The sequence below is a fragment of the Mustela nigripes genome, chromosome 2 (assembly GCF_022355385.1).
Source record: "Mustela nigripes isolate SB6536 chromosome 2, MUSNIG.SB6536, whole genome shotgun sequence".
In the NCBI taxonomy this organism is placed as follows: Eukaryota; Metazoa; Chordata; class Mammalia; order Carnivora; family Mustelidae; genus Mustela; species Mustela nigripes.
The window spans coordinates 15849273-16051243 of record NC_081558.1 but is presented as its reverse complement, the minus strand read 5'-3'; the positions used below and the strand labels follow the sequence as shown (position 1 = coordinate 16051243).

At 49.8% G+C, this 201971-nt stretch overlaps 4 protein-coding genes, 1 long non-coding RNA gene and 1 other non-coding gene across 7 annotated transcripts in view; 3 read left to right on the top strand and 3 right to left on the bottom strand.

Annotated features, from left to right (window-relative positions):
* Positions 1-4120, top strand: part of LZTFL1 (leucine zipper transcription factor like 1) — a 14056-nt gene extending 9936 nt beyond the window's left edge. Inside the window, exons 8-10 of the mRNA XM_059389555.1 lie at positions 1533-1709; positions 2447-2550; positions 3656-4120. Coding sequence (XP_059245538.1) covers positions 1533-1709; positions 2447-2550; positions 3656-3674 — 300 coding nt within the window. The 3' untranslated portion in view covers positions 3675-4120. The remainder of the gene's footprint in view (positions 1-1532; positions 1710-2446; positions 2551-3655) is intronic.
* Positions 1-24828, bottom strand: part of LOC132011245 (uncharacterized) — a 25928-nt gene extending 1100 nt beyond the window's left edge. The window contains exons 1-2 of the long non-coding RNA XR_009402347.1: positions 24614-24828; positions 3230-3522 (exon numbers count right to left, since the gene is read on the bottom strand). This is a non-coding gene — a long non-coding RNA (uncharacterized LOC132011245). The remainder of the gene's footprint in view (positions 1-3229; positions 3523-24613) is intronic.
* On the top strand, positions 24391-58081 carry SLC6A20 (solute carrier family 6 member 20). The gene is made up of 11 exons (XM_059389554.1): positions 24391-24635; positions 38687-38827; positions 40640-40731; positions 42065-42292; positions 44995-45105; positions 45859-46100; positions 47205-47367; positions 50272-50476; positions 52095-52254; positions 53843-54008; positions 55612-58081. The coding sequence occupies exons 1-11, from the start codon at positions 24515-24517 to the stop codon at positions 55759-55761; spliced, it is 1779 nt and encodes a 592-aa protein (XP_059245537.1). The 5' UTR covers positions 24391-24514; the 3' UTR covers positions 55762-58081.
* A 3965-nt stretch (positions 58082-62046) lies between these two features.
* On the bottom strand, positions 62047-122659 carry SACM1L (SAC1 like phosphatidylinositide phosphatase). Of its 2 annotated transcripts, XM_059389552.1 has the most exons (20): positions 122513-122659; positions 103985-104082; positions 100923-100997; positions 99548-99675; positions 97133-97282; positions 94432-94491; positions 93532-93565; positions 88934-89035; positions 86515-86600; positions 85622-85708; positions 85066-85134; positions 78461-78540; positions 74678-74776; positions 72128-72266; positions 70081-70150; positions 69886-69958; positions 69099-69192; positions 68891-68983; positions 67909-67966; positions 62047-63918 (listed from the first exon to the last, which is right to left on the bottom strand). In XM_059389552.1, the coding sequence occupies exons 1-20, from the start codon at positions 122542-122544 to the stop codon at positions 63782-63784; spliced, it is 1764 nt and encodes a 587-aa protein (XP_059245535.1). In that variant the 5' UTR covers positions 122545-122659; the 3' UTR covers positions 62047-63781. The 2 variants fall into 2 exon arrangements, with proteins under 2 accessions (XP_059245535.1, XP_059245536.1); XM_059389553.1 differs by lacking the exons at positions 99548-99675; positions 122513-122659 and having other exon boundaries at positions 103985-104059.
* Positions 122660-122953: 294 nt separating this feature from the next.
* On the top strand, positions 122954-123026 carry TRNAR-ACG (transfer RNA arginine (anticodon ACG)). Its single transcript has one exon. It is a non-coding gene; the product is annotated as a tRNA-Arg (tRNA).
* A 6399-nt stretch (positions 123027-129425) lies between these two features.
* Positions 129426-193419, bottom strand: LIMD1 (LIM domain containing 1). Its single transcript, XM_059389551.1, has 8 exons — positions 191560-193419; positions 164494-164595; positions 141506-141573; positions 140553-140615; positions 136022-136152; positions 134975-135026; positions 134361-134429; positions 129426-132899 (listed from the first exon to the last, which is right to left on the bottom strand). The coding sequence occupies exons 1-8, from the start codon at positions 192950-192952 to the stop codon at positions 132762-132764; spliced, it is 2016 nt and encodes a 671-aa protein (XP_059245534.1). The 5' UTR covers positions 192953-193419; the 3' UTR covers positions 129426-132761.
* Positions 193420-201971: the final 8552 nt, after the last annotated feature.

Below are 201971 nucleotides of genomic sequence, written 5' to 3'. Positions count from 1 at the left end.
GCAGGCTCCCTGCGGAGCAGAGAGCCTGCTTCCTCCTCTCTCTCTCTGCCTGCCTCTCTGCCTACTTGTGATCTCTCTCTGTCAAATAAATAAATAAAATCTTTAAAAAAAAAATCATTTTTTTTTTATTTGTCAGAGAGCCAGTGAGCTCAAATTGGGGGAGGAGCAGCAGGAGAGGGAGAAGCAGACTCCTCACTGAGCTGGGAGCCTGAGTGGGGCCCGATCCCAGGACTCTGAGATCATGACCTGAGCCGAAGGCAGAGGCTTAACCGATGGAGCCAGCCAGGCATCCCTCTTGTTACACTTTTTTATGGAAAAATTCGAACACACAGAACAGTAGGGGGACCAGGACAATACACGCCCTGTACCTGTCACTCGGCTTTACTGATGACCAGGGCTTGGCCTGTCTGATTCCTCATTTACCTCCTCTTCTCCCTCCCACCATGTTTTTTTGAAGCAGATCTCAGACATTACATCATTTCGTCTGTAGAGATTTTAAAATAGGAATATTAAAAAAATAATAATAAAATAGGAAGATAATTCTTAGATGACTAAAAAAAAAAGGAAAATAAATATGGTTTTCAATGCTATTTAAAGGACCATAGATTTATAGAACACAGAGCTACATACTTCAGAATGGCTTTCTAATTTCTCAAAAGTAAAACTGTTTCAAACATTTTTAGATAATGAATTTGTTTTTAAAGCCATTTTGGACTTTGTTCCAATTTTACATTTCAGACTTTAGCAAAAGCAAAATGTGTACATGCTTTCACTAGCTGTGATGAAGTAAAATCTTTTTAAAAGACCAGATTTCAAAAATGAGTGAGGAATTTTGTTGGTAATACTGCTTCTCCTTCACATTTAGCAATTAGAGACCATTTTCCTGTTTAGTAATGCAACTTTTTTCTATTACAAATTTATCCAGTCATAGACAAGATCCAGCTGACAGAGTGTACAAACATGCCTATCACATTAATACAAAAAAAAAAACCCTTAAGATCTTATAAATTTAGCAAGTCATATAATCAGTAAGCATTGATTAGGCTCTCATATTTTAATGTAAATAGTGACTAAGATATAGATTAAATTTTTGATATAAACTCTGTAAGTCTATTATTTTTCCATCTGTATCATTCAAAATTCTTCACCAGGATTTTTTTTTTTTAACCTGACTTTTCAAAACCGAAACATGTTTGCCTTCCCTACCCGGGGACACACGACCTTGTTAGACTTAGGATCGCACCTCTCTCCTGTACCTCTTTGGAATTCCAGCAATTTGTAAATGATATTTTACATGTCTGGAGTTGAGTGACCACTGAGTGTCCGCCAGGTACACGGGGGCTGAGGGTGAGCTGGGCCCACCGGTGACCCTCTAGGAGCAGGAGCTTACCCAGGATGGTGGGGGGCCAGGGAGTCTGGGGGCCGACACGCACACACACAGCATTCCTATCACAACACCAAATCACTGTTGTGCAACAGTCACCATCTGGGATGTCAACATGAAATTATGTCAGTGCGTATATCTTTCATAGGATTTTATAAAAGCCCAAGATCTGAATGACTTGGAGAACACAGTAGCTGCTTTGAAGAGTGAGTTTCAGAAGACACTTAACGACAAGACAGAAAACCAGAAGTCCCTGGAGGAGAATCTGGCGACCGCCAAGCACGACCTACTCAGGGTTCAGGAGCAGCTGAGCATGGCTGAAAAGGTCAGGTTTGTCTGCATGCGTCTACCTCGCTGAGGAACAGGGGTCACTGAGGGACCCACGCTGGAGGCCAGCCATAGATTTTCCTTACCTTTTCTTACGGTATTGGCCAATACATGTTCGAGAATTATCATTTCCGGGCATTGAGATCCTTCTGTGTTTGGCACTAAGATATCTATGATAATAGAAAATTGCCACTCCTTCTTTGGAATGGTCAGAGACTCGGCCACGGATAGCGTATGTGAGCAGCGCCGCACCTCCGTGTTGCCCGGCCCCCTACAGCCCAGCACAGGGATGGCTGACTTCTCTTGAAAGGATTCTACCCCTTGTTTTTAATTTCTATGAAATATGTAGAGAACCGTGTTCTTCAGTTTAGGGATGAGACTTTAAGCACATGGGAGCTAAAATGTAACTGAACGAAAAATCCTCCTCCTAGAATACTGATGCCATGTTGGGATTCTCGGGAAAGAACCTGCGTATTTCACCTGAGAATTAGTTTACCGTTTCAAACAGATTTCTCACTGTCCTTAGTCACATGCTAACAATGTTGCTGTTTTCTTGGGAGGAATGTATTTTTAAAATTTGCAGTCTTAATTTTATGTAAGTATATTCTAAAAAGAAATTCGAAAATAATATAAAAGTATTAGTAAAATCAGAGCTAAAGTATACATGTTTATGAGATGTATTATTTCTCTCCGTCTCCATTTCATAGTAATGGACCGATGTTTTTCACTGTGCAGGAATTAGAAAAGAAATTCCAACAAACAACAGCTTACCGAAACATGAAAGAGATTCTCACCAAGAAGAATGACCAAATCAAAGACCTGCGGCGAAGACTGGCCAAGTAAGCCTTGCAGATCCCGTGCGGCTCTTGGTTTTGTCTCACTGCCAGATCGCTGTGTGTTTGTCACTAAGTCTCACTAAGTTTGTGTCCAGAGAGGCCAGGCCGGGGGTGCTTGGTGTCCCCTAGTCTAGAAGCCTGCATTTGAGGAGCACAGAGGAGGTCTGGCCAGGCTGTCCGCACTGCCCTTGAGGGCTTCGGTGGAGGTTCTGAGGGACTTTAGACACACATGCACATGCACACACATGGCCACACTGGGCTACCCTTGGCAATGTATTCCTTTAAGCAGGACAACAGAAAGGAAACCCAGCAAGCTTCCAGGGCATCCTTGGGCATTTCTCCTCAGGAATGTCCTCAGGAGCCTAGGGCCTGGTCGTCCTGTGCCCACCCTCAGCAACAGTTCAGGTGCTTGAGAACGTGGTTCCTGCAAGTGGGTGCACTTACCAGCCTGGCTTAGAGCCCCACGAGCCACAGAGCACTGGGTCCCTAACCATGCACTGTCTTGGGATGGGAGGGACGTGTGCCATTACCAGAGCTCAGCGCCCAGAGCGGGGACCCTGCGGCCGCGCCCCTGCCACACAGTCACAGCTCAAGCCCAGTCCTCCCGGCCCACGTGTGCTCCACTCCTCGGGCTCATGTCTGTCCTCCGCGGTTTGCTCCGGAAACTCTGTGGCCCTCTTACCTTAATCAGGGCTCCAGGGGGAACAGAGCGAGGACGTAAACCCCAGATCCACTTCGTCTGTAGAGGAGGAGGGTCTGTTAACCTTGTCCTCGCGTCGCCCCATCAGCACTTTGTGACCGTCCGACGACTCAGATCATTACGAAGTCTCTGCTGTCCTCAGCTGTCTTGGGTCTAAATGCCAGCTCCAGAGACTCGGAGTCTGAAGGTGGCCTTGCACTTCTCTGGTCCTTCGTCCCCACTGGGGGAGCCCCACACGGTGCTGTGGCGGTCTCTGACTTCCCCCTGTAGTGATTCTAAGTGAAAAATGCACTGTGACTGGGGTGGTCGCTGGAGAGCTGGCGGGTCAACTCACGGGGGAGCAGTGACAGCCACAAAGAGTATCGTGTCGTTGTTTATGGTCTTAACGGAATTTTCATCTCTTTGCAGGTACGAACCGGAAGATTAAAACCCAAAGAAGATTTCTCCTGGAAGCCGCCAGCACATGGAAGCACAAGCCGGTTCACCCCTCAGTCATGTATTTTGAAGCAGTTTGTTATATTCCCTCTCTTTATTTTTCTAATATATAGACTTGGCTTCTGATATTTAGAACGAGACTTCTGTTCCAGTTCCCTACTTGAGAAGACGGGAACCTACTGACCGACTCTGGCCGGTCCCCCCAGAGCCCTCTGAGCGCTCCTGAGTCTTCGTTCCGATGCAGTGAGAATTCTTTATTAGTCAAGAAGAGATGGTTAGGGTAGGAAGAAGAGTCTTAGCTGTTTGCATTAGTATGAAAAGCACCCGTTTCAGTAAATGTTAGAGCAGCGTTGTCTATTCTTGTACGTTCCCCAGAGCAAAAATACAAACAGTTATTAAAGAGAGTTACTACAAATAAACCTGATTTTTCAAAATCAAGTTCATTTTCTCTATTTCATTTTAAAATACGAATGCACTGAAAATATGCCTACTAACTTTTGTAGGCAGCATTTTTATCAATTATAAGGAAAATTAATAGCAAACAGGATCTGATTAACTTCAGTCTCTCTAGCTAAACTCTGTAATTATCAGAGGATGTGCAGACATTTTTTTTTAAAGATTTTATTTATTTATTTGACAGAGATCACAAGCAGGCAGAGAGGCAGGCAAAGAGAGAGGGGGAGGCAGGCTCCCTGCTGAGCAAAGAGCCCCATGCGGGGCTTGATCTCAGGACCCTTGGATCATGACCTGAGCCAAAGGCAGAGGCTTTAACGCACTGGGCCACCCAGGCGTCCCCCCACCCCCATGCAGACATTTTTTCAACCCCACCTAGTCACGAATCTGGATCGCTGAAGTCAGGTGCATCCATACTTCTACAGTTGAGAAAGTCTCTAGACTCAGAATAAATATAATCTTTATACCTCAGTCGTCTAGAATATTCTCTTAAATTATGACTTATGTTCCAGTTAGCAGACCTAAGATTCAACTTCTGATTGTTGTTCATTTATTTGTATGCATCTAGAGTAACTGCATTTTCAAGGGGTTCTTATTCTGTTTCCATGGGTTCTGCTTTTATTCTGGAGTAATTTTGGATAAAGCATTAAAATCATTAAATCATTAAAAATGAGGCCTCAGGGCGCCTGGGTGGCTCAGTGGGTTAAGCCGCTGCCTTCGGCTCAGGTCGTGATCTCAGGGTCCCGGGATCGAGTCCCACATCAGGCTCTCTGCTCAGCAGGGAGCCTGCTTCCTCCTCTCTCTCTCTCTCTGCCTACTTGTGATCTCCCTCTGTAAAATAAATAAATAAAATCTTTAAAAAAAAAAAAAAAATGAGGCCTCAATCTCCGCAGTCATATAGTGCAGCGATTTGCCATAAAGGTAAATAAAATAAGGTGCACAAAGCAGTAATGCATCAGAAGGAAAGGACTGACTTCTGTCACGTTTAGAAAGTAACTGTTTGCATTTCCAGAAGCAGAGCGTCACGCCTGAAAGAAGTGCAGTCCGCTGAGAGGTCATCCCACTTGCACAAATGAAGATTTTATTCACCAAGAAGGGTTCACCGATCAGACAATAAGGCTCATTATTTTTATTCAAGCTTGTAATACTAGCCTTGAATTTGCTGTTTTTCTTAGAGGCTTTGTGTTAAAACACCGAAGGAACAAATGATAAAGGGTAAGACCAACGACCTCCCCTGAAAAGGACACAGAAGGCAGTCTTAAAAAGAAGAACGAATCAGAGAAGGGAGGGAAAAATCCAACAGGCCAGCATCTAGTGCATAATCTCTCCCCACCAGCCTCTCACCGTTCAGGTCACTTGTGAATCTCTCTTCCTTCTAGAGTTTTTACCCGCCTAGTTCTTTAGCCCCAAGTTGATACTCTCTCCAAAGATCTATCCCATTCCTTAAGGACCAGGATATTCTATATAATTCAGAAACAGAACATGCTAGAAGAGCCATCAGAGACCATTTGATCATTACCTCCCTGCATCTTCTCAATGTGATGCCCACGGGGGTGGAAGAGGTGTTGAGAAACCTATATTGCTAGGAAAAATTTCAGCTTGTTTTTTGGTAGCAACTTTGAAATATTCTGTACAGTGTGTTCCTGTTCAATCATAAATTCCAAAGTAATTCTGAAACCTTAAAACCTAACTGTGCCCCACGGGAAGATATATAGGACATTCTTTGATATAAATCAACACGATGATTCTGTTGCATCTAACTACCTTGTGCTCAGCTTTTGCCCAGCATCAGGCTGGGTATTCTTTTGGAATGAAAAGATAAGTCTTTGTTTGCACAAAACGAAGTTTTAAATATTTATTTTTTGCACACTTACCTAGTTTTAAGATTTATCGTACTTGACTAAGCTAGCAAGCCTCTCCAGTCTATGTATTTTGGGCTTCTAAGAGCATTGGCTGAAGGAGTGATTAACCCTCCGGGGCGCTAAGCTGTCTAGACGGTACATTCCTGGTTGTCGTGATGCAACTTTGGTCGAACTTAAAAATTCAAGGCTCCTGCTATGCTCTGACTCAGACCTTTTGTCAACAAAAATAAGTATAAAGGGTTTTTGTTACTAATATTTTCTGTTCAACATCTAAGCATTCATTTTTTTCCCCATTATGTGGTTCGTTCTGAGTCTCTGTTAACTGTCTCGTGATCACCCACTTGCATCTTATAACACTGTTGGGGAGATATTGCTCTATATTGAATGGAATGTAATTCTGTTTCATAAAACATTTGCTATCACTTCCATTCTGATGAATGGGACAGTCTGTAGAGATGCGTACACTTTGACATGCTAGGTGCTCTTAGATAGAGTGGATTGCACACATTGGGCGTGAACGATTTCCATGGCTTATGTGTAAATGCTTATTATATACTGAAGCTTTGCCATCAGAAGTTCAAGACCTGATTCCTCTCATGTAAGCAAATCTTTTAAAAATAAAGACAGAAGGGGCACCTGGGTGGCTCAGTGGGTTAAAGCCTCTGCCTTCCACTCAGGTCATGATCTCAGAGTCCTGGGATCAAGCCCCGCATCGGGCTCTCTGCTCAGCAGGGAGCCTGCTTCCCCCTCTCTCTCTGCCTGCCTCTCTGACTACTTGTGATCTCTGTCTGCCAAATAAATAAATAAAATCTTTAAAAATAAATAAATAAATAAAGACAATAGTAGTATTTAGGCAAGACAGAATAGTAGTATTTAGGCAATACTGTTTTTCAAAAGATTTTATTTATTTATTTGAGAGAAAGTGAGAGAGCATGAGTGAAGGGGGGAGGGTCAGAGGGCAAGGAAGAAGCAGACTCCCCGCTGAGCCAAGAGCCCAATGCAGGACTCAACCCTAGGACCACGAGATCATGACCTGAGCCAAAGGCAGACGGGGTGGGAGGGGACCCCAGGAAGCACAGTGAGGGCAGGGGGGCAGAAAGCAGAAAAGGGAGGAAGCCGAGAAAGGGCGTGTTCACGTGCGGGCGACCGCTGTGGGCCACCAAGCTCCATCCCGCTCAGGAGCGAGGAGGCTGGGGCGCCCTCCACCAAGCTCCTTTATCAGGGTGAGCGTTGCTCATGAGACATGAACTCCCAGCCCTTCTCGTGCCTGGGTCGAGCAAGCTCCAATGTTTGAGAAGAGACACGGAACCTTCCGCTGGCTACCTCCTGGCAATGACAAGCAGGATGTGTTGGGCACTGCCAGCACCGGGTCCCACCATGAACTGGGAAGACAGAGGCTGCACGTGGTGGACGTTCCGTACATGCTGTTAGTCCTTCCCAAAGGCTGAACTCAGACGAGGAATCACAACCCTGCTCAGCCTTTCAAGCCCGGCGTGTGCTCGTGTGGCCAGACCACAGCCAGGGCTCTGAGGAAAAGCGTATCCCTCGACTGAGCGAGCCCTCAGCCCACGGCGCCCCTCGGTGACTCAAGTGTGAGGGCCCGTGACAGAAGCTCCGCACCAGTGTCGGTGAAACCGCACCCCTGCGTCCTGCACAAGTGCTGCTTAAGCCATGAAGACCTTGGGTAGATTGTTCAAAATTAGGTATTACCTCTAAGTTAGTTTTCTGATAATGAAAATTTCCCCATACCAATGACCAAAATTGTTTGAAAACCCGGACACTAGAAAAACCTTTCATATGCAACATAATTCCCATCCTTTTAAGTGGTGAGTCACAATTATAATTTTCTTTTCCTGACAAGTGTCAATGACTGTCTAGCAGCCGCGGGCTGCTAAGGTATGGAGTGCTGTTTGCCCCAGTAATAAGTGGTTTGCAAGCACTGTAGTTTGTTTAAAAATATATATATATATATTAGAGAGAGAGAGAAAGATAGTGTGTGAGCAGGGGGAGAGACAGAGGGAGAGAAACTTGAAGCTGACTACCTGGCAAATGTGGAGCCCCACGCAGGGCTTGATCCCATGACCCACAAGCTCACGACCTGAGCCAAAACAGAAAGCTGAACACTCAAGAAACTGAGCCACCCAGGGGGGCCCAAGCACCATGTTTTTTGAACGACTGCATCTTTTCTTAGGGTTTCCCCACGTCCACGGGTGTTCTTTCATCAGGCTGGTAGCTCACACTCTGATTGTGACCCATGCCTAGTCTCTGCTTCTAAGTGGTACGGGCTTGGAAAAGCTTATTAGAATTATTCCTATCCCCAGAGTGAGGGCTTAAGGGACTCCTCTTCTATGGGTGATGTGCATAGACTTGGCATCTTGGCAGCTCCAATACCTTTTCAGGTGCTTTATAAGACAATGTTCACCGTCCAGGTTATCTGCATTGTTACATAGTTGCAGTTTGCAGGTAAATAATTCTGGGTAAGTGGGATACTGTATCGTTTCTTTATTTCTCTTGCCTTATTGCACTGGCCAGGACCTCTAGTACAGTGTTAAATGGAAGGTGATAGAGGACAGCTTTGCCTCATTCCCAGTCTCTAGGGGAACCCTTTAAATACTTCACAAATAAGAATAATGTTTGCAAGGGGCACCTGATGGCTCAGTCAGTTACGTGTCCACCTCTTGATTTCGGCTCAGGTCATGCTCTCAGTGTTGGGAGATCGAGCCCCACATCAGGCCCCGTGCTGGGCGTGGAGCCTGCCTAAGATTCTCTCCCTCTCTCTCTGCTCCTCTGCAACCAAAAAAAAAAAAAAGAAGAAGAAGAAGAAGAAGAAGAAGAAGAAGAAGAAGAACATTTACAATATTCTGTATTAGATTAAGGATGTTCTTGTCTATTCCCAGTTAGCTGAGATCATTTATAAAGGTTATAAATGGGTATTGAATTTTGCCAGATGTTGAGATGATACTCTTTTTCTCATCTTTTTCTGTTAAGGTTGCAAAGTGCAACACTTAATTTTCTGATATTCAACTATTCTCAGTCAGATGCCGATCCTTTGCTGACTGCCCAGCTAAAGTGAACTGCCTTGGCCAAGTTTACCTGCCCCTCCAGGTGACAGCATCTGACAAGGGTCAATGTAGAGGTACAAGGGTCAGGCCCTCTTGCCCCCTTCACAATACCCCACAGGGTTCAGAGCCTTTCCATGGGGCCTGCCCAGCCCTGCTCTTCCCCTTCCCACGGACCACCCCCCAACCCCACCCATCTGGGGTCCTGCACACCAATCTCTATATCATATGCTTCCCAAGGGACCCCCCCCCCCTGCAGCAGTCATGATACACTATCCTTTTATACCTTGCTGGTTCCTATTAGTTGACATACTCCTTGGGAGTCTTGCATCAATATTCACATCAGACTTTGCTCTGGAATTTCCTTTCCTTATAAAACAGCTGTTATTTGAAAGCCACCAACAAGACCTCTGAAATTGATCACTGGTTCACATGAACTAGACCTTTGAATCCTTGAACCAGTGCCCGTCCCGCTTGGTAACTAACATCCATGATCTGTTGTCAGAGTCAAGCCTGCCTGAAAAAGATAGATAAGATAAGATAAATAGATAAGGAGAAGCCTGAGGGAGCCAGGTGGGGGTAACAGGCAACCCCCGGTGTCCTCCAGGACAGCTGCCCTATTAACTCAGTCAAGGGCTCCTTACTCCCGGCGGAGGCTGCTGGTGTGTTCCGGAGGCCTGAGCGGCAGGTGCGAAGCTGGAGCACTGGGGTCGGAGACAGGGACTCTGCCGACAGCGCCGCCTCTCAGGTGTGCGCCCTTTGTCAGGCTCCCGACAGTCAGCGCTGCCTGTTCTCTGTCCCTTTGGTGTTACATTTTTTGCTTCCTTCTACATTCTTGCCACATAGAGTCTTGGACTCCAAAATCACATCTTCACACCTGCTTCAGGGTCCACAGTGGGGATTTGCTCTAGATAATTATGACATTATTCTAGACAAACCACCTGAAGATACCACCTTTTTTGAGATATCATTTACATACAGTCACCTGCACCCATATCAGGGGTCCCGTTTGATGAGTTCGGAGAGACGCGATGCTTGAGTGTTCACTAAGAGATTGGGCCATATTCACCACCCCCCAAAAAATAGCTGGTGTTCAGTGACCCTCCCGTGCCCTGGGCTCAGAGCCATGTTCATCTGCTTTCTCTTGGGAACGCTCAGCTCATTTCACACAGCCCGCTTTCTTTTATGTCTGGCTCCTTCCGCTCAGCAAAATGTACTTGACCTTCATCCACATTGCCATGGGCAGCGTCCATTCCTGTTGGCCCCTCCAGGGCGCCACGTGTCAACCATTTGTTTAATCGGCTGAGTCTTAGAATACTTCAGCAGGGACTTCGCACACTAAAATCAATAAATCCGTTCCTTTCCAGGCTTGAGTGCATACTAGGTGCCCAGCCCTGGTGCTTGAAACACATCATGCACAAAATAGTCATTTGTGCCCTCAGGGAGCCAAGAGTGAGAGAACACAGAAAATAATAATAATAAATCCATGATATGGCATATGCATGATTTTCCTAGAGTTGCTGGAGAAAATTACCTCAGCCTCGGTGGCTTAGAACAACAGAGATGAATTCTTGCCCACAGCCGGAGGTCAGGCATCCAAACTGAAGGCGTTGGTAGCCCTGGTTCCTTCTGGAAGCCCGGAGAGAAAATCCACTCCCTGTAGCTTCCGTTGCTTCCAATGGCAGCCAGCAGTCCTTTGCTGGTGGACTCATCACCCCGCCTCTGCACCCCCATCTTCGCATCCCCTGGGCCCCTGGGTGTCTTCTCCCCTTCTCTTCTCTTCTGTGGACACTTGCCATTGGAGTTTGTGCCCTCCCTAACCAGGATGCTCTCATCTCCAGACCTTTCATTATACCTGCAAAGTCCCTTTTCCAAATGAGGTCACACCCATAGGTTCTGGGCGGACATTTCTGGGGTCTACCCTTCAAACCACGCAGAGTTTTTTTGGAGGAAGAAGTTGCTGGAGTAACGTCACGAGAGTCGAACAGAATGAGGAGGAACAGGAGTGCCGGGGGTGCTGAGTGCAAGGTCGGTTGCAAGGTCCTTGTTCCCGGGCTGAGGGAACAGCAGACAAAGGCCTCTGCCGAGAGGGGCCAGGCATGTGGTAGGGCAGCAAGGAGCCCCGGGGCTGGATCCTGCCGGCCATGAGGCTGACTGGGAAGAATCTAGATGCTACTCAGAAGGAGCCGTTGCAGAGGTGAGCCTCAGAGTGATAAAACCCAGCCACTTTCTGGCTGTGTTGAGCTCAGATCTCCTTGGACAACACTGGGAGCAGGGGCAGCTCGGGAGTCACCCGAGGGAGTCCCGGGCTTGGATCCAGGGAGGAGCCGTGCAGGTGGGAAGAGCGGCGCTTGAGTCTGGGTGTTTTGAATCCAGGGAAAACTTAGCAGCAAAGCACACAGATCCTAGGTGTACACTCACAGCACTCCCACAGGGCAAGCACTTTGTGTAGCCCCCGGATGAAGACTCGCCAGCGATCTGCCCCTGGAGGCCTTCAGTGCTGCTCAGGCGGCAGCCCCACCTATGCCCAGGGGCAAATCACTCCTCCGCCTTCCAGACCCCGAGGCTCCTCGTGGCTGCTCTTGAACTTGACACCCATGGACTCACACCGCATAGCCTGTGTGCGGCTTCCTTCCACACCGTGCATGCGATTCACGTCCAGCCGCAGTCCGTCCTCCTCGTCCTGCCTCCCGTTGGCTCACCTGCGTACTCCACGGTTTCCTGATGGTCTCACCGCTGCAGGACAGTTGCGGTTGTTCCGGGGCTGGGTTCCAACACGCTGCTGGGGGACTTCGGTGGAGACCGGTGCACGCAGGAGGGCCACTGCCAGATGGCGCCACGCACCAGCGTTCGGCGTGAGACGTTTCCACGTTGCCGGCTGCCACGCCTGCCTGACACTAGGAGAGTCTGACCCCGGATCTGCGTTGAGGATGAAACCAAGAGGACATCGGGGCGGACTGGAAGTAGGGTCCGAGAGACGGGAGTCCAGAATGACTCTAGAGGGTCGGCCTGAGCGACTAACTGCTCAGTGACACTTGGGTGAGCAGAGATGAGGAGCAGGTCAGGAAGTCTGTCTGTGCCTCGCAGACATCCCAGGGAGGATGCTCAAGAGACGGTAGACACCCCCGTCTAGACGTCTGGGCTGGAGAGACAGCAGTGTAGATGAGGCAGCTGTAAACCATGAGAGAGGAAATCACACCAAGAGGTGAGTATGGGTGAGAAGCAGGGGTGCTGTAATGTATAGTGAGAGCAGGGAGAAGAGGAAGACTCAGCAGAGGAGACAGGGAGGGGGCTGCAGAGAGCCAGAGCCCAGGCTAGAGGAAGAAGCAAACAGCAGAGGGGGGTGGGGGGGGGGGGGTAGGGAAGGAAGGGACACTGAGGACTGACCTTCAAACTAAGCCATGTGGGGTCACTGGTGACCTTGACCAGACGGTTTCCTTAGACTGGGGGCTGGGAGTGCTAGATCTAGTGCAGGTGACTGTAAGTAACAGGAGGAGAGAGACTTGGCGTATAGACGCCTCTTGATGAGTTTTGCTAGAAAAGAGCAAATACAAAACCAAAACCAAAAAGCAATAGGGCAGAAGCCTGAGTGGAAAGGGATATCAAGTGAAGGGACCATTTCCCTTCAGATAGGAGAAGCCCAGCACGTTCTGTCTTCCTCCCCACTAGAACATGCGCAAGCCCGAGATGGTTTTGTTGACTCTGAAGGCATTTTCGTGAAAGTGGAAAAGGCAGGAGAGAGAATGGGCAGAAGTGGGCTGTTCCCCAGGAGCCACGAGAAGGGCAGGAAAGGAAAGATGTGTGTTAAAGCCGCACGGAGGATCCTGCTGTTGCAGCCAGGTCTACAAACCCCGAACCCCGTGTGCCCTGCAGGCGTGAACAGGCCTACAAACCCCGCTGGTGGGGCCGGCTACAGCATGGGATTTGACTTGAGGGGGCCTGGGGAGGAGCCCGCAGGAGTCTGCATTTCTCCCGGGCTCCCCGGCAGTGCCCACGCTCCGCCCCAGACCCCATTTCCAGGATCGACAGGGGAGAAAGAAATCCCAAACAATGTGACCTGGGGAGCTCTTGCAGAATGAAGCACGTGTGTTTCCTGGCAGAGCGAGGCTCACGGGGCTCCTCCCGTTAGGCTGTGCGAGCACAAGCCCAGAACAGCGCCGCAGGGCACAGTGGGAGTCCTCAGGGGGTCCCTGATGGGGACAGCAAGGGCCCTATGGACACTCTGACCCTTGAAAATATTTTCACAGAGCCCAATCTGTTCTCCCTCAGTGGATCAGGCCTCCTGGCTGGTCCTGATTGTTTGTTCCCTGCACAAGTATGTGGGGCGCAGAAGCATACCGGGCCAACACCAACAGAAAGGACGGAGGGGTTCTCTGCGGCCCGCTGGGCCCCGTGTTTGCAGAGCACGCAAACAGATCAGCTGAGTGGCCCCGGGGGGGCAGCCACACTGTTTTCCCAATAAACCCACTGCTGCCGTGTCTGTTCGCTGGGGCCTGTGAAACGCCTGTTTGTTCCCCTCAGGCCTTTCTGAAGGATGCCCCCTCGGCGGTGGCCATGCCCACGAACCCAGCAGCATATGCGGCAACTTCGAGAAAATCGTTTCAGGTGACTCGGCTGAAGGAGGTCGTCCTTGGGAAGGGGTCACATGGACAGGAGGACCCCCCCCCCCACCCTCGATGTTGCCTTTGTGGTTTCCTCTTTTTTTTTTTTTTTTTTAGATTTTATTTATTCGTTTGACAGAGAGAGAAAGAGAGAGAGACCATAAGTAGGCAGAGAGGCAGGCAGAGAGACAGGGGGAAGCAGGCTCCCCGCAGAGCAGGGACCCCCCAATGTGGGGGGCTCCATCCCAAGACCCTGAGATCATGACCTGAGCCGAAGGCAGAGGCCCAGCCCACTGAGCTACCCAGGTGCCCCTTTTGGAGGCCCCAGAGTTCGCACCAGGACAGACTCTATAATAGAGTCTACAAATTCAAACATTCGCTCTAGCGTTTCCCGAAGTCGTCTTCCACTTAGGCCTCCTGTGCTGGCAAGCCTTAGACTTCATTTTCTTTTCGCCTGTGTCCGTGACTTTGTCACGTCCCTCAGCGGCGGGAGGACCAGAAACAGTCGCAGCCTGCAGCCACCCGCTCCCCACCCCGCCTCGACCCGGCCCCTCTCTGTGTGGCTGCCCTGCCTTGGGTCCCGGCTGGCCACTCTCCACCATCCCGGGGCTCGCCGCCGCCGCGCTGGGGTGGGCCGCATAGTCCGAAGGGTTCTGCAGGGTTCGGGGAGGAAGGCCAGCAGTCTCTCCCACACTGCAAACGTCAGATGCCAACTCAGAAAGCTTATATGCTCACTCTTCTCCCCCAAAACCCATCCATCAGGATATAGTCTAGTGTCTAAAGTGCATGTGTAGCACTACCTGTCACAGGTGCCGTGGGAAGACCAAACTGACACATTTTCTGCAAGTTATGAAAAAAAAAAAAGGTGTTCAATAAGCCCCGGAGAAACCATCTGACAAATCCGGAATGAAGGCCATTCTACAACGGCCTGTAATTCACCCGGTCTCTCCAGAAAGTTCATGCCACAAAAATAAAAAGGTGGGAAAACCATCCGAAAAGCAGCTCTGGGGACACCTGGGTGGCTCAGTTGGTTATGCATCTGCCTTTGGCTCACGTCATGATCTCAGGGTCCTAGGATCGAGTCCCGCATCGGGCTCTCTGCTCAGCAGGGAGCCTGCTTCCCCCTCTGCTCCCCCTGCTTGTGCTCTCTCTCTCTCTCTCTTTGTCTAACAAACATATAAATAAAATCTTTAAAAATAAAAAATTTAGTTAAAAAATAAAAGCAGCTCCATTTGCAACAGCCAAATGCAAGGTACAAGTCCTGATTCACTCCTGGATAGCCATAAAGGGCCCTGGGGACAACCCCCTGAAATGTTCACTTTGCATATTTTGATGAAGCCGAGAAAGTTACGTCCTTAGAACGTTTTAACTCCTATCAGGCTTCCAAGTTACATGCCTTATTTAAGTTCTACCTTTTAATTTTTTCAAAATTCCATGAAGTAAATGCTCCTCGGTGGTGAGATCTTGGTCACACATTATGGGTTCACCGTGCCATTCTGGCACATCCTCTAATGTATCCTGATATCTGTTCTTTTTAAAAAATCCTACCTGGGAGTCACTGGGCTGCGGGAACCTGTAGTGGGAAATGCTGAACTCTTAGCACTTTATTGCTCTGTCTCCATTTTTCCCTCTTCTCCTTCTAGGATTCTAAAGAAACATAGGCCACTTTACTGCTCTACGTACCTTAATCTTTGTCTCTCTGTGCAGTATTCCAGAAAATTCCTTCTGACAGTTCCTTGAGTTCGATGACTTATCTAATCCACTTTTTTAAAAAAGATTTTATTTATTTATTGGACAGACAGAGATCACAAGTAGGCAGAGAGGCAGGCAGAGAGGCAAAAGCAGGATCCCTGCTGAGCAGATAGCCAGATGCGGGACTCGATCCCAGAACCCTAGGATCATGACCTGAGCCAAAGGCAGAGGCTTCGACCCACTGAGCCACCACTTTTAAACCCATCCACTGAGTTTCTGATTTCCATTACTGCGTTTTTTCATTTCTAGAAATTCCACTCGGTTCTTATTATAATGTATCACTTATACATACACATACATATACATATAAAATGTATCATTTTCCAGTCTCGGCTCTTTCTGTTTCCTGCTCTGCCAGCCACAGACATACGGGCGCGTAGAAGTCTCTCTCGTGATGGCAGCCAGCTCTGGCTCTCCTAGCGGTCCTATCAATTTTTGCTTCCAGTTTCTTAAAGCTGTTTTATTCATTGTATTCCACTTTGAAAATGTCCCATCTTTCTGGTGACAGACGTCCATTCTGTCACTAATAACACTTTTTGGGTTTCAAGTCTGTTCGTCTGAAGTAATACACCTCTCCGTGGCTTTCTTGGGGATACTATTTTCCTGGCCTTTCCTTTTCATCGATTCACCCTAAGTTTTTCTGTGAGCTTATGTTTAGTATGTTTCTTCTAAATGAAATTTTTATCCCAGTCTTTGTCCTAGTCCATTTAAGTCATGGATATTTACCATAACTCCTGCCACACTGGGATGCCTTTCCCATCTTACTTTTTGCTTCCTCTTTGTTCTGAATTCTTACGCATGCTTCCTCCTCCTTTGTTTGCTTTCATCAGACCGTGCAAGAATATAAAGCCACTAGAACTGCAGGCTGGTGTAGAGTAGTGACGCAATGACCCGGATGCAACCACGGTTAGGGATCGTCTACCAAAGCTGAAAATACGCACACATGCATCCGCTTCAGCACACGCGCCCATAGAAACGCGTGCGCACATGCACCCGGACACATGCACCCGAAGGCTCTGGCAGCTTTCTTCACGGCATCCAAGCCCAAAGATGATCCAAAAATCCCCCGAGAGTAAAGTGGGTAACCGATTCGTGGTTATAATCATAGAGAAAATACAACAGAGCATAAAAAGAAAAAAAAAGAAAAACATCAACTACAGCTACACGTACCAATTGGAGGAAACTTAAAAAGCAATAATCAGGTGATACAAATGAAACCAAACCCCGAAGGATAGTCACTGTATTTTCCATACTATAGAGTTCAAACACAGATAAGATGAAAATGTAGTGATCAGGGATTCACGCCTTAGGAAGGAGGGGAGTAAATCATAGGGAAAAGCAAGAAAGGCGCGGTCAGCAGAGGGTTCCCTCTGCACGGAGAGTGGGGGCTCTGACGCACAGGATGGCGGAAGTGCCCCTCGGGGCTGGCAATCCCGTTCTGGACCTGGGCGAGATGATCATTTGTGGGCGGCAGATCTGATGTGCGTTTGTCTGCCTGGCTGTTCTATTTCACCATGAACAGGGAAAACAGGAATAGGGCCCATACGTATCTCTTTTTCTACTCATTACCATCTTTTGCCAAACTCCCACACTCCCTGACAAGGTCGATGTCTTTCCATCCAGGTGTCTCGTCTTCGAAGTCGCTGTATACTCGGTGTCGGCCTGGGGATTCAAGGTCCCGGGGGAGCCTCATTCTTACCTAGGTCACCCCCTGATCAGAGATAAAGGAGTGAATGGTGGATGCGGGACAGAGAATGTGGGGCACACACACACACACACACACACACACACACACAGAAAAGCTATTTGCCATGTCAGGGAGAGGAGCAGAGCGGCCGGTGGGACAAACACCAACCCCAGAGGCAGAAGGAGGCAGTGGGAGCCCACGCTCAGGAAGGCAGCCTAGGAGGGAGAGGGGCAGGAAGGGTCCCGCGCTGGAGGGAGAGCCGTCAGCCGGACAAGGGCTGCTCAGGACCTGGGTTAAGTCATCAGTGGGCCGAGGGGGATGGAAAGAGAGGCTTGATAGGCGCCCAGAGAAGGTCCGGGACCCCGGCCCAGGGCCATGAGACAGGACAAAGATCCCGGAGCAACAGCAGCATCAAGGCCCTGCTGAGGATTCACGGCCCGTGGCTGCTGCAGACCCAATCACAGCTCTGTGAGATCTTTCCAGAAGCACTCACCAGCAGTCTGGTGAACCCCGAGAGGCTCGTGTCTGGGTGGCTCAAGGCTGAGAGACAGTAAAAGGACTGGGAGTTAGCAGGGCGATACATGGAATTGGGTGGCCGTCAAGTCCAGGCCAGAGACCGTGGTCCCTGGAAACAGAAAGGCAGTGGGAAGGGTGGGGGTTGGGGTTTCCACTCTTGCAGATGGAGTGGCTTCACGAGACAGAGCCACCGAGGGCACACCCAGCCTCCCAACGGGAAGATGAGGGGTTGCATTCAGCAAAAGAAAGTCCCATCTTTTCTGGAGACAGGACAGCATTCAGACATGGCTGCGTCCCACTTCCTTGCTCACAGTCCGGGCCCGGCAGGCGGGAAGCTCTCTGTGGCAGCAATTAGCAGAGAAACCCCCCCTTCAGTCCCCCAGACCCCCGTCAGGAGTGTCCGGCGGGGCGTCCTGCAGTGATGGGGACTCTCCTTGTCCGGCTGCCCAGCATGGCAGCCCCCAGCCACACGCACTACCCGACTCTTGGAGCATGCCTAGTATTTATTTCCCGTTAGCTCATTTAACGTTAAGTAGGGGACACCAGGGTGGCTCAGTCGGTTAAGCATCTGCCTTCCAGCTCAGGTCATGACCCGAGGGTCCTGGGATCGAGTCCTGCATCAGGCTCCTTGCTCGGCAGGGAGCCTGCTTCTCCCTCCCCCTGCCAGTGCGTTCTCTCTCTCTCTCTCTCTCTCTTTGACAAATAAGATCTTACAAAAATAAAATAAGGTTAAACAATGGCAATGTGGCCAGTGGCTGCTCCGTTGGACAGTCCAGCTTCAGCTCCCCTCCCTGAAAACAGAGGCCTGGGCTTGGCAGTGTGGCCCCAGTACATTTGGGGACCTTAATGCTTTTGTCCCAAGTTCTCCACGGAAACCCTGTATCTAGAAATGTGCTGGTGGATCTGCTCCACTCGGGTCCACTACTCAGGCTCCCACTACTGCCTACCAAGCGCCGGGCACGCCGTGGAATTCTGGGGCTCCATGGGCGCCGCCTGTGGGCAAGGGATGGGGTGACCTCACTGCACACGCAGCACCGGAGAGGACGTAAGGTGGCTCACAGTGGACAGACATTCTGGAATCTTTACCAGCTTATCTTTATCAGCATTAGACAAACAGTATCTTTGCTGATATGGTAATGATCGAAAGCTTCCTTTGAAAATGCATTTACGGGGGCGCCTGGGTGGCTCAGTGAGTTAAAGCCTCTGCCTTCAGCTCAGGTCATGATCCCAGGGTCCTGGGATCGAGCCCCGCATCGAGCTCTCTGCTCTGCAGGGAGCCTGCTTCCTCCCCTCTCTCTCTCTGCTTGCTTCTCTGCCTACTTGTGATTTCTCTCTCTCTGTCAAATAAATAAAATCTTAAAAAAAAAAAGAAAGAAAGAAAATGCATTTATGTGAAACAGTGAATTTCTTTTTTTTTTTTAATTTTTATTTATCTATTGACAGGCAGAGATCACCAATAGGCGGAAAGGCAGGCAGAGAGAGAGAGGGAGGAGGAAGCAGGCTCCCCACTGAGCAGAGAGCCCGACGCAGGGCTTGGTCCCAGGACCCCCGGGACCATGACCCGAGCCGAAGGCAGAGGCTTTAACCCACTGAGCCACCCAGGAAAACGATCCATAGAGAATAGTCTCCGTGATTCACAAATGGGGCATAATACGGGCTCAAAACCCTGGCAGATGGGGCCACAGCGTGGGGAGCTGATCCACGCTGATCAGCTGGATCAGAAGGGTCTGATCTGGAGGTCCGGGCATTTGGACCAGGGCCGGCGGCGTGCCCTGGCAACTTGTCAGAAAAGCACCCTAGGAGGCCCCACCCATCCTGGACCTCCCGAAGCCGGACCTGCCTTTGAATGAGCCCCGAGGGCATCTGTGGGCACACGGATGCTTGAGGGCCACGCTCGAATAGGCTGGTGACACTGAGAGTTGGGGGACGGGGGTGTAGGGGGCCGCCCAGGAGCTCCACTTGCAGCCAGAAGAGGCTCAGGTCTCCTGGGAGCTCCTGCCTGCTCAGCACACACACACACGTGCACACTCAGCCCTGATATCGGGGGGCCCCCAGCCTGGCTCCCGGGAGGACCCTCCCCTTCACCCCCTGACAGCACCCGCCCCCCGCCGCCCGCCGCCACCCCAGCAGCTCCTTGGGGCTTCTGCTCTCCCATCTGCCCTCCCGCAGAAAGAGCAAGCAGGTCCCTCGGACAGCAGGGTGGGGGCGCTGTCCTGGCCCCGGGTGTGCCTCCTGTGCCCCAGCCGGGCAGCCTGCCGGCACGTGGTGGGTGAGCCACAAAAACTCGAATGTCTGAAGAAAACTTCGGAAATGTGGGCACCTCGGTTATCGATGCTAGAGAGCAATAATGATGAAATGGCCCCGAAGTGCTCATCTATCCTCTGGACTTTACGGACACTCAAGGTCAGGAATAGGACTAGGGAGTAAACGATGAATAAGACATGACACCGGGGCGCCTGGGTGGCTCAGTGGGTTAAGCGTCTGCCTTCAGCTCAGGTCATGATCCCGGGGTCCTGGGGTCGCGAATCCCCATTGGGCTCCTTGCTCAGCGGGGAGTCTGCTTCTCCATCTCCCAGTGCCGCTCCCCCTGCTTATGTTCTCTCAAGCGTGTGCTCTCTGTGAAATAAATAAATCTTTTTTAAAAAGACGTGACACTAGCCATGGAGCAGAGGGGACACCTATCCTGCTGTCTTCGGGACAAGGCTGCATGACCAGTGGATAGGACAGCGTCAGAAACCAGATCTGCAGCCCCAGGCTTGGGGGGGGGGGGCGGTGCAGGGAAGAGGGAACAATGCAGCCTGGCCAGAGGCAGGCGTGGTGCTGGGCTTCCAACAAAGGATAGTGTTTCATCTGGGTCAAGAAGAATGGAGAGGACTCTCTCCCAGGTCAAGAAGGCAGAAGGTGTTCCTGGCTGAGGGAACAGCCCCGGGAGTATTAAAATGCACAGCACTGTCGGAAGGTAAAAGCCTAGGTGAGCAAGGGTCAAATTCCTCCTGGCCCAATTAAAAAATAAATTCCTCCAGGCTGTCCGGACCCGGCTCCGGAGTTTGGACTTTATCTCATGGGGAACTAGGGATTGATGCGGTGGGCGGGGTGGGGGGGGGTGTTAAGTAACAGCATTATCAAGCAGGCGAGTCCATTAATTATTGACAGCTGCGTGGCTGGAGTTGGTGGGAAAGACCCGGAACCCCTGCACAGGGCCATGGCCACACCCATGCAGTTGAATCAGGACCGTCCCTCCTTCCCCAAATCAGATAACTGGGGCAGGCTGACCCTCTGACCTGATTGACAGGGGGCCTGATAAGACCGGACAGGTGAGTGGGAGGGAAAGGTTCTGTCCTGGCAGTGGGAGGCCCCAGGGAGCACTCAGGGTGAGGCCTCCCTTGGGCATCACCCATGCTGAGACCCGGCCCTGCTCCCCTGGCCCCCACCACACAGAAGTTGCTCCACTAGCCCCGGGGCCCTACGGAGTGCTGGCACCTGCTCCCACAGGCTCGGGAGGGCCGCCTCTTCCAGAATCTTGCGAGCTGATTGTTAAAGGCAGCCACGATGGGGCGCCTGGGTGGCTCAGTGGGTTAAGCCTCTGCCTTCGGCTCAGGTCATGATCTCAGGGTCCTGGGATCCAGTCCCGCATTGGGCTCTCTGCTCAGCAGGAAGCCTGCTTCCCTCTCTCTCTCTCTCTCTGCCTGCCTCTCTGTCTACTTGTGATCCCTGTCTGTCAAATAAACAACTAAAATCTTTAAAATAAAAAAAAAAAAAAGGGGCAGCCATGATTAAAACTTCAGTTACATAAACCAACAGGGAAATGGCATAAAACAGAGGTGACAAATGCCTTCAAACCCCACCACTTCCTAATGATTCACTAATTCACTAATTCGCTATTGATTCACTGCACCTCCGTCCTGCTCTCCGGGCTGTGTCTACTGCGTGTGTCTCATGGAGATCCAGACAGCGGTGGCTCCTGCGCATCTCTGCCCAACCCCAGGTTTAGCGGCAACGTCTTGGAAGCTTGGACTTGGCCACAGGGGGAGTATTTACACCGGCGAAATCGGCGAGCGCTACAACCCTGAGTTCTGCAGAGAGAGCTGGTCCCTTCAGCATTTGCCACTGCTCACCTCCACCCCATGCTTTGCTGGTTCCCCAGAGAAGCGCAGCTGCCCCTCCCAGGCCTGTTCGCCCAGCTGCACTTCTGGTCTGGTCAGATGAGAGGGAGCTGTCGGTGGACGTCAGAAGACACCCTCACCAAGAACCCTGAGCCATCTGCCCCTGAGGATTTACTTTGTCCTACTATGGGGTGTCTCTGTGCGCTCCGCCCAGAACCCCCTCCCACCCTGATCAGGCTCCTGCGGGGTCTGGCAGTGTGACCCTTGGGACCCACAGGCCTGACCCCTGGGGCTGGGGAATGGAAGGAGGGGCCTTGCCTTTGTCACACCAACCCCCTGCAAACAGGTGGCCAGCAACCGTGCAGGACATCTGTCCAGAGTGCCCAGCTCCTGAATGCCACCGTGGGGCCGGCCGTCCTCTAGGGAAAACTCACCCTCGAGAGTTGTTTGTTAAGAGTTTGTTAAAATCAAGAACATCCATTCATCCGAAGACACCACTGAGAGAATAAAAAGACAAATCACAGACAGAGGGAAGGCATTTGTCCTACCTAAAACTGACACGGGGCTCATATCCAGAAGGAGTAAGGAACGATCTAGGTCAGGAGGAAAAGACAAGTCAATTATGAGCTGGCAAAAGAACACACACTTCATGGCAGAGGATATCCAGACGACCCAGTTCACCTAGGGAAAGGTATGCAGCCTCCCTCATGTGTGGGAAATTGGAAATTTCAATAAGTCACAGCGAACCATCGCGACACACCCACCAAACCGGAAAGCGCTTTTAAAACAGAATGACAGATATTGCTGAGGATACAGAACAACCGAAACTCTAGTGGGAGTGCAAACTGGTCCTACCTCTCCGGGCAACAGTTTGGCAATATCTGCTCACGCTAAACCTCTAGTTACCGTCCAGCCCAGGAGTTCCCAGCAATGAGCGGACTCGTCTCCCAGTGGCACTAGGATGCTCATCACCGCCTTATTCACGATAGCCCCAAACTGGAGATGGTACCAGGTCCTTAAGGCAGCGCCCAGAGTCGGTTCGTGGCATGGAGAACTACGCAGCAGGGAGAACAGCCTAGAGAGGTGCTCCCTGAGCAGAACGACTTGTGCAAGGAAGCCGGGCATGAAAGCGCACACGCTGCCCAAGTTCATGTGCCTAGAGGTCCAAGCCGCGGAAACTAACACATCGCCATAAACCCAGAATGGTCAGTCCCTCTGGGGAGAGAGCAAGTTGTAGGAAGAATACTCACTAGAATCCCAACATTTAAAAAGCAGCAAGGGTCTTCCTTGCTGTATCGTAGACCTCCGCTGCTCTGGCTGTTGGAGGTCGGAAGTTCAAGGACAGGCTGCCCATCAGAGGAGCCTCCACCTTCCTCGGGAGCCACCGGCTGGCCAGGCAGGGACTCAGGGGGAAACCAGAGTAGTGAACTCATTTTGGCTTCAAGGAAGATTTCCACTAGCAATTCCACTTCTCATCTCTTTATATGTAGGTATCAAGCCTTTTCTTACCTGACACCATACCAGGCACTGTTCAAAGTCTATCATTATTATTAACTAATTTAGCATGCTACCTTTTCCATTTATCCAAACCTCTGGGGACGTCTACCAGTGCCCCCTTTATCAAACATTTACTATGTGGCAGATAGGAAGCTATCACTTCATTCTCACATGAGCCCTTGGGAGGCGGATATGTTGTTTCCATTATGGATTAGGCAACAGAGGCTCAGAGAGGTTCAGTGACTTGTCCAAGGTCACACAGCTCAGTGGTAGAGCTGAGCTCTAAAGCCAGCTCTAGCACTTCTCCAAGCACCAGGCTGAGACAGGTGTAGTGACCACTTTGAACCAAACAACCTTTCCAGACAGGTATTTTAGGCTTCAACTGCGGCATAATAAATCAGAATCTCTAGCCCTTAGACCCACCTGAGCAGTGGAGTATATCCCACAGAGGTTGTTCAAAAGGAATCATGACCCCCATCCGGCACTACAGAGCCAGACTCCATGCTCTGCACACAGTAGGCAGTAGGGCCCATCTGTAGATGGAAGGAAACCTGCCTGCCTGGCTTCCTCTTCCTCCAAGAAGTCTGGAGGCGCTACCGAGTCCCTCCCTCCCTTCCAGTCTCTGGACAAACAGCATTTTTCCTCCTCTGGGAAGTCCTCCCGGACCACCCCAGCCTACCCCCGCGGTACTGCTCACCCTTTTGCTTTGCCTTAGTTGCCTTCCTCGTGTCTCAGTCTTTTATATGGACCAAAATGAACCATATGAAATTGTCTTCTCTGTAGGTAAACAGTGGTTGAAAATGGGACCTTTTATCCCGGCCAGTTTAAGCATTTCCCTCCCCGGATGTCAATTCCCACAAGGGTTGGGATGTCTGCGTGTGGCTCACAGCCCGTCCCCAGATGAAGCCCCGCACCTAGGAGGCACCCAGGAAACGATGGGTAGATGTTTGGGAGAACCTGACGGCTCCGGAACAGCCGCGCAACAACACGCGGGCCCCGAGGTGGAGCCGGAGGGCCCCGGACACCACCCCTGGCCCCGCCGTCCCAGGCGCAATCCCGGGCGCCTTCCCGGCGGCGGCGGCGGCCCGGCGGGGCGGGGTGGGGCTCGCCGTCATCCATTTACCAGCCTCGCCCCTCCAGCCGGCGCACGTTAATGAGATTAGCAATTAAAAAGCGAGTGAGCAGCCGCGGCTGAGGCGCGCGGGGCCACCCCCAGGCCAAGCGGGCGGGTCGTCCAGGCTGCGGCGCTCCGAAGCAGCCCCACGCGGCGCCCGAGGGGGAGCCGGCGCCCAGTTCGCGGCCATGGAGAAGTCGCGTCCGCTGTGGGCCAACCCGCTGCAGTTCGTCTTCGCCTGCATCTCGTACGCCGTGGGCCTGGGCAACGTGTGGCGCTTCCCCTACCTGTGCCAGATGTACGGCGGAGGTGAGTGCGGTCCGTGCGGGAGCCCCGACTCCAGGCCGGTAAACTGAGGCTCGCCGCGAGCGAGGGGCACGGGGAGTGCAGAGCCGGCCGTCCCGGACCCAGCACATCCCTATCCGCCGCCGAGCTGTTCTCCAAAACCGCCCTCCCGCGGCCTCTGCAACGCCCCAGCCCCAGCCCCAGCCCCAGCCCAGCGGCCGCCGAGCCTCCTCCGCACCCGGGCTCAGTGGGCCTCAGGAGGCTCCAGACTGTCCACCCCCACCCCCCGGGGCAAGAGGCTGACTTCTAGGGAGTAAAGCTGACATTTAAGTGTAAAAAGTGAGCAGGGAGTTGTCTTCTTCAACAGAAACTCCTGCTACAGTTTTCAGATATGAAACATATTCCCAGCAGTTTGGTTTGAAGCCAGTTAAAAGGGTCTTGAGCAATTCTTTACGGTTTTTTTTTTTTTTAATTATTATTAAAACACTAGTTTGGGTTTGGAGCCAGAGATGGCAGGAAAGGCAAATCATTCTGTTTCTAATTTTTTCTTTTAGTTTTTTGGTTTTGTTTTCTTTTTTGTTATTGTTTTTGGTTTTTTGGTTTGGTTTTACAAATGTTTCCTCTTCTCCTGTGAAGCATCAGGGCACATTTACTAGATAGACCCACCCATGCCCATCATAGTCCCTTAACATTGTGGGGAGCTTGGGAACACCTTAGTGACAGGCTAGGGAGTCTCTCTGCAGGCCAGCCTATCATTTTGTAAGGCAGTGTGGCGAGAGGGCTTGGAAGTCTCAGCATTAAACAAGAGTTTTCTTCCTTGGTTCCATTTCTAGAATTCTACCGAGAGGAAGTTATCAGAGGTCTGACCAAGGGTGGCGATGGAAGCTCAGTCTCAGTCTTTTAATAAGAGTAAAATGTTAGAAACTTCCCAAGCCCTCAAGGAAAGGGATTTAGTCCAATAAGTTATGGAACGTCGGTGTGCGGCCACTGGGATGGAGTTTCCAGAAACTTTCATAGGCGTTTTCTCCTATCGTCTATTCAGTGGAGGGAGGGGAAGTTAGATTCAAAACTGTACAGAAGGGGTGGTCTTAGCTATGTTTAGAAATAGGTCAGGAAAAGAGAATGAGAACAAAAAATACACCAAAATGTTAACAGTAGTTAGCTCAGGGTGGTTTTTCTTTGCCTTGGACTGTGTCTGTGTGTGTGAGATGATTCCTATAATCAGGAATGTATTTTCACCATAAAGGACAATAAAAGATGTTAGACCAAAGTATTAACAAGATTTAACCCATTGAAGAAGGACCAAGACCTAAAGTACTGCTCCCCTGAGCCTCCCCTCACCTGTTCAAAAAAAAGAAAAGCTGGCAAAAGGTTAACTCTCTTGATTCCTTTTTTCATTCGAAGGACATAAACACATCATAATTATGGGAAGGGTATGCTTTGCCATGTGGTATCATGGCTTCATAGCTGACTTTTCAAAGAATTGCTCGTCAGGATGAGATTTCTGGGTCCTTCTGTGCTCAGCACACCTACTGCCCACAATACCTTTGTCTTGGCTGTGTGGTTTCCACCCCTCGGGCCAGGTGAGCCCCATGGTCACGTGACTGTTAATTCCTTGTTTCTAACACCACCCCCTGAATAGCCCGCAGGTGACTTGGGTTGGGTGGAGTAATTCTGAAATTGTATATGTGTAGGGAGTTGCTAGGGGAACCGCAGGACCTTCAGGACCCGGAAGAGGAAAGAAGAAATCCTGTATCTGGTATAGGGTATACTCGGGCTGGCTGGGCTGGGTGGGTGGAGAGAGATGGAGGATGGCCAATGGATGGGTAGACACCAAGGAGAGAGGCAGGATTGGTGGCTCGCTGGGTCCGGGATGGGCAGAAATAGGCTGGGCAGGTGGCACGTTCTCAAGGTGTAAGTATCTACAGAGTCAAGACCCAGCGTCTTATCCTGGCCCAGTCAGGGCTTCATCACCTGACACCTGCTCCTCTTTCCACCCCATTTCTGCCTGCTCATCTGCCAGCCCCACCGAATGTTCTAGACTATTCTGGACATTTCTATGTCAGCGAATGCCTACTCTCTGCCTGCACACTTTGCACGAACTGTTTGCACCAAAAAGTATTGCTTGGACTGCTGAGCGGGATCTGTTAGAAACGCGTGGGGTACATGAGGTGGGGGTGCGGGTGGTTTTCCCTGAGCCTTTCCCTGTCCAGGGGTGTTGCCTATTAATAAGTGATTTATGTGGCCCAAAAGCCGGGCCATTTGCAGACCCATTCTTCACCTAAAGCTAAAGGGTAAACCAACCACATCATGAAAGTCTCCGGAGGAGGGTTTTTCTCAACAGCACCATGACCCGCCGCCTACAGCCAACAAAGGGCTTATTTATAAACTACAGGGCCAAGTTGTGCCAAAATACTTCCCAGAATAAAGAGGATTAGGGATCCGTGCTCCTTTCCACGGGGCTGGCTCTGCGCGGAAAGTGGGGTGGGGGCTCTGTCCTTCCTGCTGTCCAAGCCAGGTTCCAGCACAAGGAATGTTAATTCTGAAGATTACATTTCGGGTACCAGCCGCCTCTGCGCAGCATGCCGGCGCTAGAAGAAAAATAGCCCAGAACCTCTTCTAGAACGAGTCAGCGGCCCTCGGTGACCGTGTCAGCGTCCAAGGCACTGTTGTTCTGGAAGAAATCTGGGATGTGAATGCATGGGTTCTCCCATGGAGAAAAGAAATGCACCAGCAACTGCTTTTTACACAAACGTGCTAGAGTCGTGGAAGAGACGCCGACAGATGGGGAACAGTTGTGTGGCCAATGGCAACGTGGTTGATTTTTCTCCTAAGTTTTGTCTCTGTTATATGGGATCTGTGAAGAGGAGGAAGTCGGAGGACTCCTGCCTGCATGGGTTTGATGACTCTCAGATGGGCTGTCCCACTTCCCACTCAAAGCCCCCTTTGCTCCTCTCTGGTGCTTAGAGCATAGCCTTCCCATGATCCTGATAAATGACAGGTCTCTGGCCACTGCCCTCAGAGATTCTGACTCAGGCACCTGCCATGAGGCGGTGGGGGCAGGATCTGCCCTTCTAGCAAGGTCCTAAGTGGTGCTGATGCTGCTGGTCCTTGGAGCACACCTTAGAGGTCAGGGGTGTTCTCATGCTGCCCCCAGGCCAGCAGCTGCTGGGAGTGAGGTAGCAGGATGCTGGGAAAACATGGAGCAGCCGGCTTTTGATAGGAGAAGTAAGACCTAACTTGGAGCATCTGATGATTACTGCTGTGTAAATATTCCCACCATGGCTGACTTCACACACTCATGTCCTGGGACACGTCCCACCATGAGGTCCCGGGATGCAGGGCTGGCCGCAGTGTGCGCAGGGGGCTCCCGTGAGCTGGTCTCAGCTGGCCCTGCATGCCCCTGCAGCCACAGCCCTCCCAGCCAGCGCCTGCCCCCCGGGGCAGAGCCACAGCAGCTCAGCACGCAGATGGACAGGTGGGTGGCACCTGCTGTGGCTCGCCATTCAGTGTGTGCGCGTGCGTGTGTGATCGATGAATGCTCGTTCGTGTTTCTGCAGTTCTCAGTGGGATGGAAACCTGAGGTTCAGGGGCTGTAGTGCATCGAGCCCATAAAATTTCCAAAGTCCACTCCAGATAGTAGGTGAGAGCATGTGCTTTGTGCGTCCCTCGAGAAGCCCTGACTGCTGCTGCTGCTGCTGCTGCTGCTGCTGCTACTACTGGGGCTTCTAGACAAGGTGCTGGGAACCGGCTGGTCTGGGCTCTTGGCCACAGGCCTTCAATGTCTTCCTCCCAGCACCCCTGCAGTCGTTCCTGTCTGTCCTACTCAGAGATGGGAGACAAGTCCAGGGAAGAAAAGGGGGCTTGTGGAGGTGGAGCTGGGGCTTAGGCCATTTCCCTCAGGAAACTGAACCGTCCCCGGACCCCCTGGGGTTGGGGTTTCCTGTTCTGATAAAGGCAAGACCAGAAGTGACTCCTGCAGAGGCCTGGGCCTCCCCCACCCCCACCCCCACCCCACCTCCTGCCCCTCCCCAGGACAGGACTAACCCTGCCTGGCTCAGGGCCCTTCCCCACATGGCCTGTAACATTCAACCACAGCTTCCCCTGCACACCAGAGGGGGGCTGGCCAAGCACCTGCTGTCTGCTGTGTCCACGCAAGAAAAGCCCTTGACACTTGCAGGCCAGCTCGCTCTCTCCACTCCTGCCCTTCCCCCAAATGTCAGTGCCTACCCCCTCCCAGAGGGGATACCCCCACTCCTCGCCTTTTCCAGGACACCCCCTACTCCTTAATTTAAAAGTGTCTGTAAAGCTGTGTCTTAACCATGCAGGGCACCGTGGACTCGGACGTGGCTCACCCCGGTCCCCGCACCACCCCGATGGGGAAGAAAGGCCCCCAACCAGATCACAGCATCCACCTGCCAGCGGGGAAGCCTCTAGAAGCCCCCCAAGAGCTGAACCACATGCTGATATCTGGGTCCCACCCCCAAATCCTGAGTTGGTCTCACTCCTGTCCTTACCAGGAGGCATATTAAAGCTCCCCAGGGGGTCCTGCTGTGCCATAGGGATGAGAACCACCATCTGAGATCCTTCCCCAAACAGACACGATCCTAGAACATTAAACAGTCAACAAGGCAAACCTCTTAGGAGTTTAATTTCAGTTCTTCAACAAGCATGGATTGAGAATCTACTGCTGCCGGGGACAAAGATGGTCATCACCCTGGAGGATGCGACAGCATGGGAAGGTGTCTTCCACAGGGAGGGGCGTCCAGGGGGCTCTTCAGGAGGCCTGACCAAGTGCCTCAGCAGGAAGGACTAACTGCCCGGGAGATTTAGGGACAGGATCATTCTGGGCAGAAGAAACCATGTGTGAAAACAACACAGAAGGGTGTACATCTGAGGGAAACGGCTGGAAACTCCACGTGGCCGGGACGTCTGCGGTGGGGACCCGGCAGGAGGGCACACAAGGAACGGTCCAACAGGAATGCAGACAGAAGGGCCTCGACGAGCAGGTTGGCAAGATGGAACCGGCATAGCGAAGCCAGGGTTCCAGGCGGGGAAGGGGCACCTTCCGACCTTACAGAGCCTACGGACGGACCGGATGGACTGATGGATGCCAGGACCGGGTTCACCAGGGAGACCGGTACAGGGATACTGCTGGCGGAGGGGCTGGGCAGGGGGTCGGACGAGCAACTGCAAGTTCTAGAACAAGGTGGGAGACAGGATAAGCGGGACTTCCGTTTTTACTTGTGTTTCTGTTCTTTGTTCCCAAAAGTTGATTGGAGTCCACTCGACATAGACTTTTCTGGGAAAGCGGAGATGGGAGGGAGTGACTGAGGAGAGGGAGGCCATACATGGGGTTGGGTGTGCAGAGAACAGGACCGCGCTCCTCAGAGGGTGGTCCCTGGACAGCAGCTTCTGCATCACCTAGGAAATTGGGTTCTGTACTCCTTAAACACATAGGGGTGTGTGCACACACACACATCCCATAAAGGAAAAGATCAGGGTAAAAAGTCCCTGTGTGGTTTTGGAGAAACAAAGGCATGGAAGTGGAAAGATGGCGTGAGTTTGAAAGCCTGAGCTAACTTGCCCCTGAAAGTGGCTGCCTCTGGCTGTTTGGTGTCTTTGTGGGTCTCAAAGGACAGAGCCAAGATTTGCGAAGATAAATTTCATACAGAGAGGAGTTTCTCTTGTAGGGAGCTTCTTGGGTGTAGCAAACAGATACGGTACTGGCTGTGATCATTAGAAAAATAAGTAGCGGGGTACCTGGGTGCCTCTGCCTTCAGCTCAGGTCATGATCTCAGGGTCCTGGGATTGAGCCCCACATCAGGCTCTCTGCTCAGCAGGGAGCCTGCTTCCTCCCCACTGCCCTGTCTGCCTCTCTGCCTACTCGTGATCTCTATCAAAGAAATAAATAAAACCTTAGGAGAAGAAAAAGAAGTAGCGACATGTTCTAGAAGACATATTCTTTTTTTTTTTTAAGATTTTATTTATTTATTTATTTATTTATTTGTCAGAGAGAGAGAGAGGAGCGAGAGTGAGCACAAGCAGACAGAGTGGTAGGCAGAGGCAGAGGGGGAAGCAGGCTTCCGGCCGAGCAAGGAGCCCAATGCGGGACTCGATCCCAGGACGCTGGGATCATGACCTGAGCCAAAGGCAGCCGCTTAACCAGCTGAGCCACCCAGGCGTCCCTAGAAGACGTATTCTTGTGTGTGTGTGTACGCACACACACTTGTACACACACATTGGGTCATAAATGTAAGAATACATGTTCATGGTAGAAAATTTGGAAAATAGAGAAATACATAAAGAAATGAAATACCAAATCACCCCAATTCCAGTAGCCAAAAAGTCATGACTGTTCGATCTGGAGGCATATTTTATTTTATTTTATTTTTTTTATTTTTAAAGATTTTATTTATTTATTTGAGAGACCGAGATCACAAGTAGGCAGAGAGGCAGGCAGAGAGAGAGGAGGAAGCAGGCTCCCCACTGAGCAGAGAGCCCAATGCGGGGCTCGATCCCAGGACTCTGGGATCACGACCTGAGCTGAAGGCAGAGGCTTTAACCCACTGAGCCACCCAGGCGCCCCTGGAGGCATATTTTATATGTAATTCCATATCTTAATGATTTTACTTTCCCTGTGACAATCAGGGATTGTTTCCAAAATCATTTAATTCTTGACTCTCTTTGAAGCTGTGAACTCACATGGCCCTTCGAGATTCCGTTTACAGACGTAGCACTAACTAATTTGCCCATTCTCCGGGGTGGTATGGGACTTGAGCTCACAAACCTTGCAGGCTAGATGTCTGGGTAGTAAGTACATTCTCAAGAGTTTTGCCTCGGACTAGTAGGGCTCCCGGCATGGAGGGTAGAGACCCAGCCCTGCGTCCCCCGCTGATGACTAACGTCTCCGGCCAGCTGTTGACCCTCCGGAGGGGGCACCAGAGCTCCTTCTGGGAAGTCAGTCCTTTTTACAGACATGAGCCCACTTATCCTTGTGAATGAGCTGCTGGGGCTGCCTGACGGGCTTGCTGAGAAGGTGAAACCCTCGGGGGTGGGCTTCCCGGGTGAGAGGGTCCAGGCTTTCCCCTGCTGCCAAAGGCTGCTGTGTCCCTGGGTCCTCTCCTCCCCGCCTTTCTCATGATCTGGCAGGCAGTCAGGTCCGGGCCGGTCACCTGCAGACGGGGCTGAACGACCCGAGTGTTCTGCGGGGCGAATCCTGCAGGCAGGGACACTGAGCTGCACGGTTCCCAGGAGCCCACCACTGTGGCTCTCTGCTCCGTGGGACCTGGTAACTCATAAAACTTTTTCTTTGCTTACAAAAGTTTTTTTTTTTTTTTTTTTTTTTTTTTTTTTTTTAATGTTTACTGGGAACGAGAGAGTCCTTTCTGTGAACACAGCTAGGGAAACATCTGGTGGAATTTGTTGTTGCAGCTGCTCTGTCCACAGCCATCTCTCCTGCTTGGATCTTTCTAGAGACCCAGGAGATGCACTTGCTGCCCTGCCTTACTCTCTTTCGTTTCCGCTGTATCCTCTTCCTCGGGCTACGGGGTCATTTTTCACTTTTTACTTAAAACCTGCATTGGCTTTCAATTCATTTGCCCTATTTTTTTCATCTTCATAAAATCTTTTTTCTCCTTAAATTGTCCTTTCTTCCTCGTGGCCCTGACGCTCTTCCTTAAGTGCTGTGTTCTCTCGGCTCTTAGAGACTGGCTTCTAGAAGCTGGCTACAGATTTCTTCTGTGCGTCCTGGCAAATTGCTTTCAGAGGAAAGCATTTATTTGCTTGAGAAACCTTTAGAGGAGCCCTTGTGTCTTGATCTGCGGTGTATTATCCGGGGGTCAAACCCTGCCTTGGAACGCTCACCCTTCCTGAGGCAGAGGGGAAGGCCAGTATAGACTTGCCCCAGGTCCAGATTACCTAATTGCAGCCACAAAATAAAGCGAGAGTTCAAAGGAACCGTCTATGAAATTTTACGGGTTTAACAACGTGATGGTTTTAGCAACCATGACAAACTTTCCCAGATCTCTCCTGTCATCTCTCTCTGCTAAGAGCTTCACAAATTGCCCACCCACGTTGAACCACCCACAAAACCACTTACCATCCAGCAGCCATTCAGCAAACTCACTGAACGTGCATTTACTCTGTATCGGGCCCCGTAGTGGGAACTGGAGATTCCATGGTGGGCCAGGCAGACCCCGTCTCCGCACTTAAGAGCTGTTTTGAGAAGTGGGAGTGAGTAGAGCAGTCACTGTGAGGGGGGCACCCCCACTTAGCTTTGGGTGATGTGGAAAGGCTCCTGGAGGAAGCTATGTGCATAGAAGATCCAGAGCGAGCCTGAGGGACTCTGTCCTGCATCCACCAGATACCCACTGTGCGGGGCTCTCTGCTCTGTTCCGAGCAGACCGGCGAGTGAGGGCATCCCTGCTGTGGGGAGCTAGGCAGCAGGCGGACGCTGGAATTACAGCATCATGTCACAGGAGTTACTGCTCAGAAAGTCCAGTGGGGTGAGAAGTTGGAGGGTCTCTCTGGTGCGGGGGCCATGATCGCTCAGGCAGACCGGGAAGGCCCCTCTGAGTGGGGGCAGGTTGGGTAGAGAAATGAGAGAAGGGAGAAGAAAGCATTGCAGGCAGAGGGCTGGACCCGTGGGAAGGGCCACGGGGCTGCAGGGGCTTGAGGGAGGCCTCCAGCCTGGAGAGGAGAGCAGAGCCCTGGGTCTCAGAGCCTCAGAGGCCGTGGGAAGGAGTGTGGGTGTTATTCTAGGTGTGAGAAGAAGCCAAGTAGGCTTTAACCAGATTATGTGTGGGAAGGGCAGAGAGGGGACACAGTTGGACGATCAGCTGTCAGGAGGGAACTGTGGAGTGGACGGACACCAGGAAGACCAGCCCCGGGACACGAGGATGCTCGCTGGGGAGGTGGCTGTAAGAGCTCTCCAGGCTTGGAGCTGTCTTTGTATCTCAGCGTAGAATTGTCCTCTGTGACTAACCATTCATTCCCCACACCCAGGGCTGTGCAGATGCACATAGGCCCGTGCCACCTGACCTATCTCGGCACCCCAGAGCCCTCTGAAGCTTAAGGACGTAGAAGGAATGATGGAATTCGAGGGTCGCCCATCGGCAGCCAGCGCGACGACGGGTGTCTCCCACAAGAATCCTTAGGGGCTGCTCAGTCTGGCGGGCAGGGATCTGATGGGAAGCAGGAGGGTGACCTCAGCTCAAAATACTTCCCCAGCAAATTCACATCATCATTTCCAAGGGGGCAAACCCGTAACTTTCCGCAGAGAAACCTGGCAGAGCCTACCTTGACCAAGTGAGCCAAGTGAACCCACCCGAGAGCGGGGCAAGGCGGCATCATGTGCCCCTGGACAAAGACCCAGGTGGCTTCGGTGTTCCTGCCAAAACCCAAAGCAGGGGACATTCCACAGAAGAACTGGTTAGGATTCTCTGGCAGGTCAAGGTCGTGAAAGACCAGGAGAGCTCGAGAGGCTGTCCCAGTGTGAAGCTGAGTGAGGGGATCCAGCCCGAGACACCACGCGTGATGGTGAGGCCGGGGGAAGGATGGGGGTGGGGGAATTGGTCAAATCGCAGGAAGGTCTGCGGGTTGATATTTTGTTTGTTTGTTTGTTTGATAAAGAGAGATCACAAGCAGGCAGAGAGGCAGGCAGAAAGAACGGGAAGCAGGCTCCCCACCAAGCAGAGAGCCCGATGCGGGGCTCGATCCCAGGACCCCGAGACCATAACCCGAGCCATGAAGGCAGAGGCTCAACCCACTGAAGCACCCAGGTGACCCAGGTCTGTGGGTTAAATCCTTAAGCTGCTGCCGTGTCACTCTCCTGGTTCTCCTTGCCCTGGGATTATGCAAGAGAATGTCCTCCCTTTTAGGAGCTGTGTGATGAAGGATTGAAAGGTAAAAAGGGGGAGGGGGGCAAAAAACGAAGTGGTACGTAGAGCAGTGAATTCTTTCTCGCAGTTCTGTGGGTGCCTGGGGATTTCTCCAGGCTTCATCAGGCCTGGCTCTTGTGGGGATGTCCGCCTGCAAGTCCTCCCACGTGGGCACTCGGCATGGAGTTCAGTGGGCCATCGGTTCTCCTCCTGTGGCTTCTCTTCCCCAGGTCTGCTCATACTAAGGCAGGATTAGAGGAGAGAAGTCCGTGGAAGAGGGGTGGTCAGTGGACTCATTTTCAAACTGATCACAAAACTAATTTTTCTTTTCTTGAGATAAACAGGAAAGTACACTTTTTTTTTTTTTTTTTTTGGTGTCCATTCTAAGAATTTTGATAAACGTTTGGTTGCGTTACCACCACCGCAGTAATGCCCCTTAGAGTCAGCCCTTCCTTTCCCAACCCCCAGCAACCACAGATCTGTTTTCAGTCCCTATGGGGTTGCTGTTTTCCAGAATGTCCTATAAGGAGAATCATACAGTGCGGAGCCTTTCAAATCTGGCATCTTTATCTTAGCATAACACTTCTGAGAGTCTGTGGTGCTCTAGCGTGGATTAGTAGTTTGTTCCTTTTTGCTGGCTGAGTAGTATTTCATTGTATGGATGTACCACAACTTACTTGTCCACTCACCCAATGGAGAACCACTAAGTTGTTTGTAATTTGTGAGGATTCTGAACAGAGCTGCTATAAACATTCATGCAGAGGTTTTGATGCGAATGTTGTTGCTTCTCTAGAGGAAACATGTAGGGGTATGACGGCCGGGGCACACAGGAAGAATGTGCTTAACTTTATGAGAAACTGGCAAACCCCTTTCCAGAGGGGCTGCACCACCTTCCAGGCCAGCAGCAATGCCCGGGAGTGCCCCCAGGTCCTCGCCAGCACTCAATATAGTCAGCCTGGTTTATTTTAGCCATCCTGATAGGTGTGCAGTGGCATCTCACCGTGATCCGTATGCTTATTTTCACAATGAACACCGACATGGAGCATCTTTTCATGAGCTCATTTGCCATTCGTATATTTTCTTTGCTGAAACGTCTGTTCAGATCTTTTGCACTTTTTTTGAATGGGTACTTCGTTTGCTCATTGTTCAGTTTGGAGAGTCCTTTACAAATTCTAGATGCTCTCTTTTTCAGATTTGTGTTTTGCACATGTTTCTCCCAGTCTTGAGCTTGCCTTTTTCATTTTGCTACCTGTGTCTCTCACAGCACAATTTGAAGATGAAATCTGACTTATCATGGCCATCCTTCATAGATAGTGCTCTTGAGGCGGTAGGTGAGAAATCTTTGCCTAGCCTGCGGTCAGAAAGTTTTTCTCCTGGGCCATCTTCTAGAAGTTTTCTAGTTTTGAGTTGTGCTTATGGGTCTGTGATCCCTTTTGAGGTATGGGGGGGGTTCTAAAATGTGAGATACGGGTTGAGGTTCATCTTTTTCTGCATCGGTGTTCAGTTCTAACACCACTTGAAAATCTTTTTAAAAAGATTTCATTTATTTATTTATTTGATGGGGGGTGGGCACAACCTGGGGGGGATGGTGTGGCGGCAGACGGGGAGAGGAAGAAGCAGACTCCCTGCCAAGCAGGGAGCCCAGTGCAGGGTTCGATCCCGGCGCCCTGGGATCATCGTCTGAGCTGAAGGCAGAGGCTTTAACCCACTGAGCCACCCAGGCACCCTCTAAAAACCATTTGTTGAGAAAACAGCTGCAGAGTGAACTCCTGGGGATCATGTGTTTGGGTAGTTGGAGGAGGGGAGGAGAGATAGAAATGTCCGATGGGCAGACCTCGAGTGCCCCTGTGACCCCACCTGGGCACCAGGTCTTGGATTTCCAGCCTCCCCATGGGCCGTGGGCCATCAGGCAGGCCCTGTCAGAGAGAAAATCTGCCATGGACCTTGCCAAGCCTCGTGTGGTTACTGTTTAACACCTTGGGTGCAAATGAGCTTTTCTTATGCCAGCGGAGGGTTTGAATGCTGTTCCAAGCAGGTGATGTCCATGCAACCTTTGTTGTTAGGTTTGTGGTGGGTGGGGGACCCCCCCCCAACAACCTCCGCCTCTTGAACTCCCTGCTCCAAGAAGAACCTGGGGAGATGCCAAAACATGTTGCTACAGGGCAGGATGCGAGCAGGGCCTGGCAGAGTCGTCAGCGCAGAGTCCAGAAGTGAGAGGGGAGCACGTGTCGTGGGCCCCAGTGTAAGTGGGGAGGACGGAGCCAGCAAGGTGAGGCCTGGTGGTGGTGGCATAGTCGGTGCCTTTCTCTCTGTGGTGGGCGATGGCCCTGCTTGCTCTCTGCTTGGTCTTGGTGCCAGCGATCCTCTTTCTGGGATTTCTGCCCCGAGGAAAGAACCGAACACGTGGGCCAGGCTGTGTCCCACTGCTTTGTTTAGGATGACAGAGGATGAAATGAGTCTGGGCATGTTTTCCTAGTGGAACGTCAGGCAGCTACCAGGGGGGTGATGCACATGGACATGCTGCGGTCGGGAGAGGGATCGTGAGATCCCACTGGGGGAGAAGAGGGACCTCAGGGTGTTGTGTGTACAGTGAAGGCATTGTTGCAAGCATTAGATGTTCACATAAGCATTTATATTTCATTCTTTGACCTGAACCCTTTTGCAACCGGTTCCTTCTGTAACCAGCCCTTAATCCCCACAGCTGTAGTGTCAGGGTTTTATGTTAATCAGGAGTCCTGCTCTCTTCTCCTCCTGGACCTTTTGTCAGGTCAATTGCCAAGGAGCTGGGTGCCCCGGAGGTGGAAGAGATGAGCAGGGCTTCAGAGAAGGAGGGAAGGAGGGGTGGGGCTCCCGGGAGAAGCAGCAGGGCAAGGCCCTGCGAGCAGGGGTGGAGGGAGCCCCCAGCAGGGGTCAGCAGTGGGCAGGGCTTCCAGAGCTCCGGCCACACCGCTGGCTCCCCGCTGTCCTCACAGGCATTCGTCCACTCACGGCTGCTCAGGGACCCGTGGGTTTTAAGTTTGTGTTGGTGATCGTACTCTTCATTAAAATAAAATGTTAGACCGAAGGCCCCTGCATAAAACAGATACACTACAATAGAGGTACTCTGTCAAAGAAGATGGTGGCTTGGGCTCTGTGTGTTGGGGACCCCTGGTCTCCCCACACATAACACACCAGGGCCCCTGCCTATGTCCTTGGTTGGTACAACAGAAGATGGACTAGGGTCTCTGGCAGAGGAGCTGGGGCAGCTGAGGCGTTGAGAAAGGCACTCCAGGGGCTTGGGACAGGGGCAGTTTTACTACCGGGGATGGAAGTATGTCAACGTTTTTTTTTGTTTGTTTGTTTTATAAAAGATTTTATTTATTTATTTGATAGGCAGAGATCACAAGGAAGCAGAGAGGCAGGCAGAGAGAGAGAGAGAGAGGGAAGCAGGCTCCCTGCTGAGCAGAGAACCCGATGTGGGACTCGATCCCAGGACCCAGAGATCATGACCTGAGCCGAAGGCAGCGGCTTAACCCACTGAGCCACCCAGGCGCCCCAGTCAATGTTTTAACGAACAAGTCCGCGTGTCATCCAGGGACACAGGGTTGAACAGATGGAGGGATAAGTAGAAGGATGGAAAGTGGGAAGCATGGACGGACGGATGGATGATGGATGGTTGGATGGGTGACGTGGATGGGATGAGTGGTTGTTGAGTGGTTGGAGGGTTGTTGAGTGGTGGGAGGGGTGGGTGGATTGATGGACCAATGGAAGAACACGGATGGGTGAATGACAGATGGGGGCCAGGAATGAAAGAACAGCGTGTTGGGGCACCTGGGTGGCTCAGTGGGTTAAAGCCTCTGCCTTCAGCTCAGGTCATGATCTCAGGGTCCTGGGATTGAGTCCCGCATCAGGCTCTCTGCTCAGCGGGGAGCCTGCTTTCCTTCCTCTCTCTCTGCCTGCCTCTCTGCCTACTTGGGATCTCTGCCAAGTAAATACATTTTAAAAATCTTAAAAAAAAAAAAAAAAAAAAGAACAGGGGGTTGTGGGACAAGAGAGGGAAGGCGGAGAGTTGGAGGATGGATGCAGAGGTAGAAGGATGAATGCACATGTGGAAAGACTGAAGGGCGGCTGGAGGGACATGGGAGTGGAGGTCCTGCAGGCTGCAGAGTGAAACCCGTCAGTGATGGCCTGGTCTTGGCCCCTGGACGCCCGCAGGCAGCTTCCTGGTGCCCTACCTCGTCATGCTCATTGTGGAGGGCATGCCTCTGCTGTACCTGGAACTGGCCGTGGGGCAGCGCATGCGGCAGGGAAGCATCGGCGCCTGGAAGACCATCAGCCCCTACCTTGGTGGTGTCGGTAAGTGGGTCCTCTCCCATCTGGAGACCCTCTCCCCCTGGAGACCCCCTGCTGTATCCCAGACACCGGAGGGTGCGGGTGGGAGCCCACGGGCAGAGCAGCTGGAGCAAGGAGCCCGCACAGGTTCTAAGAGCAAGCCCTTGAGGGTGGACACACGGCCCGGTTTGGGGGGCTGTAGAATGCCAGTAGAGAGGGCAGGATTTCTTACTCGTGTGCCACTGAGAAAGGAGGGGATGCGTACCCACTGGGGGGTGGATGCCACATTGCTTCTCTTCTCCGGGCCTCCGTTTGCTCTCCTGTAAAAGGAAGCTAGCTGCCCCATCAAGGAGCTGTAACACAGGGTCCAGCCAGCTTCCCTTCTGGGAACTCATCTAGGTACCTGTGCCTGCACATACCTGGCACAGAACAATGTCTCCCACTCTGTGAGCACCAGCTCCATACCAGGTGCCTGCCGGTACCATAGACGCTCACGGGCCCACATGCTCTGGGTCACAGCACTGAGAGCCTACGGGTTGCGTTGGTCCCTCCGTGCATGGAGGCAGAGCCTGCATGCCCACCTCCCCTGAGCGACTGCCAGCGGGCGTCCGGGCACCTCTCAGAGATCGTTAACCTGCCCTGTGCAACCCTCACGCGTGTGTGGCTCACGTTTCAGGGATGCCTGGGCGCTGCGGGAGGGACTTTGGCCCACATGGGCCACGGTGTCTTGGGCTCCACCCTCCCGCCCCCAGGCAGGAAGGCAGGCAGGGGCACAGGGTGGTGTTTTGGGAGCAAGAGGGACATACATGGGACATACATGGGATGTAGCCTTTGTGCAAAAGCGATGCGCCCGTGCCCTCCCAGACCATCTCCAAACCCCAGCAGCCACCTCAGCCTGAAGGGCTGTTAATTTTTAACAAGGAGGTGTGTGGTTTTACAATCGGCCCCTGTCATCAATTGCAGAGGGCTCTCCAAGGTGGCATGTGATGCCTCAGAGGAAAGCTACCAGATGCTTGTGCCAAGCCCAGGTGCGGGCGAATGTTTAACCACTGGCCCTCGAGGAGGGCGGGGATAGGGAGGATCTGGCTGTAGCGTTCACCAGTACCCCTGGTGTAAATATTTGCACTGGTGCCGCGGGGGGCTGCAGACCTTTCACGTTTCAGATGAGCGTCTCTGTGCCAGCGCCTGTTCCACAGGGCAGGGGTGCCTCTGGGGGGCTGGTGTGGGTGGGTGTCGTGCACCCCTGCCCTGGGCCCTGCAGGCTGGCCAGGTCAGCGCCGACCAGACCCCTCCCCTCCCCTCCCCTCCCCTCCCCTCCTCACACCCCGTCCCACACCCCTCCTCCCTGCTGCCATGAAGCCGGGATGGGCACAAGGGACCCCACTTGAGGGGAGCCCCAGGGGACATCTGTGACCTCCAGCATCGGGGTGGCACTGGGCAGGGTGAGCAGGCCACTCACACTCAGTGCTGAGCCCATGCCTGCCACGTCACAGCTGAGCGCACTCGGGCCATCTCCCTGCCTCATTTTCTCCTCTGGGAAGTGCGGGTAATAACGCCCAACCCCCGACCCGTGACCACATTGTTGCCAAGACCTAAAGCCCAGCAGGTGCTCGACGTCGCACCTGGCACGGAAGTGTGGCAGACTGGCATTGGACTCACGTCCTCAAGGTGGTGGGGACGGACTGGCTCTTGGAGAGGGGCCCGCGGGCGCCCGGCCACAGCTGGCCCTCCCGCAAAGCGGCCGGAGGAGGCTTTGCTGTCCTGGTGCAGTCACTGAGATGCACCCCGGGCTGGCGGACACGGGCCAGGCCTCAGCACCCCTCTGCCTCCTCCCAGGCCTGGCCAGCGTGGTGGTGTCCTTCTTCCTGTCCATGTACTACAACATCATCAACGCCTGGGCCTTCTGGTACCTCTTCCACTCCTTCCAGGTGAGTCAGCCCACGTGGGAGCAGGAGCCACCCCCAGGGGGCAGCCTCCGGGGCTGGGGTCGGGGGCAGGCCGAGCACCCCACGCCAAGCGGTGGTGTGCACAGGCGCGTGTGTGTCTCCGCGTTCCCTCTGAAAGATAGGACCCCTCCACCCTCCACAAAATACTGGGCAGCACCCCTGGAAATCTATGGAGAGAGCCCCTGGGGAGGGATTCGGCCCACCCAGCAAGACCAGGGATGCCTTGGTCTTGGGCCCTTCCTCCGCCTCCGGCTCACCCCTCCCTGCTCTGGTCACTCATCCTTCCAGCTTTCCGACTCCAGACTGAGCCCCCACTTTGCCCTGCAGACCCGAGTTCTTGTAGAAGGACCCTTGGCCCCCCTGTAACACAATAGGGACTGCTCCCAAAAATAAACATTTTAAACCCATACTTCTGAAGATAGCCGCAGTGGGTGCTCATGGTAGTGAGTGGGAGGGGGCTGAAAATCACGGAGAAGAGAGAACCCCGACTCCTCGCGAGGTGCTCCTTGTGTCCAAGCCAAGAGGGGTCTTTGCTTCTGTCGCCCATGCTCAGTGCCTTTTGTCAGTGCCTGCCCGTCACTCTTGGGGAACCCCCCCACCAGCCTCTGCCCCCTCTTGCCCTCCAGCAGCCACCTTCGGTCTCTGACAGAAGGTCACTGGGCAGATGCTACACCCTATGCCCCTGACCCAGGCCTGCATAGGTCAGACACTGTCCCCAAGTTCCAAAAGCAAGGCAGGGCTGGCCATGCACTGTGGACTAACCCCAGCTTGTGGGGCCGCTCTCTGGAGCACAGCGGCACAGCCTTGAATCTTCGGAACCCCAAGTAATGCTTGGGTGAATGACCTCAATGAGCAGGACTTGGTATCTACACTCAGAAGATAGTACGTCCACACCCCACTCTGGCCTCCCCGGTCACCCCGCTGGAAAATCCCAGTGTACATCCTTGACACGAAGGACTCCCTGCTCTGAGCTTAGTTGTAGCCACTCATCTCCCTGACTCCACAGCCCTGCCCGTCCTCCACCTTCTGGGTAGAAACAGCAGCTCCTTGTACTCTCCCCACGGGTGACAGTTCTGATCCTCTGTGCAGACCTGTCATGTATAGTTGGGCAGGTCACGCACTGAACAAGAGCTCTCCAGCTAGAGTTGCTGTGTACATCGCCGGTGTCGCAGATCTGTATTGAGTTTGCGATCCCTGTCTGTGCCCCTGACCGGCCCCTCCCGTTCCCTGCCCAGAATGGCCGCTACCAGGGCCATTTCCATTCTTCCCACTCAGCCCTCACCTGTCTGTATAAAGGCTTCTTTTGATCCCAAAGGATCCCCTGCCATGGTCCGTGTGCCCGCTGAACGACAACCACACGGGCTACGACGAGGAGTGCGAGAAGGCGTCCTCCACGCAGTACTTCTGGTACAGGAAAACTCTCAACATCTCCCCGTCCATCCAGGACAGCGGGCGCGTGCAGTGGGAGCCGGCGCTCTGCCTCGTCCTGGCCTGGCTGGTGGTGTACCTGTGCGTCCTGAGGGGCACCCAGTCCACTGGCAAGGTGGGGACAGCAGAGCCCCTGCCTGGGGCTGGGCACTGCCAACGGCTGCCTTCTGCCCTCCGGGGGTGGGGGGGGGGGGGCGGGGGGACACTGGGATGGGGGGGGGGACACTGGGCCAGCGGGGAGGGTACAGACACAAATCACCTCCCAGACCACCAGGCACATGGCCAGTGGTGCTCTGAGTTGCCATCTCGAAAGGAGGACTTTCCCACTGCCTAAAAAGATGAGTGTTTCTGTGCCAGCCAGCCCCACGTCCATACCACCCAAGGGGCGCCAAGCAACTAGACAGTGAGTTTTCCCTTCCCTGGAGATGTCCCCATGATGCCCTTGCCGCTGACCCTTCAATTTAGCAGCAAGGTTGGTGTCGCCTGGAGCGCTTGTAGAGCTCTGATGTTTCACTCCTCCCTGTACCCCCTGCCCGGAAGTCCTGGCGAGGAACCTCAGCATGGGTTGATGAAAGCTCCCCCAGGTGATTCTAATCTGCAGCTGAGTCTCAGAACCTTGGTTCTAAGCTGCTGTCAGTGACCTTGCAGGGCTGTCCCGCCAGATGGATGAGCCTTCCCCTCGTTGGTGCCTCCCCAGGTTCATTGTCCTGCAGGGGCTTGGATGCTCTTTGATCTGCCCCATGGAGAAAGTGTTCCTACAGTCTCTCCAGCACCTGGCATCTTTCTGGAGCTGCAGCAGATGCCCTACCCTCCCCCTCCTGGAGCGTGCCCCGTCCTCATACTCGGGCACTCGTCCTACCTGATCCCTTGTGGGTTGGACCTTGTCTCCATCTTGGGGAGCCCTTCATAGTAGGGTTCATCATCCCATTCACATGAGGCATCGAGGGGCAGAGGGACCTGCCCAAGGGCACCAACCAGTGAGGGCAGAGCCTGGGCAGACCCATCTTTGCCCCTGAAACTCCCCAACCTCTTGGTTCGGTGAACTACCTTCTGTTTGTTCTTCCCGGCCATTCATGACATAATTCACCCCAGTTTTCCCTTCAGAAGGTCCTAAGAGGCCACCAGTCCTCATCCTCTTGACCACCTGGGTCGCCGCCTAAAGCCCCACCATGTTTCTCTCGAGGCCACAAGACCAGAACTGCTCATGATATTTTAGGTGCCCTGTGATGACCCCAGGGCCATGCCCATCCCACGGCCAGGCTGAGGGACTAATGAGTCCTCTCTGGAAGAATTTAGACCCTGCAGCTACTCACGTACTCAAGCTGTCCCATCTTGAAGCTTGGCTCATAGTTATACTCATTAAAAAAAGTGTTCTTTGCAATTTGTCTTTGCCAGATCATCATCAACGTGACAAAGATCTGAGGGCAGCATCTGTAAACTTGGGAGATTTAATGAGGCCATCTCTTTTCGAGATCATTTATAAATGTGCGAAATGAGGTCATGTCCTGCCGTGAACTACTGCTATTTCCTCTGCTCAAGCCACGCCCCCTCTCCATGCCAAAGTACCCCTGCAGCTTTATTTATGGGGGAGTAATTCGGTTAAAAACCCTGTACTATTTCCTGGCCTCTTCTCTTGGAATCTCCTCCCCCCCCCAACCCCCAACTTCAAGAGTTGTCCTGGATGGGTCAGAAATTATCTCTCCCCATGGTGTGGGCTGGGTCACCTGTCCAGCTTCCCTGATGGGATAGAAGTGAGCCCAGAGTGCTGCTGGGAAACTTACTGACCTGAGGGGAAGGGGGTGAAGTTCCAAGGGCCAGTATCCAGTATCAGTATCCAGTAAGTGTCCACCAGTTACGGACATTGGTTACCCCTTTCCAGTTGTCCTCAATGGTCTTCAGCTCACGGCCCCCCTGTCCTTGACCACATCTGTCTCCGTCTTGCTCCTGGATTATTTTCCTATCAAGTCAGTGGGCTTGATGGCTCTTCTCAAATTACAACGGCCTCTGAGAGGAATCAGTGATAAGAGATAGGCCCCCACCTCTGCCTGCTATACCAGGGGGGTGCGGATGCGAACCGCTCATCTGGTGGCCTCAGAAGATTCTGGGCAAGATGGTGCCACACACCTCAGCAGGAAATGGGGGCTGAGGGCGAGCCCATCGGGGCCTCCAACCAGATGAACCTAATCTTCAAGCAAACTGCTTTTGCCGAAAGAATTTTGCAAAATACCTCTGTGCTTTCCGTCAAGAGACTAGGGTGCCTACATGGGTTGATTCAGAGAAAAAGTGCCGGGTCTGGATGGACAGGCGTGCGCCTGCAGGTCCCGGTATGAAGGTCGTGTAAGAGTTCGCCTCAGCAGGCCTGGGGGTACGACACTGCTGCCGGAACCACCATGGAAACCAAGAATAAAATATCACTGAGCTCGCGATGCCTGTCAGGGAAGGATTTGGTTGAAGAAAAATGCCACTCATGTGCAGAAACAAAGTCAGATGATCGAATTTCTGTCATCTTTCTGATAGGGACATTGTCCCCACACCAACATCATTACGTTTCCACGAACCCTCATGGCCAAGTTTTTCTTGGGTCTCAGTTCTGCAGAGAGATGCCATGCCTGCAAGCCCCTGAGGGTTTTGTTTATTTCCCCTTTTCCCCAGCCCAAACTGAGAACCATTCCAGTTGTCAATAGCCTAAATGCCCGAGACAGAGTGGCATGCTCTGTGGGGACCACGCAGGGGTCTGTCCCAGGGACAAAGGAGCCCCGGTGATCGCGGGTCACAGGGAGGCTGACGTTGCCCTCTGCCGCCCTCTGGTGTCCGCAGGTGGTATACTTCACCGCGTTGCTGCCTTACTGCGTGCTCATCATCTACCTGGTCCGGGGCCTCACGCTCCACGGAGCCACTAACGGCCTAGCCTACATGTTCACGCCCAAGGTACGGATTGGAGGGAGGGGGTACCCCCCATCCTGCAGGGTGGGTGGACAGGCGGGGGAGACTCAGGACGGTGGGAGCAGTGTGGGTTACCTATGAGCGCTGGGTCCCCTTCTCCGCCAGGCGGGGGTCCTATTCATGCTGGGGGTACTGAGTCTTTTGTCCACCCATCCACCTCAACGTCTCTGCACCCCAACCGACTATGGCCCTGGCCTCATGTCTGGCCTTGCACCCGTCCTCCTGGCAGCCTGTGGACCGTATGATGTGTCGTCCAACTGTCTCCCGCACCCCTTTTCCTGCAGGGGTGAATCCACTGCAGGGTATTCTGTGATCCCTCCCCAGCCCACCCGCTCCCCTGCGCCCCGCAGCCCACGCTCCTCTGTCGGCAGGGTGTGGGGAGATGGGGGGTACTATTTCCTTTGGGACAAAACAAGTTCTTTACTTAGCAAATCTGGCCCCTGGAAACAAAAGGACTGGCAGCGCCCCCACCCCAAAATGCACCCCCATTCCAGATGGCTCCCAGTGTCTTATGTTAACCTCACGCTGGATTTTTCAATTGCGCACGTCCACTGGGAAGGGCGCCACGGGGGACTGGACGGGAGCGATGTGTGCATGTCAGGCGCTGGGGAGTTGATGGGCCCCGGCCGGGGGGGGGGGGGCACAGGTGCAGTGGGTCCCCTGCTGCCGGGCCTTCTGCCCCCTACCGGCAGGTCAACAGGAGTGGTTCAGTGGCCCCCTCCCCTGCTGGCTTTGCAGCTGGAGCAGCTGGCCAACCCCAAGGCCTGGATCAACGCGGCCACCCAGATCTTCTTCTCCCTGGGCCTGGGCTTCGGCAGCCTGATCGCCTTCGCCAGCTACAACGAGCCGTCCAACAACTGCCAGAAGCACGCCATCATCGTGTCCCTCATCAACAGCTCCACTTCCATCTTTGCCAGCATCGTGACCTTCTCCATCTACGGCTTCAAGGCCACCTTCAACTACGAGAGCTGCTTGAACAAGTAAGCCCACCCCGGGGCCGCGTCGGGTGGGGGGGGGGTGCACATCCCCGCAAGCTCCCAGGGCCATTGGGAAGACGTGGGCGCCAGGAAGACAAGGGGTGAGGGGCAGAGGGCACTGGCTTTGCAGCCCTCCCTCCAAGCCCCAGCCTGGGCACCCCTGCCTGAGGGGTTGAGGGCAGTTCAACGGACAAGCCTTCCTTTCTTCTGCCTCATCTCCCCGACCTTGGAAGTAGCGGCTCTGTGGGTGAGCCCTGAAGAGGACAGAGTCTGCTCTCTGTCTCCCCCTACCCAAAACACGACCACCCGCATCCAGATCCCGTGTGGGAGTCACCGGCCACAGCCGGCTACTTACAGATTTAAATGGGGATGGATTTATATAATTAACTCAATTTTTAATTAAATTAATTAGTTGATTAAATGTTAATTAATCAAAGTAGTTGTGATTTTTTTTTAAGATTTTATTTATTTTTTTGACAGAGAGAGATATCACAAGTAGGCAGAGAGGCAGGCAGAGAGAGAGAGAGGAGGAAGCAGGCTTATCCACGGAGCAGAGAGTCCGATGCGGGGCTCGATCCCAGGACCCTGGGATCATGACCTGAGCTGAAGGCAGAGGCTTTAACCCACTGAGCCACCCAGGTGCCCCAGTAGTTGTGATTTTAAGTTAAGTCAGTTAAATTTCTGTTTAAATTGATTTCCACTTACATATAAATGAATTCAGGTCGGTTTCATTGTTACACTCGCCACATCCAAGGACTCAGCTGCCACCGCCCCCACCCCCACCCTGTGGTTAGTGGGGGCCCCAGAATATTCCTATCATCCCAAACATTCTGGAGGACCATGCCGGCCCAGAGGTGAAGGTGGCTTAGCTGGGCCATCTCTGGGCTCATCTCTGGTCCTACCTGAGGCTCCATCAAAGCCATTCAAAATCACACCCCGCTCCTCCACCCCTGCTAAACTTGAAAAAGCCACAGATCTACAGATTCCCTTTGTTGGAGAGACCTGCCCCATCAGAGGGGAAGGACCCCCAGCAGCCCAGCTTCAAGAGGGTCCTGTGACCGTGGCCTTTCTAATCAGCCAAGGTCCGTGTGGTCCTCTGCTCTGCAGGGTGATTCTGCTGCTGACCAATTCCTTTGACCTGGAGGACGGCTTTCTGACCACCAGCAACCTGGAGCAGGTGAAGGGCTACCTGGCGTCCACCTTCCCCGGCAAATACAGCGAGGTGCTCCCGCAGATGAGAAACTGCAGTCTGCAGGCAGAGCTGGCCACGGTAAGGCACGGGCAAGGTCTTGGCCAACTTCTCTCCCCCGAGAGCTGGGACAAGTGCGAGCTGGGGGCTGGGGGAGGGGGTGTTCTGTAGTCAGCCACAGGGTTGGGCCTGTGCGTCATTTGCCAGATGGAGTGACCCCTTCTTTGCAAATGCCCGTGAGTTGGGGGGGACCTGCCAGTTCATACCCAGCAGGAGGCATTTGACATTAACTTTAGTTCTCCTGAATCCCTCCCACGGATGCTGCACTGGAGGATCCCGGGGCCTGGAGCTGTTTCCGTCACCGTCATGCTGCGATCACAGGCCTTCTGGTCTAAGCCGTGGTTAGAGATGTCTGGCTGCTTGGCCAACCATAGCTAAACAGCTTAAGGCAACTGGGGTATAACTTACCCGCCCCCACCAGACCCCTTCTCCTGTGGCTCAGGAGCTGGCTGAGCCCACCCCAGGGAGTCTGGCACCCTGTCAACGTGGGCCACCTTCCCGGGGAACGTTGGCTCTGGCTCGGGCAGTCGGTTTGCATCGCTGTTACTGATCGGCTCATTTCATGCACAAGTCAACACTGTCCTTCCTGGCTCTCTGCTCACCCCGGCCTGTGGCCTGACACCCCCTTCCCCCCCCCCCCCCCCCCCCCCCCCCCCCCCCGCTCCCCAGCCCCCAGCCTTCGAGGCTTTGATCCGTTCTCCTTGGGCCTCAGCTCCTGTTCCATGTTCTCACTTCAAAGTTCCTTTTTGTTTGGGGGCCCCTGGAAGCTTTCCTCCCTGACTTCTGGGCTTGGCTCAGTGTCCGAGAACGAGGGGGTGACAGATGGATTCAGACTGTCTTTTCCTATTGCGTTCGTTGCTGGGTTTTCCCTCCCCCGCGCTGCCTTATTCTCTGCTGTTTGGAACTGATCTAGCGAATTTCTCCTCTCGAATTTATCCTCTGCCTTTTTAACTCAACCAGGTTTGAAATTCAACAGGGTCTTGACTTCCCGCCCACCCGGAACAGGGACTGTAGTTTTAAATACCTCCTATGTCCGCCTCTGTCCTTTTCCTCAGCCCCTGTGTTGGGGGCTGTGCTGTTCTACACGACAATGTGTGTGTCTCTCCTCACCTTTGTGCCTTTTTACCTGTTCACCATTTCCTCTGGCACCCCAGACATCTTCCAGAATCATTATCTCCCTTAAAACGCATTCCTTTAGAGCAGCTTGCTTTTTTCCCCTCTTTAGTTTTAATTCCTATGTCATTCCCGAGCTGTATTCATTTCCGGTGTATAGCACCTGCTGCTTGGTAAATTTTCTCGGATGTCGTCTGTATGCTAATACCGATACTCAGTCCCCTCTTTTTAAGGACTGTCTCCCCTGTGTGGAAGGTCCCAGGTTTATAGTTATTTTCTCTGGACACTTGGGAGTGGTTTGCCATGTGATTTCGGTTGCCTTGAAATGTCCTGTCTTCCTTCAAAGCTCTCGGCTGCCTCATGGGTTTGCTCTGATTTCTCTGGCCCGTCCCTTGGACTCTGGCCTCGGTAACCGAAGCGTGGATGTATTTTGTATTCATCCGACGTGGGTTGGATGAACACACCAGGATGCCCCCAGCCCCAGGATGGGTTGGGTGAGGTTGGGGCTTCCTGGACCCACAGATCCACGTGTCTTGACCAGTTCTGGAGACTTCACACCCCTTACTATTTCATCATTGCCTGTACTTCTCTGTCTCTGCTTTGGAATTCCTTCCGGACCTCCACATCCCACCACGGCATGTCCACGTGCTTCTCTTTTATGTTTTCCCCAGCTTCTTATCTTTTTTTTTTTTTTTTTTTTTGATATTGTGGATCCGTTCCTGGAATATGCCTCCTGGTTCCCTAATTTTCTCTTCAGCTACAAGTGGTATTTAGCTGTGGATGGAGCCTGTCGATTCAGTCATTTGTTAAACACGATTTTTTTTTTTTCTCAAATTTGCTCCCCACGGTGAGTTTCCTGTGATACGCTTATTTTTGGCAGTTTTATCTTCTGCTGCTTTGAAAAGGTCCTACATAGCTGGTCTAGGGGCGGCCTTGGGCAGGAGAGGGAGGGCAGTCGGTTTCCGGACTGACACCATGGAGAATTTGTTGACTCATGATAATGATAAAAAAGCAAGCCAACTTTAGCAGGTTTTGTTACCGTTTGTAAATTCTCTACAAGGGACCACCCCCTGTTGTCTGCATGCAGAGCTGGTGAATCCCACTATGCTTATTGGTAAGCCAGGAGTCTGCCAAGCCAACCAGTGTCGACCATTCTGGGGGAGTTATTCCTAACTCTTTCCTCCGTGGCTTGTTGTCTTTGGGTTTATACATTTGTTTGCAAGCTCGCTGCTTGATCCTCTCTGGTGGTCCTGCGGATCTAGATTGCAGGAGCTTGCCCCCAGAGTGGGTTTGCTTCTGCTGCTGGTACCCAGGGGGTACCCTCCCCCACGCCCCCAACCCCAAGACCTCTTCAGACCTCTTGGAGGGTTCGTCTATAAGCGGGAGCTCCAGGCTCTGGTTCCACAGGTCACCATCCCCGCAGGGCTCCAGCTGCAGAGCAACCCTGCCCTCCCCGGCCCCGTGGCTTCACCCGCCCACCTTGCCTCCCAGCCACTGGGGCCTCAGAACGCCTCAGTGGCCATCCTGTTGGTAGCACAAATTATCTGAACTTTGTCTGATTGTATTTCCTCCCAAATGGACGTGAGTTGGGGCGGGAGATGGGAGCTCAGTGTTCCGAAGTGACAAAAGGGGCTCCTGACGGCTCACGTGTCTACCCAGCCCCACTCAGCCTGAGGGGCCAGTGTGCAGATGGCAAACCCCAGCTCTGCCCGTGGCTTCTCCTGGCCACCTGGGAGGTTGCTTCGCATCGGGTGCGCTTAAGGAGTCCCAAGCCCCTTGGGTGGGTAACTGCCACCTTCTCGCCATGGGCAGGCGGTCCAGGGCACCGGCTTGTCTTTCATCGTCTACACCGAGGCCATTAAGAACATGGAGGTGTCCCAGCTGTGGTCAGTGCTCTATTTCTTCATGCTGCTGATGCTGGGCATTGGGAGCATGCTGGGGAACACGGCGGCCATCCTCACGCCTCTGACCGACAGCAAGGTCGTCTCCAGCCACCTGCCCAAGGAGGCTATCTCCGGTGAGTGGACCCATCCGTGGGGGATGTGGGGCTCAGGGAGGGCCAGGCATGGGGCACAAGCCTTTGTGGTCTCTCGTCCTCTGGGCCGTGTGGGATTCGGAATGCGTGACTCGCCTGTGCCTCTGGTGGCGGTGGCCACCCCAGCCTTGGGGAAGGCCAGACTTAACCAGCATCGTGCTCCAAACTCTTCAGGCCAGGAGACAATCTGCTCTGGTCTTTGTTTCAATCGAAGCATAATGCTAAGAGCATGTACATTTCCTAAACACAATCTCAGTGATTTTTACAAGTAACCACCACCTAAGTCAAGATACAGAGCGTTGCCAGCAACCCCGAGAACCCCTCCCCACCCCTTCCCCGTCCGTACGCTCCCAGCCCCAGAAGCCACCTCTTTGTGACTGCTACCGCTTCAGGATCATTTTTCCCGCTCTTGAACTTCATGTACATGGAATCACGCTGTCTGTGCTGTATGTCTCCTGTCTTCACCAAACTCGGTGTGGTTCTCCCCATTGTTGCAAGGGACCATCGATCTGTCCCTTTCCCGCCTGCGTGATAGATGATTGCCTAGACTCCATCACCCATCTCCTCCACCATCATAGCTGGTGATGTCTGGGGAACCCAGTGGCCCCCACTCCTGCCCACGATGACACCATCCCACCACACCTAGGACGTCCCTTCTCCCAGCCTCATCCCACCGAGCTCACATGCCATCTCCTTAAAGTCCTGGCCAGCCAGATGCAGCCGCCCACCCCTTGTCAGAACCTTCTAGCACTGAGCATCACTCTTCCCACGTGGTCTCTGTGGCTGCATGCTATGTGCCGTTAGCTCCCGGCCAGCACATAGCCCCTTCCTCGAGGTGTGTCCCCTCAAGATGGCATGGGGGCTAGGTGAAGGGTGGGACATGGTGTGGCACGGAGAGGGCAGGTGGGAGCTTGAGGGTCAGATACTTCGTGGGGTCCCTGGGGAAGTCTGCCCCTGGAGGCTGGTTCAAGAACCTGGGTTCTGGAAGCAGAAGGGCCTCTGTCTGAAACCTGACTTCCCCTCTTAGATGCTATGGGATGTTGGGAAAGTACTCCTTATCTTTGAGCCTTGGTTTCCCCAGCTGTGAAAGGGAGCTCCCCAGGATATTATGCACGAGACATGCCAGGGGCATGTATAGTGGGAGCTGGGGAGACATTCCTGTCTTCCTCTCCCCTCCCTACTCCCTCTTCTGGCCAGACATGAATCCTCTCTAGTGCCCTGATTCACCTCCGTGAGCTCAGAAGCGGAGTTGTAGGGGTAAATGGCATCACCAGACCCACAGACTGGGTGGGACCCACCCCCACCCCCACCCCCACCCCCACCCCCACAGCATGGGGAGACAGCAGCACCCACAACTTTCTCTTTTCCGCTGAGCTTGACGCCCCCTGCAGGACAGCTGCCTGAATTAACATGAGTGACTTGTGCAGACACACACTCCTTGGGACACCTTTGTTGTCCCCTGAACACACACACCTGTGGCATACAGAGGCGGAGAGGCCAGTCCATGGCTAAGTCCCCCTGGGGTCCGTGGCTCCACATAGGAAACTGGATGAATGTGTAGGCGTCTCAGGCAAATGAGTGTGTGGTCTTATGGCCCCAGGTCTGGTGTGCCTCGTCAACTGTGTCATCGGCCTGGTGTTCACCATGGAGTCTGGCAACTACTGGTTCGACATATTCAATGACTACGCGGCCACGCTGTCCCTGCTGCTCATCGTGCTGGTGGAGACCATTGCTGTGTGTTACGTGTATGGGCTAAGGAGGTAAGGAGGCCCCACCCCCGACACCTGCGGGGGGAAGGGCCCATGAAGGCCACGCCCCCACGAAGGCCTTGCCCCACAAGGAAAGCAAGTCCCTTTCCACAGTAAGTCCCTTACTTTTCTCCTGCAACTTGGCGCTGTTTTTCCCTTGGCCCAGCTCAGTCTCTGCCTCACTCCCACCTTCAACCAGTATCTCGTCTTTCTGCTTTCTGTATTGCAATGGGAGTGGGGAGGACCAGCCATGACCCTAGAAACCAGACCCCTTGAGCCATGTTTCCCTCTGTGTCCCTGGAAGCTCTGGGGTCCCCTGTCACACCAAGGGACTTACATGATCAAGTAATTTCGGGACGTCACAAACAAGAGAGAGTCAACATTTCTTTCCTATAGGACTACTTGGAGCCTTAAAGACCACTGTGAGTCTCAAAGGGGGTATAATGTGTAGCATGTCCAAAACGTTTTTGGTCAAGAAAGACTTTGATATCTGTCCCTCCATCTGCTGTCTGTTGAGGACATTCGGGTTAGAGTGACTCACTCTCCTTGTTTTCCCAGGACCAGGGGGTTTCCTGGGACGTTCAGTGTGAACACTGGGGACGTCCTGGGTCAACCGGAACATGTGGGTCACCTAGATGTGGTAGTGTAGAGGGAGAAACAGATTGGTCCCCTGAGAGGGTAGGTGTTTCCCAGGAAGAGAGAAGGTTGCGGAAAGAGGACCAAAAGGCAGGGCCCAGGGGAGATGCTGGAGAAGGGACACACGTCCATGCAAAGGGGTGGTACTAAGTGGTCAGGGTCGGAGGGAGGGAGAAACCAAAGGTGCCTCGCAGCGCAGAGTTTGTAAGCAGCAGGACCCAGGAATGGCCGGGAGAGGGGAGTCCCTCTGTTCGCCCAGGGGACAGCGCCATCTAGCGACCACTGAGCCACAGTGCCACGTCACCCTTCGTTCCACAGCCAGCTAGCTCTTCCCACATCTCTCTCTATCCAGGCAAGTTGGGGGTGGAGGGCGGATGAGCAGGGGATGTGAAGGGACAAAAGAGCGTGTCATCTTGAAAAATCTCAGGCATTCACATTCACATTCACACAAAGCACAGGAGCCTTTGTGGCCTGAAACCCAGGGTCCAGCCAGGTCAGCAGCAGCATGGGAACAGGTGGCGGTCTACAGACTTCTGTGGGAACTCAGCACAAGCCACAGGCCCAAGCATGGCAGGTGGCTGTGGCTACCGCCGGTGACAGTCCAACCTCACCCCACCCCCCCACCACACACCCGGCCCTCTCCATGCCTGCTTCTCCCGCCATGGGGAGTAGCCCTTAGGGTCTACACCAGCAGCCTTCATCCAAAGGTGGCACCAGGAAGGCATCTACTGATGTCCCTGTAACCATGAGGTGGTTGCTTTGCTGCCCTGCTCTGTGGTGGCCTCAGCCCTTCTCCCCTCCCCACACCGCACACCCTCTCCCCAGGTGTCAGAGAGGGACCCCAAAGAGGTGATCATCGGTGGTGCTCAGAACGGAATCTTTCTAAGCAAACGGATATGAAAGCTGGAGCCCTCTTGCACCTACAGCATGGATAATCCTGACTTTCTCTGCATTTTCCAAACAGATTTGAAAGTGACCTTGAGGCCATGACTGGTCGTGGCCTGAACTGGTACTGGAAGGCCATGTGGGCCGGCGTGAGCCCCCTGCTCATCGTCAGCCTCTTTGTCTTCTACCTGAGTGACTACATCCTCACGGGGACCCTGCAGTACCAAGCGTGGGACGCCTTCCAGGTACCCTCCGGCTCCGGCCCCCTGGGCTCCCTCCCTAGCACCGGCTTTATGTTCGCTGAAACCGACCCATTTCCCTGGGGTGGGCAGGTCAGTTATCATGACACAGAAACACCACCCAGGTAATGAAAAACACTCAGCTCAGGACAGCAGAAGTGGGCTTTGCTTTTACGCTGTGTACTCCAGTGAAGAGAGTAGGATTCCCTTCCAGGTCTTCCCAGGGGGCCTCTGGAGGCCCATAGAAGGTCTGCCAGGTGCTGGTTCCCACCCCTGACCTCTGTCCACTGAGGCCTCCTCAGGGAAGGCAGAGTGAGCCTGGAGGGCCCGGTCCCTGACCCATGGAAAGCATGGCCCCTGGAAGGGTCATTGCAGGAGCCCGAGGGGACCTGCGTCAGCACTTGGGTGCTGGATCCTGGCAGGGTCTGGATCCGGGTGGGGCTGGGACAGACAGGGCAGGCTCGCTTGGGGCTCCATGCAGCTGCTGTGCCCCCTGGCTGTTCGGGGACCCTCAGCCTCGGGGCCAGGCCGGCTGTCCTGATACAGAAGCGCTTTCATAGAGAATGTGACCGATGGTGGCCAAAGGCGCCCCCAGCCCTAGTTCCACGGCTGCGCTTCTCCAGCCGTGGCTGGGGGATGTGGGTGTGTCTCCCCAATCCACAGCAGCCTGATAAAATGCAAGGACAGTGAAGCACTTGAAAAGTGACATGAGGAGAATATCTGTAGCGTACAAGCTCCCATCACTTCTGATACCCAACAGAAGATGAAGCGGTCACATTGCTACAACAGCTTCTCAGTGTGCCCCCCCCACGCCCCGCCCCAGTTTCTGCACGGGTCAGGATGGAACAAAAAAAGGGAATAGACAAGCAACAGAAAGTTCGCGGGCTGGTTTCCCACACCACACCCTAAGCAGCGTTTGGGGTCACAAACCACGCTTGGGCGACAGCAAACATCCGCTTCCCCTGGACGTAGCTGTTCCGTGGCTCCCGCATGGAAAGGCAGCCTTTACAGGCTTTTTGGCCTCATTTCTCATCAGCTTTAATGTGCCTTCAGGGAAGCGTCCAGCAACTGAATCCAGAGGTCCCTCAAGGTTTCTCCTGACCAGAGCTGTGCCATTCAAGGTGGCAGCCAACAGCCACATGGGGCTGTGCCCATCTGAGTTCACTGCAACTGCATACAATTTAAAATTCAGTTCTTCACCCTCACTGGCCACATTTCCAGGGCTCAGTAGCCCCGTGTCTGGTGGCTGCCATGTTGGACAACCCCGATACGGAACACGTGTGTCATCACCGAATGTTCTGTTGGGCAGCGCCGGGCTCAGGTTAGCCCCCTGCACGTAGGTGCCCCTGTCGGTGCCCCGAAGGGAAGGCCCTTGATTATTCCTGTCGGTGATCCTTCAGAGGCAGGGCCAAAATAGTGGCTGTATGCACACTAGCTGAAGTTCACGAAGAGAGAGAAGGCAAGGGAGGCAGGTCTATCCAGCCTACTTGCTGGTGAGCTGCAGAGCCAGGTGGCCCCGGACACCCCCCCCCCCCACCAGCACACGGCCTCGCCAGGCCAACCTCTGCCTGCATTGGTTTCCTCCTGCTGACCCTGTTACCCCTTGCAGGGTCAGCTCGTGACCAAGGACTACCCCCCATACGCCTTGGCCGTCATCGGGCTGCTGGTGGCCTCCTCCATCATGTGCATCCCCCTGGTGGCCCTGGGGACTTTCATCACACGCTGTCTCAAGAGGGGAGACACGCCCCCCACGGCCTGAGGACTGGGCTTCCCAGAGACCATGCTCAGCTGCTCCCTGTCCGGCAGCTACGGCTTATAGACGGTATCTCCTTGGCTGCTTGGGACAATATTTGCTCCAGAAACACTCAGCCTGTTGTCTTCCTGAGTTCGTCAAGAAGGACCGTGGAGGAAGAAGGTTCCCTTGGGAGGACCCACACCCCACCAGCGGAGCAGCCCCTGCTCCTCTCTGCGCCCCTCCTTGTGACCAGAGATGCAGGCTTTTCAAGGCCAGTCTGCAAGACAACTGCTTTCTTGACTCTAGGGAAGCCTAGAATTAGGCCACCCTGTGAGCTGAAATTTGACTATAATTTTCATGGAATAAAACTTAAGCGACTTTTTATTTCTTCTGAAGAAATCCAAAAATAGGAGAAGGCAGTTGTTTTTTAGATCAGCTGGAAGAGAGGTTTTCTCCAAGTGCCTGAGATGACAGCCGAATGTCACTGGTACAAAACCAGGTCTCTCTTTTGAGTCCCCGTGAATACGTAACTGCTGGGTCCTTCACTAACACAACTGACTGGCCAGGTGGAAGGAGGCTTTTGCTGGGGTCCAAAAGGGGCTCACTTCTGTGCAGATCTGAGGTCTCTCATGGTGGGTCCAGGCCTGGTCCTCCCAATTACGGTGCACAACCCCAAACCACCCGAGAAGTCCATGCAGATGGCCCCTACCACCGGGTGTTGGAAAAGGTGCCAGAACCACTTGTGGGTGAGCGTCCAGCCAACTTGGTGTTCTATTTGGACATGGCGGCCAACTCATTAGAGCAAAGACCATGAACATCGCTTATAGTCCATCTTAAATTATTTGTACATAGGTTTTCTAGAGTGTATAAAACAGAGCCTCTTGGAACTGAAGACACCATTATTTATGATACAGCATCAGTCCACAGTGCCAATGTCCCCTGTCTTTGACCTCAGTAAGTAGGTCAAGGTTATCCCTAAGCGGAGAGGGCCGCTTCCTGCCCTAACATTCTGTGCTTCCCCGACATATAGGATTCAGGGAAGTTTCTTTGGGTAGATTTGTACAAACATCTTCACAGACACTTAATTGGGGCATTAGCTGGAGGGTTTTTGTTGGTGGTTTTTTGTTTGTTTTTTAACTTCATTTTCATGGCTCTAAGTGTCCTATGTAACAAAAATAGGCATTAGGAAGGTCTTTTGCCTTCTTTGATAGCCATCCTATCAATATTTCACAACTTCACCTCATTATTAAAAAAAAAAGTCACTTGCCTCTAGAATGCACCAGCATTTCCTAACCACAAATACTCAGTCCTCTGATTTTTTCATCAGAGGGTTTAGGGCCAACAAACCTTACTACCAGGGCTTGAAGAGTGGGTACACTCCATGTCAAATACACAGCACAGTCTGTTCTGAATCCCTACAGAGAGGAACCGCCTCCCTCCAAGCTCACAGGCACAGTCATGGTCTTGCAACATGGGCCACCCAGGCGTCAGTGGGGTGTGTCAGCCCTAAATGCCAAGTAGCCTCAGGACCATGGGGGCTGACGCCGTCCTCATTCCTGTATTGAGTTACTGTATGTCCCTGCTGCTACCCCTGGCCACCCATCCGAACCACCTGGGAGCGAGGCTTGCCGTCTCCCCATGCGTACCCAGGCCCAGCCCGAGGACCAGGGCCCCACAATGGGTCATGCATTTAGGAATACTTATATCAAAAAGAACCTTCAGACATTTAAAAGCATTTTTGAGTCCTTCGATTGTCATGGAAAAGCCACTTATTCAGAATAATTTTTGTACCCCAAGCTGGACAGATGAAATTCTGCTGTTCTAGAATAATGTGCTCGAGCTAAAGGCCTCGGGTTTTGGTTCAGTTTTATTCTGGTTCCTGTAAACTTCATGAAGGGCAGAACAGTTCTCAAGCATCCTCTTGAAGCCGTAGTTAAGTCCTATCTCGAAAAAATCCTTGGTTGACCATTTTCAGGGTATTGCATGGAAGTGGTCATCTGGCATTCATCCACCTGCCTCCCAGAGAGCTGGAGGGGAAAAGCGATGTTCCGTCTCTGTCCACATGATAGTCACCTAGATGCCATGGCCAGATCGTGGGCTCCAGGGGGCTTTCTATTAATGTTAGAGACATAATGGCCCTTGGCTTAGCTCTAAGAAATCAGGGACGGAACTATCTGGTTTTTAGCCATTGTCCCCATAAATAAAACCCTAGACAAGTGTATCTGTAAGGTTTTGGTTATGTACTGGCTACAGTTTTAAGAGCTCTCCACACAAGATTTTCCTGCATTATGTAAAGAGACAAGTTGATTTGGGAAACATGACAAATAAAGGAGAACCCAGCCAGTGTCTTGTTTCTGTCACCTTCTCCGTGTTTTCCCCCACATGGCCAGGGAAACCATACTGCTGCGGTGTACAAAGACCCTAATGGGACGGTCAGATTCCCTAAGAAAAGCCAGAAAAATGTCTAATGTGCTCATGTAAAACAGGTGTGACCTCAGAATCTTTTCAACCCTTCTGACGGGCATCCTGGGCAGCCTGTCTGTCTCAGGGTCTGGCTGAGACCATAAGAAACCACGGTAGGCATGAGTGTGCCCTTAACAACTGTGCTGGGGGCAGAGGGTGCGTATGCAAACTGCTGTGTTCGACTTTTGTCTGCGTTACATAAAAGATTAATCTGTGGCTGTTCCACTTGATTGACAGAAAAGCTGGGGCAGAGAATTAACTCCTCGATCGGTTTTTACTTGACATTAGTCCAGGGAAGAAAAATAAGTAACAGATTCAAACATCCACTTGTAAGGCTAAAACATCATTGACAAACAGGAAATTCTCAACCAGAATGCCTTGACCAGTCCCTGACATGGGAACCACTTCTCTTCCTGACTGTGGCTCACCTGCACAGTATCAGTGTTTATTAAGAGCACCAACTGGTGGGTTACACACCAGTCCCGGGCGTAGGTGCTGGGGACGGTGCTGAACACAACAGACATCGTCCCTGGCCTTCCTGGCACTTAACGTTCTGGGAGGGAAGAGAGTGTGTCATGGGCAACAAATAAGTACAGACTGTGATAATTTCTAAGAAGGCAAGAAATGGGTCAAGTGATGGTATGAGAGGAAAAGTACTTCAATCAGGTGGTTGAGGAGGAGCTTTGAGGATGGAATGTCTGTCTAGATAGAGTCAATGGCATGTGCAAAGGCCCGGAGGTGAGAAAGAACAGAAAGGAGGCCAATGGTTGGAATGGGGAGAGTGCTTGGAGATGGGCTTGGAGGAGTAGGCAGGGTCGAGTCGGTCAGGCCTTGTGGGCCAGGCAAGGGGCTTAAGATTTTTTTTTTTTTTTTAATCCAACAGACAAGAGATCACAAGTAGGCAGAGAGGCAGGTAGAGAGAGGAGGAAACAGGCTCCCTGCTCTGCAGAGAGCCCGATGCGGGGCTCGATCCCAGGACCCTGAGATCATGACCTGAGCCAAAGGCAGCGGCTTAACCCCTGAGCCACCCAGGCGCCACAGAGCTTAAGATTTTTCTTCAAAGAGCAACAGAACCCCACTGAGGATTTAACATGGGCACCTTGCCCTGTGTGATCTGTGGGAGAAGATTTATACAGCACATAAAACCAACAAACAACTCTAGAATATAAAGAAGTTCACAACAAATCAAGGACAATCTAACAGAAACCGGCAAAAGACATCAACAAGGCACAAAACAGGAACACCAATGACCAAAGAATGACGAGAAGATGCTCAGGGGTCATCAGTGATTGGAGAAATGCCAGCATGAGATCAGTAACTCATCCGTACCTGCTAGATGAAAAAATCCAGGAAGTCTGGCATACTGAGCGCTGATAGTCACATGGAACCACTCGGCACAGAAATGGCACAAGCCCATCTAGAAAATGGTTTCTTGTTGTTATTGTGTTTCTGGCTTCTCGTTCTCCTACCGGGGAGACAGCAGGGAGAGAGACATTCCCACAGGAGCCAGGAGGCATGGGGAAGGTGCACAGCCGGACCGAGTGCAGGAGTTACCGACCAGAAACCACCGAAATGTCACATCAGCATCAGATTGGACCGGGTAAAAAGGAACATGTGATCTATTAAATCCGAATGGACATAAATTCATTCACTATAAACAAGCTGGCAGGAGGAGACGACAGATGGGACCACCGAGCGGAGGAGTCCTAGAAACATCACGCTGAGTGCGCACACGATAGTAAGGACATAAAGATGGACTCGACTAGTAAGGCGAGGAAATGCAGCAAGAGCAAGCAAGGCCAGTGGAAAGCTCTCTGGGAGGACACCAGGGTGGCCCTAGGAAGGGCATGGGCCTCCCCAGGGGCAGGGTCCCCTTGACCCCATTCTGTTACGGGCCCCAACAGCACAGGAGGGAAGACGTGAAACTTTAGACTGAACGGAGGGAGGTACTGGACTTGTCCAGCGAGACGCCTTCGTCCCCAGCACTCCTCCCACAAAGGGAAGGGAGCCCAGAGCTATAGGTAGCACTGGGGAGGTACTTGGACACCGTGGTGTCTGTCTCCTCTTGCTCCTCCCTCCCCTTCTCTCCTGCCCCCGGCCCCCTCCCAGGTGAACGCAAGCTGCTGGTGACGGAGGGCCCCAGGCTCGGAGCCACACAGCCCATGCCCAGTGCAGCAGAGATGAGCGATGCTTGCCAGGCCCAGCCCAGACTGCAGGGTTTGGGGAGCAAAACAAATGGTATCGCTGTTCTGTTCCGCTCCGGGGCCTAATGTGCCACCTAGCGTCTGGTTACCAGAACTCGTCAGTCCTGGTCTAAGCTGCACCACCTGACAGGAGGCCACGGAACTCTCTGGGGCACCAGCCCAGCGTCTCGCTCCTCCCTGGCTGCAGGGGCAGGCCTCCTAACACGGCCCCAGGGACGCCCACCTCGTAGCACTCATGCCCCAACCCTCCAGGGACTGGTTTCGAACCCCCGGAGAACAGCAGCCCTGACGGGACGACATTTCTGAGATTCGGTTTTGAGAAAGACTGGCACTTAGGTCTTGCTGGCTTCTATAAGCCAAGCGGCTGTGCTGGGGAGCCCAAGGGCAACGGACAGGGCATTCCAAAAGCTTATCGTAACATGTCCTTATTGGGCTACTTTCTTCTGACATCGGGACTCTTGGACGATAAAACTCCAAGACCTTGGTTTGTTTAAGCTGCTCCCCCCATGACACCCCCAGCGCACCTCCAATTCCAGTCCGAACTGACCCCACAAGTACAGCCCAGACCGTTAGAACCAAGGAATCTGCGTCACGTGACTCTGGGGACCAGCGCCCTCCTACTCCCAGTCCCAGAATCCTCAACAGGACAAAATTGGTCATTCTGGAGCGCAGTCACCGCGGGTCGCACACGGACTCACGTCTCACTTGTACTAGATGTAACCAGGTGATGAGAGAGAGCATCACTGACCTTTCTCTTCGCCCCAGGAAGCAAGGAGCTAGAGATGAGCTGGCACAGACACCAATTAGTGTACCAGAGGAAGGACAGACGGTCACAGGGATGGGTGCGTGGGAGAGAATTCCCGAAAAACCCTTCGCAGGAAGCCACTGGGGCGGCTCACGCTTCAGCAGCCTGGGCAGGAGAGGCAGCTGCTGGAGCCCAGACAGCCCGAGGTGGCTTGGCTTAGCTCACAGCGGGGACGGAGGCCCCACAGCCCATCTCCAAGGCCTTTCGTCTCACTCCCCACGTGGGCAGGGGGCCTCCGAGGTGCATTCCCACCTGTCGCGGACACATTCCCGGGGCCTGAGAGATCAGTTTCTAATAGGCAAGACTGTCGCTCTGCGCTGGTGAGATCTGTTATCATTTTGAGAAACAAATTAACTTGGTTGGGGGAGTGTTCAGGGGATATCTTTTTATGGAAAAATACTTTACTAAATAATTTGCTGGTTTTATCTTTAACTAAAAATTAATTATACACACGGACACGACTTCTCAAGTGATAACTGGAAAGCAGGTGTGAGAAGGTATGGATTTTCTTGCTTCTTTACACTGTCTACCTTTCTAAAAAGCCCCTGCATGCACTGCTTTGTGTGAGTTCTAAAATTCTAAAATACAGGGGCACCTGGGCGGCTCAGTCCATTAAGCATCTGCCTTGGGTTCAGGTCATGATCTCAGGGTCCTGGGGTCAAGCCCCGCATCGGGCTCCCTGCTCAGCGGGGAGCCTGCTTCTCCCTCTCCCTCTGCTGCTGCCCCTGCATGTGTTCTCACACTCTCTCTCTCTCTCTCAAATAAATCTTTTTTAAAAAGTTGTAAAATAAAAAAAGAACCTCCCTTTTAAGACAAAGTATAGGAGTGATACCAACAGTGGTTAGAAAAGAGTATGACATTTATTTTCACTTAAGGATGTACAGTACATGAATTTAGAAATAAAATCACGGCAGGGCTCTGGATACGGACACTTTTAGGCGCTGACACACCGGTCTGGTCCCCCCCGCTGCGGGGCAGCCACACGAGCCACACGAGCAGGGCGGCTCTCAGTGGGTCTTTGCTGTGGTTGTGGAAGTCAGTTCTTCATGGGAGATGCCCAGGGGCCCCTGACTTACTATATTACAGTAGACATGAACCGAGTTTCAAACATTTCATCTTTGGAACAAATTATGCTTATTTACATGTTAAGAATAGGTAGCTCTGATCACTTACCCTCCTGAGAGTCTTCATGAATCATGAATGATTTTAAGCTACAGAGGGCTTCCAGCTATTACCTCCTTTAGAGTTTCTAGAAGCAACGACTCTTATTAATGTTTATAAAAGATAATGTTGGGAAATAAAAAGTCATGTTGAAATAAAGGCGCTTTGAGAGATACTGAAGGACCACAGAAGGTCTTACTTCCTATTGAAAAAAAATGTACATATTTTCAAGCACAACACAAATATCGTAGCAGGATTTAATCGAACGGTTTTAAAACAGTGGCAAGAATACTACCCTACACACTTTTCTAATATTTAAACCTCATAATTACAGTTTGAATATACAGTCCAACTTATAATCAGAACTACACGCAGCTTCTAAAGCGTATTTTTCAGGCTTGTTTTGCACATAAATTAACATTGAAGTTGGTCCTTGATTCGGAGAACTCCAACTATGTGGAAGCACAAAATTTCAGACACACTTATCGACACGAACCTTTCCAGAGTGAGAAGGGCTGATGGTGCAAAGCGTGGAAAGCGGCTGCTGCTGCCTCCAAGTGCAACGCCACATCCCGCCAAGAGTCTCCCCGAGGCTCACCCGGCTTAATGAACGGGCCCGAGGGGAGCAACACAGCCGGGAGGGAGGAGCTGGCCCGCGGAGGGGCTTCTCCATGTTGGGGTAAATCCTTAAAACAGAGGTGGCTTTGGACCTTTAGCATAAGACACAGACTTTACATTCTTTGATTTCATTTACACCTTTTAAAAAAGATAAAGTCTATCGGAACTTCTCTTCTTTACACTCAAGTTCAAGCTGGACTCACAGAGCGGCCCAACCAAAACTCCACTGGAACGCCAGGCCCGGCTCCCCTCCGCCCGACCGGGGAGGTCACGGGCTTCCCTGGCTAACTACCTGTCGTCTGCGAGAGACTCATGCTGTGTGAACAGAGGTGCGTTAGCTCATTTTTCACCTTTTAAGTTCAAAGATGTGTGGGGAAGTCTGCTTGCGATCAGGAACTGCCTTTACAGTGACAATAAGGAAACTGAGCTAGAAAAATAATTTTACCATTTTAAATACGGAAAGAAGCTAGATCTCTTAAATATATTACTTATTCTGCAAGAGTTGATTAAATCGACAAGGAACAGATTCCTTCCGCTCCAGGAGCTGGATTCAGGTTACCTTTTAATTACAGAAGAGCTTCCAATTATAACTAGAGCCGTCCCAGTAGTGAAGAGATGGTCAAGGCAGGAACTTTGGGCCGATTGTAGGTCCTCCCTTCAAACGGAGCACAGGCCAGGCTTCTGGAGAAAAGCTTTCGAAAGACCTTGAGCCCATGTGGAAAGCGGGTCAGTAAAGACTCCAGTTCTGCATAATGGAATCTTCCAAGCCAAGCCGCTTTCCACAGACACAAATTCAGTCCATCTTTTCTTTCTGGACCAATCTGGGAGCATCGACAAAATCCTTGCCGTTATAAAGAATAATGAAAAATGTTCCAATGCTTGCAACTCCCCAGAAGAGCACATAGGCCAGTGTTTCTGTCCAAGTGTCACCTGTTGATATAAAAAAACAAAGAAATGGGGCACCTGGGTGGCTCAGTCATCTGAGAGTCTGCCTTTAGCTCAGGCCATGATCCCAGGGTCCTGGGATGGAGGCCCACTTTAGGCTCCCTGCTCGGTGGGGAGCCTGATTCTCCCTCTCCTACTCCCCCTGCCTGTGTACTCTCTAACACTCCCTCTCTCTCAAATAAATAAATAATCTTTTAAAATAAAAAATGGGAAAAAAAATTGTTAAAAAACAAAGGGTTGGTAAATAAAAATTATTTTATAGAGGGGCATCCAGGTGGCTCAAATGGTCGAGCATCTGCCTTTGGCTGAGGTCGTGATCTCGGGCTCCCTGTTCAGCAGGGAGTCTGCTTCTCCCTCTCCCTCTGCCCCTCCCCCGATTCGAGCGTGCCAGCATGCACGCGCTTTCTCTGTCTCTAACGAATAAATGGGATCCCAGATCCAGCTTTCAGCTGCTTAGCAACATTAAAGTCTAGTGTTTAAATATTACAATTTAAAGTTTAATCTTGACAACATCAAAGCTGATCAGCACATCTACAGGAAAAATACAACCACCTCTCAATTAAGGTTTGAACGACTGGATCTTGAACTCTGGCCGGCATCAGAATCCTTTCCAGAGCTTGGTAAGACATCAGCTGCTGGGCAAGCCCAGAGATTCTGACTTGGCAGGTTGGGATCGGGGGACCCAAGAATCTGAATTTCTTTTTTTTTTTTTTTTTTAAAGATTTTATTTATTTATTTGACAGAGAGAAATCACAAGTAGATGGAGAGGCAGGCAGAGAGAAAGAGAGAGGGAAGCAGGCTCTCCGCTGAGCAGGGAGCCCAATGCGGGACTCGATCCCAGGACTCTGAGATCATGACCTGAGCCGAAGGCAGCGGCTTAACCCACTGAGCCACCCAGGCGCCCAAGAATCTGAATTTCTAACAAGTTCTCAGATCATGTCAAGGCCATGGCCCAGACACAACAGCATGAGAGCCACCTGACTAAACTGTGTGGTATCACAGAAAAGATCATTTACTTTAAGATCAGGTACCTTCCTATTACAAGAAGCCATCAGTAATACATTCACCACAATCAAAATGCCTACACAAAAACTAACCTCACAAAACACACGCTTCAGAAAAACTCTGTATGAAAGCGTATAAAATAAAATTCAGTAACAGATTTTTAATGACCTATTGCACACAACACTCCTGATAGGCATTTTTGCAACATCTAGAGTTCAGGAAGGTTAGCAGCCGCGGGAAAAGATCTACTTTGCCCTACTCCTTGCCGAGTCAAACCGAGTGCTGCTTTTCTCCTGCAACAGGATCAGCTGGGGCCACAGCTGGGGAGCCCCACGGAGCAGGAGATGGTGGGGGCGCACGCCAGGGAAAAACACGCTCCCGGCTCCTTCCTCATCAGCTGTCAGTTCACGCTACCCTCCTCCCCCATTTTCTAAAAACCCGAAGTACAGACTACTCAGACAATATCCTATCTAAACATCACAGGGCTCACCATTTCATGGCAATGAACTGACACAAGATGATGCATCAATCTCTTTGTATTTAAAAACACATACGGGGCGCCTGGGTGGCTCAGTTGGTTGAGTGACTAACTTCGGCTCAGGTCATGATCCCGGAGTCCCAGGATCGAGTCCCTCATCGGGCTCCCTGCTAAGTGGGGAGTCTGCTTCTCCCTCTGACCCTCTCCCTCCTCAAGCTCACTCTCACTCTCTCTCACCTCAAATAAATAAATAAAATCTTTAAAAAAATGTGAGCACTAATGTTCACACCTTTGAGTTTTAAAATTCTTCTCGGACAAAAAAGAAAGGCAGTTCCTCACAAGCCCAACCGGGGACCATCCCCAAAGAAACTATCCCCCTCTGTTCAGGCTGAGCTCTCTGTCTTTTGACTTGCCTGCCTCTCCAGAGGCTCCAAAGGGAAGTCAAGAAAATACAGAACAGATCGAAGTAATGAAACAAATTCAACAGGACACAGGCTCTCAGAAAACGGCATCCGCTAGGCAGTGTTTTAAAGAAGTCAGGGAGTGGAGGGAGCAATGAGCGCGGGCGTCAGAGGAATCGTGGCGGCAGGTGCCGGCTCGCCCTGTTCTCTTCCTTCCCGCCCCGGAACCGGCCCCAGGACCCGAGTTAGGCCACGCAGCTCTGCCTGTGCTCTAGGACCCCTCAGTCCATTTTGTACCCAGAGCTAAGAATAGTTTTTACATTTTTAAAGAGTTGTAAAAACAAACAATGGCAACAGAGATGAAATGCAGTTTGGGAAATCTAGACTAGTTATAATTATCTCGCCCTTTACAGAAAATGTTTGCCAACTGCTGCCCTAGAGTAACAACAGGATGGCTCCCTCCCCATGTGGTGACCGTCTACATTGCTGAATCCCCAGGGGATTACAGGGTTGCAGAGACCAACAGGAAGCCAGGAAGCCACTGAGCCTCCCCTCCAGAATGCGCATGGGGGGGTAGGGTTAAGGGTCCCTAGCTCAGCAAACTTGTGCCGAGGGCTTTACTATATCCTGGACACTGGAGACAAAACAATGAGAAAGACACAGTGTCTGCCCTCAAAGAGTTGCTCATCCAGTGGGAAAGACGAACGAGTATGCAAATCATGACACACAAGGAGAAGTACACACGGGGGGTGCTGGGGACACCGGAGAGGGACACCACCTCCAAAGAAGAGATCCCCAAGTGCTTATGCGGTCAGAGGACAAAGTGCTGTAAGAAAGGGACTCGATGCTACGGAGATGAAAAGGGGGTAAGGTCCCTGTGAGAGAAAAAAGGGTCATGGTGAGAGGGGCGCACGGGAATGGGGCCCTGCCAATGAGTGGGGCTCAGACAAGACAGCCCCTAGTGCACAATACAGCCAGCTCAGACTCCTAGCCCATAGCCCTGGGAAGTACTTAACGCAGACACATTTATCCTAAATGCTTATTAGCTTAGTAACACAGGAAAATACTGAGAGAAAAACAGAAACAGTGAAGAAGACCTTGTTAACACAAGTTCTTATCAATCTACTAAAAAAAAAAATTTTTTTTTTTGAGACAGGGAGAGACAGAATCTTAACCAGGTTCTGTGCTCAGCATGGAGCCAGGTGTGGGGCTCGATCTCAAGACCCTGAGATCATAAGCTGAGCTGAAATCAAGAGCCAGACGCTTAACTGACTGCACCACCCAGGTGCCCCTCAACCTACTAAAATTTGATGGTAAGTAGTGTGTTCCTCTACTAACAACATTTATTTGTCCAATAACAGGTGGCTGGTTAAATAAACTATATATCCATAAATGGATTTTAATGCAGCCATTACAAGTAAAGAACATGGGGAAATGCTTTTTATTGCTCAGTGAAAACATTACAAAAAATGTGTATCTCACTTGTGAAAAAAAATGACACACTTACAAAGATTAAAACGTCAAAATGTTAAGAACAGTTAGCTTATCTCTAGAAGTCAGGATAATGAATAATATTTTCTTCTGTCTTGCTAACTGTATTTTCTACAATTCTTACGTATCACTTGAGAGGTAAGAAATGAAAAGTTTAAATGTTAGGTATAAAAACAAAAAACAACTGAGGGTTGCCGGGGGAGGGAGGTAGGGAGAGGGTGGCGGGGTTATGGACATTGGGGAAAGTATGTGCTATAGTGAGTGCTGTGAAGTGTGTAAACCTGGCAATTCACAGACCTGTACCCCTGGGGCTAATAGTATATTATATGTTAATAAAAAAATTTTAAAATTATTTTTAAAAAAGAGTATTAAAAAAACATACAAAGAAAAACAAGAAACAAAACAACGATTATCAGTATTTGTGAGCCTATATTCTTCTTCCCGTCACATCTAAGGACTAATCACATCTGCTCGCTTTGCTCACGAAATTTAACAGAGAAACAGCAAGTGCCAAGTGAACTCGGCATCTCAAGACACCATACAAGGAAAAGCCACATTCTCCGCACTCCGCGCGAGGCTGTGAAGGAAGAGCAGACTTACCGGCCATCAGCAAACAGATAATGCACATGGAGAAGGCAACAACCATGATAATAGGCAACTGAAAAGAAAAATGAAGAGACACGCCGTCACTTAAGAACGCTGCTCGAAGGCTGTGACGTCAGCTGCGCTTGAGAAAGAATAAAACCCTTCTGCAACCTGATACACACAGTATCTTTTCCCAACAAAACATCGTTATTTGGGGGGGGTTCAATCACAGCTGCCTGAGTCTTCAGACTGATTAGGACACATCTGAAGAAGCCTGGCTCTGGTCTAAACCCGGGAGGGCTATGTGAGCGGCTGGGACACCAGCCAGCTCCATTTGGGGACACTCTGTCCGCTGGATGGGACCTGAGAGGGGCTCCTGCAAAGTCTGGTGAGCAGAAGAGTCAAAAAGGAGAGAAGTGTCAAAAACACACTCTTGCCTTCCATGTTACTGGACCCCAGCAACCTGTGATCATGACAGGGAGTGGGGTCTTCTGGAAACGAGAAACCTTCCATGCTCCCCAGGCTCCCTTTTGCTCACGTGCTCTCGCATAGCAAGACAATGAAGTGTAGCAGAAAACAAACGCCCCGCAGTTGTTTCACTCTTTTCCCTCATCTTCTCCTCAGGGAAACGAAGTTTTCACAGTCCTTTTAGAACAATTATAAAGTTTTCAATCAAGGGGAATCGGCACCATCTACACCTTCAGACATGCTTTTAAAAACTTGAAAAACGGTGGCATCTACTTGGTGCAGTTGGTTAAGCATCTGACTCCTGATTTCAGCTCAGGTCATTTTCTCAGGTCCTGGGATCGAGCCCCGAGTCGGGCTCCATGATCAGTGGGGGATCTGTTTGAGAGTCTCTGTCTCTCTCTCACTCTCCCTCTGCCCCTCCCCACAGCTGCTAGCACACACTCTCTCTCAAATCAATCAATCAATCAATCTTAAAACAACAACAACAACAACAAAAAAAAAAAAACCTTGAAAAACAAAGGTTTCTTACAGCCAGGAATTTCAAATCCCGTGGAACACTTAAAGGACTATGAGATTCTAATTCATCCACTGAGTAGTTCCCAAGAAATAAGTCTATGGAATCCTAGAACAGAGGAAGAAAATCAGTAACCTCCAGTGTGATGTAATTCCATTACTCAAGAAAAATACAAAGATAGGACCACCCGAGGCACAAACATGGGCACCAAACATGAACCCACCTGCCTAAAGCCGTCCGAGAAGTTGTTCTTGTAATACCGTATCAGGGAGTTCCAGCCGTCCATCAGAAGTCCCAGCTGGGTTCTCTTCCCGGTTCTGGTTAAAAGACGTGAATTCTGAGTTACAGATCTATAGATTAAATTCTCCCACGGTTTTGTGGCCAGTAAGTATGGGGTATGGAGATCAGTGAGTTACAAAGGAGACACCTCACAAAGGAAACCTCTGGCGGGTCCAAGAAATATACATTCTTCTTCTAAAATGTTACCTATTATTAGGCACAGTGAGAGAAACACTCGGGGGCCAGCCAGAAAGGTAAGAAATGCGAAGAGAAACACCCAGCCCAGGTCAGGTGGTCAGAACACAGCAGAGACTAGGAATCCTAGTTTGCTCCCAGGGAATCCCTATGGCAGAGAAAGACCCACACCTGTAACAAATCCCCAGTGCCTTGCCCTCTCTCTGACCAGTCCAGTCCTGGGAAGCCGCAGGCACATCACCTAGCGGCTTCGCCGAGGTTCGGAGCCTCAGCCCCACCAGGGACCACACTGACTGGGTGCACGGCGAGCTCTGGGAGGGTCTGCGGGGCATTGGGTGCCTCCCACATGGCATAACCACCCACGGAGGCTTAGAACCCTCCAGCACCTGGGCCTCCCCTCCCAGCAAGCCTGACTTGACCGCTGTGACCTATGGCCCCAGGGACTGGGGCTCTGCTGCAGTCCAAAGGCTGCCGGGGCGTCCTGATGGGACTCGAGGCCTGTGGACCTGCAGCGCTACTAGAAAAGCACAGCTTGCCTGGTGAAGTCTGTCTTCAAGGCACCGGTGCCCGCGTACTGCTTGGCACAAGCATTTGCGTTGTCAGCCCAGGCTGTGAAAACACGGAAAAGTCAACGGGCAGTGATTTACGTGACAACCGGTGTTCCTAAATCCAAACTATTAATTTAATTCACCATTTGAGCGACTTTGCCTCTATCAAGGAAATTTACCTACCATTTTTGTAAATCTTCTCAAATTCATTTTGTTCCTCAAGCTTCTGTCCCACATGCAGAACTCCTAGTCTCTGGAATAAGAAGCACACCATACGCAAGTGTGACCGACTGCAGCGCACGTGATTCAGGACCGGAGCAGACAGTCCCACACGGTACCACATGGTACCACATGGTCCCTGGCTGCAGGCAGGAGACGCAGTCCTTGCCTATGACGCAGTGGGGGGCTGGGGGAGCAGCAGCTCACCACGGCCTCCCCTCTGAGGACTCCTCCCCCTGCGCCCACCTTGTGCCCCAGCCCCGCAGGAATAGAGGGGCCAAAGGGAGAGCAGCAATAAGACCCCAGCTGTCACCTCCTCCTTCCCGGCCGCCCCCTAACCTCTCACTGCCTCCACCTTCTAGCGTCCCTACCACTCCTGGCCCCAGGCTTCCCTCAGCCCCAGCCCCACCCCTCCTGGGGCCTCGTGTCACATGCCCACACGCATCTCCCCACAAACTGCACACACACAGCACCCCTTGCACATGACCTCAGAGGACTCCTGGACATGCTGAATCCCCCTGCGGACTCCCCGAAGGGCACAGATTAGGAGCCCCAGCCTGGGTCCTCGTCTCGGACCTCAACCACCTCAGAGTCCCCATCGTCCCTCTGAACCTCAGCTGACAGCTCACTATCTCTACCTCAGAGCCGCGCTCCCACCCCAGACAGCGCAGGAAGCCCCGTGGTGACCCTCAGCTGGCAGGGGGAGGGCACGGCTGGAGGCCCCCCACCAGCTGGCACCGTCGCCCCAAGACTCTCAGAAGGTTGCTCAGATGTTACAACACCACATTCAGCCCGTGGAAGAGTTAAGTATAGATTACAGAACCTGGTTCAACAGGCTTTTGTTTACTGGGCTTGGAAACCGTTCTGGGTGTTTTTGCTACTATCATTTCTATTAAAAAATATACCCTGACGTCCGTCCCACAGCACCAGGAGGACAGGTACAACACGAACTAGAGCGCGCTCCGGCAGGGAAAGCGCTCGTTTGGCCCACGTTGCTTAGGATTCAAGGGCACTTCATTTTAAAGGAGGGGTTCTACCTCCATAATGCCTTCCTGGTGTCACAAAATCATCCTAAACAAAGTTGAACTGTCATAAACAAAGGTTACCATTCAGGCAAGAAACCACCTGGCGTGCATTTTGTGTGCCCCTCGTAAGAAAGGCCAATGTGACCTGGAAATCCGGGCTTTACGTTTTTAATTCCAAGGATAAACACAAGAAAATATTTATAGCTCCTCTTCTCAACAGCCCAGTCTTCGTGGCAAAGCAAAATTGTGCTGGCAACTTCTTACCTGAAGGTCAGTACTGCTAGCCAGTGATAAAACAGATGCACAAGAAAACCACCCTGAGGAGCTACTCTGTGCTAACAGGAAAGAAAGTTTTAAATAAAAACAGCTCAGAGGGCCCGAGTTCAATGAAACAGACTCACTTATCGTGCTCGCTGGTGTCAGGGGAACTGCTACGACCCTCTTGGAAAGCGTATTCTCTTTAACGCAGTAAATTCCACTTCTAGCCATTAACCCAAAGGGAAGAATTCACGTTAATACTAACATGTGCAGATTTGGTCTCTACAGTACAATTTACAAGCCAAAAACATAGCAACTTAGTAAGTGCAACTCTTAAAACAACTATGGCTCCTCAAAATCCTGCAGGAAAAGACAGAATTAACAACTCTGGAAATGGGCGTCTGGCTGGCTCAGTCAGTGGAGCATGCAGCTCTTGATCTCAGGGTCGTGAGTTCAAGCCCCTCAAAGGGTGGAGAGATTACTTAAACATAAAATCTTGGGGGGAAAAAAAAAAGCCCCCAAACTGTGTACACATACGCTGACCACAGGTATAGAGATGTGCACACCTATGGGCAGGAAGACAAAAACACAAAAGCTGGGTCAGCGCGGGCAGCACTGTGAATGTTTTCTGTCCTTTGCTTCTGTAATGGTTCTTGTTAAGGTTGTTAAGGACGCAGCTTCTTCCATTTGGGGCTCTGCTGCGGACGGAGAAGAGACAGAGCGCGCACCTGGAGCTGGGCCTGCAGTGAGCGGCGCGCCAGAAGGCTCTGGATCACATTGGTTCTGTCCAGACAGTCCATGCAGTTGCTGCGGAACACGCCCTCCTGGCTCGTCACCACCATGCCGGCCGCGTCCACTAGAAAATAACTACAACATATTTGTATAAACACCCTCATACCACAGTCAGTCTGACGCACTGACGACCACCTCTCGCGTCACGGCTCCCGTCGGAACATCAGGGAAACCGGCGCATTCAAGGGTTGGACGGGAAGCGCGTGGCCCAGGGGTGCGGGATGACGGGAGAGCCAAAAAGAAGCTGGAAGAGCTGAGGCCAGAAGCAGGACCCCCTCTGCCACAGCTGTTCATCATGGCCTTGTATATCAAGATTTCTCGAAACATGACCCTACACAGTCCGTATCAGAATTCCCTGACCTGTTTGCCAGAAATAAACACACTTGGCCTTGAGATAAATTCAAGTCAGAGTCTCCAAAGCAAGGAAGGGCTGGAAATTGTCATTAAGAACACTTTTAAAATCTTTCTAAAAATGGGTAATATATGCAAATTCTACGAAATTGAAAAGATTCAACGGGGAATTTGAAAAATCAGGTTTCCTTTCTCCCCTTCACCACCCAGGTGTCTGCACTGGAGCCAACCATGGTCACCGATTCCTGTGTCTTGTTAATTTTTAACATTTCCCCAGATAATTCTACGAACTAAAAAACTGGACAAAGTGCCCTCTGGCAGGGAAGAGCCGAGGCCCCGAGCCTTAGCTCCTCAGGCAACTTAGCAGCTGGGTAACTTCAAATCATCACCCTCATCTCTCCCAATGGAAGTTTTCATCCACAAACCCGAGACGGTGCTGCCCCAAGGTCGGAATAAGGTCATGCACCGTGCGCAAGTGCTCAGCAGAGTGCACGGGACAGAACACACCATGAACACCAGGTAACAGTAGTTTTACTGCAATTACCCCCCAAAATCAGAATGGGCAGGGAAACACAAGAGATTTACCAGGGGCCAAAATCATAAAAACCATAAATCATAAAAATCATAAAAATCAAAAGTAAGGGCCCCCAAGAAAATGCCAAGGCTAAAAATCTAGATGAGGGTCACACAGAGTTGGTGAGGTTCGTCTGGAGCTGGTGTGTGTAGTACATTTGTGGCCATGAGTGCAGGGGGGCACTGGCACCCCATGAGGACCTCAAAAATGCATACTAGGTATTTTATAAATATTACTTCTTCAACTGTACACTGAGCCTATAAGGTAGTAATATTATCTCCACTTTACAAATGGAGAAACCAAGGTTTGAAGGTAATTAACTCGCCCCTGGGTTACACAGCTAATAAGAAGCACACAGATTTTGCGGGTTCATGGGTGGCTCAGTCAGTTAAGCATCCGACCATTGATCTGGGCTCAGGTCGTGATCTCAGGGTCATGAGACAGAGCCCCAAGTCAGGCTCCATGCTCAGCGGGGAGTCTGCTTGTCCCTCTCCCTCTGTTCCCGCTCACGTGTGCTAATACATATAAATCTTTTTTTTTTAAAGCAGCAAATTTCAAAATGAGATGTGTAAAACCCTGAAGCCCAGATTCTTTCCACTTCCCCAAAAACCCCTGGGAAAAAATGTCTAGAGAGGTCATGTGCAGGTCATTGGTAAAGCTCCACTGTCCCCACGGAACACAGCGGGTGGGGAGGGAGAGAGATCCTGGGGTCGATCCTCCTTCTCACACTCTTGCACGGCAGCAATTAAGGAGCAAACCAAAGGAGCCCCCTCCTCTGACAGTGTCCCAAGTCCAGCTGGTGTCACTCTAGCCCAGTAACAAAGTATGTCAGTCCCCCTTCACTAGCTGTTCCGGATAAAACCTTGTAGGAAAAGAGAGCAGATTTAACTAACTGCAGTCTACTACTTAATATGTACAAAATATTATTTCTAAAAACAGAAATGCCGAGGGAAAAAGCTCTACTATGTTACTGTGCAACTAACATGAAAAAGTACCCGTGGGTTGCCAGGGATTGAACTACACACAGGCAGAACAACATGATTTTTTCTGGCTTTAGAGTAAGTGAAGACACGTGCTGAGGTGACCACAAACCCGGGAGCCAATGTGGTAAATAACACGGTAAACACGCATGGAAAGTACCATAAAGTTATTCAGACCCTTTGAACCATTAATCCTACTCTCAAGAATCTATTTTAGGAAATATTTTTCACAGAAGTAAGAAAATGTATGCCCAGAGTGATTCACTGCGGCTCAATCTTTTGTGGTAGGAAGAGGAAAGAAAACAAGCCAGATGCTTAGTATGAAAAAGAACACTTATCTGAACCTGTATTATGAAACAGAAAAGCCATTAAACACCATCCTTACAGAGACAAAATCAGAGATCTGCGACAGACTGCTCAGTGAAAACAACTGAACATAAAAATACTAGTACCTGAACTTCAATTATGTAAAGCTTTGTAAGTAAGTGGCAGCTGATTCAAAAAACGTGAAAATACCTGGCTTTGGGTTGCTTTTAAGAATTTAAAAAAAAAATCCTCCACAGGGGAATGATATAGCTTACCTTAGTTCATCTTGAATTTCTGCTACCTGATCCACGAGAATACTTAGTCGATCCCATCTCATATTTTTACATTCTTTATGGAAGTCAAAGGCAACGTATCTACCAAAAGAAAAATACGCAGAAACTGACCAAAGATTAGTCACTTTCCTTCTACTACTACGTTCACAAGCTGATTTGCCTCTGTTTGAGCATACGGATTTTCTTCTTCACTGTGTGTGGGGTTTACACACACACGCACACACACACACACACACACACTCATCTATCTTCACGTGTTCTTCTACATGCCCTGAGACAGGAGTAGAGAAGGCGGCCAGCACAAAGCAGAAGTGAACTCCGGTACAGCAACTGGGTATATAATATAAAGGAGCCGTAGCCAAATGAATAACCAGGGTATATTCCCTACCCTCAGGGACCCTAAGGTCCCTTTTTATTATTTTTCAAATCCGTAAAAATTTTCAAAAGGGTCAAACTTCAATTAGTGCGAGGAGGACTTGACAACTGTCGGATATGTACTGGGGTTTGTCGGAAGCGCCAAGGAAGCACGGCCCCCACTCTGGTCACCTACTGTCCATCACCTTCTTTAACAAATCAAAACATCCGCTGTCTTTAGCACTATGTGTACATCTCACATAAATGTGGCAGAGGGACTCTTCCTGCCCATCGGCAATGGTTGAATTAATTGCTTTTAGTTATCTGGTATTTAACACGTCCAATTCTGAAGGTCAGAACACATCTGACAGTGAAGGTGTCCTACTGTGAGCTGGAAAATGTTGCCAACTGAGAGCGAGGGGAAAAGAAAATCATGAACCCATTCCTGAAAGTCAAGGGAGTCGTCAGGAACCAGGGCAGGTCATAACTAGGAGGACTGGAAGGACAGCGAGCTCTGGCCTACACAGTGAAAGTCAGAGGAGGCATCTGCCCTCGTGTCACTCCCCACATCACTCCCTCCGCTCCAACAGACCGAAGGAGCATCAGGAGGGTGTGGGCTTCCAAGCAGGTCTAGTAGCTCCTGCCACCTTAATGGTTATCTCACTGATGAGGTGAGAACGGTCTCCTTAAAAATCAGTAAAAAAGCAGAGGTTAACAAGCCCCGAGGCTAGACCTGGTGAAGCTGGAGTGGGACAAGCTCTTCCAGAAGCCGCTCCCACAAGAGTGACAGAGGGACAGTCACTTCAGGGTACTCCCACAGAAGTGACAGCCCTAGACTGGCTTGAAGGATATAAGCAGCTAGCTAGCACCTAAATGTGTTGGGATTCTTAGCGTACATCCTTCTAAAATCACACTGTATCTCCTAAGAATGAACTGTAGAATTACATTTTGGCAACGCAGGACTATAAATGTAATATTTTGCTTCTGACCCCAACAGTCAAGCAGTTCTGCTTCTTTTCCAAGTTCTAGGAAGAAATGCTCAGAGACACGTCAGCTTACACAGCTCATTTTCTCATTCAGTTCCCAAAAGGAAAACTTCCCATTGCTAACGAGGCTTACCATTCCTCAGAAGCGCAACCACATGACCTTTCTCCTTCTGGTCATTCACTTAATTTACTCAAAGCAACAACCACTGAACCACTAAAAAGTGAATCAATCCAATAGACCAATATCTGAAACATGACAATAAGTATACCATTTAATTTCCCTTTAACCAACAGACTGATCTTTCCCCCTGCCTTCTAGAATATGGACTTACTAAATTAAAAACAATTTACTAAAATAAAAAATATACTTCTTTAATATGCTCCTCTATCTAGTGGTCTTTCGAGCTCACAGAAGGAAAATGACAACAGCTCTGGGTCTTCACTCTCTAGGTGAGGGCTGTGTGTGGCCTCCAAGCTCCTGGAAAAACCAAGGGCATTAACTCTAGACCCTGACTGACACTGCACATTCTCAAAGTCAGCGGCTGTTACAAACCCAAGACGACTCTGAGACAAGTGTGTCTCGGCAAGCCCCTGGGGCAGACAGAGGACCTTCACCGAAAAGGGGGTACACAGCACCCAGCAGACAAACTACTCTCAGAGTATGCATGCTGGACCCCGGAGATTCTCATTTTTCAGGTCTAAGGTATATTCTGAGTTCCTCTAAGTCCTCCAGAGAATGTTTAAGAAAGTTCCACTGTGAGAAAGCAGAAGTATGCATGGCGTGGGGATCTGACGAATTTGCTAGAACTTTTGAGTTGGAGGAAAGACACTTAAATTCTTCCCCAAAGGTTCATTATATCATTCTATTTTTGTGGATGCTTAAAATTTCTCATAAGTTAAAAAAATTTCTCCCTAAATAACCCCAAACTATTTCTCTGGAAAGTTTCTCCCCAGTGCCTGTGACCACTTCCTACCACAGCACCTCACCTCCTGCCCAGTTTCCTACTGCAACAAACTCCAAACGGGCTGACTCAGGACCTCACACCTTTCCACAGGGCAGCTGTGGGATGTTCTAGGATTCCCCTCTTTTGACAAGGCCACGCAGAGTCTGCAAGTGCAGTCTGGTGACGTACAGAGGCAAATCTGCCGCTCCCGACAAGGTCTCCATGCCAGGGTAAACTTCTCCAGCTCATGTGGGGGTCAGGACCACAGAGATCACACCAAATGATCACGAGGAACCCGAATTCATGACCCAGTGGCCACGCGACACAGAGCCTCACAGAGGGGATTTTGATCAGGGACCAAACTTTCACAAAATTCAAAATTAAAATCTGACCCTTAAGAAGTTATTGGGCAATATAACTGTGTCAGAGAAAAACTTCAAGCCAACAGAATCATGCTTTGATCTAGTATTGCTGGGGGAGGGGGGAAGCTGAGCTATAATTCAGGACTCCACTCTACCAGAAGGTGGAGTGTTCCAACGGAACTTTTCAGGACCTAAAGTAACATAAACAAAGAGTGCCCCCTGCTGTCCAAATGTCTGCCTCATGCCACAGGCCACTCTGCTCTTACAAAGACCTCCCCCTCCATCAGCTTGATAATGACCTTCTCAAAAAAGTGAAAAATCAGGGGCACCTGGGTGGCTCAGTGGGTTAAGCTTCTGCTTTTGGCTGGGGTCATGATCTCAGGGTCCTGGGATCATGCCCCACATCAGGCTACCTGCTCAGTGGGGAGTCTGCTTGCCCCTCTCTCGCTGCCTGCCTCTCTGCCTACTTGTGATCTCTCTGTGTGTCAATAAATAAAATCTTAGGCTTTCTTTCAGTTAGCGACAACAGGAGGCAACGTGGGTCTTTTGTAAAAGCGAAGCAGTGTGACACAGACTTTTGGAAAGTGGGGGGACACCGAATGTCTAGTGAGATCTATGTACAGTAGTTTCCCCTTATCCAGTTTCACCTCCCACAGTGTTAGCTCCCAGTCAACTATGGTCTGAAAGCAGTCGGTCTCCCGACATGCGGTCAGGCTGCCAGTGGCCTGACGCTCCATCACAGTGCCCACATCACTGGGCTTTCTTCATCACGTGGGCACTGAGCCCCTTACATCATCACATCGCTTACAACTACAGTGCGGCAAGGTAATTTGAGAGAGACCACATTCACACAGCTCTTCCTACAATATATTGTTTTAATTATTCTACTATTATTGTTATTCTATTATCCATTTATCTGCTACTGGGCCAACATTATATATTAAGCTTTATTATAGGTATGTGAGTCTAAGGAAAATCACGGTTAAACGTAGGCTTCAGGACCATGTGTGGTTTCCGGCATCCACTGGGAGTGTGGGAACGGATGCCCATGGGTGAGGAGGGACCCCAGATATGTAAGTGCACATCTAATCTGAAAAGACCTGATTTGTAGGGAGGTACCTGATCATTCCACTGCCCAAGGAAGACACCATTGTTGCAAACGCCTGTTCAAGTGGTTTTTCTGAGCCCTTCTGATTCACCTGTAAAAAATGGAAAACACCACAGCTTTAAGTTCCTTTAAAAGGAGATAAGCAACATCAGCAAAATGGTGGACCAGGAAGCTCCAAGCTCTTGTTTTCACACAGAAACACTGAAAACAACAGAAGCTATCTGAGCCGCCTTTGTAGGAGCTCTGGAAAACAATCAAAGGTTTAAAGCAATGAAGCAAATGGCCAACCAAAAAAAAAAAAAAAAAGCTATCTTCAAAACTGTCGGACAGTTCTGTGACATTTTTACTTGCCTTTACCCCACCCAGTCCCTGGGGCAGTAACAGTCTCAGTCCTAAGCCACAACCAGGTTCTCGGTTCACCTCCTCAAACTGGAGAGAGGGCCCCAGACCTTATCTGCAAGTTACCGCCTATGTTTTTGTTCTGACCTGAAGGATGGGTTTACCTGTCTTCTGCATCGCACAACTCTGAACATGAGCAGGGCACGACGTGGACATGGCTCATACACGCCACAAGAGAACTACAAACCAACAGCCAGCGAGAGCAAGGGATCTCGGGAAACACAGAACAAACCATCTACAGGCTATAGAAGCCAGGGTGATACTCTGCAAAATGAGGACATTCAGAAGCAGCCACGTATAAGGAGGATTCTAGAATGCCACATGTACACCCAGGCAAGAGGCACGTCTGGCAGTTCCTGAGAAGACCTGGAGCCCTCCCCTCAGGCTGAGTGGTATGATTGGGCTAGCCTATCCATCCAGAGAAGAACCGCTCCAGCACAGAACAATCTGCAGAGGCTCAAAGATGGGGCTGTTCTCTCTTTTTTGGTTTTTGCCTTTGTCAGTTTTGGTTCCTGGCATTCAAAGAAATCTCTGTCAAAACATTAGCTGAACATGAGCTCAAAGAACAGAGGCTTCAGTGAGCATAAACAAGGGAGCCTTTACAAAACTGGTTGGGAAACATCTGAAAACAAATGGATTACTACAGCCTTCAACAATCGAAACAAAAACACCACAAAATCCAGGGAAAGGAGAATGTGACTTCCAGAGCTACCGTATCATAACCACCCAGTGCCTGATTTTCAACAACAAAAATACCAAGGCATAACAAAAGACAGGAAAACAAGGCTTATTCAGTTGAGAAGCATGAACTGACAGAAACCATCCTTGCAGAAGACTTATCAGAAAAAGGGTTTTAAAAAAAACGAGTGTCTTAAATATGCTCAGAGCTAAAGGAAAACACAGGGTACAAAAGGAAACCAGGAAAACGGTAAATGAACAAAATAGGATTACCAGCAAACAAACAAAAATCACTCAAAAGAACTAAAAAGTAAGTCTGGAACTGAAAAGTACCAAACAGAAATTAAACATTCACTAGCAGAGTTTTAGGAGCACATTTGTGCAGGAAGAAAATCAAATCAGCCCACTTCTAGATGAGAGAAGTGAACTAGCCAAGTCTGAGGAACAGAAAGAAAAATGCATAAGGAAAAGTGAGCAGAGCCCTGGAGATGTCTCGGATAATACCAGGATACAAACATCCATTCTGGGAGTCCCAGAAGGCAAAGAGAGAGAGAAAAGCCTAGAGGTCTTTTTTTAAAGGGAAAAAAAAAAAAAAATGCCCCCAAACTTCCTGAATTTGATGAAAGACATAAATCTTCAAATCCAATAAGCTCACCCAGTTCCAAGTATGATAAAATAAACCCATACCAAACACATTCTATTCAAATTACTGAAAGACAGGATTTTAAAAGCAACAAGAAGGAAAAAAACACATTATATACAAAGTATTCTCAATAGGACTACAGGCCCATTTCTCTTCAGAAAACTTGGAGGCTAGAAGGCAGGGACTGATCTACTTAAAGCACTGAAAGAAAAGAACCCTAAACCAAAAATTCTGTATCTGGCAAAACTGTCCTTTAAAAATGAGAGAGAATGGCGTCCCTGGGTGGCTCAGTCAGTTCAGCGTCCGCCTTTGGTCCCAGGGTCCTGGGATCGAGCACCACATCGGGCTCCCTGTTTGGCAGGAAACCTGCTTCTCCCTTTTCCACTCCCCCTGCTTGTGTTCCCTCTCTCACCGTGACTCTCTCTGTCAAATAAATAAATAAAATCTTTAAAATAAATAAATAAGTAAAATAAAATAATAATAATGAGAGAAATTAAGACGTTCTTAAGCTGAGAGAGCTCATTATCACTGGGCCCGGGCTACAAGGAAAGCTAACAGGGATCCTTCAGGTTGGAATGAAAGAATATAAACAGGCTGAAGCCATGTGAAGGTATTCAGATTTCTTGTGAAGGTAATATAAAAGGCAGCATTACTATAATCTTGATCCATACCTCCATTTTTTTATATTTTACAGGACTCAGAAGTCAAATGCATTTAAGAAATTATAAATCTACATTACTGGGAACAAAATGTATAAAGATGTAATTGTGACATTAATAACATAAAAAGGGACAAAGCTTTACAGGAATCAAGTTTTTGTATGCAAACTGAAGTTGATTAATACCAATTCAAATTAAATATTACAACTTTATTGATTTATTTTTTTATTAAGATTTTATGTATTTATTTGACAGAGAGGAACACAGCAATAGAGGGAAAACAAGCAGGGAGAGTGGGAGAGGGAGAAGCAGGCTCCCCACCTGCTGAGCAGGAAGCCCAATGCAGGGTTTGATCCCAGGACCCTGGGATCATGACCTGAGCCGAAGGCAGTCGTTTAGCAACTGAGCCACCCAGGCACCCCAAATATTACAACTTTAATTAAAACATTATATGTAACCTTCATGGTAACCAAAAAGAAAATATCCACAGAATACAAACAAAAGAAAATGAGAAGGTAATCAAAATATATAACTACAAAAAAATTCAATATAAGACAGTAATAGAGGAAGACAAGGGGGAAAAAAAAAACTATAAAACGTACAGAAAACAAAGAACAAAATGGCAGAACTAAATCTCTACAAAGAAGTAATTACTTCAAGTATAAATGGATTAACTCTCTATAATCAACAGGCACAGACTGACAGAATGAATTAAAAAACATGATCCAACCATATGCTGTATAAAACAATCACTTTAAATCTAAAAACACAAGTAGAGGCGCCTGGGTGGTTCAGTGGGTTAAAGCCTCTGCCTTTGGCTCAGGTCATGATCTCAAGGTCCTGGGATCAAGCCCCACTTTGGGCTCTCTGCTCAGCGCGGAGCCTGCTTCCTCTCTCTCTTCGCCTGCCTCTGCCTACTTGTGAACTCTCTGTCAAATAAATAAAATCTTAAATAAATAAATAAATAAATAAAGGGGCACCTGGGTGGCTCAGGGGGTTAAGCTTCTGCCTTCAGCTCGGGTCATGATGCCAGGGTCCTGGGATCGAGCCCCGAGTCAGGCTCTCTGCTCAGCAGGGAGCCGGCTTCCCCTCCCCTGCGCCTGCCTCTCTGCCTACTTTTGATCTCTGTCTCTCTGTCAAATAAATAAATAAAATATTTTAAAAATAATAATAATAAGGGACGCCTGGGTGGCTCAGTTGGTTGGACGTCTGCCTTCGGCTCGGGTCATGATCCTGGAGTCCCGGGATCGAGTCCCACATCGGACTCCCAGCTCCATGGGGAGTCTGCTTCTCTCTCTGACCCTCTCCTCATTCATGCTCTCTCTCACTGTCTCTCTCTCAAGTAAATAAATAAAATCTTTAAAAAAAAAAAAAAATAATAATAATAATAATAAATAAATAAATAAAAATAAAAATAAAAACATAGTAATCTGGAAGTAAAAGGATGGAAAAATATTGCATGCAAATAATTAGTAATCAAAACAGGGCAGCAGCAGCTCTAGCAACATGAGACAAAACAGACTTCAAGTCAAAAACTGTTATAAGGACAAAGAATAACATTATATAGTGATAGAAGAGTCCACTCACCACAAAGGTAAAACAATGAAGATACACACACACCAAACATCAGAGCCCAAGAACAAAGGAAGCAACACTGAAAGAACTGAAGGGGGAGAGAAACATTCTACAATAGCTGGAGATGTCAACAGCTCCCTTTCAGTAATGGACAGCACCGCCAGACAGATCAGTAGGAAAACACAACCTAAATACCACGAACAAATCAGACATAAACAAAACACTCCAAGCAACAACAGCAGAATACACATTCTTCTCAAGTGTGCGTGGAACAGTATCTAAGACAGAGTAGCTGTTAGGCCACAAGACCAGTCTTCATAATATTCCATATTCAAATTCAGTAACTGTCATACAAAGTATCTCTTCTACTCACAGTGGAATGAAGCTAACCCTCCGTAACAAGGAAAAACCAGAGATTTCATAAATATGAGGAAATTAAACAGCACATTCTTTTTTTCCTGAAGATTTTATTTATTTATTTATTTGCGAGAATGTCCCAGCGTACAAGTGGGGGTGGGAGGGGCCGAGGGAGAGGCAGCAGCAGACTCCCCGCTGAGCAGGGAGCCTGACATGGGGCTCCACCCCTAGGACCCTGGGATCATGACCTGAGTGGAAGGCAGACACTTAACTGACAGAGCCACCCAGGCGTCCCTAAACAGCACACTCTTAAACAATCATTGTGTTAAGGAAGAAATCACAAGAGAAATTAGAAAATAAACAGAGACAAATGAAAACAAAATACGATATACCAAAACTTATGCAATAAAGCCAAAGCAGCACTAAGGGAAATTTGCAGCTATAAACACATACATTGAAAAATAATGCTCAGTCAGCTGATGGCCAACTAGTGATTCTGGCTTAGGGCATGATCTCACGGGTTGTAAAACAGGAGGCCCACCTCGGGCTCTGTACTCACAGCACAGTCTGCTTGGGATTCTCTCTCCCGCCTCTCCCTTTGCCCCACGCCTGCTCGCACACCTTCACATTCTCTCTCTCCCCGTCTCAAGTAAATAAATAACTAAAATGTTTTTTAAAAAAAGACCTTAAATCAAGGACCTCATTTTACACTTCCTCAAGAATGAAAAAGAACAGCAAATGAAACTCCCAGCTAGCAAAGGGAAGGAAACAAGAGATTAGAGATAAACAAAGGATAGTAAAATAGAGAAAAAATTAATGAAACCAAAACCTGGTTCTTTGAAAGATCAAAACTGACACACTATTTGCTATAATGACCAAGAAAAAAGAGAAGACTCAATTTACTAAAATCAGAAATGATAGGGGCACCTGGGTGGCTTAGTGGGTTAAGCATCTGCCTTCAGCTCAGGTCATGATCCCAGAGTCCTGGGATCAAGCCCTGAATAGGGCTCTCTGCTCAGCAGGAAGCCTGCTTCCCCGTCTCTCTCTGCCTGCCTCTCTGCCTACTTGTGATCTCTGTCTGTCAAGTAAATAAATCTTAAAAAAAAAAAAAAAAAAAAATCAGGAATGACAGATGGGATATTACTACTGATTTTGAAGAAATAATAAGGATTGTAACAGAATTCAATGAACATTTGTAGATCAATGAACCAGGCCAGCTAGATGAAATGGACACATTTCTAGAAACAATCTACCAAAATATTAATCACAAAAATACAGAAAATCTGAATAGACCTATAACTAGCAGTTATCAAAAAAACACAAAAAAATGGGAGAAAACATTTGCAAAGCACATCTAATAAGGGATTAGTTGCAGAATATATAAAGAACTACCATAACTCAACAAAAACAACCACCCCCTGATTTAAAATGAGCAAAATACTTGAGTAGACCTATCTCCAAAGAAGACATACAGCTATCCAATATATACATGAAAAGAAGCTCAACATCACTAGTCATGCAAATCAAAACCGCAATGACACACCACTCCAGGACCATAAAAACAGCTACAATCAAAAAACAAAACAAAACAAACCCTGAAAATAACAAGTGTTGGCAAGGATGTGGAGAAAGCGGAACCCTGGCACACTGCAGTGGGAATGTAAAAGTAGCCACCGTGAAGAATAGTGGTGGTTCCTTAAAAAGTTCAACCTAGAATCACCATATGATCCAGCAATCAACTTCTAGGTATAGCCCTACAAGAAATGAAAGCAGGGATTCAAATGGATACCTACACACTGATGTTCAGAGCAGCACTATTCACAGTAACTACAATGTAGAAACAACCTCATGTCTCTCGACAGATAAATGGATAAACCAAGTATGGAACATACAAAGGAATGTTATCCGGTCCTCAAAAGGAATGAGATTTTGATACATGCTGTACCGTGGACAGACCTTAAGAACATTAAGCTCGATGAAATAAGCAAGACCCAAAGGAATCAGTATTCTATGATCCTCTTGCATGGGGAACTTAGAATAGTAAAATTTATATAGGTAGAAAGTAGATGGTTACCAGGGGCTGAGGGCTGAAGGATAACAGGAAGTTATTGTTTAGCGGACACTGGGTTTCTGTTTGGTGTGATGCAAAGTCCTGGAAATGGTCAATGGTGTGAGGAGCACAACACTTTCGAGTACATTAATGCCACTGAACTGCACACTTCACAACAGTTAAAATGGTACATGTTGTATTTTTTCAAATGTGAAGTTTTTTTTGTTCCCCCCAAGAAACAAGTAAGAAACCTACCAGATTGATTATTACTTGTTTTCCATAAATAATTACTTGTGAATCAAAATGCCTTTGGAAACCATCCATCTAGAAAGAGAAAAAAGAATTACATGCTTTACCAAATGACACTATATTTATAAAACTTTTTAAAGTATCTCCTTCAATGTGCTGTTTGTATATTTGAAAGAATGACACTAGGATTGGGACCAGGTCTTCAAGGCGTTCTAAATAGCATGTCGTACGCAGCCATTATAAGCCGCTAGATTCTGAGCGAAAATACCATATTTTAATTCCGAGCACGGCCTCAAACAGAACACACCGAGGACTACAGAATGCCATGAAGCTGCAAATCTTACAGGACCTCTAAAGTCTGAATCCGCCATGCTGTCCCATCATCCACGAGTTTTCCGAATTCCCAATGTGCCATCTCTGCAGCGTCTGGGCCAGAGGTTCAGCAGGTGCCGGAACCAGAGAGAATGGCTGCAGAGATGCTGGGTTCTGACTCGTGAGGATTCGGATTCATGACACGAAACTCCTATTTTTAGCCAAGGAGAAAAGCATAGAAGATACTCACGTGATTTGCTACTTTGTTGATTAGCGGCCGTGGTTTGTACTTGAGGTTTGGTCTTTGAGACCAGAAAACAGGTATTGATCCACGAGTCTAAAAGAAAAAGAGAAATATGAAAAGAAACACATACACAAACTTGTTTTTCTCAGCTTATCTCCTGTCTGGGGTGTGTGTGCATCACTGACCGCAAAGGGAAAAGCATGACTACAATCTACCAACTATGAGAGCAGTCTGTGGGTACCCACTCCTACAGCTCCTCTTCCGTGGGAATACATTCAGAAAGGACTTTTCCTCCTGGCTTTATATACACGTTTACTACCTGGGGAGGGCACAGTTCTGTGTTTCCCCTAAGCTCCAAAATAAATGAATTTATCTACAAGCAATTATTAAGTTGTGTCTGTCACGTAGTCGGACATGATGGTAAAACTAGAAAATGCTTTATTGGTCCTCGAATGAGAATGTTCATGAACTTACAAATACGCTGAGCCACTACTGTTCTAGAGAACAAATGACCCACAGCACCGTAAGGCGGCAACAGGGGACAGACTGCCCCCAAAGATGCTGGGTGTGTAACGCCCTCGCCAGCTACCTTCTGTGCCATCATCACTGCCTTGAAGAAGTGGAGGGGGTGAAGCGGGGAAGTAGCTCCACCTCCATAACCCTTCGACCTCCTTTCCTCCCCTCTCCGTAGGGATTTAATTAATTCACGGGCAGGAAATGTAGGCAGGTGAGCGCCAGGTGAAGGGAGTAGCTTTGTTCTGAGGGAACGTTCCCCACATATCCGACAACAGTATTACTTTAAGAAGCAGGGGAGCCGAGGGAAATTTCAACACCAGAGCAGAAAGTCCGATGGAAGCAGAGGAGGGCTGGCGGGCCGCCTCACGGCCACGGCCACTTGCCTGTACAAATGAGGCCCTGCTCCCGTTGTAGTGCACAATTTGTTCTGTTTCTACAAAGTTAGCGGCGTGGCCTTCAGAATCAATTCCTAAATTGAAAAAAAAAAGTCAAAGTTAACTCAATTTCTTATGTAAGAAACCCATCAGAAACTCAGAAAATCCATTTAAACTTGGAAAGAATTAAGTCAGTTCATATTAGGAGGAAAATACTTGTAAAAATCAATTTCAGACAAATGCATGGTACACCATCCGAAAGCTACCAGAAGCTCACTCATTGCAACAGGCTTAAGGCAGTGTATTAAGGACCTATTCATAAATAGATGAAGTTGGTTGCTGTTTGATATATCAATTGTTTAGACATATAAAATTCCTCTGAAACAGTGTTTCTCAAACTTGAAAAATATTTTCAAGAAAAGTCAAATTCTCAAGGACCCCTGACAGGATGCCCACAGATCCCAGTTTGAAAAACACTATCTTGAAAGTTAAAACCATTAAACACAATATTAAATGCAAATATGGGTCACTATGTTAACAGTATTTTGTTGTGATAAGGAAAAGGGTCCAGCAGATACTTATAATGATTTTAATTATCAAAATAAAAGCACAAAAATTCTATGATCCTAGAATTCTTGTAACTCCATGCTTTTCATTTTGAAAAGCACTGCTCTCAAGTGTTCAGTCTTAACGTCAGTTAGTCCTTTCAATCGCGTGAAGCAGTCCTCTACAATGTTCACATAATCCACATGCATACGAGAAGCTTGTAGAGGCAACTCTCAAGCTGGTCCCTGACTCAAATTACCAAGTAAAGAAATCAACAGATTTTTTTAACCAACTCAAATATTTCTCAACACCCTTTTCTATCTAGTTCTCAAACACAACATTTTAAGGTGAGGGAGATGGTTTTGTTAATAGTGACGGGGACAAAATTACTGAGTCAAATCGGAAATGAAAAGCTTCCTCAAAACCTTCTAAGATTACTTGTCAGAAGCATCTTCTACTTGGGTTCTTTCCGTAATTCTCATTAAGGAGTATTTTCAGAAATTAGAGTGAGACTGGTGTGGGGGGTCGGGGCGCAAGGAGGGAAGGAGGGAAGGACAGGAGGGGGGCCAGGGGCCAGGTGGGGTGGGAGACCTTTATGAAGTAATTTCCAAGATACATGAAATTAAAAAATAATAATAATAAAAAATAACAGAAAAAACCAAGGTGCAAGAAAATGTGCTCAGTATAGAACCAATGTCTACAAAAGGGGGAGGAGAACACACAACTGTAACAGCATAAAATAATGATCTGGGGGCGCCTGGGTGGCGCAGTGGGTTAAGCCTCTGCCTTCTGCTCAGGTCTTGATCTCAGGGTCATGGGATTGAGCCCAGCATTGGATTCTTTGCTCAGCAGGGAGCCTGCTTTCCACACCCCCCTCCGCCCTGCCCTAGGCCTGCCTCTCTGCCTACTTGTGATGTCTCTGTCAAATAAATAAAATCTTAAAAAAAAAATAATAATGATCTGAAAGGATAAGAAGCTAACATCTGAGTAAGATGCAGCAGATGGCCTCAAAGCCAAGAAGTATTTGTATTGCATATCTGTTTACATTTCTTGATACCTGAACTACGTGAATGCATTACCTATTCAAAAATTTAACGAAGACTATATCTTCAACCAAGAAAATCTAGTTATGAAGGAGTCGCTAATTCCAATTCTGGTTCTGTAATTTTGGGCCAGGTCACTTACTAAATGCCTTTCTTTTGCTTTATTACCTATAATAAGGGAATAACCTTTAAAACTTCGTGGCCCGAAATGTCTACCGCTGATCTAATGGCCCACAGGATTTTATTCCGATACACCCTGGCTTACAAAAAAAGAAAAACAAAAGACAGAAAGAAAAGAAAATGGGACGAGTTAGGAAAAACTTCTTTTCATAAAGCCAGTAATTTTTAATGCAGATTTTAAAAAGCCTGGTTTAAGTCAATTAGCGTGCTGCTAGTACAAATCCTAGGGAATAAATGCTCGAAACGTCAATCTTTACAGTTGAAGGCATAAAGTCAAATGTCTAGCTTTATGCATACAAAGAAACCAAGAGTAATAAAAGAAAATACTTTCTGGTGTGAGTTTAGGCTGCTGAAACTACACTGAGTTCAACTAGCTTTCAGACATCCAGCGAACCACATGAGTAATTCCTCTTAAAGCAATAAGAAGCAACCTATGGGTCTCATTAACATTTGCCATACTAACTACAGTAGCTGCAGTCAAGCACAGAAAACCTACCTAATTATTATAATGAAGCAGGAGATAATACTTAGTGAGGCTATCAAATGATAATGGGAACAAATGAAATACAAAAGGTTATAGTCATGTCACCGTATGACAAAACATTAATTAGTTACAGATAAAACCCAGTACTGAATCACACTCACAATATCAATCTCACCTCTTACGTAATAGCGCACACCGGCTCTGAAACAACTCCTCCTTGAGATGAGAATCCAGTCAAAGTATTTTCCATTAATAGAACACGAGTGCATAGTAATAACTTAGCTAGGTTAAGAAAAATATTAACATTTATAGAAATCATAGGTATTGTTTCCAGAGGACATCTGAACCTATTTACCCTGGAAAGAACAACATTGTCTTTAAGAGAAAAATGAACCAAGAATGTACAATCTTTTTGGGTTCTTCAGGAATGTTCACAAGCCTTTACTACTGTAATATTCAACTGTGAAGTCTGGTCAAGTCAGTAGTCCTATAATGATATATAGACAGTATGTTCAAGGGGTTGATTATATTGTTTGTATTTTGAAAATATGATTTCTTTTCCCTGCTATCCTCAACCACTTTCTAAAAGTAAATTATCTACAACACCAAAAGACCCTGCTTAGAATGAAAAACATAAAGTAGTTCTGCCTTCAAATAAGAAATGGAAAAGGGCAGGGTGCTAGGCTACTGCAATTAAAGAAACCACAGAAATATATGTATAACTACAAATACAAATCAGTGATAACAGTTGGTATACATATGAAGATTTACAGATCCAACTGTGATTTAAGGATTATCCAGAAACAAATTCTGACTCTACCTTTTCCTTGAAACAGGAAAAGCGAAACCGAGTAAGAAAAAAACAGTATCTCCCCCCAAAGCTTTTCTTAATCTAAAACTACCTCCCTAGCAACTGGTAAAGGGTACCCGCTGTCCACCTGCTTGCTACCACTCAGCAACGCACAAGGCAAACCCTCAGGGCCCCGCCTCTCTAGCTCTGTGCCAGAATGAAGGGCTGCAGAAAGCCTCTGGAGATGACAGGTCTCTTAAAACTATGTTATTAGGAAGTATAATAGAAAATAATACACAATGTATCTAAATATTTGCAAAAAGAGCCATATCTAGGGAACTACTGCTTCCCATTGTGGGGAGAGAGATGGCTTCATTAGGAAGGCAATGCCTCTTACTAAACTATATACTCAGAATTGGTTAAAATGACGTGTTTCCATTAAATATTGTCTGATCATAACAAACATCACGGAACCCGCTCAGGCATCCACCCCACACACCCCCGGCAGCTCTGAAACACCGAGCGTGGGTACCTCTCCGTATCCAGTCCACGGGCAGACCGCTAGCCACTCGGTTCACCACTCCCTCGCTGGTCCTTCTAGTTCTGCCGCTGAGCAATCTGCTGGCTAGACTGGACAGTTTACTTTTTTTTACCTAAAAGGGATCATACTGTGTATGTTTTTGGCTTGCCCTTGCTCAGCAACACGTGCCTAGGGCTCCCTTACTGCTGGGGCTGGATTCTATTCCACTGGGTGAAGACGGGCTACGCTAGTCTGGCCAGCCGACTGTCCAGGTTGTCTCCAGTTTCTGCTAGCAGAAAAGTGCTGCAAACAAACATTCTGGGGAAGGGGCTCTAAGGAGCTAGGACTCTAGGTCATGGAGCAGATTCATCATCTGATTTTATTAGGAAATGCCAAACTCTTCTAAGAATTACTCTGACTTTTCATCTTTACCCCTTGATGATGTAAGGGGAAAGACACTTTTCTTTCACGGTCTCGAAGGCCTTACCTTTCCTGCTTTCTCATTTGTTTGGGTTTGCCCTCATCTTATCTTTTACATGTAACACTTTTTCTTTTTTTTTTTTTTTTTTTTAAAGATTTTATTTATTTATTTGACAGAGAGAAATCACAAGTAGGCAGAGAGGCAGGCAGAGAGAGAGAGGGAAGCAGGCTCCCTGCTGAGCAGAGTGCCCGATGCGGGACTCGATCCCAGGACCCTGAGATCATGACCTGAGCCGAAGGCAGCGGCTTAACCCACTGAGCCACCCAGGCGCCCTGTAACACTTTTTCTTAACACAACTGGAATCATCCATTATAGAGCATAACAGCACAGTAAATTAAGTATCTATGACCCACCCCCTTCAACTTCAGAACAGTACCAAAATGCTGATCTGTTAACTTCTACATCCTGTCCAAGTGCCTTCTTGCCCAGAAGCAGCAACTATTCTCAAGAGACCATACTCCTGCCTTTTTAATTTCACCACAGGCAACCATGACTTAAAAACACGTGGCTTGCTTAGACTTGAGTTTATAAAAACAGCACCATGTTCCTGACCAACTTCAGCCCTTGTCTATTTCCACCAGTAAGTTCCTAAGATTCATGCTTGGCGAGCACGAGCCAGTAGGCCACTCCTCCCCGGTGCCGTGTGCCATGTGCAAGCACCACACCACGAGAGCCCTCACTCTCCTCGGAGGGAACTCGTGGTGCTGGTTCCATCCAACAGTGGTGCTATGAACACTCTTGCAAACACCCATCATATGGACATATTGGGTATGCAAGGGGAAGTTCTGGTAAATTCACAAGAGAATGCCAAATCGTTCTTCAAAGTGATGGTCCTGACGGACACCAGCAATGTGAATTTCCAATGAGTCACCCTTCTCCTTGACCTGGGACCATCAGACTTAACGATGACTCATCCTGAACTCCCAATTCACTTTTCTTTAAAACCCACAGCACTAGAGAAGAATCTAAGGCTGTATTTATTCATTCATTTACCCACTACCGATTTTGGGTCAGGGCACAAAGATGAGTAAGGTATGAGCCTGCCCTTAGAGAACTAAGGATAGCACAGAAGGTGAGTGACTGCTTTATGAATCATTTCCTTAGATTACAAGAGAAATACATACACGCTTTAAAGAATCCAGAAAGCATGGAAGGAACAAGAAGAAAATAAAAACCACAGAGCAGCCCAGCACCATGACAGAACAGAAACACCTCCGGTCTGGATCAGTGAGCTCCGCCCAGGGCCACACACTCCCACTTGGATGCCCCTGCCATACCTTCTCAGCCTCCAACACTCCTCCCTCCTCCCACTCACCCAGCTGACACAGTTTCCTGGTCCTCTGCGGAAATAAAAGCCATCCCCCTGTTCTCCCGCCACAGCTCTCTACCAACTGGCGTCCACATCCACCTGTCCGCTTCCCTTCCCGGTGCTGGAGGACCTGTGCACCTGTCACACACCACGAGGACATCACTCCAGCACGTGACTGTGCTCTCCCCTTCTGCGAAACCTTCTCATCTGTCATATCCGCCATTTGGGGAGGCAAGTCAGGGGAGCACGTACATAATCTCCCTCTCGAATGTTCACACTGAACCAGCCAGCACCCGATCAGCTGATTATCCCGAGCCTGCAGTCTCCGTTTGCTTCGCTCACCTGGGTGGCTCCCCTCTTCCTCGCTGCCCTTCGCTGGGTCACCCTCATTTCTCCTGTCCTTCCAGCTCACTCGCGCCAGCACTCCCCAACCTCCACCACCCCCGTCCTCACTGAGGTCTGCAGTGTGTGGCTTCAGCAATTCTTTACCATCTAGAACTCCCTCAGGCCATCTTCTTTCTCCAGGCCTTTGCTTTTCTCTAGATGCTTTCCTTCCTCTGATGAACTCATCAGCCTCATGGCTTTAACGCCATCTGTGCCCAGACGACTCTCAAATTTATGTCTGCACCGTGACCTTCCCTTGTAAACTCCCGCCCCATTACTCCACCTTCTTCTGTGACATCTCGACTTGGAAGCTAGAGCATCTCAAGGTCAGCGTGTCCCGATGGAACTCTGGGTACTCTGGTCTCACCCCCACCTCCAGACGCTTCCACACATCGATGGCTGGCTGGCCGGCTTCCTTACACGTACTCTGGCCAGAAACCTTAGATTCGTACTAAACCCTCTTCTTCCATAGCCCATGTACAATTTTTCAGAAAATTCTGTAAGCTCTACCTTCAAGACAGATCTAGAGCCTGATCATTTCCACCACCATCCCTGCTACCATCCTGGCCCCAGGCCTGCACTACAGCAACTGCCTCTAGCTAGCCTGGTACCCTCCCACGCTCGCCTCTGGCCCGCTCTCCACACCGCTGTCACAGTGAGCCTGTCCTATCATGCCGATGTCCACTCGGATCACCATTACAGCTCACACAGAGCCTGCAGGACCCTGGATGCCCCAGACCTGGCTCCTTCCCTGAGCTGGATCCCTCCTGTCCATCCATAGTCGTCGCCTAGGTATGGCCCTGCCTCGAGGTTGCTGTTCCTGCCCAGCTGTCTGTATGTACTTCAAACACTGAAACTGTGTGACCCAGAAACTTATTAAAGCATTAGATTAAAGGTAAATAAAGGGGCACCTGAGTGGCTCAGTGGGTTAAGCCTCTGTGTTCAGCTCGGGTCATGGGACCTTCGGCTGGGATCAAGCTCCGCATCAGGCTTTCTGCTCAGCAGGGAGCCTGCTTCTCCCCATCTCTCTCTGCCTGTCTCTCTGCCTAGTTGTGATCTCTCTCTCTGTCAAATAAATAACATCTTGAAAAAAAAAAGTTCATTTAAAAAATGGAAGGGGGTATCATTTATAACCAATATTCTAAAATTTTAAGGTAATGGGTTTGATTTTGTTATCAAGAGCAATTTCTGTTCATTCTAAAACACTCTCCTCATCCGAATGGGATTGTTCCTAAATCGGCCTCGTACTAATACAGAAGTGAGGACAGGTAGACAACTGGAGAGGATACAGCCGTGCAACACTGGAAGCGCGAACCGATGGACCTGAAATGAAGAGAGACAGGACGCTGAGGAGAACACGTGCTCTTCGAATGAAAAGAATCACTGCATGAAACATACTTACACTATGTAACAATATGCCGGTGTTATGGAGATAATATACAAATAAGGTATGAAACTCATGGGTAACTTCTTTAAAAACGTCTCTCACATACTCTTGTCTTTCCAATTAAAACACGATTTGAGCATGTGATACAATCATTTAGACTGAAGTGTGCAGGTTCTGGAACACTAATCAAACTGCATGAAGCCGCCAGACCTCTACCTCCCTCCCTGTCAGTCTTTGCCTATAGCACCTTCACTGCTCTGGGGAAAAGAGATACCCGTGCTAAGGTTTACAACTCAAACTACTTTTCCAAAAGAAGCAAAATAAAAGAAAAGAAATAAAGACACTAGGCAAATCTATGAACCTAGGTGTGGTGTGTTATACTTCCTGGCTGGGCCTCCCGTTCCCCCTCATCTGTACCAACGAAGGACAGAGGAAGATGGCATCCGTGCATGTCTCTCTCGGGTGACTGAAGACAAATGCAGAGTTCCGCATTTGCCCAGGGACCTCGTGGGGCCCCTCATTTCTCCACTACTGACCCACCAGGACCCCTTCTCTCTTACTCACAGAAAGCAATGTTCTTTTATGTAAGAATTTCTTCTTTTTAAGGCTTCTATGGGAGATCAGCTTAAAATCATTGGGCTTCTTCAAACCAGAACAATGCGAGGAGGCAGACCTATCAAAGCTCCTAAGTTATAAACTGAGTTATAACCAAAATCCCTGGTGATTAGGCAGCCATTTTACATGTGTAGCCAATTAGAACTTGGACTGAAACAGATAAGCAGGTTTTATTAGGGTCCATTACCTCTGGCTGGGCAGAAAGTTCTCTTAGAAGATGACCATTCCACACAAACCGCTGATCTGCCTGAGAAGGAAGATATAAAATTAATCAAGTAGCATCTGCCAACCTGAGTTTCTACAAAACGAAAACTTCACAATCAGAGTCTCTACCTGGCGGCTACAGGCAGGTCTTCCCCTCAAACCCACCCCTCCTCGGGGTGTCCTGTCCCACTGGCTCAGGCAGAAACCTAGGAGTCCTCTGGGGTCGGTCTTTCTCTTATCTGTAGTCAACTGCCAAGTCCTACATCTCTTTCCAAATCCGCCCCCTCTCCTACATCCCTGCTCCCATAGGCCTGGCTAGCACTTGATCTGCCCTAACTACTGTGGGCAGCTGCCCCTCCTCCCCCACTCCTGTCTCGGCCTCGCCCCTCCCACCCACCCCTCCACATGCTGCCGGCAGAAGCTCTCCAACACGACCCGTCTCCTGTCTGCTGGGGAGTCTTTTTTTTTTTTTTTTTTTAATTTTTACTCATTTTATTTCACAGACAAAGATCACAAGTAGGCAGAGAGGCAGGCAGAGAGAGAGGAGGAAGCAGGCTCCCTGCTGAGCAGAGAGCCCCGATGCGGGGCTCAATCCCAGGACCCTGGGATCATGACCTGAGCTGAAGGCAGAGGCTTTAACCCACTGAGCCACCCAGGCGCCCCCTGCTGGTGAGTCTTCACGGGCTCGCTGTCACCTACAGAACAGCCCTCTAACAGGGCCTAACCCTCGCTGGCGTCTGGCAGCGCCTCCAGGAACCACCTGCTGGTATCCCTGGCCGCTCTTTCACACTATAAATACAGGAGAAGTTCTCTCAACAACACGGGAGGTTGACCAACTCTCTGTTCTCTTTACAAAACACACCTATAGACTGCCACTCTGCCACCCCCCCCCCCCAAGTCCCAGGAGAGGCCACAACCGGGCTCGCGGCCCACTTCGCCGCTCAGGTGTGCGCTCGCCATCGCAGGCCGCCAGCTGCACTTGGTAGCCATCACGACATAACCAAGCTCAGGGTCGTACACATCAGTGAGACAGGACTTAAAAACAAACGACTTTTTTTTGGAGAGCTGAATGATAACAGAACTTAAAGCAATTAAAGGCAAGCTGCTGAATCAATACAGCTGTTGGAGCCGCAGGAGGAGGGACAGCTCTGGAAGGTCCGAGAAACGGTCAGAATCTACAGGATTCTGCCAACAGACCGCTCTGTGGGTGTCCAAACCTCTACCGGTTCAAACTGGAGAAGTGAAAGGGATGTACTTTCCACAGAGATCAAGGAAGCCAAAACAAAGAAAAGCTTACAATTAGTCCTTAACCAAAAAATCGACCAGTTGGTGTCGAATTTTATGTTTTTAGTCGGACAAAATGTCTAAGATATGTATGGTTCATCTGTCACCTTCCTACATGAACTCTGACTCTTGAGAAGCTGACAAATTCCCTTCCCAGCGTGCAGGACGCCTGTCTCAGTTTTGCATCGCACTGCCACCGCCTCCCCCTGGAACCCTCCCTCTCCCACTGCCCCCTAACCACGATGGCCCATTCAGAACAGCCTTCGGTCTCCATTCACAATCACCCTCCTTTGTAAAGTCATCCCCAGCTCCCCCCAGACCGAGTGAGACCCAAGTTTCCCTTGGGATCCCACTCCATTTTGGCATAGGCCTCATCGCAGCGATGGTCCCTTATTCTGTGACTGCCCAGACTTCTGCTTCCCCAGGAGGCCACAGGCTCCCACAAGGGACCACCCTTTCTGTTCCGTGTCCCCACTGGCTAGTGTAGCGACTGGTACACAGCAGGCATCTGAGAGACGTCTCGTAAACAAATGGAGAACACAGCATAGCAACTGCTTTTAAAAGCAACCGTCTCTGCAGTTAAAAGACAAATTGCTTGATTGCTTAGCTTACATCTAAATTTACGTCCAAGCCTACATATAATTTTCCTAGATTAGAGTACAAAATCTTAAAAGAGCCAGTCAACAAAAATATTGATTTGGGGTGGACCATATGAAATTATCATTTTTACTGGTCGAAAATGGTCAGTGACTGGCAATTTCATAGGGGCCAGCCTAACAAGTAACAGACAGCAACCTTTACAATTCGGTCTGACCCCTAAACACATCTAAAGTCTGTTACTAAAATATCCAGGCAGCAATCATCCAGGTTCCTGAACAGCAGGGACTTTAGGATAATACCATTTGAGGACCTAGTTTTAAAGATACGCTCATATTTAAAAAGAAGGCGGGCAGGGCAAAATAACAACCAAAAAACCCACCTTAAATCACTATTTTTCAAGTTCTTATATTAGTAAATTCTTACTTTTCTAGTTATAAAAACCACTGCAGAAAGAATATCACCTAGAGGCATGTTAATTTTATAAGGACAAATATGTTGTTAACACTAGTAACTCAGGAAACTACCGGCATGTCTGTTGAGCCTCTACTTCTCAATTCTTGTACCACTGGTTCTCAGTCCTGTCTGGGCCACACAGACCGATTCTGGGATCCTGAATTTGCAATTGTGATGGGTACTGAAAACACAGTGTGTTTTCAACCCCACACGTGAGTCTGACATAGCCAGGATTGCGAAAAAGCGGTAAATATTTTTATGGATGACATAGAGCTATATCCCTTAAAAAAAAAAAAAGAAAAAAAGAAAAGAAAAGCAAAATAAGGAAAAATAAAGATGAAGCTTACCCTTTCCAAAAGACTCATTTCTTGGAATTCCGGACTAGTGTTAGACAGCCGCTGCAAAGTATGGGTCAAATCGTACGTCGTTGAGAAGTAAAACCCATCCACATTCAGGACGTGGTTTATCATGGCTAGGAAAGTTTTATTATCTTGTAACTGTTAACAAAGGGGAAGAAAACATCAGTGTGTCTCAGACTCGAAACGGACTCTGTCCTCATCTGTGAGCCCACCGGCCCTGTTAAATGCCACTGGCACAGGTGAGACAGGAGAACGCTCACCATCTCCCCAGAACCTAGGCCAGCTCCTGCCCACCGAGGAGGTTCAGTGGACAGCATGTGGGTATTATTATATTAACTGATGGGCTGCATCCCCTGCCCTTTAGGGGCAAAACTTAACTTTAACTTCTAATGGGCAGAAGTTACTTTAACAGAACATCACAGCCTTAGGTGATGACCTTCCACATGTCTGACCCTTTAGAGACTCTCTTTCATCCTCACAACAAACCCTGCAGTTTAGTGTAATTACTCTCATCTGACAAGTGAAAAATATAAAGTCATGAGAGGCCCAATAACACAGCGAGTAAATAACAAGGGAGTAATATGATCCCCATTCCTAAGAAATTTTACTGGGCTAGATGGGAATTAAATTCTTTTTTTTTTAAATGCAAAGATTAGGGGCGCCTGGGTGGCTCAGTCATTAAGCCTCCGCCTTTGGCTCAGGTCATGATCTTAGGATCCTGGGATCAAGCCCCACATCAGGCTCCCTGCTCAGCGGGAAGCCTGCTTCTTCCTCTCCCACTCCCCCGCTTGTGTTCCCTCTCGCTGTCCAATAAATAAATAAAATGAAATAAAATGCAAGGATTAAAGAAAAAAGTCCAGTAAAATAATACTTAGTTTTATTTTCTGATAATCACTTTAGCTGAATACTGGGACATTTATTTTTATCCTTACTTTAAGAAATAATTGATAATGTCTGGTAATGTTTAATGATTAACATGTTAATTTACCTGTTACAAATCTATATATTACAAAATTTTTAATTCAGGCTCAGATAATATATAATGTCTGATATATATACATATATTTTTTTAGTATATATACATATATATATATATATTTTTTTTTTTTTTTTTTTTAAAGAACAAAAGGTACCAGCAAAGCACATGCAGTGGGCAATGTTAAAATAAGTTGCACAGCTGACAAGCAAGTACAGCAATCAAGAAAAAACGGTTCAGATAAATATTACTGAGCTATTAAATAAATACAACCATTTTTATTGCCTTAAACACCATGTGTTATAGGGGTGAACATATTGATCTGTGGAGTATCTTTTCTATACCCTGTCATACACCTTTCTTTTCTTTTTTCTTTTAAAGATGTATTTATTTATTTAAGAGAGAAAGAGAGAGAAGAAGAGAGAGAGAAAGAAAGAGGGCTCTCTGCTGAGCACGGAGCCCAGTGCTGGGCCCAATCCCAGGACCCTGAGATCATAACCTGAGCCAAAACCAAGAGTTCGGCTGCTCACAGAGGTACCCAGGTGCCCCTAATTGTCTTCTCTTACCCTGACACCTCATCCTTGGCACTCTCCAGGTCATGGAATAGCCCGAAGAGTCCCCTTCCTGGGAAGTCTATCGCAGGCATCACTTCCTCTGGGACATCTTCAAGTCTCTCATCACAACCACGTCATTACGAATGTTGAGAAGTTCACCTTCACTAAGACCCCGGGCTGCAGACCGAGAGCCTCGTGAAGGGCAAGCACAGGCATTCCCAGGGTCAGCCACGGCTTCTCTACCCAACCCAGGTTCAACCCCAACTTCCCTCCTAGAGCTGCTGCTTTTTTGTTCCTTTGCATTCCAGCTTGCTGCGCCAGTGCTTGATGTCACGTACCATGGTAACTGAAATTTAAACCGCTTTGTTGGGGGACTGCATTCCTTAACACCTGAAGTAAGGTAACTAACTGAAAGACGCACATACACGATTCGTGCTAAAGGGGTGCCGCTGGGACATCCACACACACGCTGCTGTCCCCATGCAGCAAACGCAAAGAAAATTCTTTCTCTGGACAAGGTGGGAATGAGAGGGGGTCAGCAGAACTTCAAAGGCATCTCACATTTTCTTTCTGTGCGAAAAGGATATGAGGTTAATTCTGGTTGCTGGCTATAGGCGCTTTTTCTGTTTGTCCTTTTCTCTACATATGAAATTTCAAAACTCAAGAATCTGAGTCAGTTTTTAAAAACAAACAAACCAACAACAGTAAGATACAGAAAGGACTTTTAGAAAGTATGTGTGTAGAGGAACCCTGCTTGTTGGACTGTTGAAATCCTTGGGCTTAAAAGAAATCCATCCGGTGTTCCTTGTCCCACTGCCCCCAGCGTCTTGACGACGTCAGCTTTTGCAACGAGCAAGTGATTTCGGTTCTTACCTGAATATCAGTTAAGTGCAACATCGTCTTCTTATAAGAAAGGATGTCAAAATCTGTTGCTTTCCAGATGACATGATTGAAAAATTCCCCTATTTTTGTCTTTTTGGTAATAACGATTAGATAGTTACCTGCAAAAAACACACACAACATGACTAGAAAGGAGGCGACTCGAAGGCCAATAGTGGCACTCTACACAGTTAAGAGGCCAACAGTCAGACCGCACAGGGCCGCACAGATGAAAGGCCTATGACTTTTTTTTTTTTTTTTTTTAAAGGAAATCTTAGGATTTGTGAATAGAAAGAACAGGGCATTATTTAGAAGAGATCCTACTGAAAACTCAAATCTTTTCTCAAAAAAATAAAAGTAAAAGCAGTGATCTTACCAGATGGGAGAGTAAAGTCAGAAAACGCTTCTTTCCCTCTCTGGCATATAGGCCTCTGCTAATGCGTTTCCTAGCGTGTAGCTTAAAGCATCATGTGTCATGAGATCTGACCACTCCCGGAGAGGGGTTAATGTCCTGTCTACACCACCCCTATGGCCTCTGTGTCATTATAAATGGCAGAGAAATGTGCTGGGGTGATATCACTATCTGGTCCTTGCAGGATCACGAAGATGAACAGTCCAGAATTAATAAGGCATCACAGCACCAGGAATAATACCCTAAAAATGATCCTGACCACTGCTTCCTCCCACAAATAAAATAGGGTAAGCCTTTACCACTAACTTAATTCTTAAGCTCCATTCAAGGCTCTTCGCACAAGTGTCCTTCCAGGAAGTCTTCCTGTGAACACCTCTCTCCTGGAACTTGTCACATCATACTACAATGATTTACTACCTAAAAACATCTCTCACTAGACTGTAAACTGCAGGGGAAAAAAAAAAAGGGCCTGGCATCTTCTATAACTTAGCATCTAGCACACTGCCTGGTAGTACAGGAATTTTTTTTTAAGTTCAATGAAATGAAATTTAGGTAAACAAAATCTCCTTCTTAATAACTCAGAACCAGGTAGCATTCTCTAACCCACACTAGGTCATATCCAACCTCCATATGGGGCTAACTGTAGAGGATACTCTGGTTCATCAGTGCATTAAAATGTTTACTTACTTAAACACTCTTAGAATTTATGAAAAATGTCTAGTTGACTAGGGATTTCAACTTCAGTTGAAATAAAATCAAAAACGAAACTTTTTTCAACAGAACCTTCAGGCTGATCGATTTTACCACTTGTCATCTGGAGTATGTCACTTTTAGAAATTAATGACAAATATCTAGCCTACAGATTTACTGCCTTGAGCACGATAGGAAGTATGCCTTCATCTTATACTGTGTCAATTTAATTAACTTCTTTGCCCATCTTGGCTTATTTTTTCTTACCTGCCACCAGACGGATTGTACCCAGTATACCGAATATTGGTCTTGTAACAGCTGAAGGAGGAACATCTTTCTTGACTTTAAATGAGAAAAAAAAAAGGAAAAGAAAAAAATCACATAGAAGCAGCTCACCGATATAAAAAGAGATGTAGTTTGACTTCTGTAGTTACATGAAAATTAGTATGCATGATTTATTCTAAGAAAGCAATAGTCCTTCATGAGTCGTAGACCTCCATTTTGGCAAAATATAAAATAAAGATGTCCATGTGATGTATAAAAGCCACTGCCTATCTAGAATAAGGTGTCCAAAGTAACATGCTTCTGAATCCTCAGCAAGTAAATCATGAGGTATTTCTATAGTCATTTCTTTTAAAAAGATTTTATTTATCTATCTGACAGACAGAGATCACAAGTAGGCAGAGAGGCAGGCAGAGAGAGAGGAAGGGAAGCAGGCTCCCCACTGAGCAGAGAGCCCGATGTAGGGCTCGATCCCAGGACCCTGGGATCACAGCCTGAGCCAAAGGCCGAGGGTTTAACCCACTGAGCCACCCAGGCGCCCCTCTATGATCATTTTTTAACCAAATTTATTCAACCTCTTGCCAGAAACTAAGTCCATGTTCATTTAAGGGAACTAGAAAGTTAATGAGGAAGAAGGCATGAATTTAACACCAACATGCAACTAATGGAACGCAAATAGAGACTTGCCCATCCACCTCTACAAATACGGGAAACGGAAGCAAGACCAAAGGGACAGAGGAGGAAGGAAATGCAGGTGTGCAGGGAGCCACCACCATTAACCGTGACTTTACCAATAATGCCCTTCATAACAAAAAAGTATCTTTGATTATACAGTTCATTTCATAATCGTTAAACTTTAAGTCAACGTGTTTCACAAAACACATTTATAGAACTCTAGGGAATAATGTCCCAGAGCGGGGAAGGTAAGGGTCCCCATCAAATGCGCTGATTTTGCTGTAGACACGCACGTCACCTCTCTTCCCTCTCTCAGGGTCATATAAGGCCTGGGTCTCTGAGGAGGCCTACAGGGGAACAAAGCTGCTCCCTGGTTTCATTCACGGTTCCCCGATTCATGTGGCTATACAATTTTTCTTTCACAGTTTCATTACTATCCTTGAACTCATTCCACAGTTTCATTACTATCCTAGAACTCATTCTGAAACACTGCTGTCAATCCAAGTCCTATTTCTTAAAGGCAGTCCTGTTACTCAGCATAAAGTAATTCCGAATAAGGTCTGAAGTTCACTTCTGTTCCTCTCGGTGATTCAATTTACTTAGCAACGCTATGCTACAATTAACAAACATGATGAATATGGGAATGCCAGTGTGGTGAAAAGCTTAGAGAAAATCCTGAATATACCAAGATCATCTGATAAACCTGAATGTACTATTTATGGATGCAGTTCTAAGTTACATTAACTGGAGTATAATAACAATAAAACTGATAATTCCTAAGAATACATGTTAGTTCATAGAAGGGAAAAAAAAAAGAATCCCTCTTTCCGGAGCAATGATCTGCATTCCCAACGGCTAAAAAAAAAAAGAAAAAGAAAAAAGTTGCAGAGCAACTTGAGTACTGTGCATGAGTCAGCCCCTCATCACCACTGGCTTTGGGTCAATGTATTTCTTCAAGTGTTTACTGATGACTACTTGGTGTCCTTTTTACATCCAAATTATTGGTGACCTTTAGCACTGTCCCGTCTAATGGATCTGCAATTTCTACCTACAAATAAATGTCACTGAAAGGTCAAAAATAATTGAAAGCACATCCGTGCTAAAGCTTTTATAGGACACCAGGTTGTAGCAACACAGTCTAAAGAAGCAGCGTTACTACACTTTAGAAGGGCCCTAACATTGGTAAAAACCAATCAGCTCTCTTGAGAAAGCAGCCACCAACCAACAGACATGGGAAATGCCAAATTATCAAACTAAACCAGACCACTAATTCCATCTGGTCAAAGGAAAACTATATATAGTACTTAACAGAATAACCAGATAACTAAGAAAATAGAAATTTAGAGCCATCCCCTTCTTATACATTACTATTCTATTCAAAGTATTTTCATATTTTACTTTATCTATTCAAAGGATATTTATACTGACTGAATTCCTACTCTGTGGTTACTCAAAAACTGTACTTAAAAAAAAGACAGAGGGGCGCCTGGGTGGCTCAGTCGGTTAAGTATCTGTCTTAGGTTCAGGTCATGATCCTGGGGTCCTGGGATTGAGCCCCACATTGGGCTCCCTGCTTGGTGGAGAGCCTGCTTCCTCCTCTCCCTCTGTTGCTTCCCCTGCTTGTGGTTGCTCTCTCTCTCTGTCAAATGAATAAATAAAATCTTAAAAAAAAGAAAAAGAAAACTCTTTCTAGAGGTGAATATTTAAACACATGAAATATGAAATTCTAAATGTTGTAGCACGTGGTACACTAATTTATCACCAAAACTGTTTCACTTTTAATCAGTATATCGTTTATTTGGGGGGAAAAATTGCTTTTCACACACTAGAGAAGCAAAACCGAAATATAACTGGAAAGACAGACAAGATATAGACAGATAAAGCTTAGGAACATTACTTGCCTACAATACAAGTTTTAGTCAATGATACATACATATACACATTTTTTTCATTTATTAAATTATACTCAGTCATGAATATTTTCAAAACCTAAAGCAGCTGTTAAAATTCCGCACACTTATTGCTCAAACAACTTTCTCGCCCTCCAATACCTTAAGTCTCACAGCTAGAAAGGAACTGACCTCAACAAACCGATCCTGTTAAAGTACAGATAAGGGAAGTAAAAAAGAAATAATTATGTTTTTAAATCCTTACGGACAGTAAAACTTTCGAGATCATTCCTCCTTTTTAGAACAAGGGAGGAAGCATAAAACAAAAGGCATAAAAATCAAATGAGGCAGCAGGAATTCAAATTTATAAGATAAGGCTCAGAGCCACACATGGAGACACCCCCGATCCGTTTACTTGAATTATTACAGAGTCTCTCTGGGCTGCTCCTGCCCCCGCCCCATCCCCCCACTGCTGAGAGCTACCTGACAGGGTAACTTCCGTGGACACACGGTCAATGACAAGTACGTCGTCTGCTCCATCATCACAGGCTTCCACATAAAATTTTTCAGGTGTGACGTGCCTAAGAAGAAATTAAAAACCATAAATAACCACAGCAGATGAAATTCAGGCTTCTTTAAAAAACAAAACAAAACAAAAAAACCTAATTATCGTAACAGTTTCTGCATTGCTTAAATCTGACATCAAACTGATTTCCCAGCTACTGAATAAATGTTTTTGCTGTCCTGACACATTCCCAGCAACTGTTTTCACTGGTGCACTAAGCTCACAAGGTTTGCTGTAAAACCAGTTTGACTTACACAAGAAAATCATATGAAATTCTAACTTACTACATTCAACACAGTGCAGAAGGTAGCACAGTAGTCAGGAACCCAGTCTGTAGAACTAGGCTACCTGTGCTGTGTGAACTCAGGCAAGTTACTCATCCTCTCTGTTCTTCAGTTCCCTTATTCATAAAACAGGGATAATATCAGATAATCGAACAACATGGTTGTGAGGATGAAATGAGCTCAGAACATCTGACACATAGTAAGGAAGATGTATTAGCTAAAAATACTAAGAAATACAAATAAAATATTTCCAGGAAATTGTTTAAAGTAAACTATTTTAAAGGTGCCTAGGGGCGCCTGGGTGGCTCAGTGGGTTAAAGCCTCTGCCTTCAGCTCAGGTCATGATCCCAGGGTCCTGGAATGGAGCCCAGCATCAGGCTCTCTGCTCAGCAGGGGTCCTGGGATAGAGCCCCGCACAGCCTGCCTCCCTTCCTCTCTCTCTGCCTGCCTCTCTGCCTACTTGTGATCACTGTCAAATAAATAAATAAATAAAATCTTAAAGTAAATAAATAAATAAATAAAGGTGCCTGGGTGGCTCAGTGGGTTAAGCCTCTGCCCTTGGCTCAGGTCACAATCCCGGGGGCCTGGGATCGAGCCCAGTATCAGTCTCTCTACTCCGCGGGGAGCCTACATCTGCCTCTCTCTCTGCCGGCCACTCCCCCTACCCGTTGTTCTATCAAATAAATAAATAAAATCATTAAAATTTTTAAAATAAACTACTTTAACATTTGGGCATTTTGTTTTTGTTGTTAGAATGCCATTAAAAAAAAAAAAAGAATGAGGGCAGAAGAAAACTCATTCTGCAAAATAAGAAATAAAGGAGGGGTAAAAATCAGGATTGGGACAGACTATTTGGAGCGGATGCAACCCTGTAACCAGAGTCCAACAAAAACCACACTTTTTGGTTCCTTGGAGAACACATGGATAACTCAGAACAGCAGGGAGCTCAAGGTCCAAGGTCCAGGGCTGCTTGCGGCAACAGTAACCCCCTACACAAACAAGACGGTGAAAACAATGCAGCCCAGCTGGGGCTCTTGCGCCCCTCCAGGAGCTGACCAGGTCTGAGGAAGGAAGCAGTTTTCTTTCTGTGGGGTCTTCTGTTTTGTTTTGTTTGTATTTTCCAGTCACTAATATTTACTGTCTTAAGCCTCCTTTGAAAGAACTTCTGTCCGTGCAGCAACCAATCTGAGGGCTTTTTCCTTTCCTTTTAAATTCTACTTCCGCTATTCCACTGGCCCTGCCTGTGAAAAATCTTACACAGATCCCCACAACCATCACCGACACCGTTTCCGACACACAGATGGCATTTCCGCTACCTGGGATTACAGGAACAAGTCCCACAGCGGAACAGACGGTACTGCACATTCCTGACGACAAGCTCTCAACTCTTAAGGATCCAAATGCAACTTACATCCTCTTATAGTTCATCTATAACTAACTCTTTAATATGGGGCTAGTTTCCTCAAGGGGCTGGGGGGTGGGTTGCTAAGAGAATGAAAATCCATCAGTTTTAATACAAGTCAAGCAAAATACAACAAAGACAAATTTGCTTTAAATATGGGAGTCTTGGAGTGCCTGGGTGGCTCAGTGCGTTAAGCCTCTGCCTTCAGCTCAGGTCATGATCTCAGGGTCCTGGGATCAAGCCCCACATTGGGCTCTCTGCTCAGTGGGGAGCCTGCTCCCTCCTCTCTGCCTGCCTCTCTGCCTGCTTGTAATCTCTGTCAAATAAATAAAATCTTTAAAAATATATATATATATGGGAGTCTTCAACTCAAACCAAATACAAGAGTTCATTCCTTTCTATAACACCCAATAGTATTCCAGCGGATCTGTTTATCCATTCACTTGCTGCTGGACATTTGAGCTGCTTCTGGTTTGGGGTATTATGAATGAAGGTTCTGCGAACATTCCTGTACAGGTCTGAGGCAGATGTACCCCTTCATTTCTCCTAGGTGACTCCCTGGAGATGGAAAGGCTGGATCTCACGAGAGTTATGGGTTAACTTCCACAGAGGGGAAAAGGTCAGGGCTGCTGAAACTTTCCAGAGGTGTTCACCATCTTGGTACTGGTGATGGTTTTGTGGGTGTAAAAATACGTCAACATGTGTAATACTACTGTACACTTGAAATAATTGGAGTTTACTGTCTGCCCAAATATACTTCCAATAGAGTTTTGGTTTTTTTTTTTGAGGTCCTGAAACCAATGAAAACGAATAAAGCAAACTTCCAGACAATCAGCTCATAAGGTAGTTATCTCTAGTCTTCAATCATGAAAACCAAACCAATATGCCAGTCCTTGTCTGCAGATGTCATGTACCAGGGTGAATCGCTCGCTAAGAATGAGTCAATAAATGTGCTGAAAGCTAACCATGTGTGAAGCATTACACAAGCATTAGGGCCTGGGAGGCAGGGGAGAGAGAAAAAATTACAAACAGGAAAAAAATTTCAATAAAAAAAGAGACCTCAAAACCAAGACTTCTTTATAATCTATAAAAGCTTTCAAAGAAAGTGCTGTCTCCCAAGCAGAAGCCATTGTGACAAGCCCCCTGCTGAGGGCCACCCCTATCTTAGAGAGGCAGGCAGCACAGATGCCCGATGGCATTCTTTGAGGCTGAAACAGGCTTAGGACCTGAAAGAGTGCCCGTGGCTGGAGCTACATGGGAACATCCTGTCCCACCTCTGATGTCTGAAGAAACTCCAGGAGATCTTTTCACAAGATTCAAATGAATAACAAGGAATCTATCCTCTGTTCTCTTACTTCTAAAATAATGATTACAGCATTGCTAAAGAGCGGTCCATTACCAATGCTGCTTCAGTGTTAAGTCGACCCCCAAAGACGTGTTCTAGGCCCAGCAGTGAGCGCCAAAGCAACCACCCATGATCGTGGTCAGTCAACAAACACATGGGGGCCTTGTTTAGATGGGAAGTCGAAAATGATGGTTAGGGTTGCCCAGAAAGAATTTTTGAGATGTCTTTGGTGCAAAAAGGTGGTTTTATTAAAGCATGGGGACAGGACCCATGGGCAGAAAGAGCTGCACTGGGGTCAAGAGGAGGGGGAGGGGCTTAGGGATAGTGAGACTTACAGAACTCTCTAAAGAATTCTGGAAGCATGGTTTCCAGGATCCTGAGGGGGCTAGCTCTTGTTGGGAAAGGTTGTCTATTACTGTTTAGTAAACCCTCAGTCATGAGACCCTTCCGATGTATATTGGTGGGTCATATGATTGGAGGATGGATCTTGGGGGCGGGGAGGGGGGGTAAGAGATAAAGGGCCACATTTAAGCAAGAGGCTTGGAACCTGACCAAGGCAAAGGGCTTACAGTGACCATCAAGCTGAATGCAAAGACGCAATGCCAATAGGTTTATGAAACGACCCAGTCCGAAATAGCCATAAGGGCCTTACTAACCACTGAGTTACTCACAACCAGGCACAGTTGATATCCCCACACTCCCGCACTCCATCCTCACCCCTGCCTTGCAGCAAAAAGCCTCTCCTCCACTACCCTGTCCGCCACTTCCCTGTGGTGTACTCGATAAACTTCTCTCTCTTTTGTTCTGTCTTGGGTGAATTCTTTCACTGCCCCCCACTGCCAGGCCCCACCTGATGTGGACACCCCACAGTCGCAGCCCTTCATTAAGCCCGGGGACGAGACTGCTCATCCTAACTGCCTCACAGACAGCGGGAACTAAATGAGCACTTATGAAGCACTTTTGCAAAGAATAAAAGGTCTGCCTCATAGGTGTAATAACTCTATCATTAACAAAAACATCCTTTAACAGACAAGAAGGGAGAAAAGTTGCAAATTTTCACGACAGGACCAGAAAAGTTATTTACGTCACACTTTAAAGAAATAATACTGCTGAAGGTTCTGATATCTTTGCTACATGGGCTACCTCTGAACAATCTGGTTTTGAAAGGAAGATACTGGAATCATACTTTATCTTCTAAATATATATCCCCAAAGTTCAAGACCATATGAAACAGAGCTCTGATTTATCAAAAAACAAATATTCCAGAATAATAATGTAAACAAAAATTATGAATGAATGTCTTTCTTGATTTATTTGTAAATATGACTCTATAACAAGAAAAAAGCTTTTAGTATAAAAGACAATGTTAGCTCAAAGAAGCCAGCATGAAATGCTGGTTATCCCTAGCTACTTCTTCCAGTAATCATTTTTACATTGCATAGTTAAGAGTTTAAGCAATTGGGGCACCTGGGTGGTTCAGTCCGCTAAGTGTCTTCATGATCCCAGGGTTCTGGGATCGAGCCCCTCAGCAGGGAGTCTGCTTCTCCCTCTCTCTGCTCATGCGCTCGCTCCCTCTCTCTCTCTGTCTCTCTCAAATAAATATTTTTTAAAAATTGAGTTTGAACAATTAAACCGGATACAGAATGTGCTGGAATTTAAACTGTATCATAGAAGTGTCTGTGGTAGACTGCGTCCTAAAGATGTCCCCCGCCAAGATTCCCATCTCCTGATTACTCATTCACTCTAGGTACTGCCCTGCGGATGGAATACGGTTACTAATCAACTGGCCTTAAAACAGGATTATCTTGGGTAGTCAGGGCCTAGTGGAATCACAGGCATCACAGGAGCCCATAAAAGCAGAAGAAGAAAGAAGAGCCAGTCAGAGAGGTGCAGCAGAAGGGGAACAAGAAAGTTCGGGCAGGAGACAGATTTGATCAACTGCTGACGGCTGCGGCCACATATAAAGACAGCAGAGAAGCTTCTAGAAACTAAGAGTGGTCCCATGCTGACAGCCAGCAAGGGAACAGGGACCTCAGTCCCACAACAGTCCCTAAGTGTTACTTTAACTATGCTCTGCATCCTTGCATCCTGCTTAGGGGCCTACGCTCCTCTCCGTTCACAGCTGTGTTTGGGGACACAGGGTTGGCACGATTCTCCCCAGGAAGGGTGTGTCACTTCTTGAATAACCAATGTTCCTTTTCGTACAAGATGATTAATGGACATACAATCTCAGAAATCAGATTTCTCCACGTTTTAATACAATGCACGAAACACGGAGCTTGCAGCTCAACAGCCAACAGAAAAAGGCATTGTGTAGGGGCGCCTGCGTGGCTCAGTGGGTTAAAGCCTCTGCCTTTGGCTCAGGTCATGATCCCAGGGTCCTGGGATTGAGCCCCACATTGGGCTCTCTTCAGGGAGCCTGCTTCCCCCTCTCTCTTTGCCTGTTTCTCTGCCTACTTGTGATCTCTGTCAAATAAATAAATAAAATCTTTAAAAGAAGAAAAAGGCATAGTGTTTTCCCTCAGTGGCTCACCCTCTTATACTCTGACTACCTTTAGAGCTCTCTCTCTCTCTCTTTTTTTTTTTTTTTGAAGATTTTATTCATGTATTTGAGAGAGAACACATAAGCAGGGAGAGGGACAGAGGCAGAGGGGGAAGCAAACTCCCCACTGAGCAGGGAGCCCCACATAGGGCTTGATCCCAGGACCCTGGGACCTGAAACGAACGCAGATGCCCAACCAAGTGAGCCACCCAGGCGCCCCTGACTACCTTTATCTACATAAATGCATTTAAGCACCTCACCTGCAAAACTTCTATAATGAAAATAAATTATTTGAATAAAATCAACTTAAAAACCTGTTTCCGGGATGCCTGGGTGGCTCAGTTGGTTAAGCAGCTGCCTTGGGCTCAGGTCATGATCCCAGCGTCCTGGGATCGAGTCCCACATCGGGCTCCTTGCTTGGCAGGGAGCCTGCTTCTCCCTCTGCCTCTGCCTGCCATTCTGTCTGCCTGTGCTCACTCTCTCCCCCTCTCTCTCTCTGATAAATAAATAAAATCTTTAAAAAAAAAAAAAAACCTGTTTCCATATACAAGTTGTGGTGTTAACCTAACAGATAACCTTTCAGTTACTAATCAAGTATACATTGTAAAATTCAGTGTTTACAGAAGTAGAAGAGTCTATTAAAATTTATGTATGTATGTATATATACAAAGTTATATAAAATGTGCATGTACCTATATTTTGAAAATATATATGAAAAGGAATGCCTGGCTGGCTCAGTTGTAGATCATGCAACTCTTGATCAGGGTTGTGGGTGTGAGCCCCATACTGGGTATAGAAATTACTTTAAAAAAATAAAAGGTTAGGGGCACATGGGTGCCTCAAGTCATTTAAGCTTCTCACTCTTGATTTCAGCTCAGGTCATTATCTCAAGGTCACGAGATCCAGCCCCACATCAGGCTAGGCGCTGGGCATGGAGCCTGCTTAAGATTCTCCCTCCCTCCCTCTCTACCCCACCTACTCTCTCTCTTTCTCTCTAAAAATAAAATAAAATAATAAACAGAAGTTTTAAATTATATATGAAATTAAAAGTATCTCTATTATAAGCAATTAAAGTTTTTCCCCACTTGGTATTTAAACTTAAAACTGATGTGAAAAGTTCTGGGAATACTGATTAAATACACACATCCTGGAATAAGACTTTTCAAGCATATACTAAAAAAGTAGAGAGCTGTTGAACTAAGCCTTTACTAACTGTCACATTCCTGATCATCACAAAGTTAGTGACTTCACTATGTCCTTAGAGTTCTAAAAATTAGAGTTAGAAACTGAAATTTCTTTTAGAAGAAGATGACACTGCTATCACACTTCTAGTCTGGACAGACACATTTGAAATGACAGATCAACTAATTAAAATTTTAACTGAAGTAGAAAGAAATGCATTTCCAAGAGTAAATTCCATCCATTAAAAAAAGCTCGGATATCCTTTCAGAACATGGAATCTGGGGGGTACCAACAGGAGGGTGCAGCGCATGGGGCAGACACTAGTCATTCAAATGCAGGTCTGGAAGAGGGAAAGTGCTTGGAAATAGGCTAACTCACTAAGTCATCACAGAGACTCATCGCCGGTGGGGTGAGAGCCAACAAAGAAAGCCAATTCCCACAGCAGAATGCTGAAAAGCCTCAAGGACTGGAAGGAAAATGTAATAAGGACTGGGGTAGATAGGGGCGAGGTGGCTCAGAGTCTGTGTAAGTCACTCAGATCCCTACCCAAACCTACAGAAGCACCTGCCCACATACCCGCCCCCCCCCCCGCCCCGACCCTGGGATTTAATGCTCAGAACAGTTCAACAGAAGATGTTCTAAGGCCTCCAAACATGAGGCACAGCTGAGGGCCAAGGAAAGAGCCAAGTCAAGTCAAGAGACAAAGAAGGTCTACTTAGAGACTGGAAAACTCATCCAACCCTCTTTCTCTGCGAGATTCCCAGAATGCTGGCAGCCTAGCTCACACCATCCCTCTCCCGGAGCCCTCACAGGAGCTCTGAATACCATCTCTGAACAAACTCGTTGTCCTGAAAGCAAAGACCAGCAACTGCTGACCTTGAGCTGTACCCTCTTTCACTCTAAGAAAGAGCTGAGTTCCTGTGCGATCACTCTAAAAGCAAAGGCCACCAGTTTGTTAAGTCCTGACCCACAAGCAGACCCTCCGATCAATTTTTAGTGCCTCCTTCTTCAACAAGAAATGACAACCAAGGATCACCAGATATTAGGAAAGCTTCCATCACATAAGAAAGAGTCTAAAACAAACAATAATAATTCTGGATTTAAACAAAACTATGCCGAGAACAGACGACAACCCCAAAACACATTTATAACTGATGTGGCCTCAGACAGAAGACCTTGCATTCATGAAATAAGAACAAGAAAAGCACATTCAGAAAGCAAGAACGTATTCTTGGACTGAGAGCAGAAGTAATAATTTGACTACTGGACAGAAAGACTGGAAGATAAAACTGAAGAACTCTCCTTGAGAACAGAATAAAAAGGTAAGAGCTGTAAAACAGGAAAGCATAGGAAGAAAGGGGAGAAGGAACAGGGGAAGGGGGAAGGAGGGAGGGAAGGAGCGGGAAAGAGAGCGGAGCCTGATCCAGGATATTCAACATCAATTCAGCAGGAATTCCAAAAGAGCACATAAGGAAAAAGGGAAAGAAAATATTTCAAAGAAACAGAGAAAACAAAAACAAAAATAGTGAAACACACACACACACACACAGAGGCACATTAAGCATTAAAATTCAAAACACCACACAAAGACAATCCTAACGTTTCCAGAAAAAGAAAAATAAAAAAGAAAGAAAGAAGCATTGAAATATTCAACAGTCACAGTACTGGATTATTCAGCAACAACACACACTGCACGATTCATCAGCAGGTCCTCAAAATTCTACAGGATAATAATTTCTAACTGAGAATTCTATTAATCACACTATCCAAGTGTGAGGATAGAATGAAAACACCTTCAGATGTACAACATCTCAAGTACCTTAGAAAGAAGGAAACGCTTGTTTCACTAAAATGGAATGAAGAGGTAGACTAAGAATCCGAAACAGGACAGAAGTGAAAAAAATTCTCCTGACGAAGGGACTGTCCGGGACCACAGCTATGCAATGAGCCTAAAGAAAAGCCAGTGCGGATTAAAGCAGGGCGTACAGTGCTCCCAGAAGTAAATCTCAGAGAAGAAAATGAATTCACAGTTACCCAACGTGTTTCAGAGGAATTTTACTGCTGTCCCAGAGACTGAAGATTCATTAGCAACAGGTACATTTTCTTTAAAAAGTCATGCAAAGGAGCACCTGGATGGCTCAGTGGGTTAAGCATCTGCCTTCGGCTCAGGTCATGATCTCGGGGTCCTGGTGTCGAGCCCCGCATCGGGCTCTCTGCTTGGCGGGGAATCTGCTTCCCCTCTCTCTCTGCCTGCCTCTCTGCCTACTTGTGATCTCTCTCTGCCTGTGTCAAATAAATAAATAAAACCTTTAAAAATAAATAAATTAATTAAAAGTCATGCAAAGAAAAAGGAAAAAGGCACTTTTCAATTCCCGGAAAAGCAAACATTTTTACTGACTTCATTTGAACCCTATCTACATGAGCATAGCAAGATACACTAAGTATCTTACTATAAATATACTGAGAGAAGAAGGGAGGAAAAGAGGGAGAGGTATAAAAGCCGAAATCTCATTCTCAGAAGTAGGAAGTCATCAGATAACTAAAACTGAAAAAATTCAGGAAGCAGCAGTACAAGCGCACTGTTCAGAAACGTGGAGTAGAGGGGCATCTGGCTGTCTCCATCACCGGAACATATGACTCTTGATATCGGGTTAAAGTTCAAGTCCCATGCTGGGTACAGAGATCACTTAAAAAATATCATCTCTAAAACAATAGGAAGGAAGGAAGAAAGGAAGTTAGGAAGGAAAAATACTAGAAGAGGGATGCCTGGGTGGCCCAGTGGGTTAAGCCTCTGCCTTCGGCTCAGGCCATGATCCCAGGGTCCTGGGATGGAGCCCCTCACCGAGCTCCATATGGGGCTCTCTGCTTAGCAGGGAGCCTGCCTCCTCTTTCTCTCTCTGCCTGCCTCTCTGCCTACTTGTGATCTCTCTCTGTCATAAATATATAAAATATTTTTAAAAAATAAAATAAAATACTAGAAGGAACTGTTTAAAATGCTGAAAGTCCATGTCCGTGGGACGGTGGGAATTAGGAGTGCAGAACAGTGTTCTCTTCTATTATAAGCTCTGTATACTGATGACTTTTAAAACACCCACAGGTATTATATTAAAATAAAAAAAGTTTAAAAAATATGTTAAGGGGTGCCTGGATGCTTTAGTCGGTTAAGCATCTGCCTTCGGCTCAGGTCATGATCCTGGGGTCCCGGGATCAGCCTGGTGCCCCTCCCACTCGGTGGGTAGTCTGCTTCTCCCTCTCCCTTCCCCCTACCCCCTGCTCTCTCACCAACTCTAATAAATAAAATCTTTTATAAGTACATAAATAATGTGTTAAAATAACAGAAACAAAAATAAGAGCAACTGTGGATCAAGATAGAGAGATCGGGCCCAACAAAGGCTCTCGGACAGTTGTTGGATCCTGCCGCTCAGAGAGATGCTGCTGGAATCCTGGTTGCTGGTGCTCCACCAGCCTGTTCTGCTAATGCTGTTGAAAACAGCTCAAGAACTGGAGCAGTGAAGATATGAACAGTGACCGCCACCTGATCAACATCTCTGAGTGGTCATGGTAAGTGGTGACTCAGACTCCCACCAAAGATCGCAGCACGTGTCCTCTCAACTCCGAGGCGGCTACACACCCTCTCGCTGTCCTCTTCTTCCCACCACTCTTTAACGGCCCTTAATACCGCAAGTATATGCACTTCACCCAGTAAATTGTATTCTGGAAGTTTTATGCTCCCCAGGTTTCATTTCAAAAGCTAGTGAAATCAGAGGAGCTTGGATGGCTCAGTCGTTAAGGGTCTGCCTTCCGCTCAGGTCATGATCCCAGAGACCTGGGATCAAGCCCCCAATCGGGCTCCTTGCTCAGTGGGGAGTCTGCTTCTCCCTCTCCCTCCGCCTGCTTGTGTTCCCTCTCTCACTGTCTTTCTCTTTGTCAAATAAATAAAATCTTTTGGGGAAAAAAAAAAAAAACAAGCTAGAGAAATTAGCTTCAGCTCTCTAGCACTTACCATCAGAAACACTGGAGTAAGCCATCCAGTGGAGTAACTTTTGCTAGTGCACATGGTCTTATTGTTATTTTTGTTTGGGAAGCCTCACCAAATAGGCTACCAGGTAGATAAGGGCTCTGCTTGTCCATGCTCCTTAGTGTTCTCACCCAAGAAAACAGCAGAAGTTCAAGTACTATTCTTAGAGAATACTACATAATCAGTCAGCAAATACCTACCTTAAGTTGGGTTTTTTTCTATGGATCTTAACTAATGTTTTCTTTGGCTCAGTGACAAAGGATAAAGGATTAAAGCTGTTTTCCTTCCTCCTAGCTAAGGAAAGATCTCGGCCGGTCACATGTTAATGGATTGGAGGGTATGGTGTACCTAAGGAGAGGGCAAAGAAGCAAAGCAGTGCTTCTCCGATTAGACAGCCTACAAAGTGTCACTGGTGCCAATTCCCACCTGGAACTTTTCAAAATTAACCAGCCAACAAGCTATACTGAATTCTCAACATAGTAAATACATGGAAACCAAGATAGAAGCCTCCCTGATAACCAAGAATCTGGGAGGAAATCCGTCCTCTACTGACAAAAGAATGGCCCTCAATTGCTGTCAAGTCTCTGATTCTATTAAACCCGCTCACATTACTTTTTTTATAAAATAGATTTTAGAAGCTAAGACACAGAGAGTCCATCCAAGATTATTTGGTCATTAACTATGCTGCTGATGTCAAGCTCGGAAGTTGACAGAAATACCGTACAGTAAAAAGAGCTCTGGTCCTATATAAACCAGCAAGGCTGTCCAAATCCAACAGGCATGAAACCATGAACCCTAACCGAACAAGACTACTGCCTCATTTCTCTCAAACCTGCGTTCTGCTCTCTGTTCAGAGGACACATATTCTGGAAGATACACTGAAACAGCAGAATAGTTAAATAACAACTATTTCCTACTCTGACTGCTTTCATCTGGTTGACTATTTCGCTTTTATAGATTGCTGATCAAGTAGGAGATAAAAAAGAAAATTCCGAGGACTAGGACTTTAACTCAACGCAGGTTAATTCCATTATACTTAATAGAAATGCATTTAATATTATGGCTACCTGGGATTCACTAGCTCCAAAGAGTGCCTTTTAAAAATTATCCTTGTCAAATTTTAAGAAAAGCAACATATTTAATTATAATCACATTATAAACACAAAATATATTTTTTCAGACTTGGCAGTATGATTTTCTAGTGGCTGAAAACATCCCTGTAACATTTACATCTCCAGGCAACAAAACTCGCCTCTTCAAAAATCGCGTCCCATCCTGGGAGCAAAATTAACCCACTTCAAAAATATTACTATTTGCTGACCTCACACCCAGCACAAGGGCTGTTATGAAAAACAAACAGAGAATAACCAGTGTTGCTGAGGATGTAGAGAAACTGGAAAACGGGGCGCTGTGGGCGGGAATATAAACTGTAGTGAAGTGTAGCACTGCAAGAAAACAGCATGGGGGGTCCTCAATGAAACTAAAAATAGGATTAGCTCATGATCCAGCAATTCCACCCCTGGGTATATGGTCAAGAGGACTGAAAGCGAGGTCTCAAAGAGGTATTTACGCACCCACGCTCACAGTGGTATCAATCACAACAGCCAGAAAGATGGAAGCAACCGAAGCGCCCATTGACAGATGAACACGGGAGACAAAATGCAGTACATACGTAAAATGAGAATTCATACAAAAACATACAAAAAAGAAAATTCCGACCCCTACTATTACATGGATGAACTGAGTACATTATGCCAAGTGGAAATAAGCCAGTCACAAAGGGGCATAGAAGTGATTCCACTTCTATGATGTATTTAGAGAAACATGTATCCTCGAAAAATCTTACATAAGAATTAAATCAAAGTCTTAATAATCAAACCTATCCTATCTCTGGTTCAAACCCTACAGAAATAACATTTTACTAGCCCTGACTAGCAAAAAGTAAAAACTCAAGACAGTAAAGAAGGGTCCTGTGAGCCCACTACACCTCCACCCAGAAGGCGCTCCCACCACCCCTCATCCAGCCACCCTCCGGGTTCCTGGGGTTCCAGCCTTGCGGAGCCACTGCCGGGGTACCTTTGGTATAGCCCGGGTTCATCCCAGACAACCCAGGAGCGCAACCCAATCTCAAACAGCTGCTATTTCCAGGAAGCTAATGCACTTTAAGATTTTATTTATTTATTTATTTGACAGAGAGAGAGATCACAAGTAGGCAGAGAGAGAGGGGAGGAAGCAGGCTCCCCGCCAAGCAGAGAGCCGGATGCGGGACTGGATTCCTGGACCCTGAGATCTCAGGATCAACCTGAGCCGAAGGCAGAGGCTCAACCCACTGAGCCACCCAGTGCCCAAGATAATGCACTTTAATTCCATCTTCTTCCTCAAAACCCTGAGGTCCCGCCTACTTCCTATTCTCTGTACCTCCTAAAACCCATTATCTCCAAAACCTAGACTCTTCCAGAATAGTTCCAAGTCTAAGGACCACCTAATCCGAAGCTCTAATCCACAGCAAAATCCTCCAGGGCCCCCAAGCCTTCCAGAGAACACTCTTCTACTCTTCTGCCCCAGTATGCTTTGGTTCTCACTTGGCTCTAGAGTGTGTAAGAACCACTGGGACAACTCAATTTAAACATGAAGATTCCAAGCCGCCCCCTCCCCCGAGAGATTTTTCACTCACTAGGCCTCCTGTGAGGAGGCTGTGAGGCTCTCGGAGACACACAAGCACCACTAGTAATCTGACACAGCAGCCCAGCACGAAACCAGGCTCCAGCCCCAGCCCCCAAGCCAACGAGTACCTTGGACATCGACTGTGCGTTATCTGTGCCCGTATTTATAACCTTCCCTTCCCTCCATCCTTCCTTGCAAAGAGATGAGTGAATATGCTTTCTGTTGCTTGTACTGGACTGTGTGACTCAGTTTCCATCTGGTCAGGGATGCATCATGGCCGTCCTGCTGACCTCACAGCTCTGGCCATCTCTTACAAAGAAAGGTGACTTCCTAACAGGGAACAATGCTTCAGAGGCAAGCTGCAGCCTAATTCACTTTCTAAAGGACTTCCTGTCTTAACACCTATTTCAGCTGACTTTTTAAAGGCAAGGGTCCTTTAAATGTTTCCAGTAATGGATTTCTGGTGTAACTGTGTCATAATTTCAAATTTATCACTGTCTGACATTCTCTATGCTTCATCCAAGTAACCTAAAAAGAAAAAAGGAGTCAGAAAATAGATTATTTAGAACTGTCTGGATTTTTTTTTTAAGATTTTATTTATTTATTTGACAGAGATCACAAGTAGGCAGAAAGAGGGGAAAGCAGGATCCCCGCCGAGCAGAGAGCCCGATGTGGGGCTCAATCACAGGACCCTGAGATCATGACCTGAGCAGAAGGCAGAGGCTTAACCCACTGAGCCACCCAGGCACTCCAAACTGCCTGGATGTTTCAGAAGAATTTTAAATTCTGATCATAACAATATTCTGTTTTCTGTATTAAAAATCCATATGGACGTGTTGACTATTTTCAAACATAAGTGACCCGCTTCTATACCAGGCACATCCAAGGACCCAGGTGAAAGCAATCTGATAAGAAAAAAAGCAGTCTGAATAATGCAGTGTAATGGAAAGCTCTCCGGACTCTGGCCCTGCTGTGTTCCAAGGCCAGTTCCGCCATGGCTGGGCTGTGTGACCTGCCTGTGGGGCCAAGGGCAATTATTTCTGTCTTCAACAATGATGGAGGATATACGTCAACGCATGACTTCACAGAGGCACTAGAAGACAATCATCTACAAAGAACAACTTAAGCAGCTGCTACTTCAAAAGAATACATTCCAAAGTACCCCGGAGTGTGTCATTTTGAGATGCTGGTGGTATCTCTACACTGGAAAGTACATTTACTTAGGTGATTCACCGAGGATCTCTCTGCACAAGGTCTTATGTGAGGTACTGAGGAGCAGAGAAGAAATCAATGTTGGGGAGAAACAAAGCATAAGCACTACACTGTAACGATTTTTCATCATTTCTCGGGGGCAAAGTGAGTAGTTTAAACAGAGCTATGGTGGAGCGCCTGGGTGATTCAGTCGGTTGAGCGTCCAACTCTCAATCTCAGCTCAGGTCTTGATCTCAAAGTAGTGAGTTCAAGTGCTACATGGGGCTCCACACGGAGCCCACTTAAAAAGGGGGGTGCCCAGGTTGTGAAGTCAAGGAAGTGTCTGACTCCTGGTTTCGGCTCAGGGTCAGGAGGCTGATCTCAGGGTCGGGAGGCTGAGCCCCACATCGGGCCCCACATTCAGCACACACTCCGCTAGTTTCTCTTTCCCTCTGTTCTCTGCTCCTCCACCCTCCCCTGCAAGCCCATGCATGGACGTGCACTCTCTTTCTCTCTGGTTCGCAAGTTAATTAACGAACTAATTAACGTTTTTTAAAAAGGCAAACAGTGCTATGAATTGATCATTCTACTTCCAGTCTTCTACATTGCACATCAATCCTAAGAGACAGAAATGTGCAAGCCAGATGGACGTGTGGTGTCCAGTCCCTGTGACCGTAAACTCTTCTGGGAGCTCAGTGAAGGGAGAGATGTGGGGAAAAGGCTTCTCAGAGAAAGTGAGTCTCTGTCAATTGCACTGGGTATCTCCTCCACACTCTCCTTCAATCGCCGTAATAATCCTGTGAAGTAGGACCGTTCTCATTTCACAGATGAAAAACAGACTCAGAGATAAGTAACATGGCTGTGACACAAAGCAAATAACAAAGTCAGGATCTGAATCAAAGTCTCCTCTGACCAAAAATGCCTGCATCTCTCAGCTCTACCACGGGTCCACGATGGTGATTAGCGGCATTTTGGCAGAAGGATCAAAATAAAATAAGCACAAGCTTAAGGCTAAAAGAGCGTGGCCAAGTCGGTGGAAAGGGGAAAGAATGCACTGAGCAGTTAGAGGAAATATGGTTAAGGGTTAGCTTAGGAAGAGGTTGGAATCCAGATGACAAAGAAATGTGCGCTCAATCCTATTGGCAAGATGGAACTGGAGACCGTAAGCAGGAGAGCAGCTGATAACATCAGGGCCGTAATGAGCAAGGTGAACTTCATAGCGGGACAGAGATGGACTGCAAAAGGGTGACATAATGCAGAACAAATTATCATTTAACATCCCGGGCATTTCAATATTGTGACACACTCAGTAGCAGCAGCAGTTTTGTAATAAATGGTCAAACTGCCTCTTGGATGGATGGCTCTCTCTTAAAACATCTCTAGGCATGTTTTTAAAATGGCTATTACTGGGGTGCCTGGTGGCTCAGTCCGTAGGCATCTGTGTTCAGCTCAGGTCATGAGTCCAGGGTGCTGGGATCAAGCCCCACGTGGGGCTCCCTGCTCAGTGGGAGGCCTGCTTCTCCCTCTCCTACTCCCCATGCTTGTGCTCCCTCTCTTGTTGCCTCCCTCTGTAAAATAAATAAATACAATCTTTTTAAAATAAATGGCTATTATTAGGGCGCCTGGGTGACTCAGTCAGTTAAATGTCTGCCTTCAGCTCAGGTAATAATCCCACGGTCCTGGAATCGAGCAGCCTCAGCGGGGAGCCTGCTTATCCCTAACACTCTGCCTACTTGTGTGTGCTCTATCTCTGTCAAGTAAATTAAAACCATTAAAAATAAATAAATAAATAAAAATAGTTATTATGTCCTACTAATTTTTACATAGGTCAGAAACTACTGCCATGTCCAAATGCACCTAAAAAATAAAGAATACCCCTTAGGTCAGAGGCCACATATAAGAACCTTGGACAGCATGCCTCAGAGCAGTAAGGCCCAAAAAGAGAGATTCCAACTCACAAACTTCTTGGTAAGAAAATCAAAATTACAGAAAAGCCGGCTCTTCACATATAGACTGGCATGCAAAACTTCTCCTGGGGGAATAAAGTTAAGGACTGACAAACTAGAGACCGGCTTTCACATAACTCCAGATTTACTTTCTCAACTCAGATTCATAGTCTCCACTTCTACAAAATTCAATACAAAAGCATCAACCGCCCCACTTAAGGGCCCTTCTCTTGTGTGGATATAGAACTTTTTCTTTTTTTTTAAGGTTTAGACTGATGAATTTAGTGACTCCCTAGCAGCGTGTAAGCAATCATGAGAATTCTCAAGTTCTCCACCTTTGCCACATTCAAGGAAAATTCAACTGCATTCCATAACCCAATACGGAGCAGCATTGAGCCAAGGCTCCATATTGCTTAAATACATTTGAGACTCCGTGTAGGATCGCACCAAGCCCTTCAGTGACTATCAGATAGTCAACGATAACCTAATTAGCCAGCAGAGCACACGTGACACCAGCCCAGCCAGTACCCTAGTCAAAGGTGATCACCTTGCAGAGGGAAACTGGGGGAGAAGAAGGAAATCGGGAAAAGGAAAATGTGAACGGAAGTGTGCAACTGAGGCTTTAAAAGAGAATTACAGTACACAAAAGAGGCAAAGGAGGGGCTGAAAAAAAAAAATAATGTTTTCTGCAAAACATCGCATGTCAAGTAGATGACCTCACTCCCCAGTTTGCACCCAAACTTTAAATTGACCCTTCCAGAAAGTTAAGTGAGTTTGAGGTTCCAGAGAGCACAGGAAGTGCCCAAACCACATTCTGATGTCCTCATATCCCTACAAAGGAAATACGATCCCTCTGCCTAAGTCCCAAGGTATTTTAGCTCACTTAGGGATAGGTAAGCTTCCCCAAAACTACATTTGCTTCTGAGGCCAAGTACATTCTCTGACCAGGGCAACTTGGCTTTTCAGTCTAGAGATAAAGTATTAAACCCAAAATAGTATAAAGTTATTCAGAGGCAAGAAAACCAAGGGGCTGATAGTAATGCTCAAATGAATGCATGTTTTTATTCAGGACAAATGGAAAGAACCTACAATTACTCAATTTCCAACTCTAACAACCAGAGCCCATTTCTCAAAGTCTCAAGAACTTAGCTTTACCGGGAAGTCCATCTGCAGTGCCAAAATTCTCGAGAATGGCCTCTGGCCATCAACAGGAACTTAACGCGCTTTGGGCTTAAGTTGTATAACATTTAAAACCGAGCAAATCCTTCAGGAGCTCAAGAGTATTGACGCTTCTTTTTATCTGCACCTTCAAAGCTGGTCAGACAGGCTTTGGTGCCCAGATAAGGTACGTCGATTTGTGTGTGGACTCTAACGTGCTGTCATGGGTCCATTACACAAGAGGGCGGCGGGGGGCGGGGGGACCCACAATAACAAACTTCTCTTTCCTCTGCTAAGCAATAAAGATAAATTCAGCCGCCACCTTTCTAACAAACAAAGTGGGTGGGGAGGAACGCGCCCGGAGCTTGCCGCATCGCAACGCCGACCCCGGCTCGCTGGAGGCCGGGTCTGCAGCTTCGCTCTCCCGCCGGGGGCGCTGAGGCCGAGCAGGGCGGAGAAAGGCCGGCAACGCTGTCATTCCAGGGCTCCCCGGCCTGTAGCGACTCCCGCCGGGCCTGCGGACGGCCGCGACCTACAAGCTCCCGGACGGGCCGCGCCGGGAGAGGAGGGCAGGGACCGCCAGGGGCTCCCACACCCGGCCCGCAGCCCCGGGACTCGGGAGCCCTGCCGGAGGCCGGGGTCCCGCACCTGCCGCCCCGCCCCGCCGCCCCGCAGGCCCCCTTCGCTCATCGGACTCCGGCTCGCGGGACTCACAGCTTCAGCCGCTCGTAGGTCGTCGCCGCCATCGTGCACCACTAGCTCCTTCTTCCTCTTTCCGCCCGCCCCGCCCCGCGCCGCCACCTCCGCCACCACGGTACGGTTCGCCCAGCTCCGCGGCCGCAGCGCCCGGGTCGCCCCACCCCTCTCCCCGCCCCGCCCGGCCCCCAGCGGACGGGAGGCGACCGTGGACAAACTTAGTAGGCGCGCTAGAGAGCGCTAAAGCAGCTGTCCAGAGTGCGGATTGGAGCGCGCCGAAAAGCGCCGTGACGTACACGCTGTGGATTGGCGGAGAGCGTTTGCTTGAGATAGGCGGAGCCGTGGGAACTGTGGGCTGGAGCGGCGGTGCCGGGGAGCCGAAAGGCGGCGCTGCTGTGGGAAACCTGCCGAAGCTGCATTACGGCTGATCTACATCACTGCGAACCGTGTCTTAGCACAGGGCCAGTGGCGCAATGGATAACGCGTCTGACTACGGATCAGAAGATTCTAGGTTCGACTCCTGGCTGGCTCGGGTTGTACTTTTTTTTTTTCCCCTTCTGGCTTAACGGTACAGGGTTCCCGTGGAAGGGGCTCCAGCTAGAGTGTGAGGGTTAGACAGCTGAGTGTTACCGCCACTTTGCCCGAAATGTCATCTTTTCGGTTGCGTCTGGCACCGGGAGTTGTGTGAGGTGGTTTGTAAAGGATGATGAGCTCCCTCTTGAGGATGCAGGAGTCCCAGTAAATGGGGTACATATAGGAAGACAAGCCCGAAAAGGCGGCCGTTTGGAGTCGGGGGCGCGCTGGAGCCGGAGGCTGGCCACCCGGGGACACCGCAGCGCTCTGCGGACCGCGGTGCTGGCTTTCTTCCCTGGGCCAGAGAGCCCCGTAGTGACGGGAAAAGCGGCGCAGCCCGTTTCCCCGGACGGCGTGGGCGCCCCCGCTGCGGAGACCAAACGCCGCACTGCGTGCAGGCCCCGCCACCCTGGCCTCGGAGGGCTCCCCGTGCAAAGGCCACCTGACCCCCAGATTTCCCCGGGTGCCCTCAAACACGCGTGTTTTTTACGGTGAAATCACCCCCAGGTTATCTGGCGTGTTAGATTACGTCCGGCTCGAAGACCTCGAAGTCAGGAAACCTCTGCGGGGGGGAAAGCGGACTCGAACCCGCGGACTGGCCAAGACATCTTTCCAATGTGACATTCTTTTTCCTCCTTTTCATGGAAAATTTGTGAAATACAGAAAACTATTTGGAATAAAAATAATGTAAAAAAAATAATAATGTGAGTTCCCATCCCGAGATCACAGCTATGAATATTTTTTTTTTTTTTTCCGGGTCGCCTGGGTGGCTCAGTTGGTTGAGCAAGTGCCTCAGGCTGGGGTCATGATCCCAGAATTCTGGGATGGAAACTTACATCCATCTGGGCTCCCTGCTCAGCGGGGTGTCTGCTTCTCCTTCTGCTTCTCCTTCTCCCCTGCTTGTGCTCTCCTGCCCTCTCCCTGTAAAATAAAGAAATACTTATTAAAAATATATATTTTTTCCTTTTAGATATTTTTGCTTCCAGGCTTTTAAATATGGCTATACCTGCCCACGAATTTTTCCAGATTTGGGGTTGTATTAGAAATGCCTTTGTGGTCCCGTTTTGTCCCCTTTGATTTCTGTCTGAGATTTCAGGTCATCAAATAGATTTTGAAGCTACCCCATCCAAGAACTAGATGATTTTAAGCATTATCCTCTTGTTGGGAATTTGGGGTGTTGTCAGCTTAACACTTTTTAAAGATAATGCTGTGTTGGATTATTTCTGATGTGGCTTATAAATTTCTAGATCTGGAAGGATCAGGTTGACATTTCTGAGACTTGGAACATATTTTCAAATTGCCCTCCAAAAAAATAAAACGGACATATTTCCATTAACAGCATCTGTTTTCTTGCTTGCTAACCAAAACTGAGTGTTATAGATTGCATTATGATTTCTTTGCAATTTTCATAATAGAAAATGGAACTTCTTTTTACATACATTACTTAACGTATCTATTCTCTTAATGTATGTGTATTATTGTTCTTCTTGGATTTGTTAGGTTTTGTTTTGTTTTTGTTTTGTTTTGTTTTGTTTACAGAGAGAGAGATCACAAGTAGATAGAGAGGCAGGCAGAGAGAGAGGGAGAAGCAGGCTCCCTGCTGAGCAGAGAGCCTGATGCGGGGCTCGATCCCAGGACACTGAGATCATGACCCGAGCCGAAGGCAGCGGCTTAATCCACTGAGCCACCCAGGCGCCCCTCCTTATAATATTTTTGACCCTAACAATTTTCACTACTATATATTCCACTTTACCAGTATTTTACTTTATGGTATCTTCTATGGCATAGATGGTCTTTTTAAAAAAAAAATTGTGTGTTTGTATTGTTTTTTCCATTTAATCCATTTGTAATTATTTTTTGTCCTCCCAATGGAAAAATGAATTAAGTCTTAAAGCCTATCATTCTCATTGAGCAATTACGAGCTCTAAACTCTTTGCTTGGACTAATTCAATCAATCCTACAACAATCCTATTACCCAAGTTCAGTTATCCCCATTTTCACATGTGCCAGAGCTAAATTTGCTTAAGGTTATTGAGCAATTAGGTGGTGGAGCCTGAGTTAGAACTTGAGTCTGGGCTCTTGATCCCAAAGACATCCTGGCCTTGAGCTTACTGTGCACCAGTGAGCGACCAAAGTGAGTGGACTCAGGGTCATTCCATATCTGGGCATGAATGACAATCACGTACGTGCCTCAGCTTTCAATCAGATCTCATCTCTCTAAGTCCTGATGATGGTTCAGCTCACCAGCTGTGGGCTCTTGGACATATCCTCTTCTTTAATAAGATGGGAATATAAATTGCAGCCTATCTCTTAAGGCTTTAAGACTGCTTTTAAGACTGGTGGCTGAGCAGCCACCACCCTACAGAGAGCGCCTCACAGACTCTAATCATGTCACCATATAGAAGTTCTGTTCACCGCAGAACAAAGAGACACAAAGGTTGAACTTTCTTTGCCAGGTGTGTAATACAAGCCAAGGCCTTCAGGAGCACTCAGTGAGAATGGAAAATGGAAACTAATCCAGGCAGAAACAGACATTCTTCCGGGGCTTTTCAGTGCCTAGCAAGCCCAAATCCGATCTAAGAAGAACAATGTTCAGGATAAGAAATCAGGCAAGGGTAACTAATATGAGTGGACACCTTTAGCCAAGTTTTTCCTATCATGAAATTATGTTACCTGTGTAAATACAAATATAATTTTTTATAAAATCTGCCAAGGGGCTTCCCATAGAAGTAATCCTAGCTGCGGATGAGGTTTTTGGCACCATATAAATGATCTCTGTTGCCCGATTTTATGTCCATGCTTCTGTAGGGGAGTGTGGCTCCCAAATGTAGCTCTTACATACTTTTTTTTTTTAGATTTTATTTATTTATTTGGCAAAGAGAGAGACATCACAAGCAGGGGGAGCAGCAGGCAGAGAAAGAGAGGGAAGCAGGCTCCCTGCTGAGCAGAGAGTCTGACTCGGTCTTGATCCCAGAATCCTAAAATCATGATCTGAGCCGGAAGGCTGAGGCTTAACCCACTGAGTCACCCTCTTGCATACTTTTGATCTGTTATGTCTGTTGGGGGGCTCCGCCTTACTGCCAAGTCTCCAAATTGGGTGCATTTCCTCACTTGCTCTCTATCGCCTGCTGTGGGCCAGGTCCCATGGGCAACTCAGGGCCCACAGCCACCTGCCCTTGAGGGCTTGGGTCAGTTGGAGGGACGTGTGTATAACCCCAGTGATGCGAGTGCCTTAGGTAACCAGGGCTTCTCCTAAAAGTGTTAACATCTGCAGCTGTCACATACTTGGAACCTTCTCCTGGACCAGACCACTGGCTTATTTCCCTCCTCTCCCCTTCCCCGACACCCCACTGCAGAGTATGGCCTATTATGATTTGTTTTTACACCCAGAATTCAAGGTTCAAGTCACTTTTATAGATGAAGCATTTCTGTTGTCAATCCAGGGAAAATGTGAACCCCACTTCTAGCAATGCTTGAAGAAAATGCACTTAATAATCCCAGGACAGGGGCGCCTGGGTGGCTCAGTGGGTTAAGCCGCTGCCTTCGGCTCAGGTCATGATCTCAGGGTCCTGGGATCGAGTCCTGCATCGGGCTCTCTACTCAGCAGGGAGCCTGCTTCCTCCTCTCTCTCTCTCTCTGCCTGCCTCTCTGCCTACTTGTGATCTCTCTCTGTCAAATATATAAATAAAATCTTTAAAAAAAAAAATAATCCCAGGACATTCTTTCATTCCACCTTAAAAGTTTGTTGGACTCTGTAGAAAGCCTGAGTAGTACTCCCCCACCAAGAAGTCTACAGCCTAATCCCCAGAACCCGTGATTAGCTTATCCCACAAAGTAAAAGAGATTTCGCAGATGTGATTAAAGGGGCCCTGAGATGAGCCAGAGATTATCCTAGACCACGTGGGCTTGCCCAGTGTCATTGCATGGGTCCTCACGAGAAAGAAGCAGGAGGGGGAGAGAGAGAGAAGGTGTGACAACAGACTTCAGTGACAACACCGTAAGCCAAGGAGTGTGGGTGGCCTCTAGAAGCTGAAAAACAGCAAGGGACAGATTCGCCCCTAGAGCCTGCAGAAAGAACTTTGGTTCTACTGACACCTTGATTCAAGCTTTAGAAAACCCATTTCTCCAGAATCATGGGCCGTGTGCAATTTTAAGCCACTAAATTTGGTTATTTGTCCCAGAAGCAATGAAAAACCAAGGGGCGCCTGGGTGGCTCAGTCGGTTAAGCATCTGCCTTCGGCTCAGGTCATGATCCCAGGGTCCTGCGATGGAGCCCTGCATCAGGATCTCTGCTCCGTGGGGAGTCTGCTTCTCCCTTTCCCTGCCCCCGGCTCGTGTTCTCTCTCTCGAATAAATAAATAAAATAAAATAAAAAGAAACCAATGCAGACGCCAGCAGAGAACAGCGACAGGTGACAGGCTCCTCCCCACCTACCCGCCCATGAGTGTTTCAGGCTGAATGACTCTAACAAGACAGCCTGGGATAGGTTTACCGGGTCCTCGATGCTCAGAGAGTAACTTTATTCTTCTGTGGCTCAGTTGCCTTGTCCATAAGCTAAAGGATTATAAAGAATATGGTCCTTAGAATAGCACCTAGTACATGTTGACCCCACAATGAATGTCAGCTACACCTGTTGTTACCGCTTTAATCACAGAACTTAAGACCAAATCAGATTTCCTCACTGTTTCAGACCCAAATGGCCCATTTGGGGTCATGGCTGGTTGGTGGCTGTTCCTGACTGTGCCATCTCCACCCAGGACCAGGTTCAGGGATGTCATGTGGATTGCCTGAAATTGGCCATGAGGGGAATATTCACATTACAGAAACCAGCAAGCACCACAAAGCAGAGCCTCGCCCCCACCGCCCACCCCAAAACCGGGCCACCAGCACACCCTGGCCCAGGCCACCTTTCTCCCAGACTATGTAGTTTCATCCCGTACGGAATCAGGGTCACAGGAAAACTGATTTATGAAATCAGTACATGTGCTCTTTTACCATATAAAGAGGTTTTATTTTCCAGTAAGACACCCACCTCCACCCTGTCAGTATCCTTGTGCTCAACTTTCCTGCATCCCTGGCAGCCACGAGAACTAACCTGAAGCCCGCAGCAGCCCATGGACTGAGCGATGGAAGGTGAGGGAGTGCCTGGACCCCTCTGCCACCCCAGGGGCTCCAAGCACACACTCAGCCCCTCCCTCTGCAAGCCCTCATCTCTGGGACTCTGATCAGAAACACATTAGAAAAAAACTACATACACGAAAGGAGAAAGAACAACTACCCCTGCCGTACAACCTCCTGTCTCGATGTTAAGAACCCAGGGGCAGGAACTGCCGATTCTTGGAAGATGATTCTCCAAGGGTCACTCACGTTCCTGCACATCCCATGAGCTGGACCGCCTTACTTCCAGACGGTCTAGCATGCTGGCATGGTGAACGGTCTCGGGCTGCAGACAAAGAGCCTCTCTCTGGAGCAACACTCAGGCAGGCTTACCCGTCATTGTAAGACAGAGGTTCCCGGGTACCTGGGTGGCTCAGTTGGTTAAGCCACTGCCTCTGGCTCAGGTCGTGATCCCAGACTCCCGGGATGTAGTCTAGCACCAGGCTCCCAGCTCTGCGGGGAGTCTGCTTCTCCCTCTGACCTTCTTCCCTCTCATCTCTCTTTCACTATTTCTCTCTCTCAAATAAATAAAATCTTAAAAAAAAAAAAAAAAAAAAAAAAAGATGGAGGTTCCCTAAGTTGGGGTGACCTCTTGTGGCTGCATTGGCAGGTACCACCTGGCCCTCTTCCTGGAGCCTTGGACAGAAGACAGGTCAGGGAGTCAGTGTAAATGCTGATTAAAACCACAAATGCTATAAAATCTTTAAAAAAAAAAAAAAAGGAGGGGGGCGCCTATGTGGCTCAGTTGGTTAAGGGACTGCCTTCAACTCAGGTCATGATCCTGGAGTCCCGGGATCGAGTCCCATATCAGGCTCCCTGCTGAGCAGGGAGTCTGCTTCTCCTGCTGACCTCTCTCCTCATGCTCTCTCTCATTAAGAAATAAAATCTTTTTAAAAAGCCAAAAACCCACAAATGCTGATAAAATGCTGATGAAATGCTCCTGCTGGTGCTGTATTCACCTGACCTTTGTCTCTGACCTAGGAGTCCACCATCCACAAAACCACGGCATGCTAACTTATTAGCTGGCAGGGAGGGTAAAATCTGGGACCTTTCATAGTTTTGACACCCACGTGTTCCCTTAAGGATCCAGAGCTCTAAAAGAAGACCAAATCCAGTTAGCAAAAAATGCTGTCTGCTTACTTACACACACACACACACACACACACACACACACACACACACGAAAACCCAAGAAGCATCATCGTGTTGGAAAGCACTTTAATCGTCTACAAATTGATGCAGTTTATTGGCATGATATTTTGAATAATTTTATAATAACAGTACAATTCTGAGTAATTTTGTAGTAACAATATTTGGAAGAATTTTACAGGAACAGTATGATTTTGAATAATTTGTATAGGAAAAGAAGAGATACAGAGGAAAACAAATTTCCCTGCATGGTGAGCTTTTCACACACTATACGGAAATTTCCCACATCTATCCAGTTCCGACTCAGAACGATAGCTAATATATTTTATTTATTGTATTCTATTCCTTTTAAGACTGACTTCAAATAACCGGAAACGAGAACTGACTCCTGGCATGTAGGAGACTGCAAAGAACTTGGGTTTCCTGGCAGACAGAGTTGGAACAAGAGCATCCCACAACAAGGCTGGTGTGGGGTCAAGTCCTGCACACGTGGTTGGTGGTCTCACCCTTGGACTTGGCTGAAAGAGGCTCTCACTTGAGCACCGATCACGGAGAAGTGGGAAGTCCTGTTGCCATGTCTGGGCGATGACCCAGACAGGATGTAATGCCCTTCCACGGTGGGAGGTGAACGTGTCACTCTTCCCCCAGCGGCAGTGGGAGAACATCAGAGAGAGAGAAGGGCAGGCCAAGCCGGGGGTGGGGAGGGTGGGGAACTGTGGGCCAATTGAGGTGGGAAGAGAAGGCGGGAGGCTGGCCTTGGGGTCTGCCATCAGACCTTAATTCTCCTTGTTTATCTAAAGTCCAAGAGCCATCTAGGGAACTCAGGAAGGGCTATCCGCTTTACCTTTTAAAATAAACAAATTCATCCTGTTCTACGGGGTTCTTGTGTATCCTTCCTAGGAGCCTATAAATACAACCCCATTACAATTCTGTTAGGCTAACAGCTTCCAGAATGTCTAAGATACCACGCAGGTGAACCTCTTCTCTTCGTGGCTTTAGCCCCACAGCCCGAGAAACAGAACAGGCAGGAGATTAGTATAGCTCACCACTCTAATTTCTCAGGCTTCTGGAAATTCTCTTATTGTTTTTTCCTCAAATAGTAGAAAACACCATGGGTGCTGATCTCTGAATCACTTCCACCAAGGCCACTTAAAAGGTATCATTTAAAAAATTAATCACAGATATTTTTTAAAACTATTTAGTTATCCAATTTGCAAACAAATCACAGCTGCTCTCAGGCAATTTTCTGCACTTTTGCTGGATTTGCAAGTGAAGCCAAGGTGTGACAGCAAGGCAAGAAACGTTCCTAGGTTGGCAGAGCCAAGTGATGACGGCCCCCCAGTCTGGCCAGAGCCGAGCTGGCAACTCTGGGAAGAGAAGGGTTCATTCCCCCAGGTCCATGCATCCACGGGCTTCTGGAGGCTTGGCCTGTGCCATGGAATCAATGAAAGCCTACGGCCTGGGCTGAAGTGACATCGGGCCATCTAACGGACTGAATTTAAGAATAGCAGGAGACAACGCATGGGGCCGATTCTGTGCGTCTTGAGCACAGCTGCTACCAAACGAATGAAAATGCAGCCTCAAGCTGGGATCCCGGCGCTCTGACAAGCCTGTGAGTCCCATGTGCCTTGGGCTCCACCGCCCGCCCTCCGCGGCCCCCGCGGCCCTGGGGGTGAGGTGAGGTGACGAAGGGCAGACGCTGGAGGGTGGTCCCAGGCCGCTGCAGCGCTGAGTCGGCCCCTGCGCTCCAGCAGGCCCTCCCCAAGGGCTGAGAGGGCAAATGCCAGCCAGCCTTTTTTATTTTTTTACACCACCTTTTCACCGAAATACTGGGGATAGGGACGTCTGGGCTCGGGAGTGTGTGACACGCAGGGCCAATTGTGCTTCCTGAGTGCACAGGTGGCCTGGAACTCTTGCGTGGCCCTCCCACTCCCCAGGGCACCAGCCCAATGAACTGCATCCGGGCAGTAACCCCCCCAGTCGAGCTGACCCACTGCCAGCCAACCTTTAGTTGAGATGCCCGTGCCCTAAAGCGGCCGGCGTCTGGCCCACGTGGACGCAGAGACTCGGCAAGCCCCCGTGGAGGCGCGTGGGGTCAGTGCCACGGCCGAGTGCCTCCTTAGCTGCGGTTTGGTGAAGCTCTTATCTGTGAGGTATTCTGTGTGTGGGGAAGACTGAGAGTGGGGTGGGGCGGAGAGACGATGACAAACAAGGAGAAACACCAGACAAGAGCAGGGTACCTTATATGGGTCTCGTCCCACGTCACGCCTGTGCCAAGAACTGGGTGAGGGAGAGATGCGTGAGGTGAACACACTCATCTATCCTGAGGCACCCCCTTCCCGGGCTGCTCAGAGAGCTCACCCACACACTAACTCTCCCCGTGGGGAAGTGGAGGGGGGGCGCTAGCTCTCAGCGGGGTGGGGGGCAGGACGGCCCAAACCCCATGTCCCCACGTTGGGGGGATCCTGAGACCTGCCTTTGTGGAGGCGACTCCGGAGTCACAGACTCTCAAGAGCTCCAGAAAGAAACAGGGCCAGCAGCTGGGCAAAGGAGGCCTGGTGCCCGCACCAAGTCCTTGTCCCAAAGCACACTTGGCTAGAACAGGGCAAATCTCCATCGGGCTCCCAGCTGCCTTTAAGGGACTGAAGATCTGCAGGGCCGCACCAAACGCGGTCAGTGTACCAGGAGGAAACCCTGCCTGGCTCGTTCATTTCAAACCTCAGCTCTGGTTTAGCCACCAAATCCTCCCCAAGATACAGGGCATGCGTGAGAGCTTCCCTCTTGCCGTAATGCAATGAAGTGTGCAGCCAGCCGACAGGAGAACTGAGTCTCTGGGGTGGAAGGAAGTCTTAAATAATGCTGTGTGCGTGTGTGTGTGTGTGTGTGTGTGTGTATGCACATGTGCGCGCACATAGGTCTGGGCACAGCCTTAAATCATGTTGTGTACGTGTCCGTGGTGGGGTAGTGTCCGGGTGTGGGTGTTTTCCCTACGGACAGGAAAAGGCTGAACGTATTGGCCACTGAGGTCTCTCTTGAGAGGATATTGTGAAACACGCTCAGGGCGACCCTTTTCTTCCGAGAGGGGCTGGAGGGTGGGTGCCTCTGTGGCACGGATGCGATCCTGTCACATGCCACACGCGGCTGGAGTGTCTTCCTGAGTAATGTGACGAGGGCGTGGCGGTGGCGAAAGGCACTTAGAAAATACACACGCCAGACAGGCAGGGCTCTGCTCCCTGGTTCGAGGAAAGGCACCGGCGGCAGCATCTATGCAGAAACTTACTTGCCTAAGCCCTCTCCCCCCCACCCCACCCCGGGGGGCCGCTGGAAGTCACAGGCAGATGTGGTGCTCTGCTGCGCTTCTCCACGGCAGGTCCGCGAGAGGCTCCAGCTAGAAGCGAGGCTGGTGAAGAGCTGCAGACGCGGGGCTCTGCTCCAGCCTCTTGACATGGCAGGAGTGACAGAACAGGTGGTCCTCCAGCGGGTAGCAGCGGTGACCGTCTTCGTCATTGAGCTCCAGACCGCAGTCCTGGGGGGAGGCAAAAAGGTCCAGCGGTGGCAGAACAGCACAGAAGGGTGGCAAGACTGACCCGAAGGCCAACAGCCCTGGGACCAGCAGAGCGGGCTGTGTGGGCAGCACAGGCCGGCGCGGAACCCAGTCGGCTGAGTGAAAGCGTGACACGCCCTCAACGTGCACTTGAACTGGGGCTGGTTGGAACGGAAGTGGGATGTTGGTGGATACATACTCTGTCCTTCCGAGACTTACAGCAAAAGAATGAATGTAAGACCGCTCGTGGGAAGTCCCTCATACTGGTTCCGTATTGAAATAACACTGGAGGGGTGCCTGGGTGGCTCAGTCAGTTAAGCAGCTGCCTCCGGCTCAGGACATGATCTCAGGGTCCTGGGATGGAGCCCCATGTCGGGCTCCCTGCTCAACGGAGAGACTGCTTCTCCCTCTCCCTCTGCCCCTCTCCCCTGCTCACACTCTGTCTCTCTCTCAAATAAGTAAAATGAGATAAAAATCTTAAAAGAGAGAGAAAGAAAGGAAGGAAGGAAGGAAGAAGAAAGAAAGAGAAAAAAAGAAAGGGAAAGAACACTGGATATATGGGTTGGATAAAATACTGTAAGAATGAATCCTATTTCTTTATACTTTTTTATTAATGTGACTACTAGAAAACAAAAGGACACCTGTGACTTGAACCCATGGCTCTTGGGTTTCTATGGGACAGCGCTGCCCCAAAGGCAGAGAAAGAGCTGTTGTGGGCAAACGGCCCCATCCCCTTTTTCTCCAGAGCCTAGGGTACCCCCTAACCCTTCACAGCTGGCAGTGAGCTCAAGCCTCCCACCCTCGCCCCAACCCCTCTCCCATTCACCCCACCCACAGCGTCACAAAAATAAATCTAGTCTCCTTCCGTGGGAGAATCCACTTAATTCTGGCTGAAACCCCATGGGCACTTAAAGTGTGTGCACCCTTCACAAGGGCTGGGGAGGGGCGACCCCAGGCCTGCCTGACAGCCAATGAGGCACCCAGGACTCCTTCAGCCTGGGCACGACACCAGGTAAAGAGGGGGCACATGGGCCCCTCCACCTTCACCCCACCCATGCCTGTTTCCAAGGAGGCATGGATTTCTTCATGATTTCCGGGCTCAAAAGAGGGCTCTTGGCAGATAGAACAGCCTACAGGCTGGAGGGGAGGGATTTGTTCCCCAGATCACACAGCTGCCTGACAACGTGGCATGGGAAACCCGTGCTCCCCACGAGCCTCCCACGCCCCAGCCTCAGGGAGGCAGTTAACCAGTGTGGAGGAAACAGTGACCATCTTTATGCCCCAGACATCTGCGTGTCCTCCAACCTCCCCTACAAGGCAGGCTTCACCCCTTGACCTAGAGGGCAGCCCTTGACCACGCCTTGCTGACCATCTCAGGCCCCAGTCACCCCAGGGATGCGATCCTCTCGTACTTTTGGGTGTCTGGGCAAGGGAGGGGCCTACCTCGCAGTGGTAGCACTCCACATGGTAGTCTCTGTCCATGGACACAACGCGGATGGTCTCATCTGAGCCCTGGACGGAATGAAAGGAAGAACAAGAGGCCAGTTGGGGGACCCATTGGGCTCCTCATGCCACGGATGCAGGGGGTTTCTGAGGTAGCAAGTGGATGACCTCAGAAAAGCTTAAATCCACCGTGAAGTCCCACAGCGGTTGGAAGGAGGACACCTTTAACTGATGAGAAGGGAAGTAAGATGGACAGCAGTCCTACCTTCTAGAATGTCAGAGTCAACACTGATAAAAAACCTCTTCCGTGGAGAGTGATTTTTTTTTTTTTAAAATGAATGAAAGGCAAACTTTCTGCTCATCTTCTCATCTGGAAGCCACTAGCATGTCAGGGAGTATGACCCGATTATAGGGCTGAATAGGGCGCATGAAGGGCTCTGGGCTAGGGAAGCCCGCCAAGAAGAGAGGGGCTTCTTGTGAGGACACTCTTAATGTGAGATTTTAGGACGATATTTTTCAAAGGCACAAGGACAGGACACAGATCTTGTAGAAGACCTCGGGGAGGTATTCATGCCATGGAAGACGCCAAGAACAGGTCTGAAAAAGCATCTTACCTCCGGTGGAAGGATGGGAAGCCCGCACGCTGCACACTTGGGGGCCAGCACTCTGCCGGGAGAAGCAAAGAGGCGGTAAAAGGAGTATGGTGCTGTTCCTGGGAGGCAAGCCCTGGAGCCCACACTGAGCCTTCCTCACAGCTGGCCTGCCTGTCCCCGGGGTACCGGGGTGGCTTAGTCGGCGAACATCTGCCTGAGGCTCAGGTCATGATCCTGGGGTCCTGGGTTCAAGTCCTGCATCCGGCTCTCTGCTCAGCGGGGAGTCGGCGTCTCCCTCTGCCCCTCCCCCTGCTTATGCACATGCTCTCTCTCTCTCTCTCTCTCTAATAAATAAAATCTTTATTTTAAAAAAACCAGTCTGGGGACACCTGAGTGGCTCAGTTGGTAAAGCAGCTGCCTTCAGCTCAGGTCATGATCCCAGCGTCCTGGGATCGAGTCCCACATCGGGCTCTTTGCTCAGCAGGGAGCCTGCTTCTCCCTCTGCCTCTGCCTGCCATTCTGTCTGCCTGTGCTCTCTCTCTTCCCCTCTCTCTCTCTGATAAATAAATAAAATTAAAAAAAAAATAAATAAAAAAATAAAAAAACCAGTCTGGCTCATTCTCTGGGAGGTGTTTCAGTAGCACTTTGAGATTATCGCCCAGCGGTAACAAGCCTGGCTGGTCCCCTCTCACTCTACTGGGGATGGAGACTAACCTGTTCGCTCCCCTCGTTCACCCAGCACAGGCCCAGGCAGATGGAGGTTCGCGGCCGCCAGCCCTGTCTCTGCCTTAGGAACTTAGGTCAAGCCAGAGCCACCAGGCTTGGCAGAGGCCTCCTGAGGCCTAGCCGGGAATCTGATGCTAGGGATCCAGAGTCTGATTTTTCAGGAAACATGATTCTGTTACCAGTTCCTGCCTGCACGGGCGTCCCCTGACCTCCCGAGGGCCCCGCTACACCCTTTGCCGGACTGTGGACTCAGGGTTCAAGCAGAGCCTGCGGGTGAACTCCAGCGGGTGTCCCCCCTTCACTCAGCGAGACCAACGCCGCCCGCGCCCCGCCCCTCCTTACTTGTGGTAATCTCGGACACAGTAGATCTTGTTCTCGGAGTCCACGGTGAAGGGCACCCCGTCCAAACACTCGTTACAGATGACGCAGCGGAAGCAGCCGGGGTGGTAGGACTTCCCGAGGGCCTGCAGGATCTGGGGGCAGAAAAGAAGAGGCCGGGGCTCAGGGGCGGTTACGGGGACGGGTTGGACGGCGTAAAGGAGGGGAACAGGCCAGGCCGAGGGACCCCCTTGGACCGAGGTCAAGAGAGGGCGTGGTGGGAACGGCAAATCTAGGTAAATGCGTCAACAGGAGGGAGCCAAACGGGATCCTTCCCCTGGACATCAGCCTCCCGTAGAGAATCTGGAAGGCTCTCCAGCAGATCCTCGCAGGAAAATGGTGAGAAGCAGGCAGGGCGGCGCCAGGCTCCGTCCCAGCTTTAGGAAGCGTCTGGTCCACGGAAGGATTAAAGTTAATTCCACATGGAAATGGCGGAGCTCAGAAAACCTCTTAAGTTCTGCCTCCCAGATGCCTCCTCCTAAGCAGCTTTCTCTCCGCAGCAGCTCAGTTTGATAATCCGGACACTGTGATTCAAACGCTGATTATTTCAAATCCAAGCATTAGCAAAGCTTCTTTGTTACTGTTATCGGTTTTGTTTTTAAGATTTATTTATGTGAGAGAAAGCGACCCCATGCTCACGCACAGCAGGAGGGGCAGAGCGAGAACATCCCCAGGCGGCCTCCCCCCTGCCAAGCACGGAACCCTATGTGGGGCTCGATCCCAGGACCTCAATATCACGACCTGAGCAGAAATCAGGGGTCAGACACTTGACCAGCTGAGTCACTCAGGTACCCTGTTGCTGTTGTTTTTACACACAAAGTGGAGAAGTCCCACAAACCTTCTTCATCTTAGTGTCAGGTTGCGATGCCTGGAGAGGTAAGAAGCTGTCCTGGAACCAGGACAGAACCCAAGACATGCAGGGTAGGGGAGAGAAGATACTCGAGAAACATCTTTGGTGACATCAGCGAGTGACCAACTACCTCCCTGCAGAACGGAACTGCCTACCTCCAACCTGCTTGCTAGGTGACGTCACACTGGTTTCCTATTAAATCAGTGCCTCTCAAAGTGTGGTCCCCAGACCTGCAGGATCAGCATCACCTGGGAGCTTGTTTAAAAATGTGCATTCTTGGGCCCCATCCCTGATCTCCAGAATCGGAAGTGCTAGGGTCAAGGCCAGTGGTTGGTGTCTTCAAAAAAATGATTCCAGGGCATGCTAAAATTGCAGAACCACCAGTCTGAGTTTGTGCCAGTACATGGGACACCTGCAGGAAAGGTGCAGGCCTGCCAGCGCCCAAGGCCTGCTTCCCCTCAAGGCCTGCTTCCCCCCAAGGCCAATGCCACACGTCACATGCAGCAGCCACGGAGGCAAGCTGGCGGCTTCATGTGCTCTCCCAGCTTCCTCTGAGGACTCAGCTCTCCAGCTTCCTCGCTCCCTCGGGTGCGTCACTAACCTGTGAGGCCCCTCTTGCTCTGCAGTCAGCTGCCAAAATGGGCAAACAACATGCTGGGCTTCCAAAGTCCACATGGCAATGTGGACCTCGGAACGCATTTTGCTCCCCAGCAAACGCCATGTTGGCAGAAGAGACCCTGAAATGAACTTCACCCACAGTGTGCCTACGGCATGGCAGGACACTGAGGCCATTTTGCCACATGCTGACTCCCTGCGATAATTCTTTTTAATGTGGGGAAAATGCCCGGTTTCAACCTGTGCGCTCAGAACATTCCCCTGTACTAACCGGGGAGGTGGGGGCGACACAGCTAATTTGTATGAAGAACTGGACCACTGCCTGCTTTTCTTGGAGAACCAAGAATGGTGCCTGTGGGAGATCTTTTCCTGCAGTATAAAAAAGTCTTGGCAGCAGTTAAGGGTTCTTAAGGGTGTCACTACCAGACAGACGCTTGCTCAAAGTTTTCCAGTCCTAGGGGAGACCCGCAAGGATCCAGGTTCAACTCGGCATTATCCTCGTGGGCTAGAGATGGTCTCCAAAGCTTCATTCCTTCCCTTTCCGCCATGAGAGGCTGGTCCTCACTTCAAGAATTGGAGGACAGTCACCCCCTCACCGCTCTGCTGGGTACTGAGAGCGGCCTTGTGATCTTCTGTGATCTACAGAATGGGGACGAAATGATGTGGGGAGATTCTCGAGTCAAAGACTTAAGGAGTCTGGCAGCCTCCCTCCCTCTTTTGCTGTAGGAAGTTCAAGGTAGACGACTGAATGGGATCCCTGGTCACAGGGAGAAAGGCCTGGGAGGGAGAGGCCATCGTGGGCACTCAACTGGGACACCAGCCGAAAACCGCTGCATAGGAGACCCCAGACAATGTCACGCGGAACAGAAGAATCATCCCACTGACTTGTGACCGACAGAGTTCCACGAATCACCATAAAGAAGTCACAGCTGTTTTAAACGACTATGTCTTGGGCGGTGATGTACCATGAAGCAGGAGGTAACTGAACTACCATGAGGCCCCAAGTAGGCTTAGGATACCTGGAAATAAAAAGAGCGTATAATCGTGTTTGGACATTTGGACACTTTGGACTCGTATGCAGTGGGTTTGTCAGAAGGACTCTTAAATTGAGGACCAGTTCTGCCAAAGAACTGGATGCCTGTGGAGTCTGCCTGGCATCTGCGGAAGGTACGGGTGAGGGGGTGTGGCTCCTGCCTGCCTTGCCTGGGGGGGTGTGAGGAGGCCTTGGTTGCCAGTGAGGACTCTGCCCACCCGGGGCTAAGCTCCACCAGGGTGTATCCAGGAGTGGACAACAGCAGGTTCTCCTCATGAACAGGGCAGGCTCCAATTCACTGCTGTTTCACACACATTAGCAAGAAACCAGCGGAAATGAGTGTTGATGTCCAGCAACGATACTCATAGCAGCTTTATTCCTAGATAGCCTCAAACTGGCAACCGCCCAAATCCCCAGCAGCAGAACAGCAGATACAGAAACTGCTCTCGCTGTCCAGCAGAAGTCTACCCAGCAATGAAAATAAACCAACTACGGACGCAAGCCACAACATGGATGAACTTCAAGAACGCTTGCTAGGGGTGCCTGGGTGCCTCAGTTGGTTAAGCATCTGACTCTCAACTTTGGCTCAAGTCATGATCTCAGGGTCGTGAGTTTGAGCCCCACACGGGGTTCCACATTGGGCATGGAGCCTGCTTAAGATTCTCTCTCCCTCTCCGGCTGCCCCTGCCCGCCCCCTCAAAAAAACTACAAAGGGGCTCCTGGGTGGCTCAGTCAGTTAAGTGTCTGCCTGTGGCTCAGTTCATGATCTCAGGGTCCTCAGATCGAGCCCCACGTTAGGCTCCCTGCTTCTCCCTCTCCCTCTGTCGCTCCCCCTGCTTGTTTGCTCTCTCTCTTTCTCTGCCAAATAAATACACAAAATATTTAAACAACAACATTTTCTAAGTGAGAAAAGACAGACTCAAAGGACTCTATGCTATATCATTCCATTTATATGCAGTTCCAGGACCAGCAAAACCAACAGGGGCAATAGAGCTCAGAATAGAGAGTACCTTTGGAGGAGGGGTTCCGGACGGGGAGGAAGACAAGAAGGAAGTTTCTGGGGTGTGGCATATGGGAAATATCCACACTTTGACCTGGGTGGGGTTACATATGTGCGTATGCAAAACTTCATTCACTTGTACACTTAAGATGTACATCCTTTACTCTAGGAGTTGTTTCTCAAAAAAAAGGTGAAAGAAAAAAAATAGCAATGATTAACAATTCCCTTCTTCAGAATGGAATTAATGGGTCAGCTTAGAGAGGGATTTTATTTCTTTCCAACTAAAAGAATATTATATAATAATTTTCCTTGACCAGTTTATTGAAGAAACTCTTGAGGCCTGATCGCCAATGGTGAACAGTTTGATCCCTGAGACAGACTAAGTATTCAGCATTTGTTAACCTTACAACCTTACCCTATAAGGAGGCCAGGAAAGAAACACTGTCCCCACTGAAGAGATAAAGATACTGAGGCCCAAGACAAGCTCAAAGGGCTAGTGGCGGAGTGAGGAACAGGATGTATAAAACTTGCTCCTTGTTCGGGTGTCTCAGAACTAACGACAGGCCGGCATCTTAGGAACGGATCATCTTAAGAACGGATGGAGTCAGGCAGAACACGGGGCACCGACAACTCTGTTTATCTGACTTTTCGTACCGAACTCCAAAGGTGATGATGTTTGGGATTTGGCATCTCACCTGGGACACCACGGGGACACAGAAAATCAGAGGGAGGCCGGTGTGACCCAACACCCCCAGAGAAACGAGCATCATCAGAAACACAACACTGTGTGAACTACATGATTAAAGATGCTAACTCCAGTAAAAGCCAACAATATGGCTTCTTGTAGAGCAAGCAGCAGCCTTACGCAGGTCTTCTCTTAATAAAACCAGATGCAACCACAAATCAAGTTAGGAAACACAGTTTTCCACAGTTTCTATTTCTGTGACTGCCTTCCGCTCCCGCCATGCCGTCATCTCGTTCCGATGACCCTACTCACCATGTCCATGATTAGATGCCCACAAAGAAAACACCTGTCGGCAGACTGCTGGAACCCAGAGTACTACAGAGGAAAAAGAAAAGAAAGTTAAAGCCAGGCAGGACAGCTGACCCAGCCATGTGCCCAGTCACAAGGATGACAAGGAACTTAACAGAAAGAAGTGTCACTCTATACAGGAATCTGTTGTTTCCTAGAGGACAACACAGTTGTGTGATGAATCATAGAACAGCTTCTGCCACGAAGCCATTACACATACCAATACCACTCACCCGAACAAGAGCCGCATCTGGGCACCCACAACATGCCGGGCTCTGTGTAAGAGGCTATGCATAGAGAGGCTTTAGCCTCTAAGCCAGTGGTTCTCAAAGAAGAGTTCCCTGACATGACCTGGGAACTTGTAGGAAATGCAAATTCTTGGGGCACCTGGGTGGCTCAGTGGGTTAAGCCTCTGCCTTAGGCTCAGGTCATGATCACAGGGTCCTGGGATCGAGCCCCACATCTGGCTCTCAGCTCGGCGGGGAGACTGCTTCCCCCTCTCTCTCTCTTTGCCTGCTTCTCTGCCTACTTGTGATCTCTGTCTGCCAAATAAACAAATAAATAAAATCTTTAAAAAAAAAAAAGAAATACAAATTCTTGGGCTCCACCCAAAACTGAACCCCAGTCCGGAGGTTTAAGAGAGCGGTGGGGTAGGCAAATGGGCAGAACACAAGAGGACAGGCCAAGTGACCCTCAAGTCCCTTCCCAGTACATAATTCTGTGGCTTGTCATTTGCTTCGGGAACAAGGGCCACCCAGGGCATCTACTGAGGGAAAGTCAGGACCCCCTTCTCTGGCTGCGCTCAGCTTCCCTGCTGGCACCGGGGATCACAGACAGAAACCACCCTCTTCTGCCTGGCCCCTGCCCCTAATTCTGTTCAGGACTTCGAGCAGGGGAGGTTAGGGTAACAAACTCACCAGGAAGTCTTCCTCACAAAACACCTTGCCGTTGACAAAATAAAAGGCTTTTCCTCTCAGCTTCCGGCCTAAGGGAAAAACACAAAGGCAGAATGAAAAGAAGATGATGTGTGCGGTTTGAAAAAAGGAGAAAAGAAAGGCAAAGTGTGTTTAAATAGAAACAAACATGCACAAGATGCCAAGTGTCCCTAGGGGTGTGTGTGGTTACAGAAAGCTGCTGGCCGCCCCTGGCTCTGGGCAGGTGGAGGCGGGACGGCCGGGCCCCTGGCGGGTGGGTGTGGCCGAGGACACCAGCGCTGCCTTGGGAATCATCCTACGCCCCCTTCTCCCACTTCCTCTCCACTGAGAAAGAGCCCACTGAGACATCTGGTGGGAACGGGAAGGGGTGGGGTGGGCTGGGGTGCAGGGCAACAGTTTCGTGTGAGCTGTTTCCCACAGGTGTTTGGGATGTTACCGTTGACATGTGCTCCAGGGGACACTGGTGACAGCCTATCAGGAAAGTCCTAGAAATTGGTCAACTTTATTTCCTTTATTTTCATGTCTCTTTCCATCTCAACTATACAGAAAATACATATTGTTGGACAGATAATGATTTTTCTTGTTTTCCCCTGATCTAAACGGGGTGAGGAAGGGTGGGAAAAATTCAAGGCACCCCCCCGCTGCTTAGGTGTAACTTTCGTTTCCATAAAGCTAGGACACTGGCAAGACTAGCACAGTTTACCAATGCCCTTGATCCCTAATGAAAAAATACAGAAGGTCACATGTTCAAGGAGCATCTTTGTAGGAGACCCTGGGTCCATAACTCCGAGGCGTTCCCAGATCTAAGAACACTTCCAGCACCAGGCACACCACACGTGCAACAGACCGTGCAAGTTTCCAAAACTGAACGCCTTCTAAACTCTAGCGGAATCACACCCCTTGGAGCCAGGATCCGCGACATGAAACCAAGCTCACCAAATGTTGTGCAAACGCTAATGGGGCTCCAGGCAGAGAAACCACCTTGATTAAAGCACCGAGCACCCTTGCCTGGGACCCCCAGAGCCGGCCAAGAGCACAAGGCAACAGAGAAAAGCCGGTGACACAGACCTGCTGGGGCTTAGAGAGGGCCTGGAAAGGATCAGTCAGTGCAGAGGAAAAGCCACAAAAAAAGAAGTGTAACTACAAAAGCAAAAAGCTCCAGAGAGATTAAAGACCTTGAGTGTGAAAAACAAAAGTTATCATAAGAAAATGTGAGCAACGGTCTTTCTCCCATAAGATACAAAAGGCACACCTTATGAAGGTAAAGGTTGATCCACAGGACATCAAAAATCCAAACTCTGTTCAACATAAAACAACATATACAAAGTTCAGAAAATAAAACTGTTGAAAAGCCAAACGGTTCTGAGCAGGGAGGGAGAGGGAGCGGGTCAGAGGATGGCAAGTGGAGGTCGTGTGGCGAGAACAAGGAGCAAGGGAAGACAGAAAGAAGCCTGGAAGGACGCAGATTCTGGGGCTGACCCTCCACGCCCCTGCCCCTGCAGCCCCCTCCCCAGGAAGGCCCTGCCCTTCTCGGTGTCCTGCTTGTTGCTGGGAGACCCACTGCTATCTTGGTGTCTCCCCATCCCTCTGATCAGTTCCTATAGAACTTTCTCATATACGCTGCACTCCTTGAGGACAGAACGTTAACTTCAACTTGGCCTCATAGGAGGACGGCTTGGCCGTGGTCTGACTGCAGGCAATCAAGGGCAAGTTGGAGAAATAAAAAGGCAGGCAGGCCGGGGGCCAGAAGATGCTGCAATGCATGTACCAAGGCAGTAGTCATCGAAAACGTAAAGAACACCAAGCGCCCATCCGACCAAGATAACCCGACGGAAAAGCCGAGCGAAGGATAAGAAGTGAAAATGCAGAGAGAATCTGTTAAACTCTAGGCAGTAACCATTTTACAAGATGTTCAATCCTACCAGCAACCAGGATATGCAAATTAAAACCACAAGGAGATGCTGTCTCAGTGCCGGATGGACTAAAATCACTAAGCCTGGCAGTACCATGTCATGGTGAAGGTGGGGACAAGAAGAAATCTTTCCGGATCAGCACGATGGGAGTGGGAGTGTCGATCAGCACGAGTACCCTGGGAAGAATTCGGCAAGAGCCCAGAAAGCGGAAAACCTACATGCCCAGCACATACCCCTAGGGGTTCCCTTTGAGAAGATCTCACAATGCGCAGAAGGAGAAGCACATAGGGCTTCACTGTAGCATTGCAAAAATAACCTAGATACCCAGCAGCATCTTTAATGTTCATCCAAGTAGAAAAATTGAGAAATACATTGAGGGAGAATTTGGAGTTATAGTCAATGGATGCGATACCACACAGCAGTCAAAATGCATGAACTAAATTTGTATCTATCGTTGGGAACTGAACTGAACACACTGCTGTGCAAATAAGGAAAATTGCTCAATGATATATATGCTATAGGATAGTGTGTGTGTGTGTGTGTGTGTGTGTGTATACACACATTAAAATATATATACACACATTAAAAAATATATATATATACACACACATTAAATCATGAACAAACACATATGCACACACAAACTAGTGCTGTATATTTTTTATGTGATAACAGAAGAAAAACTGGGACTGGAAGGATCCATACACTGAATTCGTAACAGTTCCTGTCCTGGGGAAGGGGGAAATGGCATGTGGGAAGGGGAACCAGGACAATTCCAATTTATCTGTTATATTCTACTTCCTTTATCAGAAATAAGTCCAAAGGAGGACATATAAATGTCCGTGCATTCTGGGTGGCAGGTAAACAAAGGTTATTTCCTACTGTGCTTTCCTGGAGTTTTGAAACTATACACAAACACACACACACACACACCTTCTTTAGGTGAAATACTATAAGCCAAAGGCAAATGACAAACCAGAGAAAACATCACACTGTAGGACAAAAACAACTTAATTTGTCCTCATACGCGAGTAATTCAATTAACAGTCCATATAGAAAAATAAGCGAAGAGGGGCACCTGGGTGGCTCCGTCAGTTAAGTGTCTGCCTTTGGCTCAGGTCATGATCCCCAGGGTCCAGGGATTGAGCCCCCCGCCCCCCAACGAGCCCCATGTCCTGCTCCCTGCTCAGTGGGGAATCTGTTCCTCTCCCTCGGCCCCTCCCTCTCCCTGCTCATATTAGTAATCACACTGAAGACACTCCTTACTCTGTGAGGGAGAGCAGAAACTAGATAAGCTTATGAGAGAGAATTTGGTATCAAATATCAATAGGATTTAGAAAGTTCGGATTATTTTGACTGAAAAATTCCACTGCAGGAATTTATCCTAAGGAAATAATCAGAGTTGGATTGTGTAAAGGATCTTCACTTCAACATTATTTAAAACAGCTGAGGGATGCCTGGATGGCTCAATTGGTGAAGCATCAGACTCTTGAATTTGGCTCATGAACTCAGGTCATGACCTCAGGGTCGTGAGATCGAGCCCCACGTGGGACTCCACACTCAATGGGGAATCTGCTTGAGATTCTCCCTCTCCCTCTGTCCCTCCCTCTGCTTGTGCGCTCACACTCTCTCCCTAAATAAAACCTTCAAAAAACATTTAAAACATTAAAAAATAAAATAACTTTAAAAATGAGCATTAAGCAAATATGTAATTCCTATTAAATAAATAATAGCATTTATACTATTATTTATAGCCATAAAAAAAGGTTTTCAAAAAAAGACTTGATGACACAGAGAGATATTTAAAATACTTCAGAAGGTGGTATAAAGCCTATTTGTGTATGAGTACAGATATGGAAACGTGTTCACACACCTGTATGTTCACAAAATTATGTGTATGTTCATACACAGCAAATGCATACAAAATGTTAATAGTCATTATCTCTGAGTATAGAAAATGGGTGGTTTTTATTTTTTCCTGCAATGATTATATATTATTTTCATAACCTGAAACAAATTAAAATAGGATGAGGGAGTGTGGAAAGAACAATGGGGCATATGTTAGAAGTCTACAAGGCAAGCCTGTAGCTCTCCAAACTTTCTTTCCTGTCCTTCCTCAAAGTTAGTTACATTCACTTCTGGACGGTTCTAGAACCTTCACAAGCATTTCCTGACTGTGAAACTAGGGTGACAAGAAGGGGCACTTATAACTAAATGATTTCAAGGTTCATTGACAGAACCCCCCCCCCTTACAGCCATAGGAAGTTCATTTATAAAGATCTCACTTTCCCCTCGATAAAAAAAAAAATTCCAGCAAACTTAAAGTTGTACGCAGGAAAATGAGAACTAACTAGAGTAGCCTCTCCCATATTTTTGTTCCAATCAGGCACCTGGGTGAGAGCCTCCAGTCCCTCCCCCGGCAACCACGGGGACAGGAAGGACACAAATAGTCCACCACAAGGGAAAACAATGCCCAACACTGTCTGACCACAAGGAAAACCAAAGTCCAGCCTGGGGATGGGGCTGGCTTGTTTTGCTGCCCCCAGGTTGCGAGGGGAAAGGAGGCGAGGCTGCAGATCCCATAGCGGCCCCTGGAGAGAGCGAGGGGGCCGTCTGGAAACAGCACAGGGCTTCCTAGACAGAGATGCGGCTTCTGATCCAATGCAGAGAACACGCGGCTCTGGTTCCAGGAACGGAGTCCAGGAAGTTCCAAGGAATCTGAGCTGGGAATTAACTTTCTGTTTTAATAAAGGGCATGTCACCTCTGTTTCAGAGATTATAGAGAAGGGTTATTAAACCCGTCAAGGGCCAAGTGCTCTAGCGCCCTAAGAAAGACAAACAAGAGCTTTTTCATTTATAACATCAACAAACATTTCTTAAATGATCACAGCCATTTATGACGGTCCTCCTGGCATATTTCTGTAAGCTACTGATGAGAGTGTAAAATGATAAACTCTCCCTGGAGAGAAACTTTAAAAAGTGACTCGGTGCGGCTCTCCGGGACTTCGCTTAAGGAAAGACTCAGAAATGTGAATAGATATTTACTTAGGTCCACACCAGAAGCCTTAGGAGAAACGATTACGTAAAACAGAGTACATCAAAATGATGAGATATTATGCGGCCGTTTCAAGGACGGTTCAAGTACGTGTTTCAGTGAGACTGGCGAATGCTTATCCTAGAGATGGTTACGGTTACTCAAAACACATTAATAAATGAAAAATGCAAGTTGGGCAGCTGCACAATTCCATTTCAGGAACTTACGTACATACGCACACATGCTGATACGCCAATGAGAGAAAACTCTAGAATGCCGTATTCTGAAACTGACAGGGCTTGGCACTGGTAAGATGGTATTTTATCAGGAAACTGCACTGTCAATAGTGCTGTTTAAACTTATCCAGTATCACGCAGCTCTGGTAGGTTGTATTACAGGGAACTCCTCTGACTACTTTATATGTTTCGATATTTGACATTTTTTTTTCTACTATTAGGGACACCTGCAGATGGTATCAGAATTTCACTTTTTGCTTTCATACACTTACATTAACATTTTCTAGAATTATGTATTTAATAATTTGAAAAGCGATGCTTTTGTTTCTTAAAGATTTTTATTCGTTTATTTATTTTGAGAGAGGGAGTGCGCATGGGGGTGGGGAGGAGCAAAGGGTAAGGGAGAGGGAGGAGGGGGAAGAATCTCGAGAAGGCTCTGCCCGGAGCATAGAGCCCCAAATAGGGCTCTGCCCGGGGCTTGGTCCCACGACCCTGGAGACCAAGGTCGGAATGGAAACCAAGAGTCAGAGGCTCAACTGACTGAGCCACCTAGGTGCCCTCGGGAGTTTTTTGTTGTTGTTGTTTAAAGTAGGCTTCCCGCCCAACACCGGGTTTGAACTCACCCACCCTGAGATTGAGAGTCACATGCTCTACCAACTGAGCCAGGCAAGTGCCCCCAATACTTTAATTTTTTTAAAAGAAAACCCTTATGGGGTGCCTGGGTGGCTCAGTGGGTTAAAGCCTCTGCCTTTAGCTCAGGCCAAGATCGCAGGGTCCTGGGATAGAGCCCCGCATCGGGCTCTCTGCTCAGCGGGCAGCCTGCTTCCCCCACTCTCTGTGCCTACTTGTGATCTCTGTCTGTCAAATTAAAAAAATATATTTAAAAAAAAGAAATAAAACCCTTATGTAACAGTACAAAAATTAATAAAGCTAGATCTAAAAATTGTGTATTTCAACTGCGTAAAGAAGAAATTCAAAGAAAAAAAAAATCTGCCCAAGAGTGACAGTGCCTCTGGTGGACATACATGGTATCTGCATGCTTCGGGAGCAGGGGTGGGGAGGAGCCTTGTTTGCGGATTGTGTGCTTCTTGATACTTTCCTGCACTTCCCCAAACTTCTACCAAGGAGCAGGCAGGACTTTAATTGTCCTCTGAAAAACTGCCAAGCTGGCTAGTCAAATCCTGTCGCTGCTGATCCCCAGAGCTGAGAAGTCCCCTGTCCAGACCCTGGTGGCCAAGGGAATGGCTTCAAGGCTGCATCCGGTTTTTCTTTATTCTAAAATAATAATTATTATTGTTATATATAATAATAATTGTATATCATATTGGTATATAATATGTCATATTAATATTATATAAGCAGAAGTATCATATATTAATATATTATCTATTATATATAAATAATATAGAATATAGAATATATTTATATATAATATAGATTATCAATATAATATATACTATGCATATCAATAATTATTGTATATTATATTTTATATGACATTAATGTATTCATATAGAATATGATAATTATATGTTCATGTTATATATTAACATGTAATATATCAATATATTTATAGAATATAAATATCCCATATTATTATAATACTTATTATATAGATTAATAATTATGAATAATAAACATTATTCTTACTACTATTGAGGACTCCCCCATAGAGAAAGGGTGGGGCCTTAAGTATGCTCTGAACTCCACTTTTGACCTCAGTTTTAAAAGACTATCTAAAAAAAATAATAAAAAAAAAAGACTAAGTTGAGAAACTAGATCCCACAACCAATTTGTTTATATTTTATAAGTAGGAGAAAAAAATAAAACCCTAACATCCGTTGATTGCCTTGTAGGTTTCAAGTACCGTGTTTACAACTCTCATATATCAACAAGTCTAAAAACGTGTAATGTTATCACATGTTACTGCACCATCAGCCCTCCTTCCTGGCTTTGCCCCAGCCCACGCCTTTCACAGGCAAGTCCACGCATCATTCCCTGTCACTGCCGTAGGTTTTTGGTTCCTGTAAGTGGGGAAACTGCTCACCAAAGAATGAGGCAGAAATAAAACCCATCACTTGACAATATCACGAAGCAGTGCCCAGATGCGGGAATTAATTACCCTGCGAATCACTAGAAAGGACACCCCGGAAATGCTCCCACTTTCTGGGTTTCCCTTTCTCTTCCTAAAAACAGGACATTGATGGGAGGAACGTCACCTCCAGTTCGTACATTCTGAGGCTCAGAGTAGTAAGTGGGCAGGAGGGGAACCCAGTTAGTAGGCCCCTGAAGCCCACACCTGTCCTGCTGTGCCACGAGATCACCCACACAATTTAATGCCTGAGAGTACACACCTACACATGGAATCCACTTTTTCTCTTCCTACCAAGGAATCGAGAGAGGAATTTTCATTTTTTAACGTTTATTTATTTAAGCAATCTCTACACCCGATGTGAGACTCGAACTCACAACCCCGATAGATCAAGAGCCGTATGTTTCTACTGACTGAACGAGCCAGGCACCCAGAGGCTTCTGGTCTTTAAAAGCAGGAAATTAGGGGGCAAGTATTCTTCTGGCTGAATCATTCCAGGTCTGGCCAATGACACAGATGCTAACCTGGCAATTCCTGGAATCACTGAAACCATCCTGAAAGTTCCATGCCACTGCTCCATCCAGAACCCAAAAAGGTCTTCACTGACACACATACTAGTAGCCAACCACCACTAGGTGGCACCAAACCACAGCCCAAACCCACAGAGAACGCCAGGAGTGGAGGCAACTGGCTTAGATTATGTCACTCATTAACCCTCCAACAATGCCACCTTGCAGGGGAGGCACTTTAAGGACCGCATTATGCAAAAGCTAAATCCCTCAGGCACACTTGCCCACCGTGGCTATGAACTGGGATTTGAACCCAGCTCTCTGGCTAGAAGTCAGCACTCTTCCTATCACGTGATACCCTCTTTGTCCCCCAAGAACTCTCAGACTCAGGGTAGGGGGAGAAGGGGGATTTCCTGGCCTTCCCCATGAAGCACCTGCTGGGTTGGTTAAAACACAGACTGCTGAGCCCCATCCCCGGGGACCCTTGTAGGTCAGGAAGGGCCTGAGACCCTGTCCCTCCCACATGATGCTCAAGGGACTGGTCCAGGGACCACACTAAGATAGACAATGCCTCAGGCCAGTCTCTGAACCAGCATTTCCACTTGCCAAGATTTGTCTTGGTCAAACAGAAGTGTGAAGATCTGGACCATCCCTGAACAACAAGCAACCAACAGAATGGCGAGGGGGATGGCAGGTCGGTGCCCCGTCTTCATAATTCAGCCTCAGAATCATCCCACTTCTGGCAGGGGAATTCCTCACACCAGGAAACACGTAGTGATGTGCACCCCAAAAATATACCAAAAAACTGTTTTCCCAGAGCTTTAGAGCAGTCAAAGGTGCTCTTTATTTTCCAATCGCAACAAGTTTAGGAAATATTGACTAATAAATGCACAGACTCGTCAAAAGGCCACTTCCTATTGATGGTGGATATTTTATATTTGCCTTTGGGGACCCCTTCAGTTGAAAAGAACACTCTGGATGAAGCCAGTCTACCCCCATGAAGGAAAGGGTGGCCACAGTCACAGAGGTCACCAAGAGAAGTCGGCCACGTAACCTGACAAATAAAACTAAACAGGCCATTCTTGCCGTTCTCCCCTCCCTCCAGAAATAGGAACTACTTGTCCCTTCTGGAAAAGTAATCGGCCCTGAGCTGGAAGACTTCATCACAAATTTCAGTGTCTAAAATGCCTCCCCGGAAAGTAAAAAGGGAAGGTTTCCCTGGCCACAAGAGGAGTTCCTGAAAAAAGGAAGTAAAAATGAGCAACTGTTTATAGATTTTGTTTTTACTATACTGTCCCAAGAGGGTAACTTCTACCAGCGTTGTCCACTGCTTACCAATCATACGTGGCTATTCATATGTAAATCCAAGTTAATAAAAATCTTTAAAATGTGGAGTGCCTGGGGACTCAGTGGGTTAAGCCTCTGCCTTCGGCTCAGGTCATGATCCCAGGGTCCTGGGATCAAGCCCCGCATGGGGCTCCCTGCTCAACGGAGAGCCTGCTTCTCCCTCTTCCTGTGCTGCACCCCTGCTTGTACTCTCCCTTGGTCTGTCAAATAAATAAATAAAATCTTTAAAAAAATTAAAAAACGGTTAGAATTCAGTTCAAGTACTTGAACAAGAACATTTCAAAGTACCCCACGGCCACTTGTGATAGAGAGCAGCTAGGCACTGTTTGCTTTCTTGCACAGAATTCTACCTGATCTACCTCTTCAGCTTCCTCCAGAAGAGGTTAACTCTTAAAATGAACTAATACGGGCGCCTGGATGGCTCAGTGGGTTAAGCCGCTGCCTTCGGCTCAGGTCATGATCTCAGGGTCCTGGGATCGAGTCCCGCATCGGGCTCTCTGCTCAGCAGGGAACCTGCTTCCTCCTCTCTCTCTCTCTGCCTGCCTCTCTGCCTACTTGTGATCTCTCTCTCTGTCAAATAAAAAAATATATATATTAAAAAAAATGAACTAATACAAACCGACAGGAAAACCAACCAAATTGGCTCCGTGCGAATGAAACAGTGCACCTGGATTTCCCCAGACTGGGGCAGCCTCAGCGGACTGAGGAACAAGGTGGAAGATAGAAAGTAGAAAAGCAACGAGGGCTGCATCCTGGGCTTTGCCACTTCACAGAAACGAGAGGTTGGCCAGTCACCTGACCCTGTGGGTTCCTTGGTAGAGGATGTCGTGGAGAAGACAAAACTGGGGGGGTTCCAGTGGGGAGTCCAATGTGGTGTTGGCTCTTATTAAGTGTTAGCCTAAGTCACGGCTGCCAGGATCCTGTCAAAGACCTTCGTGTCCTACCTGAGCTAAAAATCTCATCCGCTCCCACCTCCTTCTCCCCAAACCCTCCAGGTCACTCCTTCCCTCTCAGTTTATCTGTGGTAAAGGGCTGGGTTTTTGTTTTTGTTTTTCAGCTCCATCAGCCAGACTTATTTTCTTGGAAACTACAATATTTTGAAAAACAAAACATAAAATCTAAGCAGCAGTCTACTCTCTCAAACTACGAATGTTGCTTAACGGTCTCAGTTTCTAGGCTTCTCTCCTTACTGGCCAGCACCGTCGGGGACGACACCACGAGAAGCGCCACTCCAAACTCCAGTTCTCTTCTCACTGGCTGCCCCCAGGTCTTTGTACATACGTTCAGTTTTACAAACCCACTCTCTTTTGGTTTTCCATTCCTACTACTCCAGGCCATTATCACCTGGATCCAAGAAGAGAACGCTACACAGAGATAAAAATCCTGGAGATCTGCTGAGAGTCTCCCTGCGTGTCCTGCAGGGCTTGGATCAACTCGTGCCTGTGAAGAGACTAATGAAGCCCAGGGGGAAAAGTCATCCACAAGGGCTGAAAATAGTGCCTATTCCCACCAGTCAGAGCGGGAAAACTCATAATCCACAGGGTTCCACTCAAGAAGGTTCTACCCTGAGTGAAGGATAATTGGCCCGGGATGGAGCTCTGCTGTGAAAAGATCACCATCTCCAAATAACTTAGCTGCCTCCTGGGACAAAGCTCAAGAAGATTTAAAGGAATACAAAGATATCCAGGACTCAGCGAAATGAAATCACAATGCCTGGCAGCTAATCGAAGATTACCAGGCATGCAAAAAGGCAGGAAGAGAGGATCCATAATGAAGAAAATAGTCAACCTAGGGAAATCAAGCCAGATGTGACACAAAGCTTAGAATCAGTAGGAAAAGAGATCCAAGTTATTGCTACTGTATGCCATATATCTAAGACAATAGAGGAAGATCTTTAAAAATGCCCAAGGGGCTGGTGTCAACGACTAGAGTATCAGAAAAGAAGAATACGCTGGATGGGAATGGGAGACTGCACACTGCAGGATAAAAGGCTAATAGATTTAAAGGCATCATAATAAAAACTGGCCACACCATGGCCAAAATGAAACAGAGAGGAAAAGAGTTTTAAGCATAAAGAGAACATACGGTAGTTGTGAGGCAGCTTCAGTGAGCTAAGATTTAATTTAAGGGGTGATTTGTTAAATGTAACAAAGAAGCAACAAAAGGGGTAACAAAGCCCCTGGGCGGTGGAGGGATGGGGGGAGGGGTGAAGGAAGGGTGTAGCAAAAAAAAAAAAAAAAAAAAAAAAGTGAAGAAATAGTGGCCAGAAATGTTTCAGATTTGACAAAGGTTATAAACTCACACATCCAGAAAGCTCCACACACCCTAATCACAGGAAACATAAAAAGGGTCCCAAGTGATATCATAATCAAATGTCTCAAAATCAACGATAGAAAACTTAACAGCAGCCCGAGGAAAAGGACACGTTACCTACAGAGAAACAGAGATAAAGAGGACATGAGATTTCTGATGGAAAACAATGGAACTACATCTTTAAAGAAGTGAAAGAAAAAACTGAAAAAACTGTCTAGAATTCTCTAGCTCCACAAAAATATCCTTTATTCTTTTGTAAAAAGATTTATTTAGGGACACGTGGGTGGCTCAGTTGGTTAAGCATCTGCCTTTGGCTCGTGTCATGATCCCTGGGGTCCTGGGACTGAGTCCCAAATCTGGCTCCTTGCTCAGCAGGGAACCTGTTTCTCCCTCTGCCTGCCGCTCCCCCTGCAGTATGCTCGCTCGCACGCACGTGCTCTATGATAAATAAAAATATTTTTGGAAAAAGAAAAATCTTTAAAATAAATAAATAAATAAAAATTTAAAAGACTTATTTATTTATTTGAGAGAGACAGCATACAAGGGAGGCGGAAGGGTCGAGGGAGGGAAGGGAGAGAAACTCTCAAGCAGATTCTGCACTGAGCAGGGAGCCCACATGGGGCTCAATCCCATGACCCACGGGATCATGACCTGAGCTGAAACCAAGGGTAAGATGAATTCAGACATATAAAAGCTGAAAGGATTCATCACCAGCAGATCTGCATTATAAAAAAAGGTTGAGGAAGGCCTTTAAGCAGAAGGAAAATGGTACCAGATGAAAATCTGGATCTAAACCAAGAAATGAAGACAACAGAAATTGCAATTGCCTGGGTAAATGAGATTTTTTGTCTTATTAGTTAAATCTCTTTAAAAGATAATTGACTAGAGGGCGCCTGGGTGGCTCAGTGGGTTAAGCCTCTGCCTTTGGCTCAGGTCATGATCCCAGGGTCCTAGGATCGAGTCCCACAACAGGCTCTCTGCTCAGCAGGGAGCCTGCTTCCCCTCTCTCTCTCTCTGCCTGCCTCTCTGCCTACTTGTGATCTTTCTCTCTCTGTCAAATAAATAAATAAAATCTTAAAAAAAAAAAAAAAGATAATTAACTAGAGCAATGGAAACAAACTGAGAGACCAGAAACAAACCCTAACATTTAGGGTTAATTAATTTTCAACACATTTGCCCAGACAGTCCAATGGAGAAAGACTAGTCTTTTCGACAAATGCTGCTGGGAAAACTTCAAATCCATGTGCGAAAGAAATTGGACCTCTACGCCAAACTGTATAAAAACCCACTTGGGGCGCCTGGGAGGCTCAGTGGGTTAAAGCTTCTGCCTTAGGCTCAGGTCATGATCTCAGGGTCCTGGGATCGAGCCCCACATCAGGCTCTCTGCTCAACAGGGAGCATGGTTCCCCTTCTCTCTCTGCTTGCCTCTCTGCCTACTTGTGATCTCTGTCTGTCAAATAAATAAATAAAATCTTTTTAAAAAATCCACTCAAAATGGATCAAAGACCTCAACTTAAGAGCTAAGACTATAACATTCAGAAGAAAATACAGGCGTTAGACTTTGTGACCTTGGGTTGGCAATGTTTTCTTTTCTCTCTCCTTTTTTTTTAAGATTTTGTTTATTTATTTGATGGAGCAAGAGAGCACAGCAGGGGAAGCACAGGCAGAGGCAGAGGGAGAAGTAGGCTCCCCGCTGAGCAGGGAGCCCGATGTAATTCGGGGCTCAATCCCAGGACCCTGGGGTCATGACCCGTGTCAAAAGCAGTCGCTTAATCAACTGAGCCACCCAGGTGCCCCTGGCAATGTTTTCTTATACAAAGTACCCAAAACACAAGAAATAAAAGAAAAAAAATAGATAAATCAGACTGCATCAAAATTTAATAATAGTAACATCAGGAAAGTGAAATGAGAGAAAATATTTGCAAGAGACTCATACGTAAAAAATATAAAAAATGTATTAAAACTCAATAATAAGAAGAGTTCAATAACCCAATAAAAAATGGGCAAAGGATCTGAATACACATTTCTCCAAATAAGACGTGCAAAGAAGCCCACGAAAGGAGGGTCAACATCATTAGTCATCAGGAAAATGCAAACCAAAACCACATTGAGATTCAACTTCACACCCACTAGGATGGTCAGAATCAAAAGGTCAGATAACACGAGTGTTGGCAAGGATGTGGGATCCTGACAGCCTCACACACAGCTGGTAGGAATGTAAAATGCTGTGGCTACTTTGCAAAACAGTTTCTCAAAAACTCAAACACAGAGCTACCGTGTGGCCCAGCCATTCTACTCAGATACATACACAAAGAGATGAAAACGTGTGTCCACACAAAAACATATCCAGGTGACCCCTGAATGACATGAGGGTTAGGGGCGCTGACCACCACCCCCATGCAGTTGGAAATCCACATATAACTTTGGACTCCCCCCAAAATTAACTACTGACAGCCTACTGTTGACCTTCTGAAAGGCTTACCAATAACTAAATAGTCGATGAACAAGTATTTTGTATTTTATATGTGTTATTTACTATATTCAAACAACAAAGGAAGCGACAGAAAAGAATGTTAAGAAAATCCTAAGAAAGAGGTCCCTGGGTGGCTCAGTGGGCTAAAGCCTCTGCCTTCGGCTCAGGTCATGATCCCAGGGCCTGGGATGGAGCCCCGCATCAGGCTCTCTGCTCAACAGGGAGCCTACTTCCCCCTCTCTCTCTACCTGTCTCTCTGTCTACTTGTGATCTCTATCTGGTAAATAAATAAAAATCTTTAAAAATTAAAAAATTAAAAAAAGAAAATCCTAAGGAAGACCCGTTCCCACTATGGTACTGTCAAAAATCCACATAAAAGTAGACCTTGTAGTTCAAACCTGCATTGCTCAAGGAGTGAAGGTACAATGTTCACAGCAGCATTATTTGTAACAGCCAGAAAGTTAGAAAAAAGTGCCTATCAACTGACAGATGGATAGATGATATGGGGTATATCCAGACAATGGAATATTATTCAGCCATAAAAAGACCCACGTTCTAATATGTGCTCCAACATGGGCGAACCAGGGGCGCCTTACACTAACTGAAAGGAGCCAGTTAGCACAGACCACACAGTATTGGGTTCCATTTCTACAAAACCTCCAGAATAGCAAATCTATGGGAGTAGAAAGCAGATCAGGGGTTGCTTAGGGCTGCAGAAGAGGGGAAGAATGGGGGTAAGGGCTAAAGGGTACATATGGGGAATGCCCAGCAGTACCCACAAAGTATGAAGGGCAGCAGGGGGTAAGTCAAGATCAATGCAACACTGGCCATGTAGGGGCAGACACAGACCTCTGCAAGCGGCTTCAATTTAACCATAGCTTCGGACACCACAAGATGGGTGAGCGATCAAGGTGTCTATGAGACCAGAGATCAGAGGAGCCCCAAGAGAGACCTCGAGAGAGGACAGCACCTCGGAAGGTGGTATTCGCCTCGGTGGACATGAAGGGTGAGGGGGACAGGCACTGGTAGGGGCGGGGGGTGTCCCGGAAGGCCAGGGGACTCTGCAGGAGGGCGGGTGGAGGAGAGAGTGGCAGGACAGGAGATAGGCAAGGGGCTGGAACTGGTTTAAGGACTGGGACCAGAGAGCCGGGGTGCGGGCCCCCCAAAGGTGATCCTTGAACACCCGGCCTCCGTGCGTTCTCAGAGCAGAGTCTGGGAGCCCATGTGGTAGGGGTTCTCTTCCCCCTTTTAACAACGGGCAGGAAAGTCGTGCTGGCATTGAGTCACCAAGTCAACAGGCTCTTGGGCAGCATCTGGCTTTGAAGGCAGTGGAGGCACGAAGAAGAAAGCGTAGGATCTGCTTCTCAAGGGAACGGGCGGGGAAGCCAAGTGAGCCGTCCCAGGCACCGCGTACAGGCACGGCACACGCTCTTTGGTCTTGTTTCAGTACTGGGTCACGGGGAAGCTTCTCCCGTGTGTATTTTTTTTTTACAACGTGATCCTATTGCCTTTGTGATGTCTAAAGCATGAAAATAGTAAATGTCACTGACCATTCCTTCTTCATAAGTGAACTTTGGTTCAGGAACGAGATGCCTTCCCTGTACTGTGCAACGTGCTGGCCTCTAGCCACGTGTGGTTATTTACATTTAAAGTTCTTTTTTTTTTTTTTTTAAAGATTGCATTTGTTTGAGAGAGAGAGTGAGTGGGGGTGGGGGGAGAGAGCAGACACCCCATTGAGCAGGGAGTCCAATGTCATGCTCGATCCCATGAGCCTGAAGATCATGCCCTGAGACGAAGGCAGATGCTTCACTGATAGAGCCACCCAGGGGCCCCTACATTTAAGCTTTAATTAAAATGAAATACGACATTCAATTCCTCGGTCTCACTAGCCACGTTTCAAGTGCTCAAAAACCACGTGTGGCCACAGACTGCTTCGAGTCTGGAGTTTGGGAAACGGGGAGCCGGAGGCCAAGGGAAGGCTGAGGCGGGGCGGGGCGGGGAGACAGATCCCTGGGGGCGCTCATCACGCACGTGCATGCAGGCCTCTCCTCCACGGATTTCAGGAATCGGGGTCCGTGCGGCTGCAGCCTGGGGGTCTGGGTGGTTGGGGGCTCCTTGTGACTGTGACCAATCTCCAGCAAAGGGTGAGAACCACCAGTGTGAGCAAAAACACACACAGCGGGGCCACCTGGACCCCAGTCCCCCACGCACCAGCCATCAACGGCTCCGAAACGCCACTTCCTCTTGTGTAAACAAGCGTGGTCGGTTAAGGCAAATGAGGGGCCTCGAGAAGACAGAGCAGTGGCTACCAGCAGGGGCTTGGATTCCAGCCCATGTCAGGGGCAGAGAAGCCCCATGGGATACGGGATGGAAACTGTGGGCGCAAAAGAAATCATCAGTGAGAGGACCTGAGGGAGAGAGGAAGTAGGGAGGGAGAGTCGTGCAGAAGGAAGGGGAAAGGCCTGTGGGAGTCAGGGGTCTGTGGGGGACCAGAACGGGGAGGGTGCGCGTGTGCCTTTGTACACTCATGCGTGTATGTGTGTGTGTGCGCATGTGCGAGTGTGTGTACATGAGTGCGTGAATGCGCGTGTGCGTGGTGGGAGGGTCAGCTTTTTGGTTTTATTTGGGCCTTTGACTGATTGGGCAAGGATCACCCACATTAGGGAGGAAAACCTGCTTGACTCAGTCTACCCGTCGTTACTCTCGTCTGGAAACTTCCTGCCAGACACACTCAGAACAATGTGTGACCTAAAGCATGGGCACGTCTGGCCCAGTCAAGCCAACACACTAAATCCACCAACTACCCCAGGACCAGAGGTGAGGACAGAAATTGAAGAGAATGTTTGGGAGACAGAACACTTAAGAGAGAAACGAAGTGATACTCTTAGCAAGAGAGCCAGAGAGGCCCAAGGAGCATCAGTGATTCCAGAATGTTCAGAACTTACTCCCTAAACCCAGGATTCTAGCGTGGAGTACCTGGCACCTGGTATGGTGTCTCCATGCCGATGACAGTGTAGTGACGCCCGCATCCAGAGTGCCCTCCGTCCTCATGAGTTGAGGAGACAGGGGACACACGGGGTACCACCAGGTAACACTCTGGGTCTGAGAGTCCCAAAGGAAGACAATGCAGATTTTTACCCCAAACCACGCATGTGCGCTATCGGGCACCTAAAATGCTAGGGTAATTCACCCTGGAGTCTCCCTCGACCGTACAGCGCTCCAATATCCCAGACCTCGCCATTGTCAAAGGCACGAAGGATCTGATGCCTTCCCATGGTCCCCCAACGGTCACAGCCTCTGACCGGACCAACACCCTGAGCTGGGAAACCCGCTTGGGCCCCAGTACAGGTGTCCCCAGCAGAACTGGGTTCGCTAGCGACAAACGCAATAGACCCTCTGACCCCACGCCGAGTCAAGGTCGCCCCTCTGCCCTCTCCTGACCCCCACGGCCCTTTGTCCCGGCTTGGCTCGTCTCTTTCTGTTGCTTCCTGATTTCTTCCCCGCCCACGGGCTTCCTTTAGGACGTGCCCACTCTTCCTTTCTCACATTCTTGATCCCTGGCTTTTCCCTTAGATCCAGCTGACTCACTCGGCTTACCCATAACTGCTGAATGTGACAAGAAACATGGGCATGACTCAATGGCTCAGAAATGCAGGCATCGGAGCCTTTAATCCCCATCTGTGCCGTGGGTTCACCCGGCTGCGGATGGGGTCCCCTCTCCCCTAACCCAAACCCCCGGCATCTCTCCTGCACTCGCAACCAGAAAGTCTGGGAAACCCAGCCTTGGCCATCACACAGCCCTGGGACTAGATGCCGGGGGACAGAGCCAGCTTGCTTCCCCTGGCACACGTTCCCTCCAAGTGGAGATCATCTAACACAGGGGCAGAAGCAAAATACACTCCCAGGCCTCTGTCTGCAACTCAGCAAACGGAGGCTGCTAAGAATGCTTGAGTCCCTGGACGTCCCAGGACTGGTTCGCCAGCGCCCAGGGGTGCAGGGCTCAGCGTGGGGTCCGCCGACAGGAAGCTAGGAAGCACATCTATGAACCACTGATAAATGTTGTGATGACTGGTTTAAGGAAGCAGGAGGGCCAAGAGCTAAAGGAAGACCTCCCTAGTGCCAGAGCCACTATTTCAGACTCTGTGAGTATTTTCAAATGCTGGCAGACAAAGTAATATACAAAGTCCCCCCCTCCAAAAAAAAAAAAAAAAGGTAAACATGATCTCGGGGGCAGTATTTAGACTTTGCAAGGAAAACAAAACAGAAAGGCGCCTGGGTGGCTCAGCCGGTGAAGCGTCTGCCTTCGGCTCAGGTCATGATCTCAGGGTCCTGGGATCGAGTCCCGCATCAGGCTCTCTGTTCACTGGGGAGCCTGCTTCTCCCTCTCCCTCTGCTGCTCCCCTCCACTCATGCTATTTGTCACTCTCTTTCTCACATGAATAAATAAAACCTTAAAAATAAAACCAGTTGACAAAAATCCCCCGACTTCAGAACCTGCTGGATATGATGGGGTGTCAGTCACCAACCACCGACTTACTCAAGAACCTCTCTTCCACCAAGTTGGGCTTAATTCTCATTGTTTCCTTTCCTTGAAGTAATGAAATGGTACTTTTTTAGAGCTCTAGATGCAGGCTTTTCGGTAACTCAGACAGACTTTGGCCTGACTGGGTCTAAAGGGGTGAGATTTCAGGACGAGATCCATTCATGATCTCTAACGGCGCAGTGTGTGGTTTTGGGGAGGTGGATGGGCAACCGCGTACACTCCTCATCTCACGGTACGTTTTCCCGGAGGCTCAGCTGGCACATCACAGCACACCTCCAGCGACACTGAAAACCACCCATCCTGGCCGTGACTCGTACATCCCAGCACCGTCCCGAGTGAAACCCTCTGGTCATCTGTGGCCTCTCCCTGAGCTCAGACCTGTATTGGCACAATTTCCATCTGCTCCGACCTGCCTGCCCCCCCATCCCACGCCCAGGCCCCAGTTCTTGTGCTCTGTGGGCTTCAGGGCAGGAGGGCACAAGGAGTCTCCTATCTGCTCCATCATTTCCAGCTCATAGAGACAAATAAAATCACAGCAACCATGAACGTGGACATGGCAAACAGGTTTCACCTGGACTTCAGGATGGAAGTTATTCAGTCTTCACAAAATGAACAAAATCTGACATTTTGCAGGGCACCTGAGTGGTTCTGTGGTTTAAAGCCTCTGTCTTCGGCTCAGGTCATGATCCTGGGGTCCTGGGATCAAGCTCCAAATCGTGCTCTCTGCTCAGCAGGGAGCCTGCTTCCTCCTCTCTCTCTGCCTGCCTCTCTGTCTAACTGTGATCTCTGAGTGTCAAATAAATAAATAAAATCTTAAAAAAAAAAATCTGACATTTTGGACCCAAAACTGCTGAAAGCAAGGACACGGAGCCTTGCCTTCCCTCCCCTTCATGGTCTGTTCTAGAAGGTGCTGAGGTGGCCCCCTTGACCCACACCTTCTTCCTCCTCACCACCCCTCTCTCAGCCACAACTGGGCGCCAGCATCTCCTCAGGCCAGTGGACACGCGGCGTCTGCCACGGAGCGTGGCCGCGGCCAAGGTCGAGCCTGCTCTCTGTGCTGACCCTCCTTCTGCTCCACACTGTGCCAATGGCTTCCCGAGGGCCCCAGTTGACAGCACTGCCACTTGGGGTGGGCAGGAGCAGCGGGGGTCAGGGGAGATTAGGGAGACATACCCCACACACACATCCCCATGGCAACCACACACACTGGCCATCCGCAGAACCGTGGAGAAAGGCGGGACTTTAACAAACCACATGAATACCCCCCATATCGCGCCCACATTCCTCCCGGGAAGAACACCACAGAGACAATTCAGCAGAGGGAAGAGAGGGTCCAGAGGCACGGAGACATCCGGGCAGGGAAGCGGGCTGCATGTAACCACTGGAAACCCCACGTGAGCCACGTGTCCCAAACCCGTGGCACGAGGCCGCCGATGCCTCTGTAACGGCTCAGATCGTCCTTCTGGAGGCCGCGGAGGTGTGGGTGAGTTCACGGCAGGTTTACGTCAGAAAGGACGGAACAGCACTGTGATCCCAGCTTGGAGAACTGCATATCCGCTGGGACAAACCCTGGCAGGGAAAACGTCCAGGTAAAAACACCTGTGCCAGGGCGCCTGGGTGACTCAGTTTAGGTTAAGCAATGGCCTTTGGCTCAGGTCATGATCCCGGGAGTACCAGGATCGAATCCTGCATCGGGCTCCTGGCCCGACCTTCTGCTCTCTCACGCTCTCTCTCACTGTCTCTCTCTCAAATAAATAAATAAAATCTTAAAAAAAAAAAAAAAAGCAAAACACACCTGTGCTGGGTCTCTCCCCCTATTCTTCTCCCTGTGCTCTGTCCTGTGGCTTCTTGTCGGGGTGGGAGTGAGGCAGCAGGGAAACACAGGTGTCTGTGTTGGGGAGCCCTCCGCAGTGCCCCGGAGAACTCGCACCATCCACTGAGGCGTGGGTTTGTCTGAGGGGCGGCGTCTGCCACGGAGTGTGGCCGTCCTCCCGGGACACAGCGGGTGGGAGGCTGCAGGCAGGCTCCGGATCAGCATCGTCCATGGGCGCCCGCGGCTCCCCGGGAGCTGTCCCAGGCCAGACAGTCTCTCATCAGCCTCCCCCCAGCACAGCCCTGCACCTCACGGCGCTGGCGGCTGGCATCCCGTGACTCCCACCCCCACCGGAGTCTTCTGGACCCTTTTGTTTCAGTGTCCTCCTCCTCAATGTGTGGGACAAGGACCCAGGGGAGCTAGCTGGGTGCCCCTCTGGGGTATCCTCGGCAGGACCCCGACACTCTGTTTTCATAAAGCATCAGTAACAGCCGGGGAGTGAGTACATAGGTACAGAATTCTATTTCCATGGCAGACAGCGGGGTAAGCTAGATCATTTTCCTAACGAAACAGGAAAGGAGAAATCACACACACCTATATGCTCACTAACAGACACACTCACGGACCAGAAAAAAGGGGCTGTGCGAAGCTAATTAGATCCAGGAGCCTTGGATTTGGGTGCTAGCGCCATCGCGAGGTCTTCGATCTCAAGAAATTCTCTTCTCCTCTCTGGAGCCCCACTTTTTTTTTCCTTCTGCCAACAAAGGAGGGAACAGGCCCAGCCCCAGCCGTGCCGTCTGCACGGCGCCAGTGTTCACAGAGACACACTTGAGGACCTGCCGGGCCAGGATGTGGAGGGCCCAGGGGCCTCCTTCTGCTGAAAGGAATCGCAGGGCAGTAAGAAGCCAATGGAACAAAAGTAAATTACTTCTAGCACCCAACAGAAGCTGCTCAGACACCTACTGGCGTCTCCAAGTGCTCCCCACAAGTGCAGAGGAAGGTATGTGCTTACCCACGACAGGAGCGGTGCGGGCCCCTTGGGGAACAGGAGTGTGCAGCATTGCCCCTGGGATGAAATGTCTGTCCTTATTCCTACAGCAGCTCTGTTCTAGGGCCCAGCCTGCTGGCACGAAGTCTCAGAGAGTGTGGTTCACACTACGTGACAACACTGGGGCATGCCGAGCTCAAGACAAAGCCATTTCTTCCACTAGGAGAACAGGGAAGGCTTCTTGGAAGAGGCAGCCTTTGAGCTGGGCCCTAATGGCTGGACAGAACTTAAACGTATGAAGCAAGTGGGGAGAGCAGATCCTGTGGGACAGTGTGATCGGAGATACAGAGGCAGAAGAGAAAGTTCAGTTTGTGACAAATTATAGGAAGCATTACGACAGAAACCAGAACACGAGGGCCTTAGAGGCTAGACCCAGAAAAATCCCCAATCAGCTGTGTTTTCCTTAAGTGTCTGTGTTGGTCATCATTTGAAGAAAAATTCAACCCATTATGGAAATGCATGTTAGTCCTGTCCCGACAGACTCAGCAGTGCCCGTCCCCCACTAGCCCTGAAAAACTTTCTTAGTTCAACTGGCAATTGTTTGAGATGAAAACCAGCTTCTACTTAATATTTTCTTTTCCCCTGGAAAACAGCAAATATTGAGAAACAGTTACAGGAGCCAAAACGGAAAGATCATTTTCTAGGAAGAGGAAGGATCGCAACTCTTATACAGTTAAGACTCAGACTACACTGTCTGCTTTAGTCACTGTGTGTATGCGGGGTAGAGATGCCCACAGGTGTGTGTGTTCACAGGCCCAGACACCCCTGCAGTGGACACACACGGGCTTTCACGCACACACTCGTACCTCACACGCACGGAGCGGCCTCTAGATCAGAGCAGGGTCACAGAGTGCTAACAGGACCCGTCTCCCATGGGGCGGGTTGGCTGGTCCCATGGTGGGAGAGGTAACTGACAACAGGGCAGACGGCGGGGAATCCCAACACTTCCCCCACTTGAGACCTCTGATAATCATTACAAACCTGACTTTTTTTTTTTTTTTAAGTTTTGTTTTTTTTTAAATAAACATATAATGTATTATTAGCCCCAGAGTACAGGTCTGTGAATCTCCGGGTTTACACACTTCACAGCACTCACCATATCACATACCTTCCCCAATGTCCATAACCCCACCACCCTCCCCCAATCCCCCGACCCCCAGCAACCCTCAGTTAGTTTTGTGAGATTAAGAGTCTCTTATGGTTTGTCTCCCTCCCGATTCCATCTTGTTTCATTTATTCTTTTCCTACCTCCCAAACCCCGCAGGTTGCATTTCCACTTCCTCATATTAGGGAGATCATATGATAGTTGTCTTTCTCCGACTGACTTATTTCACTAAGCATCATACCCTCTAGTTCCATCCACGTCGTCGCAAATGGCAAGATTTCATTTCAAACCTGACGTTCTTACAGCTTGCTTTGAACCCACTCAACTCATTACCAAGGTCGGCCCTCGGGGGCCTGGCACTCAGGGCCTGTCCCCTTCCTCGAATGGGCCCTGGTCTGGGGCTGTAAATGACACCAGCCTGCCCGGCGTGGGACTGTGGAAGGCCCGGGTCAAGCGTCTCCAGGAAGGATGCTCATCCCTGTCCCCCCTTTCCCGGGCCCCACGCTCCCTGTCCCCCCACCAACGCCCCCCCCCCCACACTTACTGCAGGCTGCGCAGGTGAAACACGCGTCATGGTAGAGGTTCCCCATGGCCTGGCAGGCCTGGCCGGCCCCGAACACGCCTTTGCTGCACTTCACGCAGGCTCCTGAAAGGCAAGAACATGCCGTTGAGTCGGGGGGTGGGGGGTGTAAACCGAGTCATTAAAAAAGCCAATGAACAAAGTGAGATGTCTCTCCCCCCCCCCCCCATAACCAGCCTATCACCGAACCCCGTGGATTACTCCTTTGAAATCGATCTCTCTCTCTCCATCAGCTTTTCAACTGCAGGAAAGAGCTTCAGGCCCCAGCCCCGCTCCCTCACCCCCCTGCTGTCCTCTACGCCAGCGTAACAGTCAGAAAGTCTCTGCTCTGTCACCCTACTTCCCAGCCCAAAGCCTTTCAAAGACTCCCACCGTTCATCAGATGATGTCCAACCCACCACACCACGATCCTAATAGCCAAGCACAAAGGTCAGGCGATTTCAACAACATTGTTTCCTTCAGTTCTCCTTGGGAACCAATGAAGGTGACTATCCTGATACAAAAGTATCAGGCCCCCAACCCCAGGTCTGTCAGAATGCAAAGCCAATGCTCTTTCCTGCCCCTCACCTCCAAACAAGCTCCCCCTGGGCCCCTGAGCTTAACCTTTGCTCACAGGCTCCCTGGCCAGGTGCCCTACACCCACCTGTTGTCCCTTCAAGACCCCAGGCCCCCCTACTGCGCTGCCCTCCAGCTCTGAAGACAACATGAGGAGACAGGCTCTAATCTTCAGCTTCCCACCCAACTCCTTTCCCACGTGGCAGGAGTTAGCCTGGTACCTTCTCTGCGCATCAGCTCTCAATTTGGAAAAAGAGGTTCATTCCACTGCCCTGCATGTTCCCAGGAGCGGCCATCAAGGGCGCTCTGCAAACGACCAGCTTCCAGAATGGGTTGCCTCCGCCCCAGACGGCAAAGCGGAGGTCCGGCTCTTGGACTTGAACGCCACAGTCCACTGGCTACATGACTGGAGTAGAGGGAGAAACATCACAGTGACAGAAACACTGTGTGAGATTAAAAAAAAAAAAAAAAATTCAGGGAATAAATATACCAAAATAGAAAGAATGGTTTCTTGAGGTTCTAAAATTATGGTTGGTTTTACTTCTTTGCATGTTCTCTATTAAAAAAAAAAAAAGTTCTTGGAAGAGCAGGCGTGACTTTATAGCTAACAAAAGTCTAGTGTCAAAAAAGCATCTGAATGTAACATTAAGATTTTTTTTTTAAGATTTTATTTATTTATTTGACAGACAGAGATCACAAGTAGGCGGAGAGGCAGGCAGAGAGAGGAGGAAGCAGGCTCCCTGCTGAGCAGAGAGCCCAATGTGGGCTCGATTCCAGGACCCTGAGATCATGACCTGAGCCGAAGGCAGAGGCTTTAACCCCCTGAGCCACCCAGGAACCCCTAACATTAAGATTTTCGAACACACACACATATGTGCACACCCAGGGTCCAGCGGCCAATGAGCTTGAGTTCTTGGTCAGCAGGAGCTCGGGCACCCTCTTTGAAATCTGGGTCAGGCTGGTCTCCGGCTGCAAATCCCCAGGCTTCTGCCTACAGGGTAGGAAGCCCCACGTTTCAGAGTTCTATTGATTCAAGGTCACGGACTGCGTCTCCCTCAAGGAGGTCCAAGCTAACACCCGTTTTGTGCAATGCACCCACAGCGACCACACCAGCCTCGCAGAGGGCACACCAAGCCACGAACCCTTCATCAGTGCTCCCAGGGGAAGCGAGTGAGGGTGCCTGCAGGAGGAGTGGGGTATCAGCCTGGAAACCAAGCTGTCTCGGGAAATCGTTTATGGAAAGCTCTAGAGGGCACAAGCAGTAGTTCCTGTCAGTTCTTCTGTTTCGGCATTTTATTATGAGATGTTCAAACAAGCAGAGAGGTTGGAAGAAAAAACAGCCATACGCACCCCCCCACCCATTCTACAATCGTGAACAATCCACTATCAATCAATCCAACAACCCCTCTTAGTTTTGATGCATTTTTTAAAAAAAGATTTTATTTATTTATTTGTCAGAGAGAGAGAGAGAGCACATAAGTGGGCAGAGTGGTAGACAGAGGCAGAGAAGCAGAGAAGCAGGCTCCCTGCTGAGCAAGGAGCCAGATGCAGGACTTGATCCCAGGACCCTGAGATCATGACCTGAGCCAAAGGCAGTGGCTTAACTGACTGAGCCACCCAGGTGCCTCAGTTTTGATGCATTTTTTAAAATCAAGGTGAAGGCAGCAGTCCACCTCATCCCTAAGCACGTCAGCCTGTAAATCATTAAGAGTTTATTATTCGCTTACAATTATTTTTTTATTTTTTAAAGATTTTATTTATTTGAGAGGGACAGAGATAATGAGACAGAGCATGAGTGGGGAGGAGGGGGAGAAGCAGGCTTCCCTCTGAGCAGGGAGCCTGACACGGGGCTGGATCCCAGGACCCTGAGATCATGACCTGAGCCAGAGGCAGACGCTTAACTGACTGAGCCATCCAGGTTCCTCTACTATTATTTTTTCAGGATAAAATCCATGAACAGTGAAATGCACAAATGATGTCTACCATCTGATGGGTTTGGACAGACGACCTAGGAAATGCAAAAACAGAGCAAGAAAGAATATTTCCAGCACCCTAGCAAATTCCCCAGTGCCCTCACCTTCCGTTTTCAACACATGTGATAATGAAGGAAAACACTGTCTCCAAAAACATCCATCTCAGGCACTGGCAAGGCACTCACTAGACCATCCTGAGATCCATGTCCAAAAACACCCATTCCAAGCCCCTAGACTGGCCTGACTCCAGATCCCCACAACAGTCAACAAAGCTCTCTTTGGGCAGTAACCGAAGTACAAAGGAGACCATCCCCAGACTGGACAGGATGTCCAAGAAAGAGAATTCTAACTCTGCCCGGGAATAGGCAACGAAACCACCCCCGAGGCAATTATCACCTCTTCCCTGTCGATCACTGTGGCCTCTTGGCTAACGATGTGAGATGTGAGCAGCAGAGACCAGAGGGGCCGGGAGACCCCGCGGGGTGGGCAGCCCTTTCACCTGTCCACAGGGTGGGTGTGGGAAGAGGGCCAGCCTTCTAGACGGGGCCCCAAAGAGGAAAGGCCCGATGCATCTCGGAGTCCGTGGGATGCTGCCAACTCACCAAGAGGACGTGGACTCCTGTTGGTTGGGTCTGGGGAGTAAAGTCAGACCCCTCTCCCGTTCCCTCTCGGAAAGCGAGTGGCAGGACGACAGCATCACCAAGGGGACAAGGACAAGTGCACGGGCCTCTCGGGGTTTCCCGTGTCTTTATCGCGGTTCCACAGGCCTTCCTCCCCACCCCCCCACCCCCAGAGGCTTCTCCTCTGGTTTCCTCTCCACCTGAGGGGCTCTGACCTACTGGCTTCTGCCTCCCCCTGCCCCGACTCTGACTCCTGCAGCCCACGTCCTCCAGGCTGCTGACCCCCTTTCCCGCCTCTCCGACCATCCAGCACGGGCACAAAGCGAGGAAGGAAGCCGCTGGTGCTCTCAGCCGTCGGTCACGCAGCGAGGAAGAGCCCGTGAGAAGCCAAGTAGGTGGGAAGGTATTTCATCCCTGGGCCTTGTGGTACATGCACAGGAAGGTACTAAACAGGCAGGAAATAGGTCTAGTCTTCCTTTGGTCGGAAAAAATGGAAAAAAAAAAAAAAAAAAGGAAATGTCATATTCTAGGGAATAACGTACCTACCCAACTTCATGATGGGAGTTTCCATCCAGTGAAGGACTTGTTGGATAAACGCGTTTTATTCACAATCTAGAAAGGCCCTGTAACTGACAGACACACAGCCAGTAGGTCTGGGAGACGGAATTCGAGCCCAGGTTCCAACCTAAAGGTCCTGTTCTTCCTATTGGGTTGGCAGCTGTGGTGATTCCCACCACACTCTGGGGGTGTCCTTTCTCACATTCAATACACTCCCTGCTTGCGGATTTGAACCTAAGCCCAGCACTGCCCCAGAGCGCCCACCAACCACCCCGGCCCACCTCCCCCTTCTGCCCTGTCCCCGGCACACAGCGCTGTTTTCCCACCTGGGACCCCAGCCACGGGGCTTTCCCCCACACAGACCCTCACTCGGCCCCTCCTGTCCTCCCAGCCCACAAAGGCTTCTCTGTCACTCGCTCGGAACCAGGCTCCCTCTAGATTGCCGGGGACGGTGAGCGATGTGACTGCCCTCGGGGAACGGTCACCCAAGGATGTGGGAAACTAGAATCTGCCCCCTGTGATAGGAGCGCTGACCAGTGTCACCGGCAGACCTGCCCTGGGAGTTCACTAAGTGCCCAGGGCTCGTGACCTAAGAAATATATCCACTGGTCTCTGTCCCCAGTTCCTTCTAGTACTTGGTCTTTGACCCCAGTTCCTGACACAGAGCTCCTAAATCCCTTGGAATTTCCTGGTGATGGGAGCATCCCGGATGGGGGCTGGTTGCTGGGAAGACCAAGCCATGATTCGAAGCTTAGAACTTCCTCCCCCACCCCCATCCTTCCCAGAGGGGAGAACGGCTGGAAAGCAAGTTAATGATCCATCATGTCTACATGAAGCTGCCAGAAAAATCCCTAAGCATGGGGTTTGGACAGCTTCTGGGAGGGCCCATGCGTCCACGTGCCGGGAGAGTGCCCATCCCCTTACTCCACGGGGCAGAAGCTCCCACGCTTGGGACCCTCCCAGACCTCACCCCATGCACCCCTGCTTCCTGCTGGTTCTTCTGGATCCTTTAGCACACACCTTATTATAAAATAATGATTTTATATTTCCCTGTTTCCCTGAGTTCCATGAGCTGTTCTAGTGATGGTTGAGCTCGAGGAGGAAACCATGGGGACTTGTGATGGCAGCTGCCATGACGGCAGTTTTGTGGGACGGAGCCCTGGTCTGTGAGGGCTGTGCCACCCACGGGTCAAGAGAGTCAGAACTGAATGGGGTCTCGGGACAGCCCACTGGTGGCAGTAGGAAAGCCTGCACATCTGGTGTCAGGGCACCATGAGTATGAGTAGTAGCAGGTCCGGGAAAGAGAAGACAGAGTCCTCGCAAGGCAGGGCTCAGCAAGAAGGCTACTCAACCCCTTCACTTTCATGTGGCCCCTTAGCTGTAGGATTTTAGAGAAATGCCCAACAGCGGAAAAGAAGAAAAATGTCATCCATGTTACTCTTATCATCTGAGCTCACAAACCAGGAAGAAAGTAAGGGGAAGAAGGAATTACATGTTTAGAAGAGAGGGACATGCATTTCTCTCCCCTGCAGTTAGACCCACTGCCTGAAATCTATTCTCCAAACCATAGCCAGCATGACCTCTTGGAAAACAGCTTTAAGGAGATATAAGTCACATAGGGTAAACATCACACATTTAAAGTGTACAGTTTGGGGACGCCTGGGTGGCTCAGTCAGTTGAGCCTCTGCCTTCGGCTCAGGTCATGATCTCAGGATCCTGGGATCGAAGTCCCTGCATCAGGCTCCCTGCTCGATGGGAAGTCTGCTTCTCCCTCGCCCCCTGCCCCTCCCCCTGCCTGTGCCCATTCGCTCTCCGACAAACAAATAAAATCTAATTAAAAAGTTTAAAAGATGGGGCGCCTGGGTGGCTCAGTGGGTTAAGCCGCTGCCTTCGGCTCAGGTCATGATCTCAGAGTCCTGGGATCGAGTCCCGCATTGGGCTCTCTGCTCAGCAGGGAACCTGCTTCCCTCTCTCTCTGCCTGCCTCTCCATCTACTTGTGATTTCTCTCTGTCAAATAAATAAATAAAATCTTTAAAAAAAAAAAAAAAGTTTAAAAGAATAAAGTGTACAATTTGATAACTTTGACAGCTCTAGAAACCTACGAAGTCACTGCCACACTCAGGACAGTGAACACACCCGCCATCCCCCAAGATTCTCCCCCACTGTGTGCCTTTTGCACGTCCTCCTGCCTCCATTCCTCAGGCAACCACTGATCTGCTTTCTGGGATCACAGACGAGTCTGTGTTTTCTAGAGGTTATATAAATATGCACGCTCTTCGGTCCGGCTTCTTCTTGCTGCACGTAGGAAGTGTTCATCCCTTGCCATGGCTGCGTAGTGTCCCGTGTCTGTCCAAACACATCACAATGCGTTTTTCTGCTGCCCTGTGGATGGACGGCTGAGATGTTTCCAGGGTGGGACCGTGACAAGTAAACGCAGCGACTCACGCACAAGGGTGCATACAGAAATGTGTTTCCTTTCTTCTCGGGGCAAGACCTAGGGGCTGAACGGCTGGGTCTTACAGTAAGTATACGTTTAACTTTCTAAGAAGATGCCCGACTGATTCCCGGAGAAATTCAACATCGTACAGCCCCGCCGGCAGTTTACCAGACTTCTAATTTCTCCGCATCCTTCCCAGCGCTTGGAAGGACAGTCTGTTTAATTTTATCCATTCTACGAGGGCCACAGTGACATCTCCTTGGGATTTTAATTTTCTTTTTCCAGTGACGAACGATGTTATGGCCTGAGCAACTTCTCATGTGTTGATTTACTGTCTCTATCGTCTCTAGGGAAGGGAAGGGGCTGTTCAGATCTTTTGTCTGTTTTTTTTTTTTTTTTTTTTGGTTAAGCTATGAGAATTACTTTTATTCTTTTAAAAGATGTATTTATTTAAAGGGGGGAGGGGCAGAGGGAGAGGAAGAGAGAGAATCTCGAGCAGACTCCATGTTGAGCACAGAGACAGACGCGGGGCTCGATCCCATGACCCTGAGATCACAACCTGAGCTGAAATCAGGAATCGGACACCCAGCTGATGGAGCCACCCAGGCACCCTGAGAATTACTTTTGTAACAGGGATACAAGTGCTTTTCTCAGATGCATGCTTTGTAAAGAATTTGCTAGAGTCCTACTCACTCCAGCTGCTTTATCTCCTCGGACTGTCAGCTGCATCTGAACACAACAGGAGTCGAGCGGGCTCTGCCTCAACTTCCCTGTGTCACAGCCTGGACTCTGTCTCAAGGCAGCACATGGCAGCCAACCACGGGGCCTGCCTCACTTGCTTCCTGTCTCTCAAAAATCACCATTCTGTGTTGACTGATGTCCAGTGTCCTGAGAACCTTTGGTCTAAACACTTGGTCTGGTTTTGGTTCGTTGGTGGTTTTTTTTTTTTTTTTTTTTGGGGTTGTCTCAGGAAAGAGGTTATCCAGCCCTGTGACTCTATCTTTAGAATTGTGGAGCACAATTTAGATGTGTTTCTTCCTTTAATAACAGACCCACAGAACATCATTATCATCACTTCACAGGCAAAGAAACAGATGTTCAATGATTAAAAAGAATGCCCAAAGTCGGGATAAGTAGACACTGGGTCCTCTCTAGTCCACACACTGCATTTATTTATTTTTTCAAAAGATTTATTTATTTATTAGACAGAGCAAGAGAGCACAAGTAGGAGGAGCAGTAGCAGGAGAGGAAGAAGCAGGCAGGCTCCCCGCTGAGCAGGGAGCCTGATGCGGGGCTTGATCCCAGGACCCTGAGATCATGACCTGAGCCGAAGGCAGACGCTTAACCCACTGAGCCTCCCAGGTGTCCCCACACACTGCATTTATAAGAGGGATTAAAAGAGTAAAGAGTAAAGAGGCAGAAAAGGTCCAAGGGCTCCAAGTTTCATGTTTTCACATGTTGGGGCACCAGCAAATCCACAAATAAAGCTCGCTGGGCGGGGGGGAAGGGGGACAAGCACAGCCCTTTCTTGGCTGCAACTCTGAGGCAGAGGCCAAACCCACCCCTCCCGACCAGAGACGCGGCCTGGGGTCCTGGGCATGATGAGACCTCAGCAGAAAATGTACCTGTGCCCGGGGCCTCTGCTTCCCAGGATGACTGCAGGAGCTTGGGGAACTGGGGCGGGGGCGGGGGTTAGGGGCAGGTGAGGGCGGGTGTTTTGAAAGATCTTTGGACTTGGTGGGGACTTCTTTCTACCATGACATTTATCATTTTGGTTGGCTTCCTTCTGGCACTTCCATTAACAGAAATGATTTGTCAGAACCGTTTGAAGATCACATTAAAACTGAGCAGAAGAGGGGGCACCTGGGTGGCTCAGTGGGTTAAGCCTCTGCCTCCGGCTCAGGTCATGATCTCAGGGTCCTGGGATCGAGTCCCGCATCAGGCTCTCTGCTCAGCGGCAAGCCTGCTTCCCCTTCTCTCTCTGCCTGTCTCTCTGGCTACTTGTGATCTCTCTCTCTGTCAAATAAAAAAAAACAAAACTGAGCAGAAGGGAGTGATTTCCTGTATATTCCTGCCCCCTCCATGTGCACTGCCTCCCCCCGCCATCAGCATCCCCCACCAGAGGGCTACATGTGTTCCAACGGATGAACCCACATTCACACACCATCACCCAGAGTCAGAGTCCATAACTTACATGAGCTGCTGAACACCCAGTGGGTTTGCACAAATGTGTCTGACCCGTCTCCATCATCACAACAGCACACGGAAAGTTTCACTGACCTCAAAATCCTCCGTGCTCCCCCCCGCTCATCCCTCCCTCCCTCCCCCAACCCCTGGCAACTGCTAATCTTCTTAGTGTCTCCATCGTTTTGCCTTTTCCAGAACGTCATGGAAGTGGCATCGTACAGTACGTGGCCTTTTCGGATTGACATGCCTTGCTCGGTAATATGCATTTAAGGTCCCCCCACGTCTTGTCACAGCTGGATGGCTCATTCCTCTTGAGCGGCGCTGGGTAAGACGCCACTGTCTGGACAGACCACCGTTTATGTGTCCGTTCCCCTCCTGAAGGACATCTGGCTTGCTCCAAGCTTGGGCAATTACGAAGAAAGCTGCTATAAATACATTGGTGCAGACGTGTTTTCAGTTCTTCTGGATAAACACCACAGCGCGACATTGCCGGGATGTATGGGAAGAGTATGTTGCATTTTGAAAAGAAAAAAAAAAAAAAACTGTCCAAATGCCTTCCAAAGTGGCCATCTGGGATTCTTTTAAAAATCATAATATTCCCACAGGAAAGGGCAAGGACTAGGGACACTTTCCTGTTTTAAATGATGTACGGCGGGACGCCGAGAGCCACCAGGGACTGTTTGAGTGCCTCGTCCACCTGTCTTTCATGGCTTGTGGCCCAGGTGGGTCTCGCGGTTTATGTCTCCTCTTACCTAACAGGACGATGAGCTCGAGGAGGGCGGAGACCCGGTAGCTTCTGGCTCTGGCAGCCCCACAGACCGAAGGAACACAGGGGAGGTCCCGGACAAGGACTGGATGCATCCGAAAGGCAGAGTCCAGGGAGGGGAGGGTGGTGCAGGTTGGGGAAAAGTTAAGAAAGCCAGAGGCAGGTGCACAGCTAGGATGATCAATGTGGCTGCAAGGAGCCAGCTGGGCTGGACACGAGGAAACTCCCGATGGGGCCCCTGGGACATGGGAGGCGACAGGAAGTACAGTCCTGAACGAGGAGGTGTGTGTGGCGCTGGAGAGGAAGGACAGGGAAAGACAGACACACGTCCCGTCATGCACCGCAGGCAGCAGGCCAGACTCATGGGGGGACCCTCCCCAGGGTTTGCAGGAGGGGCCAGGTTTCCTGCTGGGAGAGTCTCCGGAGTCCGTGGAGGACCCCTGTGGCTCACACCTCCTGGGGCTGCTTCCAGGCAGAACCTCCTGGAAGACAGAGCCCCTACCTTAACCCTTGACGGGCTCCTTCAAGGTTGATCCCTGTCATCCAGGAGGCTAGGGGAAGAGGGAGAGGCACGGCCTCTGGCACTGGTCCAGAGCTTTCTATGGTCTTCCAGGTGCTAAGAAGAAATACTGGGTACCAGGCGGAACACAACTAACACGGATGGTCATGTCCTGAAGAAGCCAGAACAGGGAGAACGGGCCTTAATAGAGGAGCTTTTCAATTCACCGGAAGCGGACAAAAAGCCAGGAACTGGACATTTGATAATTACTGTTCTTACCACGGCCTGCTAAGGGCCCGGTGATGGACAGCTCATGTCACCTCTCTGTGCAGAGCTGTGGTTCGCAAAGTGCTTTAGAGAGAAAGAAACTTTTCTCAAATCAATCAATCAGTCAATCAGTGAAACCTCAAATCCATAGAACAGAGGAAAGGTAAAGCTCTCTGGCCTCAGTGGGACTGAACCGGCTCTCACTATGGCCCCGGGCATTCCCCCACCCCCCCCCCCCCGCACCCTCCCAAGCTCCAGGAAAACTACTGGAGAACCAGTAACACAGTATTACTGATCAAATGCAGACACACCTCGCCGGGGGCCATGTTCCACGTGAAATCACGTGTTATCCCAAATTGGGATTAAACGATCTCCCAGGCACCCAGAGCCAAAAAGCAACTTTGGGTTAAGGTCACAGCCCCTTCCCCACTCCCTTGCAAAGGCTGGATTGACGAACAGGGAGGCCAGAAAGCAGCCTCAGCGTGAAGCTTGGAGACGACAGGACTCCTGCCTCCTTCCCGCGGATGGCTGGGCAGCCAACCCTGCAGCCCTCCTTTGGCCAAACACACAGCCAACCCGGGTGACGACCCAGGGGGTACCTCTGGTTGGTATGATAAGGTTTGAAATAAGAAGGCTCCATCAGACTAGCCCACGGGGCCCTGCAACCTTCCCCGGCCTCCACCCCCCTAACCCCAGCTCTGGTCTGGGCCTTGCCCCATCCCGGTGCCTGCTCTTCTCTCCATGAGGAGGGTGGCCGCCCCACCCCACAGTGGCCACCCCAGGGCATCCTCTCTACTCCGCCCCGACACCACACACCACATGGGATCGCACATCCAGGACCCCCCTACTGTGCCGCAAAGGGATCAAGGCAGGGGTCAGGGCAGGCAGTCAAGCTTGGGAGTTGGCTGGGAGGGGGCAGTCTCCGTGGGGCACAGGTGAACGAGTTATGCTGGCCACAGGTTGAACAAGGCTTTTCCTTGGCTGAAGGCTGCAGCCTGTGGACCCTGGTGGCTCTGGGAGTCAACAGGTTCTGCAAAAGGGGCCAAGCGTTCGGGGCAGAGCTGGACCAATGACCCCAGCAAGAGTCTTCCTCCTGGCTCCACGGAAGTTCACAACCCCCACCCCCGGAGGCCGTGGGTGCTGGGCCCCCTGACCCCCCACCATGCCGATGGTCATTCTCCACCACCACCTCCAGAGACTCTGGTTCCAGTCTGGGGATGCGGCCAGTGCACCTCAGATGGATCGAAGGGGCAGCCAAGGTCAAGAGCTGTGGGTGTAGAGAACACAACCAGCATCCTCCTACCTGCCTCTGCCCTCTCTCCCATGCACCTGAAGCTCCAGCGCCAAGGGGAGAACCTCTCCCCAAGCCACAAAGGAAGTATTTAAGGCCATTCTGGGTTACGGGGTCATTACGCCAGCCTGCTTTCTTCACTCTGAAAGCTGCTCGAAACCAATGATGGCTTCACTTCCTCGCGGTGGGGAAGGAAGTTTCCGCCTCAATTTCCTAATCCCTGCAGGCTAGAAGCTTGCCTTGCCACGCTGCCCATGGGTTCCAGGCGGCCCCAGGGCACTCCCGTTCTTGGGCCTCAACCCTTCCCTGCCCTCCACTCCCCACAGGAACACAGAGTTCAAGGGGCCCCTGAGCAGGCCCTGCACCCCCGCCCGGCTCGGCAGCACCCCGCCCTGCGCCTCTAGGCTCCCCCTCCTCCGTCCTTCCCCCACTGCCCGTCTCCACCCCCCACCACTGGCACCCTTCCCAGATCCGATCAGCCAGCCGAGGAAACAGTCTTCCCCCTTGCCAGGAGCCACGTGCAACATGGGATACCACACGTCACTGGCCCTCAGGCAAAGACGAGGAACAATGACAGTGTCACGGAGGTGCAGCTCGCGGAGCTGGTGCAAGCCTAAATGTGGACAAGGCTTCGGGACAGCGGTGTGGCACCACGTGGCAAAAGCCCTAAAAAACTTTCACACCACCTAACCCAGTAATTTTTTTTAAAGAATTTATTTATTTATTTGACAAAGATCACAAGTAAGCAGAGAGGCAGGCAGAGAGAGAGAGAGAGAGACAGAGAGAGAGAGAGGAGGAAGCAGGCTCCCCACTGAGCAGAGAGCCTGATTAGGGGCTTGATCCCAGGACCCTGAGATCATGACCTGAGCTGAAGGCAGAGGCTTAACCCACTGAGCCACCCAGGCACCCCATGACCCAGTAATTTAATAGGATTTTTCCTAAGCAAAAAAATCAAAGATGCGGCCCCAAATGGGTGCGCACAGAGGTGGTGAGTAGATCGGCGCCTGCCTAGGACTGGGGGAGAAGAAGCAGGGAGCGTCTGCCAGTGGGGGAGGTCTCGCTTTTGGGGGGTGAGAAAGATATTCTAAAATCACATACTGGGCCGGGGGGCACCTGGGTGACTCAGCCTGCTAAGGGTCTGCCTTCAGCTCAAGTCACGATCTCAGTGTTCTGAGGTCGAGCCCTACAATAGTCTCTCTGCTCTGCAAGGAGTCAGCTTCCCCCCTGCCTCTGTGATCTTTCTTGCTCGCTCTCTCTCAAAGTAAATAAATAAAATCTTTAGAAATAAATAATAAAACATTTTTATAGACATATACAGGATAAACATATATACATGTACAGTATACATTTGGCGGCTACACCACCAAATTGTATACTCTCAAAGGATGGGCTATGGTGTGTGAATTACCTCTCAACAGAGCTGGCACAAAAAACAAAAATGTTCACACAAATATTATTAGAACACTAAAGTATGCAATACAGAAAACAAGGTAGACACCCACATGCAGAGGCAAAGCTAAACAGGGACAGGTCCTGTTTTGTTTCCATGGGACTGGTCCGGCGACTGACTGAGTCCGATCCTAAGGAAGCCTGCTTGCTGGCTGGACAGAGGGAAGACTGGCTCACCACCAGAAGCGACCTACACTCTGGCCGCCCCTGGGCAGGGAGCTCCCTCCTGCGGCGGGCTCCCCGGAGGAGTGAAGAGGGCTTTGTCCGGAGGGTCCGGAGAAGAGCTTCCTGTGGCCCCCAGCTCTCCACTCTGATTCTCTAAGGACTACATAAAATTAGACTCTGGCTGGCCTTCAAAAAAAATCACGCCGGTGGGCTGACATAAAGCCTCCCAGTGGGTACCAGAAACTGAACAGAAGTAGCAATTCCAACAAGCAGCTGAAGGAGGAAAAGGTTCACTGGCTGGCTTCTGAGCGTGGTGTTCGGGCATCCCAAGGGGCCCTCCACCAGGACAACTCCTGCCAAAGACTCGATTCTCCAACAAAGTTCACACTCATTCACTCAGATACTTAAAAATAAACTATCTGGGGCGCCTGGGTAGCTCAGTCGGTTAAGCGTCTGCCTTCGATCGATGATCGATGATCCCGGAGTCCCAGGATTGAGCCCCTCATTGGGCTCCCTGTTCAGTGGGAAGCCTGCTTCTCCCTCTCCCTCTGCCCCTCTCCCAAGCTGTTCTCTCTCCTACACATAAAGAAGTAAATAAAAATCTTTTAAAAAATGAAATATCTGTGTGTACAAGAACGAAGCCTATCTCAACAGTGACCACCCCTAGTCAGAATGACGGGCCCCTTCTATCATGATTTCTGTTTGTTCAGAGTTTCTGACTTTCCCACAGTTAGTTGTGCTTAAGTTTTTAGAAATGGCAAAAACCACAGAAGTGTTCTGTGTTCGTGAAAGCTGGGGGTGGAGGATCAAAGCCTTGTGAGCATTAAAAAAAGGGATGAGGGCGCCGGGGTGGCTCAGTGGTTGAGCCTCTGCCTTCGGCTCAGGTCATGATCTCAGGGTCCTGGGATGGAGTCCCGCATCGGGCTCTCTGCTCAGCGGGGAGCCTGCTTCTCCCTCTCTCTCTGCCTGCCTCTCTGCCTACTTGTGATCTCTGTGTGTCAAATAAATAATTTTAAAAAAAAAGGTTATTAGCCATACCTTTAGGAAAAAAAAAAAGGGATGAAAATCACTGTATTTCAACAGAAGAAGCTGGTAGGGTGTCAGTCAAGTGACACCAGGTCAGAAGGTCAGAGAGGAGCTGGTTTAGAAAGTCACCCATGGGGCAGAACCCAAAAGAAACCTGTGACACAGCCGGTCAAGAACCACAGAAGGGCTCTTGTGGCAGAGGGAGGGGGTTGTTACAGGGCAGGGCGCTTCTGGAAAGCTTGTTGGCAGCTGCTGAAATGCTAAATATCCTCCTGTTGTATGGTCCAGCAATTCCACTCCTGGGCATCTACCCGGGAGAAGTGGGTAGAGCAGATCTCCACACAAACGATCCCAGCAGACTTATTATTCAGCCCCCAAGCCAAAGAACCCAAACATTCCTCCGCAGGGAAATGGAAAAACCAACTGCGCACTTGTGGAATGGAATACTCCTTCGCAGTGCAAAAAGGACGGACATGGAACACACACAACAAGAGAGATGAACGTCACAATCTCTGAGTGAACTATTCCAGACAAAAGAGATCTACAGTCAAGTCTCGATATTCACTATGTACAAGGCTCCACAAAGTCACTGCAAATACCGGATTAGTGAATAGTGAACCTTGCTCCCAGAGGAAATATAGGGTTAGGTTCCTGCCAGCCTCTGGGCACAACCTTTTCATCAACTAATCAGTACATAACCTTGTTTTATCTGTGCTTCTGCTGAAAGACACCTGATGTAATATGCATTGTTGATTTCATTAAGGTTGAACTCAGGGCCCACGGCACCAGGACTCTGCGCCTGAAGGAAGCTTATCTAGCACAGGTTAGATAAGCATGACAGTCCCCATGAGGCACATCGCGCAGCCTCCTTGAACTCAGGAATACCGGGCAGCACTGCACTTGGGGAACATTCTGAACATAAAATTCACCGACAAAGAGCCCAAGAATGCGAAAAACATGGCACTAAAGAGACGGCAAGGAAGACGCATGTTTACAGGATGACGCCCAAAACAAGCAGGCAGAGCACGACCCCGCTCACCCTCAGCTGGGATTGTGTGTGGGGCCACACCTCTGTGCGAGTCCTCAGATAATTGCCAGAAAGCCACGAGTGAATTTCGGGGTTCCAAATAAATTTTAGCAAATAGGCAAATTCGCAAATGCGGAATCCGTGAATAATGAGGATCGGCTATAGGTGAACACCGTATAAATACGTGTATATTGTGTTTTAGGACAGGTAAAACTAATAAATGATGAAAAAGTCAGAATAGTGTTAGGGAGGGGTGGACACTGACTAGAAGAGGCACGAGGGAGCTTCCCAGGGTTGGAACTCTTCTAGATCTAGACAGGAGCACCCGTTACATGGGTGCGAGCATTTTAGTGTAAACCCCATCACACAGCACATTTCAGGGAATGTAAGTGCAATTTTTTAAAAACACAGCTGCAAATTCCTTGACACATCTTCCAACCAGAGGTGGGGGGAATGCGCATGAATAGGGGAGGGCTTGGCACTCTTTGACCAAGGGAGCATAGCAGAAGTGACACCCAGCCACTTCTACGGCGGGGTCAGAAAAGGCCACGCAGCAGAAGAGCCCTGGGCCTGCCCCTGAGTATCCAGTGCAGAGGTGGAAACCCCACAGAGTGCACAGCTGGGCTGAGGCCCTGCTGGTTTACTCCACATCGGTTCCTTTCTTCCTGCCCCCCCAACCCCGCCCTGCTTCCTTTGCTCTCTGGCTGTAAACTCGGGCAGAGCTGCTGCTCCCCACACCCACACCTCAGGCATGGGTGACTCTGCGGGGAGGTGGCCAGGGGCCACGGGCAGAGGAGGGATGATTGGCTCTGAAAATGGCCTGACCTCCGAGGCCAGCCACCAAAGGGCCTCTGTCTCAGCCCCACCACCAGAGAGGAAGGCGTCAGCCATGCTAGAAGAGGCCTCGGACAATCAGCCCTTTGGAGGCTGCCTGGAAGGCCACCCAACTTGGCCACTCTCCCCAGGCCAAGGCAAGGCCTCCAGAGCCCAGCCAGAGGGGCAGGGTGTGGGCCCATGCTGGCCGGGGCCCAGCAGAGCCCAATCCCAATCCCAGAGGGCCTCTCCCACCTCTCTTGCCAGAAACACTGTCTTTCCTTTCTCTAAAGACGGCAAGGGGACGAGCGGTCCCTGCTTATCCTTGCTAGACTCAGTGTGTTACAAAGGTCTTGGAAAACTGGCTCAGCTACCGCCACCACCACCTCGGACCCCAAAGTACCTTCTTCCTCCATCAGAAAGGACCCACTGTGAGAGCCGTCTTGGCCCCTCCTGCAATGGGCGTATGGCCTCAGTGGGCTCGTTTCAGGGGCTTGAACGGAACATATTACAATCTTCCTGTTTAAGCATTTGTGGATCAGAACAGCCCCACTGGGCGTGGCCTTCAGGTGGGACAACGTAAAGATGCTTTCGTATTTGGAAGCAAACAATAATATTAAGTGCCTGCCCAGCCAGCAGTCCGCACAGGCCATACTCCAAATGCTTTAGGAAGCACAGCGGGGACGGACAGAAAAAGCGCAGGCTGCCTGCGAGTTTCTATTTTCAAGTAGCCACACTTAAAGAGCAAAAATGGGTGAAAGTGGGGTGCCCAGGTAGCTCAGTCAGTTAAGCGTCTGCCTTCAGCTCAGGTCATGATGCCAGGGTTCTGGGATCGAGTCCTGCCTTGAGCCCTCCGCTCAGCGTGGAGTCTGTTCCTCCCTCTGCCTGCCTCTCTGCCTCCTTGTGTGCTCTCTCTCTCTCTGTCAAATAGATAAATAAAATCCTTTTTAAAAAATGGGTGAAACCGATTTTAAAGATACAATTTACTTAGCCCAGCACGTCCCAAGTATTCTTGTTTAAACACAGAATCGACGTAAAAATGTTAACGAGCTACTTTACATTTCTTTTCCCACACCACATCTTCAGATCCCCAGACTGTATCTCACACTTGGAGCACATCTCATTCGGACCAGCCACGAGTCCAAGTGCTTGGCTAATGCCTGCAGCTAGCAGCTCCCCAACTCACGGGCACAGATCTCTGCTAACTAATTTAGTCTTCACAGTGGCCATGTCCACATTTTCCTGATGGGGAAACTGAGGCACGAGACTGTCGAGGCGTCTGCCCAGGGTAGATCCAAAGCCTCCACGCAGTTCCTCAAATTCTACTTTAGTAGAATATGAACATCTTCTCAGCTAGAAACACGTCTGCCAGCAGGTCTCTCTGCTTCTGTCCCAGCTTCCCCAGGACTTTGGTCCCTGGAGCTCTGCAAAGCTTCCGCCCAGACAAACCCCAGCATCCAACCTCTTCCAGCCCCTCCAGCCCCCAGAAGGCTACCCGAAGCAACTTCCAGCCCGGTGGGAGAATTCATCGGAGTCCCTCCTGGCCAGGGTGAGGTTATGAAGTTACCCTGGTGCTCCTGCCGGCCTAGAACTCTCCAGCACCTGCGTGGGAGGTGTGGACCGGCACTGGAGTGCATGCCCACCCCAGTGGTAATCTCCACACGCAAAGCCCCAGCCCTCGGGAGGGACTTGGGGACCGTCCCCATCCTCCTGTTGGCCACGGGGTTCACTCGCTCATTCGACGAGCACTGTGGGCCGGGCACTGCCTGGGGCTTTGAGACACAGTGGTGAACAGAACGGACACCCCACTCTGAGGGAGCCTACATCCCAGCAGAGGAAGGAAGCTCCACCGATCCTAATCCCGTCTCCTGTGTACAGTAGCTGTTCCATAATGACGGCAACCGAAGGAGTATGTTCTCTGTGCTTGGAACTGGATGTGGTGATGGACAGAGGTGAATGAAGGGTCTGGGGTAGAGCTGGGGTGAGGGGCAGGTGACCCCTACGGGGTCACACCCACAACCCCCGCTTCAGGATTCCAGAGCTCTGTGTATCTAAGCAAGACAGAAACCACCCAGGTTTTATTTCTTCATTTTCCTTATTTAAGTGGGGCTTTTTATATAGCTTAAGGGGTTTTCCCTCCCCAAAATGTCATTTTGGCTTTGTGATTGAGACGGAGGACGACAAGCATTATTAGGAGCAGGGAGGTATTTCAGAGTCACCCTAGCTGGGGACAGTGCTCTCACAGGTTCCTCCGGAGGCTCGCAGCCCGGGGAAGGGAAGAGAATTATATCGAGCTCAGGACGTCCAGTGTCCACGAGGTGAGGAATCCAAGGGCAAAAGAACCAAAGCAGGATGCCCAAGCTGGCACAGGCAGGCCGGCCTCCCGCTGTCCTGTCCCCAGCATGTTTACAGTGAAGAGACTTCTGTCAGTAAACGCCCCAGGGGTGCGGCACGGCCAGCCATCAGCTAGGCTGCCCCCAAGTCCATCTTTCTAAATTTAGTACCTCCCTGCCTCCTCGGGAAGCAAGGCAAGCCACCATAGGGGAGAGAGGAACAGGACAGGTGACATTTCAGCCATGCAAAAGCTCCACCCCTAAGCCCCGGGCGAGCTGGGGCCATCCCATCGGCAGATGGGCCACAGCTGGGCTCCACCCTGCTGGGAGGGAGGCTGAGGCTTGGAACAAAAGCCAAGCTGCTACTACTACCAGAGGGCCTCCGGTCAGCAAGAGGCAAGCGTGCTACTCTCTCAGCACGCCAGAATGACCACTGCGTGCTGTCGGGCCCAGAGCCTGCTGTGACGTGTGCTCACCCCCAGACTCAGGTTACCAGGGTCAGCCGAAGGGCAGCTACACACTGAACTCAAGGCCCCTCCTCTCCAGCGACAGACGGCCTCAGAGCAGGCTTCCAGAACTTTCTATAGACCGCAAATGCATGTGTGGGGGAGAGAGGCCCGAGGTCCCTGACAGGCTCCCAACAGACTTCCAGTAACCAGGAGTAACCAGTCCTCGCTCTCCTGGGACACGCAGAGTTGAGTCACAGACCGAGAAAGAGGAGGAAGGAACTTGGCCAAGTCTCAACTCGTGGCTCTCAAAGCTTAAAAATAGCCTGGCCGCCGACCCTGAAGTATTCCCTTTGAGACAATCCAGCAGAAAGTCTCCAGCCTTCCAACGTGACCCTGATGTTCCGTGTCCAGCTGGTTTCCCTGGGAGGGGACAAATGAAAAACAAAACCTGGAGCCGATATAAATATTTGCTGGCAAGTACCATCCTGCCGTTGACGCGCCCTGGGAATTCTGGAGGCCTGTTTTGTTGTCGGGTAAGGTTTCTGTTCGCTTTGCCGGATGGACTCTAAGTGTTGTTTCGTCCCATGTTTGGTTCTAAGCATCCCTGCCCCGTCCTAGGGTTGACACTGATCCTCAGACCGAGGCATCCGGGCACACCCCTACCCTGGCCCACAACACTCAGGGTTGTCATAAGCTCCCTGAAAGCAAGACGTGCTGGTCCTAACCGACACCTCACAGAGAAACACAAGTCAGCGGGTCCCAGGGGTCGTGGGCAGTCAAGGTCACTGCATGGCCTCGGTGTCCTTCTGAGCCTCGTGGTTCCATCTCGGGCCGGCAGGGAGGGGCTGGTGCGGGCACGGCTCCTCCAGCCAGCCCAGGTGCCCCTGCATGCCCTGCCTCCCTCCACCACAGAAGGGGAAGACCTCAGCCCTGACCGACTCAGGGCTGCATTTCCCCCCGAAAGTTCTCCTTATCAGAAAGCCATTGCACTCCCAGGAGCGGACAGGCAGCGCCACGGGGTTGTCAAGGCCTCAGATTCAGCCAAGCTCCTTGATTAATGTGTCCGGCAGGTTACTTAACTTCTGTGTACCTCAGCTGGCCCGCCTACGAAATGGGCCTAGCATAATGGGCTTATTGGAAGGACTGAATAAGCCAATGGCGTGTGATGATTAAAAAAGTGGCCAGTGGGGGCGCCTGGATGGCTCAGTGGGTTAAAGCCTCTGCCTTCGGCTCAGGTCATGGTCCCAGGGTCCTAGGATCGAGCCCCGCATTGGGCTCTCTGCTCGGCGAGGAGCCTGCTTCCTCCTCTCTCTCTGCCTGCCTCTCTGCCTGCTTGTGATCTCTCTCTGTCAAATAAATAAATAAAATCTTTAAAAAAAAAAAAAAGTGGCCAGTGCACAGCGACACACTTTAGCACCACTGTTTCAGAGCCATAACCGCAGCTACAAATCCCACCCTCGTCTCCCTTCACGTCCCAACAGAAGCCCCTCCATTCCTCCAACAGACATCCTCCAAGCACCTGCTGTGTGGGCCCCGGACGGGGCCAGGCCCTGAGGTCACTGTCCAGCGTCCACGGACCCAGCACCACCAAGGCCATCACGGGAGTCCACGGAGGAAGCCTGGGGCACACGAGGGAAAACAAGGCCAGTAAACCCCGTGGCCGGTGCTACCCGCTGTCCCCCCAACTTGACCCCACGTGTCATTAGAACGAGAGCCTCCAAAAGGCCTCCAGGGTGGGTGACAGACGTAACACCCTGCATGTGATGCTTTCCTAGAGCTCTCTCCTTTCCTCATCCTGCTTTCCTTAGACACCCTCTGCAGAGCCCCGTGGGTGACCTCCGGCTGAGTCGCTGCTTCTACGTCTGGCCAGAGAGCCACGAACACACATATGACGCATCCTGATTCACAGCGGGCTCTGGCTCTGCTCTGGAAACTTCCTGCAGGAAACCACCACACTGATTGTCCTCAGGATGGTAGCACGTCAGTGATTCATGGCTCTTGGTTTAACGGTATGTATTTTCCAGATACCTAAAGTCAAGATGATGACCGTTTGCAACAGACAACGTAACTGTAACTAAAAATACAAACTTGGGCTTCACCTCCGTAGACGTCCGGGAGAGGGGGGGAAGGCCAGGCCGTCCAGCCCCCGCCGCCTTTCCGGGCTCTCACCGCTACTGACATGGATGCTCCCCCATCCCTGGGTTCCTCAGTCAGCTAACAGCCAGGCCTCCGATGGGACCCAGAGCCACAGACACAGCGCCTGGGCCTCCTGGTGGGATCAGGCCCAGCACACCTGGTTTCCTCGTGTCCCAGGTGGCAGTCATAAGTCAAAAGACATAAAGAAGAGGCACTGGGGCGGCTCAGTCAGTTAAGCATCCAACTCTTGGTTTCAGCTCAGGTCATGAGCTCAGGGTCGTGGGATCGAGCCCTGCGTAGGGCTCCGTGCTCCGCTGGGAGTCAGTTTGGGATTCTCTCTCCCTCTCCCTCTGTCTCTCCCGCTCATGTTCTCATTCTTGCTCTCTTGTTCTCTCTCTCTCTCTAAAATATAGATCAATACATCTTAAAAAAAAAGATGTAAAAAATATGTTCGTTTTTGGGCGCCTGGGTGGCTCAGTGGGTTAAAGCCTCTGCCTTCGGCTCAGGTCATGATCCCGGGATCCTGGGATCGAGTCCCGCATCGGGCTCTCTGCACGGCAGGAAGCCTGCTTCCCTTCCTCTCTCTCTGTCTGCCTCTCTGCCTACTTGTGATCTCTGTCTGTCAAATAAATAAATAAAATCTTTAAAAAAAAAAAAAAAATGTTCGTTTTTAACCCTCTGGCAAGAAACTGTCCTGTCAGAAGATCAGCTTCATGGCGTGGATTATTAATAGAAAAAACAAGGCATTCTTTCCTGGTCACAGAGGAATAGAGCAGAAACATACTGTCCCAAGGAGGCAGGACGGCAGAGAGGCAGCGTGATGGGACCTGGCCGACGCCGTGGGAACCTGACGTCGGGTTCCAGCTGAAGAACCCCCCTTTCCGGGTGTGGGGTCACAGGGGCAGGCACATTCTAGGTGGGCCAGAAGGACACTGTCTGGGGAAGGTCAAAGACAAGGAGCCTGGGGAGCGGGGTGGGGGGTGGGGGGCAGTTCCAGGAGCTGAGGGCCCAGCAGGGAGGCTGGTGTGACGGAGGGCCGTGAGCTCAGCGTGGCTCCCTGGCCACAGCGAGGGAAACGCGGGGTCACCGCCAGCCACGTTCTGTGCCTCCATCTGGTGGGCACGTTCATGTTGCGGGCACCTACGATAGGCATATCCTGTACCTCCCTAGAAAAGTAAACACGATATGCCTTCCTGATTTTGAGAAGGAGATTTCTAAAAGACTGGGGGTGTCTCTCTGTCCCAGGACTGAGGGGCTGGATAGGCAGAACCAGGGTCTTGGGTGGCATTTACGAGAGTTACCAGAGGCTCAGAAATTCACTTCCACATCAATGAAAGCCGGGCTTCAGGTAGGTCCACACTGTGGCCCTGAGTCTCTGGAAGGAATCTAAGCGCCCAGGGAACCACGCTTGGTCCTGAGCCAGATGCTTCTTGTACCTTCACTTCTACTTCAGCCCCTGGTTTGGCGTTACTGAAATGCCTGATATTTAGTGGGGATGGGGGGGGTGTCACAGGGACCTCTAGGGTACATGCCGGCCTCTTGTCCTGGAATTCTGGGGAGGAGGGCTACCCTATTACAGGATTGCCAGGAAGAGCACTCTGGAATCACCCCCAATTTTTCATCTGGGGCTAGAGGTAAGCCCCACATTTCAAGCATCTGCTGCTCATGAAGTCAGACAGGGCGTGCTTCAAAGGGTATTAGGACCATCCGCGTGCCGCCCGAGGTCTGCAAGACTGTCTGCTGGAAAGGAGCAGCTAGGACAGTTACACAGTCCTGGTCTGGATGGCGGCGAACGAACCTCGTGGCTTCTAGTCATAAGACATCAAGTGTGACGGGCTCCCTGGCCCCCGGCAGGGGCGGGGCCATTCCCGGGCGGAGTCACACCTGTTTACTGGTTCCCAAGCACAGGCGGGTCTGCGGCTACAACCGGAAGGCCCATGGGAAACAGGAAAACTAAGGACAGAGGCAGCCTCTTCTCTCTGTGCAGGGTGGGGAGGAGCCTACCCACCCACTTACCGGGTGAGGGAGACCCCCCCAGCCAACCTCTTCTGGCCTCTCCACCCCTGATGCCTGACCACATCCAGCAAGAGCTGCCTCCACTTCAGACTCAGGACCTGGTACCCTCCCGGGGGGCGTTACAAGTGATGGATCCCCAGGCTCACAGCCCGGAGGGAAGGCACAGGTCCTCCAGGCTCAAAGCCCACGACGCCCCCATGGTGGCTGCATGCAGAGTGAAACCGGAGGGACAAACAGAGCGACAGACCAGCGGGTCCCCTATGGGAAGCGCCAGAGCCCACCTGGTGTGATACACCACTACCCATGTAGACCCGTGTGGTCTTGAGCAAGTCATGGGCCTCAGTTTCTCCACCAGGAACAGAGTACTGGCATTTAACTGTGAAGGGTAACGCAGGCCACATCCCCAAAGCCTAGTGCGCCACCGGCCATAAACAGACGGGGGCCAGGATCGGTCACGGAGCCCAAAGGTCACTCCTAAAGGGGTCTTATCTGCCTGAGGACAGGAGGGGGACGGGGGGGGGGGGGGGGGGGGGGGGGCGGCCTGTGGCAGCCACTTTGAGGTGGGGGCCTCGCCCGTCCTTCCCTCGGGCTCTGCCCCAGCTGCACGGGGCTACCTCGGCCAAGGTTGAGGCCACAGGGCGGCCCACACTTAATGACCAACCTGGGGGGGTGTGCAGCGTGAAGGCCTGGATAGCTCCCCTGAACTCAGGACGCTTCTGAAGGGCTTCTGCAGCTCTGTGCTCCCTGTGGGGTGGGCCCAGGCCTGTGAGGCCTGCACTGCAGCTGGAGCCCTCCTCCCCAGGGCTCCCCCTTGGGAGCCCCCTACACGCTCCAATGTCTGAATCTGCTTCCCGGGAAACCCAGGCCGTCACAGGTGGCTTCTTTGTGTCCTTTTTCCTTCAGAAAGGAGGCGGGAACCCCTGTGGGGAAGACAGTGGATGGAGGAAAAGGCCAGGAAAGAGTCAACAAAAGCACGGTGACCTCTTCCCTTCCTCTGCAGTGTAAACAGTGGTGTTAAAGCAGGAGCTGCACAGGGCCCTGGGCAAAGCAGCAACCCTCACCAAGCAGCATCAAGAATCTGTCCTGGTCTCTTTCCTCACGGGCACAAAGACACAAAGAGGCTACAGAGGAGGAACAGCGAAGAAAAGGGAGGCAGGGGGAGAAGGAGCCCCTGGGACCACAAGGTACCAACCCCACAAAGACGGCCAAGGAAAGTGCCAGAAGCATCCTTGGAGACAAGCAAGTCAGTTACCGGAAACTGAGGTGTCTTCAGACCTAAGGGTCCTCAAAGGCAAGAGCAGGGATCCAGGAGCTCTTCCCACAGTGGAAACACCTACAGGGACACCTCCGTTTGCCCCAGGAAGGGGCCCACGTAACCAGCCCAAACATCGCCTTTGCTTGGCTCCCGGCTAGACCTATATCAACCCTGATGGTCATGGTTACCTTACCCTGCCTCTCGCAGCAAGAGCCCTGTAGCCATTAGATACTCTTCTATTTGGAAGTAAAATCTCCTCCTAATTCAAGAAACGCAGGCTGTTGGGCAGACACGGTCTCTCAAAGAACACCAGATCTAGGGAAGGGAAGACCTCCGTGTGCGGAGCCCCTCAGTAAGGCCGGACGCTTCGCACCACAGATGGGTGGGGGGAGACCTAGAAACAGGAGGTCCCCCAGCAGGGTGAGGCCAAGTTGACCACCAGAGGCTCCGATGAGAGACCTCCTCCTTGGCCACACAGCCAGCCACAGAAGTGCCAATAGAGACTCGGCCACCAAAGCAGGTGCGAGGCAGGCGCTCTCCTGTGTGCGGGCAGGTGATCCCCTGTGTGTGGGGCAGGTGCTCTCCTGAGTGCGGGGCAGCGCGGGCCCCGGACCAACTCTGCAGACAGCAACTAGAAAGGGCACCCCGTTCCATGGCAGAGGCAAAGAGCAGGTGGATGGCATGGAGTGTGAAGACTCACACGCACACACATACACACACATCACACCCGGGGCACTGGACTAGGAGCCCAGGCTTCGGGAAGGACACTCACTGTTCACTGCTCAGGTTTTGTGACTATGTGTGTGTGTGTGTGTGTGTGGTCTTTGGAGTTTTCTATACAAGAAGGTCATGCATAGGCAAAAATTAAATATGACTCCGTTTACATGATCTACCCAGAACGGGTAAATCCACAGAGACAGAGCACATATGGTGGCTTCCAGAGGCTTCCAGAATGAGGAAGAATGGGGAGCGACTGCTTTTTATGGGTATGAGGTTTCCTTTCGGGGTGACAAAAATGTTTTGAGACTATTAGAGTTGGTGTTTGTAAAACACTGAATGTACTAAATGCCACTGAACTGTTTACTTTAAAATGGCTAATTGCATGGTGTGGGATGTTCATCTCAATTAAAAATAAAAACCAAATCCACAAAAACAAAATAAATACAGATACGAAACAGCTTTCTGCATCTGTGCTTGGGAGGCAGCATGGCGATGCTGGTTAAGGGCATGGGTACAGTGTCTGAACTGGGGGGCTCCAATCCACAGCTATGCCCAGCACCCCACCTGCGAGGCCTCGGTTAAGTGATCTGACTTCCCCAGGCTTTATCGTCCTAGTCGATGAAACAGGTCTAATGACAGAACCTGCTTCCCAGGGTTGTTGCAACTAGTAAATTAAATGGTAGAAGGTAATTGCCCAGCGTGGGACCAGGTGCAGACCGGCCCCAGGGCCTTTGCCCCTGCTGTCTGTCCACCCAGAACGCCTTCCCCCAGGGCAGATGCTGCCTCCCCCAGGCTTTTCCTCCAATGCCACCTTCCTGATGGGGCGATCCCTGACCCCCTGACTTAAAACCCAAAACCTCTCTGCCAACACCCACCCGGAGGCTCCACCCCCTCCTCCACCTCTATCTCTCCCCAGGATTTGATTATTTATCTGGTCCACCTGCCGTCTCCTTCCACTGCCCTGTCTGTCCTGTTCTCTGTGTGTGCCAAGGCCTTGAACAGGGCACAGAGCCCAAGGCAGGTGCTCAATAAACACATGTTGAATGACTGGTGTTAGCAAACACCCCCGCCTGTGTGAGCCTGCCTCCCGGACAGAGGAAAACGGCTGTTTTGTTGTTTAATCAGCCCAGAATTAAAAATTAAGCACCAGTTTGCAGCTAAAAGTCACAATATTTCCAGTAAGCGTTATTCGCCAAGGGGGGACATCTGCAAAGGGAAAGAGACAGAGAGCAGCCAGATGGTGTCGTATGCTCAGAAACATAAGCCAACGAAGTCACCCCAACCTCCGAGCGCCCTTTGTGCCATGAGAGCTGGTCCCATGAGGCTTCGGAAGGATATGACCACCGTGTGGCCATGCTCACCCAGGACCCCATCCCTCCTAGCCCCTCAGGCCATAGCCTTTCGCAGAGAACTGACAGCCGTTAAGGGCTTCCCCAGCCCTGCCCTCCTCCAGGGGGGCCTAGCGGGCACCCTCCTGGGACTCAGCTTCCCAAGGGCGTCAGGCCTCAGAGTGGGGAGATCGTGTCCCCAATTCTCCAGAGTTCAAAAATGGGGGGGGGAGACAAAGACCCTCAGACTCTGCTAAAAATAGGCTTTCTAGTTCGTTCTCCTATGAGACCACGACATGGTGACTCCACAGAACAAGAGAGCCGCTTTCTCGCGGCTTCCAAACCCGGACAGGGCAAAAGAAAAAGCTGAAGCTAGCAGTTGCCAACAATTCGAGGTTCGAAAAAGACTAAAACAAGACCCCGAAACTGCGAGTAAAACCAGCAAGGTGCCGGGGCTGTGTGTGTCCCCTGGCTGTGGATTGGAACCCAGGCTGGGGGCTGAGTTCTTCGGAGACACCTGGTCCACAGGTCTCAAATTTCCTGGAGAGTCAACACATCATTCGCTTTCTAACCAGTTCCCGGGTGAAGGGATGCTGCTGGTCTCAAGACTACACTTTGAGAACCACTATTGCTCGAGAGCAAAGCCTTCCACGTTAATCTTGCAACCTACACACACACACACACACACACACACACACACTCCTGCACAAACACGGGTCCTCAAACAGCCAGACCCACCAGTGGATGGAACCCAGAGGGGTGCCTGGACCCCAGAAGCTGCTCGCATTCAAGTCCCTGCACAAGCCCGTCCCCGCGAGAGGTTCTGGGGCACACCCGAAACCCCTGGACCAGAAGGCACAGCATTTCCCTTTTTGGAGAGCCATCACGAGCCATCCTGCCCCACACCACCACCACCCCCACCCCCCGGCACGTGGGTAACTCCCAGCTGCAAGATCCGCTTTCAACTCAGGGATGCTTTCAAGTTTCTGAATCTGAAGCAGCAGCCAAAAGAGGAAACCGCACATTTAAAAAAAAAAAAAAAAAAAAATAGGCGTGGCACTGATGGGCAGCTACAGCATCCCTGATGGGCAGGGAGCACCTCCCTAAACACAGGGACCTCGTCACCCATGGTGGGCGACGCCACACATCTCTCACTCACCAAAGTAATCGGCCTTCGGGTGTGCGTCCATTTCTCGCTCCAGACGTTGGGTTAGGGCTTCTAATTTCAATTCGGCAGCGGAGGGCCCGAGCTCGGGGCCTGGGATGAGGGTCTGGCAGGGCAGCCTCACCCTGGGGGGGCTGGGGCTCTCCAGGAGTGCAGGCCCCAGGCTGCCATCCGACGACCAGCCAGGGGGACCTTCTTTACAAGATAACTCGGGCGGGGTGGACATCGCTGGGTGGACAAGGCTGGTGGGGCTGAGCTTGGGACCAACGCCAGGGTCTGTGCAGACTGGCTTGGGACCCAGCCCAGGGGCCGCACCCGACGGCATACTGTCCACACTGGCTGGTGAGGATGATGAGGCCGAACTAGAAAGGTAAGATTTGGGTCCGTCTTGGAACCAGACTTGAGGGTCCACCGTGGCTTTGGGCATCAGGCCTGAAACCTCGCTGCCCACCCCCGAGTTTGTTCTTGGAAGAGCTCCTTGGCTGGGGCAGCTCTGGGCCAAGGGGGCTAAGAAAGAGGAGGTCCTGGGCGGAGGGGGCCCTACCATGGCCCCATTCTCTGGGCCTGGGGAAGAAAGGCCAGGGCTCACCCGTGGGGAGGAGGAGGTAGTCCAAAGCCCAGTCGGCTTCTCGTCACCGCGGCCACCAGCGCCATCCTGGCTGCTCTCAAGTGACCTGCTGGAGCTCAGGGACAGCTGAGGCTGGCACAGGGGATGGTCCCTGGAGGGTTTGGGCAGTGGTGCGTCCGTTCCTGGGGAGCCAGGCCACCCACTCCCTGCGCCCGGCCTGATGCCGGGGGACACTCGGGGTTCATCAGCCCACTTTGGGCTTGCCAAGGAGAGGTTGTCATAATAGTCTCCATGGGTGAGGCAGGAAGGGTCCTCACAGGAGCCCAGTGGGCGGAAGCCAGACATCTCCCAGCCTGCCAGGCTCTCCTTGGAGCCGTAGTCCTGACTGCTGTGACTTGCGCTGCGGGCATATGTCCTGGCCCTCTGCTCCTGGGGTGGGTATGAGGGCTGCCCGGGGGCGACAGAGGGGGCTGTCCCAGGACCCACCGTGGAGGCAGCGAGAGGGGGCTTGGCAGCACCATCCACGGTCAGCTTGCTGCTCACACCAGCGTCCCGGCGGGCCTGTGGGCCCATGGGGGCCCCACCATTGACTGGGCCCCGGCTCCCCCTGGGCAGGGTCTCCTCCTGCAAGAGCTGTTGCTGCTGCTGGAGGTGGATCTTGGCCATTTTGGTGGCAAACACCCGGCGCGTTTCCTCAAACTCAGGGTTGTTGCCTGCCCCCTTGTCCACTCGGAAGAGTCCATCCTTGGAGGCCTCGTACATGTTCAGGTCCTCGATGAATTTACTGGCCTCCAGGCCCAGGTCCCCATACTTATCCATGTCGCAGACGGGTATCAGAGCCCAGCGCAGATGTCCGGTGTGTGGGGTAGAGGGGGTGGGGGGTTCGTTGCTAAAGACGGGCAGGGGCTCAAGTCCAGCCCAGGACAGGTAAAGCCTTCCACCTGCCCGGCGTGAGAGTCATGACCCCAGGCCTCAGAGTCCGGCAGAAGTTGAAGCCTCAAGGCCAGCTGGACTGAGTTTGCTTCCAACTCCCTTTCCCCTCATTGGTGTCCACGTGGGGGCAGCTGGTGGCACTTCCCTGTCCCAGCCTGCTGTGCGTTCTCTTCTCTTTTTCCAAATCGTAAAAGGAAAAATAGGGGGAAAAAAAAATCTGCTCCGTAAGCAATCGAACTCGGAAACCGACGACGCGAGCAGCCGCTGGACGGGGCCGGGGTGCCGTCCGCGGGGCGGAGAAGGAGGAGGCCGCGGGACCCGCCGCAGCAGACGCGCGGGCGGCGGGACGCGCGGGCTCGTCCCGGGCGCCGGGTGCTCGCGGCTCCGGGCCGGGCGCGGAGAGGGACGCGGAGAGCGGCGCACGGGCCGGCCCGGGCCGGGCAGGAAGTCCGCTGCAGGCGCGGCGGGCGGCCTATTGTCCGATGGCGGCGGCGGCCCGGCGCGCGCGGACCGGAGGACGGCGGGACGCGGAAGTGAGCGCGCCGGACGCAGTCCCCGCGGCTCGGCGGCCGGCCGGGCACGTCCCGGGCCTCCAGGAGGCGGAGGCGGGGGAGGCGGCCGAGGGGCGGGGTCGGCGGCGGCGGCGGGCGGGCGGGCGCCCCGGGGCGGGCCTGCGCCAGGCCGCGTGGCCCCAACGCTCGCACCCCGGCCGGGCTGGGGCACTCGGGGCCGGCGTTAGCGCCGGCCAGCAGGCATCGCGCGGGGGCTTCCCCTGTCACCGCGGCCCCCGGCGACCCGGGTCCCGCTCCAGTGCTTGGGTCGGGCCCCGCCTCTGGCCGCGCTGGGCGGGGTGGGGGGGTGGGGAGGTGGCCTCCGCGTGGAGACCGCTGGCAGGCGGCCGGGGCAGCCTGCGGGGTACGCGACGTGCCACTTGGAGTTTGCGGGAGTCTCGGGGGCCGGTGCTCCTCGCCTCACCGTGCCTCAATTTCCCAGGGTGGGGCAAACACGTGTGCCGCCCGGGGCCGCCTCAGCCCGGACCGTGCCAACCTCTCGGCTTGCCGGAGGTGCGCGATCGGAGGCCCGGGACGTCACCCGGGGCTGGCCCGAAGGTCTAACAGGTGGGCAGATTAAGGCACAGACTAAGTAGCCATCGTGGGATGCCATCGTGGGAGCCCAGGTCCTCTGAAAGGGGGAAAAGAAAAAAGTCACATTGTTCCCCGGAGTGCGCGCGTTTAAGGCTCTCAGTGAAGCAATAAAAACAATAAAAAATACAATAAAATCAAAACAAGCGCCTCCTTATTCATATGGGGATTCCTGACCCGCCTCCCCAGGTTCGCGCGACCGGGGGATGCGGGGCGCGGCGCGGCCTCGGGTAGGGGGTAGGGGGGCCAATGGGCCTGACTCCAGGGCGCCCCCGCATGGTCCCGCATTCCCTGTACCAACTCCGAGGTGACTCTGGAGAGGTGCCCTTTCGCACAGGGCAACCAGAGTGATCCTAAGGCAAATACCAGACCAGTCAGTTCCCTGCTTAAACCCTCAGTGCTTTCCTGGGCTTAGACTGAAATCCGTTCTCTACCAGGGCCTTCCCCAACCTGATTTGGGAGCTTTCTGTTCCACACACCGTCCTCCTCCCCCGTGCTGCAGCTGCAAGAGCTTCCTAGTGCCTGCCCAGAGTCTGACCTTGAACTTCCCTAGTTCATCATTCCCATGTCTGCTGAAATCATCTCCTCCTAGAGGCCTTTTTAGGCATCTTCTTTATTTTCTGATCAGTCCTGATCACTATGTATAATTCTTTTTCTGTTTACATGCCATGTGTTTGGTGGGCAGGTGGTTTTCCACCTCCTTAGATGGGATCTGTATGCCCAGTGCCTAGTACATAGTAGTACCTGATGGTACTGAGCAAGGAGCCCGATGCAGGACTCGATCCCAGGACCCTGGGATCATGACCTGAGCCAAAGGCAAACACTTAACCGACTGAGCCACCCAGATGTCCCAATACATAAACTTTTTAAAAAGTTGCCACAACCCCCCTGTTCAGAGATGATGATGATGATGATGAATTCAGTAATATATAATATTCAATAATCCTTACTCATTAATAACTGGGCGTTCTCACAAGGTGAGTGACAGGCATCTGAACTTTCTGGAACAGTGGTTCTCAGAGTATGGTCCTGGAGCCAGCAGCATCAGCATCTCCTGGAACTGGTCTAAACCTGTGGTTCCCAAACTTGAACATGCATCAGAATTCCTTAGGGACCTTATTAAACACCGGTTGCTGGGACCTACCACCAGTTTCTGATTCAGTGGTTCTAGGGTGAGGTCTAAGAATTTGCATCTCTACCTAATTCCCAGGTGATATCGATGAAGGTTCAGGTACCACCCTTGAGAGCCACTGGTCCAGAGTCCCCATTCCCATGCTTCCTCTCGGTGCACAGAAGGGTGAGGGTGTCTTATCAGAGTAGAAAGCTATGGCCCGCATTCCCTGACCCTGCGAGTACTGGGGTGTAGCTGACAAAGTCCTGAGAGCACATGCCCATTCCTGTGCGAAGACCAATAAGCTCAGAGCCAGGTTCCTGGGTGTTTGGTTCTAACAGCTGGAACCCTGGTATTAGAGCCACAGACACCTGCCAGGGCCTCTTGTAAACCAGTTTTCTCATTTGATGTACTTGGCAGCAGCACCTGGGCCCTAAGCCTTGGTCCCAACCCTCATTTTGCCTTGCCTGGAGGGCTCAGAAGCCATGAGTTTTATTCCCCATCCCCACTGCAGTTCTAGAAGCTACTGTACTCTTTCCACCCAATAATACAGACACCTGAACCCGCCATCTTCATATTTCCTCACCAGACTGGCTTGTCCCCTCTCGGTCCATGGAGTACCTTACACCTTTACAAAGCAGCTTGGAAAAACGGCACCCCATGCGCCTCAAGCCACGTAATATACTATACTACTGGGGAGAGGTACTCAGACCTGGCCAGCAGCCCACTGGATATTTTACCACTGCTGTTTAATATTTAAAAGACAGACGTGTTTTCCCATTCTGTGCCCAACATTTAGAATCCCACCCACGATTATTTCCTACAGGCCAATTTTGTCTGTTCTGTGTGCTTGGAAACATCTGTTGATTCGAATCTCAAAATATGGGTTAATGCCTTGCGCATCAGTTGCTTAAAAAGCAAAAATACTGAAGAGCTCGGTATTTGCATCAATCTGTAGGCAGAGCGTGGATGATTTTGTTTTCACATTTACAGATAATGTTTTGCTTTGTTGGGTGAGAAATGTTCCATATTCTGTTTTATCAGGACAGCCATTCCAAGGCAGTGATCATTCCCCATGGTCCTGCCTGGAGATCCAAGGGCATGACCAACACGCAGTTTTCCTTTGGTCTTGAAGCTTATTTTCATGAGCACATGGATGTAAAAAGGACCCGCCCTCAGGACGCCTGGGTGGCTCAATCAGTGACGCGTCCCGCTCTGGATTTCCGCTCAGGTCATGATCGCAGGGTCAGGAGGGAGAGCCCGGCATCAGGCTCCGTGCTGGACAAGGAACCTACTTGAGGTTCTCTCTCCCTCTGCTCCCTCCTCCCCAAAAAAGTGCCTGCGCATGCACACACTTGTGAAATGTGGAATTTCCAACTTGACCTGCCCAGGATCTCAGTAACATCCATCATTTCCTGTACCTCCCCAGCTTCAAACCCTCCAGCAGCATGCCGAGTCACCCTGAGAACAAGACCCCCACCTTCACCCCATGTGATGGGGCCTCTTGCCACCTGTGCCTACCTCCTAATCCCCCTCTAACCCCCCTTCTTCCTCCACTCCAGCCCCACTGGCTTCCTCACCATCCTCCACCCATGCCCTCACCTGGCTTTCATTCACTCACTGAACAATATTACTGAGCGCCTAGGATACCCCAGACCCTTTTCCAGGTGCTAAGGATACGGCTGTGAAAAGAATAGCCAGATGTGCCTGTCCTGTCTGGACTTAACATCGCAGTGGGACGGGCTGGACAATAAACAAAGCAGATACATGCCTGGTGGAGGCCCTGAGCAAGTGAGGAGAGAGGCGGCCAAAGATGAAACCAGGAATAGCGTGGGAAGGAGACGCCATCTTGAATACACCGTCAGGGACGGTCTCGCTGGGCACAGACTTGAAGAAGAGCAAACTGTAGGAGCCTCAGGAGTTTTGTTGGGTAACGTGGAATAGGGGGGAATGGATCAAGAGAGGCTGCTTTAGAGGTTTTGGGTTTTTTTTTTTTTTCTCAGTATGGGAAATGGTACATGTTTCTCTGCTGATGGGAATGGCCCACTGAGGTAGATGGAAGTTGGGGGAGGAAAGTTGCTCTTGGAGGAGAGAGAGAAGGGAATGTTGGGAGGGACTTGCCCGCGCACCAGAGGGGGCTGGGCTCCATTGCATATTTTGTCCATGGTAACAGAGAGGATGGGGGCAAGGATCAGGTAGGTAGGTACCTAAGATGTTGGAATCTTGGAGCGGTGTGTAGCTCTTCTGATTCCTCTTAGTTTTCTCGGTGAAAGAGAAAGTAAGGAGAGTTAGCTGACAGGGGAGGCCGGGGGAGCTGCTGTTGGGAACCGGCCACCTAGAGGAGTAGGAGAGTGAATGGCCTGGAGAAGCATGGAAGCTTCCCTCTCACTCCCAACTCCCACCCTGAGATCCGGGGCATGGATTCCAATGAGGCCAGCCAGCACGGTGGCGTGGTTTTCTCTAGCCCAAGTTCAGTTGCCCAGACGTGGGCGTGAGGTAGATGAAGATCTGGGTCCAACCAGGGCGGGCTTCTGCCAAGTGAGTGCAAAATAAGCAGCACGGGCAAGACAGTTGCCTCTTCTCCTGCCTCCACCCCGCCCATGTCCCATATCCCTGTGATTCCCTGGCTTACAACCCTCACACCTGCCCTCAGAGGTGTCTTCTCCCAGGTCCTTCTCCACTCCCCTTCTCCAGCCCCATCCACACCTGACACAACCGTGAACGCCTGTCTCTTCACTAGGGTGCAAACCTCACCGGGCTATGGGTTATTGGTCGTTCTGCTCATTGCTATGTCCCAGGAACCTGGAATGATCCTGGGCACATGGGAGGCCCCCTCCCCCCCAGAATGCTTGGTAAATACATCAGAAAAGGGACTACAGGCATCATCGTCGATAGGTGGACAAAATTCATTGGACTTAACCGTGACCCAGACTTGGAGAGACAAAGAGGAGGCCGTAATATTACTGGTGACTTTGTGGGTCCCTGCAAACCTTCTATAGAGCCTGTCAATTACCCGGTACCAAGTGTTTGATCTGCATCACAGATTCCCTATCTGGCTAGTCAAGAGTATGACTGTTCATAAATGTGTGTGTATTTGAATGCATAAAGGATATTGGACGGAAGATTATCTGTTTGCAAGCATGCATGTTTATTTTTTATATAGGTGAACTGTGGGATAAAGGGCATTCGCAAACCCCTAATCCAAGAGACTGCGAGCAGTCATCGGTGCCCTGCCAGCCTGCGAATTACCAAGGGGCCCGTGAGGCAAAGGGCCCCCGTCTTTAGACAGAGCCCTGCTTATTTTGCAGTTAACTGAAAGGGCCTTTCTGTCGCTTTTGCTTGGCTGTGGGGAATGTCCCTGCACACAAAGCTGTGTGTGTCCCAAAGCTGGAGGGCCACTTCAGGGAGAGCTCTGAAAAGAATCTTTATATGTTGGCTGAACAGATGGATGAAGAATTAAGAACCCAGGTTTCTCGGAGCCCTTTCCGTTCCCCTGATGCCCTGAGCCGGCCAGGAGACCTTGGCGGCACCCCCCACCCACCCCCACCAAATCTGTTTCCCGGAACTCGGGCTGCTCAGGCCTCGGGTTTCACTGCGGAATTGCCCTGCGGATGGAGAGAAATAGACATGAGGAAGGCCTTTTTCTGGTGCTTGCAGTCGTGATCATCTGCCCTGGAATGCTGCCCAGGCCAGACCCAGATATTCGGCCCATGACCTTGGCCTGTGTGGCGGCTGGAGCTCACCCTCCGCTGGTCTCGGGCCCGCACCCCGGACCTTGCACCACACCGGAAGGCCCAGCTGCAGGCATGTGCCTGGCCCCAGGGCCCCACATGGCTCCCACATACCCCCAGGGGAGAGGGGCCCCCACCCCTGGCCGTGGTCCAACCCCACCCAGGGCCATCTGCTCTGGGCGCCGCCAAAGACGGTTCACAGGACACAGTGAACTGGAGTGCTCCTTTAGAATCAGCTCCAACGTCTGCTTCCTCTTTGTGACTTTTTTTTTTTTTTTAAGATTTTATTTATTAATTTGACAGAGAGAGAGAGAGAGAGAGAGATCACAAGTAGGCAGAGAGGCAAACAGAGGGGGGGGGGGAGAGGCAGGCTCCCCGCTGAGCAGAGCCCGATGTGGGGCTCAATCCCAGGACCCTGAGACCATGACCTGAGCTGAAGGCAGAGGCCTCAACCCACTGAGCCACCCAGGCGCCCTTCTCTGTGACTTTTTAACAAGTAATACATGCCTACAGCTTCAAATGCAAAAGGTGTCAATGAGCACTGAATGAAAAGTCAGTGTCCTCCCTCCCACGGAGCCTAGCCCACCGGTGGCCCCTCCAGAGACAGTCGCCTTAGGACCAAAATACACTGGCACGACGTCCACATCTTCTTGTCTTTCTTTTCTGTGACACAGAAAGTTCCACGGCCGTGCCCCTTGCCTTGTGCCCCCGGCCGGGCCCTTGAAAACCTTTTCACATCACTTCACACGCAGCTAGCTGCGTCGTTCTCTTGGAAGCCTGATGCTTCGCTCTCTGGCTGAGTCATGGATTTTTTAAACCCGAGTCTGTGACTCGGGTCGTTCTGTCCACGCTCCTGCCAGTCCACACACGGCAGCAACGGCTCCCTCGCACGCCACGTCACGCCTGCGCTGGCATGTCTGCGGGAAACTCAGGAGGCAGGCGTGTTCCCGAAAACTCCACCGTGCTGCGGAAATGACTGGTCGCCTGGATCTCTTCACTGACCCCAAGGAGGTCTGCACCTGCCTGGCATCACTCTCGATTCCAGAGATGTGACGGTGTTGAATCCCCTTAAAAGCTAATCAGAGACGTCCTTTGTATTGAAGAGGAAACTGTGGCACAGAGGAGATAAGTTCTGCCACCGGGAGGCAGTGGATCGTGGAGGGATACCAGGCAGCCTGGTCTTGTGCCAGACTACCTGTCACGACACGATCGCCTGAGTGTTTGCTCGGCTACCAAAGCCCCTGCTGCTGCCTCCAGCGTGTGTGTATCAGCGGATGTCTGCCTCCCCAGTCAGCAGGGGAACCACGTCTTCTGTTCCCAGCACCACTGTGTGCTCAGGGGAGGCTGGGCTGCAAGCTCCCTGAGGGCCGGGACCAGGTCTGCCTGTTCTACCTGGGATCCCACACACTGTTCAATGAATTATTACTGAATGAATGGGGATCGTCCTGGGTAACTAGGATGCCAATCAGAGCTGGCCGTCCTGCGGTGCTAAGAGCTCGCATAAATTACCTCCTGGAATTTTCACAACAGCTCAGAGGACAATCCCCTTACGCTGTCTGCTTTACAGATGGAGAAACAGAGGCTCACGGGGCAAGCACCATTCCGAGAGAGGAAAGAGCCAGAAAATGAGGTTGAGGTGAGCGATGGTGGAGGCAGGAAGAGAAGAGAAAAGAGCATCTGGGAAATTGAGAGAGGAAGGTGGAAACATGTCCATGCGCCGTGCCACGGGAGGTCACTGGCGAGGCCAGCTTCCGTGGCGAGCGGCACGACGTCCCCCGGGGCTCGCGGTCTGGGCCTGCATCTGTTTTATGTGGGTAATAAGAAGTGGGTAACTCCAGAAGGGCAGAGGACGTGGGGAGGTTCGTGCTGCCTTTGTAAAGCAACACCAAGAAGGAAGACGTGCCGGTGACATTTTCATTAATCGGCGTGGTCAGCGTGGTTGGGTGTGAGCTCAGAAGAGGCACCTCTCCACGGAAGGGGCAGCCCGGGGAGGAGCCTAGAAGCTTCCGAGGAGTCAGACTGAGGGTCTGGGTGCAAAGCAAAGCCCTGGAGACAGGAGGGAAGAATGCCCTTTTTATTTTTCACCTGCCTACTTTCACGCCAGCTACGTCTTCATGCCACTCTGTCCCCTCCTTTCGGCCTCCGCCAAACATGCAGCCCTAAGGCCCCAGCTCTACGTCATGCTCAGTCTATGGAGACCATCAATGGGTCCCCATCTATGGGGACCTCAAAAGGGGAAATACTGGGAAGCAGAAAATGCTCACAATTCTCAAAGTCTGTTTAAAAAAAAAACAAAAAACAAACAAACAAACAAAAAAACCCAAAAACCCAAACATGAAAAAGATTTGCTCCATGGCCTCTGAGGGCTGTGGATGGACCATAAGGCATAGCGGGCGTCCACAGGGCACTTGCCACATCTGAGGGCTGGTCAAAGTCACTATTTTTTTTTCTTGTCACAATAAATGAGGCTTTTGTGTTCAAAAGGGTTTCATGGCTTGAGTTCCCCTAAGGACAGCCAAGCCTCATTGATGTGAAGGCACCTCAGGGAAACTCCCACTGCCGTGGGCCAGCAGGCCTGGGGGACCTTCAGCCCGGTGGTCTGGCGGGGCCTGGGTAGGGACGGCTGTCTCCCTCCCTCTCCCTCCTGGTTTCGGTGGGAACCTGGGTCCTCCCCGCAGGCCCCAGGATAGAGGCCAAGCTGACAGCAGGGCTGGGAGAGACCCAGGCCTCTTGGGCCTCTGGCAGGCCCTACTCCTACCATAGGGGGCACGATTGCCTATGCCCCAGAGACCACCCCTCCCTCAGGCTGCCCCAGACTGTTAGCTTCCCCCTAACCCCACCCCACAGGTGTCTTTGACCTGAGGCCTCCTTCGAGCAGCAGTCTCAAGCCTCCTTTCCTTTTCTCCCTCATACGGGTCACG

Coding starts and splice junctions, on each gene's coding strand:
- LIMD1 (XM_059389551.1), bottom strand. CDS start 192,952: ATGGATAAGTATGGGGACCTGGGCCTGGAGGCCAGTAAATTCATCGAG. Junction 164,596..191,559: donor CCCGAAGGCCGATTACTTTG/GTGAGTGAGAGA, acceptor CTTGCCTTTCAG/GAGCCTGCGTGAAGTGCAGC. Junction 136,153..140,552: donor GGCATCTAATCATGGACATG/GTGAGTAGGGTC, acceptor TTCTGCCCCCAG/ATCCTGCAGGCCCTCGGGAA.
- SLC6A20 (XM_059389554.1), top strand. CDS start 24,515: ATGGAGAAGTCGCGTCCGCTGTGGGCCAACCCGCTGCAGTTCGTCTTC. Junction 38,828..40,639: donor CCCCTACCTTGGTGGTGTCG/GTAAGTGGGTCC, acceptor GCCTCCTCCCAG/GCCTGGCCAGCGTGGTGGTG. Junction 54,009..55,611: donor AAGCGTGGGACGCCTTCCAG/GTACCCTCCGGC, acceptor TACCCCTTGCAG/GGTCAGCTCGTGACCAAGGA.
- SACM1L (XM_059389552.1), bottom strand. CDS start 122,544: ATGGCGGCGACGACCTACGAGCGGCTGAAGCT. Junction 104,083..122,512: donor ACCTACGAGCGGCTGAAGCT/GTGAGTCCCGCG, acceptor ATTTCTTCTTAG/GCACGTCACACCTGAAAAAT. Junction 86,601..88,933: donor TGTGCGCTATTACGTAAGAG/GTGAGATTGATA, acceptor TTTTCAATTTAG/GAATTGATTCTGAAGGCCAC.